This window comes from Hypanus sabinus, chromosome 2 (genome assembly GCF_030144855.1).
Source record: "Hypanus sabinus isolate sHypSab1 chromosome 2, sHypSab1.hap1, whole genome shotgun sequence".
NCBI classification, from domain to species: Eukaryota; Metazoa; Chordata; class Chondrichthyes; order Myliobatiformes; family Dasyatidae; genus Hypanus; species Hypanus sabinus.
In genome coordinates this window covers 116,075,956-116,364,313 of record NC_082707.1, presented here as the reverse complement: position 1 = coordinate 116,364,313, position 288,358 = coordinate 116,075,956, and the positions used below count along the sequence as shown (strand labels likewise).

The window sequence follows — 288,358 nt, the reverse complement described above, 5'->3', positions numbered from 1 at the left end:
TTGTAGGAAGGGTTGGCAAATTATCTCAAAGTCATGAGGACATGACTAAATTTGGTGGGGGGAGAGTGTACGACCCTGGGAAAGCTTTCACTACTAATGTAATGGTTTCTCTGTAGCAGCAGTGTTTGGGTTATGACTAGAGATAGCAGAAGCTTTGGAATGTGCACTGTCCAATGAAAGGTGTGCTTTTTTCTTGTTGTGGACCTGCCAACGAGCTGTTCTAGGTCTTTTGATCGGCGAAATATGGAGAGAAAAGATGCTAGATCGGAGAGGTCGTAGACTGGACTTGGAATGAGGCCGGGAGTCGACGACGCTCGGGGAGTATCGAAGGAGAACTAACGGACGGGAAACCATGGGCTCCGACGTGTACAGTAGACTGTTTTATTAAAATGGGCCCTTTACTTTCTGTTTTTCTTAATTAACCCTTTAGTTAAATTAAGAATTATAAAGCGAAATCGTTTAATTGCGTATGGTGTACTGTCTGTTATTTCATGGCAGCATCCACACAAACAAGAGGTTTTGTACCTCAGATTTCACAAGTTTGCTGAAATCAGAGACTGTTCTCCCGAGACTAACGCCGCCGGCCGAAAACAACGATTCGTCAACATCTACACCGCATGCATGGTGAAAGCAATTCCACCTTTAACTGCAAGAGTACTTTGCAGACGTCCGAGTCTTCGCATTATGCCACATTATACCAGTGTTTGGGTGTCTCGGCCTGAATCTAGAGGCGTTTTGATTTGCTGAGCTGCAGAGAGGCTCAGTAGCTTGTTGAGCTGATCTCTCATTTTTAATCTAAGTGCATCTGAATCATGCAACACCGCGCCATTCACTTGATTCCGGTCCTATCTCTCGTTTTATTGGTGCTTTCTAATTGACTTAAAATAATTTACGTTATTTATATTTAATGCATATATTGATGTTCTAATTAGTAATTTTTTTAAAAAGTTAATGCATTTCCAAATTCTTATGTCTATGTAGCGTTTGAAATTAATGAAATGCCTTTTGATAATGTGACCACACTTTCTACTAAAGTCCCTCGCCACTGTTCACAGAGCTCCCGGTCTCGCGAGAAACTGTCTCCTGGTCTCCCGGTCACAGCGATATCGGCTGTGCATTGGGAGCCACGCAACTGCTAAATATTAATGCACTGCTACATGCTCTCGGGGACTTCTATGATTATGAAAGGGCAAGCGGGCTTTTATTTCTGAAATGCGACTTCCTGAATCCTGATTCCAACATTCAGATACAAGAAATCGACTCGAGATCATTACATAGAGCAAAAAGAAATATGCACGCAGAACTACTCGCAATTTATTCAGGAATTAAGATAGTCGTCCACTCAGATCAAATAAAATGATTTCTAAACGTTTGGTGCGTGCACTGTTGTGTAGTTTGAAACCAGTTGATGCTATCTTGGCTGAACCATAATTCTTTCTTAATGTTTTGGTTTGAGCAACTCTTCATGATCGGCATCATCTCTATACCCATTAAGAACAAGACTTCTGAAACTTTAATCTATTATTACAGGTACAAAAGTGCCAATGCCCCTCAATTCTTCCACGTAAGAGGAAATTCTTATAAGAGCATCCTAAAATGTCATTTTCCAATGACAACACTGTATGTAAAATCAATTCACATTCACGCATCTTGTCAAAAGATTCTTTAAAAGGCACAGTGCTGCCCTGACCTACAAGTTTAATTAAGTTAGCGATGTGCTAAACGAGGCTTCAGGAAACATCTTGAGCGGCACATGTTCAGTCTTTTACTTAGACGAAAGGGCAATCGCAAATTGTCTCCTACAATTAGATCGTTTATAATTAAAATCATTACATGAACCTAATAATTTCTAACCAGTAAGCAGACATCCCTGATCACTGTGACGTTCGGCCTGTGGTAGAATAACGTCAGAGACGTCACCGAGGTGCAAGGACATCATATACGGACGGAGTGGTCAATTCCACGAAACAATCATCATTAAGAACAGACTAGAAGATAAAATTTTTGATTGTTACTCATTTTTGAAATATTTTCCAGCAAAAAAAATAAATGTTTGGATGTGCAACTTGGATTAGTGTGGAAGCAGAAAACTTGAGGCAAACTGCAGTAAAGAGCAAAAACAATTGTCGTCGTTACCGTGAACGAGGAACGACAGTTGCCAGGGCAGCGAAGGTGAATCAGCAGTGATTATGGGTACACAATTTCAAAACTCAGTTAGATCTTATCTAAGATTTTTTAATGTTTTCCTGCTTTTTACAGCGACAGTAATACCCATACAGAGAGATGGAGTAACACGGCGAGAACAGTAACACGCAGGCTGAACATTTACATGCAAAACGTGCAGTCACGAATCCGAAGTGAAGACTGAAGATCAGGACATCGAACAAGTAATATAAACTGATATTGAGTGGAGCAGAATGTTGACTAGAAACAGTAAAAATTCAGGGGTAAATGCCTGTTGATTACAACTCTGGGGAAGTTTGATTTGGATCGGCAGCGCTCAACAGGGCGCAGTACAGATACCTCTGAAATACAAGACACTAATAAGAGTAGAGAGGCCATCGGTCAATGAATGAAGTTGTACAGGCAGAGCACAAAATAGCAGATAATATGCTTCTGGCTCCGGCCTGCAAACGTGATAATTTTTCACGTGGAAAATGTTACCTGCGCATTGTGGAACCAAATTATTGTAAACAATAATACCCCTTTGTTGTTACAAACCCAGAATTTTACACTAATATGGGATTAAATATGAATGGAAGAGTGATCTCCACAAACAAGGAAAGACGACGCGAAAGTAATTGATTATCAATAATTTTGAGGGCGATCAAAAGCACGGAGAGAAGCAAACTAGAAAACGTCATTCGCCTAACATTTCCAAGAATTTGTAAGTCTTGGGAATTGCCTAAATAACAATAATTCTAAGATATCATTCTCCCTCTGAACACAAGGAAACATTAGTTCGCATCAATTGGGAGCTTTTTAGTTATTTTGTAAATGCAATTCCCATTGTTTGAGTAAATTATTTCGCTGTTGAACTTCTTTGGTAAGATCTCCTCATGAAAATTCACAGCCCCAACCCTAAATTCCAGGTTAGAAGACAGGTAAATTATTGTATTTTCGTTGCAGAAATGCTGCAGTGTTTTTATCAGATTGGGGAACTGTGTTGGACTATACACGATATCGGAGCCAATGATGATATCGAAATCTGATGGATAGTTGTCCTGATCAGTGCCCCAGACCAAGGTACCGATGTTGGCCCTGTGTCGGGAGTGTGACGGGATGTTAGCAGAGACGTTGTGCTCGATTTGCTTCAAAACATCTGGTTTGTCCGTCAGAGTGACATCACCGCCTGAAGAAAAAGTCAAATAACTGTTATTTGACAATCTACCCAGTTCTTATAGCAACATACATCAAGAGAATATAAATATTAAGATTCTGCAGGGAAAAAAATAATCCATTGGCCCACTCAGTCCGGCGTGCCCTTAATTCATAGACTCAAGACATGAAGAGGGCGAGGGTATGGCGCAAATGTCCTGAAGGGGATTCTGTGAATGAGTTCACCTATACACGCTTGCTGAAATTATGCTCTTGCGAGTTAGTGAGGGGAATGATATAAGACCCCTTAAAAACAGGGCCTTCTTCGCCTTTCTTTATATAATCGGAAGCGAGGAATATTTAGCTATAAGACTTACCGAAATCAGATCTTTCCAAAAGTAAGGTTGCCTTTACAAATAGGACATTGCCCTTCAATTTCAACGACCCTGTGCACGTATACAGCCGTATTCCGTGCACGCACACGCCGGCACGCGCACATCCAATTATACACTCACCGAACCCCAAACACATGCAGACTGATCCCTCTCCCCACCCCCACACACACACTCACAGGCGACCCTTCTGCCTTGTGGGTAGTAACATTTTCACCTCCACTTCCATGTGCTCCTAGATCTGAGAACCCATTAGCTCCCATATCTTTATTATCTCCACGTTCAATATTTATTTCAAATTGCTTGCCAACGTCTGCAGAAGCTACGGCCCTCTTCCCATTGAGAGCTAACTTTAGGTAGTGCAAACTAAATGGAACATTGAACTCACAAGTTGGCAAGTCATGTTACACGTGAATAAAACTTCTGGTAGGCCACATTTTGGAGTATAATTGTCAGTCTTGGCAGCCGTATTGCAGGAAGGATGTGAGGATTCACGAGAATGCTTTAGTAGAACATTGATACACTTGGGTTGCCTCCTCTGGAGCGTCAGGGGCTGAGGAGCAAATTGATGGACATTGATAAAATTTTGGGAACCAGATAGCGGGTAGATGGCCAGAGTCTTTTTCCATGGAGAAAATGTCAAGTTGTAGATGCATAGCTTTACGATATAGGGAGCAAGTTTAGGGAGATTTGCGAGGGAAGATATTTGCACAGAGAGTGCAGGCGCCGGATACGCGCTGCCAGGGGAGCTGCGGAAGAAGATCCGTTTATGCAATCATGCGAGCGGGGGTGGGTGGGGTGGAATTAGAGGGATACAGACCACGTACAAGAGATGGGGTTAGTTTAATTAGCTTGATGGTCAGTGAGCCGAAGGGCCTGTTCCTGGGCTTCACTGTTCTATGTGCTATGTACTTTTGCGTGTATACTATTGATAGGATGAACATCCGCTTAAGAACTATTTTAGTGATTAATTGTTTTAAGGATTTTGCTTTTAATTTTTAAAAAGTAATTACTTGCTTCGTTCCTCCGATTTTTAAATTACTGGCTATAGGCTTCAATAATAAAAATCCGTAAGTTGCCTGAGTGTTGTTTAACTGCAGAAAGCACGAGCTGTCCGTATACCTCAATTGTACGTTTGTAGCTTCTCGACTATGTACAAAGCACAGTCCCTCGCCCTTTTCTCTGGTACGTTGTAACTGAAATAAACGCCTCAGTCCTATTTAGGATGACCAATATCGGTTATCGGGAAAAGTCCCTCGAAAACAGCAGAAAAGCATTGAGATCTGTAATCATGCTGAGAAGCTCGCTTATCGTTAAGTCTCCTTCAAGATTTGGAGTCAGATTTTCTTTGCTAAATATTCAATGAGCGATCAATCAGCTTGGGAGGGTTTTACAGAGTGCATCCACATTGCTGAACAGATTATTCGTTCATGGTCTGTTGGGAAAGAACAATTGACGCCTACTTTAAAAATGTAAATGTCGTAAATGTAAACATTGTGATATTTGCTAGTTACAGCAAATTATAATTTATAAAAGCACAGAGTGTATATTTGCCAATTTTAAGAATGAGGTATATTCTTGGAGAAGTACGATTCTGCCAACATGTTAATGATGGGGTCAAAATTATAAATAAACACTACAGTTGTGCTTTAGGTGCCGAGTCTAAAAACTGAATTTTGGGCGTAGTGGTTAGCACATGCTTTACCGTATCAGTGAACAAGGTTCACTTCCCACCGCCATTCTCCCCGTGACAGAGTGGGATTCCTCCGGGTGCTGCGGTTTCCTCACACAGTCCAAAGACACACCAGTCGGTAGGTTAATTGGTCTTTGTAAATTGTCCCGTGATTAGACCAAGATTAAATCGGGGGATTACTGGGCGGCGAACCTCCAAGGGCCGGAAGTGCGTATTCCGTATCTCAATAAATAAATTGACGAGCAATAAGTACTACTGGCACAATCAATAATGATAATGATTTACAATGTGTATAGTTATTGTAGATTTAAGTGCAATAAATAATTAACCTATGCAACATTATGTTGTATATTAATTGTAGCAATAATGACGAGAAACAGTATAGATTTCAGCGTTATTAGTACTAAAGAAAGATCTAACTGAATTGTGTAGCTTTTGAGATAACCACCATGGAATATAATTACAGTTTTACGAGCTTTAAATGATAATGCAGCACTAATATACTTTAAATAGATTTGAAGCTAGAGGAAGCAATTGTGTGATGGGGTAGTGTACTAGAAAGTTATCACAGATGTAGGAAATGTGCAGTTGCGATAAATATTTTAGTTTGAGTGTGTAAAGGGGGTTTCTTTTTTTTCTTTTTGTTACTGTTGGGAAAGGGTTTCCTTTTGTTAACTCGCAGGAATGCTAATTTACTGATAACGAGAATGGTATTCCTTTGTAAACCAAATGGGGATTAATGTTCTTTCTTCTGAGTCTGTAAGCTTTTGTTGACGGGCTTTTGGGCAGATCGGCGCGAGGGGGTCGAGAGAGAGGACGCAATGCTTTAAGCTGGGCGAGGATCGGACCCCAAAGGGGGGTCCAAGGCTGGGAGATTCTCCGAGGAGGGGGGGGATGAAGCTAGATGTGCTTGGTTGACCACTCGGAGGGTCCTGAGCTGTTTGGAGAGTCGAGGAGTTTGGAGGGGATCGAATGGTGGCCAGAAGACTTCAGTAATTGAGCTCCAACGGCTGTGCACGAAGTGGTTTGGACTTTGATAAGTTTGGCGCCTTTTCTTTAATTTTCTCTTCATATATACTGTATCGTTATTAATCACTTAGTTATAGTAACCTTTATAAATTGTACTCATTTAATCGCATATGGTGTACTGTCTGGTTTTGGGTGAGGCGGGGACATCACACAGCATCCACACCAGCTGATTACCCAGTTTGGCGGGGCTGAAGGCTGCTCCCCCTAGACAAGAACGAGCTGAGCGAGCCTGAGGCGAGCCAGGGGGTTACATTGTGGGGTGCTCGTCCGGGGTTGATTTCTGTGGAAGCTGTGTGATCACCCTCTTTAAATTGTGTCTGCGGCGAAGAGCTGGTGTGCCTTTGTGGGTGTGCGATTGCTGGTTATCACTGCGTGTGTGTTGGGTGGGGTGGTTGCTGTTGGCTGACGAAATGGTGGTGGGACCATGGGCTGACTGTACTGTTTGGAGATTGAGGAGTGACAGGTTGGGATGTTTCAGCAGTGGTGAGCTCCGCCCGGTTATTGGAATAATGTCCAGCCCTAAAGGGGCGGAGGCATGGGAGGAGCGGACCTCTCAGTTGTTGGGTGAGTGGCAGTGCTTGGCTGAGGGAAAGCGACAGGGACGGGTTGAAAGTTTGAGTAGACGGGCTGGTGACTTTGTTAGAACTGTCAGGCGCAATTACCTCGAAGTGACCGCTGCCAGTTCTGGGAAAGTGTGGGAAAATGCGTGTGGTTCGACTGGAAGTCAAATGCCGCAGCTGTGGGGCTTATTATATCTGTGGCAGGAGATTGGTGGGAAGTTTTTAGGGTATCCCTTTTTGCCTAGGGGGGCAGATAAATTGCTTGTGGTGCCAAGGGGATCTGTCAAGAGGATCGGTTGTTCCGTTGATTCGAGAGGTGTCGGGAAACTTAGAGGAGGTCCAGTGGGGGAACGGCTTGGGGTCTCTGGGGGAGCACGTTCCCAGCAATGTACCAAGGAACTCCCGAAAGGAGCAGACCCTATTCCTGAAGGCTTAGAGGGGCCATGCGCACAGGTGTTGTTACGGATGGATGGAAGTCAAGTTAAAGCCATCCTCGGCACCGGGGCTCCGGTTAAGTTGCTGTACAGTTTGTTTCATAACCGTTATTGGAAGCATTTACCCTTGACGACATTGAGGACACTGGAGATTCGGGGTACCAGTGCCGGTGATTATCCAGACGACGGTTGTTGGTCAGTGAAAATGGAATTCTTAGAGGCAAATGTGGAGGAAACTGAGGTTCATGAATCGTTAATGCTGATGTGTCCGGACCCTGTTGAGACGGGCAGCGTTTCTGTTCTAGAGAGAAACAAAATCCTGCTGGTGCGCTTGGGAGCCTGCCCGGAGGAGGCGGGTGAGCGCTGTTTGGGGGCATTGTCGATGCACCCAGAGTTTTGAGCTGCTTGTGTGGAAGTGTGTAGCAGCATTGGGCCGGTACCGAATTCAAACAAGAGCCAGTGGTGGTACGGCCTGGGGGAAGTATCTGAGGGTGAGACCTTCTTCGTGGACGCTGCGAAATACCACAAGGGAGGGGAATTGACTGCTGAAGACACCTCGGAGAGAGAGAGGTTGCGGCGACTGGCCCCTACAGCCGTGGAAGATGTAGGCAGCGTGTGTATGGATTATATTGCGTTGAAGAGGCGCACTGTCAGTGACCAGAATATGGCCCTGAGGGCCAGAGAGGCGATGGCCTGTCTGAGTGGTGTGAATTGGTTTAAGGTGCTGGATCTGAGGAGTGGATGTTGCCAGATCCCGACGAGTGGGGCCGACAAGGAGAAGACGGCCGTTATAAATTCCCTAGGAGTCTTCGGGTCCGAAAAGATGCCACAGGGCATATCTGGAGCCCTTGCAACCTTCCTGCGGGGCAGGTGGAAGACCACAGGGGATGTGGAGGCGTTTGGAGTTTTGGTGTATGTGGATGATCTCTTGGTATTTGGATTTGCCTCAGGAGAATATGAAGTGAGGTCGTTGCAGGAGTTAAAGTGTTTTCGGGACACGTGCCAGGGCTGGCGAAGGTCGCAGCTCGTGAGTGACTGTCTCTACGGAATCAAGTTTGAAATGAAGACGGAGAGACTGGAGAAAGTGATCTGGAACCATTCGGAAGACTTACAAGTTGGAGAGAATGAAGGAAGTTGTCTGACTGAGGGTAATAGCAAACTGAGAACCCGGAGAGGGGAGTTTGCAGAGGTGAAGAAATTACAGACGAATCTCAGAAGAGATAAGTGGAAGCTTGAAGGGAACCTGAAGATGACCATCGACAGTTCAAATTAAGTGCAAAACCTGAAAGTTGATCTGGAAGAAGTCATGAGGAAGAAAAAGCTGGAGAGAAGTGCAGTGAATACTGAACAAGAGGCTGAAGAGACTGCGGGAGCAGTGCAGGCCACGTGTTTCCGTTTGGAGAAGATCAAACAGCAGCTACCAATCACAGGAATGAGGAAGAATACAGATTCGATGGATGATGTGCTGGATGTGTGGTACATGCTGCCTTTTGCTGACTTTCCCTCGATTGAGGAAGAGACCTTTGGCCCTTCTCCCATTGAGTCAGGTGTAGCGGGGAGGGTTAGCTGTGTGCAGTGTGGGGCATGAGTGAGAGGTTGAGAGAGGAGTTGGTAGTGGGCCCAAGGTATCCCCAGTTGTGTCCGAGCCTGAAGGGTTTAGGTGAGGGGGTACGGAGGCCTCAGAAGGGTTAGGGAACTCCCAGATAGTTGGCCTAAGTAGCGCCTGAGGAACAGGGCGTGAGGGTTACTGTGTGAGGAGGAGATGTCACTGTTTGTGCTTGGGTTTCGGTGTGTTGGCAGGAAAGGTGGCGAGTTATTTAGTAGTCATGAGGACATTACTTTTATTTGGTGGAGGAAGTGTATAAAGGGGGTTTCTTTTTTTCCTTTTTGGGAAAGGGTTTCCTTTTGTTAACTCGCAGGAATGCTAATTTACTGATAACGAGAATGGTATTCCTTTGTAAACCAAATGGGGATTAATGTTTTTTCTTCTGAGTCTGTAAGCTTTTGTTGACGGGCTTTTGGGCAGATCGGCGCGAGGGGGTCGAGAGAGAGGACGCAATGCTCTAAGCTGGGCGAGGATCGGACCCCAAAGGGGGGTCCGAGGCTGGGAGATTCTCCGAGGAGGGGGGGGGGGGATGAAGCTAGATGTGCTTGGTTGACCACTCGGAGGGTCCTGAGCTGTTTGGAGAGTCGAGGAGTTTGGAGGGGATCGAATGGTGGCCAGAAGACTTCAGTAATTGAGCTCCAACGGTTGGACTTTGATAAGTTTGGCGCCTTTTCTTTAATTTTCTCTTCATATATACTGTATCGTTATTAATCACTTAGTTATAGTAACCTTTATAAATTGTACTCATTTAATCGCATATGGTGTACTGTCTGGTTTTGGGCGAGACGGGGACATCACACAGCATCCACACCAGCTGATTACCCAGTTTGGCGGGGCTGAAGGCTGCTCCCCCTAGACGAGAACGAGCTGAGCGAGCCTGAGGCGACCTAGGGGGTTACAAGTGTGACAATAAAATAACTTGTTGACTCATGACGACCCTGCGGATAGTGTAGTTAAACATATGGTTTCCGTGGGAAAATACAACAGTAGGTTGCCGGTCCTTCCTACCGCGTAGATTTTGCTGCTGCCCAGGCTGGGTCCCGGCCGGATTTGAACTCAGGACCATCAACCTGGAGTCCAATGCTGATACCACCGGCTGGCCTGTATTAACTTGAAATATACATTAAGAATGTCCCTTATCGTGACATTTTCTCTGATCTGTAATTATAGATGAGACTAAAATCAATATTAAATGTAAGAAACATTGGTCCTCCCGCAAATGTGCTTTAAAGTACTTAAAACTTGTAATATTACGTAGGAGGGTAAGGTAACCTACCAAGGAGTACTGCCAAAACCCCCACGATTCCCGTGCCGGATCCGAGTTCAAGTATCCTCTTCCCGAAAAAATTCATCTTCACGTTTTGAAAGTGCTGACAAAGTTCAATGCCCTAGGAAAAGCAGTGGGGCTCTGTTAATGGCGGAGAACTTTCAGGCCACGCCCTCTCCGAGGCACAGCGGAGGCAGCTAGTTGGTGGAGATTTAAGTGAAAGGCTCCTATGGTTAGATCCGAGTGCTTTTGTTCACGACCTAAAACTGCGATCTCAAGGGGAAATGACGGTCTTCGGAAAATCGTGACAAATTGTATTGCCTTAACAGGGTGGAAATGTTTGTAAAAACAAAATCCGTTTTTAAAGCTTTATTATCAGATAGGATCTAATGGCGGTAATATCAGAGGTAAAATGCAGCGCAAGTGGGATACTTTTACCAACATTGCTCTTCTTCGGAAGGAAACCAAGCAGAACTGTATCACTTGGCTGACTAAATATTAATCCTAATTATAGATCGATTCCCCCCAACAGATTAAAATCGGCGTTGCAAGTTTTATACTCTCCTACAAATGTGGCTTTTTGTTAACTCTCAGAATGTAGTCCGAAAAGTTTGGCATCTGTTCATAGAGGCTGTTTTGCATTAGGGTCTCATTGTTTGTCTTCGCCGGATTGTAAATCATCTTGCTGTAGATAGCGTCACATCAGGTCACGCTGGGCGAAGTGACAAGTTCCGTTCACACAGAAAATACTGGAAGAACTCGGCATGTCAGGCAGCATCAGTGGAAATGAACAAACCAATAGTCGACGTTTCGGGTTGAAACCCAAGGGATGCTGCCTGACCTGCTGAGTTCCTTCGGCATTTTGTGTGGGTTGTTCTGGTTTTCCAGCATTTGAAGAATTTCTTGTGTTTTTTGAAAATCCATTCACTTTAATTTTGTAACTTTCTAAATGAAGAATCAATATACTTTGGCTATCTTGTTGGGCCCATGATAAAACAATTGCTCTGGTTTTTGAAATATGGTTAGGGTACAACTTCGGGTCTCTCTACCTGAACCCTCGCACTGTACGGCTAAAATATTGAAACCTCAACAGTAGTCTCAGTACCTCAGCCACGGGCATTGATAGAGGCTGTAGGAGCTGTGAGGGTGGCGTGAAAAAGAGAGCTCCATCATAAAGAAGGGGGTTGGGAAGATGATGGAGTCGCAATGAAAAGGCCACAGGACTCAGGTGACTCAGAACACGGACTCTAAATGGGGAAATGATTAAACAAAAACGGTGGCACCTGGCCAAAATGAGCGACCGAAGAGAGCTTAGGGGTATTGCGGCAAATTAACGAGATAAGCAGGATGCTGGCACTATGAGGTTTGAAGGCAAAGCCACACATAATCATTGTAAAGATAATTAGGAACGAGATTTTCTTTGCATTCGCGAGTTGAAATAATTATGCCCGTTCGCCCTATTGAACGATCACTAGGAAACTATCCAGGCGGTATTTATAATGTACATTAGCAGAAGATAGCTCATATGCGATTAAAGTTATAGATAATTGAAAATCTAGACCATTATAGCTATTATGTCCGTGAGACCGTTTTGTCTAACTAAATGGCGTAAGATCGCCTTGAAATGTGGTCGACTGCGCATCGAAATGAAAGCGGCCTTCCGCTCCTCTGAATCCGCACTAGTGCAGTGTCAGATTGCAAAGGCGTTTCAACATATCGGCAGTATTGATGAATTTACTAAATTTCCTAAATTTTGAATGTGCTACTCGAACTTACTGGCTCCCAGACATAGGCAGAAACGCCCAAAGAAGAATCCTTAAACATCGAAATTTTTAAAGTGTATCCACAAAATTCATATATTTTTTCTTGCCACCAGCGTTTTCTGTCATCGGTGTCGCTCATCTTCGCTGGTTTTGAACAGGGTGCCAAACAAATAGATTATATCAGCCAGTCCCAAGCACGCTACTTCTCCGGGGATTTGATCTGGGATGAAAGAAGAACGTTAGAGAAAACGCCATTTAATCTATCTATCTAAATAATCGAGGAAACGCCATAGGGGGAATAGTAACTAGAGTTACCTTCAGAATATATACTATAATCAATTGGAACACTTCGCTAAATTCACTACAAATCCAGTATTGAATTCTAACGTGGTTTAACAGTTATGCTACTAGAGATACAAACTACAACATATACAAACTATTATCTATAAAACGGTTTTTATTAATAAAATTACGTTACCTGCAGAGCCTAATAGGAATCGCTCTGCAGGAAAATGGTGTTGAGATAAAACATCAGCCATGATCTTATTCAACGGCTTAAGACACGATAGTAACATGATTTCGTGTTTCATCTATAACCTTCTTATGCAAAGTAAACACTCAAACGAGTTCAAATAACACAGTAAACACGAGGAAATCTGCATGATGCTGGAAATTCAAGCAACACGCACAAAATGCTGGTGGAACACAGCAGGCCAGGCAGCATCTATAGGGAGAAGCACTGTCGACGTTTCGTCCTGACTTCTCCCTTTAGATGCTGCCTGACCTGCTGTGTTCCACCAGCATTTTGTCAAATAACACAGACTGCGGAGAGCACCCTCCAGCTTTGGCATCAGCATTACCTTTTGACCTATTAGCTCCGGATTTTTTTTTTTTTTTTGAATTTTGTCTGTCTTCAGATGCACAGGATTATCCTAATATTGAACTCAGCACTGGTGACATTCCACCGAGACGAAGGAGTTACACCGCATTAAGATAGTTGGGCGGAACAGTGGAGAGGCCTGTAAAGCTGCTGCATCCGCAGCTCCTGTGATCTGGTTTCAACATGGCGCCTAGAGCCGCCGGCGTGGAGCTTATTTCTCTTCCTATGAACGCGTGCGTTTCCTCGTACATCCCAAGGTATTCTGCTGGTAGGTATGTTGGCCTGTGTAAATTGTCTCAAGTGTGTAACGAAGTGGTAGAATCTGGGGAGGTGTTCATGGCATATATGGAGCTAATGAAATGGCTTACGGTATAATTAGTGCAAGAGTGGGTTGTTGTGGACTCGATGGTCTGTTTCATGTCATGTCGTTATGACTCCGTAACTCTAACCTTTTAATAATAAGCACCAGATCTTCCTCAACCTGATTCAGTTACCGCACAAATTATACAACTCAAAAGGGTTGTATAATATTCTTTGGAATTTCTCCCTGTTTATCAGAATGCATTATTATTAATAACTCCGTAATATTTTACTTTCTTATTTTATGGAGACTATGGGATCAGAAATCCCAAAGTTTCTCACTGAAGAAATTTGGCAACATTCAGACATATCAACAAAAACAGATATACCGCAGCTAAAGCCGATTCAGTAGCGGCGAAGGCTTGAAACTCACATTAAGTGGTCTCTCTGTCTCTGCAGCGATCTTCAATCGTCCTTGCTTCACTTCAGTGAAGGAGCATACGGTGAACGTGCTCAAGGCTTTAAGCTGCCGAAATCTCGCAAGAGTTAAAGTAGACCGGCCTTGATCTTATCAATGTCAGGGAGAAAAGAAACACATGACACAGAAGCCACGGAACATCAGTTCTACGAGGCTTTTCAGTGGGATCAGGGCAGAACTTAATGAAAAGTATTACAATAAATAACCCAATTATTGACCCAGTGAGTTTGGGTCTCAGCAAAAAAAAATGACATCTCTTAATTCTTGCCCTTGAGCTGCATTGGCCGCACGCACTGGGCATCGGTTGCCCGTATTAAAAATTAAAAATGAAAGGTATATTAATTGTAAGACTTTTCTCAGCCTGCGGACTTCCGGTTGTCATCCACCTCCCTAACTTCAATACTCGCCCTTAAGTAGTTTTAATATTTTAGAATGTGCTGACTGCCGTTTCTATTATATATGAGGGGGATGCATGGTAAGGAGTATTATTGCAGTAGGATGTTACACTGAATTGAGGTTAATATTGAAGTAGAGTTTAAGAAAACAGAGAACGTAGTGACTTCTTTGGCACCATGTTTTCGTGGCTAAAGTACGCATTGTAGATGCAAACAGCAGGCAACATCATTGCGTCAAACTTGTAAACGCACGTGATGCCCAACGTAACCAATTAAGATAGAAAGTCAGAAACTAGCAGGGGTATTAAGCATAAGAGTTGGAATGTTATGGTGAGGTTGTGTAAGGCATTGGTGAGGCTGAGTTTGGAGTATTGTGAGCAGTTTTGGTCACTGAATTACAGGAAGGATATTAATAAAGTTGAAAGAGTGCAGAGAAGGTTTACAAGGATGTTGCCGGGACTTGAGAAACTGAGTTACAGAGAAAGGTTGAATAGGTTAGGACTTTATTCCCTGGAACATAGAAGAATGAGGGGTGATTTGATAGAGGTATATAAAATTATGATGGGTATAGATAGAGTGAATGCAAGCAGGCTTTTTCCACTGAGGCTAGGGGAGAAAAAACCAGAGGACATGGGTGAAGGGAGAAAAGTTTAAAGGGAATATGGGGGGGGGGGGGCTTCACGCAGAGAGTGGTAGGAGTGTGGAATGAGCTGCCAGCTGAAGTGGTAAATGTGGGCTCACTTTTAACATTTAAGAAAAACTTGGACAGTACATGGATGAGAGGTGTATGGAGGGATATGGTCCAGGTGCAGGCCAGTGGAACTAGGCAGAAAATGGTTCGGCACAGCCAGGAAGGGCCAAAGGGCCTGTTTCTGTGCTGTAATGTTCTATGGTTCTATAGTATTTCTTTAATCGGGAAGAATGATGAATTTTCATGATACTGGTAGGTGATTTTGGACACGCCATAATCGACAGGTTCGCTTCATCGCAAGGGCTGCGCGAAGCTCCGAGGCGAAGATATCGTAAATCTACAAACAAAAGTAAATTAATCTAATTCCACTGAATAATGTCTTCCTCGTCATCAAATGAAATGATAGCAGTGTAATTTCTCGTCAAAAATCTAGGAGACTGAACCTAGAAATTGGCAAATTTGTAGATCGGTTTATTATTGTCGCATGTACCGAGGTGAAGTGAAAACCTGTTTTGCATGCCATCCACCCAGATCATTGTATTACATCAGAGCAGTGAGGTAGCATAAGGAAAAGCAACAACAGAATGCAGAAAGAAGAGTTGTAGAATGTAAGTGCAGTGCAGGCAGCAAATGTGGTGCAAGGCCATGACGAGGTCGATTGTGAGGACAGGTGTCTTATCTTATTGTATGTGGGGGCGTTCATAGTATTTTAGCTGCTGGATGCAAACCGCCTGGTGGTACGTGCTTTCAAGCTTTGTGTCCCCCATATCAGCCATTTCCTTTTCAATCTGGGTTTCAAGATAATCAAGAAGATTAAATTTATGATCTGTTATGTTGGTTGATGTTTACGAGAAATAAACTGTCACGTTGATGCATATCCTCCTTGCTTGTTCTGCCCATAATCTGTGGGGGAGACAAAGGCATTCTTTCACGTTAAGATCACTAAGTACTGCTTTCTACACGAAACATGTTCTGGCTCTAGGACATGTTACGTTTGAACACCGAGGTTATCTCCCACGCATCTTATGTCGTCTATTTTCGTTCCAATTACGTATGTGTAATGAACACTGACTGTAAAGTCCTTGGCCCTGTTACGAACTGTTGGAGCACTAAGAGCTGATACTAGTGAAAGAACGAATGTATCAAGCGTGTTAAGCAACAGTCTCCTGGCTGTAGTATTGACGTGACTCGGACACCGCTGTAGATTGAACAACCGCGTTTATTCAACAGACTTCCATTTTTCTTACCTACGTCCTGGCGTCATACGCACTCTGACCTACGAATACTCACACAATATATTACACTGGCCAAGTAGAGTCTGTGTCTAGCGTTCCAGTTGCCGGCGAGAATCCCCGCCAGACCTCTGGCAGACTTCTACGGGATCAACAAAAGGTGCCACCGTTCTACTTAAACGTTGTTCAAAATGCTTGCAAGATCCTGCTGTGCATTAAGAACTAAAGGCACTGCAGGTCTACACCATCAGCGAGTTGCTCACTGGCGGAGATAATAACAGAGCTGCGCGGCGTGCTGCTGCCTGAGTCAATGGGGGCTCACACAGTCAAATGGCGAATGGCCGTCATGACTGCTTTTCTTGTGATCATTTTGAATATTGTAAATCTGGTACGCCGCAAGTTCGATTCGGAGAGAGAAGAGATCAGAGTCGGCAATCCCTCCTAGAATGGCACGGTAGCATGGCGGCAGTGCCAGTGTTGGGGTGGTGTGACTATTTGAGCCTCTGTCTGTATGAAGTTCTACATGCTCACTGTGTGCATGTGTGTTTCCTCCGGATGCTCCGGTTTCCTCCCACAACCCACAGAGGCCCGGGTTAGTTGTGTTGGCGCCGGAAGCAAGGTGACGCATGCCAGCTGCCTCAGCACGTCTTCGGACTATACTGGTTGTGGATGCAAACGAGACACTTCACTGTGTGCTTCAACGTGTGTGAGAGAAATAAATCTAATCATTCATCTTTAACTGTGCCACAGAGGGGAGGCTCGGAGCTCGGTATTTACAGTGGGTAAGGTTGCTTCCAAAACCAATCCTCTGCAGGGGCTAACACATGCAAAGCCTGCCTGCGACGAGTAGGTTCAGTGGGGTCTCTCTGCCCTGTCTTTGAGTTGAAAATAAATCACAGCATCCAGTAAATGCCACAACTGTGGGAATCATTGTGCCTTTCAATACTAACCGTCCCAGTCCGAGTTCTCCGGGCCATTGAGTGCCTGGTGAATATCCGACTTCCGGTATGTAAACAGAGACTCGATTCTCTCTGTGTCGTGGAAGAAACCAGCGGAATGAGCTGTAAACTTGTGGCGAGGACAAATACTGGTTTTCCCCAGAACTTAATCATAAGCAAATAGGCCCAGGGTGGGGCCGTCGGCACCTCAAGCCCATTCAGTATCATTACTGATCTAGCCCAGGCCCCATCTCCTTTCCATGTCGTTTCCCCCAGAGCCTTTAATTGCCCGATCTTTCGAAAATGGACTACTGTACTTCGTCGTTCAACTACCTTCAACTTCTACAACCTTCCAGGGTAGAGAATTCCAAAGATTTACCGCTTTTTCTAAGCATATGGTTAACTCCACCAAAACAGAATGAGTAAATTAGACAGTGAATTCTAGGCTGAACGTGCCATTAATCAAAGGTGAAAGAAATAATAATTTTCCCATGTGCACTGTTTGGTAAATGAGATAGTAAACGAGGGCGGTTGCCTCCATCATGTACCACAGCGACTGGAGAACGTAAAACAATTGCCACATTCCATTTATTTTGTGTAATCGGAATCCCGCTGGTCCGATTCCTCCTCAGATAACATTACGACATTCTTGCACCCATCTGGGTGCTCAGATTCACATCAAAACATGCAAAACATGATATTTTTAGTGACGGTAAGAGGAGAGGTTCATCGTCAGTAAGCAGAGATACAGAGTGGGGGTGCAACACGATTGTTTGATGCCTGAGAATGGGATAAATTACATCCAGTAAACTGTCCGGATAAATTACCATTGGTATAAACTTCGCAGCTAATTTATCAAGTAGTTCTTAACTTGTACCTGATTTGTGTATTGGTGACACACAAGAGAGATCCCCTAAGTCGGTCACCGTCCTGCACAGCACTGTATGCCAAATGTCAGCAGAATGATATTCAGTGTTCTGGTAATTGTGGCCTCACGGTTTGGAGGAGGCACCAGTTTTCAGTTTCGTACCGTCCATCAAACCAAGGGTAGACATGAAGAAAACAGAGTCGAATTGTTTAAAATATATTGAAGCAAGCTTACATTAGCTTTTTCTGGAAAGGAAGCATTATTGATATGCACCGAGATAAAGGTGTATTCTATTCCTTTGGAATAGATGGCTGGTTGCTGACTAACTTATGGAAACTCGTGTGTAGAAAAATAAATCAGGTACAGCTAAATCACTAAAGCGGAATACCACCTGGCTGAGCGAACTGAAAATAGACAGTAGACAATAGTTGCAGAAGTAGACCATTCGGCCCTTCGAGCCTGCAACGCCATTTTGAGATCATGGCTGATCAATTACTATCAATACCCTGTTCCTGCCTTGTCCCCATATCCCTTGATTCCCCTATCCATAAGATACCTATCTAGCTCCTTCTTGAAAGCATCCAGAGAATGGGCCTCCACTACCTTCCAAGGCAGTGCATTCCAGACCCCCACAACTCTCTGGGAGAAGTTTTTCCTTAACTCTGTCCTAAATGACCTACCCCTTATTCTCAAACCATGCCCTCTGGTACTGGACTCTTCCAGCATCTGGAATATATTTCCTGCCTCTATCTTGTCCAATCCCTTAATAATCTTATGTTTCAATCAGATCCCCTCTCAATCTCCTTAATTCCAGCGTGTACAAGCCCAGTCTCTCTAACCTTTATGCGTAAGACAGTCCAGACATCCCAGGAATTAACCTCGTGAATCTACGCTGCGCTTCCTCTACAGCCAGGATGTCCTTCCTTAACCCTGGAGACCAAAACTGTACACAATACTCCATGTGTGGTCTCACCAGGACTCTGTACAAATGCAAGAGGATTTCCTTGCTCTTGTAGTCAATTCCCTTTGTAATAAAGGCCAACATTCCATTAGCCTTCTTCACTGCCTGCTGCACTTGCTCATTCACCTTCAGTGACTGATGAACAAGGACTCCGAGATCTCTTCGTATTTCTCCCTTACCCAACTCTACACCGTTCAGATAATAATCTGCCTTCCTGTTCTTACTCCCAAAGTGGATAACCTCACACTTGTTCACATTAAACTTCATCTGCCAAGTATCTGCCCACTCATCCAGCCTATCCAAGTCACCCTGAATTCTCCTAACATCCTCATCACATGTCACACTGCCACCCAGCTTAGTATCATCAGCAAATTTGCTGATGTTATTTTTTATGCCTTCATCCAAATCGTTAACGTAAATGGTAAACAGCTGTGGTCCCAATACCGAGCCCTGTGGCACCCCACTAGTCACCACCTGCCATTCCGAGAAACACCCATTCACCGCTACCCTTTGCTTTCTATCTGCCAACCAGTTTTCTATCCATGTCAATATCTTCCCCCCAATGCCATGAGCTTTGATTTTACCCACCAATCTCCTATGTGGCACCTTATCAAATGCCTTCTGAAAATCGAGGTACACTACATCCACTGGATATCCTCCGTCTCACTTCCTGGTTACATCCTCGAAAAACTCCAACAGATTAGTAAAGCATGATTTACCCTTGGTAAATCCATGCTGGCTCAGCCCAATCCTATCACTGCTATCTAGATGCCACTATTTCATCTTTAATAATGGACTCTAGCATCTTCCCCACCACCGATGTCAGGCCGACAGGTCGATAGTTCTCTGTTTTCTCCCTCCCTCCTTTTTTAAAAAGTGGGATAACATTAGCCATTCTCCAATCCTCAGGAACTGATCCTGAATCTAAGGAACATTGGAAAATGATTACCAATGCATCCGCAATTTCCAGGGCCACCTCCTTTAGTACCCTAGGGTGCAGACCATCTGGACCTGGGGATTTGTCAGCCTTCAGTCCCAACAGTCTTCTCATCATCGTTTCCTTCCTAATGTCAATCTGTTTTATTTCCTCTGTTACCCTATGTCCTTGGCCCATCCATACATCTGGGAGATTGCTTGTGTCTTCCTTAGTGAAAACAGATCTAAAGTACTTATTAAATTCTTCTGCCATTTCTCTGTTTCCCATAATAATTTCACCCAATTCATTCTTCAAGGGCTCAGCATTGTTCTTAACTATCTTCTTTCTTTTCACATACCTAAAAAAGCTTTTGCTATCTTCCTTTATATTCCTGGCTAGCTTGTGTTCGTACCTCATTTTTTTCTCCCCGTATTGTCTTTTTAGTTAAGTTCCTTAAAAATTTCCCATTCATCTGTCCTCCCACTCACCTTAGCTCTATCATATTTCCTTTTTTTTTAATGCTATGCAATCTCTGACTTCCTTTGTCAACCACTGTGGCCCCTTTCCCCCTTTGAATCCTTCCTTCTCTGGGGGATGAACTGATTTTGCACCTTGTGATTTTGCACTGATTTGTTCCAAAAGCAGATTTAGAGATGATGAGTACCCATTCCGTGGAAAAGCAGAGAAGCGGCGGTGATGAGCCAGACGGGCATAGAAAACGCGATGAGAATTGAAGAATGGTCCGGGAAAGTAGTTTGCTGGAATCGAGAGGAAGGGTGTGGGTAGGTGACAATCAGCACACCTACAGAGTGATAGACAGACAACAAGAGTGGGCAATAACATTCTTCTCACTGCGTTTTACTGGTAAATCGTGGGACCGAGTCGAAAGTTCATGATCATGTGGTCATGTAGAAAACGACTGAAGAAAGTATCACTTCCTACGTGATTCCCTTGTCCATTCGGCCCTCCCCACTGATCTCTCCCCTGGTTCTTATACTTGCAAGCGGAACAAGAGCCACACCTGCCACTGCGCCTCCTCCCTCACTGCCATTCAAGGGCTCAAGCAGTCACCTGCGAATCTGTTGTGGCTATTTACTGTATCCAGTGCTTCTCGTGTGGCCTCCTGTATATCTGTGAGACCCGCCGTGGATTGGGAGACTGCTTTGGCAAGCACCTACGCTTCATCCGCCGTAAAAATCGGGATTCCACTGTAGCCGCCTATTTCAATTCCACTTCCCATTCCTATTCCAAAATGTCAGTCCATGCTCTCCACTACCGCCCTGATCTGGCCACACTCGGGCTGAAAGGGCAGCACGGTCTGGGTAGCCTCCAATCTGATGGCATGACCAGCGATTTCTGAAACTTCTGGTAATTGCCCCCGTTCTCCTTCACCATTCCCCATTCCTGTTTTCCTCTCACACTTTATCTCCTTTCCTGCCATCACCCCCCCCCCCACCACCCCATGCTCCTCTTCCTTCCCTTTCTTCCATGGTCTACTCACTCCTATCAGATCCCCCCCCCCCCTTTCTCCAGCCCTTTATCTCTTCCACTAATCAACTTCCTAGGTCTTTACTTGACTCCCTTTCCCGGTTTCACCTATCGCCTGCCACCTTGTACTTATTCCTCCCCTCCCCCACCTTCTTACACTGATTTCTCCCCTTCCTTTCCAGTGACGAAGCGACTCGATCCGAAACGTCGACTGTTTACTATTTTTCATAGATGCTGCCTGGTCTGCCGGGTTCCTCCAGCATTTTGTGTGTGTGTTGCTTTTGATGGAAGTGTTACCGCTTTGTGCTATGAGCAGCTATGCGACTCACCAATAACTTCTCAAGGGACAGTTCTGGACGGACACTGTGCTGGACATTCCAAAGGAGAACAAACGGTCGAAATTAGCTTTGGATGAGAATTTTGATGTTATCGGATGTTCATTTATCGTCAGGAAAATGAAATACATTAACAACGTTTCTATCCTTCCACCGATGTAGTGGACAACACTGGACGGAAAGAACGCGAGAAACGCAAGATATATGTTGAGATCTCCGAGTCTGAATGTTTCTCGCGGAATAATACGATAATTGGAGGGGAGAGGCGACGGGTAATTGCTGCTGAACAGAAGATATTCCTGTTGCACGCAGGAATGATCATCATTGCCATACTCAGACATACCGGAACCTTGACAAAACTTAGTAAACTTTCCAAAGCGCGGTAAAATGATGCATCACGTTACCAGCAGTTCGTGCTAACAGCGATCAGTTTAATGCGTGTCATGCAACATACAACTTCAAAGTCGGATTTTTGAAATATTATTTCCACACCAGTTGAGCCGCCCTCTTATAACGACCAGGTCACCTTCAAAAATTACAAACAAGGAAGCGTAGAAACAAGGAAACGGGATACGTATGATCATGGATGACCGTCTACTGCTGAAATGTGATCCTGCTTTCCCACTCTATATGTTTGCAGACAATATGAAGATGGGTGGAGGGCCGGATTGCATTGAGGAAGTAGAGAGGCTACAGGACTTAGACGGATTAGGAGAATGGGCAAAGAAATGGTAGATGGAGTACAGTGTCGGAAAGTGTGTGGTCATGCACTTTGCTCGAAGAAATTAATGGGTAGACTATTTTCTAAATGGAAAGAAGATACAAAATACTGAAGCGCAATGGGAGATGGGAGTCCTTGTGCAGGATTCCCTAAAGGTTAATTTGCATGTTGAGTCAGCGGTGAGGAAGGCAAAGGCGGTGTTAGCATTCATTTCAAAAGGACTGGAATATAAAAGCAAAGATCTAATATTGACACTTTATAAAACACTGGTGAGACTTCACTTGGAGTATTGTGAGCAAGTTGGGCCTCTTATCTTAGAAAGGGCATTCTGAAACTGGAGAGTGTTCAAAGGACGTTCATGAAAATGAACGGCTTGTCATATGAAGAACATTTGATAATTCTGGGCCTGTATTCACTCCAATTCAGAAGAATGACAGGTGATCTAATTGAAACCTGTCGAATGGTGAAAAGCCTAAATAGAGTGGATGTGGAGAGGATGTTTCCTGTGATGGGAGAGTCTAAGACCAGAGGACACAGCCTCAGAATAGAGGGGCGTCCTTTCACAACGGCGATGAGAAGGAATTTTATTTAAGCTGGCAAGTGGTGAATCTGTGGAATTCATTGCCACAACAGTCGGGGAGGACAAGTCTTTATGTATACTTAGGCAGAGGCAGAGGCTGATTGTTGACTGGTCAAGGCATGAAGGCATGAATACGGTAAGAAGTATCTTCTTGAATGTACTTCATAACTCTTGATTGAGTTTATCTCCTGTGGCTGCGTCTCGCCTACCACACGCACTCCCTTCCTACTGTTGGTGAACGTGAGCAATGTTGGATTTGAGCTTCGACGGTGGAAAAAAAGGGGGATGTGTTAGTGTGAGCGATCCTGACAAAGAGCACTAGGATCGGGCATCAGATGCAATGATTTTCGCAAGAACTGAGATATGGTTTTTGCTTAATTCTCACGAAAGACGTGTACACCAAAATTACTGTAACAAAATGAGTTTTAATCTGGTGCATAAAATTTACTTAAAAGCCCTTTCGTTTGCGCAATCAACGTATTGCAACAATAGGAAAGGATTCGTCGTGTTTCTCTGTAACTCGACTGAACGTTCTTCTCTAAAGCCAAAGTATCCGCACTCATTGAGTGATGTTGGTTATCCTCAGATGCTTTCTATCTGCAGTATTGGACTTCACGGTAACATTTTTAACTTTCGCATTAAAGGTTCAAGGATATTTTACCCAATGTTTTCAGCAGTAACTTTGAAGTGCGGGAACCATTGCCAACAATTGGCAATAAAATACAGATGCTCTAACTGACAAATAGCCCCATAGCTTGAGATGGTTGCTGCTTGGAAGCCTACCGCATAAATTCAAGGACTCTGCTCCCACAGCTCTCTGGCACAGTTCCACAATCCTCTCAAATAAGGAACTCTTTCTCTCGCAGTCTGAAATAAGTGGCATCATATTCTGAGACTATGCCCTCCGGCCTGGACCTCCCATGAGATCCACCCTCTCTCTATTGATCGTTTCACCTCCTATGAATGTTATGTGTTTCAATAACATCACCTTTCATTCTTCCAAGCTCCAATCAGTAGTTTAAGTTTCCTTTTTATGCGTGTTTATCTTAGTGCGTGTAAGACACGAAGCATCCTAACATCGAATACAAAGAGTTAGACTGGAGAACTGAACTAAATGATAAATCCCGCGCGTCTTCCCCATTACTGGCAAGCACGGGCGTCTAACTTAACTACGCTTTGCAAACAGTAGATCAAAATTTCTAATAATTAGGTTCCATTTATGTCACAGAGGTACAGCAACTTGTTACAACAACTGCAGTAAAGGCTTTAACTACTGCATTATGTTTAAGATATTAGTGTAAATTTATGCGTTGTCTACATATGAACTACATGATATGAGGCGAGTGACAATGATATTCCAGTTACATCTTCTATTTTTTTCTGTGCGTTCTAACAATTTTAGTCAATTTATACACAATAATGCTCTTAGATTCTGATCTGTGTACGACCTCACAGTTAAAATAGTCAGGCAGGATTACATCATGGAAGGGGATGGACCCGTTCCCATGTCGGAGTTCCGATGAAAGGAAAATCGTGGTTTCTTCGCTGCAGAGGTAACGCAGTGTTTCTAAAAGCGCGGGATAGCAAACTGAGCTGTAGACGATGTCCGAACCCAGAATGAAATCATATTTGGTGGGGAAATTATTCTGATCTTCTCCCCAAATCAGCGGACGAACGTTTAAACGATGTCGGCATGCTAAAGGGACGTTGATTGAAATATTGCCCTTTATTTGTTTCAGGATATCCGGTTTGTCTGTCATGGTAACATTGCCACCTGAGAATAAAAAAAGATGCCGATGTTTAACTCATGGTTATCCTGGAAGACGTCTGTTCTTACACCATATTTATAAAGACATTATTACAGCCGCCGAAAACAGAGAGTGATCGCAGTCACCCTTTGGCTCTCTGAACCGCAGGTTCTACAGGTGAGAGCACCTCCCCGGGTGGGAGGAAAACATAGGAGCAAGTGAAATGAGAGGCTGCAATCGTCGAGGCAGAGGAACATACAAGTTGGGTCCTCGAGCTATCTCGTCGGTACGTTCCCTGATTTTTACTTTTGCTCATCCTATTTGTATTAGACCGTATCCTTCTGCTCTTTCGTTGTCGGCGTACCCATTTAAATGGCTTTGTTGTCTATTTAATACTTCACTCAAATTGTCAATCATATTATTTAAGCATTTGTTGTTGTTTACATATTATATGTAAAGGCTCGTAATTGGCATACGTTTTTACACCACCATGTCATAAGTGCGCGTCTCACTAAAGTGAAAACAAAGTGGGCACTTTTATCCCCAGTCTATGTGTTTCTTTCGATTACATTTTGTCGTAACACAGTTTACACGTTTTTATAGTATCTCCCTCACTACTTCTCCTGGCAACTCGTTGCAGATATTCAAGGCAAACATTATCCTTCAGATCTCTTTTATATTCTTCTGCCCTTACCTTAAAGCGTGTCCTGTAGTTCTACATTTTTCAGCCTTGGAAGAAAGATTCTGACCGTCTGTACTCATAATTTTATAAACCTCTATAAAGTTGTGCCTCATCCACCTACATTCCAATAAGAGTAACCACAGCTTCTCCACTCTACATACAAGTAAATCCCTCCAAGCCCAGGCAACATCCCAGCGAATCTCTTTACTGCTGAGAAATTCTCTGTGTGGTGTGGCGACCAAAAACCTAAGGGTGGTCTTATCAATGCCTTATACGAATGCTACTTGATTTTCCGTCTCCTATAGGCAGCATTTGAGCCTATGAAGGCATACATACATACATACATTCTGCCTCCTGTCAGAGATCCACTTACCTGATACGTCATGTTTGGAGGGTTTCTCTTGAAAAAGCTCAAGGATGGTGGTATTTAAAGCTGAATTGAGATCAATGACAACAAAAAATCCCGATAAGTGCTAGGAGAGTCGAGGTGGTGTAGAATGAAGTGAAGATCGATGATAACTGTATCATCTGGAGATCTGTTGGCTCTGTAGGGGATCTGTAAAAGCTGGAGTTATGGATGAGAATGACATGACCAGACTTTCCTATGTCTTCATTGTGACTGATGTAAGTGCAACTGGCCTGTAGTCATTGAGTCTAGAGATCTTTGTTTGGAGATTCAAAAGATAACAGATTTCTTAAAACATGCTAGAATAGTGCATAGTTTGAGAGACTGGTTGAAAATGTCGGTAATAACTGTAGACAGTTGATTAGCGCAGTGTTTAAGGGATGCAGGAGAGATAAAGTTACGACCAGCCTTCTGGACACAGAATTTTGCTTTCTGAACAGCTGCCTCACCTCCTCTTCCGTAACAAAAAAAGTGTGGGACAGGTATTTACAGATTTGTACATATTTTGTTCCATATCTGTCCTTTAAGCTATATCCACGGAAAATTCCTAATGCATGCAGACATATATGGCAAATAAAGTGGATCTTTAATCTTTGAGACAGGATGCCTCGGAGTCTCAAAAGACAGCAAACTGGACGAACAATCTGCTGGAAGAACTCACGGGTCAAGAAGCACTTGTGACAGGAAAGAAAAATCTCAACGTTTCAGTTTGCAACCCTGCCTCAGGATCTTTTCTCATCACACGGATGCTACTGGGACCAAGTGCGGTTTAATAGGAAAAGGTGTCTGCTGGTCGGCTTGAACAAGTTGGGGAGAATGGACGATTCTACAATACGGTTGCATGTTTTATAAAAGAAGGATGTCCATATTTAAACGGTATCTTACTAAAAGAAAAATCACCGTAAGACAAAGATCAAAGTCGTCGGATAAAAAAAAGAAACTTCGGGCTTCCTCTTTCCCTAGAGGAATTACAGAATGTATTAAGTAGCATTGTGAGGATAAGCTTGACATTGCTGCTATATTATGAAAGACGCTTCAGCAATGCATATTCTTTACTGTTAGATAGGAAATCACTTCTACCAAGACACAGACAGGTCTCCCCATACAGCAATAGCATTGGGCTGCTCCCTCTGCCGTCACTCACCAAGTAGAGCTGCCAATATCCCCACGATTCCGGTGCCAGATCCCAGCTCAATTACTTCCTTCCCAGTGAAATTGATGTCCTCCTTCTCAAAATACTGGCACAGGGAAATGCCCTGAAAAGACGAAAAATGTGCAGATTAGACTAATAGAATGTCGGGGTGAGTTCAGACAAGTCTTCGCAAGGGTTGAGAAAGGACCTCGGAAAGGGCACTCTGTCTATTTCTGAATTTTGTCACAGTATTGCAGAACTGGCCTTCTCCAATGCTTTGAACCGTTCGCAGCACCGGGATACCTCACCGGGCCTTGCCAGATCGGATAATTTAGAATTTAGTAGTCAGCTTAGGTACCATGGGAGATGAATGACCAGGACAATGCAAATCTATCCAGTATATGGACACAATATAGCGGGGTGGTTTGTATGTAACTCAGTGACTGAACCGAAGTGTGACTTCGGTTCAGCGTCTTATCTCTGTGACTAGATCTGTAGTGGGAATGCAGGGTCGATTCTTAAAATTAACTGCGTTTCGATTGTGAAGACTAAAGACTGTACACGTTCCCGTCTTGTTAAACTGCGAGCGTCAGGGTTTAGACCACAACTGTGCCCAGACGTGTAATTACATGATTTAGATAACAGCACACGAATAGGGGGTGGAAATGTATGTTATGACGGTCCTTAACTACGAGGCTGCCCGACCTTCTGACTCGGATGCTAAAACAATGCTAAACAAAAGATACTTGCTATATTACAATGTTGTGTTTGTATTCGTAGCATGAATGCAAGTTATAGACGATGATAGGGCGAATTAATTAATGCTATGCCTTACCCGTGATATACTTTTCAAATATTTTTCCCACTATGTAGAGTAATACAGTTTAAATGAAAACACGGAGGAAAGGGTAACATTTATCTTCTAAACGGATGTGAGGAGTTAAGTTTAGATTGTTGCCCGTTACAACAATACAATAGACTTACAGCGTCCCAAATATACGAGGAAATGCCCAATCTTGCATCCATCATTCGGGCGATCTTCAAACTAAATCCGCAAATTTCGAAGTTATTCCAGCGGATTAAAGTTGCCGACTCGTTGTCCTCATGCTCGCCGTTGGAGTAGATGGAACCTTGCCGATACTGCGTAGTTGCCATGAATTTTACCCCTTTCTTCCCTCTTTGTCGACCTTGTGAAACAATAGTCGCAGGCTAGGATCTGAGTTTGAGAAACCAGTTAAGAGCTCCGCATATGTATCCAGTTCCGAATTCTAACGACGTATTAAAATGTTTCACAAATGCGTAAGCACTCATTAGATTTCCGTTTACGAATGCCAATTCCCAATTTTACCCAGTTTGTGTGGAAAAACTGTTAAACATTCAGCCAAGCATGACTCAATAGAAAGGAATGCTAAACATTGCAATTTCTTATTTCTCAAACCATCTCTATCATATCAATCGTTTATGTACTTGGATTTTATTCTCATAAATAATCAGTCGTAAACAAAATAATTCTCAAATGCCACGAAGTAAGAAACAAAATGCAAAAGTCTAAAGCTTTATGTGGCCGCAATGTAAATTATACCTTCCCTGAAATGTAGTCAAATTTCCAATAACCTTTTGTACCTATGGGCCAACTTTTAATGATTTCTGCGCTTGGCACCTCCAATTGGCCCGCTCCTCAAGGGTTTTAAGCCTTTCGCCATGTAGAAAATATGTATATACTTGAAAATGCCAAGTCTAACATTGATAACTTTACAATTCGTCGTCTTGAACGCTGCTGTTCACGGTGTTTCCCCACATATTTTTAAATGGATCCAATGTAATTTTCCATTGACGACTAAAGTTTGCGTGTTTCTTTGGGGATGCTAAGATATCAAGACCATGGATAGATCAATACCTAGGGTAATCTAAGGTATCGCCTTAGATATCGGCAATAAAAAAAAGTATGTCTATTATTACTAGTTAAAGAGATGGTAGAATAATAAATGAGATGAGACCGGGCCCAGAGAACAATGACGTATATCTCACGATCTGAGAAACACAAAAGGACTATATTGTTTCTGTGTTATGGAACGAAGTGTAAACGAAATGGATTTCGATACATTGAAACAGTATGCAAATCAAAACATGTTTATCATTTTATTCAAGTAGATTTTGTCTACTTTGTAATTATTTATGAAAACGAACTGGTAAACATTAGGCTACACAGTAGTATTCAATTAACGTTAATTTTGCAAAGTTCAGTATCCTTGAACAAACGAGTCAATTTGATTGCGTTGTTTACCGGACCTCATTGTCTTTAAAATGTCTTCAATATCTTCACTTTGCTACACGATTCATGAAACAAGAAGTTCACTCAACCTGTTTTCATAAGGCATGCTCCCCAATCCAGGCAACATCCTTGTAAATCTCCTCTGTACCCTTTCTGTGGTTTTTACATCCTTCCTGTAGTGAGGCAACCAGAACTGAGCACAGTACTCCAAGTGGAGGCCAGCCAGGGTCCTATATAGCTGAAACATTACCTCTCGGCTCCTAAATTCAATTCCACAATTAATGAAGGCCAATCTACCATATGCTTTCTTAACCACAAAATCAACCTGCACAGCTGCTTTAAGTGTCCTATGGTCTCGAACCCCAAGATCCCTCTGATCTTCCACACTGCCAAGCCTCTTATCATTAATACTATATTCTGCCATCATATTTACCAAAATGAACCACTTCACACTTATCTGGGTTGGACTCCATCTGCCACTTCTCAGCCCAGTTTTGCATTCTATAAATGTCCCACTGTAACCTGTGACAGCCCTCCACACTACCCACAACACCCCCAACCTTTGTGTCATCAGCAAACTTACTAACCCATCCCTCCACTTTTTCATCCAGGTCATTTATAAAAATCACAAAGAGTAAGGGTCCCAGAACAGATCCCTGAGGCACACCACTGGAGACTGACCTCCATGCAGAATATGACCCGTCTACAACCACTCTTTGCCTTCTGTAGGCAAGCCAGTTCTGGATCCACAAAGCAAGGTTCCCTGAGATCCCATGCCTCCTTACTTCTCAATAAGCCTTCGATGGGGTACCTTATCAAATGCATTGCTGAAATCTACATACACTACATCTACTGCTCTACCTTCATCAATGTGTTTAGTCACATCCTCAAAAAATTCATTCAGGCTCGTAAGGCACAACCTGCCTTTGATAAAGCCATGCTGACTATTCTTAATCATATTATACCTCTCCAAATGTTCATAATTCCTGCCTCTCAGGGTCTTCTCCATCAACTTACCAGTCACTGAAGTAAGACTCACTGGTCTATAATTACTTGGTCTATCTCTACTCCCTTTCTTGAATAAAGGAACAACATCCACAACCCTCCAATCCTCCAGAACCTCTCCCAGATCCATTGATGATGCAAAGATCATCGCCAGAGGCTCAGCAATCTGCTCCCTCACCTCCCACAGTAGCCTGAGGTACTTCTCATCTGGTCCCGGTGACTTATCCAACTTGATGCTTTCCAAAAGTTCCAGCACATCCTCTTTCTTAATATTTACATGCTCAAGCTTTTCAGTCTGCTGCAAGTCATCACTACAATCACCAAACCCATTTTCCATCGTGAATACTGAGGTATTCATCAAGTACCTCTGCTATTTCCTCCGGTTCCATACACACTTTCCCACTGTCACACTTGATAGGTCGTATTCTTCCACTTCTTATCCTCTTGCTCTTCACATACTTGTAGAATGCCTTGGGGTTTTTCTGAATCCTGCCCACCAAGGCCTTCTGATGGCCCCTTCTGGGTCTCCTAATTTCCTTTTTAAGCTCCTTCCTGTTAGCCTTATAAACTTCTAGATCTCTAACATTACCTAGCTCTCTGAACCTTTTGTAAGCTTTTCTTTTCTTCTTGACCAGATTTATTACAGCCTTTGTACACCACGGTTCCTGTACTCTACCATAACTTCCCTGTCTTATTGGAAAGTATAATGCAGAACTCCACTCAAATATCCCCTGAACATTTGCTACATTTCTTCTGTTCTCCCTGAGAACATCTGTTCCCAAATTAAGCTTCCAATTTCCTGCATGGTAGTCTCATAATACCCCTTACTCCAATTAAACGCTTTTCTAACTTTTCTGTTCCTATCTCTCTCCAATGTTGTTGTAAAGGAGATAGAATTATGAACACTATCTCCAAAATGCTCTCCCACTGAGAGATCTGACACCTGACCAGATTCATTTCCCAATACCAAATTATATACAGTCTTTCCTCTTCTAGGCCTATCTACGTATTATGTCAAGAAACCTTCCTGAACACATCTAACAAACTCCACTCCATCTAAACCCCTTGCTCTATGGAGGTGCCAATCAATATTTGGGAAATTAAAATCACCCATCACAATAACTCTGTTCTTGTTACACCTTTCCAGGATCTGTTTCCCAATCTGCTCCTTGATATCCCTGTTACTATTGGGTGGCTTATAAAAAACACCCAGTAAAGTTATTGACCCCTTCCTGTTTCTAACCTCCACCCACAGACACTCTGTAAACAATCTGTCCATGATGTCCACTTTCTCTGCAGCCATGACACTATCTCTTATCAACAGTGCACGCCCCCACCTCTTTTGCCTCCATCCCTGTCCTTTCTGAAACATCTAAACCCCAGCACTTGAAGTAACCATTCCTGTTCCTAAGCCATCCAAGTATCTGTAATGGCCACCACTTCATAGCTCCAAGTACTGATTCATGCTTTAAGCTCATCCGCTTTGTTCACAATACTCCTTGCATTAAAATAGACACATCTCAAACCATCTATCTGAGCACGTCCCTTCTCTATCACCTGCCTATCCTCCCTCACACACTGTCTCCAAACATTCTCTGTTTGTGAGCCAACCACCTCTTCCCCAATCTCTTCATTTCAGTTCCCACCCCCCAACATTTCTAGTTTAAACTCTCCCCAGTAGCCTTAGCAAACCTACTCACCAGGATATTCCCGTATGGTAGCAGCTGAAACAGTTTGTGGTTGGGGTGACTCAAGTCCCCAATGATCCTTTGGGCCCTTTTTACACACCGGTACAGTTTCCATACCATGCAGTGATGCAGCCAGACAGGATGCTTCCAATCGTGGCTCTATAGAAAGTTTTTAGAATTTGGTGGGCCATACCAAACTTCTTCCACCGTCTGAGGTGAAAGAGGTGGTGTTGTGCCTTTTTCACCACACAGCCAATATGTACAGACCATGTGAGATCCTCGGTGAAGTTTTTGCTGAGGAACCTAAATCTGTTCACCCTCTCAACCTCATATCCATTGATGTCAATAAGGGTTAGCCTGTCTCCATTCCTCCTGCAGTCCACAACCAGCTTCTTCGTTCTTGCGATGTTGAGGGAGAGGTTGTTTTCTTGACACCAGGGTGATGACTTCCTCTCTGTAGACTGCCTCATTATATTCGAGATTAGGCCAATCAGTGTCGTCAGCAAATTTAATTAGTGGATTGGAGCTATGGGCGGTAACACAGTCAAGGGTGTACAGAGAGTAAAGGAGGGGGCTTAGGACACAGCCCTGATGAGCCCCTGTGTTGACGTTCAGAGGGGCAGTAGCGAGGGAGCCCACTCTTATCACCTGCAGGCAATCTGACAGCAAGTCCAAGATCTAGCTACCCAAGGCAAGGTCAAGGCTGAGGTCTCTGAGCCTGAAGGGAATTATGGGGTTGACTGCTGAACTGTAGTCAAAGAACAGCATTCTCACATAATAATTCCCTCTTCTCAAGATGTGTAAGGACTTGTGATGAGCTGTGGATATTGTGTCATCTGTCGATTAGTTGTGTCGGCAGGAGAATTGTAGGGGCCAAGTGTAGGTGGTAGCAAGCTGCAGATGTGGTCCTTGACCAGCCTGTCGAAGCATTTGCTTATCATTGATGTGATTGCGACAGGACGCTAGTCGTTCAGACATGTTACTGTAGTCTTTTTTAGGTATTAGGACAATGGTGGATGATTTCAAGCAGCAGGACACTCTAAACTGGAAGAGGGAGAAATTAAAAAATGTCTGTAAACACACCTGCCAGTTGTGCCGCGCATATCCTTGTACTCGCCCTGGGATGCCGTCCAGTCCTGCATCCTTGCGACTGTACACCCATTGGAAACACCTGTGTACTTCGGCCTCAGAGATGACCAAGCTACCTGTTGCATCATTTGCAGGTCTCCTCAGGGGCTCAGTATTGGCAACATTGAATTGAGGAAAAAAGAATTTAGCTTGTCTGGGAGAGAGGTATCGAAGTTAGAGACTCCACTGCCTTTAACCTTGAAGTATGCGACGGAGTGCAGATCTTGCCATAAGATGCATATGTTTTTTGGTGGAAAGTTGAGTCTGTATTGTTGTTTTGCTGCCTTGATGACTTTGCACAGACCATAGCTGCACTTCTTGAGTTCATGTTGGTTACCGGCACCATAATATCTATTCTCGCGCAGTGAATGCTGTTTGCACAGAACTGTTGATCTGAGGTTTCTGATCTGGAAAGACCCTGATCGATTTCTGGAAGAAAACATCCTCGATGAAACTCATGACCCCATTCCTCATCATGGATAACATTCCATTCGACATCATCAAAACAGTCCTACAGTATCGAGGCCAATTGGTTGGACCAACAGTGGACGATATTAACTATGGCCGCTTCTTCAACTTCTTAACTTATTTCAGCTTCTACATGTACTTTGTCACCAAACAAATGGAGGGCAAAAGAGCGGTTTGTAAGGTTACAGAAGGGAGATGGCAGAGTTATGAAGAACAACATTATTAAATACCATATATCAAATTGAAATTAATAGAAATGAACTGCAATTGTCAAAGAAGCAAAGAGTGATATTACTTTCGAAAGGAAGATTGCTATGTTCTGTGGAGAGTCTCAATGTCTAAGTCAGAACACATACTGTATGAAACGAAGGGTGTGATAGGTTTATTTGTAAGCAAGGATGAAGAGAGGGAATATGAAATAAATCCTATTTTCCCACAGCCAACGTTAAGGAAACCAACGTGCACCAGAAAATAAAAAAACTGGGATGGCATTGTTCTTAAGCGGCTGAAGGAAGGAATATAAAGAGAACAAGAAATCATATCCCAGGTTAGGAATGTGTTCAATCGAATCGAATGCCCAAATTAGTCAGGCAATATGTACCAAAAGCATTACATAGATGTGTGTGTGTGTGTGTGTGTGTGTGTGTGTGTGTGTGTGTGTGTGTGTACCCGCACACACACTTTTCAAAAGCTTCAACGTTTCAAAGGTACACAATGTATACAACATACATCCTGAAATTCTTTCTCTTCCCAACCATCTGCAAAAACAAGGGAGTGCCCCAAAGAATGAATGACAGATAAATGTAGGAACCCCAACATCCCCTCCACAGCTCTCCACCCTCCTACACGTAAGCGGCAGCAATCAACAATCCCTCCTCCCACCACCAGCAAAAAAGGGATCGGCACCCACCACCGAGCACTCAAGCGTGCAGCAAAATCAACAGCAAAGGCACAGACCTGCAGTACTCCAAAGACTACGCATTCACCCAGTATTCGACACACCACAGGCTCTCTCTCACTAATAAGAGAGTAAGAAATGTCCCCATTTCACAGCGAGAAGGGAGACATAACAAACAACTCGATGTTAAAAGTCCATTCCATTGCTTTTTCCAAGCTGTGTGCCCAGAGATCTCAGGTCTCTGGGCACACAGCCAAAAATCTTCCAGCTCCCATGACATACCGATCCAGGGCACTGACCTTCGATCCACCTGTCTCCAGAGCCCCGAGATCCTAGGCCTCCAAAGTCAAGCCGAGCTCTTAGTCCGCGCCCTTGGCACGTCGGATAATGGCCAGTCGTGACACCCCGAGAGCGGGTCCCATTCCCACAAACAATAGAAGTCAGCGTGTAACTCCAGGTCAGGGTCTTCAACAGAACCCTGAAAGGTAAAAATAGAGATATTAAAGATGAATGTAGAGCTGTTTCCGAAGATGCAAGCAAAGGAGTCACCTTTAATTATTGACATACACATCTGCAAATAAAGACTAGTTAATTTCTCCCAGCATTTTTAGATGAAAACGCATTCTCAATTTTACTCCATTAAATTCCATTAGAATTGTGCGCCCTGACATTGAAAGGCAGATTCTCATCACTTAGTGGACGCACATATTTTGTCAGTAATTATCAAACCAGGCATACAGAAACCCAAGGATCACAATTACGCTAAATATCACCGAAAAATGAAGACTTAACAATGGCTTTTGTCGAATCTTTCTTTTGGGCATATTACTAGGTGTTTGGAGATTTTCGTGTTTCATTCAAATTTCAGGATGTTTTCAAAACTTGTATACAAAAGAAAACATCGATAGCTATTATAATGTCAGGTAAATGCCGGACAGCCTGTTATCTGCCATGTAAGGACACAGGCCGAAAAAAAAACGATGTGGTACCACACTAGTAAAGTTGCAAAATATGCACATAGAATGGCGTTTCAGAATCAGGGTCGGGATCAAATTTAATAGCACCAGCACGTGTTGTGAAATTTGTTGACTGCGCAGCGGTACAATGCAATGCATGATAATAAAGGGGGAAAGCTGTGAAATGAAATAAGTAGTGCAAAAATAGAAATAACGAAACATCGTGAGGTAGTGTTCATGGGTTCAATATGTGCCTTCACGCTTCTGTACCTCCTTCCTGATGATAGTATTGAGAAAAAGACATGACTTGGGTGATGGGGTCCTTGGTAATGTTTGCCGTCTTTTTGAGGCATCGCTTCTTGAAAATGTCCCGGATACTACCGATGTTAGTGGCAGAGCTACGATGGCGCTACAGAACAGCTTCTCCGAGTTCTTCTGCGGAAACAACTTATGTTCCACCTTAATGTTTCTCTTTTTTTCAAGATGGATGGGTTTTGTCCGTGCCCTTGATCTTCAGGTGCTCTCAAACTGAGGTTCTTTGCTGAGATGGTTCCCGGAGCTCACCGATCGGGTTTTTTTCAATATCCCAAGAGTTCAGCCTAGCAGGCGAGTGTGCCTTTGGAGTTTCCCGTCTTTGCGGTCTTGAGGAAATTCCGATTATGTGCCTGTGCCGCTGACTGAAGGGTCGCGGGAGGAAACGCAATATCGGGAATAGCGGGTCTCTGTATTCAGCGAACTGTTCTCTCTCTCTCTCTTTCCCTTCTTTCGTTAGCGGTGGAGAGTTTGCTGACCATTCTTGAGTCGGAAAATTCAAAGAAAAGCGATGCGGCAGACTTAACACTGTAAATCAGCCCATTGTTTTGTGTTTGTTAGTCTCCCCTCCTGCTGTGTGACACCTCGCTGCCCCTTTATGAGGGAGAGAGCGAGCCTGCGCATGTCGAATTGGTCGTGTCAACGATTAGGTTTAATGCACTGCAGATATGATCTCTCTTGAGAACTTTGCTGTTGCTTGCTGGTCGGGGGTGCTAATGCTTTTTGCTCAAATAAGTAGGGGAAGGAGGGGAGGGTTGATGCCATGCGGCTTTTTGTGCGAGGGAGGGTGAGAAGAGGGCTTGTGGTTCTAATTTTTTTACTATAATTCATTGTTTGGAGCACTCTTCTGATTTTACGGATGTCTGCAAAGAGCAATCATTTCAGGTTGCATATTGTACACAGTTTCCGATTCTAAATGGAACTATTGAACGACTGACGGAGCTGACCAAGTTTAGAACTCTCTGCAGCTCACTTCAATCCTGTGCACTAGCCGTCACCGCCCACTCTTCCCCGCCCCCATACCAGACGGCGATGCAGCCCCTTAGAAGGTTCTCCACGGTACATAGGTAGAAATTTCCGAGTGTTTTTGCTGACATACCAAATATCCTCAAATTCCTAATGAAATACAGCCACTGTCATGCCTTCTTGATGGCTGCATCGATATGTCGGGTCCAGGTTAAATGCTCAGAGATATTGCCTCCAAGGAACTCAAAATTACTCAGTCTTTACGATTCTGCTCCCCCTATTTGGACTGGGGTATGTTCCCTCGTTTTACCCTTTAAGTCCACAATCAATTCTTTGGTCTTACTGACATTGAATGCAAGGTTGTTGTTGCTCAACCAGCTGATCTGTCTGGCTCATGTACGCCCTCTCATCACCATCTGAAATTTAGAGATAAACAATCTCAAAGGAAATGTTAAGGTCGTATGCCTATGAAGGTTCTCAATCATCCAGGTTATTGTACATCAAGCAGTAATGAATCAAGGCAACTAGACTTGCTATGTTGTCTAGAAGTTGATCATGGATCAGAACTGAAGAAGCCTCTTGAATGTGTGGCGAAACATCTATTCAACACAGCATGTCCAGATTCACTACTGCTTGGTATACAATGACGAGGTGGTGAATCGGGGACAAAATTAAACAGTAACAAGGGAGGTTGGCTTCTGGAACATACTCAACTTCAAACATGGTGGCCCCTCAGGGAGTTAAATAAAATAATGACACATTCACAATAATATCGAATCAACCATGACTTCCGCCCAAGATTTCTTCCATTACAGAAGCCAGCCTCCATTCACTCTGTAAACACAGTAAGTCCACATCAGACAGCGTACCAGCTGTAGTCCTGAATACTTGCGCTCCAGAACTAGCTGCTGCTTTAGCCATTCTAGTACAGTTGCAACAATGACCCAATGATGTGGAATCTTATCAAGAAGTTCCTGTTCACTAAACAACATGGCCACCAATTACTCTCCTCCCAATCATCAGCAAAATGATGGGAGCTGTCATCAAACAGGTGGCATTTAATCACAAATACCCTACTCATCAATGCCCAGTTTGAATTTCACCAGAACCACACGTCTCCAGGCAGTGTCACAGATTCCACAGACATTACCAAGTATGGAAAAATAATTAAATTCCAGAGATGACGTGGGCGTGACCGTGCTTGACCTAGAACAAGGGGATTAAAGCCAGTGGGCAAAATATTAGAGTCTGGCCATCGATTGGAGTCACAATGGAAAATGGTTTTGTCTACCAGAACTCAATGAACTTACTTCAGGGGATCCGACAGAGTCCTGGGCACAACCATCTTCAGCATTTTCAGCAAAGACCTTCCTTTCAAGGTTAGTAGTGTGGATATTTTCTTAACATAACACCAGTCACGTTTTCAGTCAATGGCACGGCTCATGCCTGCATGCAGCGGGACCTAGACAGTATTCGGGCATGGGCTGAAAAGTGGTAAGTGACACTTGCACCACAGACAATGACCTTTCTTAGCAATACAGAATCTAACCACCAGCTTTTCACATCCCATTACCTTTGCTTAATCCTTCCTCATTAATATTTAGATGGTGATTAACGTCCAAGAATGTTATAGGACCAGCCATATTAATACCATGTGCACAGTAAGTGATTCATTGCACGGCATCACGAGGTCCATTTCATTCTATAAGGTAGCATGTCCTCTGTTTGCTTGGATAACTGTGGTGCGAACAATGCTCAGCACTCAAGGAGAAAATTGATTCCCTTCATTTCAACCAGGCTAAGCAAGCATTCCCTTCATCAGTCATTGTATCTGCCGAGTGTACCATCAACAAACTTCACCACCCAGGCTACTTGGGCAGCATCTCACAAACCCATGACCTCTAGCAACAAGGAATAAAGGGCAGCAGGCAGATAAAAACATAACCACTCTCTAGTTTATTTCCATAAAACCATGAGCCTATACGACATAGCAAGAGAATTGTTCCATTTGGGCCCATTGAACCTGCTCCACCATTTAATCATGGCTGATTTATTATCCCTCTCAACACCAATCCACTGCCTTCTGCCCATAATCTTTGAAACGCCTTCAAATAAAAACCTGCCAACCTCCACTTTGAATATATCCAGTGACTTGGCCTCCACGGCCATCTTTAATAATAAGTTCCACAGATTTGCCATTCTCTGCCGAAAAATATTCCTCCTTATCTCTGCTCTAAAGGGACTTCCTTCTATTCCAAGGCTGTGCCAGCTGGTCCTTGTCTCCTCCATTATACAAAACATCCTCTCCACGTCCACTCTACCTGGGCCTTCCAATATTCAACAGGTTTCAATAATATTTCCCCTTCATTCTGCAGTGAGTATAGGCCTAGAGACATCAGACGCTCTGGATACCTTAACCCATTCTTTTCCGGAATCATTCTCATGAACCTCCTCTGGACCACTTCAAAAGTCAACACATCTCTTCTTAGATAAGATCCCAAAGCTGCTCACAATACTCCAAGAGCTCGGTAGGGGTGCCGATGCTTGTTTGCTGGTGGGAAGGGGTGGGAATCATTGCCTTGCTGACACTTATGCGTGGGAAGGGGAGCTGGGGGGGGGAGCTGTAGGTTCTACCATTTAACTGTCATTCATTCTTTGGGGCACTCCTCTGTTTTTGTGGCTGTTTTTGAAGAAAAAGAATTTCAGAATGTATATTGTATACATTTCTCTGACATTAAATGTATCTATTGAAGACCATTGAATTGTGGCCTGATCAGTGCCTTATAAAGCCCCAGCATTACATATTTGCTTTTATATTTTAGTCCTCGAAATAAATGCTAGCATTGAAATCTTTTAAACTTGCTGGTTGAGTTGGTGGTAAGGATGGCAAACACAATGCTAGCATTTACTTCCAGAAGACTAAGATCCCTTTGCCCCTCTGCTTTCTGAACTTTCTCCTTGTTTATGATATTTCCCTCCAGAATGTGGTCCATCCTTACTCAAATGCAGAGTTGCCAGCCAAAAGAATTGTAGTGGTTCAAGAAGGCATGCCCTGAATCTGATAACATATCCCATGAGAGGGAATTGAAACGAGCGTCGTGTGCAATGCCTCTAATCTTCAATCTGATGTGGCAAGAAGTGTACACAATGGGTTTCTGTATTGAAATTGGAAATTTATTCATACAACGATGAACAGGATGCTGGCTGATGTCAGAAATACCATCAGGGGAGATATCTCGTGCTGTGATACCGACAGCATTGAGGCTGGAGCTGATTTTTATCTTTCCTCTCATGCCTTAAGTAAAGGCGCGTATTAGGGATGGGCACAAATCGCCGCCATGGTCTGCAGGAAAAGTGTGAGGAGGAGGAGGAGGAGGAATAGGGTTTGAGTTTGAGTTAGTGTAAGGCGAGTAAAGAGCACAGTGAACAGGTGTTGCCTTATGCCTTGGGACATACATCTGAAAGAGAGAGATATTGAGAAATAAAAGATCATATTCCAGAGATGAAATGGCATCACAACAGCCTTTGACCAGGCTTAGCAACAAGTTGTCCTGAGAAAACTGAAGTCAATGGGCAAAGGGACAATATTCCAGTAGTTATACTCATATTTCATAAAAGGGAAGGTTTTCGTATCTAAGCATGGCCCAACAGAACCACAGAACCTGAGGATCTCCAAAATAAATTCAAAACGTACAAGCATCCACAGTAAGTTCCAGCGTGCAACATTGCTCAATGGAGCACTGACAACAAACTGACTTTTACTGATAAGATGGCCAAGTTGTAAAAAAAAATCTTTTGGTGCTAAATACTTAAATATGAATTTTATGCTGGGTTAACAAGCAACGCTGCATGATAAAGAGAGAATGCAACATTTGGTCTCTAAATCAATCATTTTGGTCAAAGAGTTATTTACTGGATCTGAGAACCAATGACAGAGAGTCTTAACCCCAATCAGCACTAATCCCCACTGGCATGTTTCTTGTCCTGAAATGCACAGTCACTGGTAAACTTTGGGATATGTACAAAACATTAATTTCATTCACTGGTTCCCTACACTAGTGTCCCAGTTATTTATGGCCCACCATTTCTAATGGCATCGTAATTATCAACCAAAATTTTGCAGTCGCTCAATTCCCCTTTTTCCTTAGGTCCAATGATACCATTTGTATGTTTTACAAGGATCTCGTTCACTTTATTTGAGGTGTTGGATTTTGGAAGGTCAAACGCAAAGAAAATATACGGTAAATGGCAGGTCCTATTTTGTGGCCCTCTGTTTGTTGGAGTCAACTATAGACGTTGCATCCTGCTATTCACGTCGAAGTCGAGATGCAAGCCAGTACGCAATTTAGGTCAGTACAACATGGAGAGCAAGCTGTTGCCGATGTAGCAGGCTCCCACCCTTCATGCAGCAAATACATCCAAAGGAACAACATAGATCGATACAATTTGGCACTAGTCAGGTCTTTGGTGCTGCCGTCTACGTTGAGTGCAGCGTTGGACTGCCTTAGGAATTCCAGCTCCGGATTTTTCCTCAGGGTTTCTTCCGAAGCCTTCCCCATGAGAGGGTACAGCCGCAAGGCAGCAGAGCTTTGAGATCAGAGTTTTTCCTTCTCCTAGATGAGCTGCTAACCAGGGCCGACGAGCACCATTAGCCCAGAGGACCTTTAAGAGCACTCATTTACAAAGGCATGGGGTGCATGTCCTTGGCTTCCTGATGTTGGCAACACACACATAGGGTGGTAAATAAGGTGTATGATTTGCATCTCCATTGGTGGGAGTATTAAATATACAAGTCAAGACGCCATGCTGTAGGTATGATTTTGATTGCGTGCAGTTCTGGTAGCGTCATTGCGGGAAGGATATGGAGACACGAGAAAGGGTACTGAAGAAGTGCCTCTCTATCTAATTAGTGCTGAAAATGCTAAAATATAACTCCTGGAGCAGGTCATGCACGTCAGACATAATCTGTGGAAGCAAAGGGAAGATGGATGCTTTGGATGAGAACCTGCATCAGCAACAGGGGAGACATAACAAACAATTTGCATCTATTAGAATGCACCGGAGTCTCCATAGCACAGCTATTCAATTAGTTCTTTTTAATGTTCTGTAATTAATAATAATAATAATAATAATAATAATAATAATAATAATAATAATAATAATAGAGATTTAAAAATTATTTTACGGTTAGTTTTGTTGGCTCTGTAAATCTCTTAAAGTTCAGAACTTATGGCTCGTGTTATCAGAATATACAATATTAATAGTGCTGACTGGATTTAAGCTTTTTAGCTTCATTGTTAATAAGGAATATCTATTTGTATTTGTAGAGCGCCTTTTTACATTTTACCACCAGAGGTATGTCACTATCGTCATGTTGAAAGTGAAAATAATGAGCACAGCAGCTGCTCGAAAATTTATCAGATTAAGTTTTTCTCATCCCCTTCCCCCCCAAAAGGGTAACAACATTAAAGTAGAAGCGCTGGGTAACAGCAGCACGACAGGCGGCTCCGGCCGTTTAATCTCAAGGCTGATCCTGTCCCTCCATTCTATTTCCTGCTACGCCTCCTTATTTCCCAATCAGTATCCAAAGATCCATCCTTCTTCTATTTCACAGAAGGATGCTATTCAGCCCGTCTCTGAACAATCCCATCAGAGATATTCTCCCGCTTGCTTCCTCATACCCGAAACTTTCACACACCCATGAAGAACTATTCCCACCCGCCCTGATTCTCCTAGAGGCCACCCACACTTGGGGAGATTTATAGGAACTAATTAACCTCTCTGTCTTGAATGTACTCAGCAGCTTGATATCCATGGCCGAATCTTGCAGAAAATTCCATAACAAAAATACTACAGTCTTCTGGGCTCATTATTCACATCCCCACTGTAGATAACCTCACACATTCCGTCTGTCTGCATAACAGCAACCCCGTTTATTCCCCTTTGTGCACTGTCTCTCTATCTAAATATGTCCTCAAACCCATTGGAAACGCATTTGACAAATGAAGAATAATCATTTTGACCTTAATTGCTAAGAACTGCCAGGTTAAATCATTTAATCTCACCCCTCCAGAGATATTGCTATTATTAATAAGGTATTGCTTATTATTTAATAAGTACTTTAGATCTGTCTTCACTAAGGAAGACACAAGCAATCTCCCAGATGTATGGATGGGCCAAGGACATATGGTAACAGAGGAAATGAATCAGATTGACATTAGGAAGAAAACGGTGATGAGTAGACTGATGGGACTGAAAGCTGACAAATCCCCAGGTCCAGATGGTCTGCATCCTAGGGTACTAAAGGAGGTGGCCCTGGAAATTGCGGATTCATTGGTAATCATTTTCCAATGTTCCTTAGATTCAGGATCAGTCCCTGAGGATTGGAGAATGGCTAATGTTATCCCACTTTTTAAGAAAGGAGGGGGGGGAGAAAACAGAGAACTATCGACCTGTCAGCCTGATATCGGTGGTGGGGAAGATGCTAGAGTCCATTATTAAAGATGAAATAGTGGCATATCTAGATAGCAGTGATAGGATTGGGCCGAGCCTGCATGGATTTACCAAGGGTAAATCATGCTTGACTAATCTGTTGGAGTTTTTCGAGGATGTAACCAGGAAGTTAGACAAGGGAGATCCAGTGGATGTAGTGTACCTCGATTTTCAGAAGGCATTTGATAAGGTCCCACATAGGAGATTGGTGGGTAAAGTCAAAGCTCGGGGCATCGGTGGGGGGAAGACATTGACGTGGACAGAAAACTGGTTGGCAGATAGAAAGCAAAGGGTAGCGGTGAATGGGTGTTTCTCGGAATGGCAGGTGGTGACTAGTGGAGTGCCTCAGGGCTCGGTATTGGGACCACAACTGTTTACAATTTACGTCAACGATTTAGATGAAGGCATTGAGAATAACATCAGCAAATTTGTTGATGATACTAAGTGTGACATACGATGAGGATGTTAGGAGAATTCAGGGTGACTTGGATAGGCTGGGTGAGTGGGCAGATACTTGGTAGATGATGTTTAATGTAAATAAGTGTGAGATTATCCACTTTGGGAGTAAGAACAGGAAGGCAGATTATTATCTGAACGGTGTAGAGTTAGGTAAGGGAGAAATACAGAGATCTAGGAATCCTTGTTCATCAGTCACTGAAGGTGAATGAGCAAGTGCAGCAGGCAGTGAAGAAGGCTAATGGAATGTTGGCCTTTATTACAAAGGGAATTGAGTACAAGAGCAAGGAAATCCTCTTGCATTTGTACAGAGTCCTGGTGAGACCACACATGGAGTATTGTGTACAGTTTTGGTCTCCAGGGTTAAGGAAGGACATCCTGGCTGTAGATGAAGTGCAGCGTAGATTCACCAGGTTAATTCCTGGGATGTCTGGACTGTCTTACGCATAAAGGTTAGAGAGACTGGGCTTGTACATGCTGGAATTAAGGAAATTGAGAGGGGATCTGATTGAAACATATAAGATTATTAAGGGATTGGACAAGATAGAGGCAGGAAATATGTTCCAGATGCTGGGAGAGTCCAGTACTAGAGGGCATGGTTTGAGAATAAGGGGTAGGTCATTTAGGACAGAGTTAAGGAAAAACTTCTTCTCCCAGAGAGTTGTGGGGGTCTGGAATGCACTGCCTCAGAAGGCAGTGGAGGCCAATTCTCTGGATGCTTTCAAGAAGGAGCTAGATAGGGATAGGGGAATCAAGGGATATGGAGACAAGGCAGGAACCGGGTATTGATAGTAGATGATCAGCCATGATCTCAAAATGGCGGTGCAGGCTCGAAGGGCCGAATGGTCTACTTCTGCACCTATAGTCAATTGTCTATCTCTCTGATCCCTAACCCACAATTCCCAATATTTTCTTTTAAGTAATACTAACTTTTTTTTTTCTCTTCCCAATTCTGATGTGGGATTCTAGACCGGAGGCGTCGTCTGTTGTTCTTTCTATAAACGCGGCCTACTCTTCTGAGTATTTCCTGTCGGCTCGACTTCAGATTTCTAGAATTCTTTGTTAAAGTTTGCACGTTAGGCACAGAGTGCTTCCACTGAAATGCTGCAGCCCTTTTTGGGTGTGGGAAATGACATATATTCTCTTATTTCTGTCCTAATGTGTCACCTCTTTTCCGGAGAAGATGCCCCGCCCAGACTTTCAGAATCTCACTTCTACGGAAACGCTGGCGTTTATTCCACCCTGTGAACTTTTCTGTCAGAACATTATCATCGTTAGTGTAACAAACCACAATCTTAATCAGTCCATTAAGTGTAAATATTAGTGATGAAAACTGTCCCGTTCATCCCTGAATTAATACACAGAACAGGACAGAAGTCAACGTGATTCCCTGCCATTCAATGAGATGAGGGCTGATCTGCCCCAGGCCTGAACTCTCTTCCCTGTGTCAGATCCCCATAGCCCTCAAGCTTCCGATATTTCAAAGATGATTCCTCGCCCGCTTTGAATACTTTTAGCTTCCACTCCCGCGGGGTAGCCAATTCCAGAAATTCTCCACCCTCCGTGAGAATAAGTTTTTCAAGATGATTTACGACCTAAGCGAGCAGAATGGGGTTCGGTAGAAAAGCTCTTCCGAAGTCAACGTACTCTGATTTTTTTGTGCCCAGTTCTCGGGAAGAGACGATTCAAAAGTGAACAAAACCAGTCAGCTGCGGATGCTGAGCGGATCGAGCAGCATCTGCGGGGACGGAACGAAATTGTTGACATTTAGTGCTAGAACGGAAACTGAGAAAGAGTGCACTTGAGAGACAAAGGCAAGTGGATGATAGCAGGCAAATTGAACCTGTTTTTTAAAAACCAGATACGACTAAATTATCAACTGAGCCATGGTACATTATTTTGAGCATTAATGAAATTAAAAGCTGCAGAATTCACATAGAAACTGATATTTTGTTTTGGAATATTATCATTAGATGTTACATTTGTAATGTTATTACACAGAATAGTTTTATTGTTATTGACATCACCATTGCTTTCATTGAAATAATTTTCAATAAATGTTTCCTCACTTTAGGCGACAACCTTACAAGCAGGTAAACAACCTTTTATAACGAAGATTTTGCCTTTCAGGAAACATCTGTACACTTAGAAGGCTACGTGTTTGTGCATGTGAGCGCATTTTAAGAAAGACACCCTGATAAATTCTAATACTTAACTATTTTTGAACAAGATCGGGAGAATGGAACAATGAGAAAGAACATCAATATTGGAAATAATAATTTGAGTTTGATGTATTGTTTACAAGGATTACCCTCCGAAAGAAGCAATATGCAGTTATGATGGGAAAAAATATACTTAAAATGTCATACATTGGGCCATGTTATTACAATTTCTGATATACTCAGCAAAAAATCACGTCACAAGTTGTAACTGACGGAGTTCGATGGGAACTTTGCAAAGTGTAAGTAATGTTCATATCACTAAAAGACAAGATGACAATATGTTCTAGTTTCTTAGGTCAATAAGTGCGCTGAATTGCGTATATTATTTCACTTGCCAGTTGTATCAATGTAACGCAACAAATACCACGTGTCCTTTAGCGTTATTCTGTGGTTTAAAACAAATCTTCTACTAATAATCATCCTGCTTCAGAGTTCTCCCGTCTCTCTGTATCAGGGATTAATACTTGGTGACTTCACAGAAGACTGCAACTGGTGTATATCTGTATCAGGAACCGGAGACAATCTGCTCTGAACAGACACTGATTATTAGAGAGGAGGAGCATCGCCGAGGACACTAGCTTTCCGTCTGAGATGGAAGAGAAGCAATATGAATTCAGTGGACATCTTTTAAAGATAGCGACGTTTAAGGGAGCCTACCTCGGCGTTTCTGCTTTTGTATGGGAACCTGTAAGTCCAGCTACTTGTAACAAATGTATTGTGTGAGTTTACACCTAATTTCCGACTCACTGTCATGAATGTAGGATTTATTTACCAAAACTCTGCCCAACACCCCGATACTGTACACAACCGGCCTCGCTTACCCCCACGCCATCAATTCCTTCCCAGCAATAGTGCTATTCAAAGCCTTACCCATCTTTTTTACTGGATCCAGGCCTGGCTTGAAAGTTGCCTCATATTAAAAGAAATCCCAAGGATCTATAATAGGCATCGGCAGCCCAGCAGAGCAGCACCGCTCCTTCTTCTACAGCTTCTGCTGCGTTTCGTCACATGAATCTTAAGCTTCTACGCCGATTCATTTCCCCACCGTGGCAATGTTCTGTGTCACAGCGTAGTATCGCGCAACCCACCCTTACTCCTTGTTGTCCGCGTCAGAGCCGCACCGGTCAGGGGTATTTATGCTCCTTTTGCGGTCTTCTCCCGCCCATGTAATCTTTCTGGACCCACAAGTGAAACTACAAAGCACATTCTTCGGCGCGAGCTTACTGCAGGGCTGCGAATGGTTGCCAGGAAGCGATTATAGCGCCTGGAAAACGGCCGTTGCAATGCTGCAACATTTGGGGAAGAACTGTGGCTCGTACTCATATGGATTTTACCCAGTACTCTGCCTGAGTTGAGAAATGAGACCTGTCAGTCCACCTCAAAACGAATCGTGAAGTGACAATATGTGCATATCTTAGACAAGGATCCCTGTTAAATATACTGTTCTTAATCCTGATTTCTGTGAATTCTGATCAATTCCAATGCGCTACGTTACACTCTGCACAGATACACTGCAACTTGCTTCATTTGGTATCTCTGCCGTGTAGCGACAGCACATAATTAATAAAATCCAAGGGAAAGAAGGTTGAGCATCTGTTGATCTCCGAGTAGCATTACCGAATCAGTAAACAAATGGTGACCAGAAACGAGAAATGAGAATCCTAGATGGATGGGGGGTGATGCGGGGGCGGGGGTCGCGGGGTTGTGTCCCTGACGTTGAGGCTGGGCTGTATGTCGCTTCCAACAAAATATCCTCGCAGGACCTAAACAAGCCGATCGAAAGAATCTTTCCTTGATTTTCCTTCCAAACGTAACCCCGAATTTATTACCACTATGAGTACTTCAGTGTGTCCCCAAGACCCATTTGAAATGGCCCTCTAAGACTGTAGGACTCTATCAAACCTCTCCATCGCAGTTGTCTAAGCTGCCTGTTAATAACGGATCCAACCAGCCTATTCAACAACCCTACTCTGCTGGAGGAACGCGTGATACCGAGGGGTATTTACGTGTGTGTGGAGGCGGGGTGGGAGGGGGGCGAGGTCTGGAAATAGAATTGTCAACATTTCGGGTCGAAATCCTGCAATAACACTGAGAGTATAGAGGAATGACAACGTGGTGAAGGGATGTGAGGTATCCTTGATACAGGTCGGAAGGAGCTAGATAGCATAAAGTCAAGGTATGAGGAGAGCAGGTAAATGGGGCAAGAGCAGGTAAAATATCGGATCTACTATCACAGTCCTGTTTGTAGATGTTGGATAAAATATAGAAGTTGGTGGTATGAGACTGTGGAAGTATCAATTGGGAGAATGTGTGGGAGCTCTGCCGATGTACGCGAACCGTGACTGTACAGGAGATGGCGGCCAGATTTTCGAAGGTGATCAGCGCCGATACAGGATTTCGACCCGATATGTCAAGAATTATTTTCTTCTCACAGATGTTATTCGATGCACTGAGTTTCTTCGGCAGATCGTTTGCTTTAGATACAAGCATGTACCTCTTGAGTCTTTTTCTCCCTAATGCTTCGTAAACCTTGTAGATAGATCAACGTTAACATGAGTCTGTGCGTTTTGTTTCAGGGACTTGTACTCTGTCGCTACTTCGAGCAGGAAAATATTAACTTTACAGGGAAGAAGATGATTGAGTTGGGTTCTGGAACGGGGATAGTGGGGATTTTAGCAACCCTGTTGGGTAAGTTAATTCATCCAACCGTTTTCACTGAAGCGATAATAATGTATCAACTATACACACATTTGAATAAGTGAGGGTCAAGATTACAATAGTGCTTAGATCTCTAACTTACATTTATCTTTTATGTTCCACGGTCAGCGCGCATTGTCCTGGAACATATAATATGGAACAGTCTAGCACAGTGGCTGCGATATTGCACGGCTATGATATTGTACCGATCTTTTAATGTACTCTACAATCAATCTAACCTCCCCCCACCCCACCCCCGGCAGCTATCCGAAAGCCATCCTGACTGTCCCAAATCAGACTATCTTCTCTATGTGCTCGTAAATCCTGTCTCTAAGAATTTTCTCCAATAGTTTGCCCGCCACTGAAGTAAGACTCACTTGTCAATAATTCCAGATATCCATATTATCTTTTTTTGAAGGCATGGCATTTGCCACCCTTCAATTTTCTTCCGTGGCCAGTGAGGACACAAAGCTCATTGCCAATGGCACAGCAAGTATTTCGCTTGCGTCCCGTTGCAAAGTGGGATATATTCCGTCAGGTCTTGGGGACTATCTATCTCAATGTTTTTTTTTCAAAAATTCCTGCACATCATCTTTCTTACCGTCCACATGTTCCATCCCATTAGCAACTTATACTCTGCTGCATTCCTCAAGGTTCCTCTGTCAGGCGAATACTGAAGTAAAATATTCATTAGAGACTTCATCTACCTCTTCTGACACCAGGCACGTTTTCTCTGTTATCCCTGAATGGTCCTACCCTCACTCTAGTCATCCTTCTGTTCTTCACGTACGTGTAAAATGCTTTAGGTTTTTCCCTCGTCCTGCTCGCCAAGACCTTCTCATGCTTCCTTCTATCTTTCCTAAACCCATCCTTTAGCTCCTTCCTGGGTACCTTATAACTCTCCAGAGCTAAAACTCTCTCTGATCAATCCTGCCCTTATGACTCTCTACCAGCCACAACATTGTAGCTCCAAGTACTGATCCATGTTCATCACCTTTCTTCCTGATACTTGCCCTACTGGAATAAACTATTTTAACCCATCCAAATGTGGTTGAAGAATTCGTGCAGAGGGCCCAACATCAGTTTTGTGGATCATTGGGATCTCTTCTGGAAGTATGACCACTACCAAAGGGATGTGTTACACTTGAACTAGAGAGGAACCAATGTCCTTGCGAACTGGTTTGTTAGAGCTAGTCGGGAGGGTTTAAACCAGGTCGACATGGCAATGGGAACTATAGTGGTGCAGTTGGTGCAACGGTAAATGCAATGTGTAGACAGACCGTAACAGGTTAGGAGACAACCTGATCACTGTAGAATTTGTTAGGCACAAATAATCCTATTACCTTTGCGACTAAAACCATTACAGAAAGATTCTGTAATGTAATTAAAAGGATTCAATGAACGAGATTAAATTCACGCGGGAATAAGAGGCTGCTCATAGACTGATGCTTCAACTTCAGACGTCACCAGACCCTGGTATCTTTATTTCATCCATGTTTATGGAACGTGTCCTTTGGATTTAGGAATAGTATATTGGACTCTCCTAAAACACTGGTTTAATTTAAAACAACACTACGTTATCCGTTTCGGTCAGAGTGAAGTTATTAGCAACTTGTAAAACTTCGGTGCAGTTATTACAGAAACACTGTGTCCTTACAGAATGGAAGACAGCGGTGCAGTTCACTTTGCCTCCACCCCCCACCCCCCCCCCCCCCCAATCCCGCCTGATCTAAGTAAGAGCAAATCCAGCTGGTAGAACTCCGCTGCGCTGTAAATTGATCTTCTGACACCCACATTTTGAAGATTACAATTGAATTCTATTCCAGACCCGAACCACTCACTATATTAAAAATGCTCTGGCGCAAATTTTGGTTCTTTTATAAATCACGCCGCTCTACATCATATAGTTCTTAACCTCTCCGTATCTGCATCAGTTTCTGTGCCCTCATGATTCTAAATACCAAATCTACCAAATCATTTGTGCCAAGGAGAGCAGTATCGCCGTCTAAATTTTGTATATTTAACGGAAGTCCTTGAAATTGCAGATTTCTTCCGCAGTCTCTGCAAAGCCTTCACATCCTCCTTAAAACGTGTGCTCCCAGAACTGGACATGATAGTCCAGCCGTGACCGAGACAATATTTCGTAAATCATGTGCGGCAAGATTTCTTGTTCCTGTGCTGTAAGCCCAAGCCCAAGATGTATTCTTGTGTGTGTATGTGTGTGTGTGCCTGTCTGTCTGTGTCTGTTTGTGAGCGTGTGTGTGTGTGTGTGTGTGTGTGTGTGTGTGTGTGTGTGTGTGTGTTTGTGTGTATGTGTGTGTGTGTACGGGAAGATGTGCATACTCTATACACGGGTTAGGTGCTGTGAAGTAACGGTTCTATCGGCTGAATCAGTGAGTGTCCGTATATCATCCGCCACTGGCGGAAAATCACGATAAAGTGGCGTTAAACTGTGTTTGGGCAACAAATTAACCCCCTAACATTTAAGGAACACAGTCAAAAATGTCTGTTGTTCCCTGAGACAACTGAGTTTGTAAATGGAACCTGATTTTACGCAATTCACTTGGAATTCGCTCTGCAACGTTCACTGCAGCCAATGGTTTTGGAACAAGAAAGCTGCGGCTGAGGTGATTTGTATGTCGTGAGTCACAAAAGCTTGAAATCTCGTACCCCAGGCTCAGTGACAACTGTTAATGAACGGATCTCCTGTACAATGAGGCTAATGCTTGTCCTCGCATCTACTTTGCAATGGGCTTGCTTCCTACAGTCCGCCTACACGGCACATGCTCTGTAACCCTAACACATCTTTTTGCATTCAAGTATCGTTTTATCCTCGCACAAACTGATGCGGTGAAATGTTAAAACAATAAATAAATTTGCCAACCCCCTTCTACCTTCTTTACGACATCTGCTCCAGCTACTTCTGACTGGGGTTGTAGTTTGAGGTTATTCTGCACTAATTTCACTCCATCTGGCACGAATTATTACTCTAGATCGTACTGGCCTGAGCCAAAGAGAAAACTTGTTTCATTTGTTCTTCCAATAGGCGGAGATGTCACTCTCACGGACAGGCGAGACGTCCTGAAGCAAATAGAATACAACGTTTCTGCCAACATCCCCCTCAGTTCCAGGCACCGTTCGAAAATCAGCGCTCTCGTCTGGGGAACTGATCTGAACAACTATCCGTCTGACTTTGATGTTATTCTGGGATCGGACATCGTGTACAACCCTACCAAGTTTCCACAACTTTTGCAGACACTTTTACATCTTTGCAACGAGAGAACTATAGTTTACATCTGTTCTAACATGTTTGCTAGAGAGGGAGCCTCTAATTTTCACCAAGAACTCCTGCCGGAACAGTTTAATAGCGAGTTAATTCACACAAGCGGAAGCAACAATATTTACAAATTGACTAAAAAACAAGCACCCTCAGGAGGAAGGGATTAATTTCTGATACGGAGTCGAAAAGCAGCCTGATAATAAAGTGCAAAACCTGATTTTTAAAAAAAAAGAAAATACTGGGAACACTCAGCAGGTCAGGCAGCATTTGTAGAAAATGAAAGAGAATTAACTGTGATGTGATTATCTCCACGGAAGCTGCTCGATCTGCTGTGTTTCGAGTATTTTCTGTTCTTATTTTAGAATTTCAGTAAATGGAGTCATTTGTAAGGTGGAGACAATATTACACGGACTAACATTTTAGAAAAAATGAGATTTAAATGGAAGTTATGTTGGTTTTCCTTTTTCCAATTTCCTTCCTCCTCAGTAACAATCTAGCGATTCGTGCTAATCTCATGTACGTAATCTACGCGACACATAGCCCTCCTATAGAGAAGACCACACCTTGCTGCAGGTTCATTTAAGTTAAAGAGAGAATTTTTTGGCGCCACGCAAATGCTCACGTATTATTTAAATAGTCACCTCGCCTTTTGCAATCTTAGTGCCAAGTCTCGATGTGGATTTGGCTGTTCCACAACGCTCAATGAAACCTGCTCTTATTTTCTTTCTGCCAAAAGCCTTGTAAATAACTGGAGGATCACCCAGCGTTTAAAACTGCGTCGAGAAAATCAATACGCAAGTCAGATTGCTTCAATTGACCGATGGAAACATAATCGAAGAGTCTTACACACTCTAAACTAGAGATTCCACAGACCCTCTCGGTTAATAGTAAGACTCCAAGTTGGGAACCTCTGCTCTCAATACTGATACATTATTCGGCGCAGGCATCGTAAGCCGAAGGGCCTATTCTGGTACTGTTCTCTATTCTATGTTCTATTTCCTCCATTGCAAAGAATGACGCACAAAAAGTCTCATTTTCCAACCCTCGATATTCCCAGTAGCCTTTCCGGTTGGATTCCATTTCTTCGGGCTAAAATAAATAAAATAAATTAGGAAGCAGAAAGCAGTCACCCGGTTCATTGCTTTGGATGAAAACTGAAGATGAAATACATGCACATACCTTGAGAATTCTATTTATGCAGTGCGGTTCGATTCCGTCTCTTCAGTGGACAAACGATATATTTCCAAACTCTAAAACGCGCTTTTTCACTGGCAAAAGGTGGTCACAACGCAAGAAAACATTGAGTGTCAGAACATTATCTGGAATAGTTACAATCCAGTGCGCATTTATGTTAGCTGGAAATGTTAATCATTCTGCATTGCAAACAATAAATCATACGTTATTGCAGTTTGGATCTGCGTGTTTGACTTATGGGAATAATAGAACCACTGTAAGGAATATAATGAATTCTAGAATTCTCTTCATTAAGATGTCAAACTACGTGCATCATTACCAGATTTACTGATAACATTCCACATTAGTCAACAGGGTCAAAAAATGCAAGGAACAAGGTAGTCCCCTGCCAGCTGGCCAGTTACTGGCGTCGATGACCGTGCACTGAGACTGTACTTTAGCAATAACCAACAGTCATCCGTGCCGGCCGCAATGGGGAAACGGAACATAATAAAATGCAGTTGGCGAGGGATTAGCAATAATAGTTGGCATCCGGTGGATCCGGTGGATCGGAGGCTGTTCCTACGCTGCCGGATTCTATGAAAGACACCCGATGTACAGGCTAATCAGATGCAGCATTGATATGAATTTGCAGAGGCTGCTAATAATTCTTATGATATTTACTGACACCAGTAAGGACGTAATAGAATCCGAAAGTATCCAAATTTTATCGGGCGGTATTTCATTTTGGGGAAAGGAACGTGAGGTTATTCGCGTTTAATCGGGTAGAAGTTGAATTGAATTGAACTGATTTTGTTTCCTACATCCTTCACATACACGAGGATTAAAAATCTTTACGTTACGTCTCTGTCTAAATGTGCAGTGTGCAATCATAGTAATTTATAATAATTTATAAGACATAGAACAGTTAATATAACATAGAACTACACTTCAATCGGCGTGAGCTAATCAGTCTGATGGCCTGATGGAAGAAGCTGTCCCGGAGCCTGTTGGTCTTGGCTTTTATGCTGCAGTACTGTTTCCCGGATGGTAGCAGCTGGAAGAGATTGTGGTTGGGGTGACTCGGGCCCCCAATGATCCTTCGGGCCCTTTTCTCACACCTGTCTTTGTAAATGTCCTGAATCATGGGAATTCAACTACAACAGATGCGCTGGGTTGTCCACACCACTCTCTGCAGAATCCTGCGATTAAGGGAGATACAGTCCCCATACCAGGCACTGATACAGCCAGTCAGGATGCTCTCAATTGTGCCCCTGTAGAAAGCTCTTAGGATTTTTGGAGCCCGTAGCAAACTGAGGTGAAGGAGGCGCTGTTGTGCCCTTTTTCACCGCACAGCTGGTGTGTACAGACCACGTGAGGTCCTCGGTGATCCGGATGCCGAGGTACTTAAAGCTGTTCACCCTCTCAACCCCAGATTCACTGATGTCAATAGGGTTTAGCCTGTCTCCATTCCTCCTGTAGTCCGCAACCAGCTGCTTTGTTTTTGCGACATTGAGGAAAGAGATTTTTTTCTTGACACCACTGTATCAGAGAGATGATTCTTCTCTGTAGGTCACCTCGTTATTGTTTGAGATTAGGCCAATCAATATAGTGTCGTCAGTAAATTTAATTAGCAGATTAGAAGTGTGCGTGGCGACACAGTCGTGGGTGTACAGGGAGTAAATGAGGGGACTTAGTGTACAGCCCTGAGGGGCTCCTGTGTTGAGAGTCAGAGGGGTGGAGGTGAGGGAGCCCACTCTTACCACCTGCCGGCAATCTGACAGGAAGTCCAAGATCCAGCTGCAGGAGGCAGGGTGAAGGCCGAGGTCTCTGAGCTTCCTGTCGAGCCTGAATGGAATTATGATGTTGAATGCTGAATTGTAGTCCAAGAACAGCATTCTCACATAAGCATCCTTCTTCTCCAGATGTGTAAGGATAGTGTGTAGAGCTGTGGCTATTGTGTTGTCTGTCGATCGGTTGTGTCAGTAGGCGAATTGTAAGGGGTCCAGTTTGGGTGGTAGTGTTACGTATCCCGTAACTGGATAACTCACCAGCAAAGATAGAGAGGTCCGTTGGAGTCTGATGGCACTATTTTCGAACGTTTTATTCATAAAGGGGGCACAAAAGTAAGGTCAATACAAACATTCAGAACATATACATTGGCAAAACTCAATCTAAAGCGCGGGTATAGCAATAATCATCATTAAGAAATAATCTCGACTGTTGTCTAGGGATAATATATTGTCCGTTGGAAATATAAAAGTCACTCAGAAGTCTGCAGGCTTCAGTCTTTTTGGGGAATCGCTGGGTTTCACGTGTTTCAGAGAGAGTGAGGAGAAACAACAAAACTTGCCCGGGTCTTTGACGAAGCAACTCCGTTGAATCAGGGGAGCGTTGTTTCCCTGTTGTTAGTTCGAAGTCCTTCTCGGTATTATCAGCCACCCGCTCCCCAGGCAGAGAAGTTACGGAGCGCACGTTGCTTTTGACTGGGAGCATTGAGTGATCGAGTCCTTCTGGTGCGTCTCTCTGCGGTACTGCCTTCTGCAGTCCCCTTTTATCTTGACTTGCAGAGTTGTAGATGTCCATCAAAGTAGGGTGATGCAATCCCCACCCCCACATTGCCCGAGGGTATCCATATCCGTGGTAGCTGTCACGTAGCAGGGTCATGCCCTAAGCACAGGTGTCTCTAAGAGCCATGGCCAAAACCGTTATATTGTCTCTCATTTGCCTGGGTCCGAGACCCGGATTAATAGTGTTCTTGCGATTCTCCGGAAGGAGGGGGCTGCTCCCGCCCCTTCGGCCCCTCAGAACTGTGGTACATTCATAACACCTCCCCTCTAAAAAAATCGTTTTTTTACCAGCGGTTAAAAACGGAGTTGTACAGAGTCTTACAGGATTTTTAATCTAACACAATACCCAAGCTTTTTGTTTTAATTACAGAGCCATACAGTTATACACGTAGCTCAGCAACTAGATAAACAATCCGCTAGCACATTATCACTCCCCTTAATATGCTGTATCTTAATATCGAATTCCTGCAGCATCAGACTCCAGCTCAATAACCTCCTGTTTTTATTTTTCATATTGGCCAGGAATACCAACGGGTTGTGATCGGTATAGACCACTAGGGGTTGTTGCGTGGGACAAATGTATACTTTGAAATGTTGTATCGCCAACACAAGTGCCAACAATTCCTTTTCTATGGTAGAGTAATTCCTCTCGTGTACATTGAACTTCCGAGAGAAATATGCTACCGGGTGCTCCACTCCATCCCCCGCTTGCTGTAAGAGGACCGCTCCTGCAGCCTCATCACTGGCGTCCGTTGCCAAGGAGAAGGGTGCTAACAAATCAGGTGCTTTTAACACCGGGTGATGGCACAATACAGCTTTTAACTTTTCAAAAGCATTCTGACAAGAGGGACCCCACTTAAATCTTTCCTCCTTCCGTAGGAGTTTTGTAAGGGGGAGCGCAATGTCCGTGAAATTTCTACAGAATTTCCGATAGTATCCCACCATGCCCAAAATCCTCCTCAGGGCCCTTTTATTGTAGGGTACAGGAACCTCAGAAATAGCCTGTACCTTCCCCTGCACAGGAGCCACTTGTCCCTCTCCTACCACATACCCCAAATAGGTGATAGTGGCGTAACCAAATTCACTCTTGGCAAGGTTTACTGTAAGGTGAGCTGCCGACATTCGGGTAAACAGACTTTCTACAGCCTCCAGGTGCTCCCCCCAGGTGTCACTCCAAACTATCACGACGTCAAGATAAGCCTTGGTGTGGGTTAACCCTTTTATCACAGCGTCTATCATCCGCTGGAATGTCCCTGGTGCATTTTTCATCCCAAACGGCATAACGTTGTACTCGTACAACCCGGATGGGGTGACAAAGGCGGAAATCTCTCGAGCCCTGTCCGTTAAAGGAACGCACCAGTATCCCTTTAACAAGTCAACTTTTGTGATGTACCTCGCCTTCCCCACTTGGTCAATGCAATCATCCACCCGGGGAATAGGGTAAGCATCTGTCTGCGTTGACCTTCCGGTAATCGGTACAGAATCTTATGGTACCGTCCGGTTTCGGGACAACCACGCAAGGAGAAGCCCACGCGGAAGAGGATTCGCGGATTATCCCAGCAGCTAGCATATGTTCAATCTCCTTTCCTACTAGCTGGCTCTTTTCGGAATTCATACGATAAGGTGCCTGTTTTATGGGCTGGGTTGAGGTAACTATCACATCATGTTGCGTCCCACTACACCTTCGGGGAACATCTGGGCACAAGTCTGCATGCCGGTTAATGAGCTGTATTATCTGCTCCCGCTGTTCAGGCTGTAAGTGTATAACTTTATCCGCAAGGCTTGCCAATACCATAGAGTTCTCCAATCTGGTGGGGACTATACCTATCTTTTCAAACCGCTCTGGTCCCTCCGGGCCATCCCCCCCCCCCACCTCATCGGTTTTCATGGCCGCACCGACCACTGCGGGGGTAGTGTCATGGTACCTTTTCATCATGTTCACGTGAACTAACTGGGTCGGCTTTCGCCGATCGGGGGTTTCAATCACGTAATTCAGCGAGTCTATTTTCTTACGCTCTGTATATGGTCCTTGAAACCTCGCCTGAAGGGGGTGGTTAACTACCGGAAATAGGACCAAAACCTTGTCGCCTACGTAAAACTCTCGTTCTCTTGCTCTCGGATTATACCACTGACTCATTTTTTCCTGGGATTCTTTAAGGTTTTCCTTTGCCAAGGCGCGTACTTTATGCAGCCTCTCCCGGAATTTCAGAACATAGTCGATCACACTGACTTGAACGGTCGGGCTAGACCGTTTTCTCTCAGGAGGGTTAGTGGGCCCCTGGGCCTGTGACCGAAAATGAGCTCAAACGGACTGAACCCCAGTGAGCACTGGACTGTATCCCTGACGGCAAATAACAGAAGGGGTAAAGCCTCATCCCAGTCTCGAACGTCCTCCTGACAATAAGTTTTAAGCATGGTCTTTAGTGTAGTATGGAACCTTTCCAACGCCCCTTGGGATTCTGTGTGGTACGCGAAGGCTAGAATTGGTTTGACCCCTAGCTGGGTTATTATCTGCCGAAATGCGTTAGATGTGAAGGTACTCCCCTGATCCGATTGTATCTACTTAGGCAGCCCCACTGTGGTAAAGAATTTGATGAGGGCCCTCACCACCACAGCGGTCCTAATATTACCCAGAGGCACAGCCTCTGGAAATCGTGTAGCGGCACACATCATGGTCATGATATACTGCCGCCCCCTCGCAGTTTTAGGTAGGGGTCCCACAAAATCCACAATGATTCGGGAGAAAGGCTCCTCGCTCGCGGGGATGGGTCGGAGGGGTGCCGTAGAGATAACTTGGTTCGGCTTACCCACCATTTGGCAGGTATGACACCTTTTACAATATTCAGTAATCTCTTTTCTCATGTTTGGCCAATAGAACTCTCTTTGAACCCAATCCACTGTCTTCGTTATTCCCAAATGCCCACCTAACGGTCTCTTATGAGCTGAGTTCAGAATTTCATCCCGATACGCTTTCGGGACTACTATCTGATGTACCACCGCCCAGTCCTCATCGACCGACACCTTGGGCGGCCTCCACTTCCTCATCAACACACCCTCCTTCAGGTAGTAACCTTCGGGCTCGGTTTCAACCTCGGTCTCCGAAAGAACCAACTCTCTCAAGGCTATCAGCTCCTCGTCCCTTTCCTGTTCCCGTACAAACTCTCGTCTGGCTAAGGGCAGGTCTACCTCCCCCTGTTTACTCTCTCCACCCTCCTTACTCTCCGGTTTACCTTCCTCGAACCCTCGCTGGTACAGAGTCGGTAAAAACGTGTCGGCCAAATCAAAACCGGCCAGATTTAGACTGCTCTCTCTCTCAGCTGTCTTTTTCGACATGCTGCGAGTGACCGCGCAGGCGGGGTATATCTTCAGATCTGAGGAAGGGGCCTCAATCCTCGCAGGCTGGATTGTCAGCTTCACGGCTGTTCCCATTTTCCCTCCCGCTAGGTCGTTCCCCAGAAGGACATCCACGCCTTCCCCCCGGCAACTCCGGCAGGACCCCCAGCTCCACTGGTCCCAACACCAACTCACAATCTAGAAGGACCCTATGCAAGGGTACCACTTCGGTCCATTTTCCTATGCCTCTCAGGGCTACCTCTCCCATCGGAGTTCCGAACTCTAGCACCTTACGGCTAATCAGTGATAGCTCAGCTCCACTGTCTCTCCAGATCCGTACTGGAATTTGTGGGCCTCCCTCCTCCAGGGACACGGTTCCTTCGGAACTAAACGTCTCACGCCCCTCTTGTACTCCATCTACCGGGGGCCTTCTCGCCGATTTTCGATCGACGTGATACATCCTATAGGGATAACTGCTTTCCCTTTTTCTGGCTCCTTCCTCGGAGCAGGGCACTTAGATGCAATGTGTCCCACCTTTCCACAATTAAAACAGGTCAAACCAGGAAATCTCCAGGTTTCTGGCCTGATATCCTCACTTTTCCGGCTAGCTCCCGGCTGAGTTTCTACCTTAGCCGGCGGGCTTTCCCTACCGTTCCCACGGTCTCTCGGGTAACTTTTTGTCGAGGAAAACTTTGTCTTGTGAGTTAGGACATATTCATCTGCGAACCTAGCAAATTCTGCGACGGACCTAGTCGGCCTCTCGTTCAAATCCATCCAGATCTCCTCCGGAACACAACTTTTAAATTCCTCAATCAACAGTAACTCTCTGAGACGCCCATAATCCTCGCCCACTCTTTCCGCGGTGCACCAACGGTCCAAGAGCACCCCCTTCTCATGGGCTAGCTCGGTATATGTTTGATTCCACCCTTTCCTTAAATTTCTAAACTTTTGTCTATAGGCCTCAGGTACCAATTCGTAAGCCCGGAGATTGGCCTCCTTTACTTCAGCATAATTCTCCGCTTCTCCCTCCTCCAGGGACAATGCTCGTTGGGCCTTCCCCTTTAACACACTTTGTAACAACGCCACCCACTGCTCTTTTGGCCACTTCTGATTTACTGCCACCTTTTCAAAAAGCAAGAAATAACTATCGACATCTGTCTCCTCAAACGGGGGCACCAATCTCAACTCCCTACTAACATTAAACCGCTCCGCTCGGTCTAACTCTTGATCTCTTCACTCGTTCCTTACCTTCTCCATCTCACAGTCATGTTTCCTCTGTTTCTCTTTCTCAACTGCTTCTAGCTCCTTTAGGTAAATTTCATGCTGTCTTTGCCTCTCCCTTTCTCTCTCAGACCTTTCTTTCTCTCTCTCAGCCGCTTCCAGCTCTTTTAACTTAATTTCACGTTCCAACTTTAATTTCTCCACCTCTAACTGAACCGTCCCACTTGATGGTACTTTTTCAGGGATATCTTCCAATACCTCAGCTTCAAACACATTCTTCCCAACATAATACTGAGTTATGGCCCTTCGCACATCCCGCTTTTTCATGAACGACCTCACTTCTGCGAGGTTCAACCCCTTCACCAAATTTAACAAGTCTGATTTGGTGGCCACTTCTAGCGCCCCCCCCAATCGGGTTTTTCATAAATTCACCCACGTCCATCTTTGCTGGTTTCCCGTCTGGCTACCCGCGTAACCAGATCCAAGTTCTGGACTTACAAGCCCGATTCACTGGCCTTCCAATTTGGTGTCAAATCCCGAGACGAGAAACCCCCAAGTTATTACGTATCCCCTAACTGGATAACTTACCAGCAAAGATAGAGAGGTCCGTTGGAGTCTGATGGCACTATTTTCGAACGGTTTTATTCATAAAGGGGGGCACAAAAGTAAGGTTAATACAAACATTCAGAACATATACATCAGCAAAACTCAATCTAAAGTGCAAAGTATAAAGTCTAAAGTATAGCAATAATCATCATTAAGAAATAATCTCGACTGTTGTCTAGGGGATAATATATTGTCCATTGGAAATATAAAAGTCACTCAGAAGTCTGCAGGCTTCAGTCTCTTGGGGAATCGCTGGGTTTCACGTGTTTCAGAGAGAGTGAGGAGAAACGACAAAACTTGCCCAGGTCTTTGACGAAGCAACACCGTTGAATCAGGGGAGCGTTGTTTCCCTGTTATTAGTTCGAAGTCCTTCTCGTTATTATCAGCCACCCGCTCCCCAGGCAGAGAAGTTATGGAGCGCACGTTGCTTTTGACTGGCTTCCAGCTATCACAGGAGCGTTGAGTGATCGAGTCCTTCTGGTGCGTCTCTCTGGGGTCCCGCCTTCTGCAGTCCCCTTTTATCTTGACTTGCAGAGTTGTAGATGTCCATCAAAGTAGGGTGATGCAATCCCCACCCCCACATTGCCCGAGGGTGTCCATGTCCGTGGTAGCTGTCACATAGCAGGGTCATGCCCTCAGTCATGTCTCTAAGAGCCATGGCCAAAACCATTACATTGTCTCTCATTTGCCTGGGTCCGAGACCCGAATTAATAGTGCTCTTGCGATTCTCCGGAAGGAGGGGGCTGCTCCCGCTCCTTCGGCCCCTCAGAACTGTGGTACATTCATAACAGTAGCAAGCTGCAGATGTAATCCTCAACCAGCCTCTCAAAGCATTTACTTATTACTGAGGTGAGTGCGACAGGATGCCAGCATTGCAGGCATGTTACCTTGGTCTTTTTTGGTACAGGGACAATAGTGGATAATTTGAAGCAGGAGGGCACTCTACACTGGGAGAGGGAGAGATTAAAAATGTCTGTAAACCCTCCAGCTAGTTATGCTGTGTACATCCCGAGTACTCACCCTGGGATGCTGTCCGGTCCCATAACCGTGCGACTGTCCACTCATTGGAAACATCTGCGCACCTCAGCCTCAGAGATGACCAGGTTGCAGGTTGTAGTGGCGGCTTCCCTCTGAGCCTCAGAGTTAGGGACATCAAACCAAGAGTAAAATGAAAGGAATAAAGTATTTGCTAACTGATTACTACAGCTATGGACCTAGAAGCTAAATAAAGAAATATCGCAGATGCAAAATTAAAATCTGAGAGACCAAATTAGATATAAGTAAACATAACTCCAGCCAGCTCGTTATTGTATTTATGAATTATAATAATTCAATACAGACTGAGGCACACATTTTGTGTGCCACAGTTCTCAAAGAAATGTTGGATTGCCTAGAGGGAGAGAGAGAGAGCAAGAGAGAGAGAGAGAGAGAGAGAGAGAGAGAGAGAGAGGGTTTAGAGAGAGGGGGAAGTCAGTCAGCATATTTTGCGCATCACAATTCCCCAGCAGACATTAGATGTGCATATTTAGGCTCTTGGCAAGGTCCAATGAAAATAATTTAGGGTTAAGCAGAGCAGCTTTTGTGGGAGAGGCCATTGTGTGAGTGGGCCAGTGTTAAAGTGGGGACTTGAGGCTTCACCTCATCGAGGCTTCAGTGAGGACAGACAGGACAAGCATGGGCCATAAGGTAGATTTTTTTCATTGTTTAGTTATTTTTTTCTTTCTTATTGCACATTTAGAGCAGTGGGGATATTATGTAGGATAGTGAAATGCTCCTCTTGCGGGATGTGGGAAGGCAGGAAGACATCAAGTGTCTCTGACGACTATAGCTGCAAATAGTGCATTCAGTTGCAGCTTCTAACAGACTACATTAAGGAGATGGAGCTGGAACTGGATGAACTCCAGATCATTTGTAAGGCTGAAGGGTTGATAACAGGACATACAGGTGCAAACAACTGCATGACTGTCAGGTAGAGGAATGGGGATAGGCAGCCAGTGCAGAGTACCCCTGTAGCCATTCAACAACTTTAGGTACTGTTGGGTGGGAGGGTTGGGAAATGACCTCGCAGAGGAAAGTCATAGTGGTTAGATCTCTTACCCTGAGTCTGCCTCCTAGCGGCTCAGAAGGGAAGGGAACAGGAAGAAGAGGTGTGCTGTGGTAATAGGGGCTTCATTAGTTATGGAAACAGAAGGGAGGTTCTGTGGACGACAACAAGATTCCTGGATGGTATGTTGCCTCCCGGGTGCCAGGCCATGGAACAGTTCGGATCAAGAGTTCAGCATTCTTAAGTGGGAGGGTTAGCAACCAGAGGTCGTGCCCAACAGAGATACCAATGATATAGGTAGGAAGACTGATGAGGTTCTGCAAAGTGAGTTCAGGAGTTAGATGCTAAGGTAAAAGACAGACCTCTAGGGTTGTAATCTCAGGATTGCTACCCATGACACGTGCTAGTGAGGCCAGAAATAGGAAGATCATACAATTCAACACATGGCTAAGGAGTTGGTGTAGGTAGGAGGGCTTCAGATTTTTGGATCATTGTGCTCTCGTCCAGGGAATATGGGACCTAAACAGAAGAGACGCCTTGCACGTAAATGGGGGGGGGGGGGGGTTTGGAACTAATATCCATGAGTGAATGCTTGCTAGTGCTGCACAAAGACTTTAAACTATATTTGCAGAGGGAAGGGAATCAGAATGCAAGAGAAAATGTGGACTGATTATGGAGACAGATGATTAAGACCTCAGACAACGTTAGCAATCAAAACATTGAGCATGGTGGGACTAATATTCTGAATTGGGTATATTTCAATGCAAGAAGTATTGTAGGAAAGGCAGATGAGCTCAGTACATGGATCAACACATGAAGTAATGATATTGTAGCTATTAGTGAGAAATGGTTGAAAATCGATCAGGACTGGCAGCTCAATATTCCAGGGTTCTGTTGTTTTTAGATGAGCTAGAGTGGGAAGGATTAAAGTGGGAGAGGTGGTATTACTAGTCAGGGAAAATGTCACAACAGTGCTCAATCAGGACAGACTTCAGAATTTGTCTAGTGAGGCTTTATGCGTGGAACTAAAAATAAGAAAGATATGACCACATTAATGGGGTTATATTATAAACTACCCAACAGTCTGCAGGATTTAGTGGAAGAAATTTGCAGAGAGATCACAGACTGTTGCAAAAAATACCTAAGGTTTTGACGCTACATAGAAGTCACTAGAGAGAGTGTGTAGTACTTTATCTCCTGCTAAGGAATGAGACAGAGCAGGTGATAAAACACTTTGCACCTAGTGATCATAATGCCAGTAGTTCCCAGATCCCTTTATTCTACTGGATTCTTTAGTGCCCTACTGTTCACTGCGTAAGACCTACCCTGGATGAATAGACAGGGACTGAATAGGAACGGCCAACATAATTTTGTGCATGGCAGGTCATGTCTAACCAATCTTATAGAGTTTTTTGAGGAAGTTACCAGAAAAGTTGATGAAGGAAAGGCAGTGGATGTTGTCCACATGGGCCTTAGCATGCCTTTGAATAAATCCTGCATGGGAGTTTGGTTAGGAAGATTCAGTCCTTGGCATGCAAGATGAAGTAGTAAATTGGATTAGATTGTGGCTTCATGGGAGAAGACAAAGGGTGATAGTAGATGACTGCCTCTTTGACTGAAGGACTGTGACTACTGGTGTACTGCAGGGATCAGTGCTGGGTCCATTGTTGGTTGTGACCTATATCAATGATAATGTGTTATATTGGATGTTTTTTAAGCAGAGAGTGGTGATTATGTGGAACGGGCTGCCGGCAATGGTGGTGGAGGTGGATATGATAGGGTCTTATGAGACTCCTGGATAGGTACAGGGAGCTTAGGAAAATAGAGGGCTATGGGTAACCCTAGGAATTTCTAAGGTAAGGACATGTTTGGAACAGCTTTATGGGCTGAAAGGCCTGTACTATGCTGTATGTTTTCTGTTTCTATGTTTCTGTGTTATGCAAATGACACCAAGTTTGGAGGTGTAATGGACACATATGAGTACTATCGAAACATGCAGCGGGATCTACACTGGCTGGAAAAATGGCAGATAGATTTAATGCAGAGAGGTGTGAAGTGTTGCACTTCAGTAGGATCAGCAGTGAATGGTAGGGCACTAAGGAGTGTTGTAAAACAAACAGATCTGGAAATGCAGATCTATACTTCCTTGAAAATGGTGTCATAGCTATGTAGGTTTGTAAAGGAATCTTTTGGCACATTAGCCTTCTCAAGTCAACTTAGTGAGTTTAGAAAATGGGATGCCATATGGAAATTGTGTAAGATATTGGTGAGGCCTAATTTAGAGTATTTTGTACAGTTTTGGCCATCTGCCTCCAGAAAAGATGTAAATAAGATTGAAAGAGTGCAGAGAAAATTTACAAGGATGCTGATGTTGTATTAGATATTGGCGAAGCCTAATATGGAATATGGTGGGAAGTTTTGGTCAACTACCTACAGAAAAGATGTAAATAATGTTGAAAGGGTACAGGGAAAATTTAAAAGGATGTTACTGGTATAGACAACCTGAGTTATAAGGAGAGACTGAATAGTTTTGGATTCTATTCTTGTAACATTGAAGATTGAATGGAAACTTCATAGAGATATAGAAAATTATGAGAGGTATAGATAGGGTTGATGTAGCAGGCTTTTTCCACTAGGTTGGGTGGGACAACAACTAGAGATCATGGGTGAAGGGTGAAATGGTTTGACAAAGACTTGATGGGCCAAAGGGCCTTTTTCTCTGTTCCAATGTTCAATGACATTATGACCATATAACATAAAGCTGTGGTTAAATTGTGCTTGTAATAGTGAATTTAGTTCTGTGATTTAAACCTAGGAAAGTAGCAGAAATGTTTGTTTCAGTTAGGTGCATATCAGCATCAGTGCAAAGAGGTGGATTAGAATCAGACTTTACAATAATAAGCATAGAAATATAAGAAAGAAGAATAATGGAAGTGTCAAATCATGAAAGCAATTCAGATATTAGTCATGCAATCCTGTAAAATACTTAATTTTATTAACATAACTGACAAACGTTGTAGGCCAGATATAAAGGCTGTAGAGAGGACACAGGGGATACCTGCCAGGGTACTGCTCAGATTTGGGACCGTGTCTTATGAGGAGAGGCTAAGCCAGCTGGAGCTTTTCTCATTGGAGCAAGGAAGGATAAGAGGCAACTATTATCCCCTCAAAACTAATCAATGAACTCCAAGATCTAGGCCTCTGTACTTCCTTGTGCAACTGGATCTTCAATTTTCTTGCTTGGAGACCCCAGTCAGTTTGGATTAGCAACAACATCTTTTCCATAATCATCACCAACACAGCTGCACCGCAAGGCTGTGTGCTCAGACCCTTGCTCTCCTCGCTTCACACTTTTGACTGTGAGCTCCAATTACAAATGTTCAGGTTTCCTTATGATTACTTGTCATTGGCTGAATCAAAGTTGGTGACAAGTCTGACATAGGAGAGAGATAGAAAATCTTGCTGAATGGTGCCACAACAATAACCTCTCACTCAATGTCAGCAAAACCAAAGAGTTGATTATTAATTACAGCAGGAAGAAACAGGAGGTCTATGAGGCAATCATCATCAGGGGATCAAGGGTAGAGGTGGATACAATAGAGTCTTACAAGAGTCTCTTAGAAAAATGGAGTACAAGGAGCTTAGAAAAATAGAGGGCTATGTATGCGGCAGGGAAATTCTAGGCAGTTTCTAGAGTAGGTTACATGGTCAGCACAACTCTGTGGGCCGTAGTGCCTGTAATGTGCTGTGAATTTCTATGTTCTATATTCTAATTGGTGTAAGGTACAGGCATGGTGAGTCTGCAGACAAAGAATGATGTAGCACAGACAGGGACATTCAGCTTCGGGATGAGTTCAGCGCTTAAATGGTACTATTGTACTTTTCTCAACCATTTCCTCTGGCAGCTCATTCCATATACTCATCATCATCTGCATTAAAAAGCTACACTTGTCCCTTTTAAATCTTTCCCCTCTCACCCTAAATCTATCCCCTCTTGTATCATACTCCCCTGCCCTGGAGAAGAGGCTGTTACCATCCACTTTATCAACACTGCTCTTAATTTTCAACAGTTCCATAAGGTTGTCCCTCATTCACCTGTGCTCCAAGGAATCAAGACCTCATCTAGAAACCTCTCTTTAAAACTCAGGCTCTCTGAACATTGTCATAAATCTTTTCAGAACTTTTTGCTGTTTAATCAAATCTTTCTTACAACAGGGTAAGCACAATTATAATCTGTTCCAAGATGGCCACACCAACAACCTGTATAACTGCAGCATAATGTCACAACTTCTGAACTCAGTACCCTGATACAAGCAATTACCATAGTGAAGGTTTCCAAGGGAGAACTCGGAGCAGTGAAAAGTTAAAGACAACAAATTACTTCATATGCTTCACTTCCATGAATGATCTTGATGGAGCTGGGGATAGCCCACTTTATGGTACCTGGCAGGTTTGGCTATGACCTCAATGTAGATTTTTAGTAGAATTCTTCTGTGGGTTAATTTTTTTAGCCAACGGTTGCTAGATTTGATTTCTACATGTTTGTTCATGTATTTAGATTCTTAATACATTAACTTCCAGGATGTCGTTTTAATTTGCTTTAAAAATATGCTTCAATTGTTCATAGGGCAGGCAGCATCTGTAGAAAGTGTGGACATTTCAGATCAAAAACACAAGAACAGTGTTGCAAAGTGTGTTTTACTCATCTTAAACACAAGAGATTCTGTAGATATTGTAAAACCAGATTAACAAGCACAAAATGATGGTGGAGCTCAGCAGGTCAGGCAGCCTCTCAGGAGGGGAATAAATAATTGACATTTCAGGTCGAAACCCATCATCAGGACTGTAAAAGAAGAGTGCAGAAGCCAGATTAAAAAGTTTGGCAGAGGGAAGGAGCACAAGCTGGCAGGTGATACGTGAAACTCGATGAGGGTGAAGTGGGATAAAGTAAAAAGCTGGGAGGTGCAAGGTGCATAATGTAAAGGGATGAAGAAGAAAGAATCTGATTCGAGAGGATCATGGACCACGGGAGAAAGGAAAGGAGTGGGGGCACCAGAGGGGGTTGATTGTTTAGTGAGGAGGGGTAAGAGGGGAGCTGGAATGGGGAAAGGGAAAAGAGAAAATGGATGGGGGGAAAATCACCATAACTTAGAAACATTAATGTTCAAGCTGTCAAGTTAGAGGCCACACCAACAGAATATGAGGTGCTGCTCTTCCAGCCTGAGAGTGGCCACATCACGGCACTTGACTGGACTGGGTGATAGAATTAAAATGGGTGGCTCCGGGAAATTCAGCCTATTGGGACCAACTGAACGAAGGTGCTCGACAAAGTTGTCCCCCGATCTATATTGGGTCTCACCGATGTAGAGCAAGCCACTACGGCAATAGCAGGTGCCGTAGATGACCACGACAGACGTGCAGGTAAAGTGTTTCATGCCTGGAAAGACTGCTTGGGCCCTAAGGGTGATGATGGGGGAAGTGAATGGGCAGGTGTACCACTTCTTTTCCGCTTGCACGGTTAAGTGCCAGGAGGGAGATCAGTGGTGAGAGACGAATGGATGCGGGAGTTGCAGAGAAAGCGATCTGCAGAAAGCGGAGAGTGGGGAGAAGCTGCCATTGGAGATGGTAGAAGTTACAGAGAATGGTGTCCTGGATGCGGAGGTTGGTGGGGTGGCGGAGAAGGGTAGTAAAGTGTGCTTTCCGCAAAACAGAGCAGTGTAAGACCACTTCATGTGAAAGCTCTTCAGACTTTCTGCTTAGCAAGCTTGGAGTTTGCACTGGCCCAGCTACATACAGGAACGTATCGATTATCTCTATCTGACTAACGGACATGAACACAGACAGCGAATGCGCTGTTTGCGATAATTCCGATTCTGCTGCACAGCCCACGAGTGTCGCCCCGCTTCCGGCGCTTACATAGCATGCCCACAACTCACTAACCGTAAGCCTTTTGAATGTGGGAAGAAAGCTTGGCACTCGGAGGAAACCCATGTTGTCACAGGCAGAACGTGCAAACTCCATACAGGCCGCGGTGGGAATCGAGCTACCATCACACAGTTACTGCCGCAACAGTGTTACCCCAGCCACTCCGCTACCATGCCGCCCCAACTAACCACCATAAAAATCAAGCATGCTAATTCTTCCGACTTTATGTTAGAGGGAGAACACTTGAGGAGCACCTGCCGCAATTTTCTTAACATGCTCATTGATTTTCAACAACCATTCATCAATGTAGGTTAGGCTGTTGTTCATTGCTTACAGCTCAGCTTTCGACACCATCATATCCTCAAAACGTGCTATCAGGCTCCAAGAACGGGTCATCTGTACCTCCCTGTGCAATTGGATCATTGTCTTCCTGGCTGGAGCAGATCAGAGGCTCAGGGCTGTGTGCTTTGCCCCAGTTCTACTCTCTCTACACCGAATGAGTATAGCGCTGAGCATAGCCTCAACGGCATCTACAAAATTGTGAATGACACCACAGTTGTGGCAGAAGCAGAGATGGTGAATAAGAGGTGTATAAGAGTGAAATAAGTTATGCTAGTTGAATAGTGCGTTACGGATTCAGCAACAATAAATATATAAGTGAGGCAGGGTTTTTTATAACAAATAAAACATTCATTAAACACTGAAAAACAAACCCCCCCAAAAGTAAACAAACAACTAACGTAACCGGAAATCAGCATCTGTGCGGCAGCTTAAACAGTTCTTAAAGCGATGTTGCAAAAACAGTTCTTCAAAGTAGTACTGCAAAAGTTCAAAATGCTTACAGTCCATTAAAGGAGAGACTTTTTAGACAATTTAAATTCACTTTCAAGTCGTGTTGCTGCGCTTCCCAGTCGAACTATACTTTTCCCTGAGAATTTACGAAGATGAAAATGAAATGGCTTAAAGGCACTGACCTTTCCTTTACAAAACTGTACCCAAACCCTTTCTGCTATTATTTGCTGGGGTTACCATAGGCACAGCCAAAGAATTCCTTCCGAATGAGGATCAAACAAGGTCAAACCTGTTTCACCGTCGAAATCGACTTTCCTCGATCTTTTAGCTCCCAAACTCCGATCTTCACTCTCCGCTGATTTTTAACTGGCAGTATTATAAAGAAACTGCCGGCAATGACCTTTTAAACATTAGGCATTAAATAAAACTCCACTTTTCAACCAAACTGCGTCATAATATTGGACCACGAAGTGGCATGGAGTCAAAATGGCAAATCCAGCCACGAACTGTCCCTCCTCACAGGGAGGGGTCCTCATTTTATACCCTGTAAAAACAACCTGTCACATGACCTTCCCTGGTTGGAAAATGATGTCACTCCACCATCACAAGACCATTACCTTAGGTCCAGCATATCTTCAACACCACTGTCATGTGACAAGTACAATATACCCACAGGTATGTAACAAGTGCAATAGCATTCAAGGTCAGCAAAGTGAAGGACAATGAGAAAGGAAAGTCAGTTGGACAAACACCTGTCCTCATTGCAGAGTTTGCCCTGGAAGGCATGACCAACTTCAAGTCCATAGGTGTCAACATCTTAGACGATCTATCCCGCACATGACTGAAACCATGAACAGCAGTATCTCGAATTTTCTAGACGTTTGAGGAGATTATCCAGGCCTTACCCACTTCAATGGGTAAAAACAACAGTTTATTTTCGCCACCATCAGGTTCTTGAGCACCTGAAAAACCTTAAAATGCGGCAGAATATAAATTACCTGTCAACTTGCTCTGGCATTAGTATTATTCTGTTTGTTTTGTCATGTAAATTATGTATAATTTATATTCATTTAAGTTTATTTCAATTTGTCTTTGTCCTGCTGGGGTGGGGTGCTGCAAAAAGCTCATTTCCACAGCATTTATGTCCGGGCCAGTGGGCTAATGGAAATGAACTTGGACATGCAGTTGATCTTTCGGCCAAGGAGAGCTTGAGCTTCTCTGCCAGTCGCTGTTGAGCTCAGATGCAGACAGATTCATTGCTACCACACTCTGACGAGTCTGCTTCAATGCCAAAGACATCACGCTGTGGCCAGGGCAGTATTGTTTCCGGCCGATGACGCTGACAAAGCACAAAGTGAGCACTCTGACCAGTCAAAGCCCTTTAGTGAGCAAGAGCTACTTAATACCATTGTCTACAACAACTTCCAGCAACTTCCCAGGGACAGGGGCCCTACTTAAACTTATTGCCCCCATTTGTGAACTGGGAATGCCTACACATTATCCAATCTGCTTCATAGATGTGCTATTAATTCTGGAATACTGCTCTGGAAGATCACAGCAAAGATTTGTAGCACATAGCTTTTCCAGTTGGATGCTTTGCAGTTACATATGACATATCACCACTGCTCAATACAAGAGGACGTGGCTTTAAGGTAAGGGGAGGGAAGATCAAGGGGGATATTAGAGGAAAGTTTTTTTACTCAGAGAGTGGTTGGTGCGTGGAATGCACTGCCTGAGTCAGTGGTGGAGGTAGATACACTAGTGAAATTTAAGAAACTACTAGACAAGTATATTGAGGAATTTAGGGTGGGGGGTTATATGGAGGCAGGGTTTAAGGGTCAGTACAACATTGTGGGCCAAAGGGCCTGTACTGTGTTGTATTGTTCTATAATTGGATTTTCTATTACATGAAAAAGCTATTCATTCTATATTAAATCAACTGTTCAGGATTCTTGGATGTTATCATGCAGTTGTAAAGCATCTGTCAGGTGTTCATCATTCTGAGCCCCTCTACCCGCTGGCAGACTATTACAAACATCCAACTGTAGTAGTAGGCAGCCATCGTTCTCAGGGTGTCATGGGTTTGTGCCTCTGCTGGACTGTGTCCTCTCCAGGTGCAAGCCTGGGCGGGAAGACTTGAAGAAACGACTGTTGCCCATGCAGCGTGTTCTCCATCTCCACGTCACTGATGTAGTCCTAGGGAAGATGGCACCAATGTCGTCGCAGAGGTTGCCAGAGTGAATTTGTAAACAACATCAAACTGCCTTGGGGACCCCAGCTCCGGATTTCTATCTCGGGGTTTACCCCCAAAGCCTTTCCCATGGGTGGGTATGGCTGCAAAGCAACGGAAGTTTAAAATCAGAGTTTCTCTTCTCTTAGGTGGGCTGCCGTCCAAGGCTGACGACCCCGACCTTCCTGAATCTACTGTAATAGTGACTGAAAATGACTAAGAGATATTAACTAAGAGACAAAACTGATAATGAACAGATCTTTTTCCAATGGGAGGTAATGTCCATTGTTGGGAATAGGTCATTAAGCTTCCTGAGTCTGTTTTGATCAAGACTTATCAGTCTCTCAGTTCCCATTTCTCCTGGATCCAGCAATTGTGCCAACAGAATCTGTCAATCTTGGTTCTAAGATTTTCAATTGGTTTAACCTCAGTAATGTTTAGAACTAAAGTGTTTGGAAGAAGAAAACAGCAATCTCTCATAAGCATTGGAATACAAGCGTGATACAAGTATGAATCAGCATACAGGAGGGAGACCGAATATTTGGCTGAGTGCTGTAATAAAAACAACCTCTCACACAATATCAATTAGACCAAAGAACCGATAGTAGACTTCAGGAAAGGGAAACCAGAGGTCCCTGAGTCAGTAATCATCAGAGGATCAGAGGCAGAGAGGGTCAGTAGCCCTGGGTGTCACCATCTGTCCTGAGGATCTGTTCTGGACCCATCATATAAATATTATTGCGAAGAAAGCACAACAGTGCCCCTACTTCCTCAGGAGTCTGCGGAGATTTGGCATGTCATCAAAAACCTTGGCAAACTTCTATGGATGTGTGGTGGAAAGTGTGCTGATTGGCTGCATCATGGCTTGGTATGGGAACACCAATGCCTGTGAATGGAAATTCCTACAAAAGGTAGTGGGTTCATGGTGCAACCCTCCCAGCCATTGAGCACGTGTACACGAAATGTTGCTGCAGAAAAGCAGCATCCGTCATCAAAGATCCTCACCACCCAGGCCATACCCTTTTCTTACTGCTGCCTTCAGGTAGAAGGTACAGGTGCCTCAGGACTCCCACCCCTAGGTTCAATAACAATTACTGCCGCTCAACTATCAGGCTCTTGGTCAAAAGGGGAAAACTACACTCACTTAAGAAGTCTTTTATCTTGTTATTTCATGCAAATTATTTATTGCTATTTATTCATTATCTGCATTTGCTCAGTTTGTTTACAGTTTACAGTACCTGATGTTTACAATCTACAGATACTGTTTACAGTTAAATATGGCCACAGAAAAAGAATCTCAGTGTTGTATGTGGTGGCATGTATTTACTTTTGTTAATCCATTTGTTTGGGATTTCTTCTTTGTCCCATTGGCTCACTCAATCATCTTAGTTATATCACATCAGAACTTTTATATATATTTAAGAGAGCAAAATACCATTCTGTAGCATCTGCTCTTATAATGTAATCATGTTAGTGGGGGGGGAGTAAAGTAAAATGCAAAATTAATATGTGAAACTCTCTGCCTTTGCGTTTGACCTGCATATGTCTAGATTTATTTATTTTAAAAAGATAGAGTTCTAGAATTTTCTGTTTTTTCCCTTTTGTTTGAACTTTCAGAATAGCAATGGGTAAGAATAGGTATTGTCCTTGTGGGAGAGTTTTAAATTGGAGTAGGACAAATTACAAGGCCATTAGGCAGGAAATAAGAGCGTTAATTGGGAATGCCATAGCAACCATGTGGAGGGTGCTAAAAGGTCAATTGAACGGAGCACTGAAGAGTACATGTTCCTGTTAGAAGGAAGGATGGGGATGGAAAAATAAGAGAACCTTGGATGTCCAGAGAGGTGATAAATTTAGTCAAGAAGAAGAAGGAAAAGTATGTAAAGCTTCAGAAGTTAGGATCAAACAAAGCAGCTGAGGAGCATAAGGCAGTCATCAAAGAACTAAAGAAGGGAATTAGGAAAGCCAGGAGCAGCTGTGAGAAGTCCTTGACAAGTAGGATTACATACATCAAGAACAAGAGGATAATTAGGCAGAGGGTGGGGCCACTCAAGGATAAAGGGGGAACATTTTCTTGGATGTGGAGAACCTGAGTGAGGTACTTAATGAGTACTTTGCTTCAGTACTTACTGAGAAAAAGGATATGGAGGACCAGGAGATTAGAGCTGAGTGTATAAATACATTAGGGAGTTTAGAGGTCAAGGAGGTGGAAGTGTTGAGCATTCTGAGGAGTATTAAGGTGGATAGGTCCCCAAGGCCATATGGGATTTACCTCAGGTTATTGAAGGAGGCAAAAGATAAGATTGCTGGGGCCTTGACTAGTATCTCAACATCCTTTCTAGGAACAGACGAAGTTGCGGAGGACTGGCGAGTGGCTAATGTTGTACCTCTATTTAAGAAGGGAGCAAGGGAAAATCCTGCAATCTGTAGACAGGTTAGTCTCATGTTTTATGTAGGGTAATTGCTGGAGAAAATTCTTCAGTCTAGGATATATGAGCACTTGGAAACCCATAGCCTAATTAGGGAGAACCAGCATAGCTTTGTGCAAGACACGTCATGTCTTACCAACTTGATTGAGTTTTTTGACAAGATGATAAGAGAGATTGATGAGGGTAGGGCAATGGATGTTCTCTACATTTATTTTAGTAGGCATTTGACAAAGTCCCCTATGGGAGGCTAATCCAGAAGATTAAAATACATGGGGTCCACGTGAATTGGCTGTTTGGATTCCGAACTGAATTGAACATAAAAGTCAGAGGATGGTTGTTGAAGGGACTCACTTGAGCTGTAGGTCTGTCATTGGTGGTGTTCCACAAAGCTCTTTGCTTGGACCTCTGCTGTTTGTGATGTATATAAATGACCTGGATGAAAATGTAGATGTGTGGATTAGTAAATTTGTGGATGATAGCGAGATTGGAGTTGTGGATAGTGTAGAAGACAGGCAAAGAATACAGTGCAATATAGATCAGTTACAGAAATAGGCAGAGAAATAGATGATGGAGTTTGATCCTGATAAATGTGAGGTGTTGAACCACGGTAGGGCAAATGCATGGGGCAAAGACAGTGTGTGTAGACCTCCGTTAGTCTCGATAGACCATGGATTTACACCTTGGAAAGTTTCCAGGGCACAAGCCTGGGCAGGTTTTTTTTAATGGAAGACCAGCAGTTGCCCAAGCTGCAAGTCTCCCCTCTCCACGCCACCAATGTTGTCCAAGGGAAGGGCATTAGGAGACAGTACACTGTTAAGGGAGAAGATCCTTAACAGTGTTGCTGAGCAGAGAGATCTTGGAGTCCATGAAAGCGGCTACACAGGTCAATAAGGTGGTTAAAAAGGCTTAAGAAATGCTTGTTTTTATTTGTCACATTGAGTTCAAAAGACAAGTGACTATGTTGCAACTTTATAAAACTCTGGTTAGACCACATCTGGAGTATTGCGACAGTTTTGGTTGCCCCACTATAGAAAGGATGTTGAAGCTTTGGAGAGGGTGCAGAAGAGGTTTACCAGGCTGATGCCTGGTTTAGAGGGCATGTGCTATCATGAGAGGCTGGACAAACTTGGGCTGTTTTTTCTGGAGTTGTGGAGGCTGAGGAGAGATCTGATAGAGGTTTATTAGATTATGAGAGGCATAGATAGAGCGGACAGGCAGCATCTGTTTCCCAGGGTTGATGTGTCTAATACCAGAGTGGAAGGAATTGAAGGTGAGAGGGGGTAGGTTCAAGAGGGATGTGACAGTTAAGTTTTTTACTCAGAGATTGCTAGATGCCTGGTATGGTGGTAGAGGCAAATTCATTAAAGGGTTGTAAGAGGTGCTTAAATATGTACATGAATGTGAGGAAAATGGAGGGATATGGACATTGTGTAGGTAGGAGGTATTCATTATGGGGGAGGGGTGATTTACTTTTTCACTGGTTCAGCACAACATTGTGGGTGGAAGGGCCTGTTTCTGTTGTACTGTTCTATGTCCTGCTTTGTTTCCAATGTAAGCTGTCCATTTTTACTACTTTTCGATTACTCCTTTAAGCTGTTCTATTCAATGAATTTGTGTGGTGGTTCAGTCCGAAGTCCGTGGTCCGGTCCACGGACTCCAGACTTTCCGGCGGTCCCTTGCTGCAGTTGGACTTAACCAGAAACACCTGAGGCTTGTATTGGAACTGGGAATATAAGTGGCCCTCATAGTGGGGTTGGGTTGGGTGGTGGTCGTGGTCGTGGTCATGGTCATCAAGTCACGTCCCGTCACAGATGGCTGGTGGAAGGCTAGAGATCTTGCCATCCTTGGGGCCGCGTTGGAGAACCATGGCTTCTGGGAGCCTTGCTGTTAGTAGTCAGAGCGGTTATTGCAGTATGGATTCAGCCGTTTCCTGGGCCAGCTGGGTGGCCATCAGCCACTCTGAGCTAGGTAGGGATCCAGTTGCTTCTGTAGCCAGCCGAGGTTGCCGGCTGTAATGGCTACTCAGAGCTACCCCGATGCAGAGGTGGAACTGTCTGTTGTTCCTTGGTGTTTGTCTCTTCCTCTCCTCACCCCGTGGAGTAAGTCTGGCTGTTCTGCCATTGCCCTGTGGGGGAGGGGGGGGGAGGAGATCTGTCTTGTTTTGTCTTTGCCTCCGTCGGGTAGGTCAGGCTGTTCTGCCGTTACCCAACGGATGGTCCTGCCCCACCTTGGTGTGGAGTTATAGATAAGTCCCAGCTCTATGTTTGTGTACTGTCCTGTCTCATGTCAGTAGCCTGTTAAAGACGAGTCCCAGCTTGTTGGAGGATAAGTCCTGGCTCCATGTTGATATACAGTTCCTAGTCTGCCCCTAGCTCCAGCCTCTGAGTTCCCCAAGCTCCATGCCTGCAGCCTCCAGCCTCAACCCAAGCCTCAAGACCCCAAGTCCCTAGCCAAGCCTCGTCACATCCTCGCCTGGGTTTGGGGGTCTGAGCCCGAGGCAAGACCCAGGTTCTGGGCTCTTGTCCAGTTTCGGGCTTGGAGTCCACCCCAGGCCCCTTGTTTCCAGTCCCTCGTCCTGGTCCTGCTTCCCCTACCTAGACTGCATCCCGTCCCGTCCTTGGGTTCCATCTCGTCCTGTTTCTGGGACTCCAGTGTCTGTGTCCTGCAGTTGGATCCTGATTCAACACCTGGCTTATGACAATTTGTGCTTCACCTGATCAAAGCCCAATAATTTTGTTCTTATGTCTATGGCACAGAACTGCAAGCAGTGGTCCAAATGTAGCCTAAAGAAGACTTTTGTATCCCTGACCTGTTGAGATTCATTGATTCCATGATTCATTCAGCAATTTTAATTATTTTCTTACTTGAACTCTAAACATCTCTGGACATTTAACTTTGTAGTTTAAATGCCTATCTGATTTGCCTGTCATGTGACCAGTCTGGATGTGATACGGGAGTAGAACGCAATTCAGTCTGCTGCTTGTTGCGTTGGTCATTTCACACGTAGACATTTGGAGACGTTGTAGCGGCGTGCTACAAGCAGCGCTAAAATTACGACACGGAGTCGGTAGCTGCAGTCGAAGGAAAAACTTTATTCGAAAACTTCAGCCTCACTTTTAAGCCTCTGTCAACCGGCCCCCCATGGCGAAGAGGCTCCAAAGCTCTGTGCTCGCAAACCCCCGTAGGCTATCTAATTGTGAGTCGGTTCGGATACGCTAGGAAATGAGGCGCTACATAACCCCCCCCCAGAACCGGCGATACACCCCCCAATGTCCACAGCCTGGGCCAGAACCTGCTTGGGAGGTCGGCCTCTGCGCCGAGGCGCCGGAAACTCGGCCGGTTGCGCCAGGTCCACATGGGCCGGCTTGAGGCGGTCCACCGTGAAAACCTCCTCCTTCCCCCCAACGTCCAGCACGAACGTGGACCCGTTGTTCCGGAGCACCGTAAACGGCCCCTCGTATGGCCGCTGCAGCGGTGGCCGATGCCCACCCCTTCGTACAAACACAAACTTACAGTTCCGTAGGTCTTTGGGTACGCAGGTCGGGTGCCGCCCATGCTGTGAAGTGGGTATGGGGGCCAGGTTACCGAGCTTCTCGCGAAGTCTGCCCAGGACTGCAGCGGGTTCTTCCTCTTGCCCCCTCGGGGTTGGTAGGAACTCCCCGGGGACGGCCAGGGGCGCGCCGTATACCAACTCGGCCGACGAGGCGTGCAGGTCGTCCTTGGGCGCTGTGCGGATGCCGAGAAGGACCCAGGGAAGCTCGTCCGCCCAGTTGGCTCCTCGCAGGCGGGCCATGAGGGCCGACTTCAGGTGACGGTGGAAACGCTCCACTAGCCCGTTCGACTGTGGGTGGTAGGCAGTGGTGTGGTGCAGCTGAGTCCCCAAAAGGCTGGCCATAGCTGACCACAGGCTGGAGGTGAACTGGGCGCCTCTGTCGGAGGTAATATGGGCTGGTACACCAAAGCGGGATATCCAGGTGGCGAGCAGGGCTCGGGCGCAAGATTCGGAGGTGGTGTCGGTGAGCGGGACCGCCTCTGGCCATCTTGTGAACCGGTCCACGATAGTCAGGAGGTAACGCGCTCCGCGCGACACTGGCAGGGGGCCCACGATATCCACATGAATGTGGTCAAAACGCCGGTGGGCGGGATGGAACTGCTGCGGTGGGGCTTTGGTGTGCCGCTGAACCTTGGCCGTCTGGCAGTGCATGCACGTCCTGGCCCATTCACTGACCTGTTTGCGGAGACCGTGCCAAACGAACCTGCTGGAAACCAGCCGGACAGTTGTCCGGATGGAGGGATGCGCCAAGTTATGAATGGAGTCGAAAACACGTCGCCGCCAGGCTGCGGGGACGACCGGACGGGGCTGGTCGGTGGCGACGTCACAGAGTAGGGTCCTCTCACCTGGGCCCACGGGGAGGTCCTGGAGCTGCAAACCAGAGACTGCAGTCCTGTAACTCGGAATCTCCTCATCTACCTGCTGTGCCTCTGCCAGTGCCTCAAAGTCTACCCCTTGGGAAAGGGCATGAACGGTAGGGCGAGAGAGCGCATCTGCCACGACATTGTCCTTACCCGAGACGTGCCGGACATCCGTCGTGTATTCAGAGATGTAGGACAGGTGGCGTTGCTGGCGGGATGACCAGGGGTCGGATGCTTTCGTAAACGCAAAGGTAAGCGGTTTGTGGTCCGTGAACGCGGTGAAGGGCCGACCTTCTAGGAAGTACCTGAAATGCCGGATTGCCAGGTAGAGCGCCAACAGTTCCCGGTCAAAAGCACTGTACTTGAGCTCGGGTGGCCGCAGGTGTTTGCTGAAAAACGCCAGGGGTTGCCAGCGACCTGCGATGAGCTGCTCCAGCACCCCACCGACTGCCGTGTTTGATGCGTCCACTGTGAGGGCGGTAGGGGTGTCCATTCTGGGATGTACTAGCATTGCGGCGTCAGCCAAAGCTTCCTTCGTTTGAACGAAAGCGGCGGCGGACTCCTCGTCCCAGGTAATGTCCTTGCTGGGACCCGACATCAGGGCGAACAGGGGGCGCATGATCCGGGCAGCTGAAGGGAGGAAGCGGCGGTAGAAATTGACCATACCTACGAATTCCTGAAGGCCTTTGATCGTGGTGGGTCGGGGGAAGTGGCGGACCGCATCTACCTTAGCGAGCAGAGGGGCTGCCCCGTCTTTAGTAATCCTGTGGCCCAGGAAGTCAATGGTATCAAGTCCGAACTGGCATTTGGCAGGGTTGATTGTAAGACCGTACTCACTCAGTCGGGCGCAGAGTTGACGGAGGTGGGACAGATGCTCCTGACGACTGCCGCTGGCTATGAGGATGTCATCCAAATAGATGAACGCGAAGTCCAGGTCCCGTCCCACCGCGTCCATTAACCGCTGGAACGTCTGTGCGGCATTCTTCAGGCCGAACGGCATGCGGAGGAACTCGAAGAGGCCAAACGGGGTGATGAGAGCCGTTTTGGGGACGTCGTCAGGATGCATCGGGATTTGATGGTACCCTCGGACAAGGTCGACCTTGGAGAAGATCCGGGCGCCGTGCAGGTTTGCCGCAAAGTCCTGAATGTGCGGCACAGGGTAGCGGTCCGGTGTGGTAGCCTCGTTCAGCCTGCGGTAGTCGCCGCACGGTCTCCAGCCCCCCGTCGCTTTGGGCACCATGTGCAGGGGGGAAGCCCAGGGGCTGTCGGACCGCCGGATGATCCCCAATTCCTCCATTCTCTGGAACTCCTCCTTCGCCAGTCGGAGCTTGTCCGGGGGAAGCCGCCGAGCACGGGCATGGAGGGGTGGTCCCTGTGTCGGGATGTGGTGCTGTACGCCGTGCCTGGGCATGGCTGCTGTGAACTGCGGTGCCAGAACCGATGGGACCTCCGCCAGGACCCTGGTGAAGTCGTTGTCGGACAGCGTGATGGAGCCGAGGTGAGGGGCTGGCAACTGGGCCGCGCCCAGGGAGAACGTCTGAAAGGTCTCGGCGTGTACCAGTCTCTTCCTGGGCAGGTCAACCAGCAGGCTGTGAGCTCGCAAAAAATCCGCACCCAGAAGCGGTTGGGCTACGGCGGCCAGTGTGAAGTCCCACGTGAACTGGCTGGGGCCGAACAGTAGCTGCACCTGACGGGTGCCATAGGTCCTTACTGTGCTGCCATTCGCGGCCCTCAGGGGGGGACCCGGTGCCCTGCTGCGGGTGTCGTAACTCGTCGGAGGTAAAACGCTGATCTCAGCCCCAGTATCGACTAAAAACCGGCGTCCCGACCTTCTATCCCACACATACAGGAGGCTATCCCGATGGCCAGCCGCCGTAGCCATCAGCGGCGGCTGGCCCTGGCGTTTCCCGGGAACTTGCAGGGCGGGCGGCAACGGCGGGCTTCTGCGCCCCACCGCTGGTGGCAGAAGCACCAGTGGTCATTGGGCCGGGGGTTAGTGGGCTCTGCGGCCGGCCTGGACTGGTTTGCTGCCGGGAGCGTGGCTGGGAGATCTGTGCGACGGACGCCCCGCTCACCTTTTTGGCGTTCCACAGCAAGTCCGCCCGGGCTGCCACCTTCCGGGGGTCACTGAAATCCGCGTCGGACAGCAGCAGGCGTATGTCCTCGGGCAGCTGCTCCAGGAATGCCTGCTCAAACATGAGGCCTGTGTGTCCCTCGGCCAGAGACAACATCTCATTCATTAAAGCCGATGGAGGTCTGTCGCCCAAGCCATCCAGGTGCAGTAAACGGGCAGCCCGCTCGCGCCGTGAGAGTCCGAAAGTCCTGAGGAGCAGGGCTTTGAATTCCGTGTACTTGCCATCTGCCGGGGGCGACAGTACGAACTCCGCGACCTGGGCAGCTGTGTCCTGGTCGAGGGAGCCCACCACGTAGTAGTAGCGGGTGTCTTCTGAGGTGATCCGGCGAACGTGGAATTGGGCTTCGGCTTGCTGGAACCATAGGTCCGGGCGCTGTGTCCAGAAACCCGGCAGTTTCAACGAAACCGCATGAACAGAGGCGGCGTCGGTCATTTCTGGTCCAAAAATCGTTTGGACCGTCGGGGTCACCAATTGTAGCGGCGTGCTACAAGCAGCGCTAAAATTACGACACGGAGTCGGTAGCTGCAGTCGAAGGAAAAACTTTATTCGAAAACTTCAGCCTCCCTTTTAAGCCTCTGTCAACCGGCCCCCCATGGCGAAGAGGCTCCAAAGCTCTGTGCTCGCAAACCCCCGTAGGCTATCTAATTGTGAGTCGGTTCGGATACGCTAGGAAATGAGGCGCTACAACGTATCATAATCTGCCAGACTCTGCTCTTCAGTAATGAAAAAAAACAAAATGGACTCATATCAAGCCTTGAATTAATAATGATTACTTTATTTAAATAGCACTTTTCATACATTAAGATGCAGGCTCCAACTGCTTTATATAGATTATGACCATCAATTTATATTTACAAAATAGGAGACAAAATGAAAAAAAAATCACAAGACAAACATGTAGAATAAAATGTAACCGAATATACTAAATTATACAAATCTAATCATCAACAGACATTAACTAATCCTATAAATAGCGCAAATTTAAAAGTAGTTTTTTTTGTTTTTTTTATATAAAAGAAGTCTTTTCAAAAGTTCCACAGTACTAGTCTGGAGTGTCTCAGTTGGCAGATTATTCCAGATTGTTGGTGCGCAAGAGCAAAAGGTGCTTAGCTCTAGGATCACTAAACAAACCAATATTCATAGATCTAAGATTACAATTATGGACACAAGGGGATAGACACTCCAAAATATATGAAGGAGCTAGGTTATTCAGCGCCTTATGTGCAATTAAGAACATTTTATCAGTGATCCTGAAGGACACAGACAGCTAGTGTAATGATGTCAAAACCAGTGGAATGCGCTGATTCTTTTTTTTGTTAAGATTCTTGCTGCTGCATTTTGAACAAGCTGTAGCCGATTTATACAGCTTTTGGCAGTCCTGAAATAAGTGCATTAGAGTCATCAAATCAGCTAAAAACAAAAGTGTGCATCAATTTTTCCTGCATCTTGAGATGTTATAAGAAATCAAACTCTTGCAATGGTCCTTGAATTAAAGAATGCAGTATTAGTAACATTTAGCTCAGAGTTGGTAACAACGCCTCAATTCTTCACATCTGGCTTGATATGCAAGGCCAGATGATTGTTTATTTCTAAGATTTACAGTTTTTATTGCTACCAATACCAAAATTTCAGGTTTTTTTCTAAGAAAATTTGAATTCATCCATTCTGTAATGCGAGGACATAGGGCAAGAGGTTTTAGAGCCTCAGGGTCATCTGGCATAAAAGACAAATCCTGTTGTGTGTTGCCTTTCTAGCTGTGATTATTCGCCTTGTGTTTTGAAATAATCTGACCTAATGGGAGCGTGTAGACTGAGAACGACAACAAGCCCAGAATTGACCCTCGTGGCACACCAAACACAATATCGGGGATTTCAGATGTACAAATCACCACAGGTAACAATTTTCTTCCTGTTATACAAGACTGAAACCAGTTTACAGCAGTACCAGACACACCTACCCATTGACTGAGGGTGTTTATGAAAATGCTGTGCTCCATGATACCAAATGCTGTGCTCAAATCTAAGGGAACAATAACTGACATAAGAATACAAGACACAGGAGCAGAATCAGGCCATTTGGCCCATTGACTCTGCCCTGCCATTTCATTATGGTTGATCCACTTCCTCCTGCCTTTCCCCATAACCATTCATGACCTGGCTAGTCAAGAACCTGTCAACATCCATCTTAAATGCACCCAGTGGCATGGCCTCCACAGCCACCTGTGGCAACAAATTCTACAGAGTCACCACCCTCTGGCTAAAGAAATTCCTCTTCATTTCTGCTCTAAATGGATATCCCTCTATGTTGAGGCCATGCTCTCCGGTCCTAGACTCCTCCACCAAAAGCAGCATCCTCTTCACATCCACTCTATCTAGGCCTTTCAACATTTGATGGGTTTCAATTAAATAGACAATAGGTGCAGAAGTAGACCATTTGGCCCTTCAAGCCTACACTGCCATTTTGAGATCATGGCTGATCATCTACTATCAATACCCAGTTCCTGCCTTGTCCCCATATCCCTCGATTCCCCCATCCATAAGATACCTATCTAGCTCCTTCTTGAAAGCATCCAAAGAATTGGCCTCCACTACCTTCTGAGGCAGTGCATTCCAGACCCCCACAACTCTCTGGAGAAGTTTTTCCTTAACTGTCCTAAATGACCTACCCCTTATTCTCAAACCATGCCCTCTGGTACTGGACTCTCCCAGCATCTGGAACATATTTCCTGTCTCTATCTTGTCCAATCCCTTAATCATCTTATATGTTGCAATCAGATCCCCTCTCAATCTCCTTAATTCCAGCATGTACAAGCCCAGTCTCTCTAACCTCTCTGTGTAAAACAGTCCAGATATCCCAGGAATTAACCTCGTGAATCTACACTGCACTTCCTCTCCAGCCAGGATGTCCTTCCTTAACCCTGGAGACCAAAACTGTACACAATACTCCAGGTGTGGTCTCACCAGGGCTCTGTACAAATGCAAGAGGATTTCCTTGCTCTCCCCTCAGTCTTCTAAATTCCAGCAAGTACAGGGCTAAAGCCTTCAATTGCTGCTCATATGATAACCCTTTCATTCCCAAAATCATTCTCATAAGCTTTCTCTCAATGCTCTTGAAAGTCAATACATCTTTCCTTAAAGGGGCTGAAAACTGCTCACAGTACTGCAAGTGAGGCCTTACCAGAGAAAGACTCTTTTCTGTCAAAGTGAAAACAGATTTCTACAAAGTGATCTAAATTAATTACAAATATAAAACAAAATAACTAATTGCATAAGTACTCACCCCTTCAGGTCAGTATTTAGAAGATGCATCTTTGGCAGGAATTTTTCTCCATTCTTCTTCACAAAACTGCTCAAGCTCTCTCAGATCGCATGGGGGTCATGAGGGAACAGCCCTTTTCAAATCCAGCCACAAATTCTCAGTTGAGTTGAGGTCTGGACTCTGACTTAGCCACTCCAGGACATTAATTTTGTTATTTTTAAGCCATTCTTGTATAGCTTTGGCTTTATGCTTGAGGTAATTTGTCTTGCTGGAAGAAAATCTTCAGTTCTCTTGCAAACTACATCAAGTTTTCTGCCAGGATTTCCCTGTATTTTGCTGCATTCATTTTGCCTTCTACCTTCACAAGCCTTCCAGGGGCTGCTACAGTGAAGCATCCCCACAGCGTGATGCAGCCACCACCATGCCTCACAGTAGGGATGGTGTGTTTCTGATTATGTGCAGTGTTTGGCTTACACCAGAGTTTAGAGTGATGGCCATCTCTCAGTTTTGGTTTCATCAGATCATAGAATCTTCAACCACTGATTACAGAATCTCCCACATGCTTTCTGGCAAACACAGGTCAAGATTTCATGTGAGTTTTTTCCCCCTGCAGTGGTGTTCTCTTTGCCACTCTCCCCTAAAGCTGCAACTGGTGAAGCACACAGGCAACAGTTGTATGCACAGCCTCTCCCATCTCAGCCACAGAAACTTGTAATTCTTCCAGAGTTGTCATAGGTCTCTTGGTGGCCTCCCTCACTAGTCGTCTTCTTGCACAGCCACTCATTTTTTGATGACAGCCTGCTTTAGGCAGATTTACAGCTGTGCCATATTCTTGATGGTTGACTAGACTGTACTCCAAGGGATATTCAGAGACTTGGAAATTTTCTTGTATCCATCTCCTGACTTGTGCTTTTCAATAATCTTTTCATGGAGTTACTTGCAGTGCTCTTTTGTCTTTGTAGTGTAGTTTTTTCCCCCCCGGATATTGACTCAACAGCTGTTGGAATTTCCAGATACAATCAAAACACACCTAGAATGCACACAGGTCTCCAAAAACAGATGTGCATTTAACTAATTATGTGACTTCTAAATTGGCTGCACCAGTGATGATTTTGGTGCATCATATTAAAGGGGGAGGGTGGTGAATACTTATGCAATCAACTATTTTACATTTTATGTTTATAAAATATCTAGATCATTTTGTAGAGATGTTTTCACTTTGACATAAAAGAGCTTTTTTTCCTGTTGATCTGTCAAAAAAGCAAAATTAAATCTACTGTGATTCAATGTTGTAAAACAATAAAACATGAAAACTTCCAAGAGGGGAAAGTACTTTTTATAGGCACTTTATATTCTAGTCCTCTTGAAATGAATGCTGACATTGCATTTACCTTCCTCACCATCTGCACATGGTCTCCCAAATCCTTTTGCACCTCAGATTTTTGAATTTTATCCTCGTTTACAAATTAGTCGATGCTTTTTATTCCTTCTACCAGAGGAGTCTTCTCGACACTGTATGTGATCTTTGCCCTTCCTCCTCATCTGGTCCAAGTCCTCCTGCAGCCTCTGTTGCCCCTACAATACAGGAACTGCTCCTCCACTGGTCTTCATATTTTCCACAAACCTCAGCACAAACCCATCAATTTTGTCATGCAAATCATTGACATACATGTAAAAACAAACCATCCCAACAAAGATCCTGTGGAAAACCACTAATAATCAGCAGCCAATCTAGAAATGATCCCTTTATTTTCTCAGTCTTTGCTTCCTGCCAATCAGCCAATGACCTATCCATGCTGGTATATTTTCTTTAATACCATGGGCTCTTCTCTTGTTTAACAGCCTCATATGCAGCACCTTGAAGCCCTGAAAATCCATGTACTCAACATCTCTCAATTCTCCTTTGTCTATCCTGTTTATTATTTCTTTAAAGAATCCTAACAGATCTGTCAGGCACGATTTTCCCTTGAGGAAACCATGCTCACTATGGCCTATATTATCATGAGCCTCCATGCACCCTGACACCACATCCTTAAATCATTTCAACCGTTTTGCATCACAGATATCATTAATATATCTACTTGGGTATTCCCATCCCAGATATTTAAATTACATATTATTGTCATTAAAAAAAGACACACACTCAATACACAATCAACATATTCAAAATGCCAGCATCTGTAGATATTCTCAATACATGATGTTTCCTTAAAATATGATTTCCTGCCTTACTGAAAATAAAACAGCCTCACTGGAAAAATTTGGCTTTTATTTGTGCACAAAGGCTCCTTAGAAGAACATGAAATCATTAAAGTACTAAAGTAACAAAATCAAATATTATCATCTTTGTGGAGTTAAACCTGGTCCACCCGCTTCTCCAAGATTTGACAAAGGCACAGGGTGAAAGAGTAGTGTTGGAGTGCTCACAGAGCTGTGCAGTTGTCAGGAAAACACCAATTTCCATTCAATAAATGTAACATCAACTATTTAATTGGAGGTACTTGGTGGGCTTTTCAGTTCCACTTTGAGGGGTTTTAAATTAAATGAATGTAATTGCATGGGGCTTTTATTTCACAGGAGTTATGAATGGCCAGAATTAGATAATTAAAGCTACACATGGTTAAAGAGCTAAAGGAACTCAGTAGTTTGATGTCCTGTTCCCTCCATAGACAGTCTGAACTGCTAAGTTCCTCCAGCCCCTTTGTGTGCTGCTCCAGACATCCAGCCTCTGCAGTCTTGTCTCAATTAACTAGCACTTTGCAATATTAACTGAATGAAACACCTTCGGCATTATTTCTTGAAAATGTTAGTATATTATTGGAAAATCTACACTCATCGACCAATTGCAAGTTCCAGATTGATATGGAACAGAATAGTTTCTACTTCAGTATCTTGTACTGCTGCTGTAACTTGGCCATGTTAGTTTATGGGTATACCATTGCCTTTGGGCAAGAGGAGAGGTCTGTTTGGTACTTGGAACCCGAGACCCATAAACCCCTTTATAAGTTGTTTTAATTGTATTTTCAGAAGGGAAAAAAAGTTATTTATATAATAATGTGCCAGTAAAATTATCAATACCTGGTGGAACCTCAGCATCAAAACAACTAAACAGAAAGTTACTTTAGAAGGGGGAAAAAATAAGTTCGGGAGCTTCCTGTCCCTACATCAGAAAGTGGAGTTCGTTGCCAAGGGCTTTTTAGTCACTTTGTAAATGCAGTTACTCTCGTTCATATGAATGACCTCACTATTAAACTTCTCTGGCACCAACACCTCGTGAAATTGAACTGAACCCTCTCTGTACTTTATATTGGAAGACAGGTAAATGACAGTGTTTGAGCCGCAGAGATCTTGAAGTGTCTGCAAAAGGAAAGGAAATTGCGATGGACTGTACACAATATCCGAGCCCAGGATGTAATCAAAATCATTTGGGTAGTTTTTCTGATCAGTCCCCCAAACCAGCGAGCTGACTTTTATCCGATGTCTGGAGCAGGGGGGGAATATTAGCGGAGACATTGTACTCGATTTGCTTCAAGACGCATGGTTTGTCTGTTAGAGTGACATCTCCACCTGGAAAATAATATCATTATTATTGATGGTGTTGTTCTGTTATGATACTAATCAACTCTAACACCATATCTCTATAGATGCTGCACATTTGTATTTTTCTCACTCGGCCGTTCAGAATGGATATCTCCAATATAAAGTAATATCATACCTTAAATTTAAATAATTGCCCGAGTAAATGGGAATTGTTAGCCGATGCCTACCAGTACGGTGAAAATGTCACTACTGACACCGATTATGGACATGCAGAGCTATTGATCATGAAAGTGGCACAAGAATTCATTTGATGCTCTCAGCTGAAAATGGGAAATTCATCTCTAGTTACTACTCCTGATAGTATAACATGTGAGAAAGTCACGGTAGCCCCCTAAGACAATGATCACTTAGGACAGTGGATATGCAGTGGAAGGGTGACCAGACATGAGCAATGATTATGAGCGGATGCACAACTAGAGGTGCGAGTTATGTCTGTGAAGCCAATATATTAATTTCAAGCACTGCGAATGAATTATAGGATCAGCTGCCATTAACATTCAAAGGTTCCATTTATTATCAAATTATGTATCCATAAACAGCTGAAATTCATCTTCTCAAGATAGCCAAGAAACTAGGAAAGAACGTGAAGGTCGTTCAGAGAGAAACATCAAACCCAATTCCCGCATCCTAATCGTCAACCCACAACAACCCCTCACAAAACGCAACAAGTACATCATCCCCAAAACTCACTCCCGTCACCCAACAAAACGGAGAGGAACGGGCGTAAAACGTGGAATACAAAAACCGGAAGTCTGGAAACGTCCACAGTCCATAAACGCGATACTCTAATTCATAACCCAGAATCACTGTACCGTCCTCCTTCTCGTCATTGCAGAGAGAGACACCACACGAGCGCAGAGACAGTGAGCCACAGAGCGACAGGCCGCTCACAGGCTCCTTCCTGGCGGTGATCTTAGGGAAGGCAGCTCGCTGCATTCGCCTGGATCTCGAAATCTTCCACGCCATGAAGTATTCACTCTCCAGTGTACATAAATACGGGCAGATCAAAAGTCAAAGGATTTTAATATTAAAAAGGCGGATGGGTAAAAACCTGTGGATATTGCTAGTATGGCCTTCCAGATTGCACTCTGTGACTCCACGGGTGACAGTATGCAAAATTAGGTGGATCGAATGCGATGTATTTACACAGAAAGGCAACTGGTGTAGAAGATAAAGAGTTATAGAAGACGTTACTCCGGATGATTCCCAGGGATTTCTAATGGTGCTTCAACTTTTCACCAACTCAGACGTTATGCAAGCTTTCTGATGACGCGAGTCATGTGATCCATTTAACAATATACTTGGCCGTAAATTAAACGAGTTGATATCACTGTGGGAGGATTATTTGAATGGAGAGGGCGTGGGCAGCAATTAAAATTGAGACAATACAGGAACTCTCCTCAGACATGCAAAAAGAGAAGCAGAGTTAACATTTCAGGTGATGTGACAACAAAACGAACCCAAGAATGATGGGCAAGGATATTGCACTTAGAAGCTTAAAACTGAACTAGGAGAGAAATTTAACTATTACTAAAGAAAAGTTGGAATACGAATGGACAGAAGTCATACTACAATGTCTGGGATTGGACCTTTGAGGGGACGGAGCGGAATGGTTCCCGCTCCATTACGGTCACACCCCTCCCCGCCATCAAGAGGCGCTGCCTCAGAAGGCATCCATCACCGAGGACCTGCACCATCCGGGACATGATCCATTCTCGGTACTACCATCAGGGAGGAGGTACGAAAGTCTGAAGGCCCACATACAATTCAAGAACAACTACTTCCCATCAGATGTCCGAACAGTCCATAAAATACTGAACACTGCCTCAGTATTCCTTTCGATTTGCACCGTTTTTTAAATTTATAGTAATTTCATCTCTTCGCAATGTACAGCTATCGCAAAACAACAGACTTCGCTGCCAAATCTGATTCTACATCATGGTGGTTTAAAGAGCCGATTTTTGGACAGCTTACAATTCATTACTATTGAATACAGAAGATCAAGAGATTAACTCTTCAGGGTATTAATAGTAAAGCCAATATTTCAGACGGAAGAAACACCGAAAATTAAGAGGAAAAATATTAAAAATGTTTCTTGAAAATAATGGTGTCCAGCTGTATTTCCCTGCCCTCGTGACGGAAACTGGTGCTCATTACATGGGGGGTTAACTGCAATGGCGATCCGGGGGATACTACTGTCGAGAATGCCACCAGGGTCGATAATTAGCTCCTCTCGTGTTGGGGGTGGTCATTGCTCACACTTACAGGCCGTGCCTAATCAGCACATTATTGCCAGGGTGAACGGTGAATAAACTGATTTACACTGCAAATGGTACCCATTATAATAAGTAGCAAGAAACACGACCGTGTGTCACAACCGCGGATTTGGCGGCGCAGCAAATAACGGCCATTGCGCACGAGTATACACGCGTCAGCTAATTATTATTTCATTGCGACGGTATTTAACTCCATTCGTTTTTTGTAGTGCTGGTCGAGACTTGAGCACAGCAACGTTTGGCTGCCTGTCTGAGAAATTGGACTGTCGATCAACCTGACTGAAGACAAGCGATGTTTGTTTTATATTTAGTTATTCATTTCAGCGTCAGTGTTAGCTTCGTTTCCCATTAATGGTCTTGTTTGCCTAGCGTTTACTGATTTCTCTTCCTTCCAACTTTGTTCGCATTAAAGTCCGAACTATCGACCGCTTGAGTGTCTCTCGCACCGGACTTGTATCATATCTGAACATAAGTTAATTTTCGCCACACTCACAAAGAGTTGAACAACACACAAAATGCTGGCGGAACTTGGAAGGCTAGACAGCATCAATGGAGAAGAGTAAAGTCGACATTTTGGGCCGAGACCCTTCATGGTGGGGGGACGAGATGAAGAGTCAATGTAGAAAGCGGTGGGGGGGGGGGGGGAGGGCAAGCGGAGGAGAGCCACAAGATGGTCGCTGAAACCAGCTGGTGGCGGGGGGTGGTGGTGAAAAGCTGAGAAGTTGATTGGTGAAAGAGATACAGGGCTGGAGAAGGGGGAATCTGATAGACAACAGCCCATGGAAGAAAGTGGGAGGAGAACCAGAGGGAGGTGATGTGAGAGGCGATGGTGAGGGGGCATCGCCAGAAATTCCAGAAATGTATGTTCATGCCATCAGGTTGGAGGCTACCCAGACAGAATAGGTGTTGCTCCTCCAACCCGAGTACTCGCATTGTGACAGTAGAGGCCATCGACGGACCTGTCGGACTGGGAAGTGGGATTAAAATGGGTGGCCACTGGGAGATCCACGTTTAAACAAAGTTTAAATGTCATTGGGAAGAATGAACGTACCCAGCAATGTCGCAAAAATCCCCACGATTCCGCTTCCAGAACCAAGTTCAAGCAGCTTCTTCCCGGTAAAATTCATCTTCTCGGCCTCAAAATACCGACAGAGAGCAAGGGCCTGAGAAAAGAGCAAATGCGTTTCTACACCACTTTCGGAACAGAAGACGATGTGAAAAGGTGGGAATAGGATGGTGGTAGGGGATGTGCGGAGACTCGTGAGAGAAGGTCAGAATTCTGCAGGAAAGTTGATTTAATGGAATTGGGGCGTTGAGAAATGAAGGAGACGCAGGAAATGCAATGGAAACCCAGAAACTTACTATTAATTCGATTCAACTTTTATAGCTTTGTTCAGAGAACGGTTTGAAAGTCAGAGCGAAATGATCAAGGACAAGGACTAATGTACTGCATTGGCAGCATGGGGCAACGGCGGAAACGTGAGGCGAAGGGTAGGGTCGAAGCAGGGATCAATTCACCTGAAGATATCAGAAGGAAACAAAGAATTTCACTGAACGTTTTGTGCTGCTGAAATATAAAGGTTTTGAAGAGCAGGCGGTAACTTGTGGCAAGCTTCTCACTCACACACTTGTCTTATCGTTATGTTTAACTTACGACACTACAGAAGTATGGTTATCATACGACTTGCAGACAAAATCGATTCATCGGTGTTTGCGAATACCGAAGCCATTTGTTACCTGGCTTTACGTTGCCACTGGGCTTTATGTAGCTCGTGGTATGAGAGACTTAGCTGGTGAAGAATCCTCTTGTCTCAGAATTAGTAGGAACGCGAATCAAACTCCACCAAATGACTCCAGATTGTAACTCGGCGAGTCTGATTCTCTGGCCAAAGTTGGTTCTCTACTATCAATGAAGGCGTTAGTTGGCCCATTCACAGAGGACTATCCCCGTGTTCGTTTCTCCGTTTTTCTCACAAGGATTTCGCCGGTCTTTCATCCAACACGTTTACAACTCAGAACTACTTGCGGTTCGAGGAGAATTTTGTAGGTCGCTTCAACTTGTAAGGCTTCATGTTCTCGAAATATTTATTTGTTCGGTACCAAACGGGAGTTGTGGTTGTGTTTGTCTTGCTTATTATCTTCACACCGTGCCATGTAGTCGGAATCCCGCCCCCCACCCCCGATAATCATTTGCGATTATCCGTACCCATACATTCCGGTCTTAATTGTTCTGCTCCGCATCTCGGTAAATGGCTATTTATCATGCTTACAAGGTCTAAACTCCAGCCCAACGAGTACCTGTAACTGTACCTGTAACCCCCATTTTATTCTCACCCTCAACCACCTAACACTGGAAATCAGTTACAATAGGGAAGGTTTAGACTAGAGGAATGTGGACCAAACTCGGGTCATTAGAACATGAGATGTTGGAGCAGAATTTTGGGCCACGTGAGGAATCACGTCACGTAATGTCCACTCAATCTTATACGTTCTAGGGAATAAAGCCCTAACCTATTCAATCTTTTCCTATAAACCAGGTCCTCAGATCCTGGCAATATCCTTGTAAATTTTCCTCTGCATTTTCAATCGTATTAGTCTTTCCTGTCGGCATTAAAACGACATTTGCACGGATGCATGGATAGAAAATGTTGAGGGATATGGGTCAAACGAGACTGGCTTGGATAGTGGACATGAACGAGTTGTACTGAAGGGCTTTGTGTGTCAGGATTAATCTTAGCCAAAATAGATTGATAATAGGTTATCAGACTTACAGGACTCCAGACATAAGCAGAAACGCCCAAAGAAGATTCCTTAAATAAGCTAATCTTCACAGTAAGTCCGTCAAATTCGTATTCTTTCTCCTCCAGCGACATGCTGCTAACTTCGGTACCGGACAGGTTAGCGGACCAGGAAGGGGACGCCTCTCAGTTTAGAGTTCACGAGTCTGATACCTAAGACTGAAGGAGAGCAGAGCGTAATTTAACTGTTAGATCACACGATAGCGGCAGCGCGGTAGCGTGTTGGATAGCAGGCGACCCGGGTTCAATTCCCGCCGCTGTCTAAGGAGTTTGTAGCTTCTCCCCATGACCACGTAGGTTTTCTCCGGGTGCTCCGGATTCCTGAGAGTCCAAAGACCTATCGGTTGTTAGGTTAGTCACTAAATTGTCCCGTGATTAGGCTAGGATTAAATCGGGGGGGGGGGGGGTTGCTGGGCGGCGTGTCTCAAAGGACTGGAAGGGCCTATTTTGTGCAGTATCTATCCGAGTAAATAAATAAATAGATGAATACTACTGTAAAGTACTGTAAAGTGGATTACACTTAATATATTTAATCACTGATTCAGCGTGACTCAGTGACCCAAGTCAACTTTTATTGTCATTTCGACCATAACTGCTGGTACAGTACATAGTAAAGATGAGAACGTTTTTCAGGACCATGGTTTACATGACAGTACAAAAAACTAGACTGAACTACGCAATTAAAAAGCTATACTAGACTACAGACCTATACTGGACTGTATAAAGTGCACAAAAACAGTACCGGTATTACAATACATAATTAACAGGACAGTAGGGCAAGGTGTCAGTCCAGGCTCTGTGTATTGAGGAGTCTGATAGCTTGGGGGAAGAAACTGTTACATAGTCTGGTTGTAAGAGCCCAAATGCTTCGGAGCCTTTTCCCAGACGGCGGGAGGGAGAAGAAATTGTATGAGGGGTGCGTGGGGTCCTTCATAATGCTGTTTGCTTTGTGGATTACAGCGTGTAGTGTAAATGTCCGTGATGCCGGGAAGAGAGACCCCAATAATTTTCTCAGCTGACCTTGCTATCCACTGCAGGATCTTGCGATCCGAGATGGTGCAACTTCCGAACCAGGTAGTGATGCAGCTGCTCAGGATGCTCTCAATACAACCCCTGTGGAATGTGATGAGGATGGGGGGTGGGAGATGGACTTCCCTCAGCCTTCGCAGAAAGTAGAGACGCTGCTGGGCTTTCTTTGCTATGGAGCTGGTGTTGAGGGACCAGATGAGATTCTCCGTCAGGTGAACACCAGGAAATTTGGTGCTCTTTACGATCCCTACCGAGGAGCAGTCGATGTTCAGCGGGGAGTGGTCGCTCCATGCCCTCCTGAAGTCAACAGCAGGAAATGCCGATTCCCGCTGAATTCCCGGTTGACAACGAAAACATTCCGGAGACAGGAGGCGTAGTCCACGGATCCAAAGCAAAGGCGAAATAGAATAATAAACAAACAACAATTATCGAGAACACGAGATGTAGTGTCCTTGAAAGTGAGTCTATTGGTTGTGGGGAGATTTCAATGATGAGGCAGGTTATCCCCTTGTTCAAGAGCCTGGTGGTTGAAGGGTATTAACTGTTCCTGAACCTGGCGGTGAGAGTCTGAGGCTCTTGTAACTTACTCCTGACGGCAGATGAGAGCTTGACCTCGGTGGTGGGGGGTGGATCCCGATTTCCTGCGACAGCGTTTCAAGTAGATATGCTCAATGGTGGGAAGGCTTTTACCTGTGATGGACCGGCCCGTGTCCGGTTTTTTGCAGGATTTCCCGATCAAGGATACGGTGTTTCCATACCAGGATGTGATGCAGTCAGTCAATATTCTCGCCACTACTTATCCATAGAAGTTTGTCAAAGTTTTGGATGCAATGCCAAATTGCCGCAAACTGCTAAGGAAGCAGAGGCGCTGCCGTGCTTACTCCATAATTGCACGTGTGTGCTGAGCCCAGGGCAGGTCCTTCGAAATAACACCGAGGAATTTAAAATTGCTGACCCTCTCATCCTCCGATGAGGACTGGATTGTTTTGCGAGGTTGGCGATGAGATGCATCAACTAGTTTCTGAGAAGCGAGTTAGATCCGCTCCATTTTGCCGACTGGAGCAAAATGTCCACAGCAGATGTCAAAATTCCCTTTGTTTGATCATTAAACCCCACGATGGAGATCCAGGCAGCCAATTTGCCGCGCTTAGGATATATCCTGCACGCAGACCGGCCGGACACCGGGACACCAATTCTCAGAGCTGCTTTGAGGATAACGGTAGGATCCAAGCCGCTCACAAACACGCAGCAAGAAGAGCGGCAGAAGCTCAGGAACACGGACGCCCAGCGGTTGCTCTCCCTGCTGCAAAATTATCAGAATGTAATTATCAGCCTTTATATTAAAAAATTAAGGGAGATGTGGCAAGATGGAACCGGATTCCTTTTTTCAGTCTCAATTTGAGGATTGAGTCTATTAAAATGAATATACTGCCCAGACTGTTGTATCACTTTCAGACACTACCAATAGAGATGAATCAAAATCAATTCAATGAATGGAACAAGATGCTATCAAGGTATATTTGGCAGGGTAAAAGGCCGAGAGTTCATCTCAAAACTTTGCAATTAGCAAAGGGGGGGGGGAGGGGAGATGGGGCTTGCCTTCTCTTAGAGATTATTATTTTGCAACACAGTTGAGAGCTGTTAAATGTTGGTGCAACCCATCATATGACGCTCAATGGAAAAACATTGAGGAGCGGGTACTTCCCATCCCCATACAAGCAATTTTTGCTGATAACAACCTGCAAAAGGTACATAAATACTATTGATAACCCATGGATGAAACCGACTCTTAAAATATGGAAAACTACTATGAGAGAATATCATCTAGAGGCAGATATTGCAATTCTTAAATGGTGTGCATATGACTCGGATTTTACACCAAATAAATTGGATGCTAGATTTAAGGACTGGACAGCTAAAGGAATAACAGTTCTTTGCAACATAATGAAAGAAGGAACACTGTTTAGCTTTGAAATGCTTAGAGAAACACATTAGAAAAACAAGATTTTTTTTTAAAATCTGTATTTACAGATGCGACAATGTTAATAAAATGCTTAAAAATGTAACCAAGGCAAATACATGCTTGATAGAGCTCTTTAGGAAAGCATTTAATTCAGATAATGATAGTAAAACCATTTCAAGCTTGTATAAGGGGTTGTCAAATCTTAAAACACATTCGACTTCAAACATTAAAACGCAATGGGAGAAGGAAGGAGGGATAATTATATCTGAGGAAGAATGGACAATATGGAGGTATCAATGGAAGTATACCAGTTCAGAAATGGAGGGAGTTTGGATGGAAAAACTTGACAAGATATTTTATTACACCCTCTCAGAAATCCCATTATGATAGTAACCTCCCTGTTTGCTGGAGAAATTGTGGGAATCAAAATGCAAATCATAATCTTTTTTTGGGACTGCCCTGTTATCAAAAACTATTGGAGGGGGATACACAATGCCCTGCAAGACATCTTTAAATGTGAAATACCTTTAGAGAGTAAGACCATATATTTTGGATATACCTCAAGAATGGTTGAAAAGAGATAAATATTTAAAGAATATACTGTTGGTGGCTGGTAAAAAGACTCTTACTAGGAAATGGTTATCACAGGAGAGCCCAACTTTAAATACATGGATGGAAATTACAATGGACATTTACAAAATGGAAAAGATAACAGCATCTGTTAATCATAAGCTGGAACAATTTGATTCATACTGGGAAAAATGGTTTAACTACATAATGCTTCATAGGCCTGATTTTATTCTCACAAATCAATGAATCTGTTGTAAAAAAAAAATCACTCCCTACTTGCACATAGTTCTTTCCTTTTGCTTGTTTTTTTTCTTTCCACTCTTTTCTATAAGTGTATACCTCAGATAAATACTTTGTGATTTGTGATATATGATTATATGATATACATGTACAATGTCTGAAATACATCGTATGGAAATGTTTGTTTCATGAACTTCAATAAAAATATATTACAAAAATGAAAAGTACTTTTCAAAGTGTTTTGGTGAATTGCTGCTGTGCTTCCTGTAGATAGTCCGCATAGTCTGAACTGTGTTGATGGGTTAATTGGGGGTGGGGGGGTGGAGGGGGTTGAAGAAAGAACTCAGTGTTTCCAAGTTGTACCTTTCTACGACTGATTCTGAACAAAATGATGGAAAAGTTGTGAAATGCAGAGCTAAAGGTAATGCTTAGCGGATCTTGTGGTGGTAATGAGAGAAAATTCAAGTCAGTAACAGATTATGTGCAGCAGAATCGATTTGTTCCGATTTTTTTTTATAAAAAGGAAATTATGTGACGTTGTTGGTCTTGATATTGAGTCTGGAATATTGAGAAGTGCCTTAGCAGATGATCTTTCATCGGGCTTAATTACAACAGTGCAGGAAGCCACCGACCGATGGAGCCGAGTGGGAGTTGGATGAAGTGGCAGGTGATAGTCAACTCCGGGTCTGCCCTTCAGGTAGAGGGCAGGTGTTATACAAAGTATAAAATTTTTAGTATAAGTGGATCACCACATCACCTGAAAAGACCATTTGGGTCTCTAGCTAGTGGGAAAGGCTGGGTGGAACATCTCTTCAGGCTCCCCGTTCCACCTTTTCACTTCACCCTCGCTTCTGTGAAGAGCTCTTCCACCTGTGCAGGGCGCGGAGGGCACTGGCCTCACGTTTTTGTGCACCTGAAATGGTTAATTGCTGATTAACGATCGTTAATCATTTGAGTTTCTCGTGCTTTTTCCTCAAATGACTCGCTCTTTGTAATGTGGTCTCCAGGTGCCTTGTTTAAGGTTATTATATTTTTTCATGGGTCGGGGATTCCGTGTTACTTGTGTTATTTAAGCGGATGCTCGGTTAGTACTAATCGCAGGGTCCTAGTTTTGCCGAGCCAGCAATATTTTTTTGCAATTGTGAAAAACTCTAATTACCGTCTCTACATTGGAGTCTGTCGTTCCTCCGTATTTGGGTTCTAATATTGCCAGCGACCAGATAAACAAACAGCATACAGAACAACAGAGGATACGATGTTAAACTAATCCCATCAACCTGCGGATGATCCATTTCTCTCTATTCCTTGTGTGTTTGTCCAAATGTTTAAGTGTTATGGTACATATTTCTGCCGTGAACTTTGGCAGTGTTCCAGGAGTCTAACACTTGAACTGTAAAGAAAAAATGTCTACAACTTTGGTTACCGCCCCTCCCCCATCTTCCAATCTTGTACCTGGACATCGAATTGGTTTATTATTTGCACATGTACCAACATACAGATGTTAGCTTTTCATTGCATCCACACAGATCATGTGAAAAGCAGTAACAGAATATTTTGTTAGTTAGAGGAAGCTCAGACAAAAAGGTGCATGAACCATGACGAGGTAGATTGAGGTAATTGAAAAGGAATTTGTACTTTAATGTCTTGTTGAAGAGCCATATAACAGCCGGATTAAAGCTTTGGTATCTGGCATTTAACATTTCCATTTGGGAAGACTCGGACTACCTTTACCTACACCTCATAATTTTATATACTTCTATCTAGTGAAAACAATCGACATGTTTCCAACCTCTCCTTATAGGCAATGCATGCTAATCCTGGCAAACTCCTCCTCCGCCGTCTCCAAAGCCTCCAGTAGCGCTGCAGCCTGAATAACCTACAAAACTGCATATGTGGCCATATCAAAGTTCTGCACATGCCATGTCACCTCTTTAGCAACTTGTGTTGCCACCTTCAGGAACCTATGGACGAGCACCAGCGATCTTCTGTTCTAAGACCCGTGGCACTTATTCTGCTCTTGCATATGACCAAAACCGAGCAACTAGGATTAAATTCCATCTACCATTTCGCCACCCAAATTTCAAAACAATCCATATCCTGCTCCATTCTTTGACAGTTTTCCTCGCTGTGCATTGCTCCACTAATTTTCATATCATATACGACCTTATGAATTAGACCACCTGCATCTTTATTCAAATCATTAATATGTATTGCAGGCTGTAGAGGTCCCAACACGGAGCCTCATGAAACACCATTAGTTCTCCACCCTGTCTTCTGTGACCTCGTTAATTTTGGATTCAACGTACCAACTCACAATTTTTGTGGGGAGCTTGTTCAATGTTTCACTAAAGTCTAAAACACGGGAGAACGACAGGGAGCAGTTGGGAGGCCCGATAACCAACCATATTGAAGAACTCCCCAAAACAGCAAACCGGAAATAGAAATATCTTTTTAAAATCACGTCTCAATCATATGAAAGTGGTCAAAATAAACATTGCATCGTAGATGGAATTGTTAAAAGCTGAAATAAGAATCATTCGTTTCCAATCTTTAGTAGTAAACTCAACAATGACATATTAAACAAATTTGCTTAACAATTAAAAGTAAAACGCCTGTTAAATACAATTATGTCAATAACTGCTGTAACTTCAACTATAACCAATAATAAATTATTTTTCTTAATTATTATGACATTAATAATATCCACCAGTGGTGTAGCGCAGTATGTTTCATAGATATTAATAAAAAAATTAAAAATCATGAATATATACATGTTCCTAACGTTGTAATTATTGTAATGATTAAAAATCTATAAAAGTAACAAAAATTTTGGAATATCATTTGTGACAAGATTGTGTCAATATCCTCGGTACAGGGCAATTAAAGTTAAGAGTTTCCAGCAAGAAATTCAAGAGAAAGACGCAAAACTTACTCAAAGACGTATCCGTGTAACTGCAGTGAACTTTAATTTGCTGCTTGTTTCAGCCCACGTTCCTCTCACGTCGATCCGACGCGCAGTGGAGCGCGAGGCTAGTTTTAACCTGTCAAAATCTCACCGGAGGGGAGGAGATTTATCGCAAGTTATCAGTTGAAGGACGATTAGGAGGAGTCTTTAATTGGCAGAGCAAGTTCACGAGTTGGTTTTGGTTGGCGGGCACGTTTTCTCTGAGCTGCGAGCAACTGAAATTCTCGTGCTCACATAGTCTTTGTTGCCATGTTTCATTAAAGAGCCGAGCAGCTTTCAGACCGTGTTAAAAAAAAATTCCTGTTCAGTACAATAGTTGGTCCGCGCAGCTGTAAACAAAAATAAGAGGGAACGTTGTTAGCTGGTTGGATCCTACCGTTATCCTCAAAGAAGCTCTGAGAATTGGTGTCCCGGTGTCCGGCCGGTCTGCGTGCAGGATGCATCTTAAGCGCGGCAAATTGGCTGCCTGGATCTCCACCGTGGGGTTTAATGATCAAAGGGAATTTTAAAGTAGGAGGGATGGAAAGAGGGTATGGATCGCGAGGAAGATGGCTATAAATGGCCAGCCTTTTACACGCATGAAGAACAAAAGAAAGTACAAGCGCAGGAAATCTGAAATTAAAACGTTGGAAAAATTGAAATGAAAACGTTGGAAATGTTCAGCAGGCCAGACAGTGTCTCTGGGGAAAGGAACGGGCTCGATGGCCGTTTACTGCAATTGAGATCTTTCACAGATCTGATGAAAAGCTATTGACCTGAAACACTAACCGTGTTTCTACCACCTGATCTGCTGAAGACTTCCAGTAGACGCTGTACGTGCATTTATGACCAATACCAGACCTGGTTCATTATCGAGTGTACTGACGAGATTGAAAAATGAGTTAACAATTAGCTTCCAATAAAACGGTAAAGGCAATCTCCCTGCATCGTATAAAGTTGGAAGGGGGTTTCCCTAGTTGGTTAGTCTAAAGCAGGCTTTCTTTAAGATTGAGATTAGGATAAATTTCTTCTCTCGTATTTGTTGTACGCCAGCAGTGGTTGATGGTCATTAAGTATACTCAAGAAGGTTGGACTGTGGGAGCGTCAAGAGAGCATGTCGATCTACTTGACAACGGGGCGCGTGGATCTTAAAGATTAGTGCAACAGTATTGGGAGCGCACTCGCGTTCGTATTTGCACTTTTAAGGTACACTGTGCTTTAATAAAAAGGACATAAAGTAGCCCTTTGTGAATCATTTTGATGGGAACGTGCAACGTGGATCATTCGTGGCCTTGCGAGTCTTCGGAACTGCTAGACAACCGCTGGGATTTTCCGGCGGTGAGGCCGCTGATGCAGCAAAAAAGAAGGCAAGTATGCGCAAAGCAAATCGCCAGCGATAAACAGTGGATGAGGTTTTGATTTTGAAAGTTGATCGGAAGTTGAGGACAATTGATCTCATAGCAATTGGGATAGGGCGATGAGGCACAGCAACAGGCTGTCTACACCGAGGAACAGGCACACATTTTTACACAAATCTTATTCTATTCTGCTGGCATTCTAGGGGCATAATATCCTGTCTACAAGCACATTTTTGTGGTGTGGTGGGATAGCTGGGAAGGAGCAGTGCAGAATCGGGGTCAGTGGAGTTGGAAAGGCAGTCCCTTAGCAGCTCTGCCGTGTCCTTACGTCCTGCTCTGGCACCTCCTTCAAAGGAACCCATTCTTTCAGCATCAGAATGTTTGTATCAACCCTTGCCTTCAGACTCCCAGATGATGAATCTGAGGTTGAGCCCCCAGTTGACGATTTTGCCACTCTCTAACATAATTGAACTGATCAGCTCAGTGCAGTGTCAAAATTATCTGGCTTTTCCAGATGTTCTGTTTTTTCCAGCACAAAGTGTTCTTAGTTGCAATGTTCCTCAAAGTCAGACTGCCCACCAAGTATCCCAACTCTACCTGGCACTGTACCGTTTGCAGACTCCATTCAAGGTGTTTGAAATATCAATTCAATAGTTTCATTTAATATCAGAGAAAGGTATGCAATATACAAACAACACACACAAAATGCTGGTGGAACTCAGCAGGCCAGGCAGCATCTATAAGGAGAAGCACTGTCGACTGAGATCCTTCATCAGGACAAGCAATGTACATACTTGTTCTTTGCGGACATCCATGAAAACAGAAGAGGGCCCCAAGGAATGAGTGACAGTTCGAATGTTAGAATCCCCAAGCCTCCCCACTCCCACGCACAAGCACAAAGCAATGACCCTTCCCTCCCCCACCAACTTCACAAAAAAAGCACCAGCACCCTCCACCCACCAAGCGTGCAATAGGAAAGCCCCCAATAAAGACCATGATCCTCAGTACAACAAAAACTAATCATACACCCAACAATTCGACACACCACAAGCTCTCCCTCTCCATAAAAAAAGGGGCAGAGAGGTGTCCCCTTTCGCAGCAAGAAGGGGGACGTTATGTGACAACTCACTGATTTATAGACAATAGACAATAGGTGCAGAAGTAGACCATTCGGCCCCTCGAGTCTGCACCGCCATTCTGAGATCATGGCTGATCATTCACTATCAATACCCAGTCCCTGCCTTGTCCCCATATCCCTTGATTCCCCTATCCATCAGATATCTATCTAGCTCCTTCTTGAAAGCATCCAGAGAATTGGCCTCCACCGTCTTCCGAGGCAGTGCATTCCACACCTCCACAACTCTCTGAGAGAAGAAGCTCTTCCTCAACTCTGTTTTAAATAACTGACCTCTTATTCTCAATCCATGCCCTCTGGTACTGGACTCTCCCAACATCTGGAACATATTTCCTGCCTCAATCCTATCAAATCCTTTAATTATCTTAAACGTTTCAATCAGATCCCCTCTCAATCTCCTCAATTCCAGAGTGTACAAGCCCAATCTCTCCAATCTCTCTGCGTAAGACAGCCCTGCCATCCCAGGAATCAACCTAGTGAATCTACGCTGCACTTCCTCAATTGCCAGAATGTCCTTCCTTAAACCTGGAGACCAAAACTGTACACAATATTCCAGGTGTGGTCTCACCAGGGCCCTGTACAAATGCAAAAGAACATCCTTGCTCTTGTATTCAATTCCCCTTGTAATAAAGGCCAACATTCCATTTGCCCTCTTCACTGCCTGTTGTACTTGCTCATTCACCTTCATTGACTGGTGAACTAGGACTCCTAGGTCTCTTTGCATTTCTCCCTTACCTAACTCGACACCGTTCAGACAATACTCTGCCCTCTTGTTCCAGCTTCCAAAGTGGATAACTTCACATTTATTCACATTGAATGACATCTGCCAAGTATCTGCCCACTCACTCAGCCTATCCAAGTCTCCCTGTATTCTCCTAATGTCCTCTTCGCATGTCACACTGCCACCCAGTTTAGTATCATCAGCAAACTTGCTGATATAGTTTTCAATGCCCTCATCTAAATCATTGACATAAATCGTAAAGAGCTGTGGTCCCAATACAGAGCCCCGTGGTACCCCACTAGTCACCTACAGCCAGTCTGAGAAACACCCATTCACTGCTACCCTTTGCTTTCTATCTGCCAACCAGTTTTCTATCCATGTTGAAACCCTGCCCCCAATGCCATGAGCTCTGATTTTACTCACCAATCTCCTATGTGGCACCTTATCGAATGCCTTCTGAAAATCTAGGTACACAACATCTACTGGCTTACCCTCATCTAACATCCTTGTTACACCCTCAAAAAACTCCAACAGATTAGTCAAGCATGATTTGCCCTTGGTAAATCCATGCTGGCTCGGCCTAATCCTATTTCTGCCATCTAGATGTGCCACTATTTCGTCCTTAATAATGGACTCAAGCATCTTCCCTACGACTGACGTTAGGCTAACAGGGCGATAGTTCTCCGTTTTCTCCTTCCCTCCCTTCTTGAAAAGTGGGACAACATTAGCCACTCTCCAATCTTCAGGAACTGCTCCTGAATCTAAGGAACATTGGAAAATGATTACCAATGCATCCGCAATTTCCTGAGCCACCTCTTTTAGAACCCTCGGATGCAGACCATCTGGACCCGGGGATTTATTAGCCTTCCGTCCTACCAGTCTACTCATCACAGTTTCTTTCCTAATGTCAATCTGTCTCAATTCCTCTGATATCTTATGACCCGTGGCCCATCCATACATCTGGGAAATTGCTTGTGTCCTCCCTGGTGAAGACAGATCTAAAGTATGCATTAAATTCTGTTGCCATTTCCCTGTTTCCCATAACAATTTCTCCCAATTCATTCTTCAAGGGGCCAACATTGTTCTTAACTATCTTCTTTCTCTTCACATAGCTAAAAAAGCTTTTGCTATCCCCTTTTATATTCCTGGCTAGACTGAGCTCATACCTGATTTTTTCTCTCCATATTGCTTTTTTAGTTAAGATCTGCTGTTCCTTAAAACTTTCCCAATCATCTGTATTCCCACTCATCTTAGCCCTGTCATACTTCTTTTTCTTTAATGCTATACAATCTCTGACTTCCTTTGTCAACCACTGTGGCCCCTTCCCCCTCTTTGAATCCTTCCTTCTCATTGGAATGAACTGCATTTGCATCTTTTGTATTATGCCCAAGAATATCTGCCACTGCTGATCCACTGTCTTTCCTGCCAGGGCATCTGCCCATTTAACTTTGGCAGCTCATCCCTCATGGCTCCGTAGTCTCCTTTATTTAATTGCAACACTGACACCTCTGATCTGCCCCTATCCCTCTCAAATTGTAGATAAAAACTTATCATGTTATGATCACTACTTCCTAATGGCTCCTTTACTTCAAGATCACTTATCAATTCCTGTTCATTACACATCACCAGGTCCAAAATAGCCTCGTTCCTGGTTGGCTCAAGCACAAGCTGTTCCAAAAATACATCCCTTAGACACTCCACAAACTCCCTATCCTGGGGTCCAGCACCTACCTGATTCTCCCAGTCCATCTGCATGTTGAAATCTCCCATAACGACTGCATTACCTTTAGCACATGCCAATGTTAACTCCCTAATCAACTTGTACCCAATATCCACGCTACTGTTTGGGGGCCTGTACACAACACCCATTAGGGTCTTTTTACCCTTACTGTTCCTCAGCTCAATCCACACAGACTCTACTTCCCCTGTTCCCAAGTCACCTCTTGCTAAGGACTGAATCTCATTCCTCACCAACAGGGCCACCCCACCCCCTCTTCCCATATTTCTGTCTCTACGATAGCACGTATACCCTGGTACACTCAATTCCCAGGCCTGATCCCCTTGCAGCCATGTCTCCGTTATCCCAACAATATTGTAGTTCCCCATTTTCATCTGAACTTCAAGCTCATCTGTCTTATTTCTGACACTACGCGCATTCAAGTATAGAATTCTTAGCCCATTCCTCCTCTCTTTGCTTAAAACACTGTCTACTGTACCTAACCCAGCTCCTTGAACTTCCATCGGGTAAATTGCACCCTGAATTTTGATGACCTTCTCAAGATCACCCAAACCTTGTACACATTTAACCCCATGCACCTTCTGACCAACCCTCTGGATCTGGATCCCTGCCCCCTGCACATCTAGTTTAAACCCCCCCCGAGCAGCACTGGCAAATACTCCTGCAAGAATGTTAGTACCCCTCCGGTTCAGATGTAGACCATCCCTTCGAAACAGATCCCAATGTCCCTGGAACAAAGACCAATTATCCAAAAACCTGAACCCTTCCTTCCTGCACCATGCTCTCAGCCTCGTATTAATGTGCATAATCATTCTATTCTTCGCCTCACTCGCACGTGGCACAGGTAGCAATCCCGAGATTGTCACCCTGGAGGTCCTGCCTTTCAGCTTCACTCCTAACTCCCTGAACTCTCTAAGCAGGACCCCCTCACTCACCTTACCTACATCATTGGTCCCTACATGGACCACTACATCTGGGTTCATGCCCTCACTCTCAAGAATAGCCTGCACCCGATCTGAGATGTCCCGGACCCTGGCACCAGGGAGGCAACATACCATCCGAGACTCCCGATCTGCCCCACAAAATCTCCTATCTGCCCCCCTAACTATAGAGTCCCCTAAAACTATCGCTCTCTTCTCTTCCCTCCTCCCCTTCCTAGTTGAGGGTTCAACCTCTGTGCCAGAGGCAGGACCACTACAACTCATTCCTGGTAGGTCATCCCCATCAACAGTATCCAGTACGGTATACTTATTGTTAATGGGAATGGCCGCAGGGGTGCTCTGCTCTCTCTGCCTGCTCCCCCTGCCTCTCTGGACCGTCACCCATCTGCCTACTTCTTGGTTTTTTGGTGTGACTACCTCCTGATAACTCCTATCTATCTCTGCCTCCACCTCCCGAATGATCCGTAGTTCATCCAGCTCCTGCTCCAACTCCCTAACTCGGTCTGATAGGAGCTGCAGCTGGACGCACCTTTTGCAGGTGTGGTCATCAGGGACAACTGTGTTGACCCTGACCTCCCACATACTGCATACGGAGCACACCACTGCTCTGACCGTCTCCCCCATACCTGAACTGGATTAATGGAATAAGTCTAAAAAGCACCTAGCGACCTTACCTTCTTCCCCTCAGCGAGCAATCACACAAGCTTGCCGAAGCCCAGGACTCTGTTTCCACGGACTCCGCTGCCCACTCTGACGAGAAGTCCTGCCTTTTAAAGTGCGCGCTCGACGCTGACGTCACTCGCGCCTGCGCAGTTCCCCCTCCTCCACAGGTATTGACCAGGTAGGCTTAAATCCTACCGACACGGTCGAATTCTCTGAGCTCCCAGCTGAATCACAAGCTGTAACTTGCTCCCGATTCAAAAAAATTTATGGTGTTAAACATCTGTTTTTCCACAACGAGGGAGAGGGAGAGGGAAAAGCACTATTTGCCCATTATAGAGCCCCTAACAGCCAATCCACTGTTCCTGATGTTCCGTTTTCTTTCAGGATGCTCCAGTCGGCAGCGCTGGCATAGAATCGACCTGTCCACAGGTCCACAAAACCATGGAACCCCAGAAGTGCACTCGTCTTCTTGGCCACGTCCTTGGGATTTCAAAATCCGGCTGATCGTGAGTGGGTTCCACCACCGTAAAGAACGGAAGACAGAAGCCCAGCAGCCCCGGAAAGGAAAAAAAGAGACATCAAAGGTAGAAATTGAGCTGTTGCCGCCGATGAATTTGAAGGAGTCGCTGCTGAGTGCCAGCTTACTGTACATTATGTTCTAATATGACATTTTCTGCATTAACTCATGCCTCAAGATTCCAATCCAATGTGAAGTTTCGCACATCCAGCATCAGGCAGAAACTTCAGAAAAGTTCAGCCCTATGACATTCAGCTGCCTTCCAGCACAGTGAACATTAGCTCCAAGAAATGAGTAACTGAGGCTTGACAGCCCCTTCCAAAAGGACAGAAAACCAGAGCACCAAATTGTAAGCCTGTAATCCTGTGAGAGGGCAAAGGCACAGCCAATCCCAGGAGAGCTTGCAAATGGTGTGCCATCATCCCCAATCATTTGTCATGTCATGTAGGCAAGATTAGATTTGCAAGACTATTGGACCTTTGGCAACCTGATAGGATTTTGATTCTTTTTAAAGTTTTAAGTAATAAGGTTTTAAGTGAACCTAGTCCATTTCAAGGATACACAGGAAATAAGACCCCAAAGAATCTTATGATGTGTGGGAAACAGCATCTCATGAGACAAAATTCCACTTTCCAACTAATCAGCTTCATTATTTTAGACTCTCGATGCCCTGGATTATCAACGTTTTATTGTGGATTGGTTTTCTTTGAAATTCACAAAGCTCCTTAAACATCTAATTCAAGCATAAGGAAGTTATGGCAACCTTTTCACTTCTTGGAGGCAGCTGAGGGAGATTTAATTAAAGCATATAACATTATGAAGGCCCTACATGCAGTAAAAGGATTTTTTCTAACCAGTTGAAAAACTAGGAGGAATGGACATAGATCTTCCAGTGCTATCCTCATAGTCTATGATAACCTTAGTATTCAGAAATCCCTCAGTCTCTTTCAAATGACTGAGTGTCCACAAACATCCTGGGTACCCTATCGTCATAAGATGGGCATTGGGAGCAGACTCAAATGCAAGACACAGACATTGAACTATCAGGAACAGGACTAGGCATGAGAAGGAAGCAAGGAAAATGGGGAAGAAAGGACACTGGACATGACACCGGTCCCAGATGAGACAAGGATTCTGGGCCTGGGCTAGAACCTGACTAGGATAGGGAACCAAGACATGGAACTGGGAACTAGGAGCCTGGGCTTGGACTCTGAGCCAGAGACTGGACAAGGACCCAGAACCTGGGACTCCAGAACCCAGCGAGGACAAGACGTGGCAACAGGCTGAAGAGAGGCTGGATGTGAGACCCCTGGATGGGACAAGGGAACCTCAGCACAGGACGAGGAAATCCCATCACCGGGCTGGGCAAGGTACTCCTGTGCTGGGCGAGGCACATGGACAAGATGAAAACAGAGCCTTGGTCAAGGGAGAGACAACAGGACTGGACATGAGACTCCTGGACAAGGGAACCCCAGCACAGGACGAGGGAATCCCAGTATCAGGCTGGACAAGGAACCACTGGGCTGGGCAAGGCACATGACAAGACAAGAACACAGAGCCATGGCTAGAACAGGACAAGCACCTTGGACGTGACTAGGACTGGACGAGACCCCGAAGCCTTGACTTGGTCAAGTAAAAGACAGGGACACTGAACACTGAACCTGGGTCAAAGGAGGACAATAGGACTGGACGTGAGACTCCCGGACTGGACAAGGGAACCCCAGCACAGGACGAGGGAATCCCAGCACCGGGCTGAGCAAGGTACTCCTGTGCTGGGCGAGGCGCATGGACATGACGAGAACCCAGAGCCTTGGAAGAGACAGGAACATAGAACACAGAGCCCAGACCCCTCCTTGGGTACAGGACATAGGGCTGGGAGTGATAACACTGAACATGACGAGACAGTTCCCAATGCTAGGTAGCAGCAAAACAGCCAGACCTCCCTAGCAAAGGCGTGGACACAGACCGACAGTTCCAAACAGGGCAAGGCTCCAGGAGGGAGGTGAAGAGACAGGAGGTTTGGACAGGAACAATCCAGTAGCCAGAGGCTGAATCCTGAAGCTATTTATGAAGCCAGCCCAGACAAGAATCAGGTGCCTCAACAGAAACTGGGGAAACCCAGAAAACCTGGAATAAGGAGCAAGGACCGGACCGTGAACCGGAATGTGGATTTCACGGACTGGACCATGGCACCTATATCAAAATACATCACCTGCTGCATGAAAATATTTCATCTCACCTTGGTCCTAAATCATAGAAACATAGAAAGCCAACAGCACAATACAGGCCCTTCAGCCCACAATGCTGAGCTGAACATGTACTTACTTTAGAGGTTACCCACAGCCCTCTATTTTTCTAAACTCCATGTACCTATCCAAGAGTTTCTTAAAAGACCCTATTGTATCCACTTCCACCACCGTCGCTGGCAGCCCATTCCAAGCACTCACTCTGTGTAAAAAAAAACTTACCCTTGATATCTCCTCTGTACATACTTCCAAGCATCTTAAAACTGTGCCTCTTGTGTTAGCCATTTCATCCCTGGGAACAAGTTTCTAACTCCACAGGATGAATGCCTCTCATCATCTTATACACTTCTATCAGGTCACCTGTCATCCTCCGTCACTCCCAGGAGAAAAGGCCAAGTTCACTCAACCTATTCTCATAAGGCATGCTCCCCAATCCAGGCAACATCCTTGTAAATCTCCTCTGCACCCTTTCTATGGTTTCCACATCCTTCCTGTAGTGAGGTGACCAGAACTGAGCACAGTACTCCAAGTGGGGTCATCCTTGCGTCATTCTGAGATGTCTGACCCTTGATTCTAGGACAGTTTAATCAGGGGAAGTGTCGTCCCTGCATCCTCCCTGCTCAGCCTTGGAAAGGTTTGAAAGTTAATTCATGTTGAAAGGAGATTGGATTGAATAGAATCCCCCACAGAATTTTAAAAGACCTTGGTAATGGAAACAAGCCATTGCAACATATCCAGAGGAGGATATGAACTGTGTTGCAAATTCAAAGATATTTGCTCTGGCATTAATTCAGAGATGGAAACAAAGCATCAATGTCACCACATAGAGAATCCAGGATACTGGAGATGCCTGGCTCCATTTAAATATTGCTTCCGTGTGGTCTATCACTGAATGCCCTATCCATCTCCATTTTAATTACAATTACTTATCAGTCCAACCTGGGGTCAGGAGGCTGCAGGACATCAAGAGTCTAAAATAATAAAGTTGATTAGTTGGAAAGAGAGGAAAGGTAGACACTAATTTACTGAGATGTTCTTCCCAGCAGACCCACATGGGAGGGCTTACTATATGGGAAAAGAAACCTACTTCCACCATGAAAGTTATGTAGATAGACTTGGCTGTGAGAGTCAGCAATGGGTGGATAGTGGCAAGACCCTGGCTCCAGAACATTCGGTTTGTGTGTGTGCTCTCTCTCATTTCATCTCTCTCAGGTACTCTGCTATTGCATTTCTTTCTCTGATGCTTTCTCGTTCTTCATTTCACTACTGCTTCAGCTTCCCCACAGAAAATTTCTGCTACTCAGATGAAAGGGTCATCAATCTGAAACTTTATCTCTGGTTCTCTCTGCACACTGCCTCTTGATTAAGTAACACTTTCTAGTTATTGCTTTATTCATATCACCACTTTTGCTTCGAACAAGTACTGTCTATCATTTTACCTCCCTATCTGACACGGTTTCATCTCTGCCGTTGTTTTATTCTTCCTTGTATAATCCTCTGAAGATTTGGCCCACCAAATATGGATATTTTAATCCCCTTTCCACCTAGATGAATGGACTCTTCATTTAAGAAAGATTAATCGATTCAAACCAAAGTCAACGTGGTTTCATGAGGATCTAACAAGCAGAGTAGGCATAGTGACTAGATTTGGACTTTCAAAAGGTGTCTGTCATGGGAGCATGTAAGAGATTGGTGTATATGAGCTCATGGTATTGGAGGAAGTGTATTAGTTTGGATTAAATAATGGACATCACATAGAAAGTTGGAATGAACAAAATATTTATTTTAGGTTTGCTTTGTTGCTAATTGCATACAACATACATTAAAAACATTCCAGGTAATGACGTTGCCAAACAACTATACTTGTTCGCTAGTCACAATTGATTCAAACAACTCAAACGTTCACCATGTAGTGTGAAGTGATCACTTAACTCTTCAGCTTCACAACCCTATAATTTACATTTTCCGAATCTCACAACTTGCATTCGGATATTGTCCACTCTTGTCAAACCTGGCTGGGGTTCAATCTGGCAAGTTCCTCTGAGTCCTTGACTGTCAAATGCATCTAGTTCTTGCCCTGTCTTCAGGTCACATTCAGATATTTACAGAGCTGTAAAGCTGTCACAGCTATGCTGTCAGTTGAGGCTGGCCCAGGTGTTGAAGACACGAACTTCATTCACTGTTCTGTGGTTTCCAGCATTTCTTCCCTGGCAGCAAGGTACTATCCCAAAGCATGATGATATATTTGATATCACCCCAGCTGCTACTGGATATTGTAACTTGTGGAGTACCCCAGGAATCAGCTCTTAGCCTTCAGTTATTTACTATTTACAGTCATGGTCTGGAGGTGGGAGCAGAGTGTAAGGTGTCCAAATGTGCTGATGACACAAAAATGCTGACCTGCATTGGAGCTTTTCCCCCAGCAGTGAGGGTTGTGTGGTATTGAAGGCAATTGAGACATTTCCTGTGAAGTTCAGCATTACCTGACTTGAACACCACAGTCTTAGACTTCATAGGGAGTGGCTGGTTTGAGATTAGCCTGATTGTGCTCTTTGCTCCACAGTCCTCAGCATGTTTGCTGATAAAGTGACATACTCACCTAGGCTGAGTGCTGAGTCTTATTAATTTCAAAACTCATCTATTTCCACAAACCACCACTGAATGTCTTTCAGTGTTGGATCCTCACATTTCAGCTTCTGTTTGTAAGCAGGGGGTAAGGAGCATGTTTGGGGTCTGATTTACCAGGGGATGGGCTAGTAAGCACCTTTGATAGTTGTGTAGTAATAGTCAATGTTGTTTGTGCCTCTGACAGGATAAGAGAAACTATCCAGATGGTGAGTAGCCTCGATGATAGATACCGCCTTCCAGAAATAGCACTTCCTGTAGATGCTAACTGTGGCGGGCATGATGTGTCTACTACTTTCTGCAGCCTCTTGTGTATCTGAATTGGAATTGCCTTAGCCGGCTACGATGCTCTCAGTCAGGCTACTTTCAACAGTGCTTCTGTAGCATATCTGGTGACATGTCAAATCACCTTAAGCTTCCGAGGAAGCAGAGACTCCAAGACACTTTCTTGGTGATTGCATCTAAGTGCTTGGTCACTGCAACAATGTAGAGATGGATTTAATATGTGAATGAAATCTTAACAGACAGAGTTTAGTTTGGGAAAGTGTGAAGTCATCTACTTTGGTATGATGAATGAAAAGGTGGGTGACTGTCTAAATGGAGAGGGGCTACAATTCAGTACAGAGGGATCTAGATGTTCTTTGTATGAAATACAAGAAGTCAGAGGTACCATGCAATAAGTAGTTAAGGGGAAACAGAGTGCAGTTTTGGCCCCAATACCAAAGAAAAGATATAGTAGCAGTGGAGACAGCAGAAAAGCAATTCAGCAAGATTCAGATTAATTTATTTATTACATGTACACAGAAATGTACAGTGGAATGTGTCATTTGTGTTAACAACCAACACAATTTAAGGATGTGCTGGGGCAGTACTCAGAAGTTGCCATACGTTCCAGCATGGTCATAGTGCTTCATAGAACACACAAAACAACAAGCAACAAAATAACAACAGCAAAGCAAGCCCTTTCCTAACCCCACCCACCCACATCTACAGACAGCTCTCCAGTCCGCGCCAGGCCTTCAGCCTCCAGTCTCCAGGCTTTGACTTCTCGACAACTGATCTACCTTCTTGCTCCAATCATCCATATTGACCCTTGGACTGGCCAACGATAGGACCCCAAACTCCAGACGAACGCCATGCCTCATGTCACTGGCCTTTGAACAAGGAGAAAAGGCCTGACATCTAATTCCCCCACATCCCTGTCCCTAAATCCTAAACTAACATCTAACTTCCCTACATCACTGTCTCTAAATGCTAAACTGACTTCTATCTCTCTCACTATCCCCAAAGCCATCCCTGCAAACTTAAAAAAAACTAGGTGTGAGTCACAATCTCAACAGAGATCATTTAGAGCCAAGTTATGTTGACTTTTCTTCTTGCAGAGACAAGTGAATCTTTTGAATTCTCTGCCTGAGAGAGCTATGAAAGTTAGCTCATCAGAAATATTTAAAGTGGAGTGAAATAGCTTTTTGAGGGATTGGGGGATTAAGGACTGTAGGGACATGGCAGAGAGGAGGAAACGAAACCTGCAACAGATGAACCATAATCATATTGAATAGCAAGGCAAACTTGATGGGCTGAGTGGCCTATTATTGTTCCTATTTTCTTGTGTACATATTTGAAATTATTTTTGTAGTAAATGTTATTGCACAGCTATATGAGTGGAAAGTGCATAGAGTTGGACTGTGTTTGATGATACCCACTGTCCTGGTATAACAGTGAATCTAGTGCTACATGGGTGAGTACAGCATACACAGATCTTTGCAGCAAAGGACTGCATTATTATCATGGTGTCCTGATGGTATTTAATGATGACACATACTATACGCTGAACAAATACTGTTTTTGTTTTTGTTGTAGTACTTCATGGTGCTTCAGGCAGTACTAGTTCATAAAGTTCTATCCACATGTCAATTGTAAAACAACAGAAACAGAAAGGTATTTGTAAGAAGTTGACGTGAGAAATATTATGCAGAGCTGGGAGCTGTTATGGAAGTTTAGGGTCATATTAGTCTGAACTTCCAGTGTGAGCAAACTTACGAAACTTTCAGGCTTGGGTTTCCTTGCCTTTTGGTGAATTCAACAACTACAGTCATTTGGTGTGTAGTGTATATCAATCATTGCAATGAGGCTAACGTCACATAAACGGACAACTTGTCGAATCGGAATTGGAAAGACAATGGCACTTTCTGTCTGAGCACTGTTAGATTAACAAGGAAGGTCTCTGCTGTGTTGCAGCCTGGCGTTTCCTTTTTTAAAATACAAAGAGCATCAAGTATTGCAGCCACTTTGCTGATGTCACCAGCCCAGCTATTATCAAAATAGGAAGACAAAAATGTAAGGAATAAGAGCAGGAATAGCCCAAAAATCCCATGAAACCTATTCCATAGTTCAACAAGACCTTTGCTAATTCAATTGTTGGTCTCATCTCTATTTCCTTACAGTGTTTCGAAAGGGACTGAGGGATCTTTGGGAAGGTGAGGCTTGTGACCACTAGGGTTTAGAGGAATGTGAGGGACCTGAATCTGAAAGATCTTGACAAGCTGGATGTGAAGAAGATGTTTCCTGTTCTGTTTCTAGAAGATTCCAAAACTAGGGGTCTCATTTTAAAACGAGAGTAACCAATTTAGAGAAGAGATGATGCATTTTTGTTTTCTCTCAGAGTCATCACCCTTTGGAATTCAAAAAGAAAAACTGAAGCAGAGTCATTAAATACTTTAGTGGCCAAGGTTCTTATAAGTGTAAGGGTTTGGGTATTCTGGAAAGTGGAGTTGGAAGGATCAGGTCAGGAAATCCACAATATGGCAGGGTTTGCGAGACCGAGTGGTTTGTTCTTGCTCGTCATTGTTTGGATGAAACCATTGATTCATTATTATCTCTTTGCCTTGATGATACCACTATCACTGGGTTGGAGAATTCCAGCTCTCTTCAAGGAGAAATCCCTTATTTCATTTTTAACTGTCCATTCCACTGCCCTGAGACACTGTTTGGTACTCCTTTGTTCTAGATGTTCCTACCAGGGAAAAAATCTTCACGGCATCTTCTCGCCAGAATTTTCATGATTGAAAGAGATCTTCTCTTGTTCTTCCAGATTCCAGAGAATCAGAGACTAGGGGAAGACCAAACGGTAAGCTCCTGCTTTCAATTTTAACTAATTTAACAATTTTAAAAACCTTCAAGGGAAGGAGGCTTTACAAATTTTATTGTGAATTTTGCCACAAAAATGATTTAAAATTAACATAAAATGCAGAGCTGTCTCAGAAAATATATTTAAGGCATTGTAGATAGTTGTTGAAGAACTTTGGTACCATTTGCATTTGAAAACAATGTCACAATGTTTAATCCCTGAAGGGTGTTCACAGTCACAGGTTGGGGTGTAGAGAGGTTTATACATAGTGGGACTGACAGAGAGATGAATAATAAGAATGAGATGTGCTACGAAGCTGAAGAAATGCAACCTCTTAAACCACAAAACATGTTTACACTCAAATTGCAGCCACTCCTCCACAAGTACAGAAAGAAACTCTTTGTCATCATAAAATAATCTGTGAACATCAAGTGACATCAGTTTGCAATGCACCAAACATTTTAAACTGTAACCAGAATATCTGTAGCAGAATGGACTGTGAAAAAGGAACGTTAATGATTGTTACTGATTTTGTTCTGATCTGTTTTTTAACCAAATCTTTCACTGAGTGATAAACTGCTATGGATTAAGGTTGCAACTAATGGACCAGAACATCTGACCCACTGACTGATAGTTTCAGCTTAGAGAATGGTGACTCTCCATCACTCACTGGTGAAGTCGGTTCCTCGCTAAAGTTATTGATTGGGAAGATTCTCAAAAGTGTTTTTGAATGAGAATAAATTACTTGAATTCCTAGATATAACTTATTATTATATCTTTAAAATTAAAATCAGGAAAATGATGATTAATTATTCTCTCTTTGAGAAGTTTGTGCCCCTTTTAAATATAATACAGGACACAGAACAGTATACCACAGGAAAAGGCCCTTCAATGCATCACATCTGCACTAACGATGAGGCTGAATTAATCAGCCTGTTTACGTACTCTGAATCCCTCTATTCCCTGCCTGTTCACATGCCTGTCTAGATCCCTCTTAAACGGGAGTTCCCAACCAGGCGTCCACAGAACCCTCAACTTTTGGCAAGTAAATAAAGATTGGAAACCCCTGCTGTTAAATGTGGCCATTGTATCTGTTTCTACCACTTCCCTTGGCAGTGCATTCCAGGCACCCACCATTCTGCATGAAAATCTTGTCTCATAAATCTCCTTTAAACACTCACCCCTCCCCCACTGTGCCACCACTGCCACAGGGAGAAGACTCTATCTCCTTCGACCTCTTAAAATTTTATAAACCTCTCTCAGGTTGCCCTTCAGCCTCTACTGCTCCAGGGAAAACCTCTCTTATGGCTCCTACTCTGCATTGCAAGCAACAGCTGGTGAACCCCTTCTGTCCTCTATCCAAACCATCCTCATGCTTCCTGCAATGAAGTGCACACATATATAGCCTCAGCAAAGTTTTTCCCAGCCGCAACATGACATCCTGAGTTTTATACCAATCAAGGTAAGTATCCTGTACACTTTCTGTACCACCCCTTCCACTTGCTTTGCTACTTTCAGGGAACCATGGATTTCTGCAAGGTGCCTCGGTACATCAAAGCTCTAAGGGGCCCTGTCATCAGGTGACCATTTTCAGAGAACTGTTTCTGAACAGCCACCTCCCAAAGTGTGGTCTAGATGTCCTGTCTGTCTGAGTTCTTTAGAAGAAGCTGAAGATGGACTCACACTGGATGTAAAGCATTGGGAAGCCAAAGTAACTGTTTAAGTATGAGGCAACTTATTATGGAAATTCATGGTGAAAAATGAGCCCAAGACAGACACAATTACTTGACTACACATTGTAAAATGGTTAAAATAGCTCAGGGAGAGATAACTGTTCAAAGCACTATAACAAACCTTATACAGAAACTGGTTCAGAAACAATCAGACAGTGAAAATAGTTGGGCATTTTTAAAACAAATTGAAGCTAGGAGTTCGAAAGGATTGATGGATGAGATAACTGAAAGCAAAGATCTGACTTTGCAGTTGGCACCTATATTATTTTGAAAAAAATGCTCTAGAAAAACGTCTTTCATACTTGTTTTTCACATTGAGGCTTTGCCTGTACCGTGACTAATATATAGCATGAAATTGAAAACAGCCCTTTTGGACAACTAAAATACATTTCTACCTCCTTATTCTAACTTGATTGAGTTCTGTTCAGTCAAGTGTGAATGCTTTCAGGTAAAGACACTGAAATTTATAGCCCCAGTGCAGAAGGCTTGGGTAGGTCATGATGATTAAGAATAAATTTTCTCACTGGAAATTAATAAATTTTGCACACATTAATTATAATATACATCATTGAAGTACCTGATGGGTGTAACAAGATCACGATTAAACATAGTAACAAAACAACATCTTTAGAAAAGAATATTAGTAGGACGTGGAGGTTAAGCGAATAAAGCTTGAGAGTGTCAGATTAAAAATATCTCACCCTCAGGACAGGAATTTACATGAGCCAACTTAAGCAAACAAAAACATATTTTTCAAAGTATAGTACAATTTTATGATGTTCCTATGCACCCTAGTGTTTAATATTGTTCCTGCAATGGAACTCATTTGGTAAAGATTGTTAAAGCATAGGCAACAGGTATTGACACTATTAAAAAGATGCAAGGCCATGAATCAAAAATTGATGATCAGTTAAGTCAAAAGTGGTGCTAACTGCAAATCATATGCTGAACAGTTCTGATTAAGACCTTCCAGTTGTGAAAGTGGAAGCACTACTTTAAAACGCAAGACTGTGGTATTTTGTTGAGGGCAGATAAATGCCGATAAAATATGGCTGTCATCTCTTATCCTACCAGCAAACACATCTTCACCTTTCTTTCATGGTCTTCTGTCCTCTCCTATCAGATTCCCTCCTTTTCCAGCTTTTTATCCCTTTCACCAATCAAATTCCCAGCTCTTTACTTTACCCCACCGCCCTCCCGGTTTTATCTATCACCTCCCACAATCTTATTAATCTGACTTCTTCCCTTTCCATTCCTGATGAAGGGTCTCACCCCAAAACATCAACCGTACTCTTTTCCATAGATGCTGCCTGGCCTACTGAGTTCCTCCAGCATTTAGTGTGCATTGCTCAGATTTCCAACATCTGCAGATTTTCTCATGTTTGTGATTTACTGATCCACTCTGAAGTCCCTAAAAAAGTTTGTCTTCCTCTTGATTGGAGTTCAGAGAAACCCTCTCTCATCGCAACCTCTGTGAGATCTCTGATGCCCTCTGACTCTAAGACTATGTGCTACCACAGCCATATATCCCTCCTGGGAACTTGTCTTCACCACCATCTTGTGACACTTGGCTTGCAAATCCATTTTCAGGCTTCTTGGTTCGGACCTACTGAGGACCCCAGGTACTCTCATTCATTTGACTGATTTTCCCTCCACCATGAGGAGATTCTGGTGGCCCTGTCTCAGTCACTGCCACATCTTCAGGATTCTCTCTCCTCCACCTGCAATGGACTTCTCCGATACTTTCTCCTCCACCGGATCCACACTTTCAACCATCGGTTCTTTGCCTTCCTTACATCCAGCAAGGGTCAGAAGGTCACCCATCTCCAGCCTGCAGAACCCAGCGTCTCCAACTCCAGTGGCCCTGGATGCCCCCAATCCATGATCCCTGCTGGACCACAATACCATCTGATGCCCCCAGATCATGAATCACTCCAAATCCATCTCCAGCCCCAATCTCTGTACTAGTGACATTAACATCGCCAGCACCGGTTCCAACGATTCCGAATGGATGCAGAACCCGGATTCCACTGCTATCAATGCCAGATCCTATGATCCAAACTGCTAATTATTCAACATTGAACTCAAGCTCCAGCCTGGAACTTGACCGACAGCACCTCCAGGCCGAAACTTTATGTGTTGCCAGCAGATCCTCCATCTCACTTTCCCCCACCACCAGTCTGTAATCCTGTGTCTCTCAGGCCCCACCATCGGCTATTGGGTCCTTGGAGCCTCCATCTTCCTCCCACCCCACCTTCCGTGAACACCCCAACCCTCCTTTCTCCTCAGACACTACCAACCCTCTTCCCCTCTCCAATCCCAGCTCTCATCCGTGCCAGGTCTTCATCGTCCCCTCTGACCTTCCCCTCTCTGAGGCAGCACATTCTGTCCTCACTTAGGGTCTCACATTTGTCACCTCAGTGAGTTCTGCACCCGCCATGATGCCAAGCTCTTCTTCTGCCTCCATATCTACTTGCTTGGCAAGGATTCTCCTGCCCACACCACTGAAGCCTTGTCCCGACTTCAACCTTCCTCCTCTGTTTTGACACCCTGCTTTGATTTTCTTCTGCTATGGAGCTTTTCATTGTGAACTGCCAATGAGACATCAACCATCTCAACTTTAACACTCCTCTCTCCAATTCAAACCTCACTCCCTCTGAACACTTTGCTCTCCACTCTCTCTGCACTAATCCCAATGTCACCATCAAACCCACAGATAACTGAGGTGTTGTGTAATCTGGCAGACTAACCTCCACCTTGCTGAGGCAAGCCGACAACTCTCAGACATCTCCTCTTACCTACCCCTTAAACAGGGCCTCACTAAGGAGTATCAGGCCAATATCTTCCACTCCATCACTGACCTCATCGACTCTGGGGGTCTCCCATCTACTGGCAAGAACTTCATAGTTCCCTTACCCTACACCTCCCAGTTCTACCTCCTACCCAAGCTCCACAAACTTGACTGTCCAGGTAGATCCATTGTATCTGCCTGCTCCTGCCCCACAAACCTTGTGTCTTCATACCTCAACTCTGTTTTATCCCCTGATGATTTTAAATTCCCTGCCCCCAGTTGTTGCATTTTCACTATGGATCTCCAGTCTCTGTACACTGCTATACCCCATCAAGAGGTCCTTAAAGTTCTCCACTTCTTTCTGGACAGCAGACCCAACCAGTTCCCCCACCTCCACCACCACCCTCCTCCATCCTGGCAGGACTGGTCCCCACCCTCAACGATAACTCCTTTGGTTCCTCCCACCTCCTTCAAACCAAAGGTGTAGCCATGGGCACTTGTACGGGGTCCAGCTATGCCTGCCTTTTCATCAGCTACGTCCAACAGCCCATCTTGCAGTTGTAACACCTGCGTAGTGGTTGTTTTATTTCGTGTGACTGGCCGCCTCACTCTTTATGAGAAAAATCAAATTACATAGTACGACAATAAGTGGGCTCTAGGTATTGGAAGGAGGCAATACATAGAAAACACACACTTCTGGGGGTAAGTTTTGTTTATAAATAAAAAGCAAGATATACAAAATATTTACATGAGTAAGAACAATTCAAAATTTCAAAATTCTCCTTAGGTTCCACATCTCAGATATCAAACAAAAACCAAATTCCTTTTCAGTTAGAATCGGTGATATTTATTAGAATAACCTTTGTTACTTCAGTTTCCCTAACTAATTAGATCTAGTGTTATTCCTTATTTAAAGGTTTACAGACTAACCTTTCCTTTTTATTTATCCCTAGTCAGAAAAACTATATAATTGAATTCCTATTCTTAAGTATTATGGTTAACTTCAGTTTCAGGTCATTATGTCTACAAATCCAAATAAAAAATTACCTATCAATACAGCTTACCTCCTTTTACCATATTTCTCCAAAATCAGAACTTTAAAACAAAGTAAGTCTCCTTCAGTAACTTATCAAAATCTTTGCAAAAATAATCCATTCTTGCAGAAAATCAAATTCAGATCCTCAAATGAAAATAAACTTTACATCCAACTGTATTAAACCCTTCTACGTCATTAAATTCATTCCCACGCTGGTTCTTCGACCTTGGGTGGCCCGCCATCTTGTTTCGCTTCATTGGATGAAGTAGTTGAACATCCACCGAAGGTCGATTCACAATACTTACACAAAGTAAAACTGACCAAATCCCTTGGTGTGATTCGAATTCCCAGTGACACGGTAGAGATCTTGAACACTTGTCTCTGCCGATATTGTCTCATCACAGCTGCTGCTTGTTATAGCCATGGCTTCAATAGATCCTTTATCGCTATCATCTGTCCTCCAGGGCTTTCTCCCTGAGGTTTTCAAGTAAGTAGGGTAGAGATACTAGCTTCTAATTACACTGTTAACAGTATATCATTAGTTTTTAATAGCTTGCTGCGTTTCTCTCACTTTCCCCGTCCTGCATCAGCCACGCCTCGTTATCACATAGCTTTTTCCCCCAAGTTCTTTTTCAATTCAATAAACCTTGTTTTCATCCCTCCACAGGTGGAGCTTTCTAACATTACATCCTTGGGTTTAACTAACCTGGGTTACACAAGCCTACACCAGCATTTCTCCCCTTCAGTACATCGATGACTGCATTAGTGCTGCTTCCTACACCCGTGCTGAGCTCGTCCACTTCATCAACTTTGCCTCCAACTTCCACCCTGCCCTCAAGTTTATTGGCCTATTTCTGACACCTCCCTCCCCTTTCCCGACCTCTCTGTCTCCACCTCTGGAGACAGTCTATCTACTTATATGTTTTAGAAAACCCACTGACTCACAGCTACCTGGACTATATACCTCTTCCCCACTATCACTTGCCATTCCTTTTCTCAGTTCCTCCATTTCCATCGCATCTGTTCGTAGAATGAGGCTTTTCATTCCAGAACAACTGGGATGGTCTCCTTCATCAAAGAAAGATGTTTCTCTTCCTACAGCACCAACGCTGCCCTCACTTGTATCTCTTTCTTTTTGTACACATCTGCCCTCACCCCATCCTCCCGTTGCCACTCTGGGGATTGGGTTCCTCTTGCCCTCACAAGCCTCCACATCCAGCACATAACTCTCCGTAACCTCCTCCATCTCCAACGGGATCCCAGCCCACCAAGCACATTGGGATTCCCCCACCCCACACTCTGTTTTCTGCAGGGATCGCTCCCTATGAGACTCCCTTGTCCATTCGTTCCCTCCCCACTGATCCCCTCCTGGCACTCATCCTTACAAGCAGAAGAAGTGCCACACTTGCCCCTACACCTCCTCCCTCACTACCATTCAGGGCCCCAAACAGTCCTTCCAGGTGAGGCAGCACTTATCTGTGAGTGTGTTGGGGTCATTTACTGTATCTGGTGCTCCCAGTGTGGCCTCCTGTATATCAGTGAGATCTAACATAGTTTGAAAGACCGCTTCATTAAGCACCTTGCTCTGTTCGCCACAAAAGGCGTGATTTCCTTGTGGTCACCCATTTCAATCCTACTTCCTATTCCCACTCCAGTATGTCAGTCCATGGCCTACTCTACTGCCAGGATGAGGCCACACTCGGATTGCAGGAGCAGCATCTTTTATACTGTCTCGATAGCCTCCGAAAATCAATTTCCTGAACTTCCGATAATTGCCCCTCCTTCTCTCCTTCACCATGTTACCCTCTCACACCTTCTCTTCTTACCTGCACATCACCTCCTTTTGGTGCACCTCCCCCTTTTCTTTCTTCCATGGCCTTCTGTCCTCTCCTATCGGATTCCCCCTTCTCCAGCCCTTTATCTCAACTTCCCAGCTCTTTACTTCACCCCCTCCATCTCCTCCAGTTTCACCTACCACTTGCCACCTTCCTCCCCCTCCCCCCCACCTTCGTACTTTACTTTACTTTATTTTCTGGTACTAATGAAAGGTCTTGGCCTGAAACATCAACTGTTTAACATTTTGTATATGTTCCATATCTTTAACTCCCCCCCCCCTCCACTTTCCACAGGCATCGCTCCTTCTGTGATCCCCTTGTCCATTCATCCCTCCCCACTCACCTCCCTCTCGGCACTCATCACTGCAAGTGGCCAAGTTGCTACACCTGTCCATGCACCTCCATCCTCACTGCCATTCAAAGACTCAAACAGTCTTTCCAGGTGAGGGAACACTTCACCTGCGAATCTGGTGGGGTCGTCTGTTGTGTCCAGTGCTCCTGATGTGACCTCCTCTACAACAGTGAGACCTGTCATAAATTAGGGGACCACTTTGCCAAGCAACTCCGCTCTGTCCACCAAAAGTGGACTTTCCCAGTGGCCAAACATTTTAACTACCGTTCCCATTTCGACAATTCGGCCCACAATGAGGCCACTCTCAGGGTGGAGGAGCAACACCTTACATTCTGTCTGGGTGGCCTCCAACCTGATGGCATGAATATCGATTTCTCCTTCTGGTAAATAAAAGTTTCCCTCCCCCTCTCCTATTCTCCTCTCTGGCTGTTTACCTCTTCTCACCTGCCCCTGGGTGCCCTCCTCCTTCTTTATCTCCTATGGTCCATTTTCCTCTGTACTCTCTGCCCAATGAAGCAGTGGAGGCTACCTCAGTAAATATTTTTAAGACAAGCTTGGATAGATGTTTACATAGAAGGGGAATTAAGAGTTATGGGGAAAAGGCAGGTAGGTGGAGATGAATCCATGGACAATCAGCCATGATCTTATTGAATGGTGGGGCAGGCTCGATGGGCAGATGGCCTACTCCTGCTCCTATCTCTTGTGTTCTATCAGATTCATTCCACTCCAGCCCTTTACCTTTCCTACCCCCGGCTTCATTTATCACCTTCTTGCTATCCTCCTTCCCCTTCCCCCCACCTTTTTATTCTGGCGTCGTCTCCCTTCCTTTCCAGTCCTGATGAAGTGAGTGTTACGAACGCGGTCTTCCACTCATCTCCCTGGTGGGTCGTATGTACTCCATAGATCCAGTTTAGTGAAGATCTGGGCCCTGCAATCTGACAGCATGAACATCGATTTTTTGAACTTCTGGTTATTTCTCTCCCCTCCCCCTTCTTTACATTCTGCTTCCCACTTACCCCTCCTCTTTTCCTCACCTCCCTCTGGTGCCCCTCCTTCTTTCTCCAATGGTATACTCTCCTCTCCTGTTAGATTTCTTCTTCTTCAGCCCTTTACCCTTTCCACCTATCAACTCCCACCATCTCACCTCATACAATCGCCCCTCTCACCTGGATTCACTTATAACCTGCCAGATTATACTCCTTCCCCTCCCCTATCTCCTTGTACATGTTTCTTTTCCCTTTCATTTCCAGTCCTGATGAAGGGTCTCAGCCCAAAATGTCAACAGTTCATTCCTCTCCACAGATGCTGCCTGACCTGTTGAGTTCCTCCAGAATTCTGGAATATTACTCTGGATTTACAGTATCTGCAGAATCTCTTGTGTTTAAGAGGTGCATATTATTCACCTCCTTCACACTCCGTCTATCCACATCCCTTACGAGGAGTCCCCATCTGTTGAATCAGCATCACAGCTCCTAAGCAGGGAAGAAAGTTAAATTATACTTATAGTTCCTATATTGAATTGACTTTGTTACTTACATCTTTCATATACATGAGTAAAAATCTTTATGTCACGTCTCTGTCCAAATGTGCAATTTAGAGTAATTTGTAAGTAATAGTATGTACAACAGGACACTCAATATAACATAGAAATACAATTGTATCAGTGTGAATTAATCAGTCTGCTGGCCTGGTGGAAGAAGCTGTCCTGGAGCCTGTTGGTCCTGGCTTTAATGCTGCAGTAATGTCCCGGATGGTAGCAGCTGGAACAGTTTGTGGTCGGGGTGACGCAGGTCCCCGCTGATCCTTCAGGCTCTTTCTACACACATCTCTGTAAGTGTCCTGAATAGTGGGTAGTTCACATCTAAGATGCGCTGAGCTGTCCGCACCACTCTCTGCAGAGTCCTGTGATTGAGGGAAGTACAGCTCCCATACCAGGCAGTGATGCAGCCGATCAAGATGCTCTCAATTGTAGAAACACATACCAATCCTCAGAGGGATCAGAAGTGGAGTGAGTGAGCAGCTTAGAGTTCCTGGGTGTCAAGATAGCCGAAGATCTAACCTGGTCTCAACATATTGATGTAGTGATAAAGAAGGCAAGACAGCGGCTATACTTTATAAGGAATTTGAAGAGATTTGGCATGTCAACAAATACACTCAAAAAGTTCTATTGTTTTTCCATGGAGAGCATTCTGACAGGCTGCATCACTGTCTGGTACGGAGGGGCTACTGCACAGGACTGAAAGAAGCTGCAGAAGGTTGTAAATCTAGTCAGCTCCATCTTGGGCACTAGCCTACAAAGTACGCAGGACATCTTCAGGAACTGGTGTCTCAGAAAGGCAGCGTCCATTATTACTGACGTCCAACACCCAGACCATGTCCTTTCCTCACTGTTACCATCAGGGAGGAGGTACAGAAGCCTGAAGGCACACACTCAGTGATTCAGGAACAGCTTCTTCCCCTCTGCCATCTGATTCCCAAATGGACATTGAATCTTTGGGCACAACCTCAGTTTTTGTTAATATACAGTATTTCTGTTTTTGCACATTTTTTAAAATTTATTCAATATACATAATTGATTTACTTGTTTATTTATTATTTTTATTGTATTTATTACTTTGTCTCTCTCTGCTAGATTGTGTATTGCATTGAACTGCTGCTGCTAAGTTAACAAATTTCACATCGTATGCCGGTGATAATAAACCTGATTCCTTAGGATTTGGGGACCCATACCAAATTTCTTCAACCATCTGAGATGAAAGAGGTGTTGTGGTGTGTTTTTCCACCGCACAGCTGATATGTACGGACCACATGAGATTGTCAGTGATGTGTATGCCACTCTCAACCCCAGATCCATTGATGTCAATAGGGACTAGCCTGTCTCCATTCCTCCTGTAGTCCACAACTAGCTCCATTGTTATTGCGACAAATAAAATTGACACACTAGTGAAGACTTATGGAAAAGAAACATTTATTTGTCAGCATTTAGACGGCTGACAATGCACTCTTGACTTCGGCCAGATCAGCCTAATGAGGTTCATGGTTGCATCTTCTCCTGAGTAAGCTTCGTGCCATCTCTTTCAGCATTCTCTTGCGTTAAATCGAACTCATTCATACTTTGCTCTGTCAAGTCGTCCTAAACCTCGAGGATCTGCCAGACTCATTTTACATGGAAACAAGTGTTATGCAACCAGCAGCGATAGATATGAAATTGAGTCGGGGTTTTATAAATAAAAAACAATATTTGTTAACCTCTACTCAAAAACATCAAAAAGTAAACAAACAGTCAAACTTAAAGATAATTCTTAACAATCTTATTAATCTACCACTTTAAGACTGCTTTAATAAGTCCATATGATTCATAAAGTAAGTGAGAGGAGAGGCTTCCCGAACTCGTGATGGATCAATGCTTGAGGAAAAGACGAAACTGCTGAGCAGATCCCAGTCAAGAAATGCCTTTTCTGAAGAGATCCCAAAGAATAAGATTTCTCAAAGTAACTGACCTTTCACCGGAGGTGGTCACCACACACCCGAGACCTTGCAGTGATTAACCAAAAGCGTGTTCCGCAATCCACATCAATCACTTCGAGACACACAGAATGCCATTGATTTCTACCTAATTCTTTGGGATCACACAAAGCTGCCAATTCTTCACTCTCTCTCACCTTCTACGGTTACATAACCACCGACTGTGCCTCCCAACAAAACAATTATGCAACAAACTCCAGTCTCCCCTTTTATACCAGCTGGAACCTGCCATCACATCACTATCAGGAGACAATTATATCATACCAATATCATGAGACCATATAACCATTACAGCATGGAAACAGGCCATCTTGGCCCTTCTAGTCCATGCCTACGCTTACACTCACCTAGTCCCACTGGCCCGCACTCAGCCCATAACCCTCCATTCCTTTCCTGTCCATATACCTATCCAATTTTACTTTAAATGACAATACCAAACCTGCCTCTATCACTTCTACTGGAAGCTCATTCCACATAGCTACCACTCTCTGAGTAAAGAAGTTCCCCCTCGTGTTACCCTAAACTTTTGCCCCCTAACTCTCAAATCAGACAATTACATCATGCTCACAAGAAACTCACAGGACAGGTAACACAACTCCTTTGGCCTACTAAACCTACACATCAAACACCTATTCACACTAGTCCCATCAGTTGCCACCACATTCTATCACCCACCTACACACACAAGTAATCTACTGTGGCCTGCTAAGCTACCAACCTGCACACTTTTGCTATGTGGGAGAAAAGTGGAGCCCCCAGAGGAGACACATGCAGCCATGGAGAGGGCATGCTCATTCCACCCAGACAGCACCCAAGGTCAGGATCGAAGCCATAAGGCAGCATTGCAATGCTCCCCTTGTCATAAGTCGGGTGTTGAATCAGGACCCAGCTGCAGGACACAGACACTGGAGTCCCGGAAACAAGACAGGACCCAAGGACAGGACGGGATGCAGTCTAGGTAGGGGAAGCAGGACCAGGATGAGGGACTGGGAACAAGGGGCCTGGGGTGGACTCTGAGCCCGAGACTGGACAAGGACCCAGAACCTGGGTCTTCCCTTGGGCTCGGACCTCCAAACCCAGGTGAGGACATGACAAGGCTTGGCTAGGGGACTTGGGGGTTTGGGTCAAGGCTGGAGGCCAGAGGCTGCAGGCTTGGAACTGTACATCAACATGGAGCCAGGACTTATTCTCTGATAAGCCAGGACTCATCTATAACTCCACACCAAGGTGGGGCAGGACCATCTGTCGGTTAATGGCAGAACAGCCTGACCTTGCCCACAGAGGCAAGGACAAGGCAAGACAGATCCCCCTGCAGGGCAACGGCAGAACAGCCAGATTTACCCCACAGGGTGAGGACAGGAAGAGACAAACACCAAGGAACAACAGACAGTTCCACCACTGCATCGGGGTAGCTCTGAGTAGCCATTACGGCCAGCAGCCTTGACTGGCTACAGAAGCAACTGGATCCCTACCTAACTCGGAGTGGCTGACAGCCACCCAGCTGGCCTGGGAAACAGCTGAATCCATACCACAATGACCGCTCTGACTACTACCAGCAAGGCTCCCAGAAGCCATGGTTCTCCAACGCAGCCCCAAGGATGGCAAGAGCCCATTCTAGCCTTCCACCAGCCATCTGTGCCATGAGTATCTTGACAAGACAACCCAACCCCACTACGAGGGCCACTTATATTCCCAGTTCCAATACGAGCCTCAGGTGTTTCTGGTTGCCAACTGCAGCAAGGGACCGCCGGAAAACCCGGAGTCTGGAGCTTGCGGACCGGACCACGGACTTCAGACTGAAGCACCACATCCCTAAAGAAATGGGGTATGTTATGTGATCTGAAAAGGACCTTGGTAACTAGCAGGCCAACTTTTATCATATCTCTACTTGCTCTTGATCTGCCCTTTGTTGATGATGGGTCTAGACACACATATGGACCAAACCATACAAGAATAGCAGATTTGCTTCCTGGACAGGTATTAGTAAGCTAGCTTTGTCATTAAACAGCCCTGTACTTTAATGCTTGTGACTGCTAAGAACAGCTGTGATTTTTAATTTATTTAATTACTTGAATTTGTATTCTCCAGCTGGTCCTTTGGAACATCAGTAGTGTGGGTATTTGGAAAGCAGTCTAATTAACCACGGTGCTGTGTGCATACTCCCGAGAAGTGAGGCAAAGAAAGAAAGAATAGGAACGGGAGTCAAAATGTGAGCCCTAACTTCTGCCAAAGCACTGTCCTCCCTGCCACTCCCCAGGGTAATGGAAAACATGGTAGCTGATCTGCCACAGCAAGTTCCCTAAACAACGAGGCATCACAGAAACTGACCGCTCAGCCATAAGACATAGGAGCAGAATTAGGCTATTCAGGCCATCAAGTCTGCTTCGCCATTTGATCATTCCTGATTTATTTTCCCTTTCAAACCCATTTCCTGCCTTCTCTGCATAATATTTGACATCTTTACTAATTAAGAACCTGTGACATAAGCACGTAAGTGCAATTGGAAAGAAACCATGATAGCGCCTCTTCCTTAGGAGTTTGTGAGGATTCAGCATGGCATCTAAAACTTTGACAAACTTCTATAGATGTGTGGAGGAGAGTATACTGACTGGCTGCATCACAGCCTGGTATGGAAACACCAACGCCCTTGAATGGAAACCCTACAAAAAGTAATGGATACGGCCCGGTCCATCGCAGGTAAAGCCCTCCCCACCATCGATCACAGCTATTCAGAGAGCTGTCACAGGAAAGCAGCATCCACCATCAGGAACCCCCGTCACCCAGGCCCAGCTCTCTTTCCATTGCTGCCATCATGAAGAAGATACAGGAGCCTCAGGACTCACCAGTTATTACCCCTCAACCATCAGGCTCTTGAACCAGAGGGGTAACTTCACTCACCTCATCATTGAAATGTTCTCATGACCTATGAACTCACTTTCAAGGACTCTTCATCTCGCATTCTAGGTATTTATTACTTATTTTTTGTTTTTATTTTGTTTTCTTTTTCTTTTTATAGTTGCAGTTTGTTGTCTTTTGCACACTGGTTGTACGCCCAGTTGGTGTGTCTTTCTTTGATTCCAGTAGTTATTAGATTTAAAGAGCATGCTTGCAAGAAAAATTGATATCAGGGTTTAATATTGTAACATATATGTGCTTCAGTAATAAATTTATTTTGAACTTTGAATGAGGCTGCGAATCAGCCATGGAAGGACTGAGTTCGAGCAGTCACTCTCCTCAATATAGACAGAGGATGTTTTTGAAACTCTGACATTTATGTGATTATTGGTGTGGACTGCAGTTTATATTGATCTCCTTCAGTCGTCTGTGTTTTCTTATTGCCGATTGGCAGGTTGGGGGTTTGGTTTTCTTGTTTTCGATTGGCAGGTTGGGCAATATGTTTTTGTGCAAGGGAGGGGTTGGGGATTTGGGGTCTGACGTTCTTGCTGCTGTTTTCCATGTGGGGGATGTTAGTTTTTTTTCTGCCAGAGAGGGGGTCGGTGTTACTGTCACTGTTTTTTTTTGCTTGTGGGCGCTAAGTTATTTTTTTGAGAGAGAGTGGGCTGGGGGCTTGGGGTTTGTGTTTCTTTTCCTTTTTCTTGTGGGGAGTGGGTGATACCTCCTCTTTCAATGACTTCCACGGTTTTTCTGTATTTCATGGCTATCTGGAGAAGATGAATCTCAGAGTTGTATTCTGCATACATATTTTAAAAATAAAATGAACCTTTAACCTTTGAACCTTTAAATATACCCAAAATCTTGCCCCCCCCCACAAACATCTGTGGTAATGAATTCCACATCTTCACCACCCTCTGGCTATATGTTCCTCATCATAAAATCTCCAAATCCGTGCCAACCCATTTACAATAATCTTACATTAACCCCAGATTCTATTTTCTCTACATTCTTGACAATTTCCCCCAGATTCTACCACCCACTACATGCTGGACTCAGTTTCTAACCCACCAAATTACGTTTCCTTGTTTGGACAACATGCATACTAAACCCAGACAGCACTCAAAGTCAGAATTGAACCCAGGACTCTGGTCCTATGAAACAGCTGCTCTCTAGCTGTGTCCCTGTGCTAATAATTTGTCTTCCTCAACAGAGGATTAACCTTTGGCAAAACATCATGAGAGCATCCGCTTGCTTTCTTCCCAATATCCTGGGAACCTTTACATCCAACTGAGAGTAAATGGGAATTTGATTTTAAGACTTCACCTGAAAAAAAAACATTTTTAAGAGTGATGTACTGGAAGAGGTACTGGAACCTAAAGCAAATGCTGCTGGAGAGAAAGAGGGACTGGACTGAAAGAGAACTACTGGGGAAAACTGCTGTATTCTGTTACTTTTAATCCAGTTTTATTCCACCCACAGAACTGATCAGCTGGGAACCTCTGTCAATTAATCTGTATGGAGCTAAGGAGGCAGATGGGCAAGATGACACAGAGCAAGTCAGAGGAAACAGAAAAATAAATGATCTGCTCAAATCTTTATCAGGTGAAGCAGGATAATGTGAATATTAACACTGCTTCATTTCTCTGAAAGTATTGTTACCCTTTCCAGTTTAGTCCATTTGCCACTTCCATTCACCATAAACACAAATTTGTCCGTGAGTTTCAATCCACTAGAATTAACCCAACTCTTCTTCTGGCCAAACTTAGTTTGGCAAAGTTTGTGGAGAGTTTAGAAGAAAAGCATCATTTTGTGTTTTTCCTAGTAACCCTCTTCTGTGAAGCCATTTCCTCTTTCTATACCTCTCCTTGATCGGGCAGCAAAGGTGGTGATTTCACTTGAGATCTGACACTCTGATATTATATACTTGCTAAAGGATTGTGTGGTTATGATTCAGTATTGGCATATGTTCCATTGTTAAATCTATGCAGGAGATATAAATTATCAATTGCATTTGTGTGACATCTATTGACCATCCCCAATAATTACAGGAAAGGAATTTTATTTATTTTAAGGAGTGGCCCTATTGTGAGACAGTTTAGAAGTACAACAGGCATGAAGGTAGTAGGTTGTAGATGAAGGATGTCCTTCCCAGATGAACCAGGTGAGTTATTTTTAAGTCTGGTCACATTTCATGGACTGTAGGTTCTGAGGAAGTGGAGTGGTTTGGGACCTTTCAGAGTCTCAGTAAAGAAGGAAACACTAGTTCCATCTCCAAGCTGTTTTATTGCAGTTGCATCTCCACAATCAATCTCAGTCTCCCTGAACCAGGGAAGATGAATTTCCCTGTCATAATCTGTTGCCAGCAAACTCACACTTAGTCCATAGTATAGTTACCAGAGAGAAAAAAAATTGCAGCCCTCACTAATAAAGTCCTAGGTGCAGCATTAGAGCTGTACAGTTTTACTCAACAGATGGTCCAGCAGCTTGCACTCGAGTTACACTGCAGTGCCTTCGATGACCCTTAGGGCCTGAAAGCAATTGTGTGCAATAACTTCTAGTTTGTATTTAAGATCAATTTCAATTGGTAAGTGATGAGTAAGAATTTGAATGTGATTTATATTATCTGCCCAGGTGGAGGGCAACCACTTGCATCAACCAATAGAGTTATAAGGCACAGAAACAAGCTCTTCAGCCCACCACATCTATGCCAACCATTAAAGACCTATCTATACTGATACCATTTACTAGAACATGGTCAGTAGTCTTCAGTGCCTTGTCGATTCAAGCATTCATTCAGATGCTTCTAAATGTTATAATTTACTTTGCTTTGCTTGTAAATTTCAGGTTCCATGGATTATTTCCAATTCCTTCTTGAAGCCTATCTCCTTCTTGAACCAGTCTGGCAGAGGATTTTTACATAACTTCTTGTCCGTACTGGGCCGGATAGCACAGTAACATCCCTGGGACAAAGGAAGTGGTGGGGTGGAAATTATTGCCCAGTCCCTCTCCAAAGATTATCAGGGAAGCTGGCATTTGATTTAGGGGATGCCTCCCCCAAGTAAACTTCACATGTTAAATGGCTTGACACCCACTGCTTGGCTTGAGCAAGTCAAGTCTTGATCAGTGCTTGAGGAGGGAAGGAACAGGGGAACACTATCAGCTTCACCTGGTCATTACTCAACATTACATCACGGCATTTTAATACAAATTCTCAGTGGTCTAAGAAGTTTCTGAAATGCATGTGTTACATCAAGCACTTATATGAATAAACAGAACTCAAGGAAACAAACCACCATTAAATAACACAGAAATAATGTATTTTGGAATTTAAAGACAGTATAAGAGCTACTTATCAAACCCTGGGAATAAATTCTTATACAGACCAATTATGGGTTACAAATGCCTGAATGATAGACATCCCTACATACAAACAAGCTCCCACAATATTGTTAAATTCAAAAGCCCAACACATGTACATATGTTCGTTCCTATGAATGCCAGAATCAGTTTCTTCTTTCTACCAACTTCTAGTAATTGATTTTTTCTTATCAGACCTGGGTGCTTTTGATGCTGTTTATTACAATACTATGATGGTATAGTTGTCACTTTGAGTGACTTTTGCATATTTTCCAATTTACAGACAAATCGACTTACGGGCATCTGTCAACATTGGTTGCCTGGGAAGTCCTGTAACTAGTAACATTCTATAATGATGGCTGCAGTGACAATATAGGGGTATGTTTCAAATGCTAAAATGTCTAATCACTTAAATTGTCACCATAGCAATTACAATAATGAATGACATAGCAGAAACATTAACCATAAGCCTGCATTATTTTCTAAATGTGGCCTACTCCAGAAGGATCCATAGATTAAAGAAAGCTATGACTGATAACTTCCCTCCTTGAACCTGGGTTGCTGAGGCCAACTCTAGTGACTCGATGAGCTATGAGATCCATTTACTCATTGCAAACCAAACAGTGAATCGGGGACCTTTTACTCAATATCAAGTGTACCCTCCCACTGGCCAGGAGAGGAGAGAATAGTGGGTTTATTGGAAAACTCTTACAAGATCAATAAAGACAATATAATTTTAAATTGGTTTCAGGCACTCCCAGTTCCACCCACACAGAAAAACACACACACACACGCAAACAAAGTGTAATAAGAGCTGATCTGGCAGTTCCATACTGCCAACAGTGTTTCGCCTGATCGCCTTGAACATAGAAGAGCTTGGCTTGTTGTATTGTGCTATTGAGGTTTGCACGTTGAGTTGAGGTAATAGCCAGGCCCATGGATCTGGAGAGCCTTAAGCATATATGGTGAGCTGCAGCCACTGTGGAAAAGTTCGAGTAGATTGGAAAGAGAAATAGAATATACAATCAGCACACAGTAATGAAAATGAAGTTATAATCTCAGATAAAAAACACAAAATGCTGGCAGAACTCAGCAGGCCAGACAGCATCTATGGGAGGAAGTAATAACGATGTTTCGGGCCGAAACCCTTTATCAGGAGGGTTTGACTCCTGATGAAGGATTTCAGCCGGAAACGTTGTCACTACCTCCTCCCATAGATGCTGTCTGGCCTGCTGAGTTCTGCCAGCATTTTGTGGTTTTTATTTATTTCCAGCATCTGCAGATTCACTCGTGTTGCCTTATAATCTCAGACTTTTCCTTCACTGACCAGTGAATTGGACCAGTTGGTCATTGGTCAGAATTGGTCACTGACCATCAATTTTTTTAAAAACCCACTTTGTGGAGTCCTCCAAGGCATACAGAGTGTGTAAAGCCAAGTATGATTATTTCAGGCACAGTCATAATTAAGCCTCTGTGAGTAAGGCAAAGGATCACAGGTCTAGGGGAATTTCTGCAATACCCCTCCCACTCCCCACTGCCCAACCAAGAACAAATCGAGTACTGTTCTATAATTTGCATTCTGTCTCTATAACTAACTCATCACACTCCAAAACCCTGGCCCCGGAAATGGTGTCAGATAAGGCACAATCATGGAGAGATGCAGTAACAATGATAATTTAATTTGCTTTCCTGTCTGTCGAAGCAGCTTCAGCAAAGGGTAGCAATGGAGTTGCCCCTTTAAACCACCCCACCCATCTCCTCAAATGGAAAACAAGCCAGAGGTCAACTCTTTCAGGTGCGAGGACTACAGAATGCAAACTTGTAAGTAGAGACATGCCACCTTTATTCCAGAGGTATATGATTAATTCGATTTGACTCTGTTTCAAAAGGTGTTGTCCATCTCTAGCTTAGAAGTTGAATCATGTGGCACTGATGTATGTTAATTTTTTAATATATCAGAGTAAATTGCATTGGAACTTATTCCTGATTAAAGTGGCACCAGTCACAAACTCAAAGGTCCACATGATGATCATTATAGGAGATCTCAGAGAACCAGGAGTACAGCACACTGAGGTTTGCTTTGATTGTGGTTTAAAGGGACACAATACAGCACTTAACAAACAGCTCCTAAACCAGTTGGAGACAGCTCATACACCTTCCAAACTAAGGGCTTATGCATAACATATTTAATATAAAATAACATTGCACTTGAATCATTGATCTGGGTGAGATAACTGAATCCTGGAGGACAGCAGGGCCTGGGGAAGGAGACACATGATGGGGAATTCATTCTCACACACAGCAGTCTGCACAACATATTGCCCCAGGGCTCTGTTCTTGGGTACTATTCGGAACTCAAACAGCAGTTCCACATGTGAGCTGCCAGAACAAAATAGTAGAGGCAGAAACAGTACAATATGTAAAAGGCAACTTGAGAAGTACTTCCATGAGCAGAGCACGGGGAATTAATGCTGGCAGCAAGGCTGAGGGGTGACCTTGTAGAAGTTCATAAAATCTTGAGGAGCATAAATAAGGTGGGTGGTCCTGGGTGGAGGTACTTAATGAATACTTTGCTTCAGTATTCACTACAGAAAAGGATCTTGGTGATTGTAGTGATGACTTGCAGCGGAGTGAAAAGCTTGATCATGTAGATATTAAGAAAGAGGATGTGCTGGAGCTTTTGGAAAGCATCAAGTTGGATAAGTCACTGGGACTGAATGGGATGTTCCCCAGGCTACTGTGGGGAGCGAGGGAGGAGATTGCTGAGCCTCTGGTGATGATCTTTGCATCATCAATGAGGACAGGAGAGGTTCCAGAGGATTGGACGGTTGCAGATGTTGTTCCCTTATTCAGGAAAGGGAGTACAGATAGCTCAGGAAATTTTAGACCAGTGAGTCTAACTTCAGTGGTTGGTAAGTTGATGGAGAAGATCCTGAGAGGCAGGATTTATGAACATTTGGAGAGGTATAATATGATTAGGAATAGTCAGCATGGTTTTGTCAAAGGCAGGTCGTGCCTTACGAGCCTAATTGAATTTTTTGAGGATGTGACTAAACACATTGATGATCGTAGAGCCGTAGATGTAGTGTATATGGATTTCAGCAAGGCATTTGATAAGGTACCCCATGCAAGGCTTATTGAGAAAGTAAGGAGGCATGGGATCCAAGGGAACATTGCCTTGTGGATCCAGAATTGGCTTGCCCACAGAAGGCAAAGAGTGGCTGTAGACGGGTCATATTCTGCATGGAGGCTGGTGACCAGTGGTGTGCCTCAGGGATCTGTTCTGGGAGCCCTACTCTGTGATTTTTATAAATGACCTGGATGAGGAAGTGGAGGGATGGGTTAGTAAATTTGCTGATGACACAAAGGTCGGGGGTGTTGTGGATAGTGTGGAGGGCTGTCAGAGGTTACAGCGGGACATTGATAGGATGCAAAATTGGGCTGAAAAGTGGCAGATAGAGTTCAACCCAGATAAGTGGTTCATTTTGGTAGGTCAAATATGATGGCAGAATATAGTATTAATGGTAAGACTCTTGGCAGTGTGGAGGATCAGAGGGATCTTGGGGTTCGAGTCCATAGGATACTTAAAGCTGCTACGCAGGTTGACTCTGTGGTTAAGAAGGCATATGGTACATTGTCCTTCATCAATCGTGGGACTGAGTTTAAGAGCCAAGAGGTAATGTTGCAGCTATATAGGACCCTGGTCAGACCCCACTTGGAGTACTGTGCTCAGTTCTGGTCACCTCATTACAGGAAGGATGTGGAAGCCATAGAAAGGGTGTAGAGGAGATTTACAAGGACGTTGCCTGGATTGGGGAGCATGCCTTATGAGAACAGGTTGAGTGAACTCGGCCTTTTCTCCTTGGAGTGACGGAGGATGAGAGGTGGCCTGATAGAGGTGTTCAAGATAATGAGAGGCATTGATCGTGTGGATAGCCAGAGGCTTTTTCCCAGGGCTGAAATGGCTAACATGAGAGGGAAAAGTTTTAAGCTGCTTGGATGTAGATATAGAGGAGATGTCGGGTAAGTTTTTTTACGCAGAGAGTGATGAGAGCATGGAATGGGCTGCCGGCGACAGTGATAGAGATGGAAATGATAGGGTCTTTTTAGAGAGTGATGGATGGGTGCATGGAGCTTAGAAAAATAGAGGGTAAGCCTCGGTAGTTCTAAGGTAAGGACACATTCGGTACAGCTTTGTGGACCGAAGGGCCTGTACTGTGCTGTAAGTTTTCTATGTTTCTAAAAGTTAAAGGTTTATGGCGAGAGGGGAAGGATTTGAAGGGGACCTGAGAGGCAAGCTTTCACAGAGTGTGGTAAGCATTTGGAAGCTGCCAGAGGAAGTGGTAGGTATGGGTACAATTATAAATGCACAGGTTCATTGATAGGAAAGATCACGGGGGGGCAAATGGAACAAGCTCAGGAAAGAACCTTGATAGGGCTGAAGGGCCTCCTTCTGTAATGTACATCTCGGTGACTTCCAAGTGGGATTAGTATAGCGGGCAGAAGGACCTGTTATGTGTTGTGCAGCTTCATGACTCTGAGTTGTAGGGGTCTGGGCGGGACTGGGCAGGGGTCTGGGCAAATGTGATTTACACCTTTTAGTGCCCACTTGGGACTTTGGTTTCGTGCTGAGGAACTGTGACTTTCCCATAAGATGCACTTACCTCTAGGACATTCAGTTTAATAATTCCATCTCCATCTTTATCAAATGCATGGAAAGCTCCTGCAGAACAGAAAGGATAACGTTTCCACACTCAAAGGCACACATACAAAGAATGTAATGTTGATTTATTCCACAGTACAGAGAGCACCATAGGAATTCATGTGCTCCGACAAAAACTGAGCCTGGGCAGTTTGCTGAGACAAAACTATAGAAGAGAAACAGATCTCTCAGCCCATCAATAATGTATATACATTAATTCCTCTCCCTCCCCCTTTATCTTCCTCATAGCCCTCCATATTTTACCATACCTACAAATTTACAGTGGACCGTTAACCTACCAATCTTGAAGAAACAAACCAGGAGAACATGCGAACTCCACACAGGCAGCAGCAGGGGTGGGGACTGAAATCATGTCATTGGCAGCGTGAGGCACCAGCTCGACCAGCTGTGTCACTGTGCCATCTTCAATGAACTTGGCAGCACCCAGCACTGGAGAACATTGTTGAGCACACGGAAAGATGCTCCACTTATAGTCTACACTTTATCCATTCTCTTGTTTCTTTAGAGGGGTCATGCAAAGTTATAGTTCTACAAATCTGAACACTCCACCTATCTACAATACGTGACAAAGGGATGCTACACACTGTGGAAAGAGCTTAACATGCCTAATGTCAATCTTAGCTTCTCTCAGCACAGAAATGAGATCTCAGCAACATGGAGTCTAGCAGTCTGCTTCCACACTGAATTGCTGTGTAATGTCACAGATACTCCAATCAATTCACAAGATGAACCTTAGAGCCCTTCCAAGTATAACCGTTCAGTACAGGACGTGAAGAAATCCTGCTGGATGATCAACCTTCACCTGCGCAGGCTGCACTCATCCTTTTCCAAGCCCAATGCTAGTCTGTAACAGTACAGGTGACACAAGGCTGGCACTGGTAGGACCTGATGAGGAGTGGTCTTAAATACCAGAGTGGGAGTAAAGGGTCCCAACTGCAAAGGAGTATTTTTTAACATCTATTATTCAGGATGTGGATGTTACAGGCAAGTTTAACTTATTGCCCGCCCCTATATAGCTTTCATGTGTTGATATTTTTTCAAACCTCTATATTTCTTCTGGTGGAGCTGTTTTGACAGTGTTGGAGTTCCAACATTCAGACCCAGCAACAAAGCGATATATTTCCAAGTCAGGATGGTTCGTGACTTAGAGGGCTATCTACAGATGGTGGAGTTCCCTCACATCTGCAGCCCCTGTCTTGGCTGTGGAAGTCGAAATTCTGGAGGTGGGATGTTCTCAGAATAGCCTGGGTGATTAACTCCAGTGTATTTTGTAGATGGTTCACACTGCGACCGCCATGCATCAGTAGTAGAGAGAGTGACTGGTGGATGGGCGTTGATTGAGCAGGCTGCTTTGTCCTGGATGGTGTTGAGCTTAGAGGGTTATTTCACTGCACTCCTCCAGGTGAGTGCAGAGCATTCCCTCATCCCCGTGAATTGTGCAATGCAGGTGGTAGAGAGAGAGGCCTTGGGATGTCAAGAGGTACATCATTCAACACAGGCTCTCGTAGCCATGGTATTTATGTGGCTGGTCCATCCCGGGATGCTGCTGGACAGAGAAGCAGCAATGCTAATGCTATTGAAAGGCAGAGGTGGGTTGACTCTCTTTTGTTGGAGGTGGTAACTACTTGGCCATGCCTGAACATTGTCTGAATGCAAATAAACAATATGCAACCATCAGCAAACATCCCCATTCTGATCTTCAGTTAGTCCTGACGAAGGGTCTCGGCCCAAAACGTCGACAGCACTTCTCCCTATAGATGCTGCCTGACCTGCTGCGTTCCACCAGCATTTTGTGTGTGTTCTGATGAAAGGAATGTCATTATTGCAGAAGGTGGTTAGTTGGGCTAAGGACGCTATCTAGAGGAGTTGCAGCTGTGATGTCCCCATGCACATCTCCATCAATGAAATGTCCACTGAATGAGCAGGGTGAGGGTACATTCTTACCATAGGAGGGAGCTAATTCATGGTTCCAATCAGCAACACAGTCAAGACAGGAACAGATGGTGACCAGGAGATGGGGCCATCGGGCTGGGGAGATGTTGGTTGTGAAGTTGAAAGAACTTAGCATGCTGATGCATCGGGAGAGAATCAGAGAGTTGCTCAGAATATTCAAGACAGAGGTTGAGTAATTTTCAAACACGATTGCTACCAAGGGATGCAGATTAGTGCAGGAAAGTGGTTCCAATATTAAGAGGTAGCCACGATGCATGAGGGGACAAAAGGCCAACTTTTGCTTCTATGATTTGTTTTTATACAATGAGTCATCAGCAAAGTTGAAGTGGAAATTGTCGTCAGTGGTTTAATGCCAGGAGCAAGAGTGGGTAGGGTTTAGGAAAGGGATATTTAATATGACAGATATGGTGAATTCACCTGGAATAATTCGGTTCTAAACTAGGGAGTATTCATGGCAATATGACCATCATTGGGAGAGGTAGGTCCGCTCCTGACCTAACCAGATGACAGAAAAGGCCTTTGGCCCCGTTGTCTGGAGCTGGAGTTTAACCCGCTGAAATTAAAGGCTGCGAATGGGAGAGGAATAGTGGTGTACTTACTGAACATGCCCTCCAATCTCAAAATGCAACAGATGAAGCTGTCGAAGTCCACATTCATATTTAGATCAGTGTAGCGCATGGAGATGAGCTCATACAGATGGCTGTTGAGGCGGAAGCCTGAAGAACAAGCAAGAACTTCAGCTGCACCATTGATCTCACCTCACTAAACCAAATACTTCCACCCCCTTATGACACAATACAGGTAAGTGCATAATGCCGTCCTCTCACCCTGTGCAAGCAGCTCGAGTGGCCGGAAATTTCAATCTGCCTCTTTCTGCCATGTTACACCTTTGTCATCCTGATGTGATTTCCATAGCAGTGCATGAAAGTGACTTTGTGATGCTCCAGATGGAGTGCTGCATGGGGAACAGGGGAACTGGGACTACATTGCCTTAGAGATGTTTTCAACCGGCATTCCCAAATCAGGTAAATTCTATGACTCCATCCCTGGCCTAGATGTCTGCAGAAAGTGAAATACTTACTGACATCCTGCTACCCCTTATGCTCACTGGCCCCATCTCTAGCAAGAACCCAACAACCCCCAAACATCCTGTCCAATGCTGCTATACCTCTTGCCTCTGAACCCCACCCATTTCCCTGATATTTGATGAAGGCTTCTGATGAGTGAGGGTGTTGGCCTAAAATTTCAACTGTTATCCCTCTCCATCAATGCTGCCTGACCTGCTGAGTTTCTCCAGCATTTTATGCATGTTTCGTTGACATTTGGCCAGGAACTGTTAATGACAGGATCAGCTTAACCATATGCCTCTTTGTCACCATCAGCTCAGGAGCATTATGAAACTGGAATAAGTGCTGGGGATGATTTAACTGAAGAGGATATCCTGAGTGATGCAGTAATCAAATCAAAGCAGAGAACTGCCCTTCTGTAAATTGAAAGAAACTTTCCAACCTTCTTCTTTTATGTTAGCTCCAGGGTTGCATGAAGAAATTTAACAATTAGCAATAAGAATGATGCCAGTGCTTTGCCTTTAGCGCTGGGATTGAAATCGGCTCTGAAGCAACAGGAAACCATTTACACAAAGATCCAATGACAGGAATTGATGATGTGGAGGTAACCTATCGTATAGTTCCAGATATCTAACATCTGCTTGTTTGGAAATCCTAGTGGTCCTGCATCTGGCTCACTCATTAGTCCGGAATGCGAGCTAGGTTTCAGGATTGCAGATGGACCAGAGCCAGGAATGGGGCTGGATGTGTAGCTGGACAAGGGTTGGAATACAGAACCTCAGGGGTAAAGAAATTGGACAGGCTTGTGGACAGAAACGAGTTGGAAGAAATTGCATGCTTCCCACTTCCCTTAAGCTCATTGGATTCACCGGGAAACAGAAAGAAATAACGCACATTTGGGAATCGGGTGTTTCCACACTATCGAGGCTGCCAGATTATCAGTTTTACTCTAAATGATTTATGGAAGAAATTGGCTCTCCGGTAGATACGGTTGTCCAGAACTGCACCTCACTTAAAGAGTGAGCAATTCTTGAGAGAGACTCTGCCAGAAGCTTCCCTGAGATCTGAACCTTCAGTCTGATGTGAAGCGGTTCAGCTGTCAATGAGGGCAGCTCTCCCAGCAGCACCTCTGGTCTCCCAAACTCATTGCCACCCACCTGCATCATTCACAGCACTCCGCAGTTCATAGCTGTCAATCAGTCCTGAATTATCCTTGTCATATTCCTGAAAAATTGCCTGCAAGTAATTAAGGAATCACAATGAGAGAATAGTTCTCTGAGAGTTCATACAGGATCATATGCTAAAGCTGAAGCTGATGTGCAGACACAGGACCATCTGAGAGCAACTGGGGACTGAATATGTTTACAAGGTCCTATCTGAGGCTTTGGATGATGAGACTGACTGGGACGTCCATTGAATTACCGAACAGTCATAGATAAGACAAGGATTAGCCCACTTTTAGCAGCCTTCTGTCCACTTTTCCCTCCAAAGACTGATCTCACCATTTAAATTTTCCAAAGTAATAGCCATTCATTGCATGTTAAACAACGTCTGAACTGTAAAGGACATGGACTTAATTTCTGCCTATTCTCTGGAAAAATGAATAAATGAACCTTCCTTTCCTGCAATTCATGCATGTTAAAATGTATAATCTACCTTGCCTGGTGGGTAATACTGTACGCCACAGCATACCATTGATTTTTGCTGAGGAAACCATTGGCCTTTCCAAAGCGGTGAAGTGTCAAATTATCAGTTTTGCTGGTCTCTGTCCTTCCCAACAGCAATCTGCTAAAGAGTACATGTGATTACAGGACCACATCTGGTCCAATGGTTCAGCTCTGTGGCTGGCTGGATGTAGGTGACAAGTGCTTATCCTGTGGGTGCACAGCTGCTATGAGAATGCCTAGAGAGCAAGGCCCTGGTGTGGAGCAGAGGGAACTGATCACTGATAGGAAACTCCCAAAAACAGCCCTTCCATGTGTTCCTGTGTCACATCAGACTGTAAACAACAATACAACAATTAACCAAGCACATTTTCTAAAGTCAGTTTTGATCAAGTCCTGTCATTCAAAGTTGTACGACCTCAGTGACTGGCAGGAAATACAGTGCAGAGTGCGGGGGAAGTTCGTATATCCCTGAACCCTTCTGGTCTGCTGGAGACCTGACCAAATTAACAGGTACATCGGGGAAATGAACGGCATTAACGACAGGAGGTAATTCTTCCATTGAGAAACAAAGCTTGCCAAGATCTAAGTTAACTCTTCCTCTTGTTCTGCTGATCTGAGGTATCAATAGTAACACTACATGAGAAATAATTTCCCTTAGCTGCTCAGCATCACCTACCTGCCATTGCTTAATCTTGTTCCATAGATGTTTAAACTCAGCCAGATTCAGCTTTCCAGATCCATCTGTCTGCAGGCACCATGTTAAGGAAGATACAGTAAAAACAGCAGTCCAGTGGGATTGTTAAACTTCTGCTCTGGGGGAGCAGGGCTAACGTTACATCTAAATTAATATATCTTTATTAGAAGATCAGCAATCTGGAATTATTAACAACTGTCTTGTAAACCTCCAAGATGAATCTGGAACCTTACCTAAGTGGAAACAAAAGGCTTCAAAACAGTAAAATCACCAGATCTTCTCTCCCCGAGTCCAACCGAGCTTTACCACTTTGGGCCAGTTATGTCCACATGTGTCTGAAATCCATGGAGCATTCTCCTGTTGACTAAAGTCTATGCCAGAAACATTGCTCCTCAAACCAACCTCAAGGCTTTTCCAGATGAATTAAGGTTGTGGATGCTGAATTACAGGAAGAAATAATGAATTCAATGCAAGAGAGGGAAGGATACATCCATGAGGGCAACCATACTGCGACAAGACTCCAAAGCAAACCCTTCAGTTTTCATATTGTCTTTAAGAAAATAAAAAAAATATTCTGAGTTGCTACAGTGGTTGTTAAAGAAATAAACATTTTAAATAAGAAATAGCCAAATGAAAGAATGGAACAAACTCTCACCTCCCACTGAGAATGGGGGATGAAAGGGTTGAGAGAGGAATTATAATTAACATTTTACACACGGTGCTCTATATAATTCAGACTGTATTAAACATGTTTTCTGTTGTCGGTCTCTTACACAGTATGGTGTCTAACTAACCCGCTGGCATAAACAAGCTTGAACTGCCTTTTATTAAGGTCATAGTTCATCATATTGAAAATCAGCTCTGTATTCCTTTTCCACTCCCTTGCTTATTAAGAATCTATCGATCTTTTGAAAAAAAATTCAAAGACTCTGCTTCTAAACATCCTCTCCATTTCCCCTGAAGTGCTGCCAGAATTTATTTACGTCAATTAAGTCCCTTCTTTCTTTTCTAAATTCCAGTGTTTATAATGCCAACTTATCTGTTTCCTCTTTATCCAGGAGTATCAGTCGATGGAACTCACCCAGAACTGCTTCTAATGCGTTAACTATCTCCCTTAAGTAAAGAGACTGATATGCAGAGCTCCAAACGTGGTCTCACCAATTCCCTACAGAAGTGAAGTGTGACCTCCCAACTTTGGTACTGAAGTCTCCTTGTGATAAACACTGGCATTTATAATTACTTACTTCACCTGTATAAAAGCCTTTTGCTAATCATGTACCGGGGCACACAGATTCCTCTACAGCTTGGAGCTCTGTGATCTCTCACCATTTAGGCAATGCACTGCTTTCTCTTGACAAAAAGGACAATTTTACACTTCCATGTTCAATGCATCATTTGCCAGATTTTCACTTTCTAAAGCACTCTAAAGCTTCTGTAGCCTCTGTGTCTTCTTCACAACCTGCCCTCCACTTATCTCTGCATCAACTGTACACACAGTGCCTTCATCCAGGTTGGTTACATAACTGGTACAAAGTTCAAGCCCCAGCTCTTGATCTCTGTGGCATACAACTCATTATATCTTTCCACCCAGAAAAAGACCAAGTTATATCTACTGTCTATTTCCAGTTACCCATAAACCACCATCACCCCAATGTGTTACCTCCTACAACATAAGGTTTTGCTTTCCAAAACAATTCTAACATTGCTCGTCACCCTTCCCTCTTTGCACTTCCCAGCCCCTCATTCTCCCCGACTTTCTCTTCCAAGCCCCTCATTGCCCTTTCTTTCTCCCTCCTTCCCCATTCTCCTAACTCTCACTCCCACTCAAAACCTTTTCCTCCTGTGCTGTTCAATCATTGATACTCTGTTATAGTTGCACCATAATCAGCTATAATTTTTGATGCTTGTGCACGGGTCTAATTATTTTATTAAAGATAATGTACATTATGAAGCAATGGCATTATGTTAGTAGGAAACAGTTTGAAGATTTCACTGTAAGTCGGTCAAAATTCTGTTGCTGTTCTTCCAATAAACTTAAAATACTTCAAGTTATGTTATATTTCAAAATTTGCATTTTGGATCACAGTTGAATCTCTAACAGAAGTGACCCCTAAGAGCCAGAAGTGCCTGCAATCAAGCTGGGCTCCAGACGTTAGGAGCCATGCAAAGCTAGCTGAAGTAATGGGAGTGTGCAGAGGTAATGATATGGGTGCAGGACACCGCCACCATACAGAACTTGTATGGGACTAATACGAAGTTTTTTTACATATCTAGATTACATAACTTACGTTTTTTAACAACACGGTTAAGGATGCTCTTCAGTTCAGCTGCCGAGATCTGCATGTCCTGCAGTGAAACAAACAGAGACAAGATGTTTAATTGTAGACTATCCCTGAATTAGCCTTTCTATCCACTCCAACATCACAGTTTCTCATTCTTACTCTAGCACACAAACTATCTCTCTCCCCCTCCCTCCACCCCCACCCCCGAGGATGCTGCATCAATGTGCCTTCAATTTACCCTTCAGCTGAACCGCCAGCACCAGGCACGGTCCCTCCCTGCACTTAATGTCACTCCACACACCGGCCTGTCAGGGTGCTTCTGCAATCTGTTCATAGCCGTCATATTCCAGGGAATTCGATCCAGTTAGCCAAACGTCATTTGCCTTTAACAAATCCTTGCCATTCAGTGACTTACATCATTCCTTGTGCTAATAATTTTCTGAATGTCTCCCAAAGCATCCTCAGTGACTGGCCCGCGATTCTCCTCCCCCATTTGCAACAGAGGAAGTATCCTTTACACTGCTCTGACACCATTCACAGATTCAAATTCCATTCAAGAGGATAGCAATACCCAGTAAATGTCTGAAATATTCCAACAAACGATTCAAAGGCAGATATACTTACTTCCCCAGCAATCTGTCTGAAGATACGGTGGAACTGTAGATCCTCCTCACTCTCCTTGTTGGATATCACTGGCAAAGACTGATTATGGACAGAAATGAAATCAAAGGTTACACAGTTGCTGAGGGTTTCCCTTAATATTTCAGAATACACTTGTATCAAAACCAAGATAATGTCTGAAAAGTGAAAAGCTTGCAATCAGGCCTCTGGTAACAGATAGCTTTAACAAGGGGGTGATCCTGTTAACAGGCCTGTGGGGGCCAGCTCTGGTAAGCCATAGTGTCTGCCCCCAACACTGAGTCACAGAACACAGTTAGACGTATCGGCGAGTTTTATGCAGTTAGAAGCACATTTTGCTATGTAAGGCTGCTTTGGTTAATAGATCAAAAGAACTTTAATCTATGTTAATTTCAGTGTAACTCCCTGCAATTCTTAACTTGGCTGTTGACAAAACCCAAGACATTTCAGCTTCAGGCTACCAATTATGTTAATGGGTTATGGCTTTCCCAAAATGAAACCGTACACAATTTTATAAACCTGCTTCCTCCCCAGTCCCTGCTCCCCCTCACCACATGCAAAGTCAGGGTCCACGGTACAGATGTGTTCCCTACACTGACCAAATGTTCTATCATTGTAACCCATGCCCATGCCATGCCACGAAGGAGGAAGGGTCAGTCAATCGAAATCTCAGTTGAATAGCCAGCTAAAATCAGGGCACAGCAAGAAAATAGTCTCTCAGCATCCTGTTACAAATAATCCTTTTACTGAGATTGTACCTCCGAATATCTCACTCTTAAGTTCTAACGTGGACATAATTTTAGTAGTTGGATTGAATTGTGAGCCAGTCTTCTTGTTGGTGAGACTATATGAAGGTCTGTTTTTGTCACTGAGACTGTCTGGTCTTGTTTGTGAAACTGTCTTGGCATCTGGTAATGTAAATGAGACTGAGTGGCTGGTTTTGTTAATGTTTGATGATTTGGTTTAGTGGTAAGACTGAGAATCTAGTCTTGGTAATGTGACTGTCTGGCAGTCTAATATTGTTAGTAAGATTGTCTGGTCATCTGGTATTATCAGTGAGAGTATCTGGGGGGGAGATTTGTTTGGTATTATCAGTGAGAGTATTGGGGGGGGAGATTTGTTTGGTATTGTCAGTGAGAGTATCTCGGGGGAGATTTGTTTGGTATTGTCAGTGAGAGTATCTGGGGGGGAGATTTGTTTGGTATTATCAGTGAGAGTATCTGGGGGGGAGATTTGTTTGGTATTGTCAGTGAGAGTATCTGGGGGGAGATTTGTTTGGTATTGTCAGTGAGAGTATCTGGGGAGGGGAGATTTGTTTGGTATTGTCAGTGAGAGTATCTGGGGGGAGATTTGTTTGGTATTGTCAGTGAGAGTATCTGGGGGGGGAGATTTGTTTGGTATTGTCAGTGAGAGTATCTGGGGGGGGAGATTTGTTTGGTATTGTCAGTGAGAGTATCTGGGGGGGAGATTTGTTTGGTATTGTCAGTGAGAGTATCTGGGGGGAGATTTGTTTGGTATTGTCAGTGAGAGTATCTGGGGGGGGAGATTTGTTTGGTATTGTCAGTGAGAGTATCTGGGGGGGGAGATTTGTTTGGTATTGTCAGTGAGAGTATCTGGGGGGGAGATTTGTTTGGTATTGTCAGTGAGAGTATCTGGGGGGGAAGATTTGTTTGGTATTGTCAGTGAGACTTCCTGAGGTCTGGTATCGTCAGAGAGAGACCATCTAACATCTGGTATGATTACTGAGACTGCCTGGTGCCTGACCTGTCATTGACGTGTCCGGGTACAGAATGAAAGTGTTAACATGTAAGGAACATTTGATGTGTTTGGGCTTGTACTCACTGGAGTTTAAAAGAATGAGGGGGGTTCTCATTGAAATTTATCAAATGTTGAAAGGTCAAGACAGAGTGGACAAGGAGAGGAAGTTTCCAGGGAGCACAGCCTCTGAAGAGGGACATCCATTTAGAACATAGCTGAGAAGGAATTTCTTTAACCATAGGGTGGTGAATCTATGGAATTCATTCACATGGACTGCTGTGGAGTCCAAGTCTTTGAGTGTATTTGGTCTTATAGTCTTTTCCCCTTTCTAATCCCAGTAGGGATCCTCATGCTCTCCTGGTAGTTTATCCCCAGATAAATCTGGAAAACACCACACTAAGCTGTGTTTTGCGTAATTATCATAAAGCTCCTGACCCTGTCAAAACTCTAGTCTGTTCTAATTCTGAAGCATCAGAATTTCCTGTGGCAGTGTCTGACAGGTCTGGGAAAGGGGAATGCAGAGCGTTTCAATAACTTCAGACAACAGCAAGTCATGCTAGCACAAGAAGAAACCTGGAATTTTTTCTTGGTTTCCATTCTTTTTTCCTTTTCTTCCTTCTGCGAGTCTACAGTGTCCTGAGCTCTATCAGAAACAAAGATGATTGGCTAGAGGAGAGAGGGAGTAGTTAGAGCAGATAGTTGTGAATGATGGAGACACGGTGTGTGGGTTTCACAGGTGCCTTGAAGGTACAGTAAGCAACAAGATCCACCCATGTTACAGCCAAGTGAACCCGTAGAGTGAGATGGATCCATTCATATCACTCTGTGCCAGGTGACTTGCTACACTGAGGCTGTGCCATGGTTGGCCTTGGCATCACTGGGATAATGTAAGTGAAATCTTCACCATTGGAAGTAATGGTGAGGCAGAAGGACAGCAACAGTCCCTGGATCACAGAAAAGAGAGAGAGTCACAGTGCAGAAAAGTGGCAGAAGGTGAAGTCGAATTAGGGTACGTACATTCATCTGATTTTCAGACCACCACATACTGACTGAGTAATGGTTACCTTTGGGTGTGGAAAGCTTTTGACAAAGTTGGTACTTTACAGTCTCTCCCGGATATTTTACAGCACCTCTCCGTCCCAGGGTTCTTGACCCAAAGAAATTCCCAGTCCACCAAAAGCAAATACGGGAGGAGAAAGCGAAGATGGAAGGGGGTGATTAAGGTAGGGAAAGCCTGCACAGTGGATAGAGACTCTTTGTCACTTACTGAAATACATAATCGATTACTCATTTGTAACAGTGCAGAATTACATCATGGCCCCCTACAGCTCCTACAGTGGCTTCTTCCTCTGCCTGGATTGTCGTCTCTTTCCTTGGCCCCCACTTCCTCACTTTTGGAAGCCCATTGTGATCCAGATCCCATTTGTAAGTTAATATTCCCCCTCCATTCAGTGCCAAAGCTGTTGCTCAGTACTGGAGTTGGCTGCCTGGCCTGACATGTTCTTTAGTTGGGTGTCAGTGAAACTTGAGCCCACATTCTTACCAGTGCCTGCACTAATAGAGCTTCAGCTCCTTCTGCCTCAACACATCAGCTCAGTATAAGCAGATCTTACTATCCCAGTGAACTCCAAACGGAACCACAGTTTCCTTATTGAATAACACACATCACTGTCCAACCCAATCCAAGCCCAAGCTGTCCCACATAGCTGTCAAGATTTCCACTTCTCTCTATGTCACCATGAAATATCTTTAAAACCACTCCTCATTTCCAAATGATTCCCCACTTCATGCCATTTGCCCACCCTACCTCAGTGGGATTGTTAGGGATTATTCAGGAGTTATGGGATTAGGGGAATATAGCAGACATTAATTAAAATGAGAACCATTCTTCAATTGTAATTGTAAATTACAAGAAACAATCAATTGAAGTTAAAAGGACAACTTTGCAAATAAACAGCACTGGCTGTAGGCCCATAGCAAGGTGCTGGCTGCTAAGATAGATAATTTGCAAAGTGATGACCATAAGATGTTCTCATATGCATCAGGGAAACACTAGACAGTGGGGTTATGTTAATTGGCCTGCATCAAACCAGACAATTATAGCTTAAGTTATTGGCACTATTGTAACCAAGTTCAAAGTAGCTTGCAGACCATACTGATATTGCCACAGAACGCATCAATCATGATCCCAAGATATGGTCATATCTACCAATAGTTGGCTCAAGAGTCAGCACTTGCCACATTAATCTTGGGCATCTGGTGTCTCTGTCCTCAGAGGCTTTTAGACCATTTGTGTGAATTAGTTTGTTCCAGCAAAAGTGTTTGTTTGAATCTTCAGAGGTGTCTTATCAATTACAACATGCTTCTACCATAAATATGTACTACAAAGGAACTATTCATAAAACTCAAAATATTAAAGAAACCAATATAATTGTAGCTTTTGAAATTGTATTGAATCTCCTACTGCTACCCTTGTCATCAAGAGTATAAAATTTTGATGTACTTTGAGATTGGGAAACGCTACCAAGAAGGTCTGCGAGAGCATATCAGCTTGGAGTGATCAATAAAGACTTCCATATCCACTAGCTTCTCCAGTTTCTCCAGTAACATAGTCACAGTCACAACAGGAATACTTACTTCAACAATACTACTTCTTCCTGGCCTGGCAATTCTCTCCATCTCTGTCTCTTTATCTCTCTATCTCTCTCTATTTCTCTCTCCATCTATCCCTCTATTCCTTCCACTTCCCGTTCAGTCATCTGGGAACTTCTAAATGGCATCACTCAACTTCACAACCTCCTGCCTACCCTCACTTCAAACAAACCTTCCTTACTAACAGTGATTTAAATATGCCTCACATATATTTTCTCCACTATCCATTATCTCTTTTCTCCCACTCAATTATTTTTTATCCAGACGCTAATGTCATTTTGTCAGTTTTCTATGTATGTGCTGAACTATTTGATTCTTGAACCAACCTGCACAATGCGAATCATTACCTCGTAACACTATGACCACTTTGCACTACAATGAACCTATTCCTGTTTTAATTGTGTTCTTTCTTTTAAAACTAGTGTGTAATTTATAGTTATGTTTTTCTTGTGCCTGTGATGCTGCTGCATGCTTTTCACGATGAGGGAACAGGCTGATCCAATGTGTTTTCACAAAGGTATTGAGATGAAGTTATGAAGAAAAGTGTGTATTATGAAGTAACAATTTAACTTGAAATATACAGAATGACAAATTATCCTTCAAGGAAACATCTGTAAAATCCAATATTTGACAAATTTTCAAGACAAAAAAGATATAGTCATATCCTAACAGGTGGTCATCAGCAGTATTAACCAAGTGGAATGTTAAATAAAGCAGTCTAATTCTGGAACAAAATGTCCAAAGTTGGCACCAAACCTGGCTGCTTCTTCCTGGAAGTGGATTAAAAATTGTCCGATGGTCTGAGAGACATTAGAGACCAATAGATCCCAGATTTGATATCTGTCAGGCAAGTGATGTTGGCTACAAATAACCTAAACAGTGCCAACTGACTGCTAGATCAATAAGGATTCCAAGCACAGCCTGCATGTGTGAGGACAGGCAGAGGATAGATTCTCTGTACAGTCAGAGGCATTGTGATGCTTGATAAAAACAACCTGTGCTGTAGGGGCCAAACAACTGTTTTTCACATCCTGACAGTGAAGAGTCATTTTGGAAAAGGGCCAGGAGAAACGGAAAAGTGCACCTGGCAGGTGAAGTGTCAATAAATTGCCATTTAGTATCTCGGCTGGAATATGATTCATGAATTGTTTTTTGGATAATTCTTGGAATGGTTCTTGAGAAAGAAAGGCTTTGGTTTTGTACTATGAGAGACTGAGTGGGTACAGAGAGGTGAGCTGGGTTTACCTACCCTTGGAGAAATCGGAAGGTTATTCAAGAAGAGGGGTTTCTGAAGCTATGGTCATGGAGAGTGGATCAGTCAGCTCCAAAGGGCAGACTTCAGTCTCTGACAGCTGTTGTGGAAATTATTCTGTGTCCTTGTGGGAGGAATAGAGGTTGGGAGATGATAGTGAGGAGGATCTGGTTTCTGGGAAATAAGAGCTTGTAAACAGACAGCTGGGGAAAGTGTGGGACAAGGATCAATCCACAACCAAACAGGGTTGGCCTGTAGGCAGCTCAGAAGCTGGAAGATAAGCCATTTAATTCCCTCTACTACTTATTTCACAAATAGAATATAGCCTACAAGTTCCAGGATTAGTTTATCTGACCACCATGTAGGAGAGATTTGATGCATACAGAACTCACAGATAAGGCACACAATCCATCCAAGAAACAGGCAGAAGTCAACAAGCCTGGGTTAGTCTGCTGATTGTAGACACTGAGGTAGATCTCAGCCTTGTGAGACCGCGCATAACAGATTACAACTCCCCTGGCTTGTATTTCACAACTAAATCACTATCTTGCCCTGTTGCACAGTCATGATAAACACCAAGATGTCAGAAGCATAGTACAGGCATTCTGTATGCTACCTGCCTGAAAGATAACCCTCCCAGAAAGAGTACGAGGAAAGCAGTGACAGTGTGTCCCCATTATGCAAGGTGAGCAGTCCATTTTAAATCCTGCCCGTTATGTTTCTAGAGAGAGAGAGATCAAACTATTCTTTCCTTGCCACCAGTATACACTATTCTAGTAAATCAATCCCATTTTAATTTCTAGTGATTAAACATAGTTATTACTTCACCTTTACTTTCAATTGGGGAGCTAACAGTGACTAAGTTCACAAATAGATGACATGGCAGAGGAATTATATCCATCAATGCGAGGGAAGCCCCTTGCCTTTGACAAGCTTACTCACTCCCAGCTTAATCCCAGGCACATTGCAACAATGGAGACACATTCTTTCCGGCTCTATCACTGCAGAAGAAGACTCCACACCTGAATGCACCCAGAAGGTGTCACTAGTTAAAGGAATCTTTCCACTAGATCTTCCATGCCCTTCATTCAGTTATGACAAATTCCCCTCAGTGAAACAGATTTATCCTAGTGTTTTCAGACCCCATGCACTGCTGAAGAGCAATGAACAGACAACACCAGGGCTCACGTACCTTCAGCTGAGATGGCAGAAGGTGATTAGGCACAGGGAAAAGAAAATAGTTAGGAAGAACATAGAAAGAAGAAAATGGGGCAGTAAAATAACATTTCACCAGTATATTCTGAGTATGTCCTGCATTTTTGAATTACATGTTGTCTTAGAGTTCTGGACAAGGGAGTGTGAATTAGACATAACGTAAGACCAAGTTTACTTTAACTCCTTTATGCCAGTTGCCTAGCTGAAACTATATTCCACCTGAATAAAATAATTCCCTTATCTTGGAAAACTTCCATTGCTTCAGCAGGATGCAATAATGATTCTTTGGACATTACAGGTTCCTAACATACGTGGGTTCACTAGACAGTAAAACCAGTGCATTTAATGAGAAGGTAGAGGTAACAGCAGGAAATAGTAGCATTCAAAATAAACCATGCTATTTTCTATATCCTCTGGGCTATGTAAATTATCATTTTATCTCCACACCTACCTACCTGCTACATCAAAGAGATGTGGTTCTGAGAAGTGAAAACTTTACTTTTGCGGACAATGAAGGCTCCAAGATCACCAGGAAAGTTCTACTTGAACAATGTGACCCAACCCTCCACCCCCAAACCCTCAGTGTATGATCATGCACTTATAAGTTCCACAGCAGGTGTGACGTGACTTCAAGTATTGTCCAAATGTGTGTCCACAGGCCAGGGTAGGACTGGCTGCTCAAACAAGTGTCATGTTGATTCACACTGCCAGGAGATGTGGACATCACTTTGGACTCCTGCTCATTGACAGTTTACTCTCCCCTAAACATCTGGGGCACAAAATTAGCATTAAGAGCACATGGTGGTGGAGCGACTATGAGGAGAACATTTAGCAATGTGTTGCCTTGGCAAGTAAGCCTTCCAAACCCTCCGCCCAGGAACCTCAATTTTCTGCTCATTTAGCTTAACTTTGAATTAGGTCTGATGGAATTTCCACTTAGATGAACAGTAGAACACAGAAAGCATCAAAGGAACTTTTGGTTATAACTTCAGAAGTAAAAGAACTTTCCAGAATGTGATATCTTACTGATTCTACCAGGAACAAAGTGAGTAGTCTTGGGAACATCCTTACCTCATCAATAATAACATAACGTTACTCAAGAATGAAAAGGAGAATAAAAGTAAAAATGATACAAACCTTAGGATTGTCAGTTCTGATCTGGTTCTCAATTTCCCTGAAATCAATAAATCAGATATATATTTAATATCGGGAATTGAACATTAGTTCAAAATTCCTTCACTTTTCAACTGTAGTTCAGTTATCCTGAGACAGGGTTGTGCTGCCTCAAGATTTCTCTGGTTTGTAAACACAAGGAAGGTTAAATTGGTTAAACAGGAACACCTACTAACACTCAATGGACTTGCATGTGGTTATAATACTAGATGAGTGTCTTCAATTCAAAACCAGCCATAGGAGTTGGAAAATTATATTTAATTAATATGATAATGTGAGAAAAACTTACCAGATGCAGCCAGATTGCATTTGATTGAACAATTGATTCAATAACTTAATTTATGAACTATTATTAAATGTTAAGGACTGAAAGGCCTAAGAATTAAAAGCAGAAGCAGGCAACTAAGCATCCCTTCTCAATGTGCTCTACCCCACTGCTTCACCAAACACATTCCACCTTTCAACAGCCTTGACTATTTTGTCATCTGATCAAAGATTCAAAGTACGTTTATTATCAAATTATATATGCAGTATATAACCTTGATATTTGTCTTCCCCACAGCCATGAAACAAAGAAAATCATGGAACCCATTCAAAGAAAAGGTATCAAACCTACCCCACCCCCAGGTGCAATAAAACCAAATCGCACAAACAGTTAACGAAAAAGAGAAAAGGACAGAACATAAAACACAAAATCAAAAGAGTCCAGGCGTATTCTTTGAGTCAGGCTATTGATGAAGTAAGAATGAAGGAAGAAACACAGGGTATGTTAAGTAAATGGATAACACAATCAGCACAAAAAAAGTTAAATCAGTAAAGTTAGCAATACAACTGTACCAGCAAACATTTATTGTTTTCAACTCTACATTCTGACCTCAGTCTTGAATACACTCAATGACCGAATATCTGCAGGCCCTTTAAATTTAGAGAACTCCAAAGGTTTAAAACCTTCTGATCACAGCGATAAATAACAGTTCCTTATTCAAAATTCACTGCTGTTTCTAACTCTCCATACAAAGCAAGCAGTCTCCCTGCATCAACCCTTGCCAACCCTAGTCAGAATCTTGCATCTCAATAAGATCATTCCTCTAAACCCCGGCCACAAACTCTCTCCAGAATTCAAACCAGTGGTCCCAGAAATCAATCCAATCAATTTACATTACAAGAACAGAGGCTGAATCCATGCACAGTTGTGTGTGGGAGGGGGAGCTGAGGGGTTCTAACGTTTTATCTGTCCTTCATTCTTTGGGGGCGCTCTTCTGTTTTTGTGGATGCTTGCAAAGAAAAAGAATTTCACGATGTGTATTGTATACACTTCTCTGACATTAAATGTACCTATTGTACAATTAGTGTTCACTTTATTAGGAACGTCCTGTACCTAATGAAATAGCTACTGAGTGTATATTTGTGGTCTTCCATTGCTGCAGCCCATCCAACAAGATTCGACGTGTTGTGCTTTCAGAGAGGCTGTTCTCCACACCACTGTTGCTACCGATGGTTATTTGAATTACTGCAGCCTTCTTGTCAGCTTGAACCAGTCTGGCCATTCTCATCTGAACTTCCTCATTAACAAGGCATTGTGAACCACAGAACTGCTGCACGCTGGACGTTTTTGGTTTAGCTTTTCCACACCATTCTCTGCAAACTCTAAAGACTGTTATGCATAAAAATCTGAAGTGATCATTAGTTTCTGAGAAACTCAAACCATTCCATCTGGCACCAACAATCATTCCACAGTCAAAGTCACTTAGATCACATTTCTTCCCCAGTCTGATGTTTGGTCTGAACAGCAACTGACCTTTTGACCATGTCAGCGTGCTTTTATGCATTGAGTCACTGCTGTGTGACTGTTTGCTTAGATACTTGCATCATCGTACAGGTGACCCTAGTAAAGTGGCCATTGACTGTACATTTACAACCTTCCGAGCTGGAGAAATTGAAGGGCCTGTGACAGGAAAATCCCTTAACCAACAACATGCATCCCACACAGTTCCAAGACACTGGGGATATCGAAAGATACAATATCCACAACCTCTGTGCTCACTTCATTCAGAAGCTGTGGTCCATGATGTTAGGTTGATGGATTTGTGTTGTTATAGTCCCTTCAATTGCTCCAGAACTCTGTCTTTCATAATATCAATTAAGTTAAGTGCCTCTTTCTTTCTTTAAGTGTTTTCCACTTCTTAATTACTGGTAAAAATTTTATTTTAATTTTCCAATCTGCTGTAGCGCAAACATATATGAACATAAGGAGTTAGTTACAGCAAAGGTGTAAGACAGAGGTAAATGGGTGACCGTCAGGAGAGGAAAAAGAGAAAGGTAGCTAGTACAGAGTGCTCCTGTGTCTGTTCCCTCCATAACAAGTATGTTGTTAGAAAACCTACATCACAATACAGACCCTTCAGCCCACAAAGCCGTCCTTACCTGAGAAATTACCCATAGTCTTCTATTTTTCTGAGCTCCATGTACCTGTCCAGGAGTCCCTTAACAGATGCTATCGTATCCGCCTCCACCGCCGTCACTGGCAGCCCATTCCACACACTCACCACTCTCTGCATAAAACACTTACCCCTGACATCTCCTCTGTACCTACTTCCAAGCACCTTAAAACTGTGCCCTCTCGTGTTAGCCATTTCAGCCCTGGGGAAAAGCCTCTGACTATCCACACGATCAATGCCTCTCAACATCTGTTTGGAGTGGGGGGAGCAATCTAGCAGAGGAACGCCACAGTAGTCAGGTCACTAGCGCTGAGTCTGGCTCTGTGACTCAGAAGGGAAGTGGGGAGAAGAGGTGACAGTAGTGGTAAGGGGATTCATTGATTAGAGGAACAGATAGGAAGTTATATGAACAAGAGCAAGATTCCTGGATGGCACATTTCCTCCCACATTCCAGGGTTAGGGGCATCTCAAATCAAGTCTATAGCGTTCTTAACGGGGAGGGTGTGGTCCACATCAGTACCGATGACATAGGCAGGAAGGATGCCTAGGTCCTGCAGAGTGAGTTCAGGGAGCTAAGTTAAAGGACAGGGCCTCCAGGATGTTGATCTCAGGACTGTTACTCATGCTACATGCTCATGAGGCCTGAAGTAGGAAGATAATACGGTTTAACATGTGTCTAAGTAGTTGGTGCAGGAAGAAGGACTGCTGAGTTTTTGGATTACTTGGGCTTTCTTACAGGAAATCTGAGACTTGTATCAACGGAATGGTTAGTACCTGAATTGGAGAGGGACCAATATCATTTTGGGACGGGGTGGGGGTGGGATTTAAACTAGAGTTGCAGGGGGCTTGGAACCAGAGAGCCAGTGGAGAAGTTGTTATGCCTACATACAAAGATAGAGACCAAAAGTTGGGTATGATGTGTCTATTTCAATTTCAGGGGTATTGTAGGTACAGCAGATGAGCTTACAGAATGGATCAGCACATGAAATTATGATAATATAGCCTTTTGTGAGACTGGTTGCAGAAGGGGCAGGACTAGCAGCTCAGTGTCCCAGGGTTCCATTGTCTTAGTATGAGGTGCTAAAGGGGGAGAGGTGACATTGCTCATTAGGGAAAATGTCACAGCAGTGCTCAGACAGGACAGACTGAAGCATTTTACTACTGAAGCTAGATGGGTGAAATTGAGGGATGAGAGAGGGATGACCACATTAATGGGATTCCAGTAATCAGTGAGATTTAAAGGAGCAAATTTGTAGAGAGATAGCAGACAACTGTAAGAAAGATAATGTGATAGTAGGTGATTTTAACTTTCCAAATATTGACTGGGACTCCCCTAGCGAAAAAGGACAAGATGGATAGAGTTTGTTAAATATGTTCAGGAAAGCTTCTTTTATCTACTACTAGAGAGACTAGCATCACTGGAAAACTGTTTGCTCGTGTCATCTTAGGAAGGCTTCAAGAGGTCGCCGAGAGGATCTACCCAGAATCACAGTGCGGGTTCCGTGCTGAAAGATCAACCACCGACATGATCTTCTCCCTGAGACAGCTTCAGGAAAAGTGCAGAGAGCTGAAGAAGCCCTTGTACGTCTCCTTCATCGACCTCACCAAGGCATTTGACATGGTTAGCAGAAGCAGGCTCTTCCAGGTCCTTCACAAATTGGCTGTCCCCCGAGGCTGCTAAAGCTGATTCAATCCTTTCACGATGACATGAAAGGACAGTCCAGTTTGATGGATCAACTTCAGACGCCTTCAGCATCAAAAGCAGAGTCAAGCGAGGATGTGTGCTTGCCCCAACTCTCTTCGGGAATTTTTTTGCAGTACTCCTGAAACAAGCCTTTGGGAATTCAACAGAGGGAGTTTACCTGCAGACAAAATCCGACGGGAAACTGTTCAGTCTCGCAAATTGAAGTTGAAGGTGTGAAAAGCCCTGACATGATGTTTGCGGATGATGCTGCTGTGGCAACTCACTCAGAAGAAGAGCTCCAAAGACTGATGGACCACTTCTCTCAGGCAAGCAAGGCCTTTGGTCTCACAATAAGCCTGAAGAAAACAAATCTCCTAGGGCAGAATGTCACTCAGCCTCTAGCAATCAGCATTGGCAACTACACCCCTGAGAATTATTATAAGCCAGAGGTCATCAGAAGTGAAAGATTAAGAGTACAGTGTCTGTATGCTCCCAAATCCATACTTTTTATTTTCTTTCCATTTAGAAAAGAGTCAACACTTCCATTTCTTCTAACATAGCGTATGATCATACAATTCCAGAAATTGTATTCGGTCTGCCATTCCTTTGCCCTCTTCTTATTGGTCTAAGCCAGGGGTCAGCAACCTTTACCACTGAAAGAGCCACTTGGACCCGTTTCCCACAGAAAAGAAAACACTGGGAGCCGCAAAACCCGTTTGACATTTAAAATGAAATAACACTGCATACAACGTTTTTTTTTGCCTTTATGCTATGTATAAACAAACTATAATGTGTTGCATTTATGAAATTGATGAACTCCTGCAGAGAAAACGAAATTACATTTCTGCATGCAACAAAAACATTTTGAACTCCGAAAAAAGACGTTGGGTTGAAAGTTACTTTTAAGTAAAATATTCAATGTCTATTTGAGTCCTTCTTGTATTTATGAAAAACGCCGAACTTAAATTTTCCGCCAGCAGCAAACCAAAAATAACGTCAGCCAGCTGTCATCCTGAAAAATGAAAGGACTATTTCACTGAACAATGAAAAAATATGAATATAAGTAAAATAATAGGCAATTAAAATATTTATCATACTTGGTTAATGGGATTTCTGCTCCTGGACCTCAGCGCACAGCGTCTGCACATCAGGGCTGTATGATGTCACCTTCATCTTTACACAGGATCGCAAGCTGTCATCTGTGAGGTTTTCAATATCACTCCATTTGTGTTTCTGAGCAAGAACGGCCTTCTGACGGGCAACATCTTCAAGGTCTGCTGTCAAGCGTCTAAACTTGGACACCCATATGTCTTTGTCGGCTATGTCGGCCAGTTCCATCTCAAGATCAGGTTGACTCACACCTGCCAATGCAGTCGTATTCAGTAGGGAAGGATCGATGCTTAAGGGAGTGACCGGGAAGGATAATGTGTTTTTTTCCTCTCTGAACTCACAGAAGCGTTTCCCAAACGATGTTTGCATTGCGATGATTGCAGAATGTAAATACTCCGAAATTATCATGTCGTGACCTTGTTTGAACTCTCTCAAATTGGGGAAGTGAGACAAAGTGCCTTTCTGTAAATCTCTGGCAAGCACTGTCAACTTGCGCTCGAATGCCAAAACATCCTCCAACATGTGCAGGGCTGTACGTCCTTTCCCCTGAAGAGCTGTGTTCAGCGTGTTCAGGTGCGCTGTCATGTCTACCATGAAGTGTAGCTTTTCCAGCCACTCTGGCTGTTCCAGCTCAGGAAAGGTGAGCCCTTTGCTGCCCAGGAAAGTTTTCACTTCTTCCAGACACGCGACAAAGCGTTTCAGCACCTTCCGTCTGGACAGCCAGCGATAAAAACACGTTGTAGCGGTGTCAGTAAACTGCAGTCAAAGATAGCTTTATTCGAACTAAACAGCCTTGCTTTTAAGCCTCCCTCAACCCAGCCCCCATGGACGCAGATGCTGCAAAAGACGCGTACTCACAAACCCCCGTAGGCTATCTCCCTTAGCCGGAATGCCGGCTAATTGTGAGCCGTTTCGGATGTGGCAGGAAATGTACAAGATCACCATAATTACATTTCAAAAGCTAACAAACTAACATAAAATACATTTTAATTAAATACTGACCAATTATTTCCCAAAGCCACAGGGAGCCGCAGCACAGAGGTGAAAGAGCCACAAATGGCTCGGGAGCCGCAGGTTGCCGACCCCCGGTCTAAGCTCTTCTGTAGCCTTCTTATTTCCTCAAAACTACCTGCCCTTCCACCTATCTTCGTATCATATAACCATATAACAATCACAGCACGGAAAAAGGCCATCTCCGTCTGCAAACTTTGCAACAAAGCCACCAATTCCATCATCAAAATCATTGACGTATAATGTAAAAAAGATCAGTCCCTACACAGACCCCTGTGGAACACCACTAGTCACTGGCAGCCAAACAGAAAAGGCTCCCTTTATTCCCTTTCTTTGCCTCCTGCCAATCAGCCAGTGCATTATCCATGCTAGAATCTTTCCTGTGATACCATCGGTTCAAAATTTGTAAAGTAGCCTCATATGTGGCACCTCGTCAAGGCCTTCCGAAAATCCAAGCACACAACATCAACTGATTCTCCTTTGTCTATCCTGCTTGCTATTTTTTCAAAGAATTCTAACAGATTTGTCAAGAAAGATTTTTCCCTTGTGGAAACCATGCTGACTCCAACATCTTCCCAACCACTGAGGTCAGACTAATTGGCCTATAATTGCCTTTCTTCTGCCTCTCTCCCTTCTGAAGAAACTTTTGGTATCATCTGTAATATTATTGGTCCGCTTACTTTCATGTTCCATCTTTACTTTCTTAATGACTTTTTTAGTTGCTCTCTGTTGGTATTTAAAAGCTTCCCGATCCCCTAGCAGTCCACTAATTTTTGCTGGATGATATGTCCTTCCTTTGGCTTTTAACTTGGCTTTGACTTGCCTTGTTGAGCGTGGTTTTATCATCTTGCCTTTAAAATACTTCTTCCGTTTTTGGGATGTATAGTGTAGCCTGTGTCTTCTGAATTGCTTTCAGAAATTTCAGCCATTGCTGCTCTACCATTATCTCTGTCAGTGTTGTTTTCCATTTGATTCTGGCCAGCTCTTCTCTCATGCCTCTGTAATTCCCTTTACTCCACAGTAATGCTGATACATCTGACTTCAGGGTGAATCCAATCATATTATGATCACTCTCTGATCAATTCTGGTTCATTGCACAACACCCAATCCAGAATAGCTGATCCCCTAGTGGGCTCAACCATGAGCTGCTTTAAAAAGCCATCTCATAGGCATTCTAGAAATTCCCTTTCTTGGAATCTCACACCAACCTGATTTTCCCAATCTACCTGCATATTGAAATCCCCCATGACTATTGTAACATTGACCTTTTGACACACATTTTCTATCTCTTGCTGTAAACTGTAGATCACATCTTCACTACTATTTGGGGGTGTATATATAACTTCCATCAGGACATTTTTACCCTTGCAGTTCCTTAGCTCTTTCCACAACGATTCAACACTTTCCGACCCCATGTCACCGCTTTTCACTGGTTTAATTTCATTTTTTACCAACAGAGCCTCCCCATCCACTTTGCTTTCCTGCCTGTCCTTTTGATACAATGTGTATCCCTGGACATTACACTCCCAGCTATAATTTTCCCACAACCACGATTCAGTGATGCCAACAACTTCATACTGTTACGTCCGTAGCCCCCTCCTTTGTGAGAATCGCAAGATCACTTGTTGGGTTGGGAAAAGAGACGTGCAGGCTGGCTTGTTTCCCTGGCGATGTAAAGCTACGGGACATGGCCATTGTCTCTAGAAGACCGAGTTGTGTATTGAGTACTGTACTATTCATTGAAGCCCCTCAGGGGATGACCAGAGTGGGCTGGTTGAGGGATTGCATCATCCCAACCTGATTGACATCTGAGACCCCATGAGGAAGTATAAAAGAGGGTCTGGGGAACAACCCCTTCAGACGCACCAGAAGAAAAGTTAAGTGACCACGTAACAGTAGGAAGTCATCTGAAGGAAGCCACGTGCGTTCGATTCCGTGGCTGGAACCACAGAAAACAGCTTTTAGCTAACAACGGGGAAGCCTGCTCCCCTGACTCAACGGATTGGCATCTTAAAAGACCTGGGGCAAGTTTAAACCGCTTCACTTTTAAACCCAACAACGCTGCAGCTTGGACGAACTGATAGTGACTGTTATCTTTCCATCGGACAATACATTAACCCCTAGACAATGATAGAGTTTTATTTCTTATTGATTATTATTATACCTGCGCTTAGATTTAGTATGCATTAATGTTTGCATTAATCTTATTTTTGTGCCCTTTATCAATAAATACTTTAAAAAATAGTACCATCAGACTTCAACGGACCTCTCTATCTTTGCTGGTAAGTGATCCAGTTACGGGAATTCGTAACAAAACGTACCAATCTGTAACTGCACTACAAGTTCATCGATCTATTTCGTACACCATTTACATTCAAATATAATACCTTCAGTCCTGCATTCACCTTTTTCGATCTTGTCCACCTTTTACATTGCAACTCATCTTGTTAGAAACATAGAAACGTACAAAACCTGCAGCAAAATACAGGCCCTTCAGCCCACAAAGCTGTGCCGAACAAATCCTTACCTTAGAAATTACCCAGGCTTACCCATAGCCCTCTATTTTTCTAAGCTCCATGTACCTATCCAGGAGTCTCTTAAAAGACCCTATCGTATCCACCTCCACCACCGTCGCCGGCAGCCCATTCCACGCTCTCACCACTGCGTAAAAAAATTACCCCTGATGTCTCCTCTGTACCTACTTCCAAGCACCTTAAAACTGTGCCCTCTCGTGCTAGCTATTTCAGCCCTGGGGAAAAGCCTCTGACTATCCATACAATCAATGCCTCTCATCATCTTATACATCTCTATCAGGTCACCTCTCATCCTCCATTGCTCCATGGAAAAAAGGCCAAGCTCACTCATCCTATTCTCATAAGGCATGCTCCCCAATCCAGGCGACTGTAAGTCTCCTCTGTACCCTTTCTATAGTTTCCACATCCTTCCAGTAGTGAGGCGACCAGAACTGAGCACAGTACTCCAAGTGGGGTCGGACCAGGGTCCTATATAGCTGCAACATTACCTCTCGGCTCTTAAACTCAGTCCCATGGTTGATGAGGGCCAATGCACCATATGCTTTCTTAACCAGAGTCAACCTGCATAGCAGCTTTGAGTGTCCTATGGACATAGACCCCAAGATCCCTCTGATCCTCCACACTGCCAAGAGGGCAATTTTGCTTTATCATCAACCTCTCCTTTCTAGGAGTTTCACTACATATTGCCTTTGCAAACCATCTACTTCATCTTTAGCACTATCACTCCGGATCCCATCTTCCTGCCAAATTAGTTTAAACTGGTCCGAACAACTCTTGCCAACCTGCCCATAAGGATATTGGACCCCTTGGGATCAGATGTGACCTGTCCTTTTTGTACAGTTCATATCTTTCCCAGAAGGGATCCCAATGATCCATAATGCATGTAACACATTCTGCATGTTTGGACCATAAGAGGATTGGAATGTCATCACCTGCCACAACAGCTACCACTGCACTTGACCCCACAGTAACAGTTGAAGATATAAGATCAGTCTTCCAGAGAGTGAATCTATGGAAAGCATCTTGGCCAGACTGTGTCCCTGGTCATGTCCTTAGATCCAGTTCAGATCAGCTGGTGGGTATTTGCAGATATTTTCAACACCTCCCTGCTTCAATTTCAGGTTTCCACTATTATCATCTCAGTACGCAAGGTAAATGCCTTAATGACTACTACTCTGACATCCACCATGTTGAAGTCTTTGAGAGACTGGTCATGGCATGCATTAGTTCCAGCTTCCAGGCAACCTCGACCAACTGCAGTTTGTCTACCATGAGAAAAGGTCAACAGCAGATGCCATCTCCTAGCCCTACACTCATCTCTGGATCATCTGCACTCGAAAGACACAGACATTGTCTTTTGAGTACAGTATTGTTTAGTGCTGGGTAGTGGTGTGGAGATATGTCTCTACAAAAGGAGGTGTAAGGGGCTCCTTCCCTCTGCTAGCCTGCAGGTCACTCTTGGGAAAGGTGTAGCACCTGCTTAGCCCTTGATCAGGGTCATGTGAAGCCACGGGATCAGGTGGTGGATGGTCATATGAGCAGCTGGTTCATATTACAGGTCCTGATACCAGGCAGACAATCTCTGAGGAGTATTGATAATGGTTGAGGTCACCCATCTTGTAAAGGCAGTGCCCAGAAGGAGGCAATGGCAAACCACTCCTGCAGAAAAATTTGTCAAGAACAGTCATAGTCAAGGCCATGATCGCCCATGGCATACAACACAGCACACAATGAATGAATGAATGAATTGTTTATTGGGTACAGCTCCATCTTCAATACTACAATTCCAGGCAAACTCATCACCAACCTCCAAGACCTGGAACACAGCATCTTCCTTTGTAAATGGACCCTTAATTTTCTGACCAACAGATTGCAATTAGTAAGGAAAGACATCAAGACTTCACCAAGTTTATCTTCAATACTGGTCTATTTTTATAAGCTCTATGTACCTATCTGACAGTCTGTTAAAAGACCCAATTGTATCCACCTCTATCACCATTGTTAGCAGTGCACTCTCTGTGTGGAAAAACTTACCTCTGACATCCCCCTCGTACCTACTTCCAAGCACCTTAAAACTATGTCCCCTCATGTTAGCCATTTCAGGCCTGGGAAAAAGCCTTGGCTATCCACATGATCAATGCCTCTCATCATCTTACATGGCTCTATCAAGTCACCTCTCTCTGTCGCTCCAAGGAGAAAAGACCAAGTTCACTCAACTTATTTTCATAAGACATGCTCTCCAATCCAGGCAACATCCTTTTAAATCTTCTCTTCCCTCTCTCTACAGTATCCACATACTTCCTGTAGTGAGGTGACCAGAACTGAACACAGTGCTGCAAGTAGGGTCTAACTAAGCTCTTGTATAGCTGTAATATTACCTCATGGCTCTTGAACTCTATCCCACGGTTGATGAAGGCCAATACACCGTACGCCTTCTTAACACTGTCAAAATGCACAGCAGCTTTGAGTGCCCTATGGATACGGACCCCAAGACCTCTCTGATCCTCCACACTGCCAAGAATCTTACCATTAATATAATATTCTGTCTTCAAATTTGACCTACCAAAATGAATCACTTCACACTTATCTGGGTTAAACTCAATCTGCCACTACTCAGCCAGTTCTGCATCCTACCGATGTCCCACTGTAACCTCTGACAACCCTCCAAACTAAGCACAACAACCCCAACTTCTGTGTCATCAACATATTTAGTAACCCTCCTTCTACTTCCTATCCAGGTCATTTATAAAAATCACAAAGAGGAGGGGACCCAGAACAGAATCACCACTGATCACTGACATCCATGCAGAAATAGAACCATCTAGAACCACCCTTTGCTTTCTGTGGACAAGCCAATTCTGGATCCACAATGCAATGTCTCCTTGGATCCCATGCCTCCTCACTTTATGAATGAGCCTTGCATGGGGATCCTTATCAAATGCTTTACTGAAATCGATATGCACTACATCCACTGCTCTACCTTCATCAATGTGCTTTGGTATACCCAGAAATAATTAAATCAGACTCGAAAGGCACAAGTTAACCTTGACAAAGCCATGCTGACTATCCCTAATCAGATTATGTCTCTCCAAATGCTCATAAATCCTGCCTCTTCTCCAACAACTGGCCCACTACTGAACTAAGACTCGCCAGTCTATAATTTCTTGGGTTATCTCTACTCCCTTTCTTGAACAAGAGAACAACATTTGCAACCCTCCAATCCTCTGGTACTTCTCCTACCACTATTATGATGCAGAGATCATCGCCAGGGGCTCAGCGATCTCCTCCCTCGCTTCCCACAGTAGCCTGGGGTACATCTCGTCTGGACCCAGTGACCTATCTAACTTAATGCTTTTCTAAAATTCCAGCACATCCTCTTTCTTAATGTCTGTATGCTCAAGTGTTTCAGTCCACTGTAGGTCATCCCCACAATTGCCAAGATCCTTTTCCTGGTTGAGTACTGAAGCAAAGTATTCATTAAGTACCTCCACTACCTCCTCTGGCTCCATGCACACATTTCCACTGTCACATCTGATTGGTCCTATTCTTACACGGCTCGACCTCTTGCTCTTCACATATTTGTAGAACTCTTTGGTGGGTTTCTTAATCCTGCCTGCAAAGGCCTTCTCATGACCCCTTCCGGCTCTCCTAATTTCATCCTTAAGCTCCTTCCTGGCAATCTTGTAATTTTCTAGAGCTCTAGCAGTACCTAGTGTCTTGAACCTTTCGTAAGCTTTACTTTTCTTCTTAACTAGATTTTCTACATCCTTTGTACACCATGGTTCTTTTACCCTACCATCCTTTCCCTGCCTCAATGAAACATAACTATGCAGAATGCCACGCAAATGTTCTCTGAACATTTGCCACATTTCTACTGTGCATTTCACTATGAACATCTGCTCTCAGTTTATGCTTCCAAGTTCCCCCCAATAGCATCATCTTTCCTCTTACCTAAATTAAATGTTTTCCCAAATTTTCTTCTCCTATCCCTCTCTACCACTATGGTGAAGGTTGTGGTCACTACCTCCAAAATGCTCTCCCAATGAGAAATCTGACACCTTACCAGGTTCATTTCCCAGTACCAGATCAAGTACAGCCTCTTCTCTCATTGGCTAATCTACATATTGCGTCAGGAAACCTAACAAACTCCACCCCATCTAAGCCCCTTGCACTAAGGAGATGCCAGTCAATATTAGGGAAGTTAAAATCAGCCATCACAACAACCCTATTATTGCACATTCCAGAATCTGAGTCCCTATCTGCTCCTCAATGTCCCTGTTACTACTGGGGGTTCTATAAAAAACAGCCAGTAGAGCTATTGCCCCCTTTCTGTTTCTGACTTTCACCCACACTGGCTCAATAGACAATCCTTACATGACTTCCTCCTTTTCTGCAGCCATGATACTATCTCTGATTTACAATGGCATGCCCCTCACCTCTTTTTCCCCCCTCCCTGTCCTATTTGAAACATCTAAAGCCCAATGAGCTCAGCAGCCTTTCCTGCCCTGAGACATCCAAGTCTCTGTAATGGCCACAACATCATAGTTCCACGTATTGGTCCACACTCTAAGTTCTTCTGCAAATCTGATTTAAACCCTCCCCAACAGCATCAGCAAACCTCCCTCCCAGGATATAGGTCCCTCTCCAGTTCAGATACAACAAGTCACACTCGTACAGGTCACCCCTTCCCCAGAAAAGATTCCAATGATCCACGAACTTGAAACCCTGCCCCCTTCACCATCTCCTCAGCCACTCATTCATCTACACTATCTTCCTGTTCTGACCTTCCCTAGCTCACTGCCCCAGGAATAATCCGGGGATTACCACTTTGGAGGTTCAGCCTCCTTCCTAACTCCCGTACATGTGAAAACAATAGACTAATTTACCAAATATATTATTATTCCTTCACTAGGTCAGAATTCCAAAACTCTCACCTTAATAATATTGTAGATGGACCTACACCTCAGTAACTGTAGTGGTACGAGAAAGTACCTCACCACTACCTTTCAAGGGCAAGGTGAGATGGGCAATTGAATCCTGGCTCAGGCTGTGAAGCCCACATCTCCTGAAATATTATAAAAAAGGAGGCTATTAATGCTATCTCAATTTGAACAGTAAATCCCAAATCACAGTCTAAACAACTGTTTTCAGAGCAGTCAGTGGGAGTGACTGAAGTGTATGCAGGACAAAATGAGCAAAAGAAGGATATTCATTCCCTGGATCCAATTTGTTTCCAGCTAACCAGCACCTTAGTTTTATCTAGAACCCTTCATGCTCCCCTTGTATCTATCAACAATACATTTGAATGATCCATTGCTTGGCAGGGAGTGGACAGATGAGATGGTAGCACTGAGGGAAGAATATATGAAGAGAAAGATGAGGAGACAGAGGAAGTCCTACACTTACTCCATCAGGAACTGTAGTGTTACCAAAAGTTATTTCCTTCCTTCAGCACAGATAGGAGTGCTTATAATTATTTAGTGCATCAAAACATCATCAACTCAATTATACTGTGAGAATTTATATGTGATGTGCTAAATGCAACATTACTCACTATATTCCGAATTTGATGCCAAGATTTCTAGTGTCTGGTTCAATAATAGAGAACCTACAGAACAATCCTCCACACTGTCCACAACAGCCCCAACCTTTGTGTCATCATCAGATTTACTAACCCATCCCTCCACTTCCTCATCCAGGTCATTTATAAAAATCACGAAGAGTAAGGGTCCCAGAACAGATCCCTGAGACACACCACTGGTCACCGACCTCCATGCAGAATCTGACCCATCTACAACCACTCATTACCTTCTGTGGGCAAGCCAGTTCTGGATCCACAAAGCAATGTCCCCTTGGATCCCATGCCTCCTTACTTTCTCAATAAGTCTTGCATGGGGTACCTTATCAAATGTCTTGCTGAAATCCATATACATCTACCGCTCTTACTTGATCAATGTCTTTAGTCACATCCCCAAAAATTCAATCAGGCTCATAAGGCACAACCTGCCTTTGACTATTCCTAATCATATAAATGTTCATAAATCCTGCCTCTTAGCATCTTCTCCATCAAATTACATTAACAAATTTTCCCACTTCCAATTGACAGTAACAGACCCCACAATTTGGATCTGCTAATATAGTAGAGACCAGGAGTAAATCATAAATTTGCTGGAATTAAGCCAGTCACAGACTATGCCACAAAGTCTGGTTGGGAATAGCGGAGAGAAAGTTTTAATCCACTGATTGGTGCAACCGCTTATTTGTTAGAGCAGTTCCTATGGTGAGATTGGCACTTTAAGGCAGCTAACTCTGACAATGAATAGCTTAAACAACAGCTCAGAGAGCTTCTTGAGATACGGTGTCAGAAAGCCTCAGAAATGTTTCACAGCAGTTGAAATACATTGACATAAATTATACACTAAAAAATGCTGGCTGAGCAGTATCTGTGGAGACAGAAAAACAGTTATTGCTTCAGATTGATGACCTTCAACTCTTGTTTCTCTTTCCGTAGATGATGCCTGACCCGCTGTGTATGTGTCATGCACTTTCTGCTTTATTTCCGATTTCCAGCATCTGCAGCATGTAGCAATCGTTTCTGTGCATAGGACACCACCACCCCAGCAGGCAAGGCATATACAATCAGAGAATTATATTTTTGAGTGGTGGCATTAGCTGCGTTTGGAAAATACTCTCTATTTTTAAAGAGAACCATGGAGTTGAGAAGGCAGTGAATTTCTCAGGTAGTTGCAGATGGCTGGCAAGTACTGCCCTCAGCCTCTCCCTTAGCCAGTTTTAATCCTCACCCCTGCCCAATGAAAGTTGACTCACTCTGACAGGTTCTGTTTCTCCGAGAAGACCCTCAGAACAAACTCGCCCTCTTGATGTGGTTCATAAGTGGAAGGAATGATCACATATTCGCCTGGGGGAAGTCTGAAGCGCTCTGATATCTCCCTCAGGTTAATGTACGACTTTGATCTGCATTTGGAGGCGTGGTAGAGGAAGAAATCTTTGGGGAGGTGCTGCTTATTGCCATGCATCTGGGGAAAAAATAATAAAGAAACATTTTTGTTCCAATGGTAAAATCAAAGTGCTTGATTTCCTGACAACGTACTTGTGTTCAACAAAGACTGGCAGGATTGGCTGGGGAGAGACCTTCCCTGCTGACAAGAGAACAAGGAAGGGGCCTGGCTGTACTCTACAGTGTGAAACTGATCAGATTGTAAATCGGGCTGAGCGAAGGCAGATGGAATTTAATCCTTAGCAGTATGAGGGAGGGTGTAACAGAAAAGGGGCATTGATCATGAATGGTAGGGGTCCTCGGGTGTACTGAGGGACAGAAGAACCTTAACGTACAAGTCCAAAGACCCCGGCAAGTGGCAGCACACGTAGGTAGGGTGATGAAAAAGGGTACATAGGATATTTGCCTTTATTAGACAGAGCTAAAATATTTGAGCAACAAAATCATTATAAGATATTGGCTCAGCTATAATGAGAGCATTATGGTCATCTCTGATCACCGCACTATGGAAAGGATGGAACTGCACTGCAGAGGGAGGAGAGGAGTTTCACCAAAATGGAGTGCTTGAATTAAAAACAATGGACCAAAGGGTCTGCTTCCTTACTATACCACTCAAAAACCTGATAATGCTAAATAGAGACTTAGGAGCAGGCTGTGAGAGTACAGTTACCAATGGAGAATTAGGGAACTTAAATGGAATTTTTTTTTTGAGAGAGGATCAAAAACCAGGAACCTGACTAAAAAACCATTACTGAAGGGTGACAATCTATGGGTTATGTGGTACAACACCAATTAGGGAGGGTTTCTTAAAGTGAAGCCCAGCCATCCATCCAATGTGTGCACAAAAGCACACAGCCTTTTCAGAACAGGATGATGCAGTACAAGTAACATGGAAACAAGGCACTGCAAACATATTAGAACAAATGAGTCAGGAAAAGCCACAAACATCAGAACAAATACATCACCGCAATCCACAATCGTTTGCTCTTCATTTATTTACCTCCTTTGGAACCTTTAACAAAACAAGAAAAGAGAAAAATGTTAACAAATCCAACTATATAAAAAACTTTAATAGATAATTGAACTGTATAAATGCTGGGGACAATTGTGCAAGGTAAAATTGCTCAATAGTGCAAACATCACTGGTTATGAGGTGACATCATGGGGTGCTGAATGAGGAGAAATGGGAAGGCAGGAATGCCCAAATACATGGTCAGCTAGTCTGCTGACAGACCAAATGCACCTGATGAAAGCAACTGGCTGGGTTACCAGCAGTAGCTGTCAGCACTTCCTGGAGAATATGAAGCAAAATTAATAAAGAAACTTCTCCACATTTTAAACTGGTCGCTTTTACATTGTTTAACCTGTGATGAGAGATCACAGACCTGAAATGTTATTTCTGTTTCTCTCTCCACAGATGCTGCCCAACTTGCTGAGCATCTCCAGCACTTGTTAGGTTAACTTTGTGTCTATGTCCCTGTCTTTCCTGTTTCTGTTTGACTGAAGTATTTTGTTTACAACAATAAGAACTACTTGTGTTAAAATTACAACATGTACAAAAATGTTTTTTGGGAGTGTTATGGAATTGTTTCATCTCCAGCACATTTGACTAAAAACTTGGCTTAAAGCAGTGAGAGATAAAGAGTAGGGAAAGTAAGAAATGCAGAGCCTACATTGATAAACAGAGATCAAAAATGACCAGAACTCTAGAAGGATTATGGGTTGTAGGGCTGAAAACAATGGAAGGATTACAACCAAAGGATACAAATTGAGGTATTGGTGGTCCAGGGGTTCGTGTAGGTCGGCAGAGCTCAGGAACATGGAACAACCAAGTCAGGTCGTGGTAACAGAGTTCTGGATAAACTCAGTTTATGGATGTTGGAGCCCTCTAGGAAAGTGTTCAACAGCAGATGGAGAAGGATGAGCAGCAGATATTCCAAGGTGAGCGTAGATCAGCACAGAAGATATGGGGTTGGAAGTCGGGCATGCAACTTGAGACAAATCATTGGTGTGGGTTGTTCTGATAAGATGAAAATGAGAGCTGCTCAGGTGCACTTGGAGACTGATTATGTGGCTTTGGGTACTGTTGCTTGCGGACAGCATATGAATGAGGAATATGAAGCCAGGGTCAGATTCTTCAGGGGCTTCTGCACAGGAATAGGAAGAGAGGATTTTTGCCTGCATTTCAATAAATCTCAGGCAATCTCACAGAAGGGTGAGTTTATCATGAATATCATCATCCCAAATGTCACTTACATCTTTATTAAGGATCACTTCAGTGCTATGGCTGGGTAAGAAGGTTAATTGGGGGTGGGAGTGCAATCAATTGTGCTGCTGTCTTTGCATATGGAATCTTCTTTCTCCTTTGAATTCTTTGAAACCCTATGGATCCATTTGAGATCTTCTTAACTCCTTGCTAATCACATAGCCTCTCCCAACAAGACACAAACAAACAAATTGTTAGGTTACTTATCTCAAGGAATCTTCAGCAGTTACCTCATAAATAGCAAAACCAATGGTATGAAAATTGACGCCAATTTTGCGTTCCTTACGACGGTTCTTTTGCATCAGAGCAACGAGAAACGTACAGAGGACCTCATTATCATCAGGATCATCATCCTCTTCAAACAGCTTCAGCCGGTACTGTGGGTTGGTCCAGAAGGTGTCTTATTGAAGGAGTGGACAGAGGGAGGGAAGAACATTGATCATTAGTGATTTGTTCTGACAGTCTAAAACACTACAAAAATACTACAGAAAGGAACCATAAGCCAGAGAGAAGGAACAAATAGAAGAGTTTCTGAAGGAAAGGAGGAAAGTCAAAGGAATAAATAAATTAGGGTAAGAACATAAAACAGGAACAGGCTCTTCAGCCCACTATATCTGTGCTAATCATGATCAGTGTTCCCTCTCATTTTTTTAATAGCAGCGCAACCAACCATTGATCTGAGCAGAAAATGTTTACACTGAGTAGCACTTTAAATTTTTTGTGATATTCGCTCTATAAATATTTAGAATGAAAATTGAAAAATCACTTATTTCTGATTTTATTTTTTAATTGATGGGTATAATGAAGTACAGCACAACAAAGAAAATCTTTCACTTTTCATAAACTTGTTCTCACCTGTCTTTATGGCAAATCCAGATTAATTTTGCATCCAGATGAAAGATATGTCTTTATCCTCATTAGACCATCCAAATGTTTCACATCTGGTCTGTTATTTTGATTACATTTGATTGAATTCATAAGACTGAATCCACATTCACAGACAACACTAGAAATTTGAAATGTTCCAATGATGTCAAAAAGAACTGACAGTTCTTCAGATTCTTCAAGAGTAAGCACATGGTTCAGTGAACATCTTAATTGAATCAGTCTTACTTTTCTCAAAAAAAGCAAATTTGAAATAACACCTTTGCTGTGATATTTTTGAGGTAATGCTTTCGTTGTACAGGTTGACCTCCTCGAATCTGGCAATCAGTAATCCTATTCACCACTGGTCTGGACATTATTGTCACCAACTGATTTCAAATTTCTGGTGTCGCATAGTGACCCTTAGCCACTGTTTTGGAGGTGCCAATAACAGAATCAGCTGTCGGCATGGTCTTTGAAAAAAGCAAGTTGTTCCTTTGTATTAGTCTGCATTTATTTTATAACCTGTGCTTATCTAGCCCCAGTCATGTCTTCATTGAATGAAGGAAGTGCTTCTCGTGGTGTAAAGTGCTAACACAATACATTATCTATACAAGATAAGGTAGAAGTTCTGAAAAAACTCGACAGTGGTGTGTCTGTGAAAAGCATATGTGACTTGTATAACATTGGCTCTTCCACAGTTTATGATATAAAGAAACAAAAAGAAAAGTTGCTCCAATTCTTCATGGACAGTAAATTTAAAAAAAAACAGATGTGCATAAGGAAAACAATGAAAGCCAGAAGATGTTTACAACGAGATAAATTTCTCCAAGTGGTTTACACTTTGCGTCAGCAAAGATGTAGAACTGTTGGGCGAGATGGTGAAGGAAGATTATCACAGGAAGAATTAGGGCTGGATTATGAATGTGATTACAGTGGCTTCAGTGTTTCAAGCAGTGACATAGAATAAAACAGTGCAGTGTTTGGTTAAAAACAGTCAGGCAAGGAAGCAACTGCTGAAGTTGTTGATGAGTTCACTAAGTTAGCTTCTGATGAAAATTTAAGTCCCAAGTGGGAGTACAACATGAACAAAATCACCTTATTTTCGCATGGTACTCCAAGACGAACTCTGACTATAGACAATGCAGAATCACCAACTGCTCTAACGCTGCAGGAACCCACGGGTGTAGTTTATTAGTCATTGTCAAAAGTTTACATCCCAGAGCTTTTGAAGATATGAAGCAGTTTCTAGTAATTTACCGTGCCTACAAAAAAGAATGATTGGAAGGGAGGGGGGTATTGGGGAAGGGGTTGATGACTGGGATGACGTACTTTTTGTACAGGGGTGATGTGGGTTTGGTGTCTCTTTCTGAATGACTCTCATGTTCTTTCTTTGTTTCGTGGCTATCTGGAGGAGACAAATTTCAGAGTTGTATATGAATACATGCTTTGGTAATAAATGAACCTTGGAACCTTTGAACATTACATTGGAATAGTTTGCATATTACTTTGTCCCAGAGCTCACGGTGACCCTGTTGGTCTGGGCAACAATTGTAAGATAATGCTGATTTTAGATAACTGTTCTGCGCATTCAAGAGCAGTGCTCTTGGTAAAGAATAATACTTATGGTATCTACTTGCCACATAATTGTACGTCATTAATTCAAACCCTGGACAATGGGATATTATGCTCTTTGAAAGCTAAACATTGCTCCCTCTTTATGAAGTGGGAACTGAGTGCAGTTGACTCTGGCAGACCAGTACAGGAGTTTGTGAACTAATTGTTTTTTATTTGTTGTTTCTTTTTTCTTTATTATCCAAGAGTGAGGTAATCATCAAGAGGGTTAGAGGTGTTTTTTTATTTAATCTTAACCTCGCCACCTGTGATTCAGCAAAATCATTAATCCGCACTGCAAGGTCCCAGTCATTCCGGATTTCTGGATTGCTGGTGGTCAACCTGTAGTTCAGAGAAGCAGCAGAGTATTCTTTTTTGTTGTCAATCAGCAGGCTGATGGTTTATTAACGATGAGCTTCCGATTTCTATTCTGTGTTCATTGTTACAATTTGTGACAGTGTTGTAACTTAAACACTGACAATGCAAATAGGTTGAAGCTCTGAAATGTTTCAAGGTAAAGGTTGTGATACATTTATTACTTAGAAATTTTACAGAATATATTCATTAACACATAATTAATTACAGGGTATTTCACAATTATATTAACATAGAGTTCAAAATTATATGAAAGAAAATTCCAACTGCACTGCAACAAAGACTATGTGCACAAGAGCATTTCAGTTACTGCACAGACGCACTCCCGCACAGATTAGAGGGATCAGTGATCATGATAACAACTTAATCTGCACATCTGCCTGCATATGATACACATCCCTCCACTGGCTGCTTATTCTTGTATATGTACAAAAGTCACTTAAATATTTCTATCATTATCTGCTTGCTCTACTTCCCTTGGCTGCATCACTCTGTGAAAAAAACTTGATTCATAAATCCTTAAACTTCCCTTGTCCACTTTTCACAAAAGTAAGCCTGGTTTTGACAGTCACTATGTATGTGCCCTCATTCTACCAGGAAGTAATGCTGGAATTCTCTACGAGGAGAGGATGGGTGATGCTCATATCTCACCCTGCTGGGCAACCAAATCCAGATTGTTATTTCTCCGTTATATTGGTGGATATTTAGGAGTCAGTTATGTGTTGCCAGTAAGTAGGGCATTATTACCCAAAACAGAGGGAGCATACAGATTTTTCACTGGTCCAACACAGGGTCGTTTACCAAGTAGCATCCGCAACTCTCATCTGACACTGTCTTGCTGCTAACAATATCTTGGCTCCACTCCACCATTAGACCTTACGGTCTGGCAGTGGAGCAAAGCTTGCCAGAGGATTCTTGCACTTGCTTTGGGGAGTGAATACCTGCACCAGGTTAGTCCTGGGACAGGATCCACATTCTTATCCATTCCCAATGACAATGTGCTGCTTCACAGAAGGAAGGTACATTTCATGTAATTGTCTTGTTCAAATTAGGTTTTCAATGGCAAACACGAGGAAATCTGCAGATGCTGGAAATTCAAGCAACACACACAGAATGCTGGTGGAACACAGCAGGCCAGGCAGCATCTATAGGAAGAAGCACTGTCGACGTTTCAGGCCGAGACCCTTCGTCAGGACTAACTGAAAGGGAAGATAGTAAGAGATTTGAAAGTAGGAGGGGGAGGGGAAACTGTGAAATGATAGGAGAAGACCAGAGGGGGAGGGGTGAAGCTGAGAGCCAGAAAGGTGATTGGCGAAAGGGATAAAAAACTAGAGAAGGGAAAGGATCATGGGAGAAAGAAAGGGGGAGGGGAACACCAGAGGGAGGTGGAGAACAGGCAGAGTGATGGGCAGAGAAAGAAAAAAAAGGGAGGGAAGAAAAACTAAATATATCAGGGATGGGGTAAGAAGGGGAGGAGGGGCATTAATGGAAGTTAGAGAAGTCAATGTTCATGCCATCAGGTTGGAGGCTACCCAGCCGGTATATAAGGTGTTGTTCCTCCAACCTGAGTGTGGCTTCATCTTGACAGTAGAGGAGGCCATGGATAGACATATCAGAGTGGGAATGGGACGTGGAATTAAAATGTGTGACCACTGGGAGATCCTGCTTTCTCTGGTGGACCAAGCGTAGGTGTTCAGCAAAACATTCTCCCAGTCTGCGTTGGGTCTCACCAATATATAAAAGGCCACACCGGGAGCACCAGATGCAGTATACCACACCAGCCGACTCACCTGGAAGGACTGTCTGGGGCCCTGAATGGTGGTGAGGGAGGAAGTGTAAGGGCAGGTGTAGCACTTGTTCTGCTTACAAGGGTAAGTGCCAGGAGGGAGATCGGTGGGAAGGGATGGGTGGGGAGGGATGAATGGACAAGGGAGTCGTGTAGGAAGCGATCCCTGCGGAAAGCAGAAAGAGGGGGGAGGGAGGTTTTCAATGTTTATTTCATTTGTAATAGATCTTAAATGCTTCTGAATGTCATGTTCAGAAGGATGAGAAATTGTTGACAGGTTTGACAAGTGGCCTCCTGTCAAAACCTCGCAGGCAGCTTGGAAAGTGCTCATGTTGAAGACGCCACAGACCAAACATTTGGCTCCAGGATCACTGTGTTCAGAGCAGATAAGAATGAAATAAAGGAAGCAGTGGGTGTATTTGGGCTAGGGAGAGGACCACCCCTTCCCAAGCTGCAGTAGTCTGTGTGTAAATCCAATTTCACACCACACACAGTAACTCACAAATTACTGGCGAAACACAATGATTAGGCGGTATCTGCGGAGGAGAATGGACAGTCTGCATCTCAGATCGAGGCTCTTCATCTGGACTGAAGTCTCCAGTGAGATTACCCCTGAAGGCACTCACTGGCATGCAGTCCTTTGAAGCTGGGCAGGGGCGTGTACGTCAGGGTTAATCGGCCACTGTAAAAACAAAATTGCCCCCATTGTGTGGGGCGGGGGGTAGAATCTAGTGTGCGTTGATGGGATTGTGGGGAGAACAGGACACAGGGAATACTACTTGGGATTGAAATTGCACTGTGACCTGACATAGACGATGTCATAAGGAAATCTGAAAATTGATATGAAAATATTATTGGCCTCATCATAGCACAACAGGGGGAGGGGGGGGAATTAAATCCACTTTCCTCAAATTCTGTAGTTAGCAAACAAAGTTACCAGACGGGGAGGAAAAGGCGGAAAGTGTCAGGGAGGGATGGGAAAGAGAGTCTCAATCAGCAGTAGGGAAGGACTCACCCGGATAGTTTCGGCAGCCTCCAGCCGAACAGCCCCTGACCCAGCGCCCCTCATTGATGGACACTGTCCACTTGTGGAGCTTGTCATCGTCCAGTGCATCTGGCGTCAAGTTGCAGATCTCCAGCTTTGTGTAGTACCTTTTGAAATCGTCAAAAGCCATCCTGCAAACAACAAGAGAGAGGAGATGTTGTGTTCCACCCAGTAGCCCGTTGCTCATCGGGATTCTTGTTATGATTAAAGTCTGAGTCAAGTTTACTTTGTTCATGTCTGACTGGGCTGGGAAGGGACAGCAACACTAAACAAAATTAGAAAGTGAAGCCTGGGGTTGCTGCATTTCCTCCCATTGCCCACGGTGCACTCCAATATTCTCAAACTAACTTACTACTAATTGGTTCACTAATGTCACGCGTACCAAGGCACCGAGAATATATGCACCAAGAGGCAGTTTGCATGAAGATAATAACCAAACATAAGTATACCAGAGCATATAAAGGGGATAACTGAATGCAGAATATAGTGTTACAGTTTACAGAGAAGATGCAGTGCAGACAGACAATAAGGAGCGAGGGCCATGATGAGGTAGACTGACTGATCAATAGTTTATCTTCATCATACAAGAGGTCTGTTCAGGAGTGTTATAATAGTGTAATAGAAGCTGTCCTTGAACCTGGTGGTGTGTGTTTTCTGGCTTTGATATTTTCTGACCATTAGGAGGAGGAAGAAGAGAGAATGATCTAGATGAGGGGGATTCCTTGATTATGTTATACTCCTGTTCACTGGCATTAGGATGCCATGGTGGTGTAGCAGTTGGTACTGTAAACTGGCAGCTCCAGAGACCCAGGTTCAATGTTGACCTCCGACATTGTCTTTGCACGCTCTCTGCACGATTGCCCACATTTACTCCAGTTTCCTCCCTCACCCTTAAGAGAATAAAGAATCAGGGGATACTCGATGGGCATGTGAGACAAAGCAAGATGTAGGGCTACAGGGAGACAGGGAGTGGGGAAGAGAACGATGGGAATTTTTCTGAGTGCCACTCCTCCTTGTAACCTGGACTTCCATACACCTGCAGAGGCCTACAGGGGTCCCCATTTCTCCAGGCTTCGGGTCCTTCTTCCCGCTAGGTACCTGCCTCACTGCCCTTGGTATTGTGGGACTAGGCAAAGATCTCTTGCTGTAGTAACATCAGGGAATCAGCCATCCGTGGGTGAAGATGGTAGCTTCAAAGGACTGCTTAATCACATGAAGCAGGAGAAGCCAGAGGCCACCAGAACCAGCAACGGGAAACATTGAAAACAATCAATTTTGCAATTTCCTTAGAGACCCACTTCAGCTGAATTTCCAAGAAGCCCAGTGGTTTATTCTGAAATTAGGATTTCCAATTCTATGTCGTCAAGCTACTTTAGGTTGGGTTGTATGAAGGGAATGTGAGCAGCGTGATAGACAGAGCATTTGAACATCAGGCAAAGACCCTCACCAAAACTCTCCATCATCTTTCATCTGATGGTGTAGCCGTAGCTTTTGCAATTTCTCAATCTCAGACCACTCCCGGGCCCTGGAATGGAAAGGGAATACCGTTATCAGACTTGGAAAATTCCACACTCACTCTGCTTCCCTCCCATAGGATGGAAGTCTGGAACTGCCATTGCAACATCCTGAAGTCTTCGCCAACTCCTGCTAGGAAAGGGCCTCACAAACAAGATCCTGTGTCCACCACCACTTGCAACAAATAAAACTCCAAGACCTTCCTAGGCACTTCATGAGAGCATCTTCAAATGAAATGTGACATCACAAGGTACTCACGAAATGGAGAGCACTAATTATCATTCTTGTCCTGTTCCCAGCAAGCGGTCAACTATCTAAAATCTGGCCTTACCTTTACTTGGTTGGGAATGTCAAGTGCAGCAGGTTCAATCATACACTCAGGGAAGGAGCAGCAATAGGCCACAGCACCTCATGGGCTCTACCCTTCAGTGAGATCTCTCACTCAGTCGCTTATCTTAACTCTGTTTAAGAATATCAAAGACTGTTTCCACTGCCTTTGAGGAAGAGGATTCCAAAAGACCCAACCCTCTGAGACAAAGAAAAATTTGCCCTACTTTTTCTTAAAGCTATACCCCCTTCTTTAAAAGTGTGTTCCTGGTTCTGGATTCTGCCACAAAAATAAATATCCTCTCCATGTCCACCTATCATATCCCCAGGGTATGATGTCTTTGAATCTAGTCCCCTTCTTATTCTTGTAAACACCAGCATACACTAGCCTGCCCAACCGTCCCTCCGCAGTCTACTCTGGTTAGCATGCCTTAGCATCCTTCCTTAAATAAGACCAATTCAGTACACTCTATCCATTTTCACCAATTCCCTGTTTCTATCTGTAAGGAATTTGTACGCTCCCCCCCCCCCCCCACCCGTGACTGTGTAAGTTTCTCCACCAGTCCAAAAATGTACCAGTTGGTAGGCTAATTGGTGATTGTAAGTTGTACAGTGGATAAGACAGGGTTAAATCTGGGGTTGCTGGGCAGTGCAGCTCGAAGGCCCTACTCCATGCTGTATCTTAATAAATTTTAAAAAATGTAACTAAAGCTTTTGAAATAGTTTCCTCTCAATAAATAACCAGTCTGTTAGTCTTCCTAATCACTTGCTGTACTTGTGGGAACAATGCATTCAGAAGTTTAGATCCCTCTGCAGTGTCTCACCATTTAGATAATATGTTACCTTTTAATTTAATGTTTTCTGGGAAAATGGACAACATTTCCCACAATATACTCCGTTTGGCAGATTCTTTCTGTATTTTTGTAGCCTCCTTATATTTTCTTCACAACTGACTGTCTTTGTCTCAGCATCTGAGTGTTTTACATTTGCAAAAAGATGAGGTTTCTTTCCATCACTTGTACATCTTACTGACCAAAGAAAGACCCATTTATGTTCTTCCTCTATGTCCTGTTAGCCAGTCTGTCTCCAAATGAGTCAACATGTTAACTTCCTACATCATGAACCCTTACATTTGGCAATAACAATGGATGTGCAATATTATTAAATATCTTCTGGAAACTGAAGTTTAGAACATCCATCAACTTTTCTTTATTCACAACACAAAGAACTTGCCCATGATTTCCCACACACAAAACCACATTAATTTTCCAGGACATTTTGAATGTTTCAAAGTGTCCTGTGATAAAGTCTCTAAGGAAAACTTCCAACATTTCCCAAAGACAGATGTTAAGTTAATTGGCCCGTAGTTTCCTGCTTTCTGTCTCACTGTCTTTTTGATTAAAGGAGTTACATTTTCAGAAACAGAATCAGAATAAGGTTTATTGCCACTGACACTTCAGGCTCATATACTTCCTCCTTGATTGTAGCAATGAGAAGAGGGCATGCCCTGAGTGGTGTGGGTCTTTAATGATGGATGTCACATTTTTGAGGGATCACCTTTTGAAGATGTCCTCAATGGTGGGGAGTTAATTCTGCAATCTTATCGAATTTGTGGAATCTTGGAAAATTAAAACCAACACAACAGCTACCTCATTTGTCAATTATTTTGAAACTTTAGAATGAAGTCCATCAAACCTGAGGTGCTTAACGTCTTGAGAAACAAGTAATCAAGCCAGCAAATTCATCACTCACATCAATTTATCACTGGGCACAAAGAGACAAGTTTTACGGGAATTTTGGAAAGAACTCTACTGCTTTGAGGCTTACCAACAGAAGGATGGGGAAGTTTAGGAATGATTCTGAATTTGAGGAATAATGATATCTAAGTTCAGTTGTGTTGGAGGAATTTACAAAAGAAGACTGTGGAAAGTATGAGAGAGTCATAGGTGGATTTAAGACCAAATTAATTCAAAAATTTGCTGTCAGTGAATACCACACTCTCAGTACAAATTAGGACAGAACTTTGGTGAGTTCACAGAAAGTAAATGAAGGAGGTAAGCCAGGAATGTACTGTGATTTGTTCAGTGCAGAAGAAACAAGAACTTGAATGAAGATTTGATCTGCAGGTGACCTGAGGTAAAAGCAGAGCTGGACTGTGTATAGAGGTGGAAATCAGTCCTGGTGGTTACAAGCGATGCAGCCTACAGAATGATGGGAAGCAATACTGTCTGACTGAAGGAAATTTCTGGCTATCCAGCAATGAGTCCAATTGTCTTAGCCAATCAGAAACAATGGCAGGGTCACAAGAGGTGGTAGTAATATAGAGCCAGGTGTGGTCAGTGTACATGGGACATTTACTTCGTGTTTCTAAAGGTTGTTGATGGTAAACAAAGTGTAGATTTCAAATAGCATGGGTCAAGAGACAGATGCTTGGGAGCACAAGGGACGCTGGTGTGGAAGAAGAAAAGCTATTGCTTACAAATTTCCATCAATGGCTAGATAGATAGCGATGGAACCAGGTGAACATAGTCACGCTGAGGTGGAGAATAGTGGATGAGGAGAATAGTGGACAACCTTGTCAAAGAATGCAAGGAGGTCAAAAGGTATGACAAGGAATAACTTTTTTCTTGTTTAAGGATGCAGAGTATTAATCAAGAGGAGCAGTGTCAGTTCTCTGGTGGGGTGGGAACTAGATTGGAGGGATTCAGGGCACAAGAAAGCCAGGAGGTGACATCACATTCAAGGGTTTTAGAGAAGAAAGAGAGAGTGGAGGTGGGGCAATGGTTTGGAAAGACAAAAAAATCAGGATCAATGCTGTGAAAGAAATGGTGAAAACAACAAAGCAGAAGGGGAACAGTATCTCAGGGACTGAATATTGACACACAAGGGAAGTGAAGTTGGCCGGTAACAGGGGAAATCACAGGCGAGCCTCAATAGATCCTTTCCCCAAAAATATAGACAGAAACTACAAAGTTCAAAGTATTGTATGTACATAGCCTGCAGAACATTGCCATGGTTCACTGGTGCCTTCTTGCTCCAACTACATGGACTAGCCAAGCATAAGACAGACAATCCTAGATTTTTCCTTTACTAGCCCAAGGACAACATACAAGTAAAACAGAGTGGACCACGGTTGCAAATCTTTACATGATTAGAGCAAGGAAAACATACTTATCACTCCAGGGCCCATTCCACTCAATCGATCCCCATGGGTTCCTCAAACGCACCAACTTCACTTTCTGATTTCTGTGAGTGACCTGATGTTAAAATTACCACTGTTATTTGAGGACAAAAATTAGACGCAAAGACATAAACATACATTAGCATGGAAGCCTTGATGCTTACTCCATGACTACAACAGAGAATTTAGTCTTGAAAATATGCCCATATGTATGTTTAAGATTTCCTCCAAAGCATAGTCCCAATCTTATCAGAATACATGCAAGATTATGCAGAAGTGGGTGAGAGTATAGGTGTATATAATATATATCGGAGAGTATAAGTGAAACCACACCCAGTGTCCAGGCATTAGGCTTGTATTGCCTTAGTCTCCTCAGAGCCATAAGATGCAATGATGTGCAGATTATATTTTCGATCCTCCCAGGTTAACTTCAGCCAAGTTTAAAGTTTGACAAGGAATTCTTTGACAAGAAAAACTCTTGTGTTTTCCCAGCCTGGAAGCTCACCCAGCGATGCCCCCCTTTTTTCCTGGGCCACAGTGTAAGTAGAAACTCTCCCTGATCTACAAAATAACTCAGCAAGCATTTTCAAATAAAGCTGCCATTCTACAAACCATAGCATTCTTCATTCATACACCAGTTAAAGGACAACTCTGACGACTTCATCAACCTGGCTGCATCCACCATTTCTGCTGGCTGCTCATTCCACACTCACACCACCCTCTGAGTGGTTCCCTTAAACATTTCATCTTTCACCCTTAATCTATGATCTCCACTTCTAGTCTCACCCAGCCTCAGTGGAAAAAGTCAGCTTGCATTTACTCCATCTATACACAGTCAATCATGATCTCCACGAGCATTGAAGCAGGCTCAAAGTATTGAACAGAGATTCTGAATTCTAGAGCAACACAGAAATGCTCCAGGAACTCAGCAGGTCAGACAGCATCAGTTGAGGGAGGTGGACAGTCAACATTGCATGCTCAGGCTTGGGTCTGGACCCAAAATGTCAATTGTCCATTTTCCTCCATAGATGCTGCTTGATCTATTGAGTTCCTCCTTATGTCTTACTCAGCATTCCCTACAATATTCCCTATCCCCAGGTACGGTCCACATGTGATTTTACATCCAACTGTTTCCTCAGAGTTACCTCATGAACCCCAGTATCAGGCTGTGCCCTGAGACAATAACATACGTGGTGAATTACCTAACGTAAAGGCTCCCACACCTTACCTCGTCCACACCGGTTACTGAGTAGGCGTGACCCTTGACCAGGCCGTTGGGCATCCGCGTCTCGAACTGCAGGGGTACGAAGGACTGTCAAAAGATATGTTAATCAATTTGACAATACTGATGAGACAGGGCTATAGCAATTAGCTGCAAATACACATGAGCCGTTTCACCTCCCTGAGATGTGGCATTGCCTATGACCCCTATCCAGACCAACTTCAAGAGTGTGTTACCAAAATACTATCAGCATATCTCCCATGCCAGCTCTGATCCAAACACCTTAGACCATCATCACACAAGCATCAACCCCTCTCAGCCCACATATATTGCTATATTTCTACACTATTCTTGGTTGGTGCAACTGGAACGAAACCCAATTTCCCTGGGGATCAATAAAGTATGCCTGTCTGTCTGGTAAAGGCTGTGGTCCCTCTCCCTGCCTACAATAAGAAGCTGAAGCATAAGGGTGCCTGGACAGAAAGTCATCCGGTGCTACATGACTGCTTTGAGTTGGTAGACTGGCCCACAGTCAAAGCTCAGGAACAAGCCTAGAGGAATATGTCACCAATCTCACAGACTTGATCAGTAAGTGTGTTGAAGACTGTGTATGAAAGAGGACAATTCAGGTATTCCCAAATCAGAAATAATGGATGACCTCTCCCTGTGAAAGCTGAGGACTGCAGCATTCAAATCAGGTGGCTCTGAACGTTACAAGAAATCAGCACATGACTTCCATAATGATATCATGGTTGCCAAGTGACAGTGCTAGTCTAAAATGGAGTCACAGACCAGTTATGGCAGGACTTACAAGCTACAAGACAAGGTCAGGCGGCATCACTGACCTCACCAACAGCACATTCCTTCCAATAAACTAAATGCATTCCATGCATTTTTTGAACTGAAAGGGGTTGGAATGTCACCACCCACTAAGGCAGACTCTGAAGTGCCTGAACGCATCGTCACCATCTCACATCCAAGATCAGCCTTCCACAGCGTGAACCTACAGGGAGCATCTGCCCCAGGTGGTGTTCCTCACCGTTTCCTTAGATACTGTTCAGGTCAACTGGTGAGCATATTTGCAAACATTTTTAACTTCTCCTAGCTTCAGTTTGAGATGCCCGCCTGCTTTAAGAAGACCTCTATGATCCCGGTACCTAAGAAAAACAAGTTAACATGGCTTAATGACTACCATCCAGTGACGCTGACATCCACTATAATGAAGTGTTTTGAGAGGCTGGCCATGCGTGTATTAACTCCAGCCTCTCAGACAACCTTGACCCACTACAATTCACCTACCGTCAAAACAGCTGCCTCTCCCTGGCCCTGCACTCTTTCTGGAGCAAATAAAGACTACATCTGCCTGCTGTATATGGAATACAGCTCTGATTCGATACAACAGTTCCAAGAAAACTCATCTCCAAACTCCAAGACCTTGGACTCATCACTTCACTTTGTAATTGGTTCCTTGACTTCCTGATCAACAGACTGCAATCAGTAACACCTTACTCAAGGCTATCCTCAACACTGGAATGACACCACCTTCCAATGCATCAACGCTGGACCCCACAAGGTTGCATCATCAGCCTCTTACTCTGGTCCCTGTCCACTCATGACTGTGTGGTCATGCTCTGCTCTAACTCCATTTACAAGTTTGCAGATGACACCACTGTAATGGGCCGTATCTCAAATAACAATGAGTCGGAGTACAGGAAGAAGCTACAGAACCTACTGACATGGTGACTTGATGACAACCTTTTCCTCAATGTCTGCAAAACAGAAGAGCTAGTCATAGACTGCAGGAAGGGAGGGTGCACGTGCTACTGTTTACATCTATGACATTGACATCAAGAAGGTTGAACGCTATTGGTGTGAGCATGATTAACAGCTTGTCCTGGTCCATCCACGTTGAATACATGGCCAAGAAAGCTTACCAGCACCTCTACTTCCTCAGGAGGGTAAAGAAATTTGTCCTGACCCCGTTAACACTCACAAACTTCTATCTATACAAAATAGAATGCACTTCATCCAAATGCATCACCGCTTGGTACAGCAACTGCTCTGTCTGCGACCACAAGAAACTACAGAGAGTTGTGAATGCAACTCAGCTCATCATGGAAACCAGTCTTCACTCAATGGACTCTGTCTCCACTTGTTGCTGCCTCGGCAAAGCAGCTACACACTCAGGACATTCTCTGTTCTCCTGCCTCAGGCAGAAAATACAAAGGTCTGAAAGCACATACTACCAGGTGCAAGGGGAACTTCCACCTGACTATTGTAAGATGATCGAATGGTTTCCTTGTATGAAAAGTTGGACTCTTGACTGCACAGTCTATGTTATGATCTTGCACCTCACTGTCTATCTGCAGTGCACTTTCTATGTAATTGTCACAATTTATTCTGCACTGTTTTATTGTTTTACCTTGTACAACCTTAATCCACTGTTAATCTGTATGAACAATATGCAAGACAAGTTTTTCACTGCACCTCAGTACATATGACATACGAAATATAGTACGTTACATTACCAATGTACTTTTGCCCTACATCCTGGGGACTTGCAGTGCATGTCTTTCCAATTCCCTCTGTCGATGGGATTTCTCAATTCAGCTCCCCAACTCAGTCAATGTGCAAATTCCACACAGACAGCATCAGAGGTTAGGATGGGAACCAATTCCCTGGTGTGCTCTTCCTGCTCTGTCCTAGTGCTGACTTTCCACTCCTGCTTACTAATGTTAATGTAATCCCCGAATGATTGTCATCTCAACAGGGGATAAATCTTTGATGAAAATCACATTTAATTTCCTACTTCAAGATTAAATTCCCTCTTCGGCCTCCATACTAAGTAGAATAGTCTTAGCATAGCCGAATTTTCCTGTTAACCAACAATCCTGTCTCTGACATTATCATATATCCTTCTTGCAACGTGGACCTGGGACTCTGCACAATTTTCTGGTAGCAAAAATAGTACAAGAATAAAATAAAAAATTTTAAAAGTGTCAGATGAAGGAGGTCCTGGAGTCTCCTAGCCTCCCGGGCATGCATTCCTGCACCAGGTGCGCTGAGCTGTGGCTCCTAAGGGACCGTGTTAGGGAACTGGAGCTGCAGCTCGATGACCTTCGTCTGGTCAGGGAGAGTGAGGAGTTGATAGAGAGGAATTACAGGCAAGTGGTCACTCCAGGGTCACAGAAGGCAGACAAGTGGGTCACGGTTAGGAGAAGGAACGGGAAGAGTGAAGTACTAGAGAGTACCCCAGTGGCTGTATCCCTTGACAATAAGTACTCCTGTTTGAGTACTTTTGGGGGGGGGGGGGGTGACAGACTACGTGGGGGAAGCAACAGTGGCCGTGCCTCTGGCACAGAGTCCGGTCTTGTCGCTCAGAAGGGTAGGGAAAGGAAGAGGAAGGCAGCAGTAATAGGGGACTCGATAGTTAGGGGGTCAGATGGGCGATTCTGTGGACACAGTCAGGAGACCCGGATGGTAGTTTGCCTCCCTGGTGCCAGGTCTGGGATGTTTCTCATCACATTCAAGATACCCTGAAGTGGGAGGGTGAGAAGCCAGAGGTCGTGGTGCATATAGGTGCCAATGACATAGGTAGGAAAAGAGAAGAGTTCCTGAAAGGAGAATATAGGGAGTTGAGGAGGACCACAAAGGTAGTAATCTCGGGATTACTGCCTGTGCCACGTGACAGTGAGCAGAGGAATAGAGCGAGGTGGAGGATAAATGCATGGCTGAGGGATTGGAGCAGGGGGCAGGGATTCAAGTTTCTGGATCATTGGGACCTCTTCTGGGGCAGGCGTGACCTGTACAAAAAGGATGGGTTGCATTTGAATCTTAGGGGGACCAATATCCTGGCGGGGAGATTTGCTAAGGCTACTAGGGAGACTTTAAACTAGAATGGTTGTGGGGTGGGAATCAAATTGAAGAGACTAGGAGAGAGGAGGTTAGTTCACAAATAGAGAAAGCTAGTAGACAGTGTGTGAGGGAGGATAGGCAGGTGATAGAGAAGGAGAGCGCTCAGACCGAAGATGTAGGGGAGAAAGAAGAAAAAGATAATAAAGTTGTTTGCACCATTAGGGATAAAAAGAGAGTAAGAGGTGGAGAATTTCTTAAATGCATCTATTTTAATGCTAGGAGCATTGTAAGAAAGGTGAATGAGCTTAAAGCATGGATTGATACCTGGAAATATGATGTTGTAGCTATTAGTGAAACATAGTTGCAGGAGGGGTGTGATTGGCAATTAAATATTCCTGGATTTTGTTGCTTCAGGTGTGATAGAATTGGAGGGGCAAGAGGGGGAGGTGTTGCATTGCTTGTCAGAGAAAATATTACAGCGGCGATTTGGCAGGATAGATTAGAGGGCTCGTCTAGGGAGACTATTTGGATGGAGTTAAGGAATGGGAAAGGTGTAGTAACACTTATAGGGGTGTATTATAGACCACCTAATGGGGAGCGAGAATTGGAGGAACAAATTTGTAAGGAGATAGCAGATATTTGTAGTAAGCACAAGGTGTGATTGTGGGAGAATTTAATTAGACTGGGAAGCCCATTCTGTAAAAGGGCTGGATGGTTTGGAGTTTGTAAATTGTGTGCAGAATAGTTTTTTGCAGCAATACATAGAGGTACCAACTAGAGAAGGGGCAGTGTTGGATCTCCTGTTAGGGAATGAAATAGGTCAGGTGACGTTGTATGTGTTGAGGAGCACTTTGGGTCCAGTGATCACAATGCCAGTAGTTCCAATATAATTATGGAGAAGGATAGGACTGGACCCAGAGTTGTGATTTTTGATTGGAGAAAGGCTAACTTTGAGGAGATGTGAAAGGATTTAGAAGCAGTGGATTGGGACGATTTGTTTTATGGGAAGGCTGTAATAGAGAAATGGAAGGTATTTAAAAGCAAAATTTTGAGGGTACAGAATCTTTATCTTCCTGTTAGGTTGAAAGGAAAGGTTAAAAGTTTGAGAGAGCCATGGTTTTCAAGGGATATTGGAAACTTGGTTCAGAAAAAGAGAGATATCTACAATAAACATGGGCAGCATGGAGTAAATGAGGTGCTCGAGAAATATAAAGAATGTAAAAAGAATCTTAAGAAAGAAATTAGAAAAGCTAAAAGAAGATACGAGGTTGCTTTGGTAAGTAAGGTGAAAATAAATCCAAAAGGTTTCTACAGTTATATTAATAGCAAAAGGATAGTGAGGGATAAAATTGATCCCTTAGAGAGAGTGGACAGCTATTTGTGGAGCCAAAAGAGATGGAGGAGATTTTGAACAATTTCTTTTCTTCGGTATTCACTAAGGAGAAGGATATTGAAAAATATTGTTTAAGGTAAGGGAAACAAGTAGGGTAGTTATGGAAACTATGATGATTAAAGAAGAGGAAGTACTGGCGCTTTTAAAGAATATAAAAGTGGATAAGTCTCCGGGTCCTGACAGGATATTCCCTATGACCTTGAGGGAAGTTAGTGTAGAAATAGCAGGGGCTCTGACAGAAATATTTCAAGTGTCATTAGAAACGGGGATGGTGCCGGAGGATTGGCGTATTGCTCATGTAGTCCCATTGTTTAAAAAGGGTTCTAAGAATAAACCTAGCAATTATTTGATGTTTGATGTTTCTAAGTTTGATGTCAGTGGTGGGTAACTTAATGGAAAGTATTCTTAGAGATGGTATATATAATTATCTGGATAGACAGGGTCTAATTAGGAACAGTCAACATGCATTTGTACGTGGAAGGTCATGTTTGACAAATCTTATTGAATTTTTTGAAGAGGTTACTAGGAAAGTTGACAAGGGTAAAGCAGTGGATGTTGTCTATATGGACTTTAGTAAGGCCTTTGACAAGGTTCCACACGGAAGGTTAGTTAGGAAGGTTCAATCGTTAGATATTAATATTGAAGTAGTAGAATGGATCCAACAGTGGCTGGATGGGAGATGCCAGAGAGTAGCGGTGGATAACTGTTTCTCAGGTTGGAGGCTGGTGACTAGTGGTGTGCCTCAGGAATCTGTACTGGGTCCAATGTTGTTTGTCATATACAGTAATGATCTGGATGATGGGGTGGTAAATTGGATTAGTAAGTATGCAGATGATACTAAGGTAGGTGGCGTTGTGGATAATGAAGTAGGTTTTCAAAGCTTGCAGAGAGATTTAGGCCAGTTAGAAGAGTGGGCATATGGAGTTTAATGATGATAAGTCTGAGGTGCTACATTTTGGTAGGACTAATCAAAATAGGACATACATGGTAAATGGTAGGGCATTGAGGAATGCAGTAGAACAGAGTGATCTAGGAATAATGGTGCACAGTTCCCTGAAGATGGAATCTCATGTGGATAGGGTGGTGAAGAAAGCTTTTGGTATGCTGGCCTTTATAAATCAGAGCATTGAGTATAGGAGTTGGGATGTAATGTTAAAATTGTTCAAGGCATTGATGAGGCCAAATTTGGAGTATTGTGTACAGTTCTGGTCACAAAATTATAGGAAAGATGTCAACAAAATAGAGAGAGTACAGAGAAGATTTACTAGAATGTTACCTGGGTTTCAGCACCTAAGTTACAGAGAAAAGTTGAACAAGTTAGGTCTTTATTCTTTGGAGCATAGAAAGTTGAGGGGAGACTAGAGGTATTTAAAATTATGACGGGGATAGATAGAGTTGACATGGATAGGCTTTTTCAATTGAGAGTAGGGGAGATTCAAACAAGAGGGCATGAGTTGAGAGTTAAAGGGCAAAAGTTTTGAGGTAACACGAGGGGGAACTTCTTTACTCAGAGAGTGGTAGCTGTGTGGAACGAGCTTCCAGTAGAAGTGGTAGAGGCAGGTTCGGTATTGTCATTTAATAAAAAATTGGATAGGTATATGGACAGGAAAGGAACGGAGTGTTATGGGCTGAGTGCAGGTCAGTGGGACTAGGTGAGAGTAAGCGTTCAGCACGGACTAGAAGGGCTGAGATTCCCTGTTTCCATGCTGTAATTGTTATATGGTTTTATGGTTATAAAATAAGAATAGCAGATCAGTCAGTTCTGCGGACAGAGGAACAATTAACGCTTCAGGTCAAAGATGTCTCGTTGGTACTGGGAAAGAGATAAAAGTTTGCCCTAACCATCTCTCCCCACCTCTCCTTCCTAGTTCAGACAAGGGTCTTTGGCTTGAAATGTAAACTTAGTTCCTCCTCCTACAGATGCTGCTTGACCCAAGGGGTATTTACAAGATTTTGTGTGTTAATTTCAGATTTCCAGCATCTGTAGGTGTTTTACATTTTCATGGTACTGGAGTGGCTTTAATGATCTTCTATGCTATGCCTAATTATATATAAATGATCTTTTCACCTTATCCATTGATTCTTCTGCTTTTTCATTAGCTAGCATTTTCTCAAAAGTCTCTATTTTATCATAAATGAGCTTGACCACTCTGCCACCCTCTGTGTTTTATCCTGCAGTGTCTAATTCCAAGTCCTGATTTCACTCCAGCCACATCTCAGTATCTCTTCCGATTTTAATTTGCTTGCAAAATATTATTGTCTCCATATTTTAAAACAAAATTATCAAACACCCCAGCACAAGCTTCTAATGAGTTCAGAGTTATATTGTGACAATTACGCACAGATTAGCAGAGATTATTATCGCCATTGTCTGCCATTTTTCACTGAGAGTGTGTGTTTTACATCGTTAGCATTGCCTAGCCTAATCTAAGGGCTAAAGGCATCTGATGTTATGCTATGTGAAAAAAGACCCAGAGCAGCTGCAAGACATTAAATGGTCAAAAGTAGAGGCAAAGCAAAACTTGCTGACAGGCTTAAAGTGGCTCTGTTATACTGTTCATGCCAGAAAATGCTGTGGTTGAAATTCTTTAGATCCATTGAACTGCCACCTGCTGTGCATCAGCTCAGTGTTGATATGATGTTGGGGTCTTCCAGATCCGGAATCTGCCACTACGCAAAATTTGAGATATCCCTACTTCTTCGTTCAAAAGGTTCAGGCAGCGCAAGACGGCCCAAGCTTGGTCCTGCACAGAATTACCAGGATAAATTTCCCATGGATTCTTCCAAGCTCCAGTTGCAAATGTTATACAGTTTTTCTGGTTAACAACTGTGGAAAAGAATCTGTCATTGTATTTATCCCATGCGGAGTGGATTCTCACTGTTTATTCAAGTGAGGATTATTCACAAAACTATTTCAGTTTATTTAACAGGCGAAGAGTTACCCACTGTGGAATTAAAGGTAATGGTTAAGGTTAGCGTTATTTGCCATGTGTAGATAAAACATACTGTGAAATGCAGTGCTAGTTTCAAATCAAATCAGCGAAGATTATGCTGGGCAGCCCACAAGTTTTGCCATGCTTCCAGCACCAACATAGCATGTCTGCAATTTGCTAATCCTAACCCGTACATCTTTGAAATGTGGGGGAAAGCGGAGAAACCCTGAGGAAACACGGATGTTCAGAGGGAGAATATACAAACTCTTACAGAGATTTGAACCCAATCTTACAGCTGGCACTGTAAAGCGTAGCACTAATTGCTACACTACCGTGCACAAATTGCGCTAAGTTCCAGAAAAGTTATTCGCAGTTGTCAGTCAGCATGCATTGAAGATGCAATAGTACTTGCCCCCAGTGACTATTTGCAATATTCCCATACAAACCCTGACTAGATGGTCCTCCACATTCTTGCTGCGATCACCAACTTTGGCCGGAGGCACATCGTGGAAATTTACACGGGACAGAAACTGGTCCACTTGTGCTTCTAACATGACTGCAGTCCCACAAAATATACCATCCTGGAATTTGAGATACATCACACAATATCACTCAGCTTGGAAGCAGAGAGGAACGAGACAGAGGAGGGAGCTAAGTGCAGAGGAGGAGGAAGGAGAGGAGAGAGGGAGACAGGAATGGTGTAGAGTGGGCCTAGAGGGAGACAGACGGATTAGAAACGAGGAGAGAAGCAGAGAGCGTGAGAGAGTAAAATAGGAAGGGAGAGGGAGGTAGGTTTAAGTGGGGAGGGGGAAGAGATGAGAGAGTGAGGAAGAACAGGAGCAGAGAGGGAAGGGAGGGGAGGAAGGAAAAGAGAGGATAAGGGAAGTGGAAGGAGAGAAAGGAAAAACAAAGTCAAAATATGGCAGCAAGATACAGATGTAGGGACAAGAGACCATCAAAGATTCAACCAATGATGGGAAATGTCAGGGTAGATATATGAGGGAGGGAAATGAACATGGCATCTAAGTGAAACAAGATAACAAAGAAATAAATGAATAGATTCTCAGGGCTGAGATAGAAACAGATGTAGAATGTACACCAACTTCACAGAGGCAGCAGTGAAGAGAGACAAAGATATCACAGGAGAGGGTGATATAGAGAAACCTGGTTATTGATGGGAGGAATTCTGCACTCAGTCCTGGTCTGTGACTCCAGACCTGCCAATGACTCACTAAACCTTCCCAGCTCAGCTCAACATGGGGTCGACAATGAATACTGGTATTGCCACTGTCAATCCCATAAACAACTGCCTCAGTACCAACCTGAATAACAAGAGTCAGGGATTTGGTGTTCTGGTCTCACAGGCCTCGGGTTTGGTCTATAGTAGTACCTTCTTCACACTATGTTAAAGTAGTGAAGCAGTATTTGTGACCTGGCATCACCAAAGTCGCTGGCAGTGAGTCGACGGTATGAATTTCACATGAAGCGGGGGCAGAGCCTGTACAGTGAAAGCTGACAAAGTGAATGAATCACCTCCCTGACAAATAATTTGGCAGTACATCGGCCTGAAGCCATTGGTGGCACAGAAATGGTCCAATCCGTGAAATTTCAGTTAAGTCCAAATACGAAGCCTTTTGGGAGAGTAAGACAGAAGTTGAGTTGTTGGAGGAGGAGAGAAACCAGCCAACAGCGGGTTGCTTGCTGGAGGTGGGACTGGTATTGTGGGTGGGGGTGGGGGGGAACAGACAGCAGATTGTTTAGAGGCAAGAATAGACAACGCTTCATTTACCATGCACGGCTCTCAGCTTGGCATGATATTGTGAAGGTGACCCACAGCCCCACACATCCAAGATCCTTGCAATCATTCCAAATGGAATGTTGCAGAGGGAACGTCAGCATTCCACACATCACTGATCTGGAAACAACTTCCTGGAAGTCATCAGGGAACTGAAGGCAATGAGGATCTGGCACAGAAGAGATTAGATCTGGGGAAGGTCCAGCATGATCATGTTGAATTTCAGGGAAGGGTCAAAGTGCTGGTGCCTCACTCCTTCTCATGTTCATATGAAATGACCTGAGCTGAACTTCACTTGTGAAAAAATATCAATCTTCTATTTCATTGTGCTAGGATTGAAACAGTGTTTTGTAGATCAAGGAACTAATGTTGATGAAATAAGAACAGAAATTACTCAGCAGTTCAACCAGCATCTGTGGAGGGAGAAGCAGTATCAGCATCTCAGTTATGACGTGATCCTTCTAGCTATCTCGCAGTTACAATAAGGAATTCTGTCAGAAGGGCCACCAGGTCGCGAATGTTTATGAACCTAAAGTAGAAACCAAAAATGCTGGAAATCCTCAGCAGGTCCGTGGGAACAGAAAGAGGGTAATCATTTCAAGTTGAAGATCCTTTGCTAGAATGCCTAGGAACTGGTACCATGCACTCACGTGAAGCACTGTTCAGAAGAGGGTAGGATGAATGAATGAATTTCTAACTGGGCAGAACCATCACACCATATCTTGCCAGGCGGTGGCAAACTTACATCAATGGAGCACGCCATGAGAGACCCTCTTTCTGTCGCCTTTTTCATTATCTTGTACATATCTTTGGGGGCTCCCTTCATCTCAAAGAACTCAGTGACTCCGCCGGTGAAATCCTCCATTGCTTCGGTTGTGTTTCCACCTTTCAGAGCCTCGTAGGATCCATGCAGCCTGAAGGTGGTAAAGAGAATACAAGGTGAGACTGTGCCCCTCCCTCGATCCCTTCTCCAATTCATTGTATTTATGATACAGAAGGGCATTTGACTCACCATCCATGCTGCCTCTTAAAGCAATGCCATCAATCTCACACCTCCACTAATTTTTCAGTGACCTATTCTTCCCACATTCCTATTGACTCCTCCCACCTAGCCCTCACCTATACACTCAGGGCAAGTTACAGTGGCTAATTAACATAGCAATGAGCAGACTTTCGGGATTAAGTAGTAAACTAAAGCACCTAAGTGAAACCCATGCTGTCACAGGGAGAATATGCAAACTACACCTACGCTGAGGGCAGGATTAAACCCAGGTTACTTCTTCAGTCCTGAAGAAGGGTCTCAGCCCAAAATGTCAACTGTTCAGTCATTTGCATGGATGCCGCCTCACCTGCTGAGTTCCTCCAGCATTTTGTGCGTATTGCTGGAGCTGTGTGGGAGCCATTGCACTAATTATTTCACCTTTCCTACTGATGCCACTTCATCCTCGCTGAGTGGAGATTCCAAAGCCTGAGCTTCACTTCCAGGGAATGAGTGCTGGGAAGTTTTTGATTAGAGCAAGGAAATATCTGAGTTTGTAACAAACATCTAGATTGGGAGCAGCAAGAAGCCACTCTAACTTCAATAAAATGTGATTTTAGCCTTAATTTAGCCTTCCCATCTCTTCCCTCTCACCACCTTGCCTACCCAGATGCAATATACATCTCGTCTGCTTCCTCTACTCCTGCACCAGCACCAATTCACTTTACTCCATTTATCGTATGTTGCCAGTCAGGGAGTTTATGCCTCCCCTCTGTTACCCATGGTGTCACACAAGCAACCAGTTTACATATTAAACCTTGGCTTTAATGTTGGCTGTGGGATGTACACGATATTCTTTTACAGCTGCATGGAACAACCGTTGCTCTGAGCAGGAAGTTTTTACGCAGCACAATGCTATTATGTAAAAGAAAATCCCAGCTGTGTGACATCGAAGACGATGTGTGCAGCAGCATTTCAGTTACCGCGCGGCCACACACCCACACAGCTTGGGAGGACGGTGGACGGACACATTCAAAAGCAAAAGCATTTTGGCTGAAAGTACATGTAATAACAGAGTGGGGTTTCCTGGAAAGATGCCAGTGCTCCTCGGTATTTGGGAGTGCAGTGATAACCCTGGCAACCTTCAGCAGGCTGCTTCAGTCGTGGGTAAAATCCATTGGACTGAAACACATGCTGGGAAAAGCTAGCCATCCCATGATGACAGCAGGGCCTTTCTCCCAAATCAGGAAGAATGGCTGAAGGAGAAGGCGAGAGGACAACTCTTTGTTTCAACTGGCCTTGTTTTACTGTGTTGAATGGTTTTTAAGCACCTTGCTTTAATATTTTTAATAATGCTATTATATTATTTAATTAATACTTAATATGTTGAACTGTCTTGAAGCATTTTACTTTATTTCATTTATAACTACTTATTTATCATTTAATTGATCTTTAATCCTCTCAGGCAGAATGTTCTGTCCTCAGCAAATGCCTTACGTTGTCCTCCATTTCCAAGCCCTCTTCTTTGGTCTCTGATGCAGATGTCTGATCTTCATTAAGGGCCTTACCAATATCCTCCTTTGTCCACACTTCAGTGAACTCTGCACCCGCCATGACGCCAAGCTCTTCTTCCATCACCTCCATCTCCGAACCCACTTCTTTGGAAAGGATTCCCCACACTGCACCATTGACCCTTTACTCGTCTCCTATCCTACTCCTCTTCTTGGACACCCCAGTTTGGCCCTCTATCTACTCAGGATCTTTTCATCACTAATTGCCAACGAGACAGCTGGACGTTGTCACTCCTCTCTCCTCCTTGAACCTTAGTCCTTCTGAATGCACTTATCTCCACTCTCTCTCTACTATCCTCCCATCAAGAGCCTTAAAGCTCTCTGCTTCTTTCTCAACAAAACACCAACCAGTCCACTTCCACCACCACCCTCCTCCATCTGACAGAACTGGTTTTCACCCACAATAATTTCTCCTTCAGCTCCTCCCAATTTCTCCAAACCCAAGGTGTAGCCATGGGCACCCACGTGGGCCCCAACTATGCCTGCCTTTTCATTGGCTACATTGAACAGTCCATGTTCCAAGCCTTCCCTGGTATTGCTCCCCAAATCTTCCTGGGCTTCATTGGTGGCTGTATTGGTGCTGCTTCATGCATACCGCTTGAGCTTATCAAGTTTATCAACTTTGCTTCCAACCTCCACCCTGCCCTTAAATTCACTTGGTCCATTTTTGACACCTCTCTTCCCTTTCTCAATCTCTGTCTTCATCTCTGGAGACAAACTGTCTACAGACATCTTTTATAAATCTTCTGATTCCCAAGGCTATCTTGACTCTACTTCTTCCCACCCTGTCTCCTGTAAAAATGCTATTCGCTTTTTAAGATCCCAGGATGAGGCTTTCCTTTACAGGACATCAGAGATGTCCTCTTTCTTCAAAGACAGGGTTTTCCTTCCTCCATCATTGATGCTGCCCTCACCTGTATCTCCTCCATTCCCCAGGCATTATTGCTCAGCCCATCTCCATGCTGACTTAATAGGGTTAGAGTTCCTCGTGTCCTCACCTATCACCCAATGACCCTTCGCATCCAACACATCATTCTCTGTAAATCCCTCCATCCTCCCCTCCCCACTCTCTACTTTCCAATTGTCCCTCCCCACTAATCTCCCTCCTGGCTCACGTCCCTGCAAGCAACAGAAATGCTACGCCTGCTCATTCAACTCCTCCCTCACCTCCACCCAAGTCCTTAAGCAGTCCTTCCAGTGAGGAACACTTCACCTGCAAATCTTTTGGGGCAAATCACCTATAGTATCTGATGTTCCCAATGCAGTCTCGTCTACAGTGGTGAGACCTGATGTAGATTGAGGGACCACTTTGTCAAGCACCTTCACTCCATCTGCCAAAATCAGAATTTCCTGGTAGCCAATCATTTTAATACCTATCCCCATTCTGGTTCCAACATGTTGGTCCTTGGCCTCCACTTTTGCCACGGTGAGGCCACTCTCAGGGTGGAGGTGGAACATCACATATTCCTTCTCGGTGGTCTCCAACTTATCGCATGAACATCAGTTTCTCCCTTCTAGTAACTTTTATAGACAATAGACAATAGGTGCAGAAGTAGACCATTCGGCCCCTCGATTCTGCACTGCCATTCTGAGATCATGGCTGATCATTCACTATCAATACCCAGTCCCTGCCTTGTCCCCATATCCCTTGATTCCCCTATCCATCAGATATCTATCTAGCTCCTTCTTGAAACTTCCCCACCCTTCCCTCGTCTTCAGTTTCCCACTCTGACTTACGTCTTCTGCTCATTTGCCTATCACCCCCCCCCCCCCCGGTGACCCCCATCTTCCTTTTCCCCCATGATCCGCTCCCTTCTACTGTCAGATTCCTTCATCTCCCTACCGCTACCTTTCCCCCCACCCATCACCTTCCAGCTATCCTCCTTTCCCTCCCCCCACCTTTTAATTCTGGCATCTTCCCCCTTCCTTTCCAGTCCTGATGAAGGGTCTCAATCCAAAATGTCAACTGTTTATTCATTTGCATAGATGCGGCCTGACCTGCTGAGTTCTTCCAGCATTTTGTGAGTGTTGCTTTAATATGCTGAATTACCTTTAAGCATCCTACTTAATAAAATAATAAGGATAATTAAGATGTTAAATTGCTTTATGATCGTAAATGAATATTTTATCATTGTAAATTATTACTTAATAAATGTTTAATCGCTTTTGAATGATGTAAGGAATCGATGTTAAGATCCCAGCTGAGTGTTACAGAATAGAAAAATTATTTTATTATTTTATTTATTTTCATTCCCTTTTAAATGTTAGGACAAGTTATCTTGGTCAGAGCTCATCCTGGGGCCCAGCCCACCCCACAATGTGACGGCACTGCGTCAGGCAAGCCTCTGCCTCCTCCACAGGCCCCCACTGATTTCTGTCTGGTTTGCTTTGGGCAGCAAACTTATACTGGTGGATCTGCAAGTATAATTCTGTGGTTAGTATGTAGCAGATTATGAGGGCTTGGTCAGCAGCAGAAAAGTCAGGTTGAACAAGCTCATGGTGAAGGCCGGTACTCACTTGGCATAGGCCTTCTCCAGTAAGGCACTCCAGAACTCGTTGCGCTCAGCTGATTTGGTGAATACCAGATGGTTGTTGAATGTAGGGATTCGATCATCAATGACAACATCCACCCACTCACCGAAACGCCAGAACTGCAAGGGACAATGGAGCAAGGATGGTGAGAGAAGGGTGGAACTCCCAGATCCTGCTGCCATTGGCTTCATGATGTGGGCCTAAGGTGTCCCACTCCAACTATCCAGGGGCACACACAGAATCTGTAGCAACACAGACCACACCCACATTATGGCCATTCAAGTTAAGGAAAATCAGCCTGATGGAATTCACAAATCATAACCCCATAAACTAAATTTCACAGAGTGTAACACGAAGTTCTATCACCCTTCCTTTTTGAGCTCAGACAAAATTCTGGTAAATTTGCACTGTGTTCCCTTTATCTCTTTCCTTCTTTACCACCGGTTACTAATTGTGCATCACCCTGACAAACCCGAAATACTCTTATATCTCCAGACTGAAATACACTCAATCCAACTTCGTCTTTATTGTTCTCTCCCCCGCTCCTGGCAGCTTCGAACATTGCTTCAAGTACTTGGGTGCTCAGGTGTGGTCTAACCACCAGTGTTTCAGAATTGCAACCTCCTTGTGGACTAACTGATGTGAAAGGCAACATTCTGTTCGAATTCTGGATTATTCTGTGTGCTTGAGCAAGACGATTTAGTGATGTATATATACAAGGGGTCTCCCCTGCATTTGGATCTCCACTGCCTCAAGCCTTTGACCATTTGGCAAGTCATTTGTGAGCATTCTTCTTAGTTCCAAGGTGAATGATCTCCTACAGTGAAATCCACTGACACAGTTTGATCCATTTGCTTACTCTACCAGCATCATTTTTTAATTAATTTCTGCCCCCTCCGCCCCACACATCACTTACATTACAGTTTTCTCTGAGAATGACCTTACCTGGAAATGGAAGATCCCAGCATAGTTCTCAGTAAAGTACTGATCCTTCGGGATGACGCGGTACAACAGTTTCTCATTGAGAGTCAGACAAGCAATGGCAGCCAGGAACCAGCAGTCACCTGATTAGAAACACAAAGCATCAGCATTCATTGGCTCTCGTCCCAGCCTGTGGAGGTACCATAATCCAAGACATAACTCCTGGGCAGTGTAAAATGTCTGCAAGGAACAGTTTTTCTTGGAGCTCCACCTCCAAGGCTCTTCTTCCCCAATGGAAATGTGTAAATGTATTGATCGAGATTGATCGCTGCATCAAGACAAACATCTTGTGAGTATCAAGATGATAAAATGCTAACTCTTTCATCCAAAGTGTTTAACTCAGCTCTCATTCACACCAAATGCAATTCTTCTAAATTTAGTGATGACTTTGGCCTGAGGTTAGTGCTGGGAGGGTTAACACGGCATTCTGTTTCTGGAATCATATTCTACCAAAGGCCCTTAATGCTTTGCTTGTTTGTGGTTTTTTCGTTGATTCTATTGTTTCTTTGTTCTGTTATGAATGCCTTCAAGACATGAATCTCAGGGTAGCATATGGTGACATGTACCAACTTTGATAATAAATTTACTTTGAACTTTGAATATTAGTTCCGTGGACAGACTAGAGAACAACCCAAGCTCCTCCAGTCCATTCACAGAACTAATGCCCCTCATCATTAGAATCATTAGAATAAATCTGTTCTGCATCCTCTCAAAAGTCTTCACATATTTCCTGAAGCACATCACCTGGAACTGAACATAACCCTCTGGTTGTGGTCATAGCAGTCTTTTATAAAGTCCATCATTGCTTTCTTGAATGCCCCCATGTCTACTTATTAATCCAGATCCATGGTTCTTTTAACCATAACCATGGATTAGTCTGGGCCTGCAGGCAGATTTTCTGCCTCACAGAGCCAGTGATTCAAGTTCAACCCTGACTTCCAGTGCTATCTGAATAGAGTTCTCACAGAGTCATACCACACAGAAACAGCGTGTTTCTATGCTGTATGGCCCCCATAGCCATGTGAAACACCAAATACCATAATTCAGACGTTGGTCTGTAGCCTTCAAAGCCACAGCGATTTCATTAGAGTTTTTTCAAGAAGTGACCAAGAAGATAGATGAAGGAAGTGTGGTAGACATTGTCTACATGGACTTTAGTAAGGCCTTTGACAAAGCACCACATCACACAGAATTCAGGATGAGCTAGCCAATTAGATACAAATTTGTCATGAAGGCAGGAGACAGAAGGTGGTGGTGGATGCCAGTGGCCAGTGGTGTGCTGTAGAGATTAGTGCTGGGTCCAATGTTGTTTATCATTTATTTGAATAATTTGGATATTTAGGTAGCATTGCTAGTAAGTTTGTGGATGACACTAAAATTGATGGTATAGGGGACAGTGATGAAGTTTATCGAAGATTACAATGAGATCTTGATCAACTAATAGAAGTTTAGATAGGTACTTGGATGATAGGGGTATGGATGGCTATGGTCCCGGCGCAGGTCAAAGGGAGTAGATAGTTTAAATAGTTTGGCATAGATTTGATGGGCCAAAAGGCCTGTTCTTGTGCTGTACTTTTCTACGACTCTATGTGTGTGACTGTGTGGGGGGTTTCCACTGGATGTCTCGATTCCTTCTGCATCCAAAGACCCGTTGGTTGTTATGTTAATCACCCCAGGTGAAGGTGGCTGGTGGCAGAATCAGGGATTGATGGTCATGTTACAGGGAGATGTGGGAGGTTTGGGGGAGGTGATGCAAATGGTTTTGGGACTTGTGGGAACACTCTGAGAGTCAATATAGATCTGATAAACCAAATGATCTCCCAAATAATACAGCTTGCCTTGCCACTTACAACAAAACTTTCATGTAGATCTCACTGCTGTACCATTTTGGTATTGTGTCCTCTACTTCATTCATCCTGCTAAGAGGCAACAATTGCTAGTGAAACTGCTGCCTTAGTGCACTGGAGACCCAGGCTCAATGCTGGTCTCTGGTACCCTCAGTGCAGCTTGCATTCCTCTGAGAGCACGGCACTCCTCCCGCGTTCAAAATCGTTCAGGCCGGGCTGTTGTAAAATGTCTCTGCTGTGAGTGGTAGAATCTGGGAATATGGTGAACAAAATGGGATTAGTGTAGGATTGGTACAAATGGGAACTTGATGGATGATATAGAGTCAGTGGGTCAAAGGGCCTGATTCTGTACTGTATGACTCTATGTCAAATTTCATCTGCCAATTCACAGGATTGACTATGTCCTCCTGAATTCTGCTCCACAGAATTCACTATGCCTGGAACATTCAGGTCAACTGGGAAAATCAGGTTGGAAATGGACCTCAAGAGAGTGAGTTTGTTGAATGTCTATGAGATGGCTTTTTAGAGTAATTTATCATTGAGCATTCTAGCTAAACTGGATTGGGTGTTATGTAATGAACCTGAGGAGATTAGGGAGCTTAAGGTCAAAGAACCCTTAAGGGGGAGTGATCACGATTTGATTAAATTCAACTTGAAATTTGATAATGAGAAAGTAAAGTCTGATGCAGCAGTATTTCAGCAGAGTAAAGAAAATTACAGTGGTATGAGAGAGGAGTTGGCCAAAGTGAATTGGAAGGAGATGCTGGCAGGGATGTCAGCAGAGCAGCAATGGTGTGATTTTCAGGGAAAAATGAGGAACGTGCAGAATAAATGTATTCCAAAAACAAAGAAATGCTCAAATTTCAGAATAGTACAACTGTGGCTGACAAGGTAAGTCAAAGTTAATGTAAAAACAAAAGAGAGGGCATACAACACAGCAAAAATTAGTGGGAAGACTGAGGATTGTGAAGCTTTAAATTCCTACAGAAAGTAACTAAAATACTCATTAGGACGGAAAATCTAAAAGCAAACTAGCAGGCAACATCAAAGTGGATAGTAAAAGCTTTTTCAAGTATGTAAAAAATAAAAGCAAGATGAGAGTTGACCTAGGACCACTAGAAAATGAGGCCAGAGAAATAATAATGGAGACAAGGAGATGGTAGATGAACTAAATGAGTATTTTGCATCAGTCTTCATTGTGGAAGACACTAGCAGTGTGCTAGATGTTGAAGGGTGTGCGAAGAGAAGTAAATGCAGTTACTATTACAAGGAAAAAGGTGCTAAAAAAGCTGAAAGACTTAAGGGTACATAAGTCACCTGGACCAGATGAAGTGCACCCTAGGGTTCTGAAAGAGATAGCAGTAGAAATAGGGCAAAGATAGGACAAAGTTGGAATGTTTTCCTAAAGGGAAAATCTTGCTTGACAAACCTGTTGGATTCTTTGAGGAGATTACAGGTAGGATCGATAAGGGGGATGCAGTGGATGTTGTATATTTGGACTTCCAGAATGCCTTTGACAAGGTCCCACACATGAGGCTGCTTAACAAGTTAAGAACCAATGGTATTACAATAAAGTACTGGCATGGTTAGAGCAATGGCTGATTATTTGAAGGCAGAGAGTGGGAATAAAAAGATCATTTTGTCGTTGGCTGCCAGTGACTAGTGGTGTTCCACATGAGTCGGTGTAGGGACTGCTTCTTTTTATGCTGTATATCAATGATTTAGATGAAGGAATAGATAGCTATTTTGCCAAGTTTGCAGATGATACGAAGATTGGTGAAGAGGCAGGTAGTGTTGAGGAAACGGGTAGGCTGCAGAAGGACTTAGATTAGGAGAATGGACAAGAAAGTAACAAGTTAAATACAATGTTGGAAAATGCATGGTCATGCACTTCGGTAGTAGCAACAAATTTGCAGACTATTCTCTAAACAGGGAGAAAATCCATAAATTTGAGATGCAAAGGGACTAGGTAGTCCTTGTGCAGAACAACCCTAAGGTTAACTTGCAGGTTGAATCGGTGGTGTTACGAATGAAGGGAGCGAAGTCTCTCCCCCTTTTGAGAATCGCAAGATCGTTATTATTTCAGGTCTCAGACACAGGAAATGAGAGAGATACACAGCATGTCAGGAAATGAGAGAGAGAGAGAGAGAGAGAGGATCACAGCAAAGGCAGTTGTTATAGACAATGCAGAATACACAACCAGGTGGAATGTCTCTTAACAAAAGCGGAACGAAACCACTGATTACAGCTATTGTCTCTTGGAGAAGGAATTGTGTATTGAGTACTGTACTAGTCATTGAAACCCCTCAGGGGACAACCAGAGTGGTCTGGTTGAGGGATTGCATCATCCCAACCTGACTGACATCTGAGACCCCGTGAGTGAGGATAAAAGACGGGTCTGGGGAACACCCCTTAGACACAGCAGGAGAAATGTATGAGACCGCTGGGGGGCTTGTGTGTGTGTGTCCACCCTTGCCTGGGTGGTGAGTCCTCCACGGAACAGTCTAGCTAAAGGACAGATACGGATCAAGATCATACCAAGGAAAGTCGGCAAGTTTTTCTCTTTCTCTCTCTCCAACAATTGCAACACAGCGACGAACAGACGGCTGCAGCCTGCATGAACTGAAATGAACTTTAGATTTCCATTGGACAATTCATTATCCCCTAAACAACGATAGAGCTTATTTCTTATTGATTATTATTATACCCGCACTTTTAGGTTTAGTATTGACGATGTATATTATCTGTATATTTGCATTGATATTATTTTTGTGTATTTTTACTAATAAATACTGTTAAAATAGTATCACCAGACTCCAACGGACGTCTCTATCGTTGCTGATAAGTAACCCAGTTACGGGGTTCGTAAAAACTTGGGGGCTCATCCGCAATTTGATACCAAATTAGAGGGCCAGTAAATTGGACTTTTAAGTCCAAACTTGGATCTGGTTGCACGGGTAACCAGACGGGAAACCAGCAAAGATGGACGTAGACGAATTTATAAAAAACCCGACTCTGGAGGCGCTAGAGGCTGCCACAAAGTCGGACTTGATAAATATTGCGAAAGAACTAAATCTCTCAGAGGGGAGGTTGTCAATGAAAAAGCAGGAGATGAGAAGGGTCGTAACTCAGCATTATATTGAGAAGAATGTGTTTTCAGCTGAAGTAGTGGAACAGATCCCTGAAAAGGTACCAGCTAGTGGGAAGGTTCAGTTAGAGTTGGAAAAATTAAGGTTGGAGCATGAAATTAAGTTAAAACAGCTGGAAGTAGTTGAAAAGGAGAAGGAAAGAGCTGAAAAGCAGAGGGAGTATGAGCTCCAGCTAAAGGAGTTAGAGGTGAAAAGGGAGAAGGAAAGAGCGGAAAAGCAGAGGGAGAATGAAATTAGGTTAAGACAGCTGGAAGCAGCTGAGAAGGAGAAGGAAAGAGCTGAAAAGGAGAAGGAAAGAGCTGAAAAGCAGAGGGAGTATGAGGAGAAGGGGAAACAGAGGCAGCATAAGCTGGACATGGAGACGTTAAGGAAAGAGTGAAGAGCTCAAGGGGCAGACCGAGAGGAGAGGTTTAATGTTAGTAGGGAGTTTAGGTTAGTACCTCCGTTCGAGGAGACGGATGTTGATAGTTATTTCTTGCATTTTGAAAAGGTGGCAGTGAGTCAGAAGTGGCCCAGAGATCAGTGGGTGGCGTTGTTACAAAGTGTGTTAAAAGGGAAGGCACAACGGGCATATGCGGCATTGTCTGTGGAGGGGTATGAGAATTACGAGGAAGTAAAACAGGCCATTCTTCAGGCCTACGAATTGGTACCTGAGGCCTATAGACAAAAGTTCAAGATTTAAAGAAAGTGTGGAATCAGACGTATGCAGAGTTTGCCTATGAGAAGGGTGTGCTCTTGGATCGTTGATGTGCCGCAGAAATGGTGGAAGAAGATTTTTGGCATGTAAGGGAGTTAATTCTGATTGAGGAATTGAAAGGTTGTGTTTTGGATGATATCCAGATGTATTTGAACGAGAAGCTGAATAAGTCCATATCCGAATTTGGCAGGTTCACAAATGAATATGCCTTAACCCACAAGACAAAGTTTTCCTCGAATAAGAGTTACCAGAAAGACTGTAGGAATGGTAGAGAAAGCCCGCCGGCTGAGGCAGAGATTCAGCCGGGAGCTAGTGGTAAAAATAAGGAGGAAGAAAGGCAAGATGGCAGGAGGGGTCCTGGCTTGACCTGTTTTAATTGTGGAAAGGTGGGTCATATTGCATCTAAGTGCTTTGCTCCGAGGAAGGAGGCAGGAAAAGGGAAAGCAGCAGTCCCTACAGGGTGTATTGTGTTGATCAGCAAATTGACGAGAAAGCCCCAGGTAGATAGAATATGAGAGGGGCGTGAGAAATTTATTTCAGAAGGGACCGTGTCTGTGAAAGAGGGAGAAACACCAGTTCCAGTGCGGATCTGGAGAGATACTGGAGCTGAGCTGTCATTGATTCTCAGTAAGGTACTAGATTTTGGTCCTGAGACTGGAGAGGTAGCTTTGAGAAGCGTAGGAAAAGGGACAGAAGCTGTGCCTTTGCATAGGATCATTATAAATTGTGAGCTGGTATCTGGACCAGTTGAAACGGGGGTGCGATCAGAATTTCCGAGAACTGACGTAGATGTCCTTCTGGGTAACAATTTAGCTGGTGGTGAGGTTTGGTCAGCAATGAAGCTGACGAGCAAGCCTGTAAGTGTTGAGGACCTGCCCCTAGGTTCCAAGATCTATCCCGCATGCGCGACCACTCACAACATGTCGAGAAAGGCAGCTGAGAAAGAGATCAGTTTAAATCAGGCCAGTATCGATTTGGCTGAGACGTTTTTACCGACCCTGTACCAAGAGGGGTTAGAGGGTGGTAAAACGGAGAATAGGGAGGTGAAAGAGAGTAAGGGAGAGGAGGTAGATCTACCCTTAGCCAGGAGGAAATTTATAGAGGCACGGAGTAAAAATGAGAAACAGATAAGGCTGTTAGAAGGTCCAGGGTTGGACATGGATTATCTGTCTGGCTTGACAGAATTGTTTGAAGAAGTTGAAAATTTTAAATGTGTTCCCGATAATGAAATGAGGGCAGTCCTAGATGAAAAGGATGCCATTACCTTGAAGAAGTCTGCTGGGTTGGCAGATGCAGTTGTTTTAATCCGCAGGGTTGAGTTTACTCCGGAAGGGAGTTGGCCAGAGAGTAACTGGGAGGATCAGGGGAACTTAGAATTTGAAAAGGGGACGGGTATTGAAAGCCTGGAAGAGGCAGATGTCCCGTTTGAGTGTGTTCAAGATGTGGATGCACGTGGTACTGAACCTAGTAATGGAACTCAGGAAAAGTCTTAGGTTGTAGCGCCTCATTTCCTAGCGTATCCGAACCGACTCACAATTAGATAGCCTACGGGGGTTTGCGAGCACAGAGCTTTGGAGCCTCTTCACCATGGGGGGCCGGTTGACAGAGGCTTAAAAGTGAGGCTGAAGTTTTCGAATAAAGTTTTTCCTTCGACTGCAGTTACCGACTCCGTGTCGTAATTTTAGCACTGCTTGTAGCACCCCGCTACAATTGGTGACCCCGACGGTCCAAACGATTTTTGGACCAGAAATGACCGACGCCGCCTCTGTTCATGCGGTTTCGTTGAAACTGCCGGGTTTCTGGACACAGCGCCTGGACCTATGGTTCCAGCAAGCCGAAGCCCAATTCCACGTTCGCCGGATCACCTCAGAAGACACCCGCTACTACTACGTGGTGGGCTCCCTCGACCAGGACACAGCTGCCCAGGTCGCGGAGTTCGTACAGTCGCCCCCGGCAGACGGCAAGTACACGGAATTCAAAGCCCCGCTCCTCAGGACTTTCGGACTCTCACGGCACGAGCGGGCTGCCCGTTTACTGCACCTGGATGGCTTGGGCGACAGACCTCCATCGGCTTTAATGAATGAGATGTTGTCTCTGGCCGAGGGACACACAGGCCTCATGTTTGAGCAGGCATTCCTGGAGCAGCTGCCCGAGGACATACGCCTGCTGCTGTCCGACGCGGATTTCAGTGACCCCCGGAAGGTGGCAGCCCGGGCGGACTTGCTGTGGAACGCCAAACAGGTGAGCGGGGCGTCCATCGCACAGATCTCCCAGCCACGCTCCCGGCAGCAAACCAGTCCAGGCCCGGCCGCAGAGCCCACTAACCCCCGGCCCAATGACCACTGGTGCTTCTACCACCAGCGGTGGGGCGCAGAAGCCCGCCGTTGCCGCCCGCCCTGCAAGTTCCCGGGAAACGCCAGGGCCAGCCGCCGCTGATGGCTACGGCGGCTGGCCATCGGGATAGCCTCCTGTATGTGTGGGATAGAAGGTCGGGACGCCGGTTTTTGGTCGATACTGGGGCTGAGGTCAGCGTTTTATCTCCGACGAGTTACGACACCCGCAGCAGGGCACCGGGTCCCCCCCTGAGGGCCGTGAATGGCAGCACAGTAAGGACCTATGGCACCCGTCAGGTGCAGCTACTGTTCGGCCCCAGCCAGTTCACGTGGGACTTCACACTGGCCGCCGTAGCCCAACCGCTTCTGGGTGCGGATTTTTTGCGAGCTCACAGCCTGCTGGTTGACCTGCCCAGGAAGAGACTGGTACACGCCGAGACCTTTCAGACGTTCTCCCTGGGCGCGGCCCAGTTGCCAGCCCCTCACCTCGGCTCCATCACGCTGTCCGACAACGATTTCACCAGGGTCCTGGCGGAGTTCCCATCGGTTCTGGCACCGCAGTTCACAGCAGCCATGCCCAGGCACGGCGTACAGCACCACATCCCGACACAGGGACCACCCCTCCATGCCCGTGCTCGGCGGCTTCCCCCGGACAAGCTCCGACTGGCGAAGGAGGAGTTCCAGAGAATGGAGGAATTGGGGATCATCCGGCGGTCCGACAGCCCCTGGGCTTCCCCCCTGCACATGGTGCCCAAAGCGACGGGGGGCTGGAGACCGTGCGGCGACTACCGCAGGCTGAACGAGGCTACCACACCGGACCGCTACCCTGTGCCGCACATTCAGGACTTTGCGGCAAACCTGCATGGCGCCCGGATCTTCTCCAAGGTCGACCTTGTCCGAGGGTACCATCAAATCCCGATGCATCCTGACGACGTCCCCAAAATGGCTCTCATCACCCCGTTTGGCCTCTTCGAGTTCCTCCGCATGCCGTTCGGCCTGAAGACTGCCGCACAGACGTTCCAGCGGTTAATGGACGCGGTGGGACGGGACCTGGACTTCGCGTTCATCTATTTGGATGACATCCTCATAGCCAGCGGCAGTCGTCAGGAGCATCTGACCCACCTCCGTCAACTCTGCGCCCGACTGAGTGAGTACGGTCTTACAATCAACCCTGCCAAATGCCAGTTCGGACTTGATACCATTGACTTCCTGGGCCACAGGATTACTAAAGACGGGGCAACCCCTCTGCCCGCTAAGGTAGATGCGGTCCGCCACTTCCCCCGACCCACCACGATCAAAGGCCTTCAGGAATTCGTAGGTATGGTCAATTTCTACCACCGCTTCCTCCCTTCAGCTGCCCGGATCATGCGCCCCCTGTTCGCCCTGATGTCGGGTCCGAGCAAGGACATTACCTGGGACGAGGAGTCCGCCGCCGCTTTCGTTCAAACGAAGGAAGCTTTGGCTGACGCCGCAATGCTAGTACATCCCAGAATGGACACCCCTACCGCCCTCACAGTGGACGCATCAAACACGGCAGTCGGTGGGGTGCTGGAGCAGCTCATCGCAGGTCGCTGGCAACCCCTGGCGTTTTTCAGCAAACACCTGCGGCCACCCGAGCTCAAGTACAGTGCTTTTGACCGGGAACTGTTGGCGCTCTACCTGGCAATCCAGCATTTCAGGTACTTCCTAGAAGGTCGGCCCTTCACCGCGTTCACGGACCACAAACCGCTTACCTTTGCGTTTACGAAAGCATCCGACCCCTGGTCATCCCGCCAGCAACGCCACCTGTCCTACATCTCTGAATACACAACGGATGTCCGGCACGTCTCGGGTAAGGACAATGTCGTGGCAGATGCGCTCTCTCGCCCTACCGTTCATGCCCTTTCCCAAGGGGTAGACTTTGAGGCACTGGCAGAGGCACAGCAGGTAGATGAGGAGATTCCGAGTTACAGGACTGCAGTCTCTGGTTTGCAGCTCCAGGACTTCCCCGTGGGCCCAGGTGAGAGGACCCTACTCTGTGACGTCGCCACCGGCCAGCCCCGTCCGGTCGTCCCCGCAGCCTGGCGGCGACGTGTTTTCGACTCCATTCATAACTTGGCGCATCCCTCCATCCGGACAACTGTCCGGCTGGTTTCCAGCAGGTTCGTTTGGCACGGTCTCCGCAAACAGGTCAGTGAATGGGCCAGAACGTGCATGCACTGCCAGACGGCCAAGGTTCAGCGGCACACCAAAGCCCCACCGCAGCAGTTCCATCCCGCCCACCGGCGTTTCGACCACATTCATGTGGATATCGTGGGTCCCCTGCCAGTGTCGCGCGGAGCGCGTTACCTCCTGACTATCGTGGACCGGTTCACAAGATGGCCAGAGGCGGTCCCGCTCACCGACACCACCTCCGAATCTTGCGCCCGAGCCCTGCTCGCCACCTGGATATCCCGCTTTGGTGTACCAGCCCACATTACCTCCGACAGAGGCGCCCAGTTCACCTCCAGCCTGTGGTCAGCTATGGCCAGCCTTTTGGGGACTCAGCTGCACCACACCACTGCCTACCACCCACAGTCGAACGGGCTAGTGGAGCGTTTCCACCGTCACCTGAAGTCGGCCCTCATGGCCCGCCTGCGAGGAGCCAACTGGGCGGACGAGCTTCCCTGGGTCCTTCTCGGCATCCGCACAGCGCCCAAGGACGACCTGCACGCCTCGTCGGCCGAGTTGGTATACGGCGCGCCCCTGGCCGTCCCCGGGGAGTTCCTACCAGCCCCGAGGGGGCAAGAGGAAGAACCCGCTGCAGTCCTGGGCAGACTTCGCGAGAAGCTCGGTAACCTGGCCCCCATACCCACTTCACAGCATGGGCGGCACCCGACCTGCGTACCCAAAGACCTACGGAACTGTAAGTTTGTGTTTGTACGAAGGGGCGGGCATCGGCCACCGCTGCAGCGGCCATACGAGGGGCCGTTTACGGTGCTCCGGAACAACGGGTCCACGTTCGTGCTGGACGTTGGGGGGAAGGAGGAGGTTTTCACGGTGGACCGCCTCAAGCCGGCCCATGTGGACCTGGCGCAACCGGCCGAGTTTCCGGCGCCTCGGCGCAGAGGCCGACCTCCCAAGCAGGTTCTGGCCCAGGCTGTGGACATTGGGCGGTGTATCGCCGGTTCTGGGGGGGGGTTATGTAGCGCCTCATTTCCTAGCGTATCCGAACCGACTCACAATTAGATAGCCTACGGGGGTTTGCGAGCACAGAGCTTTGGAGCCTCTTCGCCATGGGGGGCCGGTTGACAGAGGCTTAAAAGTGAGGCTGAAGTTTTCGAATAAAGTTTTTCCTTCGACTGCAGTTACCGACTCCGTGTCGTAATTTTAGCGCTGCTTGTAGCACCCCGCTACAAGGTATTTGATTCAGTTAAAAAAGAATGCAGTCCTTGTGGGTCAGATGGACTTGGTTCAGTGAAGAAAGGGTTAACCTTGGTACTAGTGGGAAGTGAGAATTCCCAGTTGTTTGTGTTCGAAGGTGTGTTAAAAGTTATTGAGGAGATAAAAGGTGGTGATGTGGATATTATTATTGAAGGGAAAGGGAACAGTGTAGTTCCTAAATCGAATGAAGAAAATGTAAAGTCTGGATTGGTGTCAGAAGCAGTAACCAGGCTGAAGGAGCAATGGCTTGTTAACAAGGTGCCTGTGAATCAACTACAGGTTGATTTGGAATGTAAAGGTGCCCCACTCGCTAATGTTATTCAAGGGTGTGCTGTGAAGAGGCAGAACTTGAAATGTTGTTTGGACAAAGAGGGATCGCTTGCAGATATTAAACTGAAAACTAATAGAATGAAGGGTCCTGAAGATAAAACTAACGACTTGCTTAAAAATAAAGAATTGTGTGGAAGTTCATAAAATGGGCTAAGTTTGGAAAACATTGTTGATAAAATAACTCCTATGAAAGGAGCATGCAAAAGCCTATTCCACACTGGTACGCAAGCTAACAACGTGGGAGTTAACTGGAAAAGGGGCGAGGGTTGACGGGATGCCACTTTAAATAACAGGATCCGGTTTTAACGGATTTCGACAAAGCATGTAAATAATAAAGACAACGCCATGGAAGATTGACTGTTAAGATTGAAAGTAAAATAAAGATTAGTATTTGCATAAATTTTTGTAATATACACGTAAGCTAAGATCACAACTCTTTAGTTTTGCTTTGCTGAAGAAAAGGAATAAAAAAAATGGGTGGTTATTAAATTGGTGTCTGATGCTACAAGAATTTATTAAGGTACAAGATATTAAGATATTAAAGGAAGTGACAATGTAATCACTAACTGTTTAGATGCTGAATTGAATGTATAACTGTATTACTCTGTAGTGAAAAAAAAACTCTTTTGTATTGTGTTAGATTCTGAAATTCTGTAAGACTCTGTAGTAGTTAATTTTTCCCTGTGGTAAAAATCCTTAGAAGGATGGGGGTGTTACGAATGAAGGGAGCGAAGTCGCCCCCCCCCCCTTTTGAGAATCGCAAGATCGCTATTATTTCAGGTCTGAGACCCAGGAAATGAGAGAGATACACAGCATGTCAGGAAATGAGAGAGAGAGAGAGAGAGAGAGAGAGAGAGAGAGAGAGAGAGAGAGAGATGCAGGATCACAGCAAAGGCAGTTGTTATAGACAATGCAGAATACACAACCAAGTGGAATGTCTCTTAACAAAAGCAGAACGGAACCACTGATTACTGCTATTGTCTCTTGGAGAAGGAATTGTGTATTGAGTACTGTACTAGTCATTGAAACCCCTCAGGGGATGACCAGAGTGGTCTGGTTGAGGGATTGCATCATCCCAACCTGACTGACATCTGAGACCCCGTGAGTGAGGATAAAAGATGGGTCTGGGGAACACCCCTTAGACACAGCAGGAGAAATGTATGAGACCGCTGGGGGGCTTGTGTGTGTGTGTCCACCCTTGCCTGGGTGGCGAGTCCTCCACGGAACGGTCTAGCTAAAGGACAGATACGGATAAAGATCATACCAAGGAAAGGCGGCAAGTTTTTCTCTTTCTCTCTCTCTCTCCAACAATTGCAACACAGCGACGAACAAATGGCTGCAGCCTGTATGAACTGAAATGAACTTTAGATTTCCATCAGACAATCCATTATCCCCTAGACAACGATTGAGCTTATTTCTTATTGATTATTATTATACCCGCACTTTTAGGTTTAGTATTGACGATGTATATTATCTGTATATTTGCATTGATATTATTTTTGTGTATTTTTACTAATAAATACTGTTAAAAATAGTATCATCAGACTTCAATGGACGTCTCTATCGTTGCTGGTAAGTAACCCAGTTACGGGGTTCGTAACAGTGGTGAGGAAGGAAAATCCAATGTTAGCATTCATTTCAAGAGGACTAGAATACAAGAGCAGGGATGTGATGCTGAGGCTTTATAAGGCACTGGTGAGGCCTCACCTTGAGCATTGTGAACAGTTTTTGGGCTCCTCATCGAAGAAAAGGTGTGCTAGCATTGGAGAGGGTTCAGAGGAGGTTCACAAGGATGATTCTGGGAATGAAAGGGTTATCATATGAGGAACATTTGATGGCTCTGGGTCTGTATCTGCTGGAATTCAGAAGGATGAAACCTTTCAAATATCGAAAGGCCTAGACAGAGTATACGTGGAAAGGATGTTTCCCATGGTGGGATGGTGGGGGTCTAGGATAAGATGGCACAGCCTCAGGATAAAGGGGTATCCATTTAAAATGGAGATGCAGGGAAATTTCTTTAGCCAAAGGGTAAATTTGTGGAATTTGTTACCACAGACAGCTGTGGAGGCCAGGTTGTTGGGTGTATTTAAGGCAAAGCAGGATAGGTTCTTGTTTGAACATGGCATCAAAGGTTATGGGAAGAAGACTGGGGCGTGGAGTTAAGGACAGGAAAAGAGGATCAACCTTAATGGAATGGTGGAGCAGTCTCAACAGCCAAATGGACTAATTCTGTCCCTGTGCCTTCTGGCCTTATGGTTGTAGGAACTATGCTCTGTGCATCCAAGTTCAAGCCAGTAACATACACTCAGTCGCAGCTTATCAGGTACTTTCTGTCTGTCTGTCTTACTGAATAAAGATGCTACTGGTGTACAGCATGTTTGTGGTCTTCTGCTGTGTGGCCCATCCCCTTCAAGTCAACGTGTAGTGCGTTCAGAGATGCTCTTCTGCATATCTCTGTAGTAACATACAGTTATTTAAGTTATTGTCACCTTCCTGTCAGCTTGAACTAGTCTGGCCATTCTCCTCTGAGCTCTATCTCTCTCATTAGCAAGACATTTTCACCCACAGAACTGGTGCTCACAGGATGATTTTTGTTTTTGTCCCTTTCGCTGGAAACTCTAGAAAGTGTTGTGCGTGAAAATCCCCAGGAGACCAGCAGTTTCCGAGATAGTCAAACCATCCCGTCCGACACCAACAATCATTCCACATTAAAAGTCGTTCGTATCACATTTCTTCCCCAGTCTGATGTTTAGTCTGAACGACAACTGAACCTCTTGACCGTGTCTGCATGCTTTTATGCATTGAGTTGCTGCCACATGATTGGATGATTTGGTATTTCCACTAATGAGCAGGGGTGCAGGTGTACCTAATAGAGTGGCTACTGGGTGCATATTTATAAAACCAGGATGCTCCCTGCTCCCGAGAAATGGCCAAATGGAAATTTACCCTACACTTCTCTTTGATCAAAAGCACACTTTTTTTTAACCACAACTCTTCTTCCTGTCACTCAGCTAACCTTCCACCCATGTTACGGCAGCCTGTTTTACTCTTAATGACAGGCCAACTACCTGACACTTCACTACATGCCTTTTAACAGTCAATACATACCAAATTAACCACATATGCTCATCAATCACCCTCCCCATTATATAATGACTTGCCTTTCATAAATCTATTAGTGTTCTGTTAGTGTCACACTTTGTCGAAGTGTTAGTTCTGAGACTGATTATCGTTTGCAAGGCTTTCCTACCCTGAGGTTAATCTGCCTGATCGAGGATCATTAGGTTTATCCTTGCATCCCTTTTGAGCAAAAATACAGTGTTGTGGCGACCCACTTCCTAGCGCACTCAAACCGGCTCACAAATGTGGACACTGGGGGGTGTATCGCCGGTTCTGTGGGGGGGGTTATGTGGCGACCCACTTCCTAGCACACTCGAACTGGCTCACAAATAGCCAGCGCGCCGGCATAAGGGCCAGTCCCAAAAGGGCGCCAGGTCTGCTTCACCAGCAAAGGGAAAAGCTCGCGCGGGTGTGAGTACGTGCCCCCTACAGCATCCGCGCCTGGGGAGGGCGGGATCAGGGAGGCTTTAAAGCGAGGCCGCGAAGCTCGAATAAAATCTTCTTTAACTGCAGTTTACCGACTCAGTGTCGTTACTTCAGCGCAGCGTGTAGCACACCACTACACTTGGTGACCCCAACGGTCCAAACGATATTTGGACTGGAGATGAACGACGCCGCATCTGTTCATGCGGTTTCATTGAAACTGCCAAGCTTCTGGACGCTCTGACCTCACCTATGGTTCCAGCAAGCAGAAGCCCAATTCCACGTTCAGCAGATAACCTCAGAGGACACCCGTTACTACTATGTGGTGAGCTCCCTCGACCAGGACACAGTGGCCCAGGTTGAGGAGTTCGTACAGTCTCCCCCAGCGGACGACAAGTACACAGAATTCAAAGCCCTGCTCATAAGGACTTTCAGACTCTCACGGCGTGAGCGAGCTGCCCGTTTACTGCACCTGGATGGTTTGGGAGACAGACCTCCATCGGCTTTAATGAATGAGATGTTGTCTCTGGCCGGAGGACACAAACCCTCCCTCATGTTTCAGCAGGCATTTCAGGAACCCCCGGAAGGTGGCAGCCCGGGCGGACTTGCTGTGGAACACCAAAAAAGTGAGCGGGGCGTCCATCGCACGGATCTCCCAGCCACGCTCCCAGCAGCAAACCAGTCCAGGTCCGGCAACAGAGCCCGCTGACCCCAGAGGCAGGGGTGGGGAGCCCAACGAACAATGGTGCTTCTACCACCAGCGGTGGGGCGCAGAAGCCCACCGCTGTAGCCCGCCCTGCAAGTTCCCGGGAAACGCCAGGGCCAGCTGCCGCTGATGGCTACGGCAGCTGGCCATCGGGATAGCCTCCTGTATGTGTGGGATAAGAGGTCGGGACGCCGTTTTTTGGTTGACACCGGTGCCGAGATCAGCGTCTTACCTCAGACGAGTTACGACAGCCGCAACAGGGCACCGGGTCCCCCCCTGAGGGCCGTGAACGGCAGCACGGTAAGGACCTACGGCACCCGTACGGTGCAGCTACAGTTCGGCTCCAGCCGCTTCACGTGGGACTTCACACTGGCCGCCGTAGCCCAACTGCTTCTGGGTGCGGATTTTTTGCGGGCTCACAGCCTACTGGTCGACCTGCCCAGGAAGAGACTGGTTCACGCCGAGACCTTTCAGACATTCTCCCTGGGTGCAGCCCAGTTGCCAGCCCTTCACCTCGGCTCCATCACGCTGTCCGACAACGACTTCACCAGAGTCCTGGTGGATTTCCCATCGGTTCTGGCACCGCAGTTCACAGCGGCCATGCCCAGGCACGGCGTACAGCACCACATCCCGACCCAGGGACCACCCCTCCACGCCCGCGCTCGGCGGCTTCCCCCGGACAAGCTCCGACTGGCGAAGGAGGAGTTCAAGAGGATGGAGGAATTGGGGATCATCCGGCGGTCCGACAGCCCATGGGCTTCCCCCCTGCACATGGTGCCCAAAGCAACAGGGGGCTGGAAACCATGCGGCGACTACCGCAGGCTGAACGAGGCTACCACACCGAACCGCTACCCTGTGCCGCACATTCAGGACTTTGCAGCAAACCTGCACGGCGCACGGATCTTCTCCATGGTAGACCTCGTCCGAGGGTACCATCAAATCCCGATGCATCCTGACGACGTCCCCAAAACGGCTCTCATCACCCCGTTTGGCCTTTTCGAGTTCCTCCACATGCCGTTCGGCCTGAAGAATGCCGCACACACGTTCCAGCGGTTAATGGACGCGGTGGGACGGGACCTGGACTTCGCGTTCATCTATTTGGACGACATCCTCATAGCCAGCAGCAGTCGTCAGGAGCATCTGTCCCACCTCCGTCAACTCTACGCCCGACTGAGTGAATACGGTCTAACAATCAACCCGGCCACATGCCAGTTTGGGCTCAACACCATCGACTTCCTGGGCCACAGGATTACTAAAGATGGGGCAACCCCTCTGCCCGCTAAGGTAGACGCGGTCCACCATTTCCCCCGACCCACCACGATCAAAGGCCTTCAGGAATTCGTAGGTATGGTCAATTTCTACCACCGCTTCCTCCTTTCAGCTGCCCGGATCATGTGCCCCCCTGTTCGCCCTGCTGTCCGGTCCGGGCAAGGACATTACCTGGGACGAGGAGTCTGCCGCTGCTTTCATTAAAACGAAGGAAGCCTTGGCAAACGCCGCGATGCTAGTGCACCCCAGAATGGACGTCCCTACCGTCCTCACAGTGGACGCATCCAACACGGCAGTCGGTGGGGTGCTGGAGCAGCTCATCGCAGGTCGCTGGCAACCCCTGGCGTTTTTCAGCAAACACCTGCGACCACCCAAGCTCAAATACAGTGCTTTTGACCGGGAACTGTTGGCGCTCTACCTGGCAATCCGGCATTTCAGATACTTCCTAGAAGGTCGGCCCTTCACCGTGTTCATGGAACACAAGCCGCCTACCTTTATGTTCACGAAGGTGTCCGACCCCTGGTCGTCCTGCCAGCAGCGCCATCTGTCCTGCATCTCTGAATACACGACGGACGTCCTGCACGTCTTGGGTAAGGACAATGTCGTGGCGAATGCGCTCTCTCGCCCTACCGTTCATGCCCTTTCCCAAGGGGTAGACTTTGAGGCACTGGCAGAGGCACAGCAGGCAGACGAGGAGATCCCTAGTTACAGAACCGCAGTCTCCGGTTTACAGCTCCAGGACCTCCCCGTAGGCCCAGGTGAGACTCTGTGACGTCGCCACCGGCATGCCCCGTCCCGTTGTCCTGGCAAACTGGCGTGTTTTCAACTCCATTCATAACTTAGCACACCCCTCCATCAGGACAACCGTCCGGATGGTCTCCAGCAGGTTTGTTTGGCACGGACTCCGCAAGCAGGTCAGTGAATGGGCCAGAACGTGCATGCACTGCCAGATGGCCAAGGTGCAGCGGCACACCAAAGCTCTGCCGCAGCAGTTCCATCCCGCCCACCGGCGTTTCAACCACATTCATGTGGATATCATGGGCCCCTTGCCAGTGTCGCGTGGAGCGCGGCACCTCTTGACTATCGTGGACCGGTTCACAAGATGGCCAGAGGCGATCCCGCTCATTGACACCACCTCCGAATCTTGCGCCCAGAACTGATCACCACCTGGGTATCTCGCTTTGGTGTACCGGCCCACATTACCTCCGACAGAGGCGCCCAGTTCACCTCCAGCCTGTGGTCAGCTATGGCCAAACTTTTGGGGACACAGCTGCACCACACAACTGCCTACCACCCACAGTCGAACGGCCTGGTGGAGCGTTTCCACCGTCACCTAAAGTCAGCTCTCATGGCCCGCCTGCGAGGAGCTAACTGGGTGGACGAGCTTCCCTGGGTCCTACTCGGCATCCACATGGCGCCCAAAGACGATCTGCGTGCCTCGTCAGCCGAGTTGGTGTACTGGTTGGTGTACTACACTCCTGGTCGTCCCCGGGGAGCTCATACCAGCCCTAAGGGGGCAAGAGGAAGAATCCGCAGCGGTCCTGGGCAGACTACGCGAGAGGCTCAGCAACCTGGCCCCCATACCCACTTTGCAGCATGGGCAGAACCCGACCTGCAAAACTGTAAGTTTGTGTTTGTACAAAGGGGTGGGCATCGGCCCCCATTGCAACGGCCGTACGAGGGGACGTTTACGGTGCACAGGAACAACGGGTCCACATTCGTGCTGGACGTTGTGGGGAGAGAGGAGGTTTTCACGGTGGACCGACTCAAACCGGCCCATGTGGACCTGGCGCAACCGGCCGAGTTTCCGGCACCGCGGCGCAGAGGCTGACCTCTCAAACAGGGTCCGGCCCAGACTGTGGACATTGGGGGGGTGTATCGCCGGTTTTGGTGGGGGGGGGTTATGTGGCGACCCACTTCCTAGCGCGCTCGAACCAGCTCACAAATAGCCAGCACGCCGGCACAAAGGCCAGTCCCAAAAGGGCGCAAGGTCTGCTTCACCAACAAAGGGAAAAGTCTGCGCGGGACTGTGAATACGTGCCTCCTACAGCATCCGCACCCGGGGAGGGCGGGATCAGGGAGGCTTTAAAGCGAGGCCGCGAAGTTCGAATAAAATCTTCTTTAATTGCAGTTTACCGACTCTGTGTCGTTATTTTAGCGCTGCATGTAGCACACCACTACAGTATATCCTATCTGGACCAGATTATTTATCCACATTCAGTTCAGAGGCATATCCTCTTTTTCAACATCTCCCCAGAACAGAGCCTCATCTTCCTTTGCTGAGACTCTGATAGCATCATCTCTTTGGTGGACACTGATTTTTATTTTGTCAGGGTTTGGAATGCACTGCCTGAAAGGCAGGGATTGCAGGAGCCGTCAAATGAGAACTAGATAAATCTTTAAGAGCAAGGGGAAAAGGAGAAGGACAGTATAACATGTAGACTCAATGCTGTGATTCCCTTCTCCCCTCTAATTTTTTCTAAATTATGATGAAACGAAGAGATTGATGCAAAATTTTTGAAGATGCTGTTTTGAAGACTAGAGTTGATCCTGTCATTTAGCTCAGGGACTTTAGAAACATACAAATCCTACAGCACAATACAGGCCGTTCAGCCCACAAGGTTGTGCCGAACACATCTCTACCCTAGAAATTACTAGGCTTACTTACAGCCCTCTATTTTTCTAAGCTCCATGTATCTATCTAAAAGTCTCTTAAAAGACCCTATTGTATCTGCTTCCACCACCTTTGCCAGCAGCCCATTCCACGCACTCATCACTCTGAGTAAAAAACTTACCCCTGACATCTCCTCTGTACCTACTCCCCAGCACCTTAAACCTGTGTCCTCTTGTGGCAACTATTTCAGTCCTGGGAAAAAGCCTCTAACTATCCACACGATCAATGCCTCTCATCATCTTGTACACCTCTATCAGGTCACCTCTCATCCTCCATCACGCCAAGGAGAAAAGGCCAAGTTCACTCAACTTATTCCCATAAGGCATGCTCCCCAATCCAGGCAACATCCTTGTAAATCTCCTCTGCACCCTTTCTATGGCTTCCACATCCTTCCTGTAGTGAGGTGACCAGAACTGAGTACAATACTCCAAGTGGGGTATGACCAGGGTCCAATATAGCTGCAACGTTACCTCTTGGCTCCTAAATTCAATTCCACAATACGCTGTATGCCTTCTTAACCACAGAGTCAACCTGCGCAGCCGCTTTAAGTATCCTATGGACTCGGACCCCAAGATCCCTCTGATCCTCCACCCTGCCAAGAGTCTTACCATTAATACTATATTCTGCCATCATATTTGACCTACCAAAATGAACCACCTCACACTTATCTGGATTGAACTCCATCTGCCACTTCTCAGCCCAGTTTTGCATCCTATCAATGTCCCACTGTAACCTCTGATAGCCCTCCACACTATGCACAACACCCCCAACCTTTATGTCATCAGCAGATTTACTAACCCATCCCTCCACTTCCTCATCCAGGTCATTTATAAAAATCATAAAGAGTAAGGGTCCCAGAACAGATCCTGAGGCACTCCACTGGTGACCGACCTCCATGCAGAATATGACCCATCTACAACCACTCTTTGCCTTCTGTGGGCAAACCAGTTCTTGATCCACAAAGCAATGACCCTTGGATCCCATGCCTCCTTATTTTCTCTATAAGACTTGCATGGGGTACCTTATCAAATGCCTTGCTGAAATCCATCTACTGCTCTTCCTTCATCAATGTGTTTAGTCACATACTCAAGAAATTCAATCAGGCTCGAAAGGCACAACCTGCCTTTGACAAAGCCATGCGGACTATTCCTAATTATAATATAACTCTCCAAATGTTCATAAATCCTGCCTCTCAGGATCTTCTCCATCAACTTACCAACCACTGAGGTAAGACTCACTGGTCTATAATTTCCTGGTCTGTCTCTACTCCCTTTCTTGAATAAAGGAACAATATTTGTAACCCTCCAATCCTCCGGATCCTCTCCCGTCGCCATTGATGATGCAAAAATCATGGTCAGAGGCTCAGCAATCTCCACCCTCACTTCCCACAGTAGCCTGGGGTACATCTCATACGGGCGATTTATCCACCTTGACGCTTTCCAAAAGCTCCAGCACATCCTCTTTCTTAATATCTACATGCTCAAGCTTCTCAATCATCACTATTATCACCAAGAGCCTTCTCCATAGTGAATACTGAAGTAAAGTACCTCTGCTATTTCCTCCGGTTCCATACACACTTTCCCACTGTCACACTTGACAGGTCCTATTCTTTCACGTCTTATCCTCTTGCTCTTCACATACTTGTAGAATGCCTTGCGGTTTTCATGAATCCTGCCCACCAAGGCCTTCTCATGGCCCCTTCTGGGTCTCCTAATTTCCTTTTTAAGCTCCTTCCTGTTAGCCTTATAAACTTCTAGATCTCTAACATTACCCAGCTCTCTGAACCTTTTGTAAGCTTTTCTTTTCTTCTTGACCAGATTTATTACAGCCTTTGTACACCACGGTTCCTGCACCCTACCATAACGTCCCTATCTCATTGGAACATACCTATGCAGAAGTTCACACAAATATTCCCTGAACATTTGCCACATTTTCTTGAGAACATCTGTTTCTAATTTAAGCTTCCAATTTCCTGCCTGATAGCCTCATAATTCCCCTTACTCCATTTAAACGCTTTTCTAACTTGTCTGCTCCTATCTCTCTCCAATGCAATGGTAAACGAGATAGAATTATGAACACTATCTCCAAAATGCTCTCCCACTGAGAGATCTGACACCTGACCAGGTTCAGTTCCCAATACCAGATCAAGTACAGCCTCTCCTCTTGTGGGCTCCTCTACATATTGTGTCAAGAAACCTTCCTGAACACACCTAACAAACTCCAGCCCACATAAACCCCTTGCTCTAGGGAGATGCCAATCTATATTTGGGAAATTAAAATCTTCCATCATGACACCTCTTTCCAGGATTTGTTTCCCTGTCTGCTCCTCGATATCCCTGTTACTATTGAGCGGCCTATAAAATACACCCAGTAAAGTTATTGGCCCCTTATTGTTCCTAATCTCCACCCACAGAGACTCCGTAGACAATCCCTCCATGACGTCCACATTTTCTGCAGCCGTGACACTATCTCTTATCAACAGTGCACGCCCCCACCTCTTTTGCCTCCATCCCTGTCCTTTCTGAAACATCTAAAACCCGGCACTTGAAGTAACCATTCCTGTCCCTGAGCCATCCAAGTCTCTTTAATGGCCACTTCATCCAAGTACTGATCCACGCTCTAAGCTCATCCGCTTTGTTCACAACACTGCTTGTGTTAAAATAGACCCATCTCAAACCTTTAGTCTGAGCGTGTCCATTCTCTATCACCTACCTATCCTCCCTCACACTCTGTCTCCTATCTTTCTCTATTTGAGAGCCAGATGCCTCTTTCCCAATCTCTTCAGTTTGGCACCTGAGAACATTTCTATCACATAAAAACTTTATTTGAATCCCCTGGCACTAAACATGAATGACAAGTGATTGCAAACTAACACAAATGTTTTTTCAGTCAGTCAGGGTCATCTCCACCTGAGAAGACCAGTGCAGGATGTCTCTCCCAATACAGGCCATGGACAATACTTCAAGGCTGCAATGCAGAAATCATATGTATAACCAAAATGGGAAACCTTTGCTTTTGATAAATTTAACTTCTGCTTTCACACCAGAACTGAGCATTCAGCCGTAGTCCTTAGCTTCCAAAACTGTAGCCATCCATTCATCGAAAACAACAGAAAATCTGCAGATGCTGGAAATCCGAGCAACACACACAAAATGCTGGAGGAACTCAGCAGGCCAGGCAGCATCTATGGAAAAAAGTACAGTCCTGCTGAAGGGTCACGGCCTGAAATTTCACCTGTATTCTTTTCCATAGATGTTGCCTGGCCCGCTGAGTTCCTCCAGCATTTTGTGTGTTGCTTTCATTCCATTATGGTGGTGTAGGAATTAAATTGTTGAATGAGTACTCCAGGATACGAGTTCCACTCTCACCATGTGACTGTCAAATTTAAATCCTTCTAATTGTAGTCTGACATTACTTTAGGGACGCTACTTATTAGTTATAGTTAGTTATTAGTATCCATAAAACTACTGAAGTGTTGTTAAAAACCCATCCAGTTCTGTAAAATAGAGTCGCCCCCGGCAGACGGCAAGTACACGGAATTCAAAGCCCTGCTCCTCAGGACTTTCGGACTCTCACGGCGTGAGCGGGCTGCCCGTTTACTGCACCTGGATGGCTTGGGCGACAGACCTCCATCGGCTTTAATGAATGAGATGTTGTCTCTGGCCGAGGGACACACAGGCCTCATGTTTGAGCAGGCATTCCTGGAGCAGCTGCCCGAGGACGTACGCCTGCTGCTGTCTGACGCGGATTTCAGTGACCCCCGGAAGGTGGCAGCCCGGGCGGACTTGCTGTGGAACGCCAAAAAGGTGAGCGGGGCGTCCATCACACGGATCTCCCAGCCACGCTCCCAGCAGCAAACCAGTCCAGGCCCGACAGCACCACATCCCGACCCAGGGACCACCCCTCCACGCCCGCGCTCGGCGGCTTCCCCTGGACAAGCTCCGACTGGCGAAGGAGGAGTTCCAGAGGATGGAGGAATTGGGGATCATCCAGCGGTCCGACAGCCCATGGGCCTCCCCCCTGCACATGGTGCCCAAAGCGACGGGGGGCTGGAGACCGTGCGGCGACTACCGCAGGCTGAACGAGGCTACCACACCGGACCGCTACCCTGTGCCGCACGTTCAGGACTTTGCAGCAAACCTGCACGGTGCACGGATCTTCTCCAAGGTGGACCTCGTCCGAGGGTACCATCAAATCCCGATGCATCCGGACGATATCCCCGAAACGGCTCTCATCACCCCGTTTGGCCTTTTCCAATTCCTCCGCATGCCGTTCGGCCTGAAGAATGCCGCACAGACGTTCCAGCGGTTAATGGACGCGGTGGGACGGGACCTGGACTTCGCGTTCATCTATTTGGATGACATCCTCATAGCCAGCAGCAGTCGTCAGGAGCATCTGTCCCAACTCCGTCAACTCTGCGCCCGACTGAGTGAGTACGGTCTTACAATCAACCCCGCCAAATGCCAGTTCGGACTCGATACCATTGACTTCCTGGGCCACAGGATTACTAAAGACGGGGCAACCCCTCTGCCCGCTAAGGTAGATGCAGTCCGCCACTTTCCCCGATCCACCACGATCAAAGGCCTTCAGGAATTCGTAGGTATGGTCAATTTCTACCACCGCTTCCTCCCTTCAGCTGCCCGGATCATGCGCCCCCTGTTCGCCCTGATGTCGGGTCCGAGCAAGGACATTACCTGGGACGAGGAGTCCGCCGCCGCTTTCGTTCAAACGAAGGAAGCTTTGGCGAACGCCGCAATGCTAGTACATCCCAGAATGGACACCCCTACCGCCCTCACAGTGGACGCATCAAACACGGCAGTCGGTGGGGTGCTGGAGCAACTCATCGCGGGCCGCTGGCAACCCCTGGCGTTTTTCAGCAAACACCTGCGGCCACCCGAGCTCAAGTACAGTGCTTTCGACCGGGAACTGTTGGCGCTCTACCTGGCAATCCGGCATTTCAGGTACTTCCTAGAAGGTCGGCCCTTCACCGCGTTCACGGACCACAAACCGCTTACCTTTGCGTTTACGAAACCGTCCGACCCCTGGTCGTCCTGCCAGCAATGCCACCTGTCCTACATCTCTGCATACACGATGGATGTCCGGCACGTCTCGGGTAAGGACAATGTCATGGCGAATGCGCTCTCTCGCCCTACCGTTCATGCCCTTTCCCAAGGGGTAGACTTTGAGGCGCTGGCAGAGGCGCAGCAGGCGGATGAGGAGATTCCGAGTTACAGAACTGCAGTCTCCGGTTTACAGCTCCAGGACCTCCCCGTGGGCCCGGGTGAGAGGACCCTACTCTGTGACGTCGCCACCGGCCAGCCCCGTCCCGTCGTCCCGACAGCCTGGCGGCACTGTGTTTTCGACTCCATTCATAACTTGGCGCATCCCTCCATCCGGACAACTGTCCGGATGGTTTCCAGCAGGTTCGTTTGGCACGGACTCCGCAAACAGGTCAGTGAATGGGCCAAAACGTGCATGCACTGCCAGACGGCCAAGGTGCAGCGGCACACCAAAGCCCCACCGCAGCAGTTCCATCCCGCCCACCGGCGTTTCGACCACATTCATGTGGATATCGTGGGCCCCCTGCCAGTGTCGCACGGAGCGCAGCACCTCCTGACTATCGTGGACCGGTTCACAAGATGGCCGGAGGCGGTCCCGCTCACCGACACCACCTCCAAATCTTGCGCCCGAGCCCTGATCGCCACCTGGGTGTCTCGCTTTGGTGTACCGGCCCACATTACCTCCGACAGGTGCCCAGTTCACCTCCAGCCTGTGATCAGCTATGGTCAGCCTTTTGGGGACTCAGCTGCACCACACCACTGCCTACCACCCACAGTCGAACGGCGGAGCGACTGGTGGAGCGTTTCCACCGTCACCTGAAGTCGGCCCTCATGGCCCGCCTGCGAGGAGCCAACTGGGCGGACGAGCTTCCCTGGGTCCTACTCGGCATCCGCACAGCGCCCAAGGACGACCTGCACGCCTCGTCTGCCGAGTTGGTATACGGCGCGCCCCTGGTCGTCCCCGGGGAGTTCCTACCAGCCCCACGGGGGCAAGAGGAAGATCCCGCAGCAGTCCTGGGCAGACTACGCGAGAAGCTCGGTAACCTGGCCCCCGTACCCACTTCACAGCACGGGCGGCACCCTACCTGCGTACCCAAAGACCTACAGAACTGTAAGTTTGTGTTTGTACGAAGGGGCGGGCATCGGCCACCGCTGCAGCGGCCATATGAGGAGCCGTTTATGGTGCTCTGGAACAACGGATCCACGTTCGTGCAGGACGTTGGGGGGAAAGAGGAGGTTTTCACGGTGGACCGACTCAAACTGGCCCATGTGGACCTGGCGCAACTGGCCGAGTTTCCGGCACCTCGGCGCAGAGGCCGACCTCCCAAGCAGGTTCTGGCCCAGACTGTGGACATTGGGGGGTGTATCGCCGGTTCTGGGGGGGGGGGTTATGTGGTGACCCATTTCCTGGCACATCCGAACCGGCTCACAATTAGATAGCCTACGGGGGTTTGCGAGCACAGAGCTTTGGAGCCTCTGCGCCACGGGGGGCAGGTTGAGAGAGGTTAAAAGTGAGGCTGAGGATTTCGAATAAAGTTTTTCCTTCGACTGCAGTTACCGACTCCGTGTCGTAATTTTAGCGCTGCGTGTAGCACACCGCTACAATATAACTTAAATGTTTATATATATATATAATATTTAAATTACTAAGTACTGCAAAAACAGAAATTAAAGAAGTAGTGAGGTAGTGTTCAAGGGTTCAATGTCCATTCAGAACTCTGATGACAGAGGGGAAGAAGCTGTTCCTGAATCACTGAGTGTGTGCCTTCAGGCTCCTGTATCTCCTTCCTGATGGTAGCAATGAGAACAAGGCATGACCTGGGTGATGGGGTCCTTAATGAAGGACATCACATTTTTGAGGCATCGCTCCTTGAAGGTGTCCTGGATACTGCGAAGGCATGATGGAGCTGACTAAGTCTACAGCTTTCTGCAGCTTCAATCCATTGTGGGGCCGCAGAGAGTTGTAAACGTAGTCAGCTCCATCACGGGCACTCGCCTTCGTTCCAGACCGTGATGCAGCCAGTTACAATGCTCTCCATGGTACATCTGTAGGAACTTGCAAGTGTTTTTGGTGAATCTCCAAATTTCCTCAAACTCCTAATGAAACACAGCTGCTGACCTGTTGGGTCCAGGTTAGATCCTCAGAGATATTGACACCCAGGAACTTGATATTACTCACTCTCTAAAATAGAGATAATTTACCCTGGTAAAATCCTTGGGAATCCTATTTCCTGCTACCTCAACCTTCCACTAAGTATATTCAATGGAAGCACAAAAATTAGATCCACAACTTTTTGTAAGTTAGTAAGATACCGGTGCTAAGGTTAATTCTACTGACTTCCAAACATGAGTGCTGTTGCCAGGCTGAAAATTCTCACCATATAGAATGAGGCTCAGAGAGCAATCCCATCAGTTCTACTTCTGCTCTTCCTTTTCCATAACCTTTGTTCTCTCATATCGCCCATCAACCGTCCACTCATTCTCGTGCCTCTCCCCAGGGCAATTTGCAGCAGCCATTTCATTTACTCATCTGTGCATCTTTGGGATGTGTGAGGATAGCAGATGCCTGATGGAAAATTAATGTAGTCATATGAAGAATGTGCCATTTTCACAAACAAGCACCTGAGGTTAGGATTGAACCAGAGTAACTGGAGCTATGAGACAGCTGTTGAGCTGAGTCACTGTCATGGGTGCAAAAGCAATGATATCATAATCCTTCTCGGTATCAATTGTGAGCATTGATGGCCGAGGTTGGAATTTCTTGCCAACCTGTAATTACCCTGGACTGAATTACCCTTTCAGAGTGAACTAATCTTGTTAAATATGTAAACAGAGTTGACAAAAGTCCAGATCAAGGAAAGTTAGTAAGTTATTTTCTTTAAAAGATAGCAGTATAGCAGTTTGATGACGTTTAGTCACACTTTGATTCTTATTTCATTCTTACCTCTACCTAACAATAGAGAGGACAATATTAAACACACTCACAGGACCACTCCACAAGTGTGTGTGTGTTTGTGTGTGTCTGGTTTATTATTGCTGTCATATGTCATGTAATTTGTTGTCTTACAGAAGTAGTAATGCACAGTGCATAAAAATTAATATGTTACAATAAAAATGAATGAATAAAATAATTATTAAATGCATTGATTATTATCTAGTATTATATTTTTATTACTTTGTTCATAAATATTGATTAAATAAATGTTTATTTATTTAATAAAAAATATGGGGCCCCACTGCTGTGTAGTGGTTGGTGTGATGTTATTGCAGCCCATGGCATCGGAGTTCAGAGTTTAATCCCAGCATTCTCTGTAAGAATGTCCTTCCTGTAAAATGTATGGGTTTTCTCTGGGTCCTCTGGTTTCCTCCCACAGTCAAGTTAAGTTTATTGCCATTTAACTATATACAGGTACACTGTCAAACGAGGCAATGTTTCTTTGAAGCAGGGTGTAAAGCTCTGTAGTATAAATAACACATAATTTATGAAAGTAAGGATGGATTACCCATAATAAACAAACTAAAGTGCATAAATTAATATTGTAAGGTTCAGGACAGATTAACCAGTGACACTTTGAAGGTGATGTGGCAGGGAATTCAGAAACCTAATGGCCTGAGGGAGGAAGCTGTTTCTCTTCCTGACTGTTCTTGTTTTTATACATTGGAGTCTCCTGCCTGATGGTGGAAAGTCAGAGAGGATGCTGGACGGCTGGGTGGGAACTTTAATAATACAAAGGGCCCTGCCTATGCAGCACTCCTGATAAAAGTCCCTGATGGACAGTAGGGAGACTCCTACCATCCTCTCAGCTGTTCTCACAGTCCTTTGTAGGGACTTCTGGTCTGATTCTCGACTGTTCACATACCAGGAGATGCAGCTTGTCAGGACACTCTTAATGGTGCTCTTAAAATGCAGTTAAATTGAGTGGGGGGTGGGTGGGCCTCAATCTTTTCTAGAAGTGAAGGCACTGCTGTGCGTTCTTGTTCTGGGAGTGATATTAAGGGACCGAGGAGGTCATCCGTGAGGTGAACTCCTGGGAACTTGGAGAACTTAACTCTCTCTGTCGAGTTGCCATGTATTCGCATAGGGGGATGGTTCATCTGCACCTTCCTGGAGCCCACAATCTACAAAAATCGGTACAATCCAAAGATGTATTGGTTAGTAGGTTAATTGGTCATTGTAAGTTGCCTGTGATTAGGCTGGGGTTAAATCAGGGTTGTCAGGGATTGCTAAATTGTGCAGCGCAAAGGGCCAGAAGGGCCTATTCTGTGCTTTATCTCTAAATAAATAAATAGTGCGAAAAAGGAATAGTGAAGTTCATGGTCTGTACAGAAATTTGATGGTGAAGGGGATAAATTATTCCTAAAACATTGAGTGAGCCAACACATTTTTTGCTCCTCTTCCCTCCGGGAGAAGGTTCAGGAGCTTGAGTATGGCCAGATTTGGGAACAGCTTCTTTCCAACTGTGATAAGACTGCTGAACAGATCCTGACCCGGATCTGGGCCGTACCTTCCAAATATCCGGACCTGACTTGCACTACCTTACTTTCCCTTTTCTATTTTCTAATTATGATTTATAATTTAAATTTTTATTATATTTACTTTGATTTATACTCTAGGGAGCGCGAAGCGCAGAATCAAATATCACTGTGATGATTGTACGCTCTAGTATCAATTGTTTGGTGACAGTAAAGTGTGTCTTCAGGCTCCTGTACCTCCTCCCCTATGGTAGTAATGAAAAGAGGGCATGCGCCTGATGGTGAGGATCCTTAATGGTGGATGCTGCCTTCTTGAAGATGACCTCAGTGTTGGGTGGGGTTTTGAGTGTGCTAGAGGTGGCTGAGTCTACAACACTCTGCAGCCCCTCGTTCATTCCCGCACGTTGAACCCGCATACCAGGCGATAAGGCAGCCAGTCATAGTTCTCTCCACCATCCATCTGAATATTTGCTAGTCGTTGGTGACATAATGCACCTCCTCAAATTCCTAACGAAGTAGAGCTGCTAGTGCACCTTCTTCCTAAATGCATCAATGTGTTGGGTCCGGACAGATCCTCTGAGATGCTGATGCCCGGAAACTTGAAAATGTTCACCATTTCCATCACTGACTCCTCAATAAGGGCTGATGTGTGTACTCTTGACTATCCCTCCCTGAAATCCACCATTAATTCCTTGGTCTTGCTGAGGCTGAGTGCAAGGATGTTGTTGAACCTCACTCACCCAGCCTCTTGCTGCCCGTCTGAGATGCTGCCCACAGTGAATGGTGTCAGTGTTTGAGCTGTGACACTCAGTCACGAGGGTGAGCAAATAGAGCACACATCCTGGAGAGCCGATGATCAGCGATGAGATGTTATTACCAATCCTAATTGACTGTGGTCTCCCGATGAGAAGGTCAAGGATCCAATTGCCCAGGTTTGAAAACTTGTCAATTAGTACTGCGAGGGTGGATGACTAAGTTGAATGCCAAGCAGTAATGTGTGTATGCCATGTGTGAAAATATGATTATGCTGTGTAAGTACATGTGGCATGTTCTATGTAAGTGCACATATGTGAATGTGCTCATGCAAATGTGTATTGGAAGAATTTAAATACAAAAGAGAAAAGAATGGATTAAAAATTCCAACTTCAGATCTGATTCCTTGGAATTAGCATTGGAGAGCTAAGAATATATAATACCGAATTACCAAATGATGAATTACAGTTTTCCATCCCTATGCAAAGGGATGGGAGGATTCGGCAAATTTCTCCCCACTCCTCTATCGCCCACTCTGGCCTCGTACCTCTTCTCACCTGCCTATTACTTCCCCTTGGGTCCCCTCCTCCTTCCCTTTCTCCTACGGTCCACTCTCCTCTCCTATCAGATTCCTTTCTCTCCAACCCGTGACCTTTCCCACCCACTGGCTTCACTTATCACCTTCTAGTTAGTGTCCTTCCCTCTCCCCACCTTTTTATTCTGGCATCTTGCTCCTTCCTTCTCAGTCCTGAAGAAGGCTCTCGGCCCAAAACATTAAATGTTTATGCATTTCCATAGATGCTGCCTGACCTGCTGAGTTCCTCCAGTATTTTGCATGCGTTGCTCTGGATTTCCAGCATCTGCAGATTTTTCTGTGTTTATGATTTGGCATCTGCCCTTATCACTCTGCTATCTTAAATGTTCTACATGCATTAAGGATGGGTAAGGATCAATACACTTGAGCTGTGTCCTCTGCCAGAAGCAGCAGTTGTTGGTGGGATGAGTGGGGGTAGTGGGCACGACATGAGATTGTGTTTAGAATCTTCTAGCCTTAAGCAGTCCATTCTGTGACTGGAAAGGTTAACTTCTTAATTCTAACAATCAGTAATCTCCAACAGAAGGTATGGTGATGAATCCAAAAGGATTCTCCTCCACCCCTACGACTGTTTGGATAATCATTTAAATTGAGATATAAGAAACATTGAAAACCTACAGCACAATACAATACAATAAGGATTGATGATATAGTTATAAAACTTGGGAAGAACTTTTTAAAAATTTATTCCACTAAGGCCTCACTAATTGAAAGGGTTAGGGATAAGGTCTTCACATGGATAACAAGAGAACCAATAGCTCTAAGGCTGCTGCCTGTGCTGATTTACCTTAGGCAACAACCCCTCCCTGATAAAACAATTTCTGAAGGTGGCCAAACGTTTTAATCCCAATTCCCTTTCCTGTTCTCACATGTCGGTCCACAGCCTCCTCTTGTGGCAAGATGAGGCCACCCTTTAGGTGGAGGAACACCATCATATATTCTGCCTCAGTAGCCTTCAACTTGTTAGCCCTTCTCACCTGCTTAACACCTTCCCCGGGTCCCTTCCTCATTCCCTTTCTCCTATAGTCCACTCCTCTCCTTTCAGATTTCTTTCTCTCCAGCCCTTTACCTTTCCTATCCACTGGCTTCACCTATCACCTTCTAGCTCTCCTCCTTCCTCTCCCTCCACCTTTTTATCCTAACAGCTTCCCTCTTCACTTCCAGTCCTGAAGAAGTGTCTCAGCCAGAAAAGTCGACTGTTTATTCAGTTCCATAGATGGTTCCTGGCCTGCTGGGTCCCTCTGGCATGTTATCCGTGTAACTTCTGAATTAATTTCAGTTTGTATGTTTCAGCTTGTCGTACAAACAGAATACTTTTGACTTATTGCAGCATTACATGCTTTGAGCTTTACTCACCATCCATGACAGCCATGGCTCACATTGCAACAGCAAACTGGAGAGTTGGCAACACATCTACCCATGCTCCTGACTTGCTACAGTTCCTGACCCTGACCCCAGTTCTGGCTGCAAACCTACCCATGTTCCCAACCCCTGCCCTGGTGTTCTTAACCTTGGCCCTGACTGTAAACCTATGCACACTCCCCAGCCAGATACCCTGCCACACTCCAGGGCCCAGCCAGCCCAGTCTGCGCATCCAGCCCCCACTCACTGCTCAAACCGCTGACTTTGGAATACAAACAAAATCAGATCAACTGCCAAAGCTTTTTATAGCTCATATAGGCTTTCACCAGCAGACACCACTGACACATTAAGTCTATGGAATGCTGACATATCAAACTACACCATGCGCAAATCTCATTAAAGGGTAATACTTTGGTTTTACGCTGCAGGTCTACTAACCACATCACTTCAATGTGAAGTCAGGGACTGGGGAAGAAAGATGAGAAATGGAAACCCTTTAACCGAGCTTTAAATGTATCAAGAGATCTCACACATGATAGCTGTTAGTCATGGGAGAGGTATGGTAGTGTGTCAGCTAGTGTAACACAGTTACAGCGTCAGTAACCCACCGCTGTCTCCAAGGAGATTTTACATTCTCCCATGATCTTGTGGCTCCCCTCCAGGTGCTCGGGCTTCCTCCCACATTCCAAGGACCTGCAGGTTAGTAGGTTACTTGACCGGATGAATGTAATTGAGTGGCGTGGGCTCAGTGAGTCGCAAGGGTCTGTTACCACACTGTATCTCTAATAAAATAAATAACATTTCCTCCAATAAATCTATGAGCCAAAGATGCTCTTCACTGGAAAAGAGTCAACTTTCAGGGATCTTCAAGAGGCAAGAAGGTTGATACCTAATGTGAAGGAAATGGCATTGATAAGTGACGACCATGTGTAGCTCTGATGAGAATCATCAGACATTCTCGTTTAGAACAACTACAGCTGAAATCCAGACTCAGCCATGGGTGTTTCAGTAAGCACATCACTTCAAGATGTTTAAAATCTATCACGAATACAGGTCCTCTTTAAGAGAGCGGAAGTGGGGAAGCTGCATTGGTCAACGGGTATGAGGCCTTAGAATTCCTCTGCTGACTGTCCTGCTGGTGAATGTACAGCCTGTGAAAAATAAAACTGAAAACCTCAAAGCAGGATAGTGATACCAGAGGGACATCAGGACTGCTGTGTCTTCATGGCTAAGTCCCACCATTTCAGACGCAACACAGCAGCCCGATGACTTCACCATTCTCCACAAAGACATGACAACTGAGTCTTTTAAAGGCAGAGGAGGTGGAGTATGCTTTATGATTAACTCACCATGGTGCACAGATGTGGCTGTTCTCTCTCAGTCCTACTCACCCAGCCCGGAACATCTAGTGGTCAAATGTCAGCTACTTCATCTGCTGAGGAAGTTTCATGCCATTATCCAATGAGTGGTATACATTCCACCTCAGAGCAATGTCAAACCGGCACTGAGCAACTTCACCAGCAGACTACAGCTGCAGACCATGATGTCTTCCCTATCATTGCGGGGGATTTTAACCGCCAGCTTGAAGATGGCTCTGAACAACTACCACTAACATATCACCCGTGGAACCAGAGGAGCCAAGTCACCTGACCACTGTTACACCACCATCGAGAATGCTTACCGCGCCGTCCCACTCCCACACTGTGGAAGGCGTATCGCCCGGCTGCATTTCCGCTGCTGGTGTACAGGCAGAGACTGAAGACCACAGCGCCAGTGGTGAGGAGGGTATGATCGGAGGAAGCAGATAAAAAAATACAGGACTGCTTTAAGTCGGTGGACTGGACAATATTCAGGGATTCATCTTCGAGTCCGAATGAATACACCACAGTTGTCACGGACTTCATCATGACCTGCGCCCCTTCGAGGACATACTCAAACCAAAAGCAGTGGATGAACCAGAGTAGTAACAGAGTGGCATTCAAGACCCAGTGATCAGAGCAACACAAAGCCCACAGAAGGCTATTTTAAAGGTGGAAAAACAATTCTGATTGAGGTTAGAGATGCACATCAGCTCTGGCAGGGTTTGCAGGCCATTACTTCCTACAAAGTGAAGCCTAACATCATGAATGGCTGTGAGGCTTCACTCCAGATGAGCTCAACACTTTCTATGCAGACTTTGAAAAGGAGAATAAAACTACAAATCCCTACAGCATCTAATGACCCTGTGATCTCTTGACTCGGAGATTGATGTCAGAACCTCTTTCAAGAGGGTGAACTGTCACAAGACATCAGGCCCCGATGGTGTACCTGGTAGGGCTCCTAAAACCTGTGCCAACCAACTAGCGGGAGTGTTCAAGGACATCTTCAATCTCTCACTGTTGAAGTTGGAGGTTGCCACCTTCTTCAGAAGGGTGACGATCATACCAGTGCCCAAGAAGAACAGAGTGAGCTGCCTCAACCACTATCACCCCAGTGGCACTCACATCTACTGTGATGAACTGCTTTGAGATGTAGGGCATGGCTGGAATCATCTCCTGCCTAAGCAAGGACCTGGACCCACTGCAATGTGCCTATCGCCACAATAGATAATCTCACTGGCTTGCCACTTGGACTAGGATCACCTGGACAATAGTAATACCCATGTCAGGCTGTGTTTATTGATTATAGCTCAGTGTTCAACACAATCGTACCCGTAGTTCTAATCAACAAGCACCAAAACCTGGGCCTCTGTAGCTCCCTCTGCAGCTGGACCCTCGACTTCCTCAATGGGAGACCACAGTCTGTGTAGATCAGATATAACATCTCCCCCTTACTGGCAATCAACACTGGTGCACCTCAAGGATGCAAGCTTGGCCCTCTGCTCCACTCTCTCTACTGTCTTGTGTAGCTAGACACAAGTCAAATGCCATCTATAAATTTGCCGACAACACAACTATTGTTGGCAGAATTTCAGATGGTGACAAGGCGGCATTCAGGAGCAAGATAGTTCAGCTGATTGAGTGGTGTCGCAGCAACAATCTTGCACTCAATGTCATCAAGACCAAGGAACTGATTGTGGACTTCAGGAAGGGGAAGTCAGGGAAACTCACACTCGTCCTCATCGAGGGATCAGAGGTTGAAAGGGTAAACAGTTTCAAGTTCCTGAGTGTGAACATCTCTGAGGATCTATCCTGATGCCATCATATCGATGTAATTACAAAGAATGCATGACAGAGGCTATATTTCATTAGGAGTTAAGGGAGAATTGGTACGTTACCAAAACACTGGTAAGTTTCTACAGGTGTACCATGGAGAGCATTCTGACTGGTTGCATCAGTTGCATCATGGAGGGGCCACTGCACAGGATCAGACATCACCGCCAGCTCCATTATAAGAACCAGCCTCCCCATCAAAAGGCAATGCCTCAAAGAGGTGCCATCCATCATTAAGGATTCCCACCACTTAGGACATGCCCTCATCAAGGAGGAGGTCCAGGAGCCTGAAGACACGCACTGAACATTTCAGGAACAGCTCTTCCCCTCTGCCTGGACATTGAACCCCTGAACACTACCTCAGTACTTTTCCCCTCTCTTATTTGATTTATTTTTTATATATACTGATGGTAATTTATAGTTTTTATTATTATGTATTGTAATGTTCTACTGCTGCAAAACAACAAATCTCATGACACACGCCGGTGATATTAAACCTGATTCTGATTCGCAGTGGGATACCTCGGCAAAATGATGGCAGATACCAGAATGGGAAATGGCATTGGAATCATTTGCATCTAATAATGTCCGGTTCTTAAAGGAGAAAAGAAAAGTTGTAACAGATTTCAGCACATTGCCTAACTGGGGCATCTGTTCCCTTGAAGCCTGTTATCTGCCAGACTAGAACCTGGCAAGAGACCAGGGACCCAGTCGAAACAAGGGGCTGATGCTGACTTCAGTAACGTGCGTAATATTTGTTTTAAAACCAAATCTGCTAAGTTTTCTGAACCTGGAGCACTACTGCAGGATATGAAAAGGTAATACAAAATGACACCAAGAATACCATATATTAACTCTACATGTGATAGAATTTGTCAAATGTGTTTCCTTAATCAATCTATAGAGGACCCAGATAAAAGGAGTGCAATACTGGATATCCTAATAGGAAATGAGGCAGGACAGGAATCAAAAGTGTGAGTAAGTGAGAACTTGGAATCTAGTGATCTTAATTCCATTAGTTTCAAGATAGGTCTGGTCCTCGAGTTGAGGTTTTCAATTGGAGAAAGGCCTGTTTTGATGGTATCAGAAAGGATCTGGCAGGTATAGATTGGGATAGGTTGTCTTATGGCAAAGGGATGCTTGGTTGGTGAAAGGCCTTTAAAAGTGAAATCCTGAGAATATGTGTGTTCCTGTTAAAAAAAAAGGCGAGGCTAACAGGTTCAAGGAGCTTTGGTTGCCAAGGGATCTTGATGTCTTGGTTAAGAAGAAGGAGTGCACAGCAGGTATAGACACAAATGAGGTGCTTAAGGAGTACAAGAAATGCAGGAGAACATGACAGGGAATTCCAGGAGGGCTAAAAGAAACCATAAGTTTGCTCTGGCAGACAAGGTGAAGGAAAATCCCAAGTGGCTTTTACGGATGTAATAAGAGCAAAGTGATAGCAAGGGACAAAATTTGCCCCCTTGAAGATCAACGAGGCCCTCTTGAAAATCATTGTGGTCATTTACATGTGGAGTCAAAAGAGATAAGGAGATCTTAAATCAATCATTTGCATCTGTATTTGCTCAGTGATAAACAGAGAGTCTAAAGAAGTTATGCAAAACTACAGTAAGTTTTTGGACAATGTTCCATCTAAGGTGTGCATGTGTGTGCATTGCACACATATCTTTTCTACCAGTACACAAAGGAATTTAAACTGCGCACAAAAGGCTGTCGTTCTCTACCTTGTTGGTATGTTAAGTATATTTCACAACCGTACACAATTACATTTCCTTTTCCAGTCACTGATGTGGACAGTGTTGACAAGTTGGAGTTTGCGATGATTTCTCTGCAAGTTTTAGAACTGCTTATTTATACTGTTTTTATTGAAGAAATTATTGATTCACTATGTTGAATTCCAAAGAAGCAAAGCGTGTGAAGCACAGAAATGGCTTAATGAAACAGTATAAAGCTCATGAGGTCAGGAATGTGCAGCTACGAGAAATTTTTATGTACAATACAGAAACTGGTGTTATCTGAGTGTATTATCACAATGAAAAAGTTGCTGGAGAATTTGAAAGTGGGAAGAAGTGGAGTGATATTTAGAAAGTTGACAGTATAAAGCACCATTTAGCAAGCAAATGGACAGTGTACAAAAGCTCTGGCAAGAAAATCCTTCATTATCCGCTATCAGCCTGCTACGTATGTTTTGTGAGAATGCGAGTGAAAACAATCAAAGCCAGAGGAGATCAAGGTTCATACTGACAGTGTTTTGCTAGCTGGTAGAATTAATACCTCTATATATAAAATTCAGTGTTCATTGTTGTCACTGGGCAAAAAATTGCTCAAAACAAGATTTTCATGCACACTGATTATTACACATTAGAAGGAACATTAGTCATGGAGCACGTACAGATCACAGAAGAGGAAGTGCTCGCTGCCCTGAGGCAGATCAGAGTGCATAAATCCCCAGGACCTGAGAAGATGTCTCCTCAGATCTTGTGGATAGTGCAGAAATTGCAGGGGCCCTGACAGAGGTATTTAAAACATCCTTAGCCACAGATGAGGTGCCAGAAGACTGGAGGATAGGTAATACTGTTCCATTCTTCAAGAAAATCCCTAAGAATAAGATCCCCATCTGTGTGAAAAACTTGCTTCTCAAATTTTCTTTAAGTACTTCCCTTTTCATTTTTAAATTATACCCTCTAGTTTTAGTCTTCCCTACCTTTGACTATCTACCCTAACTATGACTGCCATATTTTTATAAACCTCAAAAAAGTCACCCCCTCAGCTTCCTGTGCTCCAATCAGAACAATCCTGATGTCCAATTTCTTCTTGTAACTAAAGCCCTCCATTCTAGCCAACATCCTGCAAGTCTCTTCTCACTTTTTCTCATGCTACCACATCCTTGCAGTACCAGGGTGACCAGAACTACACACGATATTCCGAGTGTGGCCTAACCGATGTCTTGTATAGATGCAACATGGTGCCACAGTTCTTATAATCAATAGCTCTCCCTGCCACTGAATGCAAGCAAGCTAAAGGCCATCTTCACTACCCTATACACTTGCATCTCCACTTAAAGGGAGCTATGAACCTGCACCCAAGGATCCTATGTACATACCTGGCCAGTGTTAGATTATCCAAAATATCACACTATTACAAAATATCTATCTGCCACCGCTCCACCCAACTTTCCATCTGTTCTACATCTCTCTGTATCCTTAGACAACCATCTTCACTATCTACAACTCCACCAACCTTCATGTTGTCAGCAGACTTACTTATCGGCCAACATGCATTCTCATCAAACATGTCAACCAACAACAATGAGCAGCATGTTGTCTGAAACAGCAGTGTGAACAAATGCAAGAGAAAAACTCTTCCATACCAGAACCATTTAAATACTTGAGAGAAAAGACCAAAAGACATTGGAGCAGAATTAGACCCTCCGGCCCATCAAGACTGCTCTGCCATTCCATCGTGGCTGATTTTTATCCCTCTCAACCCCATCCTCCTACTATCTCCCCGTAAACTTTGATGCCCTTACTAATCAACTTCCGCTTTAAATATACCCAGTGACTTAGCGTTCACAGACGTCTGTGGCAATGAATTCCTCAGATTCACCAATAAAGAAATTCAGCCCACCAAGCCCATGCTGATCATCAACCAACCCTTTTACACTCTCTGACATTAATCCTATCTCTTTCATTCTGCTCGCGTCCTCATTAGTTCTCCCCAGATTCTACCATTCTCCGAAACATTAGGAACAATTTACAGCAGTCAATTAGCCTACCAAACTGAGGGGCGTTAGGAAGCTGGAGTACCAGAGAGAAACTCACCAATGCACTGTTCACACGACAAGCTACATGGTACTTCTCTGTGATATGACTCTAAATCTAACAATGTCTGATAGATAGATCTGAGTAACTCTCCTTCTCTGTACTGGCTTCAACCCTAATCCTTTCAGAGAGGTCAGCATATGCCTCAGATGTTCTGCTCCCTCAGTAAAACATCGTCCTTACGCTCCTTAGCTGGGCTCATATCTGAAAGATGGCAACTTGGACAAGGTTCAATTGAGTCATTACCAAGTACCAGTTAAAACCTTCAATGGAAGGAGAGAGAAATTCCAAGGAATCAACATAAATGCTAAATTCAGTAAAGGTTTCCAGCACTAAAATGGAAGAATAAAACCAGTCCAGAGGAAAGGGGCAAGTTCACCTCTTTAGATTCTATCCAGCATACAAAAGGGGCAATCGAAGCAAGAGGCTGAAGGCATCGTGGAGAGAAGGTCATTTTTATTTTCTTTAACTGATCGGGGAAAAGAGGCTAGCCTGTGCAGGCGCGCAGTGTAGCGCGCCAGGGTTTAAAAGGAAGACTGCCATATGCAGCAGCCATCGTCGTAGCGGCCATCGTTGGAGTGGACTGAGTCAGAGTGGGACAGCTGTCGCTCAACAGACTTCGGCATGAACAGGCAGAGGCGAGGGTAGGTTCTGGTAAGTTTCTGTTTTCTTCTTTTTTTGTTCAGACTAGAGAATGCCAGGCAGGATGTAGGAATGTTCCTCTTGCAGGATGTGGGAAGTCAGGGAGACCTCCGGTGTCCCTGATAACACCTGCAAGAAGTGCATTAGGCAGCAGCTCCTAACAAACCGCGTTAGGGAACTGGAGCAGGAGCTGGATGACCTCTGGATCATTCGGGAGACTGAGCAGTTTATAGATAGTAGCTTCCAGGAGGTAGTTACACCTAAGGAACAGGGCACAGGTAATTGGGTTACCATCAGACGAGGGAAGAGGAAAGGGCAGGTAGTGCAGGGTTCCCCTGTGGCCATTCCCCTCCAAAACAGGTATACCGATTTGGATACTGTTGGGGGGGGGATGGCTTACCTAGGACAAGCTGCGGTAGCCAGATCTCTGTCACTGAGTCTGGTTCTGCAGTGCAGAAGGGAGGGAGGAAGAAGAGAAGAGCGGTAGTGATAGGGGACTCCGTAGTCAGGGGTACAGACAGAAGATTCTGTGATCGTGACAGAGACTCCCGGATGGTTTGTTTCCTCCTGGGTGCCAGGGTCAGGGATGTCTCTGATCGCGTGCACAGCATTCTGAGGTGGGAGGGTGATCAGCCAGATGTCGTGGTACACATCGGTACCAATGACGTAGGTAGAAAGAGTCAGGAGGTCTTGAAGAGTGAGTACAGAGAGCTTGGTAGGAAGTTGAAAAACAGGACCTCGAGGGTAGTAATCTTCGGATTGCTGCCTGTGCCACGTGCCAGTGAGGGTAAGAGTTCGATGCTCTGGCAAATGAATACTTGGCTGAGAAACTGGTGAAGGGGGCAGGGTTTCAGATTTCTAGATCATTGGGACCTCTTCTGGGGCAAGTGGGACCTGTACAAGAGAGACAGGTTACACCTGACTACAAGGGGACCAATATACTTGCAGAGAGGTTTGCTAGTGTTATTGGGGAGGGTTTAAACTAGATATGCAGGGGGATGGGAACCAGAGTGCCAGAGTAGATAGTGGAAGGGGGTTAAAAATAAATGATGTTAGTAGTTCATGCAAAGTCATAAATAGTAAGGTTATGTGTGGTGGTAACAATCTTCTGAGGTGTGTCTTATTTCAATGTGAGGAGTATTGTGGGCAAGACTGATGAACTGAGGGCCTGGATTGACACATGGAATTATGACATCATAGCCATTACTGAAACTTGGCTACAGGAGGGGCAGGACTGGCAGCTTAATGTTCCAGAGTTCCGATGTTTCAGACGTGATAAAGGCAGAGGGATGAAGGGTGGGGGGTGGCTTTGCTAGTCAGGGAAAATATTACAGCAGTGCTTCGCAGGAAAGATTAGATGGCTTGTCTACCGAGGCCATATGGGTGGAGCTGAGAAACAGGAAAGGTATGACCACATTAATAGGGTTGTATTATAGACCACTCAATAGTCAGCGAGAATTGGAGGAGCAAATCTGCAGAGAGATAGCAGACAACTGCAGGAGGCAGAAAGGTGTGATTGTAGGGAATTTTAATTTTCCACACATTGATTGGGACTCTCATACTGTTAAAGGTCAAGATGGGTTAGAGTTTGTAAAATGTGTTCAGGAAAGTTTTCTAAGTCAATATATAGATGTACCAACTAGGGAGGATATTAGATCTCCTATTAGGAAATGAGTTAGGACAGGTGACGGAAGTGGGTGTAGGGGAACACTTTGGTTCCAGTGATCATAACATCATTAGTTTCAACTTGACCATGGATAAAGATAGATCTGGTCCTCGGGTTGAGGTTCTAAACTGGAAAAAGGCCAAATTTGAAGAAATGAGAAAGAATCTAAAAAGCGCAGATTGGGACAGGTTGTTCTCTGGCAAGGATGTGATTGGTAAGTGGGAGGCTTTCAAAGGAGAAATTTTGAGAGTGCAGAGTTTGTATGTTCCTGTCAGGATTAAAGGCAAAATGAATAAGAATAAGGAACTTTGGTTCTCGAGGGATATTGGAACTCTGATAAAGAAGAAGAGAGAGATGTATAACATGTACAGGCAACAGGGAGGAAATAAGATGCTTGAGGAGTATAAAAAGACTAAGAAAATACTTAAGAAAGAAATCAGGAGGGCTAAAAGAAGACACGAGGTTGCTTTGGCAGTCAGGGTGAAGGATAATCCTAAGAGCTTCTACAGGTATGTTAAGAGCAAAAGGATAGTAAGGGATAAAATTGGTCCTCTTGAAGATCAGAGTGGTGGGCTATGAATGGAACCAAAAGAAATGGGAGAGATATCAAATGGGTTTTTTGCATCTGTATTTACTAAGGAAACTGGAATGGAGTCTATGGAAACAAGGCAAACAAGTAGGGAGGACATGGAACTTATACAGATTAAAGAGGAGGAGGTGCTTGCTGTCTTGAGGCAAATCAGAGTAGATAAATCCCCAGGACCTGACAGGGTATTCCCTCGGACCTTGAAGGAGACTAGTGTTGAAATTGCAGGGGCCCTGGCAGAAATATTTATTCAGAGGATTGGAGGATAGCTCATGTAGTTCTGTTGTTTAAAAAAGGCTCAAAAGGTAAGCCAGGAAATTATAGGCCGGTAAGTTTGATGTCAGTAGTAGGTAAATTATTGGAAGGAATACTAAGAGATAGGATCTACAAGTATTTGGATAGACAGGGACTTATTAGAAAAAGTCAGCATGGCTTTGTGCGTGGTAGGTCATGTTTAACCAATCTATTAGAGGTTTTTTTGAGGAAGTTACCAGGAAAGTGGATGAAAGGAAGGCGGTGGATGTTGTATACATGGACTTCAGTAAGGCCTTTGACAAGGTCCCGCATGGGAGGTTAGTTAGGAAGATTCTTTCGCTAGGTATACATGGAGAGGTAGTAAATTGATTAGACATTGGCTGAATGGGAGAAGTCAGAGAGTGGTAGTGGAGGATTGCTTCTCTGAGTGGAGGACTGTGACTAGTGGTGTGCCACAGGGATCAGTGCTGAGTCCATTGTTATTTGTCATCTATATCAATGATCTGGATGATAATGTGGTAAATTGGATCAGCAAATTTGCTGATGATACAAAGATTGGAGGTGTAGTGAACAGTGAGGAAGGTTTTCAAAGCTTGCAGAGGGATTTGGACCAGTTGGAGGAATGGGTTGAAAAATGGCAGATGGAGTTTAATGCCGACAAGTGTGAGGTATTGCACTCAAACCAAGGTAAATGGTAGGACACTGAGGAGTGCAGTAGAACAGAGGGATCTGGGAGTACAAGTACATAATTCCTTAAAAGTTACGTCACAAGTAGATAGGGTAGTAAATAGAGCTTTTGGTACATTGGCCTTTATAAATCAAAGTATTGAATATAAGAGTTGGAATGTAATGGTGAGGTTGTATAAAACATTGGTGAGGCCGAATTTGGAGTATTGTGTGCAGTTTTGGTCACTAAATTACAGGAAGGATATTAATAAGGTTGAAAGAGTGCAGAGAAGGTTTACAAGGATGTTGCCGGGACTTGAGAAACTGAGTTACAGAGAAAGGTTGAATAGGTTAGGACTTTATTCCCTGGAGCGTAGGAGAATGAGGGGAGATTTGATAGAGGTGTATAAAATTATGATGGGTATAGATAGAGTGAATGCAAGCAGGCTTTTTCCACTGAGGCCAGGGGAGAAAAAAACAGAGGTCATGGGTTAAGGGTGAAGGGGGAAAAGTTTAAAGGGAACATTGGAGGGGGCTTCACGCAGAGTGGTGGGAGTGTGGAATGAGATGCCAGATGAAGTGGTGAATGCAGACTCACTTTTGACATTTAAGAAAAACTTGGACAGGTATATGGATGCGAGGGGTATGGAGGTGCAGGTGCAGGTCAGTGGGACTAGGCAGAAAAATGTTCAGCACAGCCAAAAAGGGCCAAAAGGCCTGTTTCTGTGCTGTAATGTTCTATGGTTCTATGGTTCTTGGAGACCATTTTGTCTTAGCCGGCATTGAGTGAGCAATCTAGAACACTCTGGCTTCCAAAAGCTGTGACATTTAAAGTCAGCACTAATTTGCCTGGCTTTGCAAGGATGATCATTCCCCTAATATTAGAAACAGCATGAGATCACCTGGCACAGAGAAAGCAAGGATAGAATGATAGCATTAACTGTTTAATATTTCATAGAGAATAAGGTTATTTAAGAACTCTCGAGCATTATCGAGACTGAAAACAAAGTAGTTTGTTTTATCAGAACAAAACAGAAGCAGGCTTCTTTGCTAATCCATCGGATGTTTATCCTTTACATAACCGCTTCTGATTCTTAACCAAAGTCAACAGGCAGCAAGGGAGATACAAAGTCAGATCTCACCAAAGGAATTTGCCTGGGGTTGCTGGAGGTCAATCATCTCAGTCACGGGACATCACTGCAGGAGTTCCTCAGGACAGTGTCCCAGATCCAATCGTGTTCAGCTGCTTCCTTAATGACATATTTATTAAGAGGTCTGAACTGGTATTTTCATGGATAATTGTACAATTATTAATTCTACTTACAACTCCTTAGCAAATGGAGTAATCCTTCATATAGTAAGACCAGACAATATTTAGGCATGGGCTGATATGTGACAGGTAACATTTAACATCACAAAAGTGCCAAGCAATAATAATCTTAAGTAAGAGAGGAATCTAAGTGCTTACCCTTGCTACACAAGGGCATTGTCATTAGCAATTCTTGCACAATCAGTATCCTGGAGGCTCCCATAGACCAGAAACTCAACAGATCAAATTATAAGTTGGGTATTCTGCAGCACAGCCTTTACAGTATTATCAAGGCACAAGTTAGGAGTGTGATGGAACACTCTTCATTTCCCCTCATGAGTGCAGTGCCAACAATTCCCGAGAAGCTCAGTGTATTCCAGAACAAAGATGAGTGGCACCTCATTTATTTCCCTGTCGACCATTATATATATGGCTGCAGTGTGCTGCAGGTCTAAAATGCACTCTTTTACTTGACCAACCATCTCCCAATCCAGCGAGCTCTACCACCAAGAATAAGGCAGGACATGAGATAACTACCAAGTTGGCCACAAAGTGCACACCATTCTGGCTTGGAAATACATCACCAATATGAAAAAGGATCTAGTGCTTTCCCTGCATATATGACGAATAAACACCTCTTGGGCTTCCAGCTGGGTACATATGTCAATTTTAACTGACGCTTCGATGGCAAACTGCCACCTTCATCAGGGATGATGCCTGGGCTTGTCTAATCCGATGGTATTTATACCCCGTCGTCCATCCCTCCTGATTGGTTAGTCCTCATCCAATCAGGTTTCCACTCTCCCACCTTACTTCCAGTTCTTACTTAGAGTGAGACCTTCATCTTTGTTAAAAGTCTTTCCCTCTAGTTTTAATTCAATAGCTTCTTTCACCAGGCAGTCCCAGAAGCTGTTGGCATGGCACAGTAGATTTGTGCCATTGAATGGCCCTTGCGAATGCAATGCTCTGCTACCTCTGATTTCTCTGGGTAACCCAAATGGATGCATCTCCTGTGCTCCTTGATGCAGGTTTCCACTGTGCATCCCATCAGGCCGATATACGCTGCTCTGCATTTACAGGGAGTCCTGTAAGCACCCACCATCCTAAACCCCAGGTCATTTCTGACCCACATAAACTGTGACTTGAGCTTCCTTACGGGTTTCTGGATGGTATTAATCTGGTATTTTTGAAGATCCTGGCGATCCTTCTAAAACCATGGAAATACAGGGAAGACAGTTGGTAGCAATGGGCTCCTCCTCGTTGTCAGGTTTCCTGGTTTTTCTGTTGTCCCTTTTAAGGACCCAATTGATTTCCTTCAGTTTGTAGCCATCCTGTAGGAATGTCATGCGTAATTGTCTTATTTCCTCGTGGAGACTCTCTGGGTCCGAAATAGATTTTACACGGTTATTCAGAGTAGAAAGAACTGCTCCACATTGGGAGGCATGATGGTGGCTGTTATCATGCCTCCCAAGGTAGAGCGGTTCTTTCTACTTAGATTAACTGTGAAGAAATTACTTTGGGCCCAGAGAGTCTCCACAAGGGACTTGCAATGGCCATAGATCGACTTTGATGGCACATAACTTCTGTGCTGCACCAATGGATTTAGGGACCGCCTGGTAAAGGAGACCATCAAAATAAAACTAGAAGGCAAGAATTTTATCTAATATGGAGTTATTGCTCCGAGTAAGAACTGGAATTCAATTGTAAACAAGGTGGAAGAGTGGAAATCTGATTGGATGAAGATTAACCAATCAGAAGGGTTAGGTGATGGGGGTTATGAATACCACTGGACTAGACATGCCCAGGCATCATTCCTGGAGAAGATGGCAGAGCTTGTCATCAAAACATCAGTTAAAGTCGATACCCGTACATGGCTGGAAGCCTGAGAAGAGTTTATTTGACATCACCAATGCATCTGATTGTTGGGTTAAAATCCTGGAACTCCTTATTCAGTAGCAAAGTGATACAACACTCTTAGCAGAATGATACAACACTCTAAGAAGTCAGATCACCACCACCCAGATCAGTTATTAAAATCATTCCTGGCTACATAGGCAACACCCACACCTCACAAAGGGAGCAACAAAATGAATGAGCCTTATTGTATGCAGTTTCTTTTGATGTTAAACTGTACTAACGTCCTCGAAATTAGTCCAGTTTAACATCAAAACAAATTGGGTTAACCAAAGAACTCTCTTCTAAAAAGCAAAGGGTCTCATTTTCACTGGGGGTATCCCAATTTTTCCCCTGTAACTACCAGTGAGAGTGATCAGATTGTTTAATTTTTAGCTATTTATGCTGATCGTCAGAGTATTCCCCGTAAGCTATATTGGGAAATCAGGCAAACCATCACAGGAACACAAGCTCAGAAATGTATACTGTCCTTGGTGAATACATCCCTCAAAGCCAAGTGTGCTCCTTACAGACAACCTTCCTTAGCATCTATCAGGAAAGGCAGAGAGGCTCACTGTGGAATTGACATCACATTTAACTTTTCCCCACTTTTATTTCATAGGCACTCATTCCTGCTATTAACGGGCCATTGTAAATTCCCCACCAGAGTGTAGGCAAGTGGTAGCAGCTAGGTGGAGTTGAAGGGAAATTAGATCAATGTAGGGTCACAAGAAGCTGCAGGGAGTATTAGACACAACCTTGTATCCATCATGGGCTCAGGCTGCACCACAACTGGCAACTGACAGCTTCTGTAGGAGGTACCGCCTTTTGTCACTGCTACCATCAGGCAGGAGGTACAGAAGCTCAAAGTCCCACATCACTAGGTTCAGAAACACTTTCCTATATTATCATTTTCTTGAAATGATCTGCTCATCTCTAACCCTACTTTAGCAATGGAATACTATGAACCACCTCCCTACACAATGATGGACATTTTCCGAGGCATTTTTTGCACTAATGTCTTGTTTTGCACAACTTATCTTTTCTATTCACTGTTTTAAATAATTTATAATTTCTATTATACTATTGCTTACAATACCTACCTACATGCCTGCAATGATGCTAGAAGCCAGTCTTGTATTGTGCCTGCACCTCAGCGTACCTGTGCACACAACTACTTAACCAGGCTGTTGATGGCCATTGCAGATCCATGGGCCAAAAGGAGATGCTTCCATGCTCTGTAACTCAATGGCCCTGTGTCCCGCAGGATTGCTTTGACCCAAAGCCTTCTCAGGAATCTAGGTACTGCACACAGACACGTGGATAGGTGCACGCAGGGAGAAACCGTGGCAGATACCACTTATTGAGATACATAAGGAGAAGCGAGAGAAAGTGCAGCACTAAACAAGGAAAAGGAGGGGAAGTATAGCGCCATTTTGAGAAGGGCAACCTTGAGGTCAAAGTGCTACTGTTGAGGTCAAAGTGCTGCCTAGAGACCTTCGGTGAGGAAGGTGACCTAAAAAAGGGTAAAACCCATAATTTACTTCCCTTTCTTTAGTCCACTAGTATTAAAAAGACAGTAATGGTAGTCAGTGAAGTGGTATCAGGGTTAATTGTAGAAGATCAGGGAGAGGTTTGGTGTCCCTGAGGATTATGTCTACAAGAAGTATATTCAACTGCAGCTCCTCCCAGACTACAGGGATTGGCTGGAGCAGCAAATGGACTCATTGAGGGCAGAGAGTATCTAAGATAGGAGTTTCGGGGAAACCAAAGGTTCAGCCAGCTCGGTGGGTGACCACCAGGAGGGACAGGAAAATAGTGCAGGGAGTTCCCTGCGCCTGCTCCCCTCAAGCAAGCTGTTGGGGGAGATAGCTTCTCAGGGGGAAGTGACAGAAGCAGCCAGACCAGTGGCACCACGAATGGTTTTAAATGAGCATTTCACATTGATATTCACAAGGAGAAGGGTAGTATGAAATGGGAGGGACATGCTGGTATTTTAGGACATGGGAGGTGAACCTTTACGAAATTGTGTGCCTAAATTGAGGATGGTCTTCTGAAAAAATTCTCTCACATGCCGTAGTAATTTTGAGCAGAGTTTATCATTGATTAATGAATTGGAAACAATATTTATGAACTTCTTTAAAGCAAAAAGGCTGAGTTGTTATTTATGTATATTCATTGTTTTATTATTAATAAAAATATAACCAGAGAGATTGAAATAAATGTAGCATTTTAGTGAACTTGTTCAAAATTTATTAATACTAATCTTATAAAAAGACAATTAAAAATAACATCATTTCTAAATAGTGTTATTATTGTACCTTGCATATAAGAAATGTGAATGTGAAATTAAAAGCTTTAGTGCATATTCATAAAAGATCAGGGAAAGGAATATAAACATACTTTATCCTCAGTGAAATCTTTGCTGTTGTGCTAACGTTGACAAGTATTTTATACTTAACTTGTACTTGGCACTTCACTTGGCAGTAAAGATAATCATTATGAATCTTTTTATTGTGGGTGGATTTTTAAAGGATTGAGAGGTGGCACTGCATGTTGTGTGCTAGCAAAATATTTTGCACGTGCCATCATTCCACGTTGCATGCCTGCCAAAGTACACCACCTCTGCGTGGCGTATTGCTATTAAGGGGGAGGTGTTGAGTCTCTTGAAGGACATTAAGGTGCAGAAGTCTCCAGGCCCTGATATGATGTGTCCCAGGTTACAGAGATTGGTGTTTTCTCTTTAGTTGCAGATGAGGTCCTTAAAGGACTGGAGAGCAGCCAATGTCACTCCTTCATTCAAGAAAAATAAGGATAGTCCAGCAAATTATAGGCCAGTGAGCCTTACATAAAAGGTATGGAAATAACTGGTTTTGGGTGGGGTAGGTCTTGTCTTACAAACCTGAGTGGGTCTTTATTTATTTATTTAGAGACATGGCTCAGTCTCTGGCTCTTCTGGCTTAATGAGCCAATGGCACTTAGTTACACGTTTGTGATTAATTACCCTACAGCTTTAGTTCTATCTTTGCTATCTCCTTTTCCCTTTTCAGGGTGTGGGGTTTCTCTTGAAGACCCTGATCTGGAGTTACACTCTGACTTCAGTTCATTATGAGAATGGGACCTGCTCTCAGGGCCTCATTGCCGGCCGCTTTTTGATGTCCCAAGGACACAGCCTGGATGGCGAGGATGCCTTCAGGGTTCCGGATATTCGTGGCTCTGGAGGTGTGCTGATTCTAGGCTGGTGCCCCTGACTGAAGCGTCACGGGAGAACACGGAACATCGGGAGCAGTGCGTTAGCTGCCTTAGGTTGTGCCTGGAGAGCTGAGCTTATCTGGTGCAGACTCTCTGGGCACAGAGCTTGGAAAAAGTGACACAACAGACTTTTAACGTTGTAAATCAGCGAGTTCTTAGTTATGTCTCCCCTCTCACTGTGAAACGGGGACAGCTCTTTTTCACTAATTAGGGGGAGAGAGAGCCTGAGGTATGTTGAGTAGTTTTTGAGGTACTGCGTCTTTACTGATGCTTTGCTGCATGCTTGAGTGCTCGGTGGAGGGTGCTGATGCTTTTCAGTTGGTGGGGGTGGGGTGGCTTTGGGTTCTAATGTTTTAACTGTCTTTAGGGGAACTCCTCTGTTTTCATGGATGTTTGTGAAGAAAAAGAATTTCAGGATGTACAGTATATACATTTCTCTGACATTAAATGTACCTCTTGAAACCAGTTGAACCTCTACATCTTTGGAATGTGGGAGGAAGGACATGTTTTCACAGGAAGAGCATATAAATTTCTTACAGACGCTGGTGGAATTGAACCAGGGTCACAGCCACTGCAATGGCACTATGCTAACTGCTATGCTATCTTGTCTCCCCATGGTAATATTGAGGTTAGGGTAACGCTACTGCAGAGCCAACTTCTCTTCCGAGGAGGTGCCAAAAGTTGTTGGTGAGGGGAGGGCAAATGATGACCTTTCATACATGAACGTTCACCAAGGTTCATCACAATAAACTTATCCAGAGGATTAAGGCACATAAGTTTGTAAAGCTATAGAAAACAAAGAGTAGTGGCAGAGAGATGTTATTCTGACTTGAGGTCTGCGGGGATCAGTTCTGTGACTCTGTTGTTGTGATATATGTATTTATATATTCACATAAACAGTATATATGTATAAATGATATGGTCTGAAAAATAGGTGGAAGTTTACAGATGACACAAAAATGAGTATAGTCATGGATAGTGAGGAAGGTTGTCAAAGAATATAGTGGGATAAATATCAGCTGGAAGAGTGGACAGAGAATAGGCAAGTAGGGTTTAATCTGGGCAAGTGAGGCCAAATGTAAGAAGAGAGCATATGATAAGTTACAGAGTCCTTAATAATATTAATGTACAGAGGGATCTTGTAGTGCAAGTCCATAACTTGCTGAATATGGCAAAACAAGTGGAAAGAGTGGTAGAGAAGGCACTCAGTATGCTTGCCCTCATCATTTGGGACACGGAGTGCAAACGCTGGCAAGTCATGTTGCAGCTATATTTAACATTGGATGAGTCACATTGTGCAGTTCTGGTCACCACATGGAGACTTCAGAGAGGGTGCTGAAGAGGTTCATTGGGAATAGAGACCATTAACTATTAAGGAGAGGTTGTTCCAACTTCCCTTGCTTTTTTCTGGTGTATTGGAGGCTGAGGGGTAACCTAACAGGTGTGTATAAAATTATGAGAGGAATGAGTGGGATAGATAGAGTGATTTCCCTAGGGTTCAAATGTTCAAGAGTAGAGGGCAAAGCTTCAAGCTGAGAGGGGGAAAGTTTAAAGAAGAGTTATGAGACAATAGTTTTTACTAAGAGAGTGGTAAGAGCCTTGGACATACTGTACTGCCTGGGAGGTGGTGGAAGAAGATACAAAATTAACATTTGAGAGGCAATTAGACAGGACCATGAAACAGGCAGGGAAATGAGGGATACAGGCCATGTGTGGGCAGATGGGTTCAGTTTAGTATGGCATTACATCCGGCACAGAGATACAAGACATAGGAGCCGATTTAGGCACTCGGCCCATCATGGCCAAGTTATTAGCCCTCTTAACCCCATTCCTCTTCCTTCTCCCCGTAACTGTTGATGCCCTGACTAATCAAGAACCTATCAACTTGAACTTTAAATATGCTCGGTGAGTTGGCCTCTACAGCCATGAGATTCAGCATCCTCTGGCTCTGCCCTAAATAGATGCTCCTCTATTCTGAGGCTGTGCTCTCGGGTTTTAGATATCTGCGACAGAAACATCCTCTCCACATCCGCTCCATCTAGGACTTTCAACATTAAATAGGTTCCAATAGGTCCCTCCTCATTCTTCTAAACTCCAGCCAGTACAGGCCCAGAGTCACCAAACACTCCTCATGTGTTAACCCTTTCATTCCTGGAAACTCCTCTGGACTCTCTCCAATGCCAGCATGTTCTTTCTTGGATAAGGGGCCGAAAACTGCTTGCAGTTCTACAAGTGTTGTCTCAGCAATGCCTTATAAAGCCTCAACATTACATCCTTGCTCTTGTATTCTAGTCTTGCATTTGCTTTAGCACTGACTCAACCTGCAAGTTAACCTTTAGGGAATCCTGCACAAGGACTCCCAAGTCCCACTGCACCTCTGAGTTTTGAATTGTCTCCCCATTTAGAAAACAGTTTACACCTTTATTCCTTCAAACAAAGTGCATGACTATATATCTCCTTACTCTATATTCCATCTGCCACTTCCTTGCCCATTCTTCCAATTTGGCTAAATCCTTCTGTAGACTCCCTGCTTCCTCAACACTACCTGCACCTCCACCTACTTTCATATTGCCTGAAAACATGGCCACAAAGCCATCAATTCCATCATTCAAATCATTGACATATAATATGAAAAGAAGTGGTCCTGACATCAACCCTGTGGAACACCACTAGTCACCTATTGTCAACCAGAAAAGGCTTTTTTTATTTCACTCTTTGCCTCCTTCCAGAGAGCTAATCTTCTATCCATGCTAGTATCGTTTTTTGTAATACCTTGGCCTCTTATCTAATTAAGCAGCCTCAGGTACAGCACCTTCTGAAAATTTGAGTAAAGAGCAGCCACTTAAACTTCTTTCTCTTTCCTGTCTGTTAATTCCTCAAAGAATTCCAAAAGATTTGTCAAGCAAAATTTTCCCTTAAAGAAACCATGCTGACTTTGGTCTATTTGCTCACGTACCTCCAAGTACCCCAAAACCCCATCCTTAATAATGGACTCTAATATCTTCCCAGGCTAAGTCAGGTTAACTGGCCTATAATTTCCTTTCTTTTTCCTCCCTCCTTTTTTAAAGAGTGCTGTGACTTTTGCAATTTTCAATCCTCCGGAACCAATATCACAAATGCCTCCGTAATCTTTTCAGCTACCTCTTTCAGACTGGTATTCCATCTGGTCCAGGTGACTTATCTACCTTCAGATCTTTCAGCTTCCTAAATACCTTCTCCTTAGTAATAGCAACTACACTCTCTTCTGCATCCTGACACTATCAAATATCTGACATACTGTTGGTGTCTTCAACAGTGAAAAATGATGCAAAGTTCATCTGTCATTTCTTTGTCTCCCATTACTACCTCTCCAGTGTAATTTTCCAGTGGTCCATTATCCATTCTCAACTCTTTTACCCTTTACACATCTGAAAAATGTTTTTGTATCCCCTCTTATGGCTAGCTTACCTTCACATTTCATCTTTTCTCTCTTTATAGCTTTTTAAGTTGACTTTTGTTGGTTTTTAAAAAATTCCTAATCTTCTAACTTCCCACTAATTGTTGCTATATTATATGCCCTCTCTTTTGCTTTTATACTGTCTTTGAGTTCCCTTGTCAACCATGGTTGCCTCCAGAAATTCCAGCTTTTGCTGTTCTGCCATCGCCCCTGACAGTGTCCCCTTCCAATCAATCTTGGCCTGCTCCTCCTTCATGCCTCTGTAATTCCATTTATTCCAGTGTAATACTGATACATCTGACTTTATCTTCTCCCTCTCAAACTGCATGGTGGATTCTATCATATTAAGGTAACTGTCTCCAAAGGGTTCCTTTACCTTAAGCTCCGTAATCAAATCTGGTTCATTACATAACATCATATCCAGAAATGCCTTTCCCCTAGCGGACACAAGCTGTTCTAAAAAGCCATCTCGTAAGCATTCTAGAAATTCCCCCTCCTGGAATCCAGCACCAACCCAATTTTCCCAATCTACCTGCATATTGAAATCTACTATGACTACTGTAACATATTGTGGCCCGAAGAGTGTGTTTCTGTGCTCTATTATTTTGCGTCTGTGCTCCTGTATAAGTGTATTATATATATCGTGTTGATGAAGAACAAACATATTGTGGGTGATATCTGAAATATATAACAAGAGCATATCAAGGCAACTAGACTTGCTGGGTTTTCTAGAAGACATTTCACCACTATTCCAAGAGGCTTCTTCAGCTCTGATCCATGGAGGGTAGTTTTCCAGTTTATAAACTCTGTGAGTTGTTTAAAGGTACAGCAATCACATGAGGGCCATTAATGTACACAATGTTATCATCAACGGAGTGCCCCTTGTCCTTTATGTGTAGATATAGAGCTGAGTCACTCCCCTGTGCACAGAACACATCAACTCGATGATAACAACATCAAATTTACAGAAGATGTCAAGAACAATAGACCGGTTTTGTCAGACTGTGCAGTACTTGTCAATGAAATTGGACATCTAGATATTGAAGTTTACAGGAAACCAACCCACACAGATCAGTATCTACCGTTTGACTCTCATCGTCTGTTAAAATATAAATTCAGGGTTATCAGAACACTAAATCGCCACGCCAAAAGTGTGCCCATCAACATTACAGCTAAAGACAAGGAGCACAAGTATTTGAGAGAAACCTTGAAAGCTTGTGGCTACCTTAAGTGCCTTTCATCAAGACAGCAACAAAAACCTGCAGGGACATCAGTCCAACAGACAGAGGTAAGGAGCAAAGTAGAGAGTAAAACATAGTCATCCCATACATAGCTGGGGTTTCAGAGAAACTCAGTATTGCCAATAAACACCAAATCCCTGTGTTTTGTAAACTTACAAACACACCTCAGGCAGAAACTTGTCCACCCCCAGGATAAACAGAGCAAAATTGTATATACTATCCAATACAATGAGAACTGCACAGATCTGTATATCAGCGAGACAAAGCAACCACTTCACAAACGGATGGCCCAACATTGGAGGACTAACACCTCAGGTCAAGGGTCAGCTGTATATCTATACCTAAAGGACAAGGGAAACAGATTTGATGATAACATTTTGGACAGGGAGGACAAGTGGTTTGAAAGAGGGTTAAAGAAGCCATCTTTATCAAACTGGAAAACCCATCCCTGAATAGGGAGGGTGGGGTATGACACCACCTAGCAGCTACTAACAATACAGTCCTAACATCTTTACCCCAGAGTCTCCACAGCAGTTCACACCTCCATTCATGCAAAGATAAGACTAATGACCCTCTCATTACCTCTACAACTCTTAACAAATCTCATGTGATTGCTGTACCTTTAAACAACTCACAGAGTTTATAAGCCAGAAACACCCTCCATGGATCAGGGCTGAAGAAGCCTCTCAGATGAGTGGTGGAACATCTTCTAGCCAACACAGCAAGTCCAGTTGCTTTGATTTATTACAGCCTGTTATAAAATGGCCTGGATGACTGAGAACTTTCATAGACATATAACAAGAGCAGGTATTTGGAATAAAGACAAAACCAGAGCAGAAGCAGGGGGAATAGTAGCTGAGATAAGGGGGGATTTATGGCTAGCAGTATTGGAAATTAGGGCAGACCAGGCCAGTGGTATCTGGTAAAAGGGCAGAGCTGGGATAGGTAACATATGAAATAAGGGCAGACCCATAAGAGTGGAGGTACTTGTAATGGGGTGAGACCTATTACAGGTGATATCTCGGGTAAGAGCAGTTCAGAGCAGCAATTTCTGGGATAAGGACAGAAGCAGGTTAGTGGTATCTAAGATGGGAGAGCCAAGGTAGGTGGTATCTAGGATAACACCAGTTCCGGGTCTTCACTTGTTGGAATTACAGCCAAACATGGTTCTCCTTGTACTTGAGAATCTTAGTCAGCGACGGCTGAGTCAGGGACAGACAGATTCTCTGTAACAAGTGTTTGATAGGAACCAGGCTTGAACCACAAATAATTCAATCAAATATGGTGCCTACAGCTTTATGCAAGCCCTCTGAACATAGCTGTAGCAGAAAATACCCAGTATAAGTACAATCTAATGTTAAATACAACACTGCAACGGCATCCAACAAGGGCTGAGCTCACAACATGCTTACTCCAATGATCAAACCACACAGGATGTTTCCAGCTACCACTCCTCCTCACCCCTCTGTAATCTCAAACTCTCAAACTATTCTTATTTGTGATCCATGCTCCGTGATGTTTCCGTCTCCTGACTCTTACCTTCATCTTCCTCAACTTTATTTTCTCCAATCCCCACACTTCCTCCTAGGCACCATCCCTCTCCTTCACCCACCCTGTCCACTGTGCCATTCTGTGCAAACTACATAACTAGTAATAATAAAGCTCAGGTCTCCAAATTCATGTTATGTGTTTCTAATAATTCAACAGAACTGATTGGTAAGTTGCATTTGAATCACTTTCCAATTGTCATGTTTCTGAATCAAAAACAAACAGTGCTGGAGAGCTTGTCAGGTCTCCAGCATGTGTAGAAAGCAGAACTGTCAATATTTCAGATCTATCAACCTCGATGACACAATGATCGTTCCACTCTCTACACACACTACCAACCTGCTGAGTGCTCTGAGCAATTTCTGTTTCAGATTTCCAGCACTTCTGGGTTTTTTTTTAAAATGTTCATTGACTTGACCAAATTGGTTTCATGAGGTGTCTTCTGGCATTCTTCCCCTTCCTTTTCCATTCAGAAGAAAGGTCTCAGCCTGAAACATTGACTGTTTATTCATTTCCGTAGATGCTGCCTGACCTTCTAAGTTCCTCCAAAATTTTGTGTGTGTTGATTTGGTTTCATGAAAACTTCAAATCAAGATTCAACTACCAAAACCAAAAAAAATGAAAACAAAAGTTGGAATGGTCTACGTCAAAGGTTTAAAAACACTTACAGAAGTTTTCACCCAAGGCCATGAAAATAAAAAATGTAGATACATTCAGAAATTCCACAGATTGCTGAAGAGAATCTTCAGAGGAATACAGAGAGAAAGGGTGAATTTTTCCAACTTCATTATTTTCCTGTTGCCTATCAGATTGACTCCATTTTTTTAATTCTGGCCTGCTGGCTTGAAGGGGTAGGGCTTGAATAGCAAAGTCCATTCCACCTGATTTTTAACTATCTCTTCAGAAACTGCAACTATTCAGAAAACCTGATGATTCAGTAGCTTGCTCATCATGTGATGTTTCCTGCACTTTCTGAGACGCATTGAGACCCCAGTTCCCACACTTCCTGAAACTCACTGGAGCCTGGGTTACTCTGCTCCCCTGCATCTATAACTTGATGGTCGGATTCTCTGCCCGCCCAGAAGGGACTGTCAAGTGTCAGGTACACATTTCTGAGATGATCACCACACAGGAAGGCTGCTGAACATCACAGGGATGAACCCTCCCTGAAGTTTCTGTCTGATGTTGGATTTATAAAGCCCCGAATGTAAGCCCTCACTTTGGATTTGAATCTAGAACCACCATTTAATGCAGATAATGTCACATCAGAATATTTTGACATAACATAAATGACATTTCAATCATTGTTAAAGGTGTCCGCAGATGGTACAGCACCAGGCAGAGTTGGAACACTTTGTGGGCATTCTCATGTTGAAGGACATTACAACTATGAACGAGGAGAGCTGGAAAGACAGGGCATCTGGAGAAGCTAGAACACTGTGATGGAGTACTGGGCTGATCAGTTCAATATGTTAGTCAGAGGGTGACAAAATCAAAGTGTATGGAATCAGGGTTAACGCAAAAGTATGGATTTTAAAAAGATTAGTTGTCAGACAGCATGGCAGGTGATGATTAGTAAGGACTGCAAGAATCAGTGCTTGTACCTTAGCCAAACAATGATTTGCTTGCGACGTCATGTCAAAAATTATTATTTCAAAGTTAGCTGATGACACTAATAAAGTTACACAGCAGTGAAACAGGCCCTTTGGCCCAATTTATCCAAGCTAACCTAAACCAGTCTCATTTGCTGCACTTGAGCTATATTACTCTATCCATGTACCTGTCCTAATGTTTTTAAAAGTTGCTTTCAACTGTACCTGCCTCAATACTTCCTTCGATAACTCAATCCACATACATTCCACACTCTGGGTGAAGCCATTGCCTCTCAGCTCCCTTTTAAATTCTTTTCATCACATCTCAAACCTAGATTCACACTAGATTTAGGCTCCCCTACTCTGTGAAAGTGACTTTGATAATTCACCTATCTATGCCCCCATGATTTTACACAGTCATAGAGTATTACAGCTCAGAAACAGGCCTTTCAGCCCATCTAGTCCATGCCAAACTGCTATTCTGCCAAGTTCCATCATTATACATAGCCCTCCATACCCTTCCCATTCATGCCCTTCCCATTCATGTCCTTCCCATTCATGCCTTTCCCATTCATGCCCTTCCCATTCATATACTTATCCAAACTTCTTTAAGTGTTACAATCTAACCTGCATCCACCACTTTCACTGACAGCTTGTTCCACACTCACAACACACACTGTTCAGCTTCTCTTTAAATATTTCACCTATCATCCTTAACATAAAAACATGAGAAAGCTTTTGATAAGAACAAGCCATTTGGCCCAGCAAAGCTTGCCAAATTCCTATTCACATAGTTTGTTGAAATAACTATCGAGTTTAGATTAGAAAGTCTCTAAGGTACTACTCTCAACTCCACAACTAGGTAGTTTGTTCCATGTGTCCACAACTCACCGTGTAGAGAAATGCTTCCTGATGTTGGTCTGGAATCTCCCTTTAATCTGTCTCCATCTATGGCCCCTTGTCCTCGTTGATGGATTAATTTTGGAGTAGCAGCTGGCATCCTCCTTACTTCTACCCTTAATGATTTTGGATCATATCTCCTCTCATTCTCCGCCTACTCAGGCTAAGAAGATTTAACTCTTTCAATCTTTCTTCATAGCTCATACCCTGCAGACCTGGAATGAGTCTTGTTGCCCTTCCCTGGACTCTCTCCAGTGCCTTCACACACCTCACGCAATATTGAGATCGAAATTGTACACAGTACTCAAGGTGTGGCCTCACAAACACAGTATACAGCTAAAGGAGAACGTCTCTGGTCTTGAACTCCACTGAGTGCATTATATAGCCCAACATTCTATTAGCATTCCTAATAGCTTCTGTGCATTGTCTAGGTGTTGATAGTGATGAGTCTCCCAGGACGCCCAAATCCTTCTCATGCAGTGCACTTTCTAACTCAAGACCCCCCATTGCATATTTATATCTAATATTTCTACATCCTACATGTAATACTTTACATTTACCTGCATTAAATTCCATCTGCCATTTATCTGCCCACTTCTAGATTTTGTTTTGATCTAACTGTATTGATTTGGTTACCTGAATGTTATCAGCCCGTCTCCCTAATTCTGTGTCACCCACAAATTTTGCCAGTTGATTTGTTAGGTGCTTATCCAAATCATTAATGTCAATTAAAAACAGCAGCAGCCCCAAAACCAATCCCTGCGGAACCCCACTTTAACATCTTCCAGGTGTGAAAATGATCCTCTCACCATAACTTGCTTTCTGTTTTTGAGCTAATCCTGCACCCGTTCGCACACCTTACCCTGAATCCCTACCTCCTGTAATTTGATTATTAATCTTTTGTGGAATACCTTGTCAAAAACCTTATGAAATTCCAAATAAATTATATCAACTGCTCTATTGCTATCATAAATTTTTAGTTGCCTCTTCATTAGTAAACCATGATTTCCTCTTTCGGAACCCATGCTGACTTTCTGTTAACATGCCTGTTCTTATCAGCTGCTTTTCCACCTCACTCTTTATTATTGTTTCCCATGATACACATTAAGCTTACTGGTCAACAGTTACCAGTGTCAGTGAGGCCACTCTTCTTCTATACTGGGACAACGATAGTCCATTTCCAATCTTTAGTGATTCCACCAGTCTTCAATGATTTTAGAAAAATAAATGAGGGGTTTGTATATATAATCACAGACCTCTTTAAGTCGCCTCTACTTCTGAAGGAGTCTGAGGTCCTTTGGAGGATGCAGGCCTCTCCTTCGTATACCAGTCTGTTATCACCAGTGCAGTCTTCTATGTGGTGGTGTGTTTGGGCAATGGCCTCAACATGGGTGATGCTAACAGGCTCAATAAACTGATTAGAAAGGTTGGATTTGTTATAGGAGTCAAACTGGGCACACTGGAGGCTGTGGTAGAACAAAGGACCCTACAAAAAATCCCAGCAATTCCGGACAATTTCTCTTACCCTCTGCATGTCACCTTGCCTGAACAGAGGAGCACTTTCAGTAATAGACTAAGACAACTGCACTGCTCCAAAGAAAGCAATATGAGGTCATTCTTACCCTTGGCCTTTAGGCTCTATAACGAGTCAACCTATAGCTGGGGAAGTGGTGAGCCCTGCGTTTAGACTGTTTAAGGTAACTTATTTTTTACACTTTTTACTTTTGTTCTAATTTTTGTATCTTTTATATCTAATTTTTTACTGATACACTCTGCCAAAAAACTTCGAGTCTAATAATATTATGATTGCTTGTTCCTAAAGGCTTAGCAACTTCCACACTCATAATTCTATCCTGATTGTTACACAACATCAAGTCTCAACAGGCCTCCCTTCTTGTTGGTGCACATACATACTGGGTCTAAAAACAATCATTCAATAATTCAATTAATTCACTTTCCTGTAATCCATTTGTCACCGGGTTCTCTCACTCAAAATTTGGGAAATTGAAGTCACCCATAACTATAAAGTAAGTACATGTTCTAAAGTAAGCATTGTGAGCCGACGGGCCTGTATTGTGCTGTAGCTTTTCTATGTTTCTATAACATCACCTTCAGAACTTGCTTTTTTAATAGTCTGATAGAGTTGTTTGTTAAAATCCCTATCACCTTGACCTATGACCTTGTTTTTGCTCATCCAACCTCAGTGGATAAAGCCTACTTACTATACATTTAATCTTTTTATCCTTAATAATTTTGTGTACCTCTAGCAAATCCCCATCATTCTCCTGCACTCCAGGAAATAAAGTCCATAAGACCATACGGTACAGGACCAGAATTAGGCCATTTGGCCCTTTGTCTGCTCCGCTATTTCATCATAGCTGTTTGATTCTCCCTCTCAGCACCATTCTCCTGCCTTCTCCCTGTATCTCTTCATGCCCTCACTGATCAAGAATCTACCAACCTCAACGTCATATACCCAATGACTTGACCTCCACAGCTGCCTGTGGCAACAAATTCACCATTCACTGACTAAAGAAATCCCTCCTCATCTCCATTCTAAAAGGTCACTTGTCTATTCTGAGGCTGCGTCCTCTGGTCTTAGACTCTCCCACCATAGGAAACAGTCTCTCCATATCCACTCTATTGAACATTCGGTTCAATGAGGCCACCCCTCATTCTTTCGAGTTCCAGAGAGGACTGGTCCTGAGCCATTAAACACTCTTCATATGACAAGCTTTTCAATTCCAGAATCATTTTTGGGAACCTCCTTTGAACCCTCTCCAATGTTAGCACATCCTTTCTTAGATAAGGGGCCCAAAACTGCTCACGGTGCTCCAGGTGAGGCCTCACCAGTACTTCATAAAATCTCAACATTACACCTTTGCTTTATATTCCAGTCCTCTCAAAATGAATGCTAACATTGCATTTGCCTTCCTCACCACTGTTTCAACCTGCAAATTAACCTTTGGGGAATCCTGCACAAGAACTCCCAAGTCCCTTTACACCTCAGATTTTTTTAATTTTCTCTCCATTTAGAAAAGTCTATGCTTTCATTTCTTCTGCATGATTGTACACTTCCTGGCACTGTATTCCATCTGGCACATCTTTGCCCATTCTCCTAATCTGTTAAGTCCTTCTTTAGTCTCTGTACTTCCTCAAACCTTCCTGACTTCCTCTTTTCATATCGTTTGCAAACATGGTCACAAAGTCACCAATTCTATCATCCAAATCATTGACTATTAATATAAAAAGAAGCAGTCACAACACAGACCCCTGTGGTACACCACAATTCACCAGCAGCCAACCAGAAAAGGCTCCCTTTATTTTTTGTCTCCTGCCAATCAACCACTGCTCTATCCATGCTAGTATCTTTACTGTAATAGGTTTAAGAAGAGAGGGGGGGAGATTTAAAGGGGATCCAAAAGACAAATTTTTCACACATAAGGTGGTAGATTATGGAAAGAGCTGCCAAAGAAAGTGGTAGAGGCAGGTACAATTACAATGCAAAAGCTATTTGGAGAGGTATAGGAATAAGAAATGTTTAGAGTGATTTGAGCTAAACACAGACAAATAGGACTAGCTCAGGTAGAAACCATGATCAGCAAAGACGAATTGGGCTAAGAGGCCTTTTTTATGCTGTATAATTCTGACTCTATGGCACTTACTAATTCACAAAATAATTGCATTTCTGGAAAATGATACATTAGTAAAATTTTGTAACTCAAAAGTCTGAGTGAATTACATCTTACTGCTTTTGTGCCCAGAAACTGGAGTGTGATGGGGAGAAATGGCTCATTGAACCAGTGACAAACACCTGATTGAGTCAAAGGTTTAACAGTAAAATATTATGGATCAATGAATTACTCTTTAGCTGTTTTAACCGGTGGTCTCATGGCTCTTCTAGTTGTGTAAATTTTGAGTCTCTTTAATATTTTTCTGATATCAAACCAGCACATGTATTGCTTTTGTCTACTAAAATTTGAAGTAACTGAGCTATGGGAATCATAGAGAAAGGTTCTTCAAGCTGACTACAGTAGCCCTTTTCGTTGTGTGAATGATCTCAAGCTGATAGAGAGAGACCTTCACCCTCGTGTTGTGTGAGGCACATTTGGTCTCTGATTAAATCAGAGATGGCAAGGACCTGCTGGTGATGCTGACTGATGTCAATCCACACAATACCATTCCGCTCATTATTCCAACCACTACCCAGACCAAGTTCATTTAAAATAGGTGAAATGATCCACCGAGAACGGGTCCCATTTCATCTTCTGAATAACCTCGGGGCTTAGGAAAGTTAAATGAAAGGCTTACCCAAATCTCCTTGACAGATGTCAGTCCTCGAGGCTCCACCGACGATGAACCTTGGATTCTCACAGATTTCCTAACAAGGAAAGAAAATATGATTACCTTGGCCTGTCAGCAATGAAAATAATTACTTCACTCAAATAGTTCACACTTCACTTTGCAAAATAGTCATCCACATTACTAACATGGCCACAAAGTTAATTTCTTTTTAAACTCTCTTATGATTGAGCTATAAATTTTAATCAGATTATCATTCAAAATTAGAAGTACAATGCATGAAGACTACTGATGTTGAATACAGTTCATCAGGCCCATGCCTGCTCTCAGCGCAGCAATTCCTTCAATCCATTCCCTGTTTTTTTTTCATTCCCTGGGCTGCTGCAATTTAATCTCTCTACATGTGAACTTTCCCTTGACTCATTCTGCAATTAACTAACTGTGCTGTCTTTACGACAGTTATTTAGTTTATAATATTTTCGCTTAGTAATTCATTCGATAGTATTTTCTAGTTAGAATTAGAAGTGTTTAAAGTATATTCATTGCATGTAAAATATATCGGCATGCGATGACGTCACATCCGGTTTCGCCGCGTCTTGTGGGAAAATACCGGTTTGAAATTAGTGCGAGGGTGGGGGCTCACCACGAGGCAGACCCGAGCAGAAGTTGTTTTGCAGGCATGAGAAATCACAGTGAGAGCAACGCTGTAAGTTAATAGATAATCGATATATTGAACTAAGATGTTAATGCCGATCCTGTTAGAAGTAACGACGGTAGATAATGTTTATGCTTTCGTTAGTTAAAGAGTCGCGGATAGTTTGCATGGAAGTGTATTTAAAGTAGTCAATGGAGCAGGTAAACTCTCCCTGTATACTGCACCTTAGTGTAATGTAGTTATAGTCACCTTTGCAAGTATTTACACTTGAAATGTGATATTAAGGAAGGAACAAATACTGTATCAATCTTGTATTGTTTTATCAACAGTTTTCACCATATGTTAATGTGAAGAGTGAACAGTAAATGGTTAATCTTACTGCGATCTGGTTCTTATTAACTGCGGTTTATCTCGACGTTTAATTCGGCGTTTCATTACACGCGAAGGAGAACGTTACAGTGAAAAAGCGGCATTATCAGGTGTTTCAAGTGCTGCAATGTCAGCTCGATCCAGCATCAAGTCGACGCCGCCCAGCGACAAGGGCAGTAAACCGACATCAAGTAAGTCCACCCAGGCAAGAGCCAAGGCAGAAGCCGCCAAGGTGCGACTGCGTTACGCCAGACAAGAAGCAGTTTTGAAAATGAAACAGGCCACCACAGAAGCCGAAATCCAGAAAGAAAAGGCTGCCAAAGAAGCCGAAGCGGCTGCCAGAGAAGCCGAAGCGGCTGCCCGAGAAGCCGAAATCCTGAAAGAAAAGGCTGCCAGAGAAGCCGAAGCGGCTGCCAGAGAAGCCGAAGCGGCCGCCCGAGAAGCCGAAATCCAGAAAGAAAAGGCTGCCCGAGAAGCCGAAATCCAGAAAGAAAAGGCTGCCAGAGAAGCCGAAGCGGCTGCCAGAGAAGCCGAAGCGGCCGCCCGAGAAGCCGAAATCCAGTTGGAAATGGCAAAAATATCGACAGAGTTGCAAGTGCTGCAGCTAGAAAGAGAAGAAGAAGCTGCCATGGCGGAAGCAGAGTACATAGAAGAAGCTGAAGGGTCGCGTGATCTGACCGAAGCAAGATCTACTTTAGAAAGGACCAGACTGGAACGCACAAGCGACTATGTACAATCTCAAATAGACAGGCAGGCTCGTCTCCCCTCTCCATACGTATTCGATAACTTCCCCAGCTACGAGGAACCTCAGAGAGTCACGATTGCATCACATCCATACGAGGAAGGAAATTTACCCTCACGGCTCCGTGATGAAGTCAAGAATGAAAGAACCGACAACGGTCCTTCACCCCCACAACAGGACGGCGGGGAGGGAGAGGTTCACTCCAGGACAACAATTGTCAGCTCGAACTGTACAGAAGTTTGCAGTCAAACTCAGTCAAGCCGTTCTTGTTCCAAGATCTGCCTCACTGAGGTGTACCCTAAAGAAGCACAACAAGACATTACCAAGCGTAAAGAAACCGACGAGACGCTAGGTCAGTCAGTTTTCGTTCAAACCGAGCACGGAAACAAACTTGCACAATCAGCTCAAGATACCATTTCTTTAAAACCCAAAGACACCAAGGTCTTCAGAGATGAAGCAAATAATGGGGTTGCCCCATTGCCTTTCAGAGAACCACGCCAGCGCTCACCAGATAACAAAGAGCAGGCAGTCAAACGGTTCACGTCCTTACGGAAAACCCGGAAAAGGAAACCTGAGATGCAGCAACGCACCCGATTGGCCCACGAGGTACTGTGCACCCTAATGGCAGAGGTCACAGCCATTATAAACGCACAATCATTCCTACCTGTGTCTTCTGACCCAGAAAACCCCTTTATACTTTCGCCATCAACGCTCCTTACGCAGAAGGCAGGAGCACCTCCTCCACCAGGAGACTTCTCAGACAAGGATTTGTACACAAAGCAATGGAGACAAGTCCAGGCTCTGGCAAATCAGTTCTGGCCTCGCTGGAGACAAAAATATCTACCTTTGTTGCAACAGAGACAAAAGTGGACAGAACCCCACAGGAATCTGGCCAACGGCCAGAATCACTGCTACATTCCCTAGCGGGGATGGACATGTCAGGAAGATCGAATTGAAAACTACCGACCAAGGCGATGTGAAAATTTACCAAGGGCCAGTTACAGAAGTTATTCTACTTCTACCCAATGACTGATTAAGAGACTAAGTTTGTACTCTGCTCATTGTGACCTTACGAAGGTCAAGCGGGGAGTGTGCTGTCTTTACGACAGTTATTTAGTTTATAATATTTTCGCTTAGTAATTCATTCGATAGTATTTTCTAGTTAGAATTAGAAGTGTTTAAGGTATATTCATTGCATGTAAAATATATCGGCATGCGATGACGTCACATCCGGTTTCGCCGCGTCTTGTGGGAAAATACCGGTTTGGAATTAGCGCAAGGGTGGGGGCTTACCACGAGGCAGACCCGAGCAGAAGTTGTTTTGCAGGCATGAGAAATCACAGTGAGAGCAACACTGTAAGTTAATAGATAATCGATATATTGAACTAAGATGTTAATGCCGATCCTGTTAGAAGTAACGACGGTAGATAATGTTTATGCTTTCGTTAGTTAAAGAGTCGCGGATAGTTTGCATGGAAGTGTATTTAAAGTAGTCAATGGAGCAGGTAAACTCTCCCTGTATACTGCACCTTAGTGTAATGTAGTTATAGTCACCTTTGCAAGTATTTACACTTGAAATGTGATATTAAGGAAGGAACAAATACTGTATCAATCTTGTATTGTTTTATCAACAGTTTTCACCATATGTTAATGTGAAGAGTGAACAGTAAATGGTTAATCTTACTGCGATCTGGTTCTTATTAACTGTGGTTTATCTCGACGTTTAATTCGGCGTTTCATTACATGCGAAGGAGAACGTTACACTAACTAAAGAATTATTTAAAGAAGCCAATTAATCTACCAGCGTATCTTAGGTAGATTAATTACGTACATTTACTTTAGAGGAAACTGCAGCACCCAGGGCAAATTAATGTAATCACAATACACACTAAATAGGCAATCCCGAAGGCTGGAATTGAACTTGGGATCCCTGGAGCTTTGCGGCAGCAGCTCTATCTACTGCATCACTATGCTTTTATCCCACTCGAGTCCCACTCTTTTTATAGAATAAAATTAGATTGACAGACATGAGATAAGTATTACTGGATCACAAGCAAGCTCAAAATTCAAAGTAAATTGATTATCAAAGTAGATACTTGTTACAAAATGCAGCCATGAGATCCATTTTCATGCAGGCATACACAATAAATCCATAATGGAATAATAACAACTATGACAGGATCAATTAAAGACCACACCAACTTAGGCGTTCAGCCAGTGTGTAAAAGACAACAAACTGCAAATACAAAAAAAGAAATAATAATAATAAATAATTAACTAAGCAATAAATATCAATAACATGAAGTGAAGAGTCATAGGTTGTGGGAACATTTCATTGATTGGGCAAGTGAAGTTGAGTGAAGTTATCCCATTTGGTTGAAGACCCTGATGGTGGAGGGGGTAATAACTGTTCTTGAAGCTGGTGGTGCGAGTCCCGAGGCTCCTGTACCTCTTTCCTGATGGCGGCAGTGAGAGGCGAACATGTCCTGGGTGGTGGGGGTCTCTGCTGATGGAAGTAGCTTTGCTGAGACAATGTTTTGTGTAGATGTGCTCAATGGTTTTCACCGTGATGGACTGGGTCATATCCACTACTTTTTGCAAGGTTTTCCATTCAGGAGAATTGTTATTTCCACATCAGCCTGCGATAGCATTTGTCATACTTTTATTAAATGTCATGCCAAATCTTCTTAAACTCCTAAAGAGTAGAGACTGCTGTGCTTTCTTCTGATTGCATTTCCATGCTGGGCCCAGAACAGGTCCTCTGAGTTGACAATACTGATGAATTTAAAGTTGCTGACCCTCTTCACCTCTGATCCTCCGCTGAGGTCTGGCTCCTTGACCTCCGCTTTTGTCCTCCTGTCGACTCCTTGGTCTTGCTGACATTGAGTAGGAGGTTTTTGCTGTGGCACCACTCTGAGATTTTCAGTCTCCATCCTATATGCTGATTTGTCACCACCTTTGATTCAGATTTAGATTGGCACTGTTGCTGATGTTATACAATTAAATATTAACAAATCAACTAATACTAGCTAATGGAAATTTAAAATTCCTGCAGATACTGAAAATCCAAAATAAAAAGAGAAAATGTCTGAAACATTCGGGGATCAAGTAACACATTTTGGAAAGAGAAACAGAATTATCCAGGTGCATCACAGTGCCACAGCAGTGTAGCAGTTAGCGCAAGGCTATTACAACTCTGGGCATTGGAGTACAGAGTTCAATACCAGCATCCTCTGGAAGGAGTCTGTACATCCACCCTGTGGAATGCGTGGGTTTCCTCTGGGTGCTCCAGTTTCCTCCCACAGTGCAAAGACGTACCGGTTAGTAGGTTAATTGGTTATTGTAAATTGTTCTGTAATTTTACTACGGTTAACTTGGTGTTGCTGGCAACGCGTCTTGAAGGGCCTATTCCAGGCTGTATCTTTCAATAAATAAAAAATAAAATAAACTTGGTATTGAACTGCTCTGCCCAACTGCGAGACATTGCAGAGAGATCTGAAAACAGCCCAGTTAATCACAGAAAGCAGATTCTCCTCCATTAACTCTGTCTACACTTTCTGCTGCTTCCAGAATGAAGATCTCCTACCCCGATCATTCTCTCTTCTCCCGCCTCCTACTGAGTAGAATATAAAAAGGTTTAAGACTTTTCTACCACCAGGCTCAAGGACAGCTTCTACCCTCTTGTTCTAAGAATGGACCTCTAACAATAAACTCTTTTTCTCTCGATCTACCTCGTCACGGCCCTTGCACCTGATTTGTTGACCCTTTTTCTGTAACTGGAACTATGCATTCTACATTCTGTTACGGTTTCCTTTTGTACTGCCTCGATGTACTTATGAAATGACCTGTGTGGATGACCAGCAAATAAAACTTTTCATTGTATCTAGGTACATGTGACAAGAATAAACCAATTACCAATCAGAATTTCTTTTCTGGTGTAAAGACCCTTCATTAGAACTGAGGAATGAAACAATAAGTTGATTTTAAGTTGTAAAGAGGGTTGGAGGGGGATAAGGCAACATTAAAGTTCAAGTTTAATTGTCTTTCAACCACACATGAACACCCATGAATACAGCCCAAAGAAACAGGGTTACTCTGGAGCCAAGGTGCAAAACACAGAACCAACAGTCACACACGGCACACAGCAGAGAGCAGATATAAAATGGCAAACACATGTAAGATGTCAGTAAAATACAGCCACACAAAAAAATGTAGCCCAATACTCTTGAGTTTATGAATATTGCAGAAATCTGCAGTTGACCACGATACAGCTTGTATTCTGCCGAGCGAACACCGGAGAGAGAGATAGTCACCGACTCCAGCGTGAACACTGGGCCCACCAGCTCTGACACCTCTCCCCTGGGTGGCTGTAAAAAGGCAACAGCGTGGCTTGAGGCCCACTCCCCACTAACACCGAGGCCACACAGCTCCCCTGCCATCCACCAATAAATCAGTGAATTGGACTTGCTGCATTCCACATCAACAGGGTCCAGCAAGCAGAAAGAAAGGCAAAGATGATAGGGCTGCCTTGGAGATCCTGATATTTATAGAGTCATCTGATTAGCAAATTAATGACATAAGCTAGAGAGAGGGAGGGAGGAGGGAGAGGGAGAGGAAGTGGGACAAGGAGTGGGAAAGAGACAGAGCTAGAAAGGGAGATGTAAAAGGTGTGAAATGTAGGCCAGAGCTGTTGCTGAAATTAAACAAATGCCTAGCAGATCGAGCAGTGTGTGTGGGGAAAGAAACTCCAGTTAGTCCTACAGATGGATAAATTTACCGAAGGCCTGGCTAGTTCTGATAAAAGCAGAAGAGAAGGAAGCTGCTCTAGAAGAACATGCATCTTTAATAATGTTGGGCGGTCACATTAACAAGAGTGTTCACCAGCTTCTTCCAGGAGTGTGAAGTGGCATCATTCTATCCTGAGCTTGACATCACTGGCAAGGTGGCCTTTGATGACTGTCCCTGGCTGGCCTTGAGAAGGTGGTGGTGAGCTACAGACTTGGACTACTGATGTTTTGTGTCAGCATCCATGATGACATGAAGCAGGGGTATTGGTGAAATGACAATAATGTAATTCAAACATTTCCAAGTCATAACAAGCAGGCTGATTTGTTTTGTACAAAGTTATCAAGATTTCTCGAGAGTTGTTGACACAGCATTCATCCGGCAAGTAGAGTGTTTTCCATCATACTCCTTACAGGTAGTGACAGGTGCTGGAGGTGGTGACGGCTGACCTCTTAACAGGTTATGCACCCTCAAGCTGCTCTCAGTATCTATGTCAGTGGACCAGCTGAGTTGCAGGGCAACAGTGACCGTAGTATGTCACTTATTGGTGCAATGCCACCGACGTAAGAACAGGTAAGTGACCTTGCTTTTGTTGGAGATGATCATTGCTCTCATTTATGCTGTGGTTACTGTTCATCTCTCTCTGGCTCTGAGTTTTTCTTATAGGGGATGTCCATCAACTGGCACCTGCGACTGCTCGTCTGTTTGAAGACTGCACATCAGAATCAGAATCAGGTTAATTATCACCAGCATGTGACATGAATTTTACTAGCATCCCTGCTTGAAATAAGCTGCAGAAAGTTGTGAACTCAGTCAGCTTCATCATGGGCACTAGCCCTGCCAGTATCCAGGACATCTTTAAGGAGTGATGCTCCGAAAAGGTGGCATCCATCATTAAGTGCCCCCCAACACCCAGGACATGCCCTCTTCACATTGCTACCATCAGGAAGGAGGTACAGAAGCCTGAAGACACACACCAAATGCTTCTTCCCCTCTGCCATCTGATTTCTGAATGGACATTGAACCCATGAACACTACCTCACTACTTTTTTTCTCTTTTTGCACTACTTACTGAACTTAACTTTATACATACCCTAAATTACATATTTTATTATTTTGTATGTAATGTACTGCTGCCACATAACAACAAATCTCACAACGTTTGCCCGTGATATTAAACCTGATTCTCATTCTGCGTGTAATGGAAGAGAGATCACTGAGGGAGCAGCTGGTTATGTTGGGGACTGGGAGCAAAGCCTCTGGGCTCAAGGATGCTTTCAACAAACTCAAGAATTTTAAGATAAAGAGTTAAGCAGTTTCCACCAATTTAATGAGTGCTGCTTTGAAGTCAAATGCTGTTTAATTCTCTTTGGCCTCCTGCCAAGATCATAGTTACCAGCCAAGTTGATTTAGTTCACCGACAACCAAAGGTATGTGAGTGCACTACAGAAGCAAGGCCCGACAGTAACCTGCTACGGGGATACAGACTCTACTCCAGAACTACTGTCCAGTACAATTACTGCAATAGCATCGACCTAGCCTTACAATGCAGTACCTGTTATGCTGCTGGCATTTAGGATAGCAATGAAGGCCCTCCATCTCCAGCAGTGTTCAGGGCTTATGTCACTAGCTTCCTCTCGGTTTTCACTCCTGTCAGTCACGCAAGTCCCGGGTGGAGACTCAGGAATACCGTCACATTCAGATGTAGAAGGATTCTTCATTGCTGTTTCCATAACAGTTTTGTTTGACCAGTCAGGGTTGTTAGCCCTGAGCTGAACCCCCAAACCTGAAGGACCGGTAGGCATCTCTTAGTCTGTCTCTACCTTTTGTCCTGCCTGGCATGGGAGACCCTACCAAGCATAAAGCACTGATTCCAGCCAACATAGCTCTCCAGGCCAGAGGCATGCAAGCCTCCAAACCACAAGAAGGTTGTGGCCCACTTGGAGGACCTAACCTTAGCCAAATACAACCTGGCCAATACTGCCCCATCTTCCTACTGCAGACAGTGATGGAGGAAGTTCAACCATCAATACAGTCAGATAAGGCTTATTCATTCATCACCTGCTCTGTTTGTACACTCCATTCATTCTCAGATTCCAGAATAACCCAAACACGAGGAGCTAATTCCAGATCGGATCCAGAACAACCCAAGTCCAATCAAACACGAGGAGCTAATTCCAGATCGGATCCAGAATGTCTCAGATCAAGTTAAACATGAGTAGCTAGTTCCAGATCGGATCCAGAATAATCCAAGTCCAATCAAACACGAGGAGCTAATTCCAGAACAGACTACCGTTGACATTATGGCAGCATTTAACCAGCTGTATGACTGAAATCATGAGGATCAAGAGAAACTCTCTATTTTTAGAGTCATACCTAACAAAAGGCATGACTCAGGGAACGGGACATCTTTTCCTGATCCTCATTCAAAAGACATGATCAGGGGAGTGATTTCAAGCTGTTGCATCAGCAATCATCCCTCCATCCCAGGGTCAGAAGTGGAATTGCTCAGTAATGTTCAGTCTCATTCACAGATACTCAGGAAACAACATAGTCCATACTGCAATAGCTGAACAATATCACTGGAACAAAGTTTACATCACACGGGGGTCAGATGCAAAACTAAGAATGCCAATCTGATTAAAGATGCACAAAATTGTACGAGGCATAGTTGGAATAGATAGTAAGAATCCTTTCCCTATGGCAAAGAAGGATAGGCCAAAGTCAACAAGGTTTCCTTAAGGGGAAATCTGTGAGAAATTTTGAGGAATTAACAGGCAGGATAGACAAAGGAGAATCAGTGGCGCTGTTTACTTGGATTTTCAGAACACAATTGACGAGGTGTCTCACATGAGGCTACTTAACAAGATAAGAGCCCATGGTATTACAGGAAAGATAGTAGCACGGATAAAGCAGTGGTTCATTGGCAGGAGGCAAAGAGTGGGAATAAAGGGAGCCTTTTCTGGTTGACTGCCAGTGTCTAGTGCTGTTCTGCAAGGGTCGGTGTTGGGACCACTTCTTTTCACATTAAGTGTCAATGATTTGGATGACAGAAGTGGCAAGTTGGTGGACTATACAAAGGCAGATGGAGAGGCAGAGAGTCTGGAGAAGAACTTGGACAGATGAGGAGGAAGGTCAAAAAAAGTGGCAGATGGAATGCAGTACTGGGAAATGTATGGTAGAAGAATGAAGGTGTAGCCAAGGACAACATTCAGAAATAAGAGGTGCAAAGGGACTTGGCAGTCCTTATGAAGGATTCCCTAAAGTTTAACTAGGAGGTTGAGTCGGGAGTGCGGAAGGCAAATTCAATGTTAGCATTCATTTTGAGAGGATTAGAATATAAAAGCGATAATGTACTTAACGCTGAGGCTTTGGTCAGACCACACTTGGAGTATTGTGAGTAGTTTCAGAACCTTGTCTAAGAAAGGGTGTGCTGGCATAGGAGATGGTACAGAGGAGGTTCATGAGAATGATCTCCAGGAATGAAAGGGTAAACATACGGGGAGTGTTTGATGGCTCCGGGCCTGGACTCGCTGGAGTTTAGAAGAATGTGAGGGGATCTCATTGAATCAAATCAAATATCATCGTGGTAGAGTCTAGGACTCAGTCTCAGAATAGAAGGACGTCCCTATGTAATAGAGAGGAAGAGGAATTTCATTAGAATAGAAAAACATTCCTATATATCAGAAATAAAGAGGAATTTCATTAGCCAAAGGGTGGTGTGTTATCAATGTATTTTGTTTATTCAGAGATACAGCCCTTCCACCCAGCAACCCGCCTACTTAACCCTGGCCTAATCACATGACAATTTACAATGGCCAATTAATCTACTAACCAGTACATCTTTGGACCGTGGGAGGCAACTGGAGGACCTGGAGGAAACCCATGGAGTCACAGGGATAACGTACAAACTCCTTACAAATGGCACCAGAGCTGAACTCTGAACTCGGACATCCAAAACATTGTGCTAACTACTACATCTGCTATCGTAGCACTCCAGTCTGTGGAATTCATTGCCAAGGACGGCTGTGGAGGTTAAGTCACTGGGTATATTCAAAGCAGAGTTTGATTGGTTCTTCATTAGTAAGGGTGTCAAAGGTTACAGGGAGAAGGCAGGAGAATGGGATTGAGAGGAAAAACAAATCAGCCATGATGGAATGGCAGAGCAAACTTGTTGAGCCAAATGGCTTAATTCTGCTCTGATGTCTTAAGGTCTTTATTGCCAATGATAGTCCTCTCTCTTCAACCTCAGCCTGCTCTTTAAACTGAAAAGCCCAGGACATTTCCAGACTCATTGGACTGTCTTAATATACAGAAATATGGAGTGGCTGCCCTCTCACATCTGGGAACAAGCATCAGCTTGGATCCTTTCCTTACCTGGGGTCTTTTCCATAAAATGTTTTTCACTTTGCTAGATTTTTGCCCCAGCTCCTTATATCCAAGAGCCTCTGTAGTAGCTGGGAACATTTCATCTTCAAATAAGACTTTTTTCTTCAGGCAGTCTTCCTTCAGCCTCACAAAGTCCTGCTCAAGATATTTGATGGGCTTTTGGAAAGTCCCTTCGCCATTCCGCATCTGTCTTTCACGCACAAGACGGTCGCAGAAGAAGCCCGGAGCTGTGTACGGCATGGCTCTCTCAAAACAAATTCAGTTCAGCCTCCCCTGACAGTGCCAGGGTTAATGAGGCAGAAAAGGCCTTGCCCTGGATCACCAGCGCGTTACGGTCATCAGAGACCACAGACCCCCGGCCTAAATCCAATATCAACCAGCACTTTACAGTCTTCAGAGACCACAGTCCCTTGGCCTAAATCCAGGCTGATCACTGCTGATAGGATGGGCTTCCAACAACGTCACACCTGCAGAATTGGGTTAAAAAAATGCTGATCCTCCCTCAGGCTATTGACCAAGAAACAATGGAGCAAGAAAGACAAAGCCCCTTGACCACGGAGGGGCTGCTGCTAGACAACAAGCCCATTGCACAGATAACACTGGTGAAGAAGAGAGATAAGCCTCCTTTTTTAGCTCTGTCCAAAGAACTGAAAGAGGCCCAGTCTGCCTCAGCAAAAGACATTCAAATTTAAAGCTGCATTCAATGGGTATTGTTTGTGATACACATTGGGCTTTAATCCATTGTCCTGTGTCCCTGCTTGGGCTGTATTGAGTCAGTGAGTACATGTGATACAATATTTCTCCACATAATTCCAATCTATTCACCTCTCAAACCTGCTTGGTGAGGTTGGCGAGGGGTTATCAATTTCCCTTTGTATTATCATTGTTTTAAGCAACTACAATTCAGAATCAGGTTTAATATCACCGGCAAATGTCGTGAAATTTATCTGACTTTGTGGCAGCAGTACAATGCAATACATAATAATAGAGGGAATAAACTGTGAGTTGCAGTAAGTATATATTTACAATGGTTAAATAAGTAGTGCAAAAAATAGAAATAAAAAATGTAGTGAGGTCTTGTGCTCGTGGGTTCAATGTCCACTCAGAAATCCAAGGGTAGAGGGGAAGAAGCCGTTCCTGAATCACTGAGTGTGTGCCTTCAAGCTCCCTGATGGTAACAATGAGAACAGGACATGACCTGGGTGATGAGGGTCCTTAATGACGGAAGCGACCTTTTTAAGGCATCACTCCTTGCAGATGATTCAGCCCAACTGACCAAGTGCCTATCTGTGCTAGTGTGGCGACCCATTTCCTGGCACATCCGAACCGGCTCACAATTAGATAGCCTACGGGGGTTTGCGAGCACAGAGCTTTGGAGCCTCTGCGCCATGGGGGGGCCGGTTGAGGGAGGCTTAAAAGTGAGGCTGAGGATTTCGAATAAAGTTTTTTCCTTTGACTGCAGTTACCGACTCCGTGTCGTAATTTTAGCGCTGCATGTAGCACACCGCTACACTAGTCCCATTTCCTTGTGTTTGGCCTTTTCCACTCTACACCTTTACTATCCATGTGACTCTTCATGCGTTTTATGTTGATGTTGTAATTGCACCCACCTCCACTACTTTCACTTTCTTCTTGTGAAAGTGTGTAAAGAATGCCCCTCAGGATCCCTTCCCCTCTCACCTTAAACCTACGCCTCTAGTTTAGGACCGGGGGAAAAGGCTTATTTATCTCTGAACTAGGTAAAGGTGATTCTCCCAGATCTCAACAGAATTAGGGAAAGTTGGTGACACTGTGGGGAGCCATTTCACTTGCCATGCCAGTCAAAAAAAGGGATTCCCCCCTCTCCCCACCAACCTAATCCTACCTGCCAGAACTGGGAGTGTAACTCTGTTTAACTCTGACATGATTCCTCCTGTCCACAATCATTTAGCGTTTAACATGAAGAGGTTTTCTGTTTTCATTACCCCTTCAGGCACTATAATTCAGTCTTGCTCCCCCCCCCCCCCAACCATCGGGTAAAAATGATTTTATTCATCGCCCTCTTCTCTATCCACCAGTTATTTGAACTCTTGACCCTTTGGTTTCTAACTGTGCTAAAGGAAACAGCCCTTCCTATTTTCAATATCTGACCCCCTGATAATCCTATAGACCTCGGTTAAGTCTCCTGTCATTCGACTCGGCTCCAAAGGAAACAACACAAACTTACCCATGCTTTCTTTCAGCAACGCCATCCACTCGAAAGTGATTTAGGATGATGTGTTTTGTGCTCATTGGAATACGCCAGTGTCAGCAGCAGGACTGAAATATTCATTATCATTGTGTGTGGAATGAAGACTCAACGTATCACAGCACTAAGCAGTGTCTTGTATGTTAAACGAAGTCTGATAAGACAGGAGATGGCCAGCAGCCCATACCCTAAATAGTCTACTTCCTCAAAGGAAATTCTCTTCGCTGAGCTACAGTCCAAGCTATAGTATTCATGATAACCTAAATAAATGCAGCAGCAAAATAACTCACCAAAGCAAGCAACCAATCAATATATTTTTATATTCTGACTTAAAATCCGTTAAAAATTTGAGCCCTTACTGAATTTTTACATTCATGCCTGTAAATATGAACAGAAACATTCTTCTGTGTGGAATTTTTTCTCACTGCTGCAACAGATACAGCAGTAATTGAAGCAAGTTAGTTACAGAATAATATAACACGACTTACCTGTAAAGCTGCCTCACTGAATAATTTCTGACAGTTGAAAAGCAATAGAACTGCCTTAAAAAATTCCTCACAAAAGATCGGACCATTTTTCAATAACTTTGATTTCATATTTCCTTACTGCACCACAGGCCATTCAACCCACTGTCTATGCTGGCTCTCAGAGCATTCCCAGAATTTCCATTCCCACTTATTTTCCTAAAATCTGTAGTGTCTCACATTCCCATCATTTCCCTGTTCTACTGTCACCCACCAACTTACAGAGTAACTTAGCAGCCATTTAGCCTACTAATCAGCACAAATTCAAGGAGACAACTGGAGTACCCAGCAGGAGGCCAACATACAACTGTAGCAAGAGATTAGGAGGACAAATGGTATATTAACTATTCCTGCAAACTGATTTTCAGCAAGATTCAGGTGTTCTGACAACACTCAGAGCAGGTGCTGCCAGTCCCCAGCATTGAGCACGTATTGTGCCAGCCAAAATGCAATCTTCAGCCCCATATTGTAGCACTAGGTACAGTATATCTTCCACTCACCTCAACCTACCCAACACGGTAAATCTCATATAGAGATACAGATCTCTGATACAACACTATACGGTTGCTCAGAGGTCCCAATTACTTGGCATCTGGTTCACCACAGACCTGTTACCAAACTCCCTCTACGTTGGTAAATGGTTCACTATCATCACATATACTAAGATACAATGAAAAACTTTGTTTTGCATGCCACACCAGTGAGATCACTCCAAAGATAAGAAGATTGAGGTCGTAGGAAAAGAAAAACAGTTACAGAATGCAGAATATAGTGTGACAGTTACAGAGAAAGTACAGTGCAGCCGGACAATAAGATGCAAATCCATGATGAGGTGATCAAAGGTCAAGATCTCATCTTTATTATATAAGAGGTCCCTTCAAGTGTTTTATAACTGGGATAGAAGCTGCCCTTAAGCCTGGTGGCATTATTTGTCCCTTGCTGCCCCAAACAAGAATGACCCTGGTAGAAGGGCCAGTTGTCCATTTCTCACATTTCTTTGAAAATCACCGGGGACCCATTTCCTGTGTTCCCTGTAAGCTCAACAGGGCCAAGTTTCTCACACTGTAAATTCACCAGAGCACCTGTCCCCAATGGCCCTTCAAGCACACAAGAGCTCTGTTTCCTATGTTGCCTTTAAACTAGAGACTTTATAATGCAATTGCATAATAGTTACTGTCCAACATTTAAAAGGTGACCTAAAAGTTTGTCGGGATAAAAATGAATTAACTAACTAATTTATTTATCTAAAGATACAGCACAGAATAGGCCCTTCTGTCCTGATGAGCTAGCAGCCCACCTACTTACCCCTAGCATAATCACAGGACAATTTACAATGATAAATTAACCTACCAACCAGTACATCTTTGGGATGCAGGAGGAAACCCACACACTCCATGGGAAGGACGTATAAACTTCTTACAGGCAGCGTTGGAAATGAACTCCAAACTCTGGCACCCCAAGCTAACCGTTACACTACCCTTGAGTATGAGCAAATATCCAATAGTCTGGAAAATCTGCCTGCCCAGATTCATGAAAGTTCTGAGAGTGCGGGATTATCTGCTATGTCCACAGAGTCAAGGATGATTGATAGTTTCGGAATTGCTAATGGGGAACATATGACCTTATCGAATAGAAGAGCAGATTGGAGGGGGTCAAACACACCCTCCTTATCCATATCTTAAGCAAACAAAAGAGTCTCCTAATAGAACACAGCACTATACAACAGAGGAAAAGACCCTTCAGCCCTGTATGCACTGAAGATGATGTCAAAGTAAACCACCTTGCTTCTCTACCCAAAACATGTTCCATATCCCTCCATTCCCTTCGTGTTCATGTGTCCATAAAAAAAAACCTCTTAACTACCACTTTCATATCTCCCTCCTCTACTAGTCCTGGCAGCCCACTCCAGGTACTCAACACTTCTCTTTTAAACTTTCCCCTTTCACCTTCAATTTACTGAATGCCTTCTAGTGATTGACATGTCAATTCATCCACTCCCCCCGGGTTCTATCACTCACCTTCCTAGTAGGAGCCAATTGACCTCCCAACCCACATGTCTTTGGGATGTGGGAGTAATTAAGACCACCCAGAGGAAAGCCACAGGGGGAACCTGCAAACTCCACACGGAGAGCACCCAATATCAGGATCAAAACTATTTCTCAGAAGCTTTGAGGCAGAAGCTCCACTAACTGTCACTGTGGTGACCTGCTGTAAGAAACATATTGTACTTGGTTGGCTGGCCTCTGACTACCCCCCCACCCCCACCCCCATTCCCATTAACTCATTAAACCTGACAACCTCTACAACTCGTTCCCATGGCAACCCTGAACTCAGCCAATCACAGATATTTCCCATCCATCCCTTCTGCCACCATCTCTGGAACTTAAAACTGTCTTGATCTCTTTCACCCAGTTTTTATGAGAGGACTTTGACCTGAAATGTTTTCTCCGTATCTCTGTCAGTGGATGATGCCTGACCTGCTGAGCATTTGATAAGGTGCTCAGCAACTTATCAAATATTAACAAGATTTAAAGGATAAAATTCTATTCATGTCAGTATCTTTCTTGTTATGCCATAGAATTTCAGCAAGGTCAAATTCTATGGCATAACAAGTAAGATATTAGCATGAGTAGAGGAATGGCTGACAGGCAGGAGGCAGTGAGTGGGAATAAAGGGGGCCTTTTCTGATTGGCTACCAGTGACTAATGCTGTTCCTCAGCTGTTGGTATTGGGACTGCTACTTTTCAATTTGTTTGTCAATGATTTGGATAATGGAATTGATGGCTTTGTGGCAAGATTTGTGGATGATACAAAGATAGGTGGAGGGGTAGGTAGTGCTGAGAAAGCAATGCGATTGTAGCAGGACTTGGGCAGATTGAAAGAATAGCAAAAAAGTGGCAGATGAAGTAGAGTGTTGGGAAATGTACGTTAATGCATTTTGGTAAAGGGAACAATAGTGCAGACATGGGCAGAGGGTTCAAAGGGACTTAGAGGTGCAGAGGGACTTAGGAATCCTCACGCAAGACTCCAAGAAGGTTAATTTACTGGTTAAGTCTGTGGTAAAGAAGGCAAATACAATGTACATAAAAGCAAGGAGATAATGCTAAAACTGTATAAGCCATGAATCAGGGCGCACTCAGAGTATTATCAACAGATTTGGGCCCCATATCTCAAAAAGGGACGTGTTGTCATTGGAGAGAGTCCAGAGGAGGTTCACAAGGATGATGCCAGGAATGAAGGGGTTAGCATATGAGGAGCATTTGGCAGCTTTGGGCCTGTACTCACTGGAATTTAGAAGAATGCAAGGGGAACTCATTGAAACCTACCAAATGTTGAAAGGACTAGACAGAGTGGATCCAGAACTAGAGGACATAGCCTCAAAATTGAGGGGTGACCTTTTAGAACAGAGGAAAGGAGGAATTTTTTTTAGCCAGAGTGTAGTGAATCAGTGGAATGCTCTGCCACAAACTGTGGAGGAGGCCAAGTCTGTGGGTATATTTAAGGCGGAAGTCGATAGTATCCTGATCAGTCAGGGCATCAAAGGACGTGCTTATGGATCATAAGAAATGCAAGAGAACACTTAAGAAAGAAATCATGAGGGCTAAAAGAAGGCAGGAGGTTGTTGTAGCAGACAAGGCGAAGGAGAATTGTAAGGAATGTTGAGAGCAAAAGGATTCCAAAGGACAAAATTGGTCCTCTGGAGGGTCAGAAGAGCAATCCATGTGTGGAGCCAAAAGAGATGGAGGAGATCTTAGACAATTTTTTTTGCATCTATATTAACTCAGGAGATGGGCACAAAGTCTATAGAAGTGATGCAAGGTGGCATTAGCTTCATAGACACTTTACAGATAACAGAGGCTGAATTGCTTCCTACCCTGAAGCATATTAGGGTAGATAAATCCCCAGGGCCTGACAAGGTGTTCCCTTGAAACCTGCGAGAGGCTAGTACAGACATTGGTGCGCTAACATAAATATTTAAATAATTCTTCGTGACAGGTGATGTACCAGAGGATTGAAGGATAGCCAATGTTGTTCCACTGTTCATGGAAGACTCTCAGCATAATCCAGGAAATTGTAGACTGGTGAGTCTGACATCAGTAGTGGGGAAGTTGTTGGAAGGTATTCTGAGGGATTTGATATATGAATATTTGGATTGACTATGACTGATGAAAGATAGTCAACCTGGCTTTCTGTGTGGTAGATCATGACTAAACAAATTTAGATAGTTCTTTGAGTAAGTTACCAGGAAAGTTGATGTTGTCTACATGGACAACAAAAGCAGTAGACGTTGTCTACATGGACTTTAATAAGTCATTGACAAGGTCCCACATGGGAGGTCGGTCAAGAAGGTTCAGTCGCTCGGCTTTCAAGATGAGGTAGGAAATTGGATTAGACATTGGCTTTGTGGGAGAAGCCAGAGAGTGGTAGTAGAGGGTTGCCTCTCTGACTGGAGGCCTGCGACCAGTGGAGTGCTGCAGGGATCAGGGCTGGGTCCTTTGTTGTTTGTCATCTATATCGATGATCTGGATGATAATGTGTTCAACTGGATCAGCAAATTTGCAGGTGACACCGAGATTGGGGACAACAAGGAAGCCTATCATGGCTTGCAGTGGAATCTGGATCAGCTGGAAAAATGGGCTGAAAAATGACAAATGGAATTTAATGCAGACTAGTGTGAGGTGCTGCACTTCAGTGGGACCAACCAGGGTAGATCTTACACAGTGAAGGGAAGGGGACTGAGGAGTCTGGTAGAACAAAGGCATCTGGAAATACAAGTCCATATTTCTTTGAAAGTGGTGTCACAGTTAGATAGCTCGTAAAGAAAGCTTTTGGCATATGGGCTAAAAGCTGAGGACAGAGATGGAATGTTATGTTGAAGTATAAGACATTGGTGAGGCCTAATTTGGAGCATTGCGTGCAGTTTTGTTCACCTACCTACAGGAAAGATGTAAATAAGGTTGAAAGAGTACAGAGAAAATTTACAAGGGTGTTGCTGCGACTGGAGGACCTGAGTTATAAGGAAAGATCTAATAGATTAGGACTTTATTCCCTGGAATGTAGAAGATTGAGAGGTGATTTGAGGAGGTATACAAAATTGAGAGGGGTATCGATAGGGTAAATGCAAGCAGGCTTTTTCCACTGAGGTTGGTTAACCAGAGGTCATGGGTTAAGGGTGAAAGGTGAAAAGTTTAAGGGAAACCTCTTACCTCAGAGGGTCATGAGATTGTGGAATGAGCTGCCAGCACAAGTGGTACATGCAAGCTCGATTTCAGTGCTTAAGAGAAGTTTGGATAGGTACATGGGTGGTAGGGGTATGGAGGGCTATGGTCCCGGTGCAGATTAATGGGACTAAGCAGTTCAAATGGTTCAGAACAGAGTCGATGAGTCGAAGGGTCTGTTTCTGCTCTGTACGTTTGAGTGACTCTATAATTCTAATAGCAGGTTTCTGATCTGACCATTTCCTTTTTAAATGAAAATGCGACACTTCCCAAGATTCGGGAAGTGCAAAGCTTTATGAGCATGCTGTTATGTTTTGTGACTTCAAAACCTTAACCTAACTCAAAGACACAGGAGTCCAAAACGTGAGTCTAACTTTGTGTTTACTTTTAAGCAAGGCGCATGCATATCATGTGGTACGGTGATGACGTGTGCAATTCCCAGATTTATACATATAACCCCTAATGGATTATTTGAAGATCAAGCATTCTTACTCAAGCAATATATTTACAATATTACTCAAATACTATTGAAATATTAAACACACAACACATGTCGTCAGGAATCAAGAGGCTGGGTTGTAGGGAGAGGCTGGGCAGGCTAGGCCTTGATTTCCTGGAGTGTAGAAGACAAGGGAGAGATTTTATCAAGATGGATAAGATCATGGGGGAAACAGAGAGGATGAATGCACACGATCTTTTTCCCAAAAAGACTGGAGGTCTTGGGTTTAAGATGAGGGGAGGAAGGCTGAAAGGGGACCTGAGAAACAACCTGTTCACATAGAGTGTGGTGTGTGTATGGAACAAACTGCCAGGAGACACTTTTAGAGACATGTATAGGAAAAGTTTAGAACAATAGGGGTCAATTAGATGTGCAACTTGACCAGCATGGACAAGTTGGGCCGAAGGGCCTATTTCCATTCTATATTTCGCTGTGACCTGCAGACTAGTGGTCACTATCAACACGAAGAAATCTGCAGATGCTGGAAATTAAAGCAACACACACAAAATTCTGGTGGAACGCAGCAGGCCAGGCAGCATCTATAGGGAGAAGCACTGTCAATGTTTCGGGCCAAGACCCTTCATCAAAACTAGCACTAATGGTCACTGTGCCTGATCTCCAGGCTATCTCTGGTACGTGCCATTGGTAAGCCCAAGATGGCATACAAGAGGTCACTTGTTCATCCCAGAGGTGAAAGAGATTTAATTATAACCACATATTTTCGACTGGTCCATTCTCTGCCTCCCTGAAAGATTTGCTTACATACTTCTTACGACACAAAGGAGGCTACTTAGTACTTCAGATCCATCATGGTTCACAGCAGAGCAATCAGCTGAGTGTCATTCCTCCGCACCCCTGCAACTCATTCTCCCTCACTCTCCTTTGATTCCTTTGCCACTTACCCAGGGATGATTTACAGAGGCCCTTTTAAAGCAACAACCCGCTCGAATTTGGGATCTGAGAGGAAAGTGGATCAGCCACACAGTCACTCAGTGAAGCATGCAGACTCTATACAGACCACACCTGAAGTCAGGGCTGAAGCTAAGCTTCAAAGTAGCAATACTAATTGTACCACATTTAAAAGCCACTTCCTTTTTTCAGTAGATATTGTTTAGGAAGGTTGTGAGAACAACTGTTGTTCCTTATTGTTTGAGATGTGTCATGAGGTCTTTTACAACCATGTTACAGGCAAACAGCCATGATTGCTTGTTACCCTGTAACTGGGCACATTCCAGTTTCAGGGAGTGTCACTGGTACTAGGCCCCCTTCTGTAACGTCACTTAAATCTTGCTGTTGCTGGAGTGTTCAAGCTCTGCTACTGTAATATCTCATCTAACAAGACCCCAGTAGCTGCAGCTAGGCTGACTACTATAGTGCAAACACGAGGAAATCTGCAGATGCTGGAAATTCAAACATAACACACAAAATGCTGATGGAACGCAGCAGGCCAGGCAGCATCTAAAGGGAGAAGTCAGGACGAAGGGTCTCGGCCCGAAACATTGACAGCGCTTCTCCCTATAGATGCTGCCTGGCCTGCTGTGTTCTACCAGCACTTTGTGTGTGTTGTTTGACTACTATAGTGATATTTTCTCTCTCTTCTCTTTTTTTGCCATTTATCCGCAACAGGAAGTAGTGGCCGATGAACATGGGTTCATTTTGGGAGGAAACCAGGGCATCCAGAGGAAACCCACACAGTCACAGAGAGGACGGAAATTGCAAACAGACAGCTCTTAGGGTCAGACTCGAAGCAGCAGCACCAACTATGCCGTCTCTTTGTGTGCAATCAATGAAGCGTTGGCTTGACATCAGAACAATGTTTGTTGAAGAAGGGGAATTGAACGTTGTGACACTGACACACTACCATGAGAAGTAAAGCAAAGATTGATTCCAGCAAGTGAAATCTGGGTTAAGTGATGAGCAGCAAATATTTTGCACCAGTATATCCTATGAATATCTTACATGTGCAAATAAACACTTGTAAGTCAATGTTACTTACTTAGAGATAGAGCGTGGAACAGGCCTTCCCGGCCCAATCAGCTGCCATGCCCAGCAGTCCTAGTCTAAATTTACAATGGTCAATTAACCTGCTAATCAGCACGTCTCTGGACTGTGGGAAGGAACCGGCACACTTGGAGGAAACGCACACCCTCATGGAAAGAACGTGCAAACTGCTTACAGGGTGGTGCAGGAATTGAACTCCAAACTCCAAGCTGTAATAATTATGCCACCGTTTGTGCTTTGTTAATAATAATTATGCTTTGTTCGTCCTCAGTTTTAATGTGCCGTTTTAATGTTTAATGTTTTAATGTTTCCATTGCTTTTACACACTGCGTCCGTCTGCTATGAAAACAACAAACTTGAACTTGAATAGTAGAAGGTGCGGTCAGAATCTCAGGGGAGCACTTTACAGAACACCTGTGCAAATACCGAGAAGCAATGGCGGCTGAATTGAAAGCAATGCCATCAAATTTTTCTACAGCATTAAACTTCAAAGATTACTTCTGTCTCATGTAATTGGCCTCTCTGCCAGTTTCTCATTGCAGTTCTATATTGCTGAGAAATACTGCCCTTGACCGGTGTAGCTCTGGTGGTAATTCCCATTGGAGCAGAGAAAATACTCCATATAGAGTGAGACTCAACTGCCACAACTCCCTGCAATAGGCTGGCACCTGCTGTCCGGGATAAGCCCTGGAAGGCTGGAGGATCTCCACAACAAACAATGCACATTCCCGGCTGGGGAAAACCTCAGGATATAAAAATCTTGCTTTGAATGGCAGGTGAAGGAAACACCAGGCAAATGGAGGGATAGATTTATTCTTCATATGAGCAACACAGAGGAATGAGAGGAACTCGGAGGGTCAGGTAGCATTGGTTGGGAGTGGGGGAGGGGAAGGAATTCGGAACATTTTGGGTCAAAACCCTGTAACGTAACTGAGAGTGGGGAGGAGAGGAAGCCAGTATAGAGAAGAGAGGGGAAGTGATGAGGCGTGGGTTAGTAAGTGGACTGAGGAGAATTAACAGGGCAGGAGTAGTGGTGGCATTGGGAAACAGGACAGTGGGTAATAGATGCAGGTGGACAAAAATATAATGACAGATTGAGTTCAGTGAGAGGGAGTGGAAGCTGAGGCTGAAGCTGGAGCCAGTTAAAAGATTTATTGTCCCTCTGCTGAATTTTTCATCCTTGCTTTGTACTTAGCTCCCTATGGTGATGGTAGACTATGTGGGCTGACAAGATAGGGTAGCCATCTCTGTAATTTGTTTTTGGGAATATGAAATGAAATCAAACCTGTAAGTTTTCCCATACATTCAGCACACAGAAGTCCCTCAAACCTTCCGACTGTGCAGATTATAAAAAAAGATGCTGACCAAGCTAGCAAACAACTTCCACATGACCAGTCAGAGGCCAGGCTCACTCACAACGAGAGGATGCGACCTTCAAATATTCTGTGATTTCTAAGGCCCCATAAGATATGCAAGCATGTACCATTGAAATATTTTTTCCTGCACTTGGGCTCAATGTTTCCAGCACAGAGTAACAGGTGCATTTACTACCTGTGATTTCAAACTAGCAGTCTGTTACTCTAAGTGAAGACCCAGTACAATGAACAAACTTAATGATGCAAATACTGAAAATGCCAATTAAGATATGAAGATCAATCTATTTGAAAAAGTGCATTAGACACCCAGATCCCTTTACATGTCACTACTTTTCAATAGTTTGTCATACTCTGCCTTCCTGTTTTATTCTACTAAAGTCAACATTTTTACATTCCATTCCATCTGCCACACTTTAGCCCATTCATATCATGTACTTAGCACTGCACTTTGCCGCAAAACAACACAGTCGATGCAATTTGCCAGCCACAATAATTCTGATTCTGATTCCTTCTGCATCCTCCAGGCCAGGGGTTCCCAACCCTTACCAATAACCAAGAGGTCCATGGACCCCAGGTTGGGTCCCCTGCTCTATGCCTGAAGGGTATAGACCCATGGACCCTTATCATTAACCAAGGGGTCAATGAACCCCAGGTTGGGTTTCTCTGCTCTATGCCTATAGGTTACAGGCAGGGTAAAACTGTAACAGAGGAATAGACCACATTTAGCTTGTCTATATTTCTGTTTTACACAAGGTATTTCAGGGGAAATTGGGAAAGGGAACTAAAGTCAGAGCTTCTTGTGTGAAAGAGGAAGTTGAAAAGCTGATGAGGGAATCTAAGAAGTATGCCAGGTGAACAAGTCCACTGAGATAGATGGGTCAAAATTTCTGTCCAGAATAAAGGTCTAAGCTAACTGGAGACCAGATTCTGCTGAGACTTTAGCAGCTAAGTATATGTGGACATACCTGGAACATAAAGCACACTTACACTTCTGACCATTCCATCAGTTTCCCCTCAATAGTGTGACTCCCTCTTCCCTTCATTACATCCCTCAGGCTACTGTCATTCACTGAGCAAACTCCACAGGAACTGACTTCCACTGATTCCGTCTCCCTCACTGACCCCCCCAATCCACAAGATCTCTGTCTCCTACTGACCCTAAACCTACAGGATCCCTGTGATGCCTGAGAGAGAAGAAGAGAGAACACAAGTGGGGTGGGGAATGTGTAACCAAAGCTAGAGCTGTAAGATCGGGCTTGAGAAGTTAAACACTAACATTAAAAACAAACTGCTGGAAGAGATCCGTGGGGCATCAGCATCTTTGGAGGCGGAGAGACAGTCCACATTTTGCATCAAGATCTAAGATGTCAGCTATCATTCTCCCTTCACAGATCTCTCCTGGCCTGCTGAGTGTCTTCAGCAGCTTGTTCTTTCTCCAGATTCCAGCATCTGCAGTCTCGTGTGTCTCGAGAAACAATAAAATGGACAATTCTGGAAATCCAGCAGTGGATCAAGCAGCTTCGGTGGTGGAAGAGAGAAGACAGTGGGTAGATGACCAGTTCTGGTACAAACTCGGAAGTCTGGGCTTCTTACCTTCCCGAATTCAGTGTTAGGTTCAGGAGGCAATGGGTGGTGGAAGAGAGAAGACAGGGTAGATGACCTTTCAACAGATCTGTCCAGTTCTGGCACAAACGGGAAAGACTGGGCTTCTGGAATTCCTGAGTTTGGTGTTGAGTTCTGGGGGTGAGGCATAGCTGGTGGATAGATGAAGTCCTACCTCTTGAACTATCCTTTATCTTTCTTGAGAGTGGAAGAGGCCAAGGAGAGAAAACAATAGAAAAAGAGAACTATACCACCCCTCTGACTTTTCTGCAACTTAAAATATGTACCTTGTAACTTTTATCCAGTCATATTAAATGCTCAGCGACATGAAGTGTTTACCGTTTTGCTTTACATGAGCTACCTGAAACTGTTGAGTATCTCCAGCACTTTCTGCAGCTTCTTAACGTTTTTTCAAGAATAAATACGTGGAGAAGTGGCATTTCTTACAAACAAACAGTGCAGTCCATTATACACACTGTAAGAGAATGGATTACAGTTAACCATGTACAACAGCTAAACACTCACAGGGGGTCTTTTCCACTCCAGCTTGAAAGGTAAAAACTGGCTGTAAAATAGAGAGGATTCATCTGCAGGGAATTCCGGATCTTCAAAGAGGACGCCCTTCCTCAGGCACTCCTTCTTCAGGCACTGAAAAACCTCACTCTTGGCTTTGATGACATCTTTGTTGCGATTGATAATGGGATACAGGCCACCCTTACTGGGTAGGGGTAGGCGAGCCGGTGCTCGTTGTGCAGATTTGATATCGTGAGGCATGGTGACAGCAGCAAAGATTTCACAATGGAGGAAAGACGTTTATGAGGAAGAGAAACAGTTACTGACCTCAGATCTTTTCTCATATGAAAAAAAACACAGACCGGCCGATTCTGCAGGTTGCAATATTTCAAGTGGTTTGTCAATACGCAGGTCGAGTTCAACAATAAATTCAACTGTAATAAATTGTCCCACCACAGCCGGCTTCAAATTAGCACAAAGGTTGGTAAAGAAATACTGTTCCACAAGGCACAGGAAAAATTGTTTCCTTTAATCCTGGGCTTCCTTCCACACAACATTCACTTGAGTAATTAAATTAAAATCACCCACTTGCTGATCTTGATTCCTACTCCTCTCTTGTGCAATTTCCAGCTGTTCTAGTTTCCTTGCAGAAATTAAGTCAGTAATATTGAACACTAAAAATAAACCCAGGGAGGCTGTACTCAGTGACAGCCTTGTTTATTTCTGCCAGTTCCTTATATGGGGGGGGGGGGGGGGGTCACATCGAACATATCAGATTTATTTCCCCTAATTAAGACTACAATGTGATGGCAAATGGCAATACTAATGCACATTTCTAAACAAGACATTTTTCACATAACTAAACATTACGACAAAGAGAGCAAACATGCACAAATATAATTAGACTAGGTAGCAAGGTTTCTAGCCAGGACTGGGTTGATAATGGTGGTAATAGCTCCCACTACTTATTAAATTCTGCCCAATGGTGTGTGTCTCAAATAGCCTCTGACAACCAAGGCCAGCTCCTGGTCTTCACAGGTGGCTTAGCTACTAAGCCCGTCAGAACCGTTTTCACTGACAGGAGAAGGGGCAAAGGTGGGTTATTGGCACCTTAAAACCAGTCACTTCAGGCCGATGGGGCTTATCAGCCATGGTTGGCAGCTCACCTAGGAGAAGGAAATCTCTGATCTCAAATTTCTGCTACCTTGCTGCTTTGCCCACTCATGGGGAAGGCTTCAAGAGTAAACCCTGAGGGAACAATCCGGAACTGGAGTCCCTAAGACAGTCCTACGCTGAGTTCAATGCTGACTGGCAACTCCTGCAATGCTGCTAGTACCAAACTGCATCAGTCTATGCCATCTCTTTGGGTTCATCAGGGGCGCTTGCTACGTGGGCAACAGCTCGCTCTTCATGTCGTACCACCCAGGCTTGCATATCTAGACGGCTAGGATGCAATACCCATGGTCAGCTCTGAGCGGTGGGGGCTTCTCTAGCTCTGAGGTGACGGAGGTGAAGCAGCATGCCCAGCCTTTGGGTGGGACAGTGGTACAGCTGGTAGTGCCACCTTCCAGCACTGGTGACCCAGGTTCAAACATGATCTCAGGTGCTGCTTGTGAGGAGTTTGTAAAGAAAGACGGGTTTGTGTTCAGATATGCTACCTTTCAGCTTTCAGCAGGCATAGGAGGCCAGATGAGGGCAGAAGTTTACAAATACTGTCAGCTCCCTCTAAAGCCTAGGTAGGTAGCCCTAACAGTTATCATTGAGGGCTGGGGGCAGAAAGTGGACAAGATGAGCTCTAGCACCTTTAGGGCAAGTCAAAGTCATATAATCATTAGGAATGTCTTTACAAAGAGTGTGATGAATCATCAGAATTCTCCACCCCAGACACATGTGAAGGTGAGGTCTTTGGGGGTATTTATGAAGTAGAAACAATATCAGGTAATTAAGTGCAATGGGGAACTGGCACAGAGGTTTAGGCCAGAGGCTGATTAGCCATGATTATATTAAATGATGGGGCAGCTCGAGGGGCTGAGTGGCCTAACCCCTACCCCTGCCCCTGTTGC

The 288,358-nt window shown here is 44.3% G+C and overlaps 4 protein-coding genes and 1 pseudogene across 5 annotated transcripts; 1 reads left to right on the top strand and 4 right to left on the bottom strand.

Annotated features, from left to right (window-relative positions):
* Positions 1-2,957: 2,957 nt before the first annotated feature.
* On the bottom strand, positions 2,958-12,201 carry LOC132403857 (EEF1A lysine methyltransferase 3-like). The gene is made up of 3 exons (XM_059987609.1): positions 12,076-12,201; positions 10,309-10,420; positions 2,958-3,352 (listed from the first exon to the last, which is right to left on the bottom strand). Exons 1-3 carry the CDS (start codon positions 12,199-12,201, stop codon positions 2,958-2,960), a joined length of 633 nt encoding a protein of 210 aa, XP_059843592.1.
* Positions 12,202-24,215: 12,014 nt separating this feature from the next.
* Positions 24,216-27,881, bottom strand: LOC132403853 (EEF1A lysine methyltransferase 3-like). Its single transcript, XM_059987596.1, has 3 exons — positions 27,798-27,881; positions 26,826-26,937; positions 24,216-24,619 (listed from the first exon to the last, which is right to left on the bottom strand). The coding sequence occupies exons 1-3, from the start codon at positions 27,840-27,842 to the stop codon at positions 24,216-24,218; spliced, it is 561 nt and encodes a 186-aa protein (XP_059843579.1). The 5' UTR covers positions 27,843-27,881.
* An 18,386-nt stretch (positions 27,882-46,267) lies between these two features.
* LOC132403847 (EEF1A lysine methyltransferase 3-like) lies at positions 46,268-51,820 on the top strand. The gene is made up of 3 exons (XM_059987582.1): positions 46,268-46,363; positions 48,253-48,364; positions 51,420-51,820. Exons 1-3 carry the CDS (start codon positions 46,268-46,270, stop codon positions 51,818-51,820), a joined length of 609 nt encoding a protein of 202 aa, XP_059843565.1.
* Positions 51,821-86,947: 35,127 nt separating this feature from the next.
* Positions 86,948-92,531, bottom strand: LOC132403839 (EEF1A lysine methyltransferase 3-like; annotated as a pseudogene).
* A 38,193-nt stretch (positions 92,532-130,724) lies between these two features.
* On the bottom strand, positions 130,725-286,781 carry LOC132382628 (calpain-3-like). Of its 2 annotated transcripts, XM_059953037.1 has the most exons (21): positions 286,308-286,781; positions 261,404-261,473; positions 198,866-198,984; positions 197,906-198,039; positions 193,584-193,752; positions 182,869-182,952; positions 181,631-181,716; positions 178,065-178,142; positions 176,588-176,748; positions 171,164-171,333; positions 169,668-169,679; positions 168,478-168,686; positions 152,837-152,873; positions 144,808-144,885; positions 144,190-144,247; positions 142,390-142,451; positions 141,884-141,952; positions 140,698-140,776; positions 139,073-139,189; positions 136,462-136,520; positions 130,725-132,776 (listed from the first exon to the last, which is right to left on the bottom strand). In XM_059953037.1, the coding sequence occupies exons 1-21, from the start codon at positions 286,554-286,556 to the stop codon at positions 132,750-132,752; spliced, it is 2,127 nt and encodes a 708-aa protein (XP_059809020.1). In that variant the 5' UTR covers positions 286,557-286,781; the 3' UTR covers positions 130,725-132,749. The 2 variants fall into 2 exon arrangements, with proteins under 2 accessions (XP_059809020.1, XP_059809029.1); XM_059953046.1 differs by lacking the exons at positions 168,478-168,686; positions 169,668-169,679; positions 171,164-171,333; ... (7 more) ...; positions 261,404-261,473; positions 286,308-286,781 and adding an exon at positions 166,584-166,691.
* Between the last annotated feature and the right edge of the window lie 1,577 nt (positions 286,782-288,358).

What these genes read in the sequence shown, in the direction of transcription:
- LOC132403857 (XM_059987609.1), bottom strand. Translation starts at nt 12,201, where the DNA reads ATGAGCGACACCGATGACAGAAAACGCTGGTGGCAAGAAAAAATATAT. An exon ending in CTGCCTATGTCTGGGAGCCA is followed by an intron (nt 10,421 to 12,075) that starts GTAAGTTCGAGT and finishes TGCTTTTCCTAG; the next exon opens with GGCATTGAACTTTGTCAGCA. An exon ending in GGTTTTGGCAGTACTCCTTG is followed by an intron (nt 3,353 to 10,308) that starts GTAGGTTACCTT and finishes CTTTTTCTTCAG; the next exon opens with GCGGTGATGTCACTCTGACG.
- LOC132403853 (XM_059987596.1), bottom strand. Translation starts at nt 27,842, where the DNA reads ATGATGGATGCAAGATTGGGCATTTCCTCGTATATTTGGGACGCT. An exon ending in CCTCGTATATTTGGGACGCT is followed by an intron (nt 26,938 to 27,797) that starts GTAAGTCTATTG and finishes TCGTCTTTTCAG; the next exon opens with GGCATTTCCCTGTGCCAGTA. An exon ending in GATATTGGCAGCTCTACTTG is followed by an intron (nt 24,620 to 26,825) that starts GTGAGTGACGGC and finishes TTTTATTCTCAG; the next exon opens with GTGGCAATGTTACCATGACA.
- LOC132403847 (XM_059987582.1), top strand. Translation starts at nt 46,268, where the DNA reads ATGGAAGAGAAGCAATATGAATTCAGTGGACATCTTTTAAAGATAGCG. An exon ending in CTGCTTTTGTATGGGAACCT is followed by an intron (nt 46,364 to 48,252) that starts GTAAGTCCAGCT and finishes GTTTTGTTTCAG; the next exon opens with GGACTTGTACTCTGTCGCTA. An exon ending in GATTTTAGCAACCCTGTTGG is followed by an intron (nt 48,365 to 51,419) that starts GTAAGTTAATTC and finishes TTCTTCCAATAG; the next exon opens with GCGGAGATGTCACTCTCACG.
- LOC132382628 (XM_059953037.1), bottom strand. Translation starts at nt 286,556, where the DNA reads ATGCCTCACGATATCAAATCTGCACAACGAGCACCGGCTCGCCTACCC. An exon ending in TCATGGCGTGCTCCATTGAT is followed by an intron (nt 182,953 to 193,583) that starts GTAAGTTTGCCA and finishes ATCTTTTGACAG; the next exon opens with TCCTTCGTACCCCTGCAGTT. An exon ending in AATGGGCCCTGGAGTGATAA is followed by an intron (nt 178,143 to 181,630) that starts GTATGTTTTCCT and finishes TTTCCATTCCAG; the next exon opens with GGCCCGGGAGTGGTCTGAGA.